At 43.6% G+C, this 241,310-nt stretch overlaps 1 protein-coding gene and 1 long non-coding RNA gene across 10 annotated transcripts; one reads left to right on the top strand and one right to left on the bottom strand.

Moving 5' to 3' along the window:
* Nucleotides 1-18,843: 18,843 nt before the first annotated feature.
* On the bottom strand, nucleotides 18,844-70,479 carry ADRA1B (adrenoceptor alpha 1B). Its single transcript, XM_037025184.2, has 2 exons — nucleotides 69,137-70,479; nucleotides 18,844-19,506 (listed from the first exon to the last, which is right to left on the bottom strand). The coding sequence occupies exons 1-2, from the start codon at nucleotides 70,083-70,085 to the stop codon at nucleotides 18,899-18,901; spliced, it is 1,557 nt and encodes a 518-aa protein (XP_036881079.1). The 5' UTR covers nucleotides 70,086-70,479; the 3' UTR covers nucleotides 18,844-18,898.
* Nucleotides 70,480-70,513: 34 nt separating this feature from the next.
* LOC140848392 (uncharacterized) lies at nucleotides 70,514-152,341 on the top strand. Of its 9 annotated transcripts, XR_012129188.1 has the most exons (15): nucleotides 70,514-70,640; nucleotides 71,026-71,123; nucleotides 83,642-83,765; nucleotides 86,914-87,108; nucleotides 101,249-101,340; nucleotides 101,421-101,499; nucleotides 101,791-101,869; nucleotides 101,968-102,099; nucleotides 102,497-103,523; nucleotides 110,253-110,443; nucleotides 111,102-111,223; nucleotides 126,576-126,692; nucleotides 126,781-126,864; nucleotides 129,050-129,230; nucleotides 152,073-152,341. It is a non-coding gene; the product is annotated as an uncharacterized lncRNA (long non-coding RNA). The 9 variants fall into 9 exon arrangements; XR_012129185.1 differs by having other exon boundaries at nucleotides 101,421-102,099; XR_012129186.1 differs by having other exon boundaries at nucleotides 101,249-101,869.
* The last annotated feature ends 88,969 nt before the right edge of the window (nucleotides 152,342-241,310 follow it).

Genomic DNA, 241,310 nt, shown 5'->3' with positions numbered 1-241,310 from the left:
GATTTTTCCTTTCTCATTTCTGATTCTGTTTATGTGTGTAGATTCTCTTTTTTTCTTAATAAGTTTGCCTAGGGGTTCATCTTTTTTTGTTTATTTTCTCAAAGAACCAACTCTTGGTTTCATTAATTTTTTCTATTGTTTTATTCTTCTCAATTTTATTTATTTCTTCTCTGATCTTTATTTTGCCCCTTCTTCTGCTGACTTTGGGCTTCATTTGTTCTTCTTTTTCCAGTTTCAATAATTGTGAATTTAGACTATTAATTTGGGATTGTTCTTCCTTCTTTAAATAGTCCTGGATTACTATATATTCCCTCTTAGAATTGCCTTCGCTGTGTCCCACAGAAGTTGGGGCATTGTGCTGTTGTTTCCATTTGTCTCCATATATTGCTTGATCTCTGTTTTAATTTGGTCATCGATCCATTGATTATTTAGGGTCATGTTGTTAAGCCTCCATGTGTTTGTGAGCCTTTTTGTTTTCTTTGTACAATTTATTTGTAGTTTTATACCCTTGTGATCTGAGAACTTGGTTGCTTAAATTTCAATCTTCTTTAATTTACTGAGACTCTTTTTGGGGCTTAGTATGTGGTTTATTCTGGAAAATGTTCCATGTGAACTTGAAAAGAGCATGTATCCTGCTGCTTTTGGATGGAGAGTTCTATAGATGTCTGTTAGGTCCACCTGTTCTAATGTGTTGTTCAATGCCTCTGTCTCCTTATTTATTTTCTGTCTGGTTGATCTGTCCTTTGGAGTGAGTGGACTGTTGAAGTGTCCTAGAATGAATGCATTGCATTCTATTTCCCCTTTTAATTCTGTTAGTATTTGTTTCACATATGTAGGTGCTTCTGTGTTGGCTGCATAGATATTTATAGTGGTTATATTCTCTTGTTGGATTTACCCCTTTATTGTTATGTACTGTCCTTCTTTGTCTCTTGTGACTTTCTTTGTTTTGAAGTCTATTTTGTCTGATACAAGTACTGCAACACCTGCTTTTTTCTCCCTATTAGTTGCATGAAATATCTTTTTCCATCCCCTCACTTTTAAGTCTGTGTATGTCTTTGGTTTGACGTGAGTCTCTTGTAGGCAGTATATAGTTGGGTCTTGTTTTTTTATTCATTCAGTGACTCTATGTCTTTTGATTGGTGCATTCAGACCATTGACATTTAGTGTGATTATCAATAGGTATGTACTTATTGCCATTGCAGGCTTTAGATTCATGGTTACCAAAGCTTCAAGGGTAACTTCCTTACTATCTAAGACTCTCACTTACTATGCTATTACAAACAAAATCTAAACGTTCTTTTTTCCCCCCTCCTTTTCTTCCTTCTCCATTCTTTATATATTAGGTATCATTTTCTGTACTCTTTGTTTACCCCTTTATATTACCTCTGGTGGCAGCTTTTAAACCTTAGGGACACTTCCATCTATAGCAATCCCTCCAAAATACACTGTAGAGGTGGTTTGTAGGAGCTAAATTATCTCAGCTTTTGCTTATCTGGAAATTGTTTAATTCCTCCTTCAAATTTAAATGATAATCTTGCTGGATAAAGTATTTTTGGTTTAAAGCCCTTCTGCTTCATTGCATTAGAAGTCTGATGACAGCCTGATGGGTTTTCCTTTGTATGTGATCTTTTTTCTCTGTCTGGCTGCCTTTAATAGTCTTTCTTTATCCTTGATCTTTTTTATTTTTTAATTTTTGCACAGTGGGTATGACTTTATTCAGTTCTCTATAATCCACAGTCATATGCCAGGAGCCATCTGGCTTTTTTTTTGTCATTAATCTACAATTACATGAAGAACATTATGTTTACTAGGGTCCCCCCTTCATGTCCCCCCCACAAACCCCACTACAGTACTGTCCATCAGTGTAGCAAGATGTTGCAGAATCACTACTTGTCTTCTCTGTGTTGCACAGACCTCCACATGCCACCCCCTCCAACATTATACATGCCAACTGTAATATCGCCTTTCTTTTCCCCCACCTGTATCCCTCCCTCCCCTCCCATTCTCCCCAGTCCCTTTCCCTTTGGTAACCATTAGTCCATTCTTAGGTTTTGTGATTCTGCTGCTGTTCTGTTCCTTCAGTTCCTATACTTGTTCCTTCCTTGTTCCTATACTCCACATATGAGTGAAATTATTTGGTGCCCGTTTTTCTCCACCTGGCTTATTTATACCCTCTACCTCCATCCATGTTGTTGCAAATGGTAGGATTTGCTTTCTTCTTATGGCTGAACAATAATCCACTGTGTATATGTACCACACCTTCCCCATCCATTCATCCACTGATGGACACCCAGGTTGCCTCCATTTATTGTCTATTGCAAATAGTGGCTTTTGGATGTAGACTTCTATAGATGTCTATTAGGTCCATCTGTTCTAGTGTGTTGTTCAGTGCCTCTGTGTCCTTACTTATTTTCTTTCTGGTGGATTTATCCTTTGGAGTGAGTGGCATGTTGAAGTCTCCTAAAATGAATGCATTGCATTCCCTTTCCTCCTTTAGTTCTGTTAGTATTTGTTTCACATATGTTGGTGCTCCTGTGTTGGGTGCATATATATTTATAATGGTTATATCCTCTTGTTGGACTGAACCCTTTATCATTATGTAATGTCCTTCTTTATCTTCTGTTACTTTCTTTGTTTTGAGGTCTATTTTGTCTGATACTACTCCAACACCTGCTTTTTTCTCCCTGTTGTTTGCATGAAATATATTTTTCCATCCCTTGGCTTTTAGTCTGTGCATGTCTTTGGGTTTGAGGTGAGTCTCTTGTAAGAAGCATATAGATGGGTCTTGCTTTTTTATCTATTCAGTGACTGTATGTCTTTTGATTTGTGCATTCAGTCCATTTACATTTAGGGTGATTATTGAAAGATATGTACTTATTGCCATTGCAGGCTTTAGATTCATGGTTACCAAAGGTTTTCAAGGTTAGCTTCTTTACTGTCTTACTGTCTAACTTAACTCGCTTATTGAGCTATTTTAAACACTGGTGATTTCCTCCTCCTCCATTCTTTATATGTTGGTTGCTTTATTCTGTGCTCTTTTGTGTTTCCTTTAACTGCTTTTGTGGGTAGTTGATTTTATTTTTTGCCTTTAGTTAGTATTTGGTTGGTCTACTTTCTTTGCTATAATTTTATTTTCCCTGGTGACATCTGTTTAGTCTTAGGAGTGCTCCCACCTAGAGTAGTCCCTCTAAAATACCCTGTAGAGGAGGTTTGTGGGAGGCAAATGCTCTCAACTTTTGCTTTTCTGGGAATTTTTTGATCCCTCCTTCATATTTAAATGATAATCATGCTGGATACAGTATTCTTGGTTCAAGGCCCTTTTGTTTCATTGCATTAAATATATCATGCCATTCTCTTCTGGCCTGTAATGTTTCTGTTGAGAAGTCTGATGATAGCCTGATATGTTTTCCTTTATAGGTGAACTTTTTCTCTCTAGCTGCCTTTAAAACTCTGTCCTTGTCCTTGATCTTTGTCATTTTAATTATTATGTGTCTTGGTGTTGTCCTCCTTCGGTCCCTTCTGTTGGGGGTTCTGTGTACTTCCGTGGTCTGATCGATTATTTCCTCCCCCAGTTTGGGCAAGTTTTAAGCAATTATTTCTTCAAATACACTTTCTATCCCTTTTTCTCTCTCTTCTCCTTCTGGTACCCCTATAATATGGCTATTGTTCCTTTTGGATTGGTCACACAGTTCTCTTAATATTGTTTCATTCCTGGAGATCCTTTTATCTCTCTCTGTGTCAGCTTCTATGCATTCCTGTTCTCTGGTTTCTATTCCATCAATGGCCTCTTGTGTCCTATTCATTCTGCTTATAAATCCTTCCAGAGATTGTTTCATGTCTGTAATCTCCTTCCGGACATCATCCATTAGCTCTTGCGTATTTCTCTGCAGCTCCGTCAGCATGGTTATGAGCTTTATTTTTAATTCTTTTTCAGGGAGATTGGTTAGGTCTATCTCCTTTTCAGGTTTTGCCTCTGTGATCTTGGTCTGTGTCAAATTCTTCTGCCTTTTCATGGTGATAGAGGTACTTATGGGGAGCTGGTGGTGTGTTGACTAAGAGAAAGCCCCTTCTTGCTGGTTTGTGACCTTCCTCTCCTGGGAGAACAGCAACCTCTAGTGGCTTGTGCTGGGTAGCTGCGCACAGATGGGGTTTCTAATTCTTGCCCAGCTGCTGTGGAGCTCTGCAGTTGTTGTGGGTGTGGCCAGCCTCAGGCTGCTTCTCCAATATGGCAGAGTCGTGTTGGAGGGGGAACAGGTGGGAGGCTGTTTATCTCCTTAAGGGGCCTCTGAGCCGTGCTGCCGCCCAGGGGGTTAAGGTGGCTGGAGTTCCCTGGGATTCCCAGCTGCTGGGCTAAGTGTTCTGGGATGCTTCCGTCCAGCTGTGGGGTCCCTGTCCCTTTAAGACTTTCAAAAAGCACTCTTTTCTTTGTCCCAGGTGCACCGGCTGCGGGGACCCACTCACAGGTTTTACTGTCCTGTTTCCCTAGTTTCCAGCACCCCATGCACGGACTGCATGTCTGTGCTCCAGTGCGGATGGCTAGGGCTGGGTGTTTAGCCCTCCTGGGCTCCCTCTCCCTCCCTGCTCCAACTCCTCTCCTCCCTCTGGGAGCTGGGGTGAGGGGTGCTCGGGTCCCACTGGGTCACAGCTTGTATCTTACCTGCTTTGCGATGTGCTGGGTTCTCACAGGTGTAGATGTAGTCTGGCTGTTGTCCTGTGCCTTCTGGTCTCTCTTTTAGGAATATTTGTATTTGTTGTATTTTCAAAAATATATATGGTTTTGGGAGGAGATTTCTGTTGTTCTACTCACGCCGCCATCTTGGTTCTCCCCCCTTATCCTTGATCTTTTCCATTTTAATTATTTTATGTCTTTGTGTTATCTTCCTTGGGTCCCTTGTGTTGGGAGATCTGTGCACCTCCATTTTCTGTCTCTTTTTCTCTCTCTCCTTCTTCTGGTACCCCTATAACATGAATATTGTACTGTTTGGATTGGTCACATTCTTTCATTCTTAGAGTTCTTTTTTTCTCTCTGTTCCTCAGCTTCTTTGTATTCCTCTTCCCTAATTTCTATTTCATTTATCGTCCTCTCCAGCATATCTAATCTGCTTTTAAAACTCTCCATTGTGTTCTTCAATGATTGGATCTCCATCCTAAATTTGTTCCTGAGTTCTTGAATATTTTTCTGTACCTCCATGAGCAGGGTAATGATTTTTATTTTGAAATCCCTTTCAGGCAGATTTATGAGGTTGTTTTCATTTGAATCTTTCTCAGGTGTATTCATAATTTTGCTTTGAAGCAGGTTCCTTTGACATTTCATAATTTGTCTATGGTGCCCTCTAGTGCCCAGAAACTGTACGGTCTGGAGCTGCTCAGCCCCTGGAGCAATGTCGGAGGTCACAGGGGAGCTGTGTTGGTACTTGGGGGGAAGAAAGAGCTGTTTCCTGCTCCCCGGCTACTATGCTTGTCTCCACTGCCAGAACCAGTGGGCTGAACACACTGGTGTAAGCCTCTATGCTTTGTGTTTGTAGCTGCTGTAGGCAGGGCTTCCCTCTGGCTGGCCTGATGCCAGGGCAGGGGTTGTTGGTTTGTGAGCCTGAGCCAGGTACAGGCTAGTTGGGAAGAAGACACAGTAGGCTGTGTATCACGGTGGGAGTCCTTGGAGCTGTGCAGCCAGCCAGTGGGATGGAGCACCTGAAGATCCTGCTGGGTAGAGTGTACCTGGACAATTTTGTCTACCTGTCCTTTCTCCTGAGTAATAAGCTTTATTCAATCCTTGCCCCTTTAGCAGCCCTCTTGCTTTTAGGAAGTCTCTCAGACTTCCCACCCAGATCAGCCAGATATGAATCCCTTTTTTCCATAAGCAGCCAGAATCCCCATGTCTCCATGTATTCCACTTGTCTTAGCTTTCCAACTGCACTAAATCACCAGAGCACCATGCTAGGTTCACTCCCAGAGCAGATCTCCAGGGCTAGGTGTTCAGCAGTCCCAGGCCTCCACTCCTTCCCCACTCTGATTCTCTTCCTCCCACAGGTGAGGTGAGGTGGGGAAAATGCTTGGGCCCTGCCAGGTCACAGCTTTAATTCCCTACCCTGTTCCATAAGGTCTGGTCTTTTCTCCAGGTTTATGCAGTTTGGTGCAGCCTTCTTTCCTGTTGCTCTTTCAGGATTAGTTGTATTAAATTATATTTTTGTATTATATGTGGTTTTAGGAGGAAGTCTCTGTCTCAACTTTCATGCTGCCATCTTTTCAAAGAGTTGTTTTTTAACGGGTATAGAGTTTACCCATTAAATTCTTCAGTTGTGCAAGAAGAAAAAGTTCTGGAGATTGGCTGCACAACAACATGAAATGTGAAAATGTTTAATACTATTGAGTTGTACACTTAATAGTTAAGATAGTAAATTTTATGTTATGTGTATTACACCACACTAAGAAAACCCTTATATCTTCTCAGGCAAGGGAAACAAAAGCAAAAATAAGCAAGTGGGACTACAACAAACTGAAAACCTTCTGCACAATGAAGGAAAACATCAGCAAAACAAAAGGCAACCTATTGTATGGGAGAATATATTTTCAAGCGATATATCTGATAAGGGGTTAATATCCAAAATATATAAAGAACTCAAACAACTCAACAAACAAACACAAAAGACACAAATAATCCAATTAAAAAGGGGCAGAGGACCTGAATAGAAAATTTTCCAAAGAAGACATACAGATGATCAACAGACACATGAAAAGATGCTCAACACCACTAATCATCAGGGCAATGAAAATCAAAACCACAATGAGATACCACCTCACACCTGTCAGTATGGCTAGTATCAAAAAGACAAGAAATAATAAGTGTTGGCAAGGGTGTGGAGAAAAAGGAACCCTGTAGTTAGGAGTGTAAATTGGTGCAGCCGCTATGGAAAAGAGTATGGATGTGTCTCAAAAAAACTAAAAACAGAAATATCATATGACCCAGTAATTCCAATTCTAGATATTTACCTGAAGAAAATAAAATCACTGACTTGAAAGATATATGCACTATGTTTTTATTGTAGCATTATTTATAATAGCCAATCTACAGAAGCAATCTATGTGCTATCAATAGATGAAAGAATAAAGTTTGTGTGTGTATAAAATAGAATATTATTCAGCCATAAAAAGAATAAAAATTTTGTTATTTGCAACAGCATGGGTGGACTTAGAGGGTATTATGCTAAGTGAAATAAGTCATAGAAAGACTAATGCCATATGATTTCACTTGTATGTGGAATCTCAAAAACAAAACAAATGAACAAACAAACCAAACAGAAATTTACTCATAAATACAGAGAACAGACTGGTGTTGCTATAGAGGAGGTAAAAGAGGGGAGGGGCAGAATAGGTAAAGGGGATAAAGAAGTACAAACTTCCAATTATAAAAATAAATGAGTCACAGGGTTGAAAATACAGCATAGGGAATATAGCCAATAATATTATCATAACTTTGGTAACAAATGGTAACCATATTTATTATGGTGAGAGTTTAGTAATGTTGTACATCTGAAACCAATATAATATTGTATTTTAACTATCCTTCAATTAAAAAAACTCTTACTTAAGTACTTCAGGAATATATTATGTGTGTGAAAAAAAAAGCCATGAGATAGGGAATATATGAAATAATAAAAGAAAACCTTCCCTCCTCCTCTCTTCCTTCCCAGTACTCCCATTTCCAGTTCCTGCTGGGAATCATACATACAAACACATAAAATGTATGTAAACAGAATGAAACTATACATATCGTTAGGTTATCTGGTCTTCCATACATCCACTGCATTTTAGGGATTTGTCCATGTCAGTACATATAGAGTGACCTAATTCTTTCTAATCACTGCATAGTATTTTACAGCACAGATGTGCATAATTTATTTAAGCATTTTTCTCTGGATGGATGGTTACATCATTTCCATTTTTCTCTACCACAGACAACGCTGCAGTAAGTACCTTTATACATCTTTGTGTTTTGATATGACTCCATATCCTCTGAAGGGGGGCTGAAGTTCCTTTTCCTGAGAAGTCTTAGATGCTCCTGGTAGTTCATGTAAAAGTCTACCCTTATCTAGCCGCACATCCCACTCTTTCTTCACTGTTACCTGTTTCTTAATCTTGAACTGCTCAGATTTTCCCACCAAAATGTCTGTATGGCAGGGGACTGAATGCAGAACCCTGAGTGCCTGGGAAGCATGACTACAAGTGGCTATAGGGAGAGGAAAACTTTTTTGAAGTCCCTTATTTTATCTCAAAATTCTAGTTTTACACTGGAAATGTTTTAAATCTTGTCTTATTCAGTAAAACTGGTGCTCTGAGAGATGCTCCACTTTTATCCTACAGCTTTGTGGAGTCCTTGGCACGTTTCTCTCTAGCCCAGGTATAGTCCCAAAGCTCTCTAGGAAAGGGACACAGATGGAGACTGGTGTCAGAGGAGACTGGTACAGAGGAGAAATTCAGTAAATCCACTTTCTCTGTGTTGCAGTTTCTGACATTTTGACTTGTCCTGGAGAGGGGAAGGGCCAGTGAGACAGAGATCCTCAGCATTGTAAAGGGCTGTGAGCACAGGGTCTCTTGCCACTTTTAGGGTCTGTTGCTGAACTGTGTATTAGTTTCCTACTGCTGCTGTAATAAACCAGTACAAACTGAGTGGCATAAAACAACAGAAATATATTCTCTTATAGTTCTGGAGTTTGGAAGACTGAAATCCGTTTCACTGGGCTAAAGTAAAGGTGTCAGCAGTTCCTTCTGGAAGTAGTTGGGGAGAATCTGCCTCTCTGTTCTTCCCAGCTTCCAAGGGTTCCCTATATCCTTTGGTTCTTGGGCCCCTGCCCCCATTTTCAAAGTCAGCAGTGTAGCATCTTCAAATGTCTTTCTCTCTGTCTTGCTGTTTCTGTTCTTATGTCACCTTCTGTCTGTCTCCTTGTGTTTCTCTTATTATAATGACACTTGTTGAGTACCTCAGGCCCCCTGGGATAATCCAGGAAACTCTTCCCATCTCAAGATCTTTAACTCGATCACATCTGCAAAGTAATTTTAGCCTTTTCAGCTAACATCCACAGATACCAGGGAATGGATGTAGCCATATTTTGAAGCCATTATTCAGCCGATTACAGACTGTAGTCAGGCTCATGTAGGTCCATGAAGAGAAGTGACATGTCTCTTTGGTCATCGCTTGCCACCAATAGCTTGCACGTTGCCTGGCACGTGGTCTATAGATCAGAAAATATTAGACTCATGAAAGCTATACATTCCCCTTTCAGAAAATTGTACATAAGCATCACACTCTGAATAACATTTTAGGGGACTCCCAGATCACCTGAAGCAAACGCATCGACTCCAAGTTAAGCACCCCTAGATTTCTAGAATGCCTGGCTGCAGCTGAAACACCAATGGTGGGGCGCAGAGGGAGTGGGCCCAGCAGCGCAAGCTGAATTGCAAAGCACTTGGTTCCTTTACACTCTGGTCGCTTAGGCGCATTGGGCAGCAGGGGGCGCCCGGGTCCGCCTCAGCGGCACTGCTCGGAGCACCTGCTCCGGGGAGGGGACGTGCCGCGCTCTTCGTCACTGCGGTGTCTAAGGAGCTGTTTCTCAGTCTCTGCACGTAGGGAGAAAGGACGCCAGGCTCTGGGCGGCGAGGACAGGCCCCGGGAGGCTTTGTTTTTTTTTTTTTTTTTTTGCTGCTCCCGGTTGGAGACGCCGTGGCGCCGGCGCGTAGCGCCCGCAGGAGAGGCCCGCGCACCTGGGCGCGCACTGCGTCCCTGCCCGGAACCAGCGTCCAGAGCTCCAGGCGGTGGAAGAAAATACAGAAGCTGAACGCCAAATGTTTATGAGCCTGCAAAAGGAGAAAATTGAAACCTCTCGGCGTAATTTAAAAGGCATGATAACAACTGCCCTTTGACTTCTTGAAATACGCTCGCAGAGCTTCTTACAACACTGTTCTTTTGCTCTCGAGCCTGGCTCCTTCCTTGCTGGAGGTAAGGGTGGGGGGGGTCAACAATCTGGGACACGAGGGTCAGATGAGAGGTTTATTTGATTTGAAACCATCCTGGCCTTAAAGGCAGACTGCAGGTGTAACTCACTCCTGGAAGCCGCTGGATCAGGGCCTGAGGAGAGAGAAATTGGCTCTTCCAGCTCCGCGTTTAGCAAAGCCTGTCCCAGAAGACAGTAGACTCTGTAGGGGATCTCTAGGGCAATAAGAAATTTGGTAATTTTCCTGAGGAGCTGCATGCTAAATTACAGTGCTGCTTAAAACGTGGTCTGCTGACCACCTGGATCATTTGCTTAATGTGCAGATGGCTGGGCTTTACTACCTACTAAATCAGGCAAAGGAGGCCTGAGGTTATGTGAGTCTGTATTTTTCATAAGCTCCTGAGTGGTTCTTCTACTTTCTGAGTTTGAGAACCACGGCCCCAGCTCTTGGTACCAAAAGCAGGTAGTACAGATACAAGAACCAGCCTCTGAGCCTCCATCTCCTTCCAAATCACTGGCTCTAGTCTTACCAGTCAGGGGGTGCAAATTAGGTCATGTGGATATGCATAATAAATATTTCTGTGTAGTAGTCCCCAACTATCAAACCTCAGGCTCTCTTAAAAAGTCTCACCAGTATTACTGGGAGCTCTTGGAATTCATTTTCTCCTGCTACCTCCCTATCAACTGCTTCCTGCGAGCTGCATGGATGAGTGGCTGCAAGTGTAACCTGTGCAGCTCAGCTTCCTGAGCCAGCTCTCCCCCGTGGGGCTACATCACAGTCCTCAAAGCTGCAGACACTCAAACGCCAGGTGGGCGTTTCTTCCCTTCAGGTCTCATGGTGTCCAAACCATGCCTTCTTCCAAGCAATGCTCCTGTGTCTAATTCAGGATCGAGTTTCTCACCAGGGCACAGAGGCAGCACTCCTTGGGCTCCCAGTGTCCCGAAGTCCTTCACGGAAAAAGTTTCTTCAGAAACTGAAAATGGTGTGCTGGTAAACTGCTTTTCAAAATGGAAAAATACTAGTGCTTGCTGATTTCTGTGGTATAAATATTCCCATCACAGCAGATTTTAAGCTACCAGTGTGATGTCACTGAATGCAGAGTTGGAAAGAGGTGTTCATTATCAGCCTCACAGCTGGTAAAAGGCAGTGTTGGCACACCACTACTTGAGGCCTGGCCAGGGACCAGAAACAAGGCATTATTCATTCATTCAATGAATATTTAATGAGTGCCTGCTATGTGCCAGTGCTCGTCTCTGATCTGGAGATCCAGAAATGAGTACAATGGGTCAAGTTCTTGCCTAGGTGGAGTTCATGTTCTAATGGAGGAGAGAGCCAATAAATAAATATCGGTTTGTAGTAAGTGCTGTAAAGAAGGGAAAGCCAGGTTAAGAGCTACAGAAACAGGTCTCTTTTAGAGTGAGTGATCAGGGAAGGTCTCTCTGAGGTGGTGATGCATGAACAGAGTCTGGAAGGTGGTAACAATGGTAAATATCTGGAGTAGCACAGGCAGAGGGAACAGCAAGAGCATAGACTAAGAAAGGAGTGTCCCTGGTGTGTTGTCAAGGGGGACAGCATGTGGCTAAAGTAGAGGGAGGGAAGGGAGGAATGGGGAAGGGGCAGATCACTGCAAGCAATTTGGATGTTATTGTGATGGGAGCTCATCTGGAGTGTTTAAGCAGTGGAATGGTCTCATTTTACTCCCTCTTCTGCCCAGAACATTGGTTTATTTATTTAAAGTATCATTGATATACAATCTTATGATGTTTCAAATACACAACACTTCAACTTTCACTTATATTATCAAGTCCTCACCTCCTCCACTGTAGTCCCTATCAGCATAGTATGATGATACAGCCATTAATTGTATTCTCTGTGCTGTACCACCATCCCCATGACCCACCTGTATTGTGATTGCAAATTATAGTGCCCCCTCAACCCCTGTCCCTCCTCACCCACCCTCCTCATTCACTTTTTAAAGGGATCATTTTAGCGACAGGGAGGGTTATACAAGTGGAGTTTTCTAAGGTGACATCTGGGAGGTTAGTTTGGAGGCAACTGCAGTAGCTCAGCTGGAGAAGGTGCTGGTGGTGGCAGCACAGCAGGTGCTGAGCAGTGGATGGACCGTGGACACATTTTACAATGCAGACCAGCAGATCTTCTGATGATTGGTGTGGGTTTCGAGAGCCAGAGACAAGTCAAGGATACTCTGAGCTTTTTGGTTTGTGCAATCAGGTGAATAGTGGAGCATTTACTGGGATGGGGGAGGGACCATTGTGAAAGAGGAACAAGAGGTCAGCTTGGGACGTGCTAAGTTTGAGATGCGTATGGAAGGCCTGGGCTGGTGACATAATGTGGGAGTCATCATCGTGCGGATAGAGTTTAACGCCACAGGAGGGGATGAAATCACCAAGGAATGAAGGAAAAGATCCAAGGACTGAGCTGTGGGGAGCTTCAGCGTTGAGAGGAAAGGAGGAGAAGTTTCTGAGAAGGAGTAGTCAGTGAGGTCGGCAGCTGTGTGGAAGAAGTGCTTGCAGATTAAAAAAGGGCATGGTCAGTTGTGCCCAGCTGCTGAAAGTGTGGTTTGGGCAGCACTGGGGCCCTTCATGACCTTGACAAGCACAGTTCCCAGGGAGTGGTGGGGAGGAAAGCCTGTTTGCAACGGATGTGAGAGGCTTGGGTTGGGGATGCAGAGGGGGACAGCACGTGGAGTACATGGAGTATAAATACAAGGAGGGTTTTTGTCAAGGGCAATAAAGAAGTAGGTTGGTAGCTGGAAGGCAGGCAATGTGGGTCAATGGAGGGAGAAAGGTAGACACCAGTGATATCAGGTGTATTGATATGAAAAAAGGGTGTATTGTCCTTCTGACCCCAGATGCCCACCTACCCAACTGCCCTTATTGCAGATTCTTTTAATTCTGTGTATGTCAACTGATGCCAGCAGATACTTGGGAGGGCCACTGGGCCACCAGGGCAGTGGGCACCATCAGATCATGAACCCCAGAACTAACTAGTTCAGTGGGTGCTCCTGCCGTATTCCCATCACACCAGCTGGGTGGTGGCTCTGTCTTGCTCATCCCTATATCCTAAGCATGCTGGGCTTGGAAGAGGCCCTTAGTAATATTGTCGTAAACAGATGTTGAAGGAATACTTGTCCCTCAGGGACCTTAGCAATGAGGCTGAAGGACAAACATGCTACAGTGTCTGGGGCTTGAACATTGCCGTGGGGAAGATCCTTGAAGAAGGCATCTGGTGCTCCCTGACACCTCCCTGCAGCTGCTTCCCAGTCACAGGGGAGAGTGTTGCCTCGGACGGATCACAGCCTGGGGCTTTCTGAGCAGCACAGTGCTCCAGTTGGGGTGGGGAAGCCCTGCTAACTCTGTCCTTAGAGCCCCTTTCTGGAAACCTGCCACACTCATCGTGGCACCAGGCAGGGAGGGGAGGAATGGGGCTGCTTCAACCCTGAGTGCTACAGATGCTTTCCCATCAGCACCTGCTCTGTAGAAGCTTATGAGGGATGGCCTTGAGCTGGACAAGCTGGATGGACCGGACAGACCCCTCCACACCTGGCTGTCAGCAAGCTTCATCCTTCCTGTGTGTGCATGCACACACGTGGAGTGTCTCAATAGCTGGGTTCACCCTGTGGATGGGGACTGACTGGATATTTGGGTAGTGAGTGACTGGATGCTATTTTTTGATGTTCATTCTCTTTTCTGCCCCCACCTATCCCTTTCCCTTCATTCAAGCAGGCAGCAGACTTTGTGCTTCACTCCTTCAGGTGAGGTGTGGACAGGGGGAAGCAGGAGATGCTTGCAAGTTTTCCTTGCTTTGTTTTCTAAAATCCCAAGACCAAAAAGGGGGCAGAGCTAGAGGGAAGGAGGAATTCAACTTCCTCTTCCAGACTGAAAATTTCAAGAGTGCAAAGACTGGGTTTTATTCTCCTTTGTATCCTTGTCTCCCAGCTTTGTGTAGGTGCTCAATGATTGCAGAATAAATGAAAGAACAAATGAGGGAGTGAAGTCCTATACAGGTGTAGGTGTTGTTGGATTCAGGAGGCCTTTGATGGGTAAGTAATCTGCTTCTGATAGTAGTCGCTGACACTACATGACAAGGGCAGTCTTCAGGTTTTAACACTTTCCTCTGCTCATCCCTCTTACAAAGATGCTACTTCTCTGAATGAGGCCACTGGCAAGGGCCAGAGCTGTTTGTCTTATTAATCCCAATGAAGTTGTCTCCCAAAGTAGCTTGTCTGTGAAGTTTGTACATTGAGGACAGTAGAACAAAAGCTTTAGTCACAGATTGACACAGATCAGGGATTGTCTCTGCCAGAGTGCCTGATTGCCAGTCAGTAGATGGAGGCCTAGAAAGCGCTGGGACTCTGGGCCTGGCCTTTGGACTCCCATCTCCACTGGGTGTGTGAGACCACTAACAGTGGAAACACAGGTGCACAGTGAGGGCCCACTGACGTTCTTCAGATGGCACTCCCTACAGGAATCCTTCCCTGACCAGAACTGTTTTTCTCCCCATCATGAAGGTAGAGGTTGGAGTGCCTGCTGAGCTCCCACAGCACCCTGTTCTAAGAATGCTGTGATCACAATCCATGTTCAAAGTAGGGTAATATACACTCATTCAATAAAAAATATTTGCATACCTACCATGTGTCAGGCATTACTTTAGATGCTGAAGATACAACACCGAACAGACAAAAATATCCTCTTGAATTGTGCATTTCTAGTGTGTGTGGGGACACAGAATAAAAAACACATAAACAGGTAAAATATTTAACATGCTGGGTACGGATAAGTGCTATGGTGAAAAATAAGGTAGAAAAGGCTAGAGGGAACCCTGGGTGGTGCTGGCAGAAGGGAGGCCAGCTTTAAATAGGACAGTCAGAGAAATCAGATGGCCCCAGAGAAGGTGACACTTGAGCTAAGACGTGAAGGAGGTGAGGGAGGAAGCCACAAGGAGAGAAGGGGCTCTAGGCAGAAGGACCAGCAAGTAGAGAGGCTGGAGTGGGGAGTCAGGCTCAGTCAGCAGAGGCCAGAAAGGCTGGTGGGGAGGAGGGAGCAGCAATAGGAGAGAAGCCAGAGAGGGCAAGGGAGCGGGTAGCTCCTCTGAGCGCCCTCCCTCCTCCCAGCACCCACTCTGCAGCAAATCAGCTCCCACACTGAAGGTTTGCCTCTAGCCAACCAGCTAGAAGGAAACCACCCATTGCCTAAGGGGAAGGTTTTCTAAGGGAAGCCAAGGCAAAAAGTCTCAAATTTTTGGCTCTTGAGCTTCAGCAGGCAGGTCCAGGTATAAGGTTGGAAGGATACAAGTTCTTCCAGCTCTTCCTTCATACCCTCGGCCTTACCCTCAGCCAGGCTACACCCCATGGCCTAGTGGGGCAGGGCCAAAGGCATCCCGAGGGCACCTGCAGAGCTGAGGCAGAAAGAGGTGAGAATTGCTGGGAGGGAGGCTAAGTAAGGTCGCCCATGGGTAATAAATAGTGCCTACAAAATTCTTTAAATGTCATAAATTTGTGTCTTAATTCTTCAAGGGGGACTCTGAGTCCTAAACCCCTGGAATCTGATGAATAAAACTGAATTTGTTTTCTTTATCCATTCAGATTTCCTAAACTTCTTATATTGAAGTAAAGACTTGAATAATTAATCCCTCTGTCACTAGCTATTGTTTATCGGATGTTTCCCAGGTGACTAAACTTGATGTTGTTTTACCCTCATGATCTCATTTGATCCTCCTAATGTCCCTATGATGGAGGAATTATTATTGTCCCTATTTTACAGTTCAGGGAACTGAAGTTTAGACTTGTGATGTGAGTTGCCCAAGGTCACATAGCTACTAAATGGCAGAGGTGGGCTTTGGGCCCAGATTAGGATGATTAGCTATTGTCCTGCCAACTGATTCTTGCCAAGCCACTTAACTCTACTTTGGTTGGTAGATGTACCCTGTGCATGCCTCAGTGGTGACATTACTCAGGAGTGTTTGGGTGGCTGGAGAGAATAAGGTAGGGCCACTTTCCTATCAGTGGGAGGCCAGAGTAGAGAAGACCTATTTAATGCACTCCCGGCTCTCCCCGGGCCTGACTATGGAGAGGTCAGCATAATGCAGCCTCTGGCTGGGGGATCCCAGCAGTCTATAGGGTGTGAACCACTGCTTGGCCAACTTTGCTTCTAGAAAGGGGCGGGAGGCTGCCACTGACTCCCCGTGCCACCTGGATTGCCTCCACACACCAGTAATGTATGAGGTCATCAGAAATGAGCAACTCAGGAAATACCTTTGGTGTCTATGGTTTCAGATATTTGGGGTCCAAATTATAGCTTGCATCTGCTCAGTGATTCCCAGTTCAGTGTTTATACCACAGTGATCTCACTGAATCCTCTGTGCTTCCTGGTGGGCTGTATAGACCATGTCCACTTGATAGATGGGGAAACAGACCGCAAGAAGCAAGATGAATTGCTCAAGGTCACACAGAGCCAAGAGCTGTACCCAGGTGCTACTGACTCCAAGTCCCATTCACATGCACTAGATAAGTGATTTTTGAATCTTATTCTGTGGAGCCCTAGGGTGCTTGGGGTAGGCCAGAGAAGGGGCTAAGGAGGAGGAGAAGGAGGCCAGGGGAGTGAGGCTCTCTCTTCCTTTCTCTGCTTCATTCTGGGCTGCAGTTATACCAGGATTCGGTATAAGGCTGACTTGGAAGATTTGTGTTGCTAACAAAATGTTTTTAGAGGACTGCCCCAAACTGTTCCTTCTTTCCTAGGAATTGGGTTCAAGTGCTTCTTTCCTTTTCTCTGTAGAGACAAGAAGGGACATACTCTCCAGTGGAGGATATACTTAACCCCAAGATTGCAGCCCAAGCGAACATAAAGGGAGACAGCCCATCTGGGGCCTAGTACTAGTTCAGTGTGAGTTTGTTGAATTATTTACCTTAGTCTCTCCATCTGTAAAGATGAGAGGAATTGGTCTAGATAATTCTGAAAATCAAGTTTAGCTCAAATAACCTGTGAATCTGGGGTATCATGCTTAGTTCATGGAGCCTTAAACAGGGCTGAGTAACTTGAAACTGTATAAAAATGGTTTTGTTTTTTGTGCTTTTGTTTTGTATGTGCAGTTTTTTCTGGAAGGAATAACTATAGCTTTTATCAGAGTATCAAAGGGGTCTGTGATACAGAACTTCTGGCTTCTCAGGACTTTTTTTCTTTCTCTTTTTTTGGCAGAACTGCTGGGAAATTTTATTTTTCCTTTTTGAGGGTTTCAAGTTGTAGGAAAGGTGTGAGAAAGCTGTTTGCAGAAAGCAAACATGGGCAACATATAAAAATAAGCAGAATTAAAAGATGGAAGCTAGATGAATGAGTAAAAGCCTAATGAGCAAGGTGACAATCTTGTTTAAGTCTCCCTGGATCCAGCCATGCCTGATATCCCTACATTTTCAGCTGCACTAAATACTGCTCCTCTCCACTTAAAGCATATTCTCTTTCAATCACCTATAGTATAAATGACTGACGTGCTAATTACTGGAAGAGGATTTTGCTTGAAAAATTAGGAAGCCCAATTTAGAAAAAGCAAAGCGGAAAGAGAATGGGATTGTCATGCTTTTTTATATTTCAGGGAAGAAAAATGATCCTTTTTTTTGTTGCCTATCCTTTATTCTTTTTGCAAACTAGAGGCTTTAGAGTTAAAAAAAAAAAGACCTTGGAATCAATCCCATCATTACACAGATGGGAAACCAAGATCTAGAAAGGGAATGTGACTTTCTTAAGGTCATACAGTAAATCAGTTGCAGGCCCGATGAATTGAGGTTACCTTCTCAGAGGCATGCTCTAACTCTGAGTGATTTTCCTCAGTGCCTCTTTCCTAGGTAGGCTTGTCAGTTAGAGCTTAGGAGGGTCCTTGTGTCTCTGTGTGTTGCTTGGCCACATGGATCTGTATCTTGTCCAGAAAATTCTTCAGTCTGGATTTCTTTTTCAGCTTCTGTGCACACAAGCAAACAATGGAGCGTTTGGCTTTATGGATGTGGGGAGGAGATGAAGGAAAGCAGCCCATCTCTGCTTGGGTCCCATCTCCTCTCAGGTGACAGGCCCAGTTAGGGTCCTGGCCAGGGAGCCCCTGCTGGGATTGGAGTCCAAGGGATCAGGGCCAGGCCAGACATTGCAAGTGTTGCCTGCAGCAGGAGGGTTTAGATACTGCTAAGGGTCAAAAGTAGGCAAGCAGGGTTTATGGGCTAAGTCCAGGGGGTCACTTTCAGCCGCAGGATCAGATTTGTTTAGTCTTGGGCAGTAGTCGCTAAGGGAGAAATAGGGCCAAGGGGGTCCTGCACCACTACTGTCCATGGGACAGGGACAAACCTGAAGAAGAAGGAAAAGGGAACCCCAGATCCTGCCTACCACTGAGATCACAGAAAACTCAAAGGCACACAGGAGAAATGACTTTTAATGTCCGACTTTGTTTCCAGCCCCCCACAAAGTGCCATCATTCAGTGAAGTACAAGGAGGGGCTTAAGAGGTACGAAGTCACGGGACGAAGAGCGCCCTGTCACATCCTGGGCGCACACGCACTCTGCCCCCGCGTGGGCGGCCCCCACAAACGCACACACGCAGACCACACGTACACCGCACAGACACACGCACGTGTACCCACGGTTAAATACATGTACAGAGGGACTCGTTTACATATATATATATACAGAGAGAGAGACGTAAATCCCGGCCGGCGTTGGGTCCCCCAGGCTCAGCATGCTCGGCCCCGCTCTCCGTGCTGTACCTGGCACCCATGCCCCTGCCAGAAAAGCAGCTGCCCCTCTCCCCGCCCCCCTCCCCCCGTCCCCCTCGGGGCCCGCGTCTACCGGGCGCCGACACTCCCCACCCGCCCCCCACGGTGACCTCCTCCCCAGGGAAAGAAAGCTGTGCGCGGGGCCCTAAAACTGCCCGGGTGCCAGGGGCATATTGGTTTTGAAGCCCGGCTGCCCGTTAGCCACGTCGGCCGCGGCCTCGCAGCCACAGTTGCTGGCGCCGCCGTCGGTCCCAGGGCTCTCGGGCTCGGCCAGGAGCTTGAAGGTGAAGAGCGGGCCCGGGTCGTGGCGGCCGCGGCGGCCGGGGGGCTCGGGTGCGGGCAGGCTCAGGAGGGCGCCGGGCGCCTTCCACTCCGGGAGGGCGCACAGCTCGACGGACGGCGGCGCGCCGCGGCCCAGGTAGCCCGGGCTCGGCGAGGCCGAGGGCAGGGTCCGCTGGCTGCCGCTCAGGCAGCTGCCGCTGTCGTCCAGCGAGTCCTTGCGCGACTGCGAGCGCTCCAGCGAGCCGCCGCGCGTCCACGGCCGGTACGTGTAGGCGCGGCCGCCCAGCCGGCGGCGGCGGCGGCGGCGGCGGCGGCCGCGGCACTGGCACCCGAGGATGCGCAGGAAGGCGCGCTTGAACTCCTTGCTGGAGCACGGGTAGATGATGGGGTTGAGGCAGCTGTTGAAGTAGCCCAGCCAGAACACCACCTTGAACACGGCGTCGGGGGGCTTCAGGGTGGAGAACAGGGAGCCTGCGGGGAGAAGGGTGGGGTGGGCACGGACAGAAAGACAGCAGATTGTGAGTAGTCAGGCCCTCTCCTCCCTGTGCTCCGCCTAAGCATTCCTGCCGCCAGGCCTTTGCCCACCCCACCCTTTCTGCCTGAAAGACTCGCTTTTCCATCTCAAAACGAATGAATGAATCCTGCATTAATTTTTAGGACTCACCTCAGTAACTTCCCCTTTGCCCACAAAACTGTTCCTGATCTAGCTAAAGGGCATCTAAGTTCCTGTAACTAGGTTTCCTGGAGCACCACTTGCCACTTTCTACTCAAAGAGTAGTAATCATCGCCCACAATTGTGTGTCTCTTGGGTCGGGCACCGTGCTAGGCCCTTTACCTTTATTATTTTACCCTTCACCACACGTTACGAGGTAGACACTGATTTATTTCCATGGTAAGTGAGATGTATTAAAGACCTAAACGCGAAGGTAAAATTTTAAAGATGAAAGAAGACAATGTAAAGTGCGATCTGTTTGATTTGGAGATGAAGAAAAACGACTTGACGCTTCAAATTAGGTAAAATAGGAGGCCAGGGTGGGAGAAGACACTTACAATATCTGAGGCAGACAAGGGATTGATATTTAGTATAGGGAACAACTGCAAATCAACAAGAAAAAGACTCAGTAGAAATGTAGACAAAGAAAACAAAACAGGCAATTTATAAAGTAGGAAACCAGAGGGCTAATGAACATATGCTAAGGTCTTTAAAATATTAGGCAGTCAAATGAATGAAAATGAAAAGTACAAAGAAATATAATATATCTGTTAGGCAGGCAAAAATTAGGAAGCTGCATAGTGCCACATGTAGGCAGGGGTATGGGAATGTGGGGCTTTCTGCATGGCTGGCTGGGGGCACTGGCTGTGAAGATGTACTGGAGAGACTCTGGCACCACTGTGTCTCATTAAATATACACACACCTCCTGACCCAGCAGTTCTGCTCCAGGTCCTATATCTCAAACAATTTTCACACAGGTCCATAGGTCTACATGTATGAGCATGCGCAGGGCAGTGTTGATAACGGCGGTAGAGAGTTGGAAAACACCTGAGTATTTCTCACTGGGAAATACGGAGAGGTAGAGTGTGATAGATGTGTAGCATGGTGATTACACAGCACTTAAGAGGCCCTGGATGGCATCTCCATACAGCAATATGGGAAGATCTTAAGCACATTGTTCTTTGTGAAAAAAGCAGGAAAAAGAACAGAGATGAATAGCATAATACTAAAGCATTATAAATCTTTTGCAAAAACACTTTCAAATAAAAAAAATACCTATCAAAACACAAATTGGTTGCAGGCGGGTGTGGGAAGGCAGGCAGAGGGAAATAGGAATGGGGAATGGGAGTAAAAGGAAATAAATCAATAAAATAAGAGAGGAGTGGAGTGGCATAGTCTGATGAGGAGGAGGTGTTAGGAATCCAGAAACATGATTAACTCATTCCTGTGTATTTGAGGTCCAAAAACATTTTATGGCAATATTAGATTAAAAACAATTTCCATTTTAAATGAAAGTAAACTGAGACTTAGAGAGGTTAAGTGACTTGCTCCAGGTCACACAGCATGTTTGTAATATAGCTGGATTTAAATTGTTTGAGCACAAAATGTTTTTCTAAAAAAATGCCATTAATAATAACTTCTATGAAAAAATGAGAACAATATAATAAAGCAAAAAGAAAAGGAAAAAATATATTAAAAGCACCAGTAACTCCATAAGGCAGAGAAATCACATTTTGGTGCATATGCTATCAATTTTTTTGGTTGTTGTTGTATATACATATTTAAATGTTTTCCAAAATGCAATTATACTTTACAGAACATTTTGTAGCTTCAAGCCATGTTCCTAAGCCTGTCACTTTGCTGCGGTTGAGCACCTTTTCTACTCTTGTCTTATATCTCCTGTTAGGCTGTGAGCTTCCCCAAGGGCCTGGTCTTCAGAATCACCTTTGAATCCATTTATTGAATGAAGAGCACGCACTCCTAGAATAGCTCAATGGGAGGGATCTTTGCAATCATGAAGTCTGAAGTCTTTGTTTTGCAGATGGAGACACACTAGTCCCAGAGAGTAGCTGAAGATCCCACAGGTGGTGGCATAGATGCCTCCAGAATTCCTGAGTTTGATTTTGTATCGCACTTGAGTTTTCCCCCCTGTAACACTTCGCTTCTTGATTATTCAACGTTTGGCCTCTTGAGCGAGTCTCCTACTTCTCTACTTAGCAATCCAGGGATGGTGCTGGGGAGAGAGGGCTGGGTTCCTGGTGCAGGGGTAAGCCAGGCAAGGACTTAACTTGAAAGAGGGTTTGCCCACCCCACCCTGGCTGCACTGGCTGTTAAGTACACCAACTCTTTTCTCAAATAGGGGACATGTGGGAGGGGGCTCTGCTCTGATTTGCTCTCGGTGAGGCAGATGAAGGCGCCACCTTGTGGTCTGATTTGTGACAAGGCCCACACCATTAGGTTTAGTCCTACCATCCCAGGTACTCCTTTGGCTTAAGGCACTATGTGGAAGCCTCCAGCTGAAATGGGAATAGGGCATGTGAACACCTAATCTCCATGACAGGGTGAGTTGTCTCTCCACAGGGATGGCCTTGTTTCTGTCCCTGAGTCTGAAGGGCATAGGAACTGGTCTTGGCAAAATGCAAAACTGGAGAAAAAATGTGGGGAACAAGTGGAAAGAGGGAGGAAAAGCTTGGAAACCTTGTGCATAACCCTGGAGGGTAGGAGCAGATAAGCACAGTGCCTGAATGAGGACTCTTAGGGACCAGGATGGAGGCTGGGGATGCACAGACTGTCCTGGCAGGGGCGGGGAGTATCCAGAGCAGGAGAGCATGCTTGCTGAAAACAGACTTGTGACTCTGCTCGCCAACCCTGTGGAAGAAGGCAGTGAAACAGGCAATAAATGGCTTAATGGGGATGCATCCCGAAGGACTGGCCCTTTTAAAGGATGTACAAATAACAATAATGCTAGTAGTTAGTGCTCATGAGAACCACTGGTTATGTTGTGTGCGTGCTCTGTATAGGTCTGGCACTAAACCCTTTGCACCATTAGCCCATTTAATTGCCTAATTAATCCCTTGATGAAGGTGCTGCTGTTGCTACCATTTTATATATCATTCTGGATAAGTTGCTTTCCCTTCCTGGGGCTCAGTTTCCTCCTTTTAGTTGAGTGACTTGATCTGGGTCCTTTCTAGCCTTAAAGTTCAGAGTCTTCGTGAAGCCATGCCCGTCCCTAATGGATATACTTGCTTCTCTAGACCCACCACAGAGGGGGAGTATGGGCCAGGGACTGGACCACTGTGCACCTGGGATTCCAAGCTTGTTCCGGCCCCAACTCTCCTCCCCTCCCTACACTGGCACAGTAGCTGCTGGGATTAGGGACCCTCCCTGTCACACGGGCCTGCCCTAGTGGAGCCAAGAAGCTGCAGTTAATTAGGGAAGGTGCTGAGCCTCTTTGGCAAGAAAGAGTGTTAGTGACAGGGATCATTTCCCCTGGGCATCCAAACAGCCTTTGGAGGCCACTGAAGCTGCCAGGAGAGGGAAGCAAATATCAACAGGAAATGCAGGTTCCTGGAAGCCTGCTCTCTCTGCTGGAAGTCAGGGCTCTGCTGGGCTCTTTGACATGGCCACCAACTTGTTCTTGAGCCTGGCTCCACTTCTCTTTGCTCATGAAATAGCCCAATGCTCCTTGCCGTGCATCTTAGAATCATGGCTTGTTAGCAATAGGAAACCTTCCTTACCAAGAGCTCAGTGAGGATGAGTGACTTGGCATCAGGTCACTCAGTTGGTAAATGCCAGAATGACTCCCACATCCTGTTCAAGTGTCATTCATTTGTTTCAATGTATATTGAATCAGTGGTTAAGGACCTGTAGGTAGATCTGAATTCAAATGTTGACACTGGCTTCCCGGTGAGTGAGCTTGGAGGAGCTGTTTGAGCTTAGTGAGGCTCAGTTTTCTGGAAAATGGGATGGCAATAGTTCTATGTGCATGGATGAGAGGAACTCAGGCTTGGTAAGTGCCTGGCATGTTGAAAACACTCAATATGTGTAGCTATTTTGACTGCTTCAAACACAAGTGCTATTACTACTACCAGTGCTGCAGTTACTTCCAGTACTACTCCTACCAAAATGCGTAAGGTGGTGAAGAGGAGGACATCTACTATTTTGACCAGGTGTCAGGACTGTCACCCTGCTGCTCTTTCCATTACAGCTCAGAGATGGGCTTCAGGTGGTGTTTGAACTTGCTAAAATTGTGTGCAACATTCACATCTTTCCTGGGGAGAATCCATAGCTGTCATCATTGGCTTGAAGGGGTCAGCAACCATCAAAGTGTTAAGACTCACCCATCTCAAGTCTAGGACTCCCTAAGCATCAGGTTGCTCTACCACCTGGATCACTGGTTTCTGCTTTGTTTTTTCTTTAGATCAGTTAATTCTTGGTATCTAGACTAAATTTTGGTTAAGGAAGCTTTTTTATCATTGTTTAAAAGCCTGCATCATTTGCTATAAATAGATCGTGATGGTAGAGAAAAATAAGATGAAAATAAAAACACTGTAAGTACATCTGGATTGCTCCAGACAGTGGTGGGCCTGAGGCCTGCTCTCTTTTTCAAAAAAGGAGATTAGCTGGGGCTGAGGGGTGTTGAAGTCTTGCCTTGAAATGAGAGGAATTCCTCTTTGAGGAACCTAAAGGATTGCAAGAGAAGTAAACAGGGAACAGGGGAGCCCAGCCCCTGACATATAGTAGGTACTAAATAAATATTTATTCAGTGACTGACTGCTTGACTGACTATGTGGTTCAGAGTTCTGTGCCATCTCTCGCTGTCACTTCAAGCTATCTTGCACACCCCTCAAGTCTGTAAGTGATTTTGAGCAGCAGTAGAGGTGCAGCCCTAGGAAACTGCTTGCGGGACGCACTGTGGCTCCACTCTGATGATGCCTTTTGGTGGCATCTTGCTGAGGCCTTTTAAGCAGAAGAAAGGAGATAACACTTCTGAAAGGGCTTGGAGGGGTTGAGAGCCTGATGCCTGGGTGGGCCGAGTAGGAGGTGGAGCTTGAGGCGGGAGGGATAAAGCAGCAAGCAGCTGGGAGCCCATCCGTGTCTTTTGGGTCTGAGGGTGAGGGCAATTTACAGGTATTGTGAAGTACAAGGATCAAAAGCTAAGGCTGAGCAGGAGCAGCACAGGGAGAAGCATGTCTTGGCCGGACATGGTCCCATCAGGTTATCTTTAAAGTGTCATTCAACAAATCTGAACTGTGAACACAAGGTTTCAGCCTTCTGTGAACCTCTACTCTTCAAAACCATGGGGGCACATTTGTGCAGTAGTCACTACCATTTAACTGTGGGCTGACCACTGGGCTAAATGCTTAACCATCGTTAAGCCAGTTATTCCTTCAACTGTCACTGTTCCCAAGGCAGCCAGCATGACTGTGCCTTGCACAGCTCCAGGGGGGCACCATTCCACCCCATTGTCTATAGCACTCTTTGGTGACTGTGTGTCCAACGTGCAGCATCGCTGGAGGCCATCACTATCATATGGGGGAGTGGAAGATAAATTGCATGAGGTCCCAGAGCTAGTGGGTGATAAGATTAGAATTTGAACCCAGGCAGCCTCTAACAGAAACTGTTAATCACTACCAATACAGTTCATGCGGGCAACAAAGTATATATGCTGATGTGTATAAAGGACTGGAAGGAAACATCAAGAGTGTTTATCTTTTGAGGGTGGAATTAAGGGTGGAATTTTCCCTTTCTGTGCTTTTTGGTGTTTTCCAAAAATTTCTCCATGAACATAAATTACTTTTATAATTGGGAAAAATTCAACAATATAACTGAAAATCAAAAACAAAAACAAAAAACACAAAAGATACTGTTTATTGGGTCCTTGTTATGTGTCAGTTGACTTTTTTATGCTCTATTTCATTTAATTCCCGCAGCAGCTCTATGAGCAACCTGGGATTATCCCTGCTTTACAGATGAAGAAACAGAAGCACAGATGGCAGGCAGCACATGCCCACCGTCCTGCGCAGGTAAGAGGAAGAGAAAGGGTTGAGATGCGATCTTCTGTTGTTAGCCCAGCAACCTCCTCTGTTAGTTCCTGATGTGTTGTGGGCCCCCTACCCTTATTCCCTCACAGCGGGACAGAAATGGGGGGCCCTTTTTATTCCTTATGTATTACTACATCCCTAGACCTTCACTGACTATTGGTTGAAGGAATGACCAATGGGTGGCCTCGGAGACTGCAGCAAGGCGTGGGGACCTCAGGCATTGCTTACCTGGGCCCCTGGGACTGGGTGGTTTGTAATGTCCCTCTGGGCTCTGACATTCTGGGACTACAGAATGTCACATTTGATTTGATTTATTTCACAGTCAGCATCAGAAAAGCCAGTGACCTCGGGGGGAGCCAGTGAATGGTAAAACCATTTTGATCATCTTGTAAATTGAGTAGAACGTCTTTTCAATGTAGCTCTTATTAGGAGCATTTGGCTACATCTACAGCCAAGCCAAGTCTCTCCACCTGAAACAGTTTGGCTCAATAAAAGCTTGAAAAATCTAAAATAGTTGCTAATTCTTTCAGCACCATCTTTGTAAAGGAGGTTTCCTTGGATTTGAAAATTCCCTTAGAGGTTTTCCAATTTTCATTTGCTAGTTAACCCTGGAATGAGATCATAAAATTGTCCAACAAATACAACATCTTTGGGGCTAACAGACCCATGTTAAGTTTTAAAGCAAATGTTGGAAACAGTAATGATCCCCAGAGCTACCATTTACAGTGGACTAGGAACTAGTTATTAGATATGTTTACCAACATTTGCTCATAGAATCCTTCCAGCAACCATCCTGGTATTGTATCTCATTTTACAGATGAGGAAACTGAGGTTTAAGAGATTAACAAAGTTGCATATTTAGTAAGTGGTAGAGGTAGGATTAAAATGCAGCTCTGAAGTCTGAGCTCTTACTCACTGTTTAATAAGGAGCTTCTATTCATTTCCTTAAGCACCAGGCAATCTCTCCCTCAACTGGGAACAGTCTCTTTCTTAGCTGAATTGTCAAAGCACTTTATCTAAACCTAAATCATGGCATTTATCACTTTCTACCTTGAATTGCAGTTGCTTAGGGCTATGCCTCATCCCCTCTGATTAGACTCTGAATCTTCAGAAAAGAGAGTTCTTGTCTGATTCTTCTCTTTCCCCTGGGCCTAACACAGTGTCTGACACATGACAGGCACTCAGCCAACATGTGTTACAAGAATAACAAGAGTATTAAAAACAATAAGCACAAAATATGTTAGCCCCTGGCTACTCAAAGTGAGGTTCATGGATAAACAGCATTGATAACTCCTGGGTGCTTGTTAGAAATGTGGGATCTTAGCGATCCAGTGAATGAGAATCTGCTTTTTAACAAGATCCTGAGGTGAGAAGAATTGCCTTAGCCCACATTGCACTTTTATTTTTAAAATTGTTTTCCTGGGTATCTTGGTATCCATGGATGAGCAGAGGCTGGGCTGAGAGCCACCTCACCATGGGACTGACTCCCTTGCCTTAAGCCCTCCAGCGGCTCCTAGTTTATAGGACAAAGTTCAAGCTGCTTAGGATGGAACTGAAGACCTCCTCAACGTAGCTGCAATGACTGATTCTTCACAACGTGAGCTGAGTTTTCTGGCTCTGTTCCCTTCATCCATGTTCCCCACTAGGCTGGGATGCCCTTTCCTTACCCTTTCTCCTTCCCATTCTCCCAGGCCTGGTTTAAATTCCTCCTCATAACCACAGCTTCCCCAGAAGTGTGAAAGCACTTTATCTGAACCTAAATATGGCATTTATCGCCTTCTACCTTGGGGCCAACAGACCCATGTTAAGTTTTAATGCAAATGCATGAAACAATAATATCCAGCAGGAAAGAATGATCAAGAGGAAGAAATAAACAGGCTGCAAAGATCTGCTAAGATCCAGTTGACTTGCATACCTACCTAATTTCACCCTCACAGTAGGCAGGATGGGGTGCGGTGGGGTCTCTAATTCTAAATTCTCAATTTGTAGGTGTGGGAATGGAGTCTTTGAGTATACAGAACTCACCCAATGTCACACAGCTATTAAATGGTAGAGTTTGGATTCAAACCCAAATCTGCCTATTCCCAAAGCTGGGCAGTTTCTACAATAGACAATATTACCTCTGAAGTCTTAGAACACCCCTGGGCTGGGGGAAGGCTAGAACTCTTTGTTATTTATAATGGTGTCTTTACATGTATTTTATTGGCCATTAAAACAAATTATCTGGAAGCCAAGAGTTTTGTTTTACTCTTCTCAACCTGATGATGCTATTTGTGCAGATCACTTAGCACCATATACTTTCAGGGGCATACAGACCCACTGACTCCCATCCATGGGCACCCAGAGGGTGCACAGTCACTAGATTCAGAGTCTCTGTTTTTCTCTCCACAAACTTCTATCATAATAGTTGTTGGATTTATTTATTTATGAGTCCATCTCCCTTACAAGCTTACAAGCTCCTCAAGGCAAGGATCAATCTTACTTATCTTGGTATCTCTATCACCTAATGCAGAGATTGCCTTACAGAGAATGTGTAAAAATATTGAGCACATAACCTCCTCTTCATGTACCTAGCCCAGTATCGGATTCATGTCAGGTGCTGAGTAAATGGCTGTGGAGTGATTTCCTTGCTTATGCTTTGCTTCCTCCCTTTTCTTCATTTATTTAAATAGTAAGCACATGCCAGCACCCAGCTCATTTCCCATCTCCTTCCTGAAACCTCTTCTGACTGTTCCAGGCCACTTCTGTATTTCCCTTCAAAACAGAGTCCCTAGCACAAAGGTTAGTACAGAATGCCGTCCTTAAGGGATATCAAAGCTCCTTGAAGATGGTGTCTGTGTCCTATGCTCCTAGCACAGGGCTGGGCATGCAATCAATGTCATTAATTACCCACTGATTAATTGATTGACCCATTCCATCTTCCAGGAGGGAAGCTACCTCCTGGCTTAGGCCCAGAGTTGAGAACAATGGGATGTAGTGGTTTCCACAGCACTTAAGGGTTCATCTTTGATGCCAAACGGAGTGTGTGCCATGCTTCAACCTTGCTGGAAACAGCAATTTCCCTGTAGAACACTTAGAGACTGAGTATTGGTGGGACCTATGTGAAGGAAGCCATAAAACTTTATAAAGAGGCATAAAAAGAAGGCATATATAAATGGAAAGACATAACATGCTTTAGTGCAGGAAGACTCTATCCAAGATAACTTCAGTTCTCCCCAAACTAATCTGTAAATTCAAGACAACCTCAGTACAATACCAACAGGAAATTTTTTTTTTTTTCTGGGGTGGAGGGAAACCTAAATGAGCCAAAATGAAATATATAGAGGAATATAGAATTTGAAAGAATAACCACAAATAGGGGTGGTGGGGGTGGTATAGGGATGATGGGTAAACCCACCTCTACAGATACTAAAACGTATAATAAAAACACGGTAATTAAAAACAAGAATCAAGGCAGGGAGTACAAGAACATGCAGATAACGGAATGAAATCATACTGTTTAGAAAGAGAGCCAAATATCCTTGAGAATTTTATATGGCATTTCAGTGCTGTGGTAAAAAAGAGATTATTCTATAAGTAGTATTGGGACACCATGCTAGCTATTTAGAAACAAAGTCAGGTCCCTATTTTATTTCTTAAGTCATAGTAAGCCCAGATGGATCTAATATTTTAAGTATAAAAAATTATTAAAATATTACATGACGATAGAAGTGAATATTTTTGTAATTTTGAAATAGGAAAGACCTTTTTATGCACGACAAAGGCTCAGGATATGTAAAGAAAAGTATTGATGAGTTTGCCCAGACATTTCTATAAAGTCACAAACTTCGATAACAAAGTTAAAAGAAGAATTGAGAGAAATATTTGTAATTCAAGTGACAGTAAAAGGAATAATATTTCTAATATGTAAAACTCTCTTTCAAATCAGAGAAAAACAACTCAATAGAAAATGAAGCAAATCATATGAATAAGAAAATAACAAGAATTAAGTTCAACGGACAGCCAATGAATTAATGAAAACATAATAAAATTCCTCTACAGAATAAATGCAAATTAAGAAGCAGTACAATATTTCAGGTCTGCTAGTTTGGAAGATATTTTAGAAATTGCTTATGTTCAATTTGACAAAGATGTGGGAAACACATTTCACACATTCTGGGTGGGGGTTGTAAGTTTGGGTGGAAACTTGGCATTATCTAATAAAATTAAAATGAGCATAGCTTTTCATCTAAGTACTCCACATCCAGGAATTCATCCTACAGAAGTACTCTTAAAAGGGAGCAAAGAAGAGGTACAAAGAACTACAGTAATGTCACCCCCAAATGGGAAATCACCTAAATTTCCAACAATTTAGGGAATTTTGAAATAAACCATACATCACCACACAATGAAAGGCCATACAACTGCATGGAATGATCTTCATGACAGAATTAAGTAGAAAAAAGCACATTTCAGGAGAAAATGCCTAGTATGATCTGATTTTTATAAGACTGTGTGTGTGTGTGTGTGTGTGTGTGTGTGTGTGTGTGTGTGTGTGTTAGAAAATTAAAAAAAAAAGAAATTTGAGAGAATACAGACTGAACTGCATTCATGCCATTTTAGAGGTGGAATGGAATTTAGGGAAGAAGGCACAAATATACCTGCAACCAGAGTGTCTTTGAGCATAGAATAAACAGGCCATGCAACACTTGATTTTCCCTGCGTAGGTAGCCTGGGAACCTGCTGGTTGGCTGCAAGGCCTAATCTCTGGACGAAGGCCTCCATGAGAAAACAGGAACAAGTACTGGCTTTGAGGAATCAGATGGTGAATTGCAGAGACTGGGCCGCTTAGGCCATTAGGCTCCATGCAGTGCACTTCACCCTTCTCTCAGCAGCTGTCTGCTGACTTCCCTGCCTTCCTCTTTCTGACTCATCACTTGGTTCTGTCCTTTGGCTGCTGGTAATCAAAACTTTTCCCTATATCTAAACTGGTCTGCCAGGTTCAGGATGTGCCTGGGATACCTGGCCAGAGCTGTGCTCCTTTCCACTTATCTGCTCTGGTCTGGGGGGGCACTTCTCCCTGAGGGGGCCACGCCTGGGGGCCAGGCTTTCCTTGTCTGCAGTCCTCAGGGTTTCTTGACCACAGAGTGAGTGATGGCAGTTCATTCTCTGTGTCTTGCCTTTTGCCAGGGCCCTGTCCTGCCTTTCTGTGTCCCGAGGGCCAGGCACATTGCTGCTATCATGAAGATTGTATAAAGAAATAATTAGTCTGTGGCTGAGTAGGTATTGCCCTCCAGATTTTAGTGAAGTGGGGCTTTGTACTGCTCTTAGTCTAGGTCCACAGATATGCCATGAAATTCCTGCCATTTCTTAGAGCCTGAAGGCTCCTGACTGCTAGGAAACCTTCCAGGCAGAAGTGCTGGTAGGAGAATTCACCGTTGAGCTTGCAGATGGCTTGTAGGACAGAGTGCTGGGCTGGGCTTGCTGTGGCCACATGAGAATATTTTCAGAAATTTCCATGAAGAAAGAAACGGATGTGTATGATATTTACTGCTTATGCTGTTTACATATGTGTAGTTCAGACGTCAGCTGGGGGGTCTCCTGCCCCTTGAAAGCTAGGTGAGATTATCTTGAGCCCTTTTTCCATAACCTTGGGTAGTCTGAAGCCCTCCCTCAAAGTTTATGGATGCCTGGAGTGGGCTAGTGGGCAATAATTGCATTCCTACCTCTCCTGCTTCTTAACCTCCATTTTCCTTGACAGCTTCATCTGCTTTGACCACCTTGAGGCAATGATTCCACAAGAGAGAAGTCACCACCACCACACATCTGGAGTATTTCTTAATGTTGGGCTCCCTGATTCTTTCTTGCCCTCTCCCATCTCAGCTCCTCTCCTCCAGATTGCTCCAAGAGTTCCAAATTCTTGTTGGATTCTTTTAAATGAGCATTTCTGTTCTTTCTTTTGGTAGTTTTGGAATCAGCCTTGTTGAGGGCAGCTGGGAGGAGAGAGATGGGGGTGGTTTGGGGGTAGGTGGGTTTCACTTTCCGCTTTCAGCTCCAATTAAGAAGTTTTCCTTAAGACAGTTCCTTTCCTCAAAGAAAATCTACATTTTTAGAAAGTACAATTTTGTCCACCTCCTTCCATGTAAAAAATGCTCCATTCTCAGTATGATGTAGGTTTTTAGATCATTGCTTACAGCCACCCCTTCTTTACAACACTTTATAGCAAGTGTTTATTGAACATCTCCTATGTGCATGGAACTGGTTGAGAATTTAATCCAAGAGATTAACTGGGGAAGCAAAGCGATTTCAGCAGTTACTTTACTTAGTCCCCATAAGCCTATGAAGTGAATACAATCATTATGCCCATTTTATGGATGAAAAAATTATGGCTTTGAGTGATTAAGGAAATTGCTCCAAATCACATAGTGGTGGAGACAGGATTTAATTTTACTCTTGAGCCCAGAGCAATTGATCTTTCTGCTACCTCAGTGCTGATTCCCATAGACTAGAGAGTTGTCATTTCCCTGGACATTTGGTGTGAAGGTGCCTAGATGGAAACGAGGTGCTGGTTATGTGTAGGGATGGAGAGAGGTATGTGGGCAATAGTTTGGGAAGGAGGTGTTATTTGGCTTTACTACTTTCAGAGGACTTTCCTGAAAAAATGATTTCATCTTCATACATTTTGAGGAATCAGGAGCTGGAAGGGCAGGAAGTTGCCTCACCTGTGGGTGGGTGAGGGTGCAATGGCAGTGGGCAGGTATGCTTCAGAGAGCTGGTATTTGGTTATTTAGTTCTTGAGAGAGGGTGCCTATGTCCTGCGCAGGAAGATTGAACATGGCACTCACTCCCAATAGTTAGAAATGGACTCATCTTTATGAGGTTGGAAAAGAAAATATGGAAGGTGGTGGTGATCTGATTTAATAATAGCAACAATAATAATAATAGCAGTTACCTTCTCTTGAAAGCTTACAGGTGGAAAGCACTCTACCTAACCCCTGACATGTATCACTTCATGCAGCGTGTGAGGTACAATTCCTGTCCCCATTTTACACATGTTGAAATTGAGGATTAGAAGAGAAGTGATTTGCTCATAGAAGTATTTGGTAGTAGAGTTTTATTCTAACCCAAATATTCCTTGCTCTACCATCTTCTGCTGCTTTGACCTGTGAGGGAGACCATCAAGAAACCAAGGACTAAAAGGACATTTAAAAAAGTGGAACAGATTCCACAGGGGAGTGCAGGGCACAGGGGGAAATGGAAGAGCTGTGTTTGGGTTTGAATATATGCAAGTTTTCAGATGACTCATCTTCCCAGCCAAACCCAGGAGGAACTGTAATTATTTAGAATTGAAAAGCCATACTTCTGGTCTTGGGAAAATCTCAGAAGCCCAAGATGGTGGGAGGAGAAGGGATTCTTGCATCACTTGCATGTGGGCGAAGACAAGAACAAAAGTGAGAGGACAGGGCAAAGTTTTCACAGGATGGAGAAAAATGTATTAGAGGTTAAGAGATAGAATTAAGCTGGGCAATAAAAGGCAGAACGGCACCCTCTGCCGTCATGACTCCTCCTCATATTTCTGACCAGGATGTGGTGGTCTTGTGCAAAATGAGACCCCCAAAGTGGCCATGGATGGGTGGCAAGGCCAGGGCAGTCAGGTTCCAGCCCAAGGAGCCACCTGAGCTCTTTGTGTGCGTCTTGTGGCGGTCTGGCAGCCCCAGGCTGTCCATCCACCCAGATGGAGCTGAATTCTCCGCTGGGTCACGCAGAAGGGCAATTCACACAGGAGTGCTAATCAACTCCTTCCTTGCAGCCTGGGACTAGATGTTCCACCTCTGATTCTAAAAAATGTCACAGAGCCTTGATAGATCATTATGAAAAATGGCCCCATTACTTCCAGGAGCACATGATCAGGCCAAGGAAGGCTACCAGAAAAATTTGCCTGGCATAGCAGCCTTCATAGCAGATGGACAGGCCCTTATACTCCCTTCCCCTTTGTCCTAATCCACTGCTTGTGACCGAGAGGGTAGGTAGGGTTGGTGGAGATTTGACTGATCTGGGGTGAGGCTTTCCGAACCACAAAGATGTGAGGGGAGATAATGAAAAACAGAGTGTGAGGAAATGCATTTGGCAGGAGGATCCCAGACTTGTTCTTTTGTGGCTGCCGAAGCGTACGAATGGAGGCAGGCTGGTGCTGCCCATCTGCTCTGAGGGCTTGCTGGTTTGGTGGAGGACAGCACGACCTCAGGAGAGAGTCTTGACCTGCGTGCCTACTTCCATGTGGCAGATGCACTGTTACAGTGCCCAGTCATTTTACTCCAGCCTCTTCCGATCTGGTTCCTTATACTGTGGGATTGTTAAAAAGAACAATCTGGTCATACCTGCTTTTGACTGGGTTTATCCATCTTGCTTCTAGTTTTAATTTCAATGTTGGTGACATATCAATCCTCTAGAGAGCATGGGAGTTCTTAATGGCATCTGCGAACCCCTGAGAAATAAGGGGTTATTTGACGTGCACATATGCTTTGTCTGTGTGGCTGCTTCATAGCTTCCATCAGATTCTCAAAGTGACTAATGTACCAAAAAAGGATAAGAATCATTGATTTAAAGAAAATGAAGGTTTTGACTGGGAACCAATTGCATGCATGCTCTAAACAGCATGAATAAGGTATCAGAAACCTGGGCTTCATTTCTTTAGTGCACAGTATAAATTAATAGGGCCCTAGGTAGGCAATGATGCAGGTGAGGGGGCATTCATACCCTGCTGGTGGGAGTATTAATTGTGACAAGCTTTCTGTATGGTAATTGGGTAATATGACTCAGAAACCTTACAATTTTATGCATTTAGTCACCCTGAATTTACAGTTCTCAGAATTTATCTTATGCTAAAGGGTGCTGGCTCTGGAGTCATTATTTATGGCACTTTGGGCAAGTTACTTAGGCCTCAGTTTTCTCATCTGTAAAATGGCAGTAATATTTATGGATGGGATTCTTGGGAGTGTTAAACTAGATAACACATGTAAACCCTTGGTACAGTGCCTGAGACACAATAAATACTCAAAGAAGTTATTTATTATGTAGATATAAGGATTTTATTGCCACATTATTTATCATAACTTAAAATTGGAACAACCCCAAATATCCAACATAAATGATTGGTTTAATGATCCATACAACTCAACCATTAAAGATTAAATTAGGGAATATGATTGGAAAAAGTGTTCATAATGTGTCAAGAGACAAAGAGCATGTTACAAAATAGTATGTATGGTATCATTTCATAGGAAAATGGCTGAATAAATTTGCATTAAATATTTCAGTGGGTATTTTGAAAGATGGCTTTTCAATATTTTCTTTTTTGTTTTCCTGTATCTTCTAAATTTTGTACAATGAGCATGCAAAACTTTCTGCTTGTACAATGAGCAGATAAAACCATCCCCAAAAATATTAAAAACTTTACAATAAAGTGACTAATCTGATGAGAAACTTTGTGGCCTTAAGCAGTCATTTTTGTGAAGGTTCCTTTCTTCAAGTCAGAAAAAAGTTCCCTTCTTTCCTCTTAAGATGCAGGGAAACTCAAAGGAAATGAACATGCTTTGGGAAGGGTGATACCTGGCACGTGCAGGGAACCAGCGTTGCCAACCTGAGAGCTTTCACAAAGTGATCTGCACTGCAATGCAGGAGGACCCTGGGGACCCAGCTATATGGACTTTGAAAATCTCCTTCAGGCTCTGGACTAAAGTCCAGTTATGATTCACTCTGGGGAGCTTGGTATGGATTGAGGATGAAACGCACAGTGACTTTTAGCTACAAAAATTAGTCTGCAGTCAGGAGATCCCAAATTTAATCTCTGTGAAACTGATGGGCAAGTGTGGCCATGCTTACTAATTAGGCAGCAGCAATGTAATTGATCAAATCAATTCCCTTCATGACACAAAGCCAAAGAACCCAGGGACAGCTTGAATTTGGAAGAGCTTCCAGAAAGCCAGAGAACATGAATTGCTCTCCCAGAGATGTTAAGATGGTTAATCTAGATTGCTTTGTTAATTGCTGGCTCCTTTCTCAATAACGGATAATATGGTGATGCAATGTGGCTCCTGTGTCCCTCACGTGGCCAGACTCTGTGCTGGGTGATTTAAATTGTGCTCATTCATTTCTTTCCTGGATTTATAGCAAGCATTAAACTTCATCAGGCTTAAAGAGCCCTTGCTTTCTGGAAAGAGCCAAGGTTATAGCTAGGGTCTCCATTTCATTTATGAATAGCATTACTGTTAATTTGAAACTCAATTGTATTAAAATGCAATGCAAAAGGGAAACCATTAGAAGAATTGGGGCTTATTGCAGCAATCAAGTATTGAGACTAATATTCTCAGTTTATTTAGCCCAGACCAAAGGAAGAAAGCATGAAAGAGGCTGCTCTGATTGAGTGAAATGAGTAGGGGAAAAGGGGGCAGGCAGAGCTCATTCCAAGCTCAGCTCACTTGTGAGCCTGAGAACTTGGGTTAATTATTTTACCTTTCTGAGCCTTGAGTTTCTTATTTATACAATGGAGAGAATGATAGCATCCTCAAAGTGTTGTGAATATTAAATAAGATAATATACTGAAACACCTAGCTCAGAGCTGGGGACATAGTAAGTGCTCAGTGAATATTAGGTCTTTGCCAGTGTTTTGTCCCCTGAACAAGGCCCTGAAATCATTTCTTCATTCTACATTACAAGCTCATGTGTCCTAGTCCTACTGTTTGTGCTATTGGACTTCCAGACTGTTCTTTTTGACAGGGCAACTTGCAATCTTTCCAGAATGTGCACCATGATTCTTAAGAGAGGGTTTAACAATCTCTGGGATTAGGAATTTACATCAAATTTGAAAAAAACATAGTCAACATTATACTAAGTTTTTTCATGAAAAGCCTATTGTTTTCATAATACACATCACTGAATACAAAATGCAAATCGTCTTGGCTGGTGGTACAAGAATCTCTGATTGCAGAGGGCATGTGACTTTCAGTTTAGAGAAAGGGGTCATGGGTTAAGTAAGACTGACAAAATTGATTTACAGAATATCATTCTGGCAAAAATTCTTGGAATGCCAGAGGTTGACTGGAAGGGGACATTAGGAGAATGTCAGGAGTATGGGTGATCTTTTCTTACTTGTTCAGAGTATGTGTGTTACAGGGATGTGCTCACTTTATGAAAAGAGACAGGGCCCTGCTCTTATGATTGGTGTACTTTTCTATACATGCCACACTTCAACAAAAGTTTAAAGAAAAATAAATGGCACATGCTTGGCACATATTCAATATGAGTTGGGACAATGCCTAAATGTCTCATGTCAACTTATCAAGACAAGTAAGGAATTCTCCATGTACCCTAAATCACACTTGTTTCTGAATGGGCTAGGTTTTTATATGTAAGAACAGAGCACCATCCCAACCCACCACCACCTCTCTCCTGAACCACTGCTACAGTCTTCGGAGTGGCTTCTCTGCTTCTACTTTTGAGCCTCTATATTCTGTTCTTGATTTATCCACAGAGGTCTTTAAACAAACATAAATCTGATTGTATTATTTTCCTTTCCAAAACTCTCTAGAGACTTGGTAAATCTCTAAACTCTTTATCGTGGTATATAAGGCCATACAAAATGACCATGCTCTCTTCCTGTCCACCATCACCTGTCACCTCTCTCCTCCTTTCTCTCTTCACTCCAGCACTCTGGCTGCCATTTTCTCTGCTCAACCATGCCAAGCACATTCTTGCATCAGTGCCTTTGCATTTACTATTCCTGCTGCCTGCAATGCTTCCCCGGCAATCACTACAAGGCTGGCTCCTTCTAGGCACTCAGGTTTCAGTCCATGGCCTTAATGAGCCCTTCCTCCTGAGGTTCTCTTGCTTTCTCCTGATTTCTGTCACCATGTTCTTCTCTAGCATACCACCTCAATTTAGTTCCTCAGCATACTCATAATGACCTGATATCATAATGTCAGTTATGTCAGTACTATTTGTCCAGGTACACCCCCAAGACTGGAAGCTTCATGGAGGGGGAGGCTTTGCTTGTCTCACTCACCTTGTATCTCAGTAGCTAGAAGAGTGCCGGACACATAATAGATACATAATAGGTATCTCACTGTGTGATCTTTATAAGCCTCTCAACCTCTGAGCTTCAGTTTCCACATCTGCAAGATAGGCTAATAGTAAGCCCTTCTTCCCATTCCCGGGTTGTTAAAAAGATTACAGGATTGTTTATAGTTCATAATGCACGATCAAAACCGAAAGTTTCTGTGATGACTGCCCTTGTACTGTTCACTATGTAAGAACTTATTCACTATGTAAGAATTTGTTTACCATGTAAGAACTTGTTCGTTATGCTTCAGAAGATTGGAGACTGACAAGAATTAGGCTTGGGGTGGATTAATGATTGTGCATTGAGCATTGACTCCCCTATACAGAATTTTATTGTTGTTAACAACCATTTGATCAATAAATATGAGAGATGCCCTCTCAAAAAAAACCAAAAAACAAAAAAACTGATACTAAAAAAAAAAAAAAAAAGATTACAGGAGATAATGTGTGTGAGGCACTTAGCTCAGTGGCCAGCACATTGTGCACATGGTGGCTGTGCTTCCTGGGTGCTAATTGCAAGGCTTTGTTAATCTTACACCCACTAGAGGTCTCTAATTCATTTATTATGAGCAGTCATCTTTTACTAAGGACACTTTGACAAAATTGTAACATGGCATGTTGAGATGCCAGGTTTCCCAACATTACTCTGATGTTTCTTTGGCTAAGTATGAGCCATTCTCTGTACGTTGTACAATTATTGACTGATTAACAGAGACCTTGTGCTGCATTGATCATTCTTCAAAAGACAGGGCAGATGAAATTTTTATCTAGAGAAATGAGCAGCCTGCAGGACACTATGCCACAGTCAGACATGTAAGAAACAAAAACACAGGGGCACGACACCCAGGCCAGGAGATGGTGCCTGATGAGAAAGAAGATTGCCAATGCTTTCCACTGTAACAAATGAGGCCATTTGTTCCTGGGGCATCATCCTGAGTAAATTGGTATCTTTAGAAGTGTTTTGTTTAAAAAAAAAAACTTGCTTGAAAGATTCAGAGGGAACAAGACCTGCCTGCTATAAAAAGTTCACAAAGGTAAAAGCCGGCTTCTATAAATTGCTGATGTAAATAAATGGACAAATGTCACTGAATGATAAAGAGCTACTGATTTTAAAGGAAGGGAGAACCCAGAAAAATAAAACTGGAGAGCAAGAGTCAGAGAAAGAAAGGGAGAATGAATGAGAATGAGAGACAATTGAGGTTGTAAGTCTGTCACCCAGGCAATAATATACTGATTGGAAGAAAATCATCACAGAATTTTAGCTACAAAATGAGAAAGTGTTCCATTGTGTTCTTGTTCATTTTATCTTTTTTCCCCCCTTGTGATCCAGGGAAGAAAAGATTGAAAAAAAATCGGGGAAAAATCAAATGAAAAGCAAGTTTCTTCTTCTTCCCAACCCCTGGAAAAAAATCCCCCTAAGTAGGACACATTGCATCCTCAATCATCTCAGCAGAGGTGCAGGCTCCAGGAAACATAAAAGAATTTCAAGGCATTACCTAGGTAGATCTCATTAGTGAGAGGTGATGACAGGTGACAGAGAGAGGAAGTCATCCAACTAACAATGTTTAATCAGGTTGGAACTAGGGACCTACAGGTCCGGGTTCTTCAGCAGGGAAACCAGAGCAAGCAGCCCTATGGGGTATTCTCAGCTCTATAGAGTTCCTGGCTAGGCAAAGTTCAAGAGTAAGTTTGTTTTCCCTGGGAGACTGTAAGAGCTCAATTAACAAAGTATCTGATTATACTTAGGTCGTTTATTTCTTTGAAACTTGCTCTTTATTATATTTTTCTTTATCCCCCACAGAGATGATCCAATTTATGCTTTTATTTTAGTAAAGAGAGCTTTAAAAATTGTTAATTATATGCATACCATTTTTTTTTGTACAATTAAGAACATACCTTTTGACCATTGCCCCTAATTCCAGGCACTTCCTTCAGAGGTAGTTTTTTTCTTCTATGTGTTTTTGTATGCATACTCATAGAAAATAGAATATTTGGGATTTTTGTATTTTTTAATGCAACATTTCATACTGTATGCAACTCTCTGAGATTTGTTCCCTTCCTCCAAATTTGTCTTGAAGATCTCTCTTAATTAGTATACAGATCTAATTCATTCTTTCTAATGGCTGCATCAAAGTCCACTGTATATAAATGTGTTAGGGTTTATTTTCTCACTTGCCTATAGATGGGCATTTAGGTTGTTTCCCGATAAGAAGAGTATTAAAAAAAATAACAGCCTAATTGAGATACATCACATATCATAAAATTCTCCCCCTTTTAAAAAAATTTTGTTATCATTAATATACAGTTACATGAGCAACATTGTGGTTACTAGATTCCCCCCTTATCAAGTCCCCATCACATACCCCATTACAATCACGGTCCATCAGCATAGTAAGATGCTATGGAGTCATTATTTGTCTTCTTTGTGCTATACTGCCTTCCTCATACCCCACCCCCCTCTACATTATGTGTCCTAATTGTAATGCCCCTTATTCCCCTTCTTCCTCCCTTCCCACCCATTCTCCCCAGTCCCTTTCCCTTTGGTAACTGTTAGTCCATTCCTGGGTTCTGGAGTGTTGCTGTTTTGTTCCTTCAGTTTTTTCTTTGTTCTTATACTCCACAGATGAGTGAAATCATTTGGTACTTGTCTTTATTGGCCTGGCTTATTTCACTGAGAATAATACCCTCTAGCTCCATCCATGTTGTTGCAAATAGTAGGATTTGTTTTCTTCTTATGGCTGAATAATATTCCATTGTGTATATGTACCACATCTTCTTTATCCATTCATCTACTGATGGACACTTAGGCTGCTTCCATTTCTTGGCTATTGTAAATAGTGCTGCAATAAACATAGGGGTGCATATGTCTTTTATTAATTAATTAATTAATTAATTATTTTGTTATCAATCTACAATTACATGAAGAATATTATGTTTACTAGGCTCCCCCTTTCACCAAGACCCCCCACCTACCCCTTCACAGTCACTGTCCATCTGCATAGTAAGATGCTGTAAAATCACTACTTGTCTTCTCTGTGTTGCACAGCCCTCCCCGTGCCCCCCATGCACTATATATGCTAATCATAATGGCCTCTTTCTTTTTCCCCGCCCTTATCCCTCACTTCCCACTCATCCTCCCCAGTCCTTTTCCCTTTGGTAACTGTTAGTCCATTCTTGGATTCTGTGATTCTGCTGCTGTTTTGTTCCTTCAGTTTTCCTTTGTTCTTATACTCCACATATGAGTGAAATCATTTGGTACTTGTCTTTCTCCACCTGGCTTATTTCACTGCACATAATACCCTCTAGCTCCATCCATGTTGTTGCAAATGGTAGGATCTGTTTTTTTCTTATGGCTGAGTAATATTCCATTGTGTATACGTACCACATCTTCTTTATCCATTCATCTCCTGATGGACATTTAGGTTGCTTCCATATCTTGGCTATTGTAAATAGTGCAGCGATAAACATAGGGGTGCATCTGTCTTTTTCAAATTGGGCTGCTGCATTCTTAGGGTAAATTCCTAGAAGTGGAATTCCTGGGTCAAATGGTATTTCTATTTTGAGCATTCTGAGGAACCTCCATACTGCTTTCCACAATGGTTGAACTAATTTACATTCCCACCAGCACTATAGGAGGGTTCCCCTTTGTCCACACTCTCGCCAACATTTGTTGTTTGTCTTTTCGATGATGGCAATCCTTACTGGTGTAAGGTGATGTCTCATTGTGGTCTTAATTTGCATTTCTCTGATGATTAGTGATGTGGGGCATCTTTTCATGTGCCTATTGTCCATCTGAATTTCTTCTTTGGAGAAGTGTCTATTCAGATCCTCTGCCCATTTTTTAATCAGATTATTACCTTTTGTCTGTTGAGGTGTGTGAGCTCTTTGTGTATTTTGGATGTCAACCCCTTATCAGATATGTAATTTATGAATATATTCTCCCATACTGTGGGATGCCTTTTTGTTCTACTGATGGTGTCCTTTGCTGTACAGAAGCTTTTTAGTTTGATATAGTCCCACTTGTTCATTTTTGCTTTTGTTTCCCTGGCCTGTGGAGATATGTTTATGAAGAAGTTGCTCATGTTTATATTCAAGAGAATTTTGCCTATGTTTTCTTCTAAGAGTTTTATGGTTTCAAGGCTTACATTCAGGTCTTTGATCCATTTTGAATTTACTTTTGTGTATGGAATTAGAGAGTAATCCAGTTTCATTCTCTTACATTTAGCTCTCCAGTTTTGCCAGCATCAGTTGTTGAAGAGGCTGTCACTTCCCCATTGTATTATCTATGGCTCCTTTATCATATATTAATTGGCCATATATGTGTAGGTTTATATCTGGTCTCTCTATCCTATTCCATTGATCTATGGGTCTGTTCTTGTGCCATACTAAATTGTTTTGATTACTGTGGCTTGGCAGCAGAGCTTGAAATTGGGTAATGTAATTCCCCCTGCTTCATTCTTCCTTCTCAGATTGCTTGGCTATTCAGGGTCTTTTGTTGTTCCATATGAATTTTAGAACTATTTGCTCTAGTTCATTGAAGAATTTTGATAGGGATTGCAGTGAGTCTGTAGATTGCTTAAGAAGGATGGTCATTTTGACAATATTAATTCTTCCTATTCATGAGCATGGGATATATTTCCATTTATTGGTGTCTTCTTTAATTTCTCTCATGAGTGTCTTGTAGTTTTCAGGGTATAGGTCTTTCACCTACTTGTTTAGGTTTAATTCTAGGTATTTTATTCTTCTTGATGCAATTGTGAATGGAATTGTTTTCCTGAATTGTCTTTCTGCTATTTCTTCACTAGTATATAGAAATGCAACAGATTTCTGTGTATTGTTTTTGTATCTTGCAACTTAGCTGAATTCAGTTATTTCTAGTAGCTTTGGTGTCGATTCTTTAGGGTTTTTTTATCTACAATGTCATGTCATCTGCAAATAGTGACAGTTTAACTTGTTCCTTGCTGATCTGGATGCCTTTTATTTCTTTGTGTTGTCCTATTGGCATGACTAGGACCTCCAATGCTATGTAGAATTAAAGTGGGGAGAGTGGGCATCCTTGTCTTGTTCCCTTAGAGGAAAAGCTTTTGCTGTTAAGTATGATGCTGGCTGTGGGCTTGTCATATATGGCCTTTATTATGTTGAGGTACTTGCCATCTATACTCATTTTGTTGAGTATTTTTATCATGAATGCATGTTAAATTTTGTCAAATGCTTTTTCAGCATCTCTTGAGATGATCATGTGATTTTTGTCCTTTTTGTTGATATGGTGTATGATTTTGATGGATTTTCAAATATTGTACCATCCTTGCATCCCTGAAATAAATCCCACTTGATCATGATGGATGATCTTTTTGATGTATTTTTGAATTAAGTTTGCTAATATTTTGTTGAGTATTTTTGCATCTATGTTCATCAGGGATATTAGTTTGTAATTATCTTTTTTGTGGTGTCTTTGTCTGGTTTTGGTATTAGAATGATTAGATTCACCCTTTTAAAGTGTAAAGTTAGTGGTTTGTAATGTATTCACAGAGTTGCACTACTATCATGACTATGTAATTCCAGGGTATAGGTCTTTCACTTCCTTGGTTAGGTTTATTTGTAGGTATTTTATTCTTTTTGATGCAATTGTGAATGGAATTGTTTTCCTGATTTCTCTTTCTGTTAGTTCATTGTCAGTGTATAGGAAAGCTACAGATTTCTGTGTATTAATTTTGTATCCTGCAACTTTGCTGAATTCAGATATTAGTTCTAGTAGTTTTGGAGTGGAGTCTTTAGGGTTTTTTATGTACAATATCATGTCATCTGCATACAGTGACAGTTTGACTTCTTCTTTACCAATCTGGATTCCTTGTATTTCTTTGTTTTGTCTAATTGCCATGGCTAGGACCTCCAGTACTATGCTGAGTAACAGTGGGTAGAGTGGGCATCCCTGTCTTGTTCCCGATCTTAGAGGAAAAGCTTTCAGCTTTTTGCTGTTCAGTATGACGTTGGCTGTGGGTTTATCATATATGGTCTTTATTATGTTGAGGTACTTGCCCTCTATATCCATTTTGTTGAGAGTTTTTATCATGAATGGATGTTGAATTTTGTCAAATGCTTTTTCTGCATCTATGGAGATGATCATGTGATTTTTGTCCTTCTTTTTGTTTATGTGGTGGATGATGTTGATGGATTTTTGAATGTTGTACCATCCTTGCATCCCTGAGATGAATCCTACTTGGTCATGGTGAATGATGCTCTTGAACTATTTTTGAATTCGGTTTGCTAATATTTTGTTGAGTATTTTTGCATCTATATTCATCAGGGATATTTGTCTGTAATTTTCTTTTTGGTGGGGTCTTTGCCTAGTTTTGGTATTCGGGTGATGCTGGCTTCATAGGATGAGTTTGGAAGTATTCCCTTCTATTCTGTTTTTTGGAAAACTTTAAGGAGAATGGGTATTATGTCTTCTCTGTACGTTTGATAAAATTCCATGGTAAATTTATCTAGTTCGGGGGTTTTGCTCTTTGGTGGTTTTTTGATTACCGCTTCAATTTTATTGCTGATAATGGTTCTGTTTAGATTTTCTGTTCCTTCCTTGGTCAGTCTTGGAAGGTTGTATTTTTCTAGGAAGTTGTCCATATCTTCTAGGTTTTCCAGCTTGTTAGCATATAGGTTGACAATAGTAGTTTCTAATATTTCTTTGTATTTCTGTGGGGTCTGTCGTGATTTTTCCTTTCTTATTTCTGATTCTATTGATGTGTGTTGATTCTCTTTTTCTTTTAATAAGTCTGGCTAGAGGCTTGTCTATTTTGTTTATTTTCTCAAAGAACCAGCTCTTGCTTTCATTGTTTTTTTTCTATTGTTTCATTCTTCTCAATTTTATTTATTTCTTCTCTGATCTTTATTATGTCCCTCCTTCTGCTGACCTGAGGCCTCATTTATTCTTTTTCCAATTTTGATAATTGTGACTTTAGACAATTCATTTGGGATTGTTCTTCCTTTTTTAAATATGCCTGGATTGCTATATACTTTCCTCTTAAAACTGCTTTTGCTGTGTCCCACAGAAGTTGGGGCTTTGTGTTGTTGTTGTCATTTGTTTCCGTATATTTCTTGATCTCTATTTAATTTGGTCATTGATCCATTTGATTATTTAGGAGCATGTTGTTAAGCCTCCATGTGTTTGTGAGCCTTTTTGCTTACTTTGTACAATTTATTTCTAGTTTTATACCTTTGTGGTCTGAGAAGTTGGTTGGTAGAATTTCAGTTGTTTTGAATTTACTGACACTCTTTTTGTGGCCTAGTATGTAGTCTATTCTGGAGAATGTTCCATGTGCACTTGAGAAGAATGTGCATCCTGCTGCTTTTGGATGTAGAGTTCTATAGATGTCTATTAGGACCATCTGTTCTAGTGTGTTGTTCAGTGCCTCTGTGTCCTTACTTATTTTCTGTCTCGTGGATTTGTCCTCTGGAGTGAGTGGTGTGTTGAAGTCTGCTAAAATGAATGCATTGCATTCTATTTCCTCCTTTAATTCTGTTAGTATTTGTTTCACATATGTTGGCACTCCTGTATTGGGTGCATATATATTTATAATGGTTGTATCCTCTTGTTGGACTGACCCCTTTATCATTATGTACTGTCCTTCTTTATCTCGTTACTTTCTTTGTTTTGAAGTCTATTTTGTCTGATACTAGTACTGCAACACCTGCTTTATTCTCCTTGTTGTTTGCATGAAATATCTTTTTCCATCCCTTGACTTTTAGTCTGTGCATGTCTTTGGGTTTGAGGTGAGTCTCTTGTAAGCAGCATATAGATGGGTCTTGCTTTTTTATCCATTCTATTACTCTGTGTCTTTTGATTGTTACATTCAGGCCATTTACATTTAGGGTGATTATTGAAAGATATGTACTTATTGCCATTGCAGGCTTTAGATTTGTGGTTACCAAAGGTTCAAGGTTAGCTCTTTTACTATCTTACCATCTAATTTAACTTACTTATCGAGCTATTATAAACCCAGTCTGATGATTCTTTATTTCTCTCCCTTCTTATTCCTCCTCCTCCATTCTTTATATGTGTGGTGTTTTATTTTGTGCTCTTTTGTGTTTCCTTTGACTGCTTTTTTTGGTAGTTGATTTTATTTTTTGCCTTTAGTTAGTATTTGGTTGGTCTGCTTTCTTTGCTGTGATTTTATTTTCTCTGGTGACATCTATTTAGCCTTAGGAGTGCTTCCATCTATAGCAGTCCCTCTAAAATACCCTGTAGACGTGGTTTGTGGGAGGCAAATTCTCTCAACTTTTGCTTGTCCAGGAATTGTTTAATCCCTCCTTCATATTTAAATGATAATCATGCTGGATACAGTATTCTTGGTTCAAGGCCCTTCTGTTTCATTGCATTAAATATATCATGCCATTCTCTTCTGGCCTGTAAGGTTTCTCTTGAAAAGTCTGATGATAGCCTGATGGGTTTTCCTTTGTAGGTGACGTTTTTTCTCTCTCTCTCTGTCTTCCTTTAATACTCTGTCCTTGTTTTTGATCTTTGCCATTTTAATTATTATGTGTCTTGATGTTGTCCTCCTTGGGTCCCTTCTGTTGGGAGTTTTGTGTGTTTCCATGGTCTGAGCGACTATTTCCTCCCCCAGTTTGGGGACGTTTTCAGCAATTATTTCTTCAAATACACTTTGTATCCCTTTTTCTCTCTCTTTTTCTTCTGGTACCCCTGTAATGTGTATATTGTTCCTTTTGGATTGGTCACACAGTTCTCTTAATATTCTTTCATTCCTGGAGATCCTTTTATATCTCTCTGCCTTAGCTTCTCTGCATTCCTGTCCTCTGTTTTCTGGTCCATTAATGGCCTCTTGCACCTTGTCCATTCTGCTTTTAAGTCCTTCCAGAGATTGTTTTATTTCTGTATTCTCCCTCTCAACTTTATCTGTTAGCTCTTGCATATTTCTCTGCAGCTCCATCAGCATGGTTATGACCTTTATTTTGAATTCTTTTTCAGGAAGATTGGTTAAATCTGTCCCCCAGGTTCCTTCTCAGGGGATGTCTGGGTGATTCTGGTCTGGATCAAATTCTTCTGCCTTTTCATGGTGATAGATGTAGTCGTGGGCAGTTGTCGCGTGTGTCAGCTTGGAGAACAAAGTCCCTTCCTGCTTGCTCCTTGCCTTCCCCTCATGTGAGAATGGTGACCCCTAGTGGTTTGTGCTGGGCAACTGTGCCCCAACGGGGTCTCTGAGTCTGTCCCAGGTGGCTGCGGGGGATGCTCTGCATGGCTTCTGTGGGTGAGGCCAGTCTCAGTCTGCTGCTCTGCTATGGCAGGGCCACACCAGAGGGGGAACAGGTGGGAGGCTGTTTATCACTGTGAGGGTCTTCAGAGCTGTGCTACCCCCCAGGGGGTTAGGGTTCCCAGAGTTCCTCGGGATTCCCACCTGCTGGGCTGAGTGCACCGGGATGCTTTGGTCCAGCTGTGAGGCTCCTGTCCCTTTAAGACTTTCAAAGAGCACTTGCTTTTCTTTTGTCCCAGGGGTGCCGGCTGCGGGGACTGGCTTGCAGGTTTTACTGTTCTGTTTCCCTAGTATCCAGCACAGCATGCACTGTGTGTCTGCACTCCTGCTGCGGATGCTTAGGGCTGGGTATTTAGCAATCCTGGGCTCCCTCTCCTTCCCTGCTCTGACTCCTCTTCTCCTACCGGGGAGCTGGGGTGGGGGGTGTGCAAGGGTCCCGCCGGGCCATGGCTTGCATCTTACTCCTTTTGTGAGATGCTGTGTTCTCGCAGGTATAGATGTAGCCTGGCTGCTGTACTGTATCTTCTGGTCTCTCTTTTAGGATTAGTTATATTTGTTGTATTTTCAAAAATATATATGGTTTGGGGAGGTGATTTCTGCTGCCCTACTCATGCTGCCATCTTGGCTCCTCCTGTCTTGTGTACACATTTTTGAATGGGCATGTTTTCAGTTCTCTTGGGTATATACCAGGAATGGGACAGCTGGGTCATAGGCAGCTCTGTGTTTAACTGTTTGAGGAACTGTCAAACTGGTTTCCGAAGTCACTGCATTATTTTACATTGCTATGAATACATTTTGTTTTAAACATGAAAGAACATATTCATGGGGCAAATGGATGTGTTCATTCACCTGAGCCAGCCAGTTTGGAGCAAGCCGAGAAACATGCTAACTCAGCACTGTCCAGCTGAACTTTCTGCAATGATGATAATGTTCAAGTGTGGTTACTGAACACTTGAAATGTGACTGAGTTATTGAAATTTTAACTTATTTAATTTTAATGAATTTAAATTTGATTCGCCTCATGGGGCCATATTCTTTTCTGTCTGTAAAAACTCACAGTTCCCAAAAAGGTCACTTTAAAGATACCAAGGAAGTGACATGCCTTGGAGCTCCAAACTAGTTCCTGCCACAGACATTATGGAGATGAAATTCAGAGACAGCAATGCCTTAAAGCAGAACCGCACCACATTGGAATTCAGGTAACTCCCAATGTTTTCAGAAATGTGTTCGGAAAATTGACACTTCTTGTATCGCCTTTATGCTTTCAGCTCTCTTGGTTTAAAGACTATCTTTACTGTTTCATGTCTTACTACAAGAGCAAGACATATTTGCTGAAGAGAAGCATGGGGAGAGAATAAAAAATGACCACAGCTGATTACTGTTAATATCTGTGTGTGCATATAAATAGTATTTATTTTTATTTCAACTTTGGGGACAGGAAAAGTGACAACTGGAACTAACCTGCTTTTTCCTTACAGTCCCTCCTCATAGTTCCTGTGGTAAGATTTTAATTCACTTACTGAGTTCTCACAGTGTACGAGGTGAGACCCAGTCTGCTGGGGAGGTCCTGATACGGCAGAGCAAGGACAGAGAAAGCACAGGAGAGGAGCAGCCACTGCCTGGGAAGCTGTGGAAGACTGCAAAGGCAAGTGACATTTGAGGTGGAAGAATGCTGATGTGGAGAAGAGGGCAAGGGGCATTGCAGGAAGAGGGAACAGTGTGTGCAATGGCTTAGGACGTAAGTGAGCAGTCACATGCCTGCTCCTGTGTGGCTGAAGGGGTAATAGTATGGATCCCACATGGCTTACATGTTTGATTGCCATTTTAATTCTTCTATTAGCCTGATGGGATAAGCAAAATGACATCCCCATTTAATAGGCAGAATGTGGAAGCTGAGAAAGATCAAGTCATTTGCCCAAGGTTGCATAGCTACTGAAGGACAGAGCTGGGATTCGGTTTGTTGAGCACAAAGCTCAGTCTCAAGAGATGAGGCAGGTGGGAGCCCATTTGTGAAGAGAATTTTCTGCCATGTGCAGGAATGCAGAAGTTACCTTGGCATGGAAGGATCTGTGTTTCAGGAAACACTGTGGTGGCGATGCAGACAGTTTTGGAGAGAGCTCAGCCCACACTATAAGCAGGTCAGCAATTTACCTGGGCTTGAAGCACTCTCAGCACACACACACACACACACACACACACACACACACACACACACACACACAACACACACACACACACACACACACACACACACACAACACATGGCTTCAAAGCCAGGAGCCTCTGAGAATCCAGTGCTTTTTCCTTCCTTCTCTCTTCTCAATTGAAAATCCATACAAGCAGCTGAGTTCTTTGTTTATTGCAGACCACGGTAGAAGAAGACTGGAAGGCAGGGGACCTTGCTCCTTGCTGGAGGAGCAAATTACCTCTCAGTTTCCTCTTCTGCAAATGAAATTATTGGGATTTCCATGTTGAAATGCCCTTTCCATCTTTAAAATTGTCTGGCTCCTAAGAGCAGTAGGACCTATTAATGGATATCACTCTGGCCACACATCATGATTTTTGGGGAGCTAATATAGTTGCAGACTGGCTGCCCCCAAATTTAGAGCCTCTTAGCATTTCCTGCATGAGGCCAGAGATCTGGCTTACTAGGCATCACTGAAGACATAACAGAATTTTCTATTGTTTGCAGGCTAGGCCAATGGCAGCAAATAACCTAATTAGGATCTCGCAAGCAGCTTGCCCAGTGAAAGCTAATTTAATTAGCTGTTATAACTATTTTTTAATGAAGCTTTATTACTTATTAGTTGTTATAACTATTTTTTAATGAAGCTTTATTACATTCAACTAAGCAGATCCCAAGCAATTGTATTAAATGTTAGCAAACAAACCATTAGTCTTTGATTTCACTTCTTTTTTGCATTGTTCCCACCTATCCTGATATTCAGATGCCTGTAGTTTATTTCTTCTCTTCAAAGTGAGGTGCAGCCTTGAAGGTGTATTTCCCTTTGTTATCTCATTTCTCAGGGGTTCCCTGAAAACTGAAGCTGTACTGGAATGATATGAAAGATGGGAAAAGGCTCCCCACTGGCCTTCCGTATTCCCTAACATTTCCACCATTAATCACTCCCAACTCGCACAGTTTTGAGGACTAAGGGCCCCTGGTTGAAATGCAATGGTATTTTGGAGGCAAACACAGAAAACCGTTATTGTGAACACCTTAGTGATTCGCTCATCATGTTAGCTAATTGGACAGTGAATCAGACTTCTAGAAAACCAATCCTGGATTGAGTAGTTTTGACAGTTGTTGGTGTGTAGAGCAGGGTGGGGATAAAACCAAGAGTTATTAGTTTCTACTACGCACCAAGCACTGGACTAGATTATTTTCACATTTATTATTCTATTTAATCCTTTTAACAACTTTGATGTGCATGTATTATTATACCTGACTTACAGATGAGAAACAGGAGCACAGAGAGGGTGAGTCAGTGTCAAAGCCTTGTAGCTCGCAAGAGGGATAGTGAAGATTTGAAGACCCAGGACACTAGGCAAAGGCTAGGAGAGGGTTGCACTGTGGGAAGCCTTGGCCTCCAGGAGCAGTATCAGGACAGTGGAGGTTAAGCACCATGGGGGAATTACCTGTGGGCAGGTGAGCCCTAGGACAGGTGACTGAGGGGCACTAAAGACAAACTTGGCTCACTCCTGGCCTCAGGAGAGCTGATCTGTTTGTGTTCTGTCTCTCTCGGTCATCAGTAGGCAGTGTGATGTCATCAGTAAGAGGACAGGATTGGCATCAGGTTGACCCAGATTCAGATCCTGGTTCCAGCCCTTTTCTGCAGGTACAACCCTGGATGAGCTGTTTAAGCTCTTTCAGCTGCAATTCTTCTCAACGGGAAAAAGGGATAATGGCATCTCTCTCACAGTCTTGTGAAAGTTAAAGAATATGTGTCAAGTATCCAGCCTAAGGAAAGTGCCAGTAGTGGCTCCTCCACTTCTAAACTGGTATTGGTGAGCTGTGTGGTTACAGTGGGAGGGCCAGGAGCAACAGGAAATGTGTCCACAGCTAAAGTAGCATCTGGTCTTTTTAGGTGAGTGGTTCTTAAACCTGAGGGTGCATCAATCTCCTGTAGGGCTTGAGAGAACCCAGGTTTCCTGGGCTGCACCCCCAGTTTCAGGGCTCAAGAACTGTCCTCTCTAATAACTTCCTGAATGATGTTGATGCTGCTGGGCTGGGGACCACACTTAGAGACCCACTGCATGGCTACTCATGGTGGATACTCTCTGACTAACACAGATGGTGCCTTGAATCCCTGGGATGGCCATGGGCAGAATATTCCGAGTCCACCAGAGCCTGGGGTAAGTCAGAGAAGCAAAGCTCTGGCTTCCCTCCTCTTCCCCATTTTCTACCCTGCTTCTGTGCTTTCTTGGGCCTTTGGGAGCCAATCCTTGCAAATGGGCCAAAAAATGTTCTCTTAATTATGATACTTATTTATTTTTTTGCCATGCCAATCCCTGGGCCTGCTTAGGTTAAGGAGATATTTGTGGTTTAAATGAACCAATTTTATGGCTGAAAGTGCTGATACAATTTGCTCTTCACAGAGAAGGGCTTAGGCTCTGAGTAACGACTTCCAATTAATCTGTCAGCCAGAAACTTTACATTTTTAATAAGTTTATTACTTTGATAACAAATGGGATAGATATTTTCCGACATGCAAAAGCAGCAGTGCTGGCTTTCAATCACTCTTTTTACCAAGAAAGGGCAACTCACTGGTAGTATATGTGAAAGTGTCTAGCACAATGTCTTATAAATTTAAAAAATGATAATTTTTTATTGTGTTTATTGAACACATGTTTTTTGAGTCCTTATGAAGCAGTGATAACATGCTTCCTGTTAGGGTATCTCTATTTCAGCACCTTCGACATTTTAGGCCAGGCAGTTCTTTGTGGGGGACTGTCCTGTGCAGTATAGGTTGTTTAGCTGTATCCCTGGCCTCTCCCACTAGATGCCAGTAGCATATCCCAGATGTGACAACCAAAAATGTCTCTTGATATTGCCCCCTGGTGGGGAGGAGGGGAGAGGGAATCATCCTTGGTTGAGAAACATTGCTTTACATGAATAACCTATTTCATCCTCACAACAGCCCTGTGAAATCGGTGTTATTTGTCCCATGTTAGAGGTAGGGAGTGGGGGAGGAGGAACAGAGAGGTCGAGCAATTTGCCAAAGAACACAGAGCTAATAAAGGGGCAAGAGGAGAATTTGAAATCAGGACTGACATAATCGAGAGCCTCAGTCTTGAGCACTCTTCACATTGCTCCTGAGAGTACACATTTAAGGTGCAGATAGGAGATTTGCTTAAATACATGCATTCTGGCCGTCGCTTCTGAGAAGCAGAGAAGTGAATGGGAAGAGGAGTGGGGGCTTTTAGATGTGTTTGTAACATTTTATTTCTTAAAAGAAGACAAAAGATATATAACCAATTCAGCAACATGCTAGCATTTGTTAAATCTGGTTGGAGGCGTGATGGATGTCTCTCTTAAACTATTTTTTGTATTTTCTGGAATGACTGAGATATCTCATAATTAAATACAAAACAATTTAAGAAAGAGAAACATGAGTAGAAATGTTAAAATCTTGTGATATTTTCTGAACATGTGACCATCACAACCGGGACACGCAGCTTTTTATTCTTTTGTCTTTCTTAACAGAGGGATCCACAACCTTTTAATGAAAAGGAATTCATCTTGTTTTTGTTTCCCCAAGGACATAGCCCATTCACAGAATTACTCATAATTATGATATCAACAGGTTCTTATTAAATATCTCCTCCCAAGTGGATAGTATATAGACTTCACATGCATTAATAGCTGATGTTTATGAAATATTTACTAGTGGTTGGCACATGGCTGAGTCCTTTCATTGATTTTCTTACTTATTACTCACTACAATCCTATGAATAGATTATTTCAGTTTTATTTTACAGATGAATTAACTGTAAGAGCTTGGAGAGATGAGCTGCCAAGCCAGGCTTCAGGCCTGGATTTGTCTGATTTCCGTGTCCCTGTTCTTTCTACCCTGTTCTTTCTAGTACTTTAAGCTGTTACTCGAACAGAAGTCATGAAGGGCTAACAAGAATGTCCCAGAGAAAGGAAAGTACCAGCCCTCTTCACTGGATGAGGGGGTGGGACGGCAGTGACAGAGATGGGTGGCAGGAAAGTCTCTCCTGGTCAGGTTCTGAGAGTCACTGACTGATCCCAGGCCACTGGTTTAGCATTTCCTTGATCTCCAGCCCTGTGGCAGTGGGTCAAAGTTCACCCCTCCCCTTCCCTGTCCTAGATGCTGGTTCCAGCACCTCTAGAATTAGTACAGTCTGAAAATAACCCTGCCTCTCCTTCCAGACCAACATTTCAAGGGCAGGATTAAATTATGCCCCTGACTGACCAGGGCCTGTTGACTGCCTCTGGAAAAGCCTCCTTCCCCAGCAGAAGCTGCTCAACAGGACATCTCCTTGCTTCTTGAGCAGCGCTCAAGTTCAGTTGTCCGTTCAGGAGGCTGGCATCTTCCACAGCCAGTTTGAATTTTGCAACTAAAATGTGGTGCATTTGCTCTGCTCTTGTTTAAATAAAGACCATCCACTGCATTTCCTGGATTCACATAGGCACCCACAGTGGGCTGGGGCAAGCTTGGATGCCCAGAGGAATCCTTCCTTATTAATTCATCCTCTGAATGCCTCAAACTTTATTGTTTTCCTGGGGGTGGGGGAAGGGCAGCATTTTATTTTGTTATGGTTTTAAATTGGGATGTCAGCCCTGGAGAGTTGAACCACTCATGTGGACTGTGGTGGGTCTGGCAGCCTTGAGAAAGATCAAATCCGTTTACACACTGTGGGTGACTGCTTTTTGTTCTCAGATCCTGTGTAAAATACACACATTCCAAGGCTGTTGCCTACTTTGGCTCCTCTGATGGACAGGGTGTTGTATTCCAAGAGGGCAGCTTGCTAGCCTTGAACTTGGGAAGCTGACACCAAATTAGTTAGAAGGATTTGAGGCTTTCAAGCCATCTTACCACCTCTGAGGGGAAGCTGACTTGCCATGGAGATGCCTGAAATTTCTTGGGCCACAGGCAATGAGGAGCTATACTATAAAAAGTAGTTTCTTCAGCTATGCTGCAACACACTTAGTGGGAGTGCAAATTGCTACACCCTTCCCAGGGTAATTTGATAATATATGTCTGAGGAATTTTGCACCTAACCATTCAAAGTGGACTTTTCCTAAGGAAATCCTAAGGGCAGGTGCAAAAAGATACTAAAGGAAAAATGTGTTTATAAGAATATTTGTCAGAGCTGAAAACTCAAAACAAGTGTACATCAAGAGAGGATGGATTATCTTAAACATACAAAAAGATGCTTAACTTCATTCACAATTTCACCTGTCAAGTTGGCAAAGATCAAAAAGGTTTGATAACACTGTTGGTGAAGGTGTGGGTACTCTCAGATAGCGGTAACAGAAATGCAAATTGGTGTAATCTCTATGCGGCATGATTTGACAGTATTTATAAAAATTTAAAATATTTCCTCAGAATATAATGTGTGTGTGGGGGGGCATAGGGAAGGCAGTACAGCACAGAGAAGACAAGTAGTGATTCTGTAGCATCTTACTATGGTGATGGAGAGTGACTGTAATGGGGTATGTGGTGGGGACTTGATAATAGGGGGAGTCTAGTAACCATAATGTTGCTCATGTAATTGTACATTAATGATACAAAAAAAAAACTTTCCTCAGAATAATCTACTTCAAGGATTTTAATCTCACAGGTAATGTAGAAAATAATAATATATGTATGAGAATATTTACAAGTATTGTTTGTAATAACAAAAATTTTGAAACAACCTAAATGTTCTTTTATAGAAGTGCATTTCGAAAAAAAGTACAATGGAATACTATGCCACCATAGTGGCTGTTCTAGTTATATTGAGGTGGAAAGATCTCCAAGACACATTATTCAATGAAAAAAGCAAGGTGGAGGATAGCGTTTATTGTATGTTATTTCCATTAAAAAAGAACACATGATCATACTTTTATATGCATAGAATATCTCTGAAAGGATATGCAAGAAATTGGTGATAGCAGTTGCCTCAAGGAGGGGAATTGGACGGCTGGGGGCCAGTGAAGTGAGGGGGACACACTTTTCACTCTACACTTGGATCTTGTGACTCTGATACCTTGTGTGTGTCTAAACTATTTACATAAATGGGTTCATTATGTGGGGTAGCTAAGTATATTACAGTACTTTCCATTATGGAATGCAATACCGTTAAAAAGATATGAAAAATAAATTCAAAAATTGAAAAGATTCAGTTTTATTGAAATGCAAGAAGTTCACACTTGATGCGTAGTGATGAAAGCACTAGGTGATACAATGTGTGTGTACAAACACACACAGAAAATTCTGGAATGTTTTGTAGGAAAATACTAAACATGACTGAATAGAAGGAAAGATCATGGGTGACTTTTCTTTTTTATATCTTGGTGTTGTGTCGGAATTATTTTTGCTACCAAGAGAGAAAATTCTGCTCATTTTGGAAAAAGAAAACCCACAAAAATCAACGAACAACTTAACATGGTTCTGAACTGGGGAAGAGGGCAGGGCTACACCCAACAGAGGAAGGGGACAAAGTCATTTTTAAATGTTATGGAGCATAGCAGGATATATATCAAGTAAAATTATATTAAATGTATATCAAGTGAAATTATATGAAGAATGATGAAGGACAACTATGTTTTTTTTTTTGGTCATTGATATTTTTTCTTTAAAATCATAAAAAAATATAAAAGTCCCCATTACCACTGTACTGAAACTTATGTTCATAATCACAGATAAAAACTTTGGTCATTGTAACATGTGAAATAATACAGAAGTGTATATTAAAAAAAGTTAATGATCTACTCCTCACTACATTCTCCCTCTGCTCTAACCTTGCAGGTGACTGAACTAATGGCTTTTAAAAATTTGATAACATATTACTCTATGACTTATTTTTTACACTTAAATATCATACCAACCCTAAGTGATAGTAGAGATCTAACCTATTTATTTTAACATTTTATAGTTTACTCTGTTTTAAACACCTTATTTATGTAAAATTGGCCATTAGCAAGTTATACCCAAATACCACATATTCCTTACCCCAGTAATTCCATTTCTAGGAATTTATCCTGAAAATGTGGGCACAGACATATATAAAAGAATATCCATTGTGGGACTCTCTTGTCCCCTCCTGGCCTGAGCCAGGAGCTCTGTCCTCTCATTTTATCGCTAAATAAAATCCTCTCACTTCTCTCCTAAAAAAAAAAGAATAACCACTGCAACATTGTAGTAGTAAAAGACCAAAAATAACCTAAATGTCAATTGACTGGGAAATTGGTAAGTAAAATCAGATACTCCAGAAAGTGGATTACTCTATAGCCATGAAAAGGAAAGCAGCAACTCTATACGTTCTGACATAGAACTATGTCCAAAACATACTGTTGAATGTAAAATGTAACCTTCACTACCTGTTTAGTCTTATAGAATTATACCATTTGTAAAATTAAACAGGGTGGAAACACACACATTCTATGGACATACACACTTAAATATACATACATACACATCTTCATATGTATGTTTACAAATCAGTAGAATGTTTCTAGAAGCATATGCAATCTGGGAACAGTGTTTGCTTCTGAGGAAAAAGACTGAGGGTGCAGGCGGGAGGTGGACCTGGGGCCTGTTGAAGGCAGAAGAATTTTTTTCATTGCTTTTTGTTTTTCTTTCTGATTTAAAAGTCTATGAATTGTTTTTTTTTAAAGAATCTAGCTGATTAAAAAATTGCTACAAGTAGTTATGCAGAATAGTTACAAAGCAGGATGGCATAGTCCAAGTTCTCTGTGGTTCTAAAACTATTGCTTGAAAAAAAGAGTATAGAAGACCTCACATCCTGAAGTATATTATTGTAAAGCTATGAGGCAGGTTCCTTGTTCTGGGGTTAGGGGGTCTGTGAACTTGGATGGGAAAAATTTTTATTTTTTTAAAACTGACCTTTGGCTGAAAGTTAGCATTTCCTTTTATTGGAATGTTGGCAACAAGCCACAGTAGAATTAGCAGGATTTGTCACCAATAAAAACCAGATTTATGATATCACATTACATTTGTTGCAGATATCTGGAAATATTTCTGCTTGTCACTACTTCAAAATTATGGTAGCTACTTAACTTCCTGCTAAATCTTGTTTATTTAATATGTTACTAAAGAATAACATATTTTTACTCCATAATTATTTTTTTCAACACTATAGTAACTGTTTTGACATAATTGCCTTTCTTTGAAATTCTATGTCTCTTATTTTATGTGCCTATTGTGAGAAGTGGCTTCACCAGATTGCCAAAGAGCCTGGCTCAGGAAACAAAAACCCAAGAATCCCCGTGTTGAGGTGAATCCTGAAGGGCTCCAGACAAGAAGTCACAAATGGATGCTGTGCGATGTACCTGGAAGCAGGGAGAGGGGCCTTACCACTTTCTTTTGATGCCAGGGGGCAATTTATGGCCTGAATATATAAATTGGAGATGGAATTTTTTTTTCGTTGTTCTAGTTGATGGAACCTCCTCCGCCCCCCACCAGCTGCCTCCCTGGATCTCTGCCCGGCCTTGCTGGTGGTGTGAGCCCTGGGGCCCATGATTGCAAATGACAGCCTGCCTTGCCCTTGGTCCCATTTTAACCTCCTTCTGGGGCACGGCCAGGACGCTGAACTCAGCCTGTGAGCAATGCACATTAACCTGGCAGGAAACTCTGTCTTAAAGAAGAATTTCAAAAAAGGATCGAAGCCAAGCCCCAAATACATCCCAGCTTCGGGGAGCAAGATGTTGTGAGCAGTTACCCCTGGAAAAAGTTAAAAGGGGCTCTGCAAGGAAGGGCCCTTTGTGTGTGCCAGAACATACTGTTTCTGGACATGTCAGCCTGAACTGTTCATTGGTGCAACTTTTAGGGCACAATTTGGGTGCTCACCCCAGAGAGGGGAACTTGAGTGTCCAAAGGAGGCTGCCGGTGGGTGTGGTAATGAGTGTGCTGTTGACAAGTCCTAAGAACACAAGTCTGCCAGTGAGGACGGCACCTTGGGCTGAATCACACAGTTGTGCCAGGTGGCAGTGATGGGTGGGGGGAACATGCCCCTCCTCCTGCAGATATTCAAGCCTTAAAAGTCCTTAAGACTGTTCCTTTTCCTTTTCCTTTCCCAAATCTTACTTCAGCTCACCCTTCTGTTTCCTCTGCATTCTGGAGACACCATTACTTAGATCACACCATTTGTCTTGTGCTGAAGTGGATCCTTCCTTCATGTACTCACTCATTGGCTAAGTATTCAGGGTCAGCCAGCCCTGGATTCAGATCCCAGCTCCATCACTCACTTGTGTAACCAGAGTGAGTTAACTGAATGAAGATTTAAAAATTTCAAACCAACATTTACAGTAATTCCTGTTTCCTACAAAAAAGTACACATGTGAAGTTACATCTTTCCTCGTTAAATTGCTGTTCACTTGATTCTCATGATTTCTCTGGACTAGTGAGGATGTGGGAGCCAGATTCTCTCTCCTCCTTGATCCAGGCTCCTTGGTGAAACTGAGGCACTGCAGGATGTTCCATTTTGAACACTCTTACTCTGGGGTTTAAAATAGGAAGGTACTTTCATTGATCAAATTGAGGCACTTTTGAGAAGGGGTTATAATAAAAATCATCATCATCATCATCATGCTTTGGTAACAGACATAAATGGGGTTCTGGAATGGTCACCCCTTTATGGAGCTGCCTATATTATCCAACAAGCAGACCCAGTGTGTTAGCAGAGCTTGGGAACCTCCAGTTTGTGGGGAAATAATTTGATATTAAAGAAACAAAGTAGACTTCATGCAATAAATCAGAATGTTGCTGGCCTTTTATTATAGGGTCCTGTGTGTGTGTATGTATTTTAATTTAAAATTACATTTGGAAATGGGGACAGCATTCACTTCTCATTACCTTGGGCTCTAAGCATCTTAATCTGGCCCTGCTGTAAAGTCACCAGAATTGTTTCCTCCTCTCCTGCTTCTGTCTGGGGACAACCCTGACCACATCCCCTTCACAGAGATGAGAGGGAGGTGACAAGGGCAGGTAAGGTGACAGAAAATGGAGTTTCACTGGCAACGGACAGGTCTCCCTCAGAGGTGGGCGGAATGGCAACGTTTTAATAAAGAATGAAGATACCATCCAATTATCAAGCTCCTACCCTGTGTTCACTCTGGCCTTCACTCTTCACTTACCCATCTTTCTTCATTAGCCTCATGACCAGGTCCATGCTGACGTCTTGGTTTGAAAGAGCACAACAGTCTCCTCTCAATGTGTTTGTGTTAGTTTCAAAGAATGGGACAAATCACTTAATGCCTCTAAGCCCATTTTCTCATAAAATGGGAAAAACATTAATTCCCATCTGAAGGACTGTCAGGAGGTTCAAATGGTAGATGAAGTCTGGCGTGCACCATATGAATCATAGCTGCAATTGCTTTTTTCACTGAGTCTCTTAAATATATTGTCTCTGGGCATGGAGGACAAGATGAATCCAAGCTGAATCCTGCCCTGCGGAGGTTCGCAGCTTGGTAGTGCTACTAAGCTGTGCCTATCAGCACTGGTCCTCATGCACACAGGTGATAAGCGACATAAACAAGGTCTAAAGGGCGTGCTCACTGCCAGGAAAGTGGTGGGAACCAGGAAAGATTTCACGACAGTGATGCCTACAGAACTGGGGGTTTACAGATGAGAGGGATTTGGATATTCAGAGGGTGCAGGGAATGGCATTCCAGGCTGAGGGAACAGTGTGAGCAAACAGACAGGAGGAAGGAGAATGCAAGGTATATTTGGGAAACAGCAAAGAATTCTCTTTGGGTTAGAGTATGTTCCTAATTCTGCTGAACTCAGAGTGCTGCTCAGTCACTCATTCATTTACCTTTTGTGAATGCCTGTGTTAGGCAGAGAGGAAAGTGGGGGTCAGTGATTACAGAAGTTCACAGTTTGTAGAGGAAAGAGGTAAGTTCTTCAGCCACAAGGTTGCTAGAGAGAGCCGTCCTGCGGTGTTTGGGGGTGGACCAGGTGCACCTACTTAGCCTCAGGGTCCTCAGGGAGGAACCCAGGCAATGTTTCCTCGTGGCTGTGTGATTATTTTATGAAGTTTTCAAAAGTAAGATCCATTAACTACCATTGGTTGGACCACTGTCTAGTTCTACTCAGGCTTCTATTTCCCTTCATTTGGGTGTTAGTATAGGGGTTATGGCCATTTTTGGGAACTAGCTAAGAGCTGAGTCAAAATGTATTTCATCTGGGTTCTTCTGAATATACATGTATGCTTTGCAGTCTTTTCTTTCTGGATAACTAGGTTATCACTGGTCAGAGTTACTGTGCGGTAGAAAAACAGAAATACTCTCTTATCCATGATGCTGATTCACCTGCCCTTGTGATATCAAAAGGTGGAACCAGAGGCTGGTCTGTGACAGGGGAGAGTCCTGTGGTGCTAGGACCACATATGTGTGGGTGGTGAAGGTGAACCGAGGTCTGAAATGCATGCAGTCAGAAGCTAAACTGCAAATACGTCTTCTGAATTTTGTTTTCCTAATTTGATAAATATCTTAAAAACATATATAACATTACCAATGATGAGTTGTGAGACTGAGGAAAGTCTAAAGATTCTACAATAAAAGAGAAATTTTGACTTATCTTGCTGGGGAAAAGACCCAATTATTTTTATATTCTTCATGTGCTCACCAGGATAGGGCTCCTCTTGGTTGCTGAATCATAGGCATCCATCCATTTGCCTTTCTGTGCCTCATCAGAATAGACTCTGTTCCCTGTATGGCCCCGTAAGATAACTGGTTAGTCAGAGACGGGTAAGATTCCTCAAGGGAGGAACAACCTAAGACAGGCACAGTCTCAGGGGGGCCATCAGGTGAGAAATTGGGGATCAACAGTGGTGAGGCTTAGAACCTTACCCCCACTGTTTTGAGAGAAATCTTCTGCATCCGTGGATGTTTTGTTGCCCTTGTCTAGCTCAGATTAATACTTAGTCTACAGGCACACACCTGATCATCTACATTTGCCCTCTTACAGCACTAAACTATGTTTTCTACCTTTATCTTGCATCTACCTACCACTTCAGCATTTTATTAAAAAAAAAATAATGGAGAAATGTGGGATTCACATATAAATCAAGTATAAAAATCAAACAAATATTCATATTTGACCTGATTGTTTATAGTTCATAATGCGTGATCAAAACCGAAAGTTTCTGTGATGACTGCCCTTGTACTGTTCACCATGTAAGAACTTATTCACTATGTAAGAATTTGTTCACTATGTAAGAACTTGTTCGTTATGCTTCAGAAGATTGGAGACTGTTGAGAATTAGGTTTGGGGTTGATTAATGATTGTGCATTGAGTCCCCTATACAGAATTTTATTGTTGTTAACAACCATTTGATCAATAAATATGAGAGATGCCCTCTCAAAAAAAAAACTAAAATAGAAATTTCTATTGTATTTTGCCACTTCATAAAACCTTCATATTATGTGTCTTTTCCTTATATATGTCATTCCACTATTCATTAAATTTCAAAGGAAATAAACATCACTGAAATTAAAAAAAAAAAAAGAATAGACTCTGGTTTCCCCAGGTCCTATTTGTGCTTCCATAAATCAGGGTCAGAACATCCATAAATCACACCTAGGGTGCCCTCACTGATGAACCCTTTAGCACTGTCTGATTGCCTAGCTGTGAATCCAGGTTCTGGCACTAATCAGCTGGGTGGCCTGAGGCAAATCACCTAATCTCTCTGAGCTTCAGTTTCCTCATCTGTAAAATGGTGGCAATTAACAGTGCCTACTTGGTAAGGCTTTGGAAAAGAGTCAGTGAGAGAACCCATAGAAAGCACCCCCAGTCCGGTGTAGCACAGTGAGCTTGGCACATGGCAAGACCTAATGAATGGGAGCTATTAGTATTATTATTATCAGTTGTGGTCAGGGAGGACAGTGACTGCAGAAACATCCTGCAGATATGGGAGAAAGCAATTTCCCGGTGTAACCCAGAGGACATCAGTTATTTTTATGAGCCACACTCAGGTAAAGCCATCTCCTGCATTACAGATCTTAATGGCCCGTCTGTGATGGCACTGCATCAACACATGCACCTACTGGCAGTTCGGTGGCCTGTCTGGCCCCGGCAGGACTGGGTGCTTCCACAAATGGCCTCCATCCTGTCATCCCTGACAAGCATGGCCCTTCACATCATCCTTTCCCCTCCCGGCCCCTCGGCCCTAGTTCTCCAAATCTCACAGCAAAGCTGAGGCTAACCCATTTATCCATTCTTTTGCACCCCTCCCTTCATTCCTGCTTCCTCCCACAAATATTTATTGTGTCTAACTACTATGATGACTCCCACAATTCCAAAGCTTTAGGAGACTCATGGTAAATTTCAAAAAAAATTCTGGTGGGGACAGATGTAGGGTTGCCAACTTCATTTTGCCAAGTAGGATATTAAACACACACACACACACACACACACACACACACACACTGACCATCACCACCACTTATTACCATCGTTTCATCAAAGTAATGCTATTTCAGTGTTGCCGAATAGAAAGGACATAGTTTTTAGAATAAAAGGACATTCATTTATACTGAATACATTTAGAAAAATGTTTTCCTAATTAGGAAATAGGAAATACAATTTTCCTAATTTTTTCCTCATTTTATCATGAGCCAGTAAAAATCTTATCACCCTTGGGCACCAGACTGCAGACAGGTGTTCGGGAAGCCCTGTAGTAACAACTGTAATAACATAACAAATGTTTATTGAGTGCCAAATGTGGAGTCTACCAGACTCTACCATTTACTAGCTGTGTGACCTTGGGCAAGTTACCAAAACTCTCTGAACTGTAGTTCCCTCGCCTATAAACCCAGGGATAACAGTGCTTGCTCTGCAGAGGGGTTTGTGAGAATTAGGAGCAATACAGAGCATTCAGTGTTGAGCAGTGCACTTGGTACACTGAAGAGCTGCTTCTGCAGTGCTCATTCCCCTCCTTCTCCAGGAGGTTTTCTAGTTTAAGGAATTCACCTTCCCTCCTGCCAGCATCTGTCTTCTTCCAGGTGCACAGGCCCGAGGGACTGGGCAGGATTGAGGATGCTTGTGGCTGTACGAGGGGAAGTCAACCAAGTTATCTACTCAGGGTGTTCATTCCAGGAGTTCCTGGGCATGGGGAGGATGGGTGCTATTTGGCTGCATAAGGATCACCTGGGGAACTTGTTACAAATTGAGAGATTCTCTGCCTTATCATGAGAGATCCTGATATAACAGGTCTACAGTGGAGCCCAAGAATCTATGCTTTTGCAAACATTCCCTCTGCTGGATGTTTCTGATGAGCAGCTACGTTAGCTGTTGGCCATGGTCCTGGCTTTCGGGTTGGGACATTTGGTCTACGCAATGGTAGATCATTCCCAGCATGGGCCCTGAAGAATAGGTCTGAGGAAGATCCTGGGAGTGATCCTCTTGGCATCTCAAAAGTGGTACCTGCATCCCCTAGAAAGTTCAGGGTTATTCCAGAGACATTTCTTGCTCTTACTAACCCTCCTACATTACAACCAACCCATCCCCAATTCCTTGAATCTGTCCACTTCTCTCTACCTCCACTGCCACCAGCCTGGTCTAAATTACCAGCAGCTCTCACTGAACTCTTGACTGCCCTGTCTCTGGTCTGTGCTCCGTATGGTAGCCTGAATAGTCTTTTAAAGGCGTAATGCCCATTGTATCTCTTCCCCGCTTCAAACCCTGTAGCAGTGGCCCTTGAAACTGAAGTCCTTAATGTGGCCTCCGAGTCCCTGCATGGCCTTGCTTCCACACAGATGTCTGGCCTTAACTTGCATTTACCTCCTCTCTATCCTACAGGCTTGTTAGTTCCCCACTGGCTCCTTCCTCAGGACTTTCAGGTGTGCCCTTACTTCTGCCTGCCCCTCTTCTTCTACCTGCCCCCTCCACTGAATTAGCTCCTCCAAACTGTTCTAGGTTCTGCCTAAATGTCACTCTGGGTGCTCTGCGGTATACTGATTCTTGTTACAAACTTCTAACAGTGTCTCACCTCTTCTCTTCCAGTTGCTTATCACAATTTGCATTCATGTTTATTTGTGTGCATGTGTTTCTCAAACAACTTGTGCTAGATCTGAATCCTGTAAGAACATGGAACATAGTTGCTTTGCTCACCACTATATCTCCAGGCAATGCCTGGACATAGTAGGCATCCAATAAATACATACTTATTCAGTGAATGAACGAACAAATAAATGAATGAATGAATGAGTGATTAAAGATGTAGAGCTAGATCCCCAGATGAAGGCCAAGCTCCCAACTTCTCCTTCTGGCTGTGGCGATGAAAGGCCCAACCTTGAGGGACCCATATCTTACAAAGAACAGGAGGTGTAGAGAGAATCCATCCCTGAGCTAGAATGTGGATGACCTTCCCTGATATCTTATTTCAGGGGTGAATGAAGATTGGAAGAAAGGCAGGGTTTTTTTACAGAAGTACAATAGCCAGCTTTTGACAAGGTGGCTCTGGAGAATATTTGCTATGAGAGCAGGATGGGAGAGCAGAGAGCAAAAAGGGCTAGGCATTTCCTGAATGTAGTGGAACAGGCATGTGCCTGTTCTGACAGACCTGGATTCAGCTCTTGGTGCTAACATTTACATGCTGTGTGACCTTGGACAAAAAGACTAACCTCTCTGAGCTTCATTATATTCATCTGTAGAGAGGGAGCAATTACTCTCTCCTGTGAGTGTAGCTGTGAGGATTCATGAGATAATGTCTTAGACAGCCTAGCAGAATGTCTGGCTCATAGTATGTGCTCCATAATAAAATGATTTCATGAGTCTCTAAGCCTCCTGCAGGCAGGGTCCATGTTTAGTTTGAGCCCAACTCAATAATTAGTTAAGTACCCAGTACACAGTAGGTGCTTTAGGAAGCCTATTAATGATTCATAAATAGTCAAATGTATTTTCTTTTGGAAGGACTTCCCTTTTCCAGGAAGGGTTCCCTGTGTGTAAAAATCTCCCCCTCACTCAAACCAATTGCTTTTCGGTGAGCAATGCAAATTCTTGTGTTTCGAAATGCAGAGCTGAAGTATTGGTGTGTGTGTTTGTGGAGCTTGTTGTGTCCTGAGTCATTTCTGAGACCCTCACCCCCCCTTGTGTTCTTGTGGGAGATGGGAATTCATCAGCCCCAGTATGAATGAGAGGACTAGAGAGCTCAGAGGAGAGAGGGATTCCTATTTGGTTCCAGTACTAGAGAGAACACAACTGTTTCTTTGAAATTGACCTTCATTTATCTGGAGGGGAAAGCAGTTAGTCCAATAATGGCTTCCTGGTGCCTTTCAGCATTTTAAAAGATGGAAGAAAGATTTGGAACTAGACAAATTTCCAGTGTTTTCTAAACAACACACCAAGCCCAGCTACCAGTTGGCTGCGCAGCACTTCCTGTACCTGCCCCCCTACCCTCTGTGCCTCCAACCAATGCCCATCCCTCAATGGTCTGGCCACTTCTCCAGACCCCGAGCAGGCCTTCTCCAGGTGGGTGGGAGTTGGCTTTCACTGTAATGCCCAGCAGCTCAAGATTCCTTGGACATCTTGTGCCTGGCCCATCAAATAGAAATGCTGCTTATTGTATGTCAAGTACTTCCTATCCCCTGATGGCCTGATTCCAGGGATTGAATAAAGAGGTCCTTGTTTGGTGGAATCCATCCCTGCTCCCGAGTAAGTGAGAGCTGGTCCCTGGCCCATCTTGGTCTGAGGCATCAGGGAAAAGGTGGAGAGGGCATAGGGTGGTGCTACAGGTGGGGTGGTGGTGGGGGCTGCTCCACAGCAGGTGAGAGGCCCAGCTCTGCAGGCAGCCCAACCCTGCTCCCAAAAATAAAAATAAAGGAGGAAGGAAAACAAATGGGGATCCTGACCAAGACCCTGTAGGGGGTATGGTTATTTTCCCTCCTTCCCAGGAGAAATCCCAGCCCTTTTCTCCCATGGAGAAGACAAACACAGCTATGAAAATCTTGTGGCATTCAGGCATCTGGAAGTCTATTGCCAATTGGAAGTTACTCCTACCTGCACCTTTCTGTTTGCCAATCACTATCTTCCCGCAGATCTGCTCTCTCTCCTTAAGAGTGAGAAGGCTTTCATCGAAAATTTAGGATTTGGAACCTTTCTCAGGTTGGAAGATTCATTGTTTTACATCATCTTACTTTTATTCGGGTGTTATTTGAACTCAGAGGAAGTAGAAACCGATCTGTTTGTTTGGATGCTCTTCCTAAATTATTGACAACATGTTTAATGAAGCACCTTCTCTATTTGAAGCTGGAGTACCTTTCAGAGTCCATCCCAAGCCCAAGGCCTAGAGTTCATATTCCTCACCTGTCGAGACTTTTGGGTTTTCAGGGAAGAAGGATGCACGTGGAGTCAGCTTAGGGATGGCACACTGGGGGATACTGGGAGACAATGGCATGGATGGGCAGGACGTTCCTGTGGCAAGGGGAGGAGAACCAAGCTCTGATAGCATCAGGGTGGTGAGAATATCTCACTTTCTGTGGCATGGAAGTTGAGGAACTGGGAGGTTAGGGGGATAAGGGCTCAGAAAGACAAGTTCAGAAAGGGGGGAGAGTGGGGATAGTGTGAGTGAGGAGAAGCTGAGGATGAGCCTGAAGAGCAGGACCTCGAGAGAGGCCACCTCATCCTGTGCCACCATGTGTCTGCGGGAGGGCTAAGCTTTGCAACGTTTGAAACCTTGGTGTCCAGGGGGCTGGAGCCTGAAGGGAGTTGAGAGATCCTATGGCAGTGATTCCCAAAGCCTGGCCTGTGGACCACCTCTTCAGAATCACCTGGTGGGCTGGTTAAACATGAGGATTCCTGGGATCCATCTGATTTACTGAGGGTTAGGCCTAAGAAGCTGAAGCTCTCAAGTTCTGCAGATGATTCTGATCCTTATTAAAGTTTGAGAGCCCTTGACGTGGTCCAAGCCTCTCATTCTATAGAAGTGAGATCTGAAGTCCAGAGAGGTAAAGCAACAAGCCTAGGGTCACAGAGCTAACTGATGGCAAAGCTCACATGGGGACTCTACTGCTGCTGACCCTCAGAGTCTTTCCATTTCAACATGCTGGCAGTCTCTTCACCTATTTGGAGCTGGTTCTTTTGCCCCCTAAAATGAAAGCCTGCAACTTTGATCCATTTCCTGCATCCTTTTGGGCCTTCTCCTTCCTGAGGATGCTCTGGGCACAGCCTCTGCTGGGTTGGGGGCAGGGGCAAAAGGAAGAAAAGAGAAGGACCCAGTTCTCTTCTGAGCCTTTAGTAGTAGGTGTGGGATTAGCAAATCAGTAGAGGAAAAAACCCAGTTATACCTGAGGGGTGATGGGTTTGATTTGTATATTGAGCTAACTTTCATTGAATATTTACTGTTCATTGATGCTGTATTATGTTCTTTTCATGCATCACTTCAAACCCCATAAACCGAATAGTAATTAGCCCTATTGTGCAGATGAAGAAACTTAGGCTCACAGAGGAGGAGTCATTTGCTCAAGGTCACATAGCTAATAAGTGGCCAGATGACTTCCACATGCAACTATGATCTCTGTACGGCCCAGTGCAGTGTGAACTGTCATCCACTTTAACCCAACAAGCTTGCAGAAGGACCCCAAGACCCTGGGCTGCTCTGCAGTGAGATGTGATCACTCCTGGGGTAGGGGGTGGGGGTATTGCTTCAAACCTTTTCCACTTGACACACAGAAAATATTTCTGAAAGGCATTTCATATTCTTGAAAGCTGCCTTAGAAATGATAACTTAGAAAGTAGTTTAAACAGCTTTTTTTCTTTATTTTTTTTACTAGGAAACTCCTGATAGCAATTTGTTTTCTTTCCATTCATCTCTTTCTCTTGAAAGCAGCGTATCTTCAGAATTTTAGTCACTTGAGGGCTTAGGTTATGTTTAATTGTAACTGACCCCTGGCGTGATTGCAGGTGTTTGTGGTCCTGCATGTAACAGCCGTTACCTCTTCTGATGTCATGGCACATGACTACTGTGCCATGATCACCTCCCTCCATTCATTTTCTGGAGTGTCCCCCAAGGATGGAGAAGAAACCAAAGCAGATCAGTACCTCAGAGGAGGGACCAGCATTTCCCAAGACATGTGAACAGCATATCACCGTGCTCTCCTCTGGGTTTACCTCCTAACTGGACCTCAGTTTCTTCCTCAGAAAAAGCAAGCCTTTTGAGCAACCCAGTAGGACCACCAAACAGAAGAAAATAGACATATTTTTAAAGCAGAGGAAGGGGACTCAATTTCATCCGAGCAAGATTTATTGTCTGGCAGCTGGTGGTGAGGGACAACTATAATTCAATTCTGGATAGTCCATGAATCACCAGAGTTAGGAACATTTTTGGGTGAAAACCGAGAACATGTGACCCTCTGGTCATTTTCATTCTCTTTCAAATCTCAAGCTTCGGATGACTTGAAGGCTGGCTGGGGCTGTGTGGCTGTAAAATGCTCTTATTAACTCATAATGAAGGCAGTGCATTGAGGTGACAGCAAGTGGTGAAGGGACGAGGGGGAGAACGCAGCCTCTGCAAAGCTCTTGAGGAGTGTGGGTCTCTGCAAGAGCCCTGGAAATGCTGAATGAAAACTGCCTTTCTGTGTACAAGCTGCTCCCTGCTCCCCAAATGCCGTGTCTGCGGTAACTACAAACTATTTTGTATGCTGCATTAGTGACGCTGCCTTAGCTGGCACATCATTACTACGGAGACAACACTGGTGTGATGCTCAAGCACAGTGTCCTTTTTAATTATTAAACTGAGGCCATTGAATGAGTCATTCCACATACCAGATTTTCCTTCTGTGGTTCTATTTTGAGTGACTAGTACCTTAGTGTATTATTCTACTAACACCTGAGCTGGTTCTTAGCCAGTTACCCAAATCTGCAAAGGCTTTGCAGAACAAACAGCATTCTCCAATCTCCAAACACACACAGACTGCATAAAAAACAAAACCCACAAAAAACTTTACAGCAAACTCATCAGTAAACCCAAGATCCAGGAATGCCCAGTGGCCCTCCACCAGTCCCCCACTTACCAAGTGGCAGAGCAATGAAGAAGGGCAGCCAACACAGGATGAACATCCCAACCACAATGCCCAAGGTCTTGGCTGCTTTCTTTTCCCTGGAGAACTTAAAAAGTTTGACAGCTATGGAACTCCGGGGGTTGTGGCCCTTGGCCTTGGTACTGCTGAGGGTGTCCTCATGAAAGTTCTTGGAGTGGATCCTCAGGGTCAGCTCTTTGGAGTTGGACATCTCCTTCATGACTCCAGCCTCCAGGTTCTTGGTGGTCCTCTTGGCCACGATGTAGACGCGGCAGTACATGACCAGAATGACAGCCAGGGGGATGTAGAAGGAGCCCAGGGAGGAGAAGAGGGCGTAGAAGGGTTCTTCGGTGACCCCACATTCCTTGTCATCGTTGGGCGCTGGCTCCTTCCACCCAAGGAGAGGCCCGATGGAGATGACGGTGGATAAGACCCAGACGCTGAGGAGCGCCAAGATGGCCTTCCTCCGGGTGACCAGCGTGGGGTACTGCAGAGAGTAGCGCACCCCGATGTAGCGATCGATGGAGATGGCGCACAGGCTCAGAATGGAGGCCGTGCAGCACAGGACGTCCACGGCGGCCCAGATGTCACAGAAGATGCGCCCCAGCACCCAGTAGCCGAGCACCTCCAGCGCGGCCGAGAAGGGCAGCACCGTGAAGCTCAGCAGCAGGTCGGCGATGGCCAGGTTGACGATGAAGTAGTTGGTGGGAGTCCGCAGGTGGCGGTTGCAGGCCACAGACAAGATGACCAGGATGTTGCCCACGATGGCGAAGAGGATGAAGGCGCCCAGCACCAGGCCCACGGAGATGGCCCTGGTGATGTCCAGCTGGGGCGGTGTGGAGTTGCTCGAGGTCTGGTCGGGGCCAGTGAAGTTGGCATTTTTCAACTCTCCCCAGTGGGCAGGTGTTGATGTGTTGTGGCCGGGGTCCAGATCGGGATTCATTTTAGAGTCCGCCCTCCATAGCCAGGGGGTTGACAGGGCTCGGAAGGGCTGCGGCGAAGGCTCCTCAGCTGCCCCGAAACTTTGCCTCCCCCGCGGTCTTCTTCCCAGCGGCGCCCTCCTGGCGAGAAGTCATCTCCGCCAGGCAGCCCAGCCCGGCAGCACGTCTCCTGCCTGCACCGAGCCGCCCGCCCGCCCGCCGGTCAGAGGGAGGAGGAGAGAGCGGACGAGGCGGCAGCTCCAAGTTTAATGGTCCACGTCAGGCGCGCCGGGCCGGGCCCGGGGGAGCGGCGGGGAGCGGGGGCGCGGGCCAGGGGGCGCCCGGCTCGGCCCGGCCCGCCGCGGGTCTGCGCACAGCCGCACCTCAGCCCAGCCAGCGCCGGGGAGGGTCTGCTTTCAGTGAGCCGCCGCTGGGCTGACTGCACGGCGGTGACATCAGGCGGGGGAGCCCGGCGCCCTGACTCCGCGCGGCACTAGGGGGCAATGCGGGTCCAGCCAAGCGCCCGCAGCCCCGACGCCGCGGCTCTCCGGTCAGCGCCCGCGCCCCACCCGCCGCTGGTGAGCCTTGTGGGGGAGGGGAGGGGAAAGCCGCCGAGCGAGGGGATCCCCTGTCCTTCACCCCCAGGGGGCCCGCTGGGATTCTTTTCCCTCCCATTGCACTCTTCAGTTTCAAAAGTGGGGGTGTTGGGGGTGGTTAACTCTAATGGCGGGCGTCTGGAGTCAGTCAGCCTCCGGAGTTAGAGACATATGCACCGTGTGCGGCACCAAGGCAGGTGAGAGGGATTGAGTCAGATCTGAGACCAACTCCCACCCTTAACATCCCAGTGAAAACGCTCTGGGTTTCTCTTCATTCATTCATTCACTCACCCGGACACTCACTCCTCCAGTTATTCCACAGAATTTTAAGGGATTACCCCACTGCCTGTGTTGGGTTCTGTTGTAGGTGCTGTGGACACAGCAGTTGAACCAAACCAAGTAGACAAAGACCCGTGCCTTCTAGAGCTTACTACATTTCAGTGGGAGGAGACGGGCCATAAACAAGTAAGCAGATTATGAGGTGTGTTCCATGCCGACAGAAAACGAAGCAAGGAGGGAGAAACAGAATGGTGTGTGTGTGTGTGTGTGTGTGTGTGTGTGTGTGTGTGTGTGTGTGTGTGTGCGTGCGCGCGCGCGCGTGTAGGAGGGGGGTATTTGAAGTTTAAAATGGGTATTTGGGATGTCACTGAAATGATGTTTGAGTCAAGACTCGAAAGAAATGACGAACAAGCTAGTGGGCTTCCTGGGAGGGAAGATGGTGGAGGTGGGATAAGAGACCTCCAGGCAACTGGGGAAGGGACTTGGGGAATCTGGATTATTGGTTGTTTTTTTTCCCCTTTTTGCCTGCCATTCATTTTGGACATTCAGTCACAGGGATACATTCCCAAAGGTTGGTGAATGGTACTTAGGAGAGAACATATGGAGGGACGTGTGGACAAATGTATGTTGAGGGAGAACTTTATGTTAGTTAACATTCATCCAACATTTCTTACATCCCAGATAGTGTGCTAAGTATTTTTGGCATTTTCCCATGACCCTGTGAAAGGACTATATCATTTCTATTTTGTGGATGGGGAAGAGCTGGGAATTGAACCCAACTGTGGGGCTATCTGAAGTTGAACAATTAGCTAGTGTGTCACACTTTTCCCATGGAAGCAAGATAGGGTGTGGGTTTTTCTCCCAGATTTATTGAGATATAATTGACATATAACATAGTGTAAATCTAAGATATACAATGTATTGATTTGATACACTTATATTTTGCAAAATGATCACCATCATAGTATTAGCTAACACCTCCACCATGTCACATAAATAGCATTTATGTGGTGAGAACTTTTAAGATCTCCTCTCTTAGCACCTTGCAACTATATAATACACTATTACTAACTATAGTCACCATGCTGTACATTAGATACCCAGAACTTAGTCATCTTGTAACTGGAAGTTTGTACTCTTTGACCAACATCTTCCTATTCCACCCCCCACCATCCCCTAACTCCTGGTAACTACCACTCAACTCTCTGTTTCTATGAGTTTGGCTTTTTTAGCTTCGCCATATAAGTGCTATCATGTAGTATTTGTCTTTCTCTCTTTAACTTATTTCACTTAGCATAATGCCCTCAAGTTTCATCCATGTTGTTGCAAATGGCAGGATTTCCTTCTTTTTCTTGGCTGAATAGTATTCCATTGTATGCATACCACATCTTCTTTATCCATCCATCACTTGATGGATACTTAGTTTTGATATCTTGGCTATTGTGAATAATTCTACAATGAATATGGGGGTACAGATATCTCTTTGAGATCCTATTTTAATTTGCTTTGGGTATATATCCCCAAAATAGGATTGCTAGATCATACTGTAATTCTATTTTTAATTACAGTAATTCTGTTTTCCACAGTGACTGTGCCAATTTACATTTGAAGTAGGAGGTAGATTTATTAGTATAGATGAAGCTGCCTTCCAAGTAGTAAATGTTGGGACCCAAGCTATTAGTGCCAGGAGGGAACTCACTGATAGCCAAGCATTTCTCAATTTCTTTTTGTTCTTCACAACAAACTTTTGAGAGAGGCATAACCATTCTCCACTGACAGATGAGAAAACCATGGTTCAGAGAGAGTTAGCACATTCCTAAGGTCAAATGGCTGGTAGACATGTGGCAGCGTAATGGGTAGTGACGCTGGAGATTGAAAAGTAAAGCCTGATGCCTTCTGTAACTCCCATCCCGAAGCCTGCATCTGGGGCTTCCTACTTCCTGCTCCTGATAATCACTAAACCTGATATTCAAGGGTGGGCAATGAGGAAGTCACCCAGGGTGATTCATATTTAAGCTCGGCTGCCTAGAGGTAGGTTCTTAACACCTTTTAATTTTTCATGTATCTTTTTTTGGGGGTGGTGTGCAGAGGTGGTGATCATTCACTTATCTAAAGTTTAAATCTAAGATTTTAATCTTCTCTCACCAAAATGCACAGATTCCCAAATGCACAAAATACACAATTTCAAGGGTTCTCTGAGATTAAGAAATCTGTGGTAGAGACAGCCCTGAAAGCAGATGTTTTTCTATTTCAATTAAACTGGCTTAAGTTGTATTTGAAGATTTAAAATAAGAAATTCACAGGTTTATTGTGATTTGGCTCTTCAAGAGCTATCAGAACCCTTGCCTTTCCATTTTGGAGGAGGTTCAGGAGGCTGAGAGAATTGCTAAACTCCCATAACTAGTCTGGTGCAGAGCTGGTTATCAAACTCCATTTCCGCCACCCATAGAGCAGTGCCCCAGAGGAAAGCGACACATGATAGCCACTGATGACTTGATTCAGGTGTCAGGATGTGGAAGAGATTATTGAGCCAAATGGAGAGGTTCAAAATCCCTGTAGCTTTCCAATATGTTGTCATTTACTGGCGTCTTCCATGAACGCAAAAGCAAACATCCCACCATAAGGCAAACAGGTATTAGCTTTAATAGCAGCCATGTAACAGGATCCCACTAAGCAAACTTAACTAACGGTCCTTCCCTGGCACTCTTTCCCTGCCTTCACTGGATATGCCTCTTAACCCCTCTGGCTGATATTTGACCCATGGAATTGACCATTTGTTTAGGTGTCATGAGTATACAAATGATATTTCATTTTCTCGGTACACCTTGGGGCAAAGCCAAGCACAGAACTCTGACTCACTCAAGGCTTGGGGAAGAAGAACCTTTTCATTATCCATCTGATTACATTAGAAGGCTTTGATGTTGCAAATTCCCATTTCTGTGAGCCCTCTAGGAGAAGCTTTCACTGAGCTTGACCTGTGGGGAGACCAAGGCTATGGGAGGTTCAGAGATCTATTTAGAGGATCTAAGGAGATCTCTCAACTGTGATCATGCAGTTTTGATCGTGCATGGTGCTCCCCTCTAGTTCTCTCCAGTTTTTAACTCAACAACCATATACAGGAGCATCTACTCTATGTAAGGCACCATGCGAGGTGCTGTGGGCAAATAAAAAAGTTAATTAAATCAAACAAACAATGACCTAGCACTGAGCTAGGTGCCATGGGAGATGATGATGATGGTAAAGCACCCTTCAGAGCACCCACTATGTGTCAGACACTGTGCTAGGTAATCCATGTGCAGTTACTCAAATCTTTACCAGAGTGCAAGGTAGGATATTATTCCCATATTTCAAATGAGGAAACTGAGGTTCAGAGAGGATCTGAAACATGGCCACACCCATTCAGTGAGTAAGCAGCATTGGTATTCAAAGCATTATTGTCTGGCTCCAAAGCTTGCATCCTTCTTTTTGTACCAAACTGAGATTAAAAATAAAAAGAAAGAAAAAAACTAAGGCAGCAGAAGATTCACTGTTAGCCCTGAAGGAAATTACAGCAGAAAACAGAATGTGATCAGGGTCCTGAGTGAGGCAGAGGTCAGGGAGGGGACACCAAGGCAGAAATGTCTGGGCAAGAAGGTTCTGCAGAGAAGCTCTTTAGGTCAGACTTCCTTACGTCTCCAGCTAGCACTCTGGTGAGGATATGAGAGCTGACTTGGATTCTAATCCTGCTTCTCTCATTTAATAGCTACTAATATAACCTTGTGCAGTACAGTAAAGTGACTAAGAAGCTGAACTCTGGCATCAAATAGACCTGGGTTTGTGCCCCAGTTCCACTCATTTACTAGCTGTGTATTATTGGGCAAGTCACTTAACTACTCTGAGCCTCAGTTTCCCTATCTGTGAAATGAAGAGCACAATAATCCCTTCTTCATAAGGTTGAGTGGAGGATTAAATGTGATAATGTGTGAAAAGGGCCTAGCACAGAATAATAGTAATAATATCAACCAAGAGTTGTTAAGTGCTTTACTAGATGCTTAATCATGCCCCAAATGTTGTTACGTACGTTATCTAACTTAATCCTGGTAAAATTATGAGGTGGATGCCACTGGTACTGATATTTTGTAGATCAGAAGACAGAGTCACGGAGTGGTTGCCCAAGACCACGGAGCTAGTAGGTGGCACAGCTGGAATGCAATGCACCCAATAAATGGAGCTAAAAATGGAGCTAAAAATAATTCTTTATTATCTGCTTCATGAAGTACGCTCGAGGTCTCCCGGGACTTGAAGGAGTTTTGCACCCACTGTAGCCCAGTGGGGAGAGGGGAAAAGTGCCCTTTCTTCTGGGTAGGGGACGCTGGCTACACCAGAGGCATTTCCTTGGCTTGCAAAGGCAGCAGGTCAGAGGCTCCCAGGAGTGAGGGATTTTTAGCTCCCTCTGGGCAAGCCAGCTTTCCTCTCTGGTAATTACAATTTGTCAATCTTTGGTGAGTGTGGATATCCTCAGCCCAGAAATTCCACTTGCCCAGAGTTTCCGGTAAGGGAGAGAGAGCTCAGGTGTAGCTCTTTGTGGCAGGTTGGTGAAGATTAATCGCCAAGTCATCCAGGGGCTAAATTCACATCCCAGGCTCTGGGGAAGCCTAGGAGCCCTGAGCTGGGGGCTGGGGTGTGAGGCCACAGGGTGCCAGACGAGGAATGTGAAGAGCATGCTGCCTTGATCCTGAGACTGCGGAGCAGGTCCGTTCTCCCTCATGCCCCAGCAGCTCCTCTGGCGAGCAAGGGAAACAGGTTGCCGATTCCAGCCTGTGTAGGGTAGAGTCCAGTGCAGGCTGTTTTCCTGAATGACTCTGGTTGTTCCTTTGTGGTTGTGGGCTTTGCCCAGGAATCTGTGGTGGCCCCAAGTTAGCTCTAGAAAGGGTCTTCAGGTCGCCTTCTGGTTGGAAGCTGGGTATGTGCTGTGAACATGAAGGTGCTGTGTTTGCACTGTGCTGTCCTCAAGACCAATGCTATTGTCCATATCAAAGACTGAGGGCCGGCAGCTGATGGAGAATTTCCTGGGCCTAAAGCTCTCCCAAGCTACCTTTGTATTGCCACCTCCAGGATGTACTTTCTAACCACATTTGTGGAAACCATTGAAGGTTCAAACAAAACAAAATTTAAGACAATAGGCTTTTTACAGCTGACTTTTCAAGGTGTTGACCTATCTGGGCTCCACTGCTACAATCAGAATCACAGATCTCTGAAATATTTAGTCCAGGAATCAGCCAACTACAGCCAGTGGAACAAATCCAGCCTTGTGCCTGTTTTTGTAAATACAGTTTTATTGGAACACAGCCATGCCCATTCACTTAGGTAGTATCTGTGGTTGCTTTCATGCTACACTAGCAGAGACAGTCTGTCCTGCAAAGCCTAAAATATTTACTCTCTGACCCTTTAGAGAAAATGTTTGTTGACCACTGATCTAGTCCAATCTTCTTATTTTACATGTGGGGACACAAAGGCCCAGAAAATGGAAGCAATTTGCCCAGGGCAGAGCCAGGGTCAGTAACCCAAAGATTTGGCTCCGTCTCTATGACTCCTTTTCACCACTGCTGTCATTTGGCACAGCCTCTGAGTTTGAACCCCAGCTTTAGTTGACCAAATGTGTGATCTTGGGAAAGCTACATAAACTCTTTCGGCCTCCAGTTTTTCATCTGAGACCTGAAGATAATGTTTTCTATTTCTTGAGCTAAGGCACATATTAGGTGGTTGTGAGAATTAAAGGGCCATAATGCTTACACTACACTGGGACTGGCCCTTTCAAAGCACTCAACCAAGGCATCTGCTTTTATTATATCACTGTCTTCTGTGATTTTATAAGTACTAATCTTATCCCCCCAACTCCAATTTTCGTAAGGGAAAGGTCTACCCCTTAACATTAATTTGTTGACTTTTGGGTCCTAGACCTTATTGAGAACCTACTCAAAGCTGGGTACACCTTGCTTTTACTCCACGCTTTTCCTAAATTCCTTGTAGAGGCTTTCTCAGTGCTAAGTTCCCAGCAGAGCCCCTTGACCAATTGATCTCCACCCTGTTATTTCTTATTTTTGTTTGCTGAGCCTCTCTCCTGCTAATTTTATCTCAGTCTAACCCCCTTTTTCTCTTGGGCAACAGAACTACTCCAGTGTTTTACCATCCATCTTGGAGCAGAACTTGAACTGAATAAGGTCAATGGGCATCGGCCTTTCTTGTCCCCCTGGAGTTCACAGTCTAAGATGAATAATCTTAGAATGCATAGAGAATTGTGTCTGATGTTAAACAGGGATGTGAGGAATAAGGAAACATATAAATACGTGACTTAGGTCTCAAATTTCTCCATCCTTCCTCTTCATTTTTTGTGCTCCCTGAACCAAACCATCCAACCCCTTTTGGGGGATTTTCTCTTGTGGTGACCACCAAAGTTCAGAAAGGTCTGGAGGAAGAAGTGGGAACCATTTTCCTTGGGGGCATCTAAAAATTGTATTTGGACAAAGTGTTAGAGCCCAGCTTTGGAGAGGACAGACCAGGCCCCTGGGGAGCGAGGCAAGGAAGTGATGTTAGAGGGTGAATTCTGCCTTCTCACCTCCATTCTCCAGCAGAGGTGACAGTGTAGGACTCTGGGATGGGGGTGGGCATGCTTGGGAAATGGAGTGTGGCATCACTTTGGGCCCCGTGGGTATGGCAAAGGAGGGAGGAATGTGAGAAGGAGGCAGATTCTTTGTCCGTCTCTGCAGTGCACTGAGGAATACTGGGACAGGAAATGCCCATCATTTCTCAGCTGTTTACTGGACACCAAACTGAGAGATTTGGGAGGTTGTCTCAGGGGTCCTGAAAAGTTGAAGGGAGGTGGAAGAAGAGCCTTGGTTTTTCTGCCTCTTGTGGTATTTCCCTGGTCAGTGGTCAGGGTAGGGTATGGGGAAGATTTCGTGGAAACTTCTAGGTGGGTGCTCCTGGTATAATGGCAGTTAGCTGCATGGTGTGAATTGCAAGTTCCAGAGGGGGCTTCCAAATTTCTCTCCAGCCCTTTGAAGTGCTATCCATTTAGAGGTAAACATTGCCTTCTACCTACGGCCCTATTTTAATGAACTATTGGTGCAGTTATGCACCAAGCATGCGCCAAGCTAGTCCACAGGCATCATCTCATTTAATCCTCTAAGCAAGCATTTTATGGAAGACATTGTTAGCTCCAATTTACATGTGAGGAAGCTGAGGATAAGAGAGGTTAATTAACTTGTGTAAGATTACCCAGAGATGGGATTAGAGTAGAGGCAATTTGACTCAAAGTTGATGCTTTTCACCTCCCACATAACCCCAGTTTGGCTATAGGCTGAACTCACGGTTCAACAAAACTATAGGAATTTCTGGGCAACCCTCAGTAGCCTAGGAACATGGATCCAGAGAGGCAGAAGCTGTTTTGGGCTGTGTGTTACTGCACAATGCAAACAGCAGCCCTTCTTTGTGTTTGGGGCTGAGGGCTGTATCTTTCCTCCTAACCCCTCCCTGGGAACCTCAGTGAGCTCAAGGGCTTGTATCAGGCTTGAGTCTCAATTTTTCCAACAAGAAGGATGGAAGCTGATCCAGTAGTTGTCTTTAAGGACTGCAAAGGTTATTTATCCCATGGCAACCAATTGTCTATTTCTGAGATAGGGGGAGAGAATGAGAGATAGAGATAGATAGAGAGAGATGAGAGAGAGAGAGAGAGAGAGAGAGAGAGAGAGAGAGAGAGAGAGAGAAAGGAAAAGAAGGAGAGAACAAAGATAAAGACTCTAAAGACAGCAGGAAAGATGCCAGTTGCCATTTAGACCTAAGGAAGTAACTTCTTAAACATCAGATGAAATTCTACTTTGTGACCTTGGACAAGGTACTTCATTTATTTAGGCTTCTGTCGGTTTATCTATAAAATGGGATATTAATGTATTTATTCCACTAAATTGTTATATGATTGAATGAGACTGCCTGGTACCTAGAAAGTTGTCAATATATATTAGTTGTTGTTGATATTTTATATAATCTCGAATACATACAACAGATTTCTCAGTATCTAGAGTATTTAGGTACAGATTTTCCTCATTAATCTCTCAAGGATACTTTTAACCCTTTACTTGTCTATTGATACTGGTATCTGGTTTCTTTTTCTTCTCCTTGATATAAATAGCCCTGAAGAGACAGTGGCTGGTAAAACAATGATAGTATAAATAAGAAGAGCTAACGTTTGTGTGCTTGGCTTGTGCTCTGGGCTTCACATGCACTGTTTCATCTTCACACAAGAATCCTCAGTTAGGCGGAACTCTGACCTTTGAGAAGCAACTTCTGAAACTGGCTGTATCACACCAAGAGCCCAGGACTTGCTGGAAGTACTTTGCTGGAAGTATTAAGAGAACTCTTAATGATGTTGGAGACCAAGTCAGGGTGGGTGTTGCTGGGCTTGGGGAATGGGGTGTGGTGGGCTGTTGGTCCCATAAGCTTGTGCAGAGGAAAGGGAAACTGTTCACCCCAGCAGGCAGGGTGGCGGGCTCTTGGCCTGTAATTCTTGGCCACTGGTACAGTTAGTGTCAGCAGGGATTTTCCTTGTTTATCATACCAAAGAGGCCCATGGAGTATAAACCATCACTTCAGAGGTCAAACATTTGTGCCCTAGAAAGGCGGGGAAGGATAGGGTACCCATGTGAACCTGCCTTCAATATTGCAGAGAGGACTAGATCTATGAGACAGGGAAGAGAGGGGGAGAAAAGAGCAGGGAATAAACTCCAGTGAAGATGTATCTTCAATTAAATTCCAGGGGTTGAGTGGGGAAATTAGAAGAAAAAAAAAATTCAGTCTGGAGCTGTTCCCTCTCAAGTCAAGCAGGGAATTTGTCCCTAGAACAGCCAAAACAGCTCCAGTCACAGAAGTTCAGTCTTTTTGTCACCTGAAAACTTTGGAATGTTTCTGCACTCTGTCTGGGGGACTGACCAGTTTACCCTTTCTTGGTATGGCTCTGTTGGAAGCCTAGGAATTTAGGAAGGAAGAAATATGGAGTCACTGTGTGGGCAAGATTTGCTTCATCAGCCAGTGAGCTCAAACTTTATGCAGCATAAGAATCACCTAGAGTTAGCCTTAAAATGAAGATTCCTGGGCTCCAGCTCCATCTATTGTGATCCTGTTGGTCTGAAGTGAGGTCCAGGAGTTTATTTTTCACAAGTAATGCAAGAGATTCTACTGCCAAAGTCTGGCAGACCACATTTTGAGAAACATCATTTTATTCCATCATCCCCATTTTACAGATACCAAATCTCCATTTGGCACAAACAGTGCAAATGACTTGGCTGAATATCTCATGGACATGGTTCTTGTAGGGTCTAGGTCTTAACCCCAGGTTTTCTGATTACCAGTCCTGCCAGTCTTGCCTTAGCTGGACCCGTTTAAAATGATTTTGAATGCTACTTGCTGTGGCTTATTCCTCACCCAGCACCCAGTGGCTCTTCACACCTCAAATCAGGTGTCACTTCCTCAGGGAATACTGTCCCGTCCCTCTGTACGCCAGTCTAGGAGAGGTTTCTTTCTTTGCTTTCAGTAAACCACATCCCCCTCCGTCATAGCATTTACCTGTTTTATGGTTATGGAATCAATAGCTGCCTCCCTCCCTAGCCTTCTGGCTCAATGAGAGCAGGAATAGTGTGTATTTTGCTCCTCCAAGGGCCTAGCACAGTATCTGAGGGACAGTAGATGCTCAATAAATATTTATTAGATAGTATGTGAATGAATAACTGAATGAACAAAAAGGGCAGTTTGATCTCAGCCTTAACCAAAACTCAAAGTAAAGTGAAATTTGAAATTTTTGTCTTCAATGAATTTTCTCTCTCTCTCTCCTTTTTTTTTTTAGCCTAACCTGTTTGATCTCAACTGCCCATCCCATCCCTTACACCAGAGTTGCCTGCAGGCAAAAATTGTGTAGGAGGTGCTTTGTCTGTTGGTCTCTCTATTTCTTTAATCTTTCAGTACCTAGTTGCTTGCCAAACAAATGATGGCAAGCACAAGTGGAATGAGCTTAAATTAGACTGTGTGTAGGGCTTACTATGTATGGGGCCTGTAGTAGGCCCACTCAGTTATGTTCATTCTTCTGGCTACAGGGAGAGAGATTTCAGGGCTGGAGTAGGTTAGCTGGTCTTACGGAGGAGGAGTGCTCTCTTTGCAGCTCTGAGGAGCATATTCAACCTGTGGGGGAACTTTTTCAGCTCCATAAATACTTCTGTTTGCATTCAGAATTGATTTCTATTTAGAAACAATTATTTTCTTTGCACTCAAGCAGGTACCCTAGGACACAGGTGATCCACATGTTTTTACTTGCTGTGTATACATGGAAAGAGAGAGGCGTTCAGAGTCAGAGCTGGAAGGGACTGGACACGTTGTGCAGCCCTTCCCTCATTTCATAATGGAGCAACTGAGGCTAGGCAAGTGATGTGACTATGGTCACTCAGAGCCCGAACCAAGACTGAGGCCTCTAATGTCCAGCCCAAGACTTAAAATAAATATACTTTATATAGCTATCTATTCTCTGCAGTATTAATAGCTTTAAAATATTATCCAAATAAATTGTGCTATGGTAAAGGTATGGAAAGGCATCAAAAAGGAAATCACACTTTATTCCACTATGCAGAGATCATCACTATATGTGTTTTGGCAAATGTTTTCCAGACTTTACACACACACATTCAAACATGTGAACACCTGAGTGCATGCACGCACACACGCACACACAAATACATCTTGTTTGAGTTCCTGACTCCCATTCTGTCCCCTGAGTTCTCACCTCTCAGACCTGGGCTGATCCTCCCTGATGATTCCAAAGGTGGACACCTGACCCAATCAGAGCTGATGAGAGCTCAAGGACTCCTTTGCCATGGATTTGAAGATGAGGGATGGAGGGTTTGGAGCAAGGTCTGGAGATGTTCCCGCTGTCATGCAACCTCAGTGAGGGCTCCTGTCTGGGTGTGCAGCTGAACAAAGCCGAGTGAGACCATCAGCCCTTCACACACACATCCACAGGAGTTACCAGAATCACCCACCCCCAGGCTTAGAGTAGCTAGTTGGCTGTTACCAGTAGATTCAAATTTTAGTAGAAGGACTTAGAGCATGTCAGTTGATCTCAGTTGTTTCCTCATCTGTAAAATGGGATAATACTTGGAAGATTATAGTGAGGATAATATACTACCACTACCACCAATAATAATTAAATTTACAGCGGCCTCTATTAATTGTTTGCTGGAGTCAGGACTCATGCCAAAGAGTTTAATCTATTGTTTTGTTTAATTTTCACATCCACAGAGAGTGGGGTCTGCTTTTAATAGCTTTTGTAGCAGTCAAGGACTGAAATGCAGGGCCAGATTCCAGCCGCCCTGGTGCCTGCCACAGTCACTTTGCTAACTGATCCCTGTTGCCTGTTTTAAATGTTTGGTGGGGAGATCTCGCTGCTTTTTAGAGCCTTGTGGTTGGGGGCCACTCTAGAGGGGGTGGACACTGGTTCCAGAGAGTGAGAAGCACTTGCAGAGCTGTGGCCGAGAGGGCTGGCACACTGGCCAGGACCCTCTTTGTCTGCAGCACCCCCTTCACTGCAGTGCCCCAGTGTTCCCTAGGTAACCACGGGGATGCAGCACAGATTTATGGCTCTGCTGCTCCCTAGTAAGTACCTGGCATGTTCTGTCCAAGAATGATGGTGTCTGGGTCCCAGATGACTCATCAGGGAGGGGAACAGGCACATGTGGGTGGCACAGGAAGAAGGAACCCCCCCACTTTATACTTCCCACAAGCAGAGAGACCAAGAGGATTGCTTCAGTACACACAGTTTAAAAGGCAGATGTTCAAGGCTCCCATTTTATAGATGGGGACACTGAGGCCCTGTGCCATCCATTGCTTCATTTATTACAAGAACACTGGGTGAGCTTTGAGCCAGGCTATGTTAGATTGTGTGAGAAAGACTCAGATTCTGCCATCAACAGTGCTCTTGTCTAAGCAGGGGGATGAGACGCGGAACAGGGAACAATCACCAGGGTGGCAAGCTAAAGTGCGGGAGGGTTGCAAGTGTTAGCATGTCACTAATTTGTATTTAAATAGGTTCAACTTCATTCTTTTAGCATCTGCTAGGTGCTGATGACAGCTGAGATGAACAAGAAACCCCTCACGCAGCTTTTAGAAAAGTTTTGGGATTTTTCTCAAGTTTACAGCTGGTTGATTTTAAGAAAATTAATGATACAGAATTGAAATTACATTTTATAGCAGGGTCATTAGTTCATGCTGGTATTTAGTAAGTCTTTATTTACTTGCTTTTAAAGTATTGTTCCTGTTGGGATTCTGTTTGGCCTATCTGGCTGATGCCGGAGGCAGGAGAGGACACACCTGCTGAGGAGTCCCTTTAGTTCTCCCTTGCAGGAAGGCGAGCACAGTGCTCTAAGGCAGAAGGAAGAAAAGTAACATTTTGCTGGGTTCTTGCAAACAGTGGACTATGGTTGTTTTCCCTTCTTTGGGAGTTTGTTGGAGTAATACACATATTTTACATAGTGAATAATTCTATATTAATGTGCCTACTTAAACATAATACCAGTACATCCCTATGTAGGATTTTCCCTTTGGAGTAGTCATCTCACGAGGTGATAAGCTTGTTTCAACAATCCAATTAAACTATTTTTTCTCCTTTTTCAATATTGTTCTCAAACCAGTGTGCATTCCGGTGACCATTAATGTGGAGTCAAGCATTATCTGAGAGCAGATGTAATTTTTAGAAGCAATCCATATGAAGGCACCTAGCCTTGGTCCTTGGCCTCTCTGTCCCAGCACCCTTCTGTGAGTTCCCTTGTGCTGTTCTGTATGTGGGGCTGGGGAGGTGTCACATTCTTCTGGGATAACTTCCATATAGAATATGTTCTATATGTAGAATAGCATTCTGTATCCCAGCCTTCCAGGCTGCAATTCCCAGACTGGCTTGTGATCTGGCTTCTCATTGGCTTTGGCCAGTGGGGACATGGCAAGAAGAAGAGAAACAAGAGAATTCAGGATATTTCTCTCTTTCTCAAGGGCTATTTCTAGCAAGGGTTCATCATTCCCATGGCTGCTGCTCCACCAGACAGGTTCAGTAGTATAAATATATATATATCTCAAATAGTATATATATATATATATATATATATATCAATGGCTTGCTATATGCCAGCATAAACTTGCTATAAAATATAATAGAAAAGAGATTTCACTCACAATAGCAATCAAATAAATAATACCCTGGAATAACCTTAACAGGAAAGATACAGGACCTATATGGAGAAAATGCCAAAACTTTAGTGAGAAGCATGAAAGAGAACTTGAGTAAATGGAAAGATACATTATACTTCTGGAAGTATTGTAAAGATGTCAATGCCCACAATTTAATATATTAATTTAAGGCAGTTATATCCAAAAAAGCCAATGGGATTTGGAGGGAACTTAAGAAAATGATTCTAAAGTGCTTTTGGAAAAGTAAGTGCTTAAGAATAGCCAAAACATTTTAGAAAAGGAGAGTTATGTGGAGGGAATTGTCCTACCAGATTAAAATGCTTGATAATGTGACTAGCAGAGGATTAGGCTGGCAGATAATTGGAATAGAACAGATCATTTAAAACCAGATACAACCACACATAAGAATTGATATGTGACATAGGTGAAATTTCTAGTCTTCAAAAATGGTGTCAATTTTGGATATTTGGAAAGTTAGAGCCTTTCTTCTCACCTTGTATAAAATACAAATTCCAGATAAATCAGAAATTTAAATGTAAAGATATAAATCATAAAAGTACTAGAAGAAAGTATAGGTGCATATTTTTAGCTTCTTAGGGTTGGGAATTTTTTTAACAATGGAATCAACATCAGAAATCATGAAAGAAATGAGTATGAATATAAATAAAAAGGTACCACTTATGTGCCAAAACCTCCCACATTATCAAGTTAAAACACACAACACATACACACATACACATATATATATATTAATTGAAATATAGTTGATATACTATTTTATATTGGTTCCAAGTATACAGCACAGTGGTTCAACAGTTACTCATGTTATCTGTCAACATAGAAAAATATTAAAGAATCACTAGTTATATTCTCCATGCTGTACTGCTATCCCCATGACCAACTTATATTATGATTGAGAATTTTGTGTCCCTTTATCCCTCTCCCCACCCACCCACCCCAACCACGCCCCCATGGTAACCACTAGTCACCTCTCAGTGTCTATGAGTCTTCATTTTGTTTTGCTTAGAAAATATATCTTAACAACATATTTTCAACTTATATATGAATAATAGAGAAATAATATTCTAGATATTTAAAAATCCTTATAGATTAATCATGAAAAGATGAATAACATCCAAATAAAAATGCAAAAATGGCATGAATAGATAAATATTAAGTAAAATACATGAATGATTAATAATTGTATAAAAATTTGTGTAGTAATAAAATAAATGCAAATTACAGAACAATGATGTCTAGTTTTTACCTACTGGGCACATAGAAAACAATAAAACTAAGTCTGAAGTGTCTGAAAAGGGTGAGGGAAAATTCATTGTCTCATACAGTGTTGGTAGACTTGCAACTTGGCACATTTCTAAAGTTCGTTTGACAGTATGTGTCAAAAGACTTGGAAATATGTAAACCTTTTAACATTAGAATTTGCCTTAAGAAAACAAGCAAACAAACAATGTGGATGGATCTTGAGGGTATTATGCTCAATGAAATATGCCAGGCAGAGAAAGAGAAGTACCAAATAACTTCACTCATTTGTGGAGTATAAAAACAAAGCAAAATTGAAGGAACAAAACAGCAGCAGACTCACTCACAGACTCCAAGAAGGGACTAGCAATTACCAAAGGGGAGGGGTTGGGGAGGGAGGGAGAAGAGGAATAAGGGGCATTATAATTAGCACTCACAATATAGTTAGGTCATGGGAAGGCAGTACAGCACCAATAAGACAAGTAGTGACTCTATAGCATCTTACTATGCTGATAGTGACTGCAGTGTGAACCACAATGTTGTTCATGAGAAAACTTCATAAGATTGTATATTAATGATACTTTAATAATAATTTAAAAGTACATTATTGAAATTAAAAAAACCAAGCAAACAATTGCACAAGGATCTGTTCGTCACAGTTTTGATGTAAAAACAAGTTCTCACACACACACTCAAGCCTAGTTGGAAGCAGCCTAAATGTCTGCCAGTCGGGTACTGGTTAAGGTCTTACAGCACATCCACAAGAGAATGACAAACAACCATTTAAATGACAATGATGTAAAATCGTGATGTAGCATATATTTAATGACATTCTGTCAATAAAATATTGAAAGTGAAAAAAAATCCCAGGAAACCAAATTGTTCAAATGGTTGAAATCTACCTTTATAATATATAAAGTAGTTTAGATGATTTATAAAGAGGTAATAAGCATATATACAAATGCATTAGCTGGGATTATATCTGAGTAGGTGGAGGGATTATATGTGATTTTAAATTTTAAATATTTTCTAAAGGTTTTTTTTTTCTTCTTGAAACACTAGACAGATAATTGCCTCTTTCTAGAAGAATTATTTTGAAGGGGCAAAGTCAATTGGATCCAAATCTGTTAAATAATGTAAGAATCAAGATGGAAGGATATTTTATTTAGAGGTCCACTGAAGTTGTACTTCCCCATTTTTCCACACATTTTTGGGCCTGTTTTTTTCCTTCAGTTGGAAACACTCTTTCCAAACTGCCTTCCTCCTAATAATCCCAATCCTACCCAGCCTTTGAGGATTTGCTAAGTCCCTGTGGTCCTCTCCCCCATCCCGGCAGCCCGACCTCTTGCTCCTCCCTCAGCATGTCCCCAGCAGAGTGGACACTGTGCTAGCACAGTCCTCACCTACAGCTGGGTGTCATGGCTTCTTGGGAACTTCTTGTCCTATTCTCTTCCCTTCACAGGGGAATCAAGGTAGAGTTTTGTGGGCTGGGATGAAGATGGGGAAGCCCCCCACCACCACCACCTGAGAGACGGGAAGGCATCACATTGGAAGGAGGCTCAGTGCTTACAGCTGCAGGACTTGGGGAGGGGACCCGATCTGGCTGGATGGACTTCAATTGGAAACAGAAACATCTGAATATCAGGATCCCATGTTTGTAAGTACTCTTGGTTCTAGCTGATAGAAAATCAGCTGCAACTAGCTTAAGCATGAATAGGAATTTATTATAAATTAGTTGAGTATCATAAGCAATTTAAAACCTGGTAAGCCTCTGGGCTTCAGTAGCAGCTGGAACCAGGGGTTCAAGATCCTTTGGATAATTTCTCATACATCATATCTCATCTTTCTTTCTTTCTTGTTTTCTTCCCACAGGATGAAAACCTCTTTTTCTCTGATTCATATGATGAGAAACACAACCACAAAAAGTCCTAATTTTTACATCTTAGAATGTAGGCAGACACAAAAAGGCTGAGTCCTTTGTATCTTGTCCCAAAACCCCCACCGAAGGGCTCAGATAAGTCTGCTTGGCTCAAGGGCTTAGCTCTGGACCAGCTGGCTTGGTTTGAGTAGGTGACTAGCTCCGGGCTATCAACCTTGGCCAAGGGAAGAGAAGGTCATATTCTTCTGGGATGACTTCCATGGTGACTGTAGAGTTGAGGGGAGAGTCAGTTCTTAGAAAAAAGGTGCCTCATAGGTATTCACTGCAAAGTACACGAGGACCCAAAATGGGAGGGAGGAGAGAAGAGCCTGAGGGTTTTCTTGGAAAACCATGTAACATTTGAAGATTCTTTTTATGAGCCATCAGGAGTGCCGCTCTTGTTTTCATGGACTGGACACCTGCCTTATTTTTTTCCTTCTAAATTGTAAATGCTTTGAGGTCCTGGACTTTTTGTTATTGTTCTTGCTCATCTCTTAGTTCTTGCCATAGCCCCTTACAACTGATAGGTGGTCAATAAAACTTCACTGTAATTTTGATCTAGAGTGTCCTCACTGGGGGCTTTGCTAACTGGATCTGTAAGCTTTCAAGAAAGAGTACTAGAAGTATTTTTGACATAAAGGGATAAATCCATAGCTTCCCTCCCTAGGTGACTTCTTTGATGACAGTGCTCATTTGGAAGTGGAAGTCTTGGTAAGCATAACAATAACTTGTTTCTTTTCCCAGTCCCATTATGCATGTGTGACAGGTGTGGGAGAAGCACTTGCATGGAACCTGGGAGGCCCACTGAGCGTCTCATAGCATCAAGCAGACGTCCCATTTCTGTTGGGCTCTTGTCAGCAATACCAAAACCAGTTTTGGCTAGAGTTAGATGGTGCAAAATTCACTCTTTAGATTCACTGATTCATACATTTTCAGTTAGGATTCTTTTAGTGGAAAGTCCACATCATTACTACTTAAGCAAAGGAATTTATTGTTTTACATCAGAGAATGTCTGGCTTCAGGTGAAACTTAGTACAGGGCTCGAATGATACTACCAGAATATGATTTCTCTATTTTTTGATTTTGCTTCTTTGGTAAGAGCTGTATTTTTAAACAATGTTTCCTTTCATACTCCCCCTAACTACTGCCAACACTTCTTGGGGCTACATCCTTCCAGGTTCACATCAAGCTGGGAAGATTAAGCCCACTTCTATCCTAGTTTAAAAAATTTCCTGGGCTTGAGTCTCAGTGGCCCTGTTTGGGCTATGGGTCCAACTCTGAAGCAGTCACTGTGGCTGGAGGTCAGGGGGTGGATGAGATGCACTGCCTAGTTTAGCTTAGTCATGTGCTTACAGCTGGAGTAAGGCTTAAAAGTTGAGAGAGGGGAGGGTAGCTCCCCCAAACAAAATAGGGCTATGATGTCACAGGAAGGGGAGGAGATATTTGGGTGATGGGATGGGGAATTTAGCAGCAAATTCACCACATGCACATTTGTCAGGGATTTCAAGGACCCTGTGGTCTAAAGAAACTCATTTCATAAGCTGTAAAACTGAAGCCCAGGAAAGGGGAAGAGCTTGCCTCAGGACACACAGCAAATTAAGAGCAGGGCCAAGGGCTCTTTCCTTCCCATTTGGAGCTCTCTGTACTGAAGCACTTACCTTTTAAGGATTGATCTCTACAGTAATCATTTTCTACCTCAGGTTTCATTTCCATGAGGGATCATAGGAGAGGGGCTGCCAGGTACAGTTGTGCAGGTTATGGAGTGCACAATTCCAGAGGGTCCCTTTAATATCAAAATCTATATGAATGGTACCCTCCAGAGTTGTGCAGAGCACAACCTGTATGGGCATACACAGGAGTCCTATACAGGAGGTTGAATCTGGAATCTGTTCTTCAGTGTGTATGGCAAATCTCTGCCACTTGTAGTGACATTTCTCCCTCCACTACCCATGAGAGGCAATGCCACTAAGCATGACATGACACTACCATGTCACTCTTTCCTACTAACTTCAGATTTAATCTCAGAATCTTTCTCAACCGAACCCTCTAGGTTCTTACCAGTTTTCAATTATAGCTGGCACTTGAGCTAAAATCTTTTTGCCTTCCCATACTAAAATGAAAGCTCAAATCTGTTCTCAGAATGATGCTCTTCCCTAGCCTCTACCTTAGATTCTACTTATTGGTACTTGCATCAGACCCATTGATAACTTGCATCAGATAGTGAGAAAATTCCCAAACAAAACATGCAGCCAATGCTGCCATGATAACGTCATAGAATGTTTTAAGGATTAAATGAGATAATCCAACTAAACTCTGTGTACAGTGATTGGCATCTTGCATATGGTCAATAATTAGTAATTCAAAATAATAATAAACTGTTAAAAGATAAACTTGTTAGAATCTACAAACATATATTTGATGTGCTAACAGCCCCTGTTGTCTGTATTCTCAATCTCACTCCTAGGTTATGAATATAAGTCAGAGGTAGAAATTGCTAAGTGTTATTGAGAATTAGATGTTATCAGAGTTTCCGTTCTCTGCAACGCCCCTGTCTTGGAATCAGGTTCTGTGATTCAGTGGCCTTTAAAATCCAGAGGGGATAATTCCCTCTGTCATTATGCCTTATAGTTGTCTCATGAGTCGGTCTTCTCTCTCTCCCCCTGCTCTCTGTGTTCACAAGAAACCAATGCACTTGTGGGGCTGTGGTAATGGCAGGGTCCAGGAGGGGCCATCCTTCAGTGGTTCTCACTGGCGGTCCAGAAGAAGCCAAACGCATTTGGCAGGACCACAGATACCAGCACACCTGGCTTCTTCAAGTGGAATCATAGGCAGACAAGCAGAGATACACCAGACAGCCTGTTCAGGGCTTCTCTGCCTGTGCTTTGCCAGCCTGGCCAGGCAGAGTAAAGAGAGGGAGGCAGTAGGAGGGGTACTGAGTGTTATTAGCCTGATGGCATTAGAATGAGGAGCTATGCCAGCTTTGGAGCTCTCAGGCACACCAGCCTTGGTGAGAGGATTTCTTTGTACGCACCAGCATCCCATGTCCTTATCCTGCTAATGGGCCTTTCATAACTGGATAAGGCTTAAGTGGCCAAACTCCTTAGGTGTCTACTTAGATTGACAGAGATGCTCTGTCTACTCAGATTGACAGAGACTCTCCTAGCAGGAGTGGGCTTTGAAGATAATGTGACCCAGAATATTCATTTTATAGATGAAGGCACTGGGAGTCCAGAAGCAAAATCTTAACTCAAACATTTGCCAACAGGGACACACCTGGGCTCTTTTGAAGACCCAGATTGGACAACTCTGTGGACGGTGGCCTGTTAGCACTTGACTTTGAAGAGAGGTGGGCAAGGATTTTGGGATCCTTGGAAGGCCATTAGAGGAGACATTTTTGAGGGCAGAAAGAATTTTAAAATCATTCAGCTTAAATGACTACCTGCTTGATGGGTGGGTGATGCTGGTCCAAGACACAGCCAAATGATCTGAGGGGAGAGGAGAGGAGTCCAGGAGAAGAGTCCTCAGAGTCCAAAGGCTGCCCAGCTCTGCCACCTCCTTGTGACTTTGGGTCAGTTGCTTGATTCTTTGAGCCTTGATTTCCTCCTCGGCTGCATGGATTTAAAGAAGCCATTGTCAATTGACCTCAAGATGTTGCTGGGGAGAAAAAAAAGAAAGTAAAGAAATTCAGGCAATTTCCAAATTGTCCCATATTAGGTATATGATTATTTGGGACCTGGACAGAGTTTGTTTACATGGAGCTTTTCTATTATTAATGCTCTGGTTCTGATGGGCCAGTAACTGAGTCAGGAGCTTTCACCTGTTCCCTCACTGAAGGCATAAGATGATCCCACATCTTCCTGTCTTGGTGATTTGGATAAATAAGCTGCTTTTTCTGCCCTGGGCTGGGCAGTATTCTCTGTCCTTGAGAATTTTGTCAAGGAGGTTGTTACATTTGAGATTTCAGTGGAGCACAGCTAAATGAGTGTATTACCCTGAGATGATCACCTTATAAAACAAGAATGGATTTGATAGAGGACCTAATGTGCTCTTCAACATGCAATTGGTTTCACATCATGTGGAGTTTCCAAACCCTGTGAAATAAGGGACTTGAGTGCCCCCACCCTTCCACACCCACATTCACTGAACAATAGATATTTCCTCTCTTCCCTGAGCACACGGCTTCCACCCGAATTAGGAGGAATACTTGAGAACTCCAGGAATACATCCAATCACTTAAACTTGGCTGATGCCATTACTCTCTGGGGAATTGATACAAGAGCCGGGAAGGATAGCAGTCATTCTTGTGGAAGTGTGGCTGAAAGGATGGCTCCTTTCAGGCTCAGGTTTGGTTTCAGATTTAAGGCTTTTAATATTTTAAGTTTGTCTGACTTGATCTTGGGTAACTGAAGTGGAAAGTGTTCTCTCTTCTTCCTTTGCCTACTGGTAGCTTATTTGTCTACTCGAAGAATATCCCATTTAACATTCACTTTCTTTTGAATTCTAGAAAATTATAAAATCTTAGCTATATTTAATATTCAAGTAATAGAAGTGTCATTTATTGATTCCACAAATGTTTATGGAGAACGTTTGTGTGCCAAGTACTGTGCTGGGCCCTGGGATCCAGATTCCTGGGCAGATGCCCAGCCGTCCTTTAATCCATTAATAGATTCATTCAATGAGTATTTCCTGAGCACCTCCTGTGGACATCAGGCCTTGCCTTGTGTGAAGAGGGCACAGAGTTGAACAAGCAATGATCCCTGTTTTCATAGATCTTACCCTCTTCTGTAAGCATTAAATATTATCCGTGCCTTCTAGGAGCTCACAGGTGGGTGGGGGAGGAAGACAGACACATCCACAATACCTGCAAACCAATGTGTAAAGACTTCTGTGCAGTTGTGTAGCAGGGCGCTCTGGGCTGCTAGGGAAGGCTGGGAAAGATATTAGGGAAGGCTGGGGCTGTTAATACTGAGTGCAAGCTTTGGAGGCCTGAGACCTGAGACCAGAGCTTGAATCCCAGCTCTGCCTCTGCTGGCCCTGTGACCTTGGCCTCCCCTGAGCTAGTGCCTCTTTCATGAAATGAGGGTATCAGTGGTATCTACCACAGGGTTGTAAAGCTTCATTCAGTGAAGCTCTGTTTGTGAAACACTTAGCATAGTGCCTGGTGGCTATTCTTCAGCCTGCACAGTCCATTCTGGACCCATCCCTAGGAAGGTAAAGATTCCACTGGGTCTGAGATGTGGAGAGCTGGTGACGCAGGTCCAGGTGGTCTTTGCTGCCATCCTGGTCTAGTAGGACAGCACCCTGTAGAGTGAAGAACGTCAGGCTCAGTCCAGGTTCCATTTGTTGGCCTAGGCCAGAATTTCTCAAAAGTGTGGTCTACACAGAGAACACTTAAGTGGTACAGAGGCAAACACTGAACAATGTGAGCTACATATTTTTATGTATATTACAAATATACCATTTTCCCATTTATGGTGGTTCTATAATGCTTCCTCTAAAAAGAAATTTATGTAGTTGAAAAAAAAAACGATTTAAAGGAAAATCTTAGGCAGTAGCAGAGTGGTATGTGGACATGGTAAACCATGAATGGTACTTGTTTGTGGAGGTTTGGGGACTGCTGGCCTAGAATGAGGTTCTCAGAGGTGCCAGTTCTTCAGTCCCTTGTCTGTGAAATGGAAGGGACATTACCTCCCGGGGTGGGTAGAGAGATGACATGAGAAGGTGTGAGTGAAAGGCCCTGCATGGTGCTTGAGATAAGTGCCCATCTTACCTGAAGTTTCTCTGTCCTTACCTGACTCAGGATCATAGTGCCCTTTTTGACTGTCATTATTGTCTGTATCACTGGCTAACATGATCTTATTTACAATCCTCCTCCATAATTCTAAAATTCCAGATGCCCTGAAAACAAGTTTAAAAAAAAAGGCAGTTGGCACTTACCAGTTTGTTTTTGATATAAATTTGCAGATTTTGTAGCAAAACTGGACCTGAAACAATGTGAAACTCTTTCTCTGTGATGTATCCCTCTCAGTGTAAGCATCGATGTGTGTGGCTACAGAACAGTTAATGTATTTGATCATGAAGAGCTGGCTCAGACTCTATGGGGTATAACATTTTGTATGGAATCTGGACTCATGACCTTGCTCGGTGTGAAAATTTTCTATCACCGAAAATATCTGGTGGTGAAGGTTTCAGATAAGAAGTATGGACCACTAGTTGTTTGTCTCCCCAACCTTAATGTAAACCCCAAGAGGGAAGGGCCCTCATTTTTTTTGATTAACACTATATCCAAGGCCTAGTATGGCACATAGTAGGCACTTAGTACATGTGAGTGGAGCCACTGAGTGGATGTTCCCTTGCTGGCCACCATGGCCTGGCTCTGGTGAGGGGGGTTCTGGCAGTTCAGCTGGGATGGTAGGTGGCTCTCTACTGGGCCATGTGAGGGGTCAGCCTGAGACCCCTGAAACCAGCTCTGTTTCAGAGTTTGGCACTACGAATGGTTAGGTTACTTGGGATGGTCCATACTGGACAAGGCCATCCAGAGAGGCCTTTCCAGTCCAGTCCTCTGTGGTCTGTTAAACTCTAAGAACCTGGTGACAGATCAATGGCTGTCAGCTATTTGAACTGCAAGTCCCCACTCTACTTCCTGACCCACTAGTGCAGCCCTCATATCTCTGGACTGATATTCTAAAAGGCTTTTTGATGGCATTTGTGCTCCTGACTGCCTATCTCCCAGCTTTCTCAGACAGCACTGGTCCTCTACTCCCTACAGAGCATCTCACATGTAGCAGGGTCCTAGGAAGTATTTTCTGAATGACTGAAATGATGAATGAATAGAAGAAAGAGTGAATTACATCTTTCTTGACATTCGACCTTCTTTTTTCTTCCTGGCTTGGTACAAAGCCCGTCTTCACCTCTGAGTTGCTGACATGCATGTCTTGTTCCCTACTTTGTTTTGCAATATACTCAACCATCATTCTTGATTTCTCAGGCTCTGGCTGCACTTGGAGATCCTCCTTCTGAGCTGCATCCTCTTCCTTAACTTCATCTTCATTAAGGATTGTATGATCACTTCCTATAGGTTAAGCACTGTGCTTAAGCTCATCATCTCATTGAATTGTTTTTATCCCCTTTATAAGGAGGTGGAGTAACTCATCCAAAGTCACAGAGCTAGTAAGTGGCAGAGCTGAGATTCAAACCCAGGCCTGAACAGTCTTTTGACATCCTGTCTACATAGCCTCTTAGAGCCTTAACGTTTCTCTTCTTTGAGTTGTCTCCACAGATCACCAAGATGTACTAAACTCTTAGCTCAGCCTACTGAGTGAGCCCTGCAGCCTGACATGAACCCTCTAATGCCCAGTACTAACCTGTCAGGTCATGAAAGACATGAATTACTAGCATGGGACTCTACTGCTTTGGGGTTAATGTGTCAGACTCTGGAATCCCACAGCTGCAATAGCACACACTTCAAAAGAATATAATCTCTAGGAGGCTATGGTAGGTACTTGATAACACATGTTTGAATAAGCAGTTTGATTAATTATTCAAATTACATCATATCTATAAAGGTCATAGCTCAGTGACTGGCACAAACCAAGCATCTTCAAAGGAGAGCGACTATTTTTATTCACCACCAGGAGCCCATTGCAAGTTTCAGTATTGATTAAGTCAAGCTTTTTGACAGGTGCAAGGGACTCCCATTTCAAAGTCATGTTAGGAACCTAAAGTGATTCTTTCCCACCAAAATCAGAATCTCTGTGACATTAGTGGTCTAGAGTTTGTACCTAACTCCTGCTTCCCTGACACCAGTTTGCTCTCTTCCCACACAGAGCCAGGCCTGGTCTACAGCTAAAGAACTGAGGAGCAGGGCTTTGGGAGGGTGTTTTGAAAATTCTCAGCAATGAATTACTGACATGGTACCTAAGGGCTAAAAGCACAGTCAACTTATTTGGTGCCTTTCTACCTCTAAATTATCCAACTTGTACAGGATCTTTAGCTTGGGAACATTAACTCAGGTTTGCCAGCGCCTTGTCTTCCTGGTGTGTAAGCCACCTTCTTACCTGGTCTCCTCTCCCACCTCAACAAGCTTGCTGCTATGGAATGAATTTCATGCTGAGATGTCCTCCCTGAGGGTTTAGGTCTTCAGGAATATAATTCAGGGCAGCAAAAGTTGAGCTGGGGAAGTGTAGTGTGAGCAATTTTTGAACCACGTTTGTACTTAACACTGTGTAGTTTTATTTATTTACTTTTTTCATCAGAAAAGTCATTTTTGAGTTTATTGATTAAATCAGCTGTGCAAGCAGAAGCACTGTATAGCTCTGAGGGATTATGAAAATTAGTATCTCAGGCTTCAGGTGTGTAATTGGAGGCCTGTTGAGATGACATTTACATTTATTTGTTTTTCTTCAGCAGAAGGACGTACAGGACTATCTGAAACTCACTGAATGCACTCCACCTTTTAGAAGGTGGGTAGGACTTATTTGGGTGGGTATGCTTAGAAGGGCAGGTGCAGAGTGGGTTGTTGTATGATCCAAGGAGAATGAGTTAACTTGGGAACTAGGGAAGGTGACTGTGGTAAAATATTTTCCCAAGATGGCTGTGTTGATTTGTGTCCCATTCCACAGGTCTGTGACATTGACATTTCTCCACCGAGAGATGGGAGTCTCTGTTCCCTCCCCATGAAATGGGGTGGATCTTTGTAACTGCCTTGACCAGTAGAATATGGTAGCAGTGATACCATGTGACTTCTGAGGTTAAATTATAGAAGGCAATGGAGCCTAGCTCTTGGGACACAGCCACCATGTTGTAAAGAAGCCCAAGCCATGGAGAGGCCATGCGGGTATTTCAGTTGATGGCTTCAGCTAGACCCTAAGCTGACAGCCAGCTTCAATTGCAACACATATGAGTGATTAAGCCCCCAAATGAGTGTAGACCTCAGTCTTTGAGTTTCCTAGCTTAGGCCCCCAAACATTTTGGAGTAGAGACAAGCCACCCCTATTGTGCCCTGACTGAATTTCTAACCCCAGAAACCATGAGAGGTAATAAACAACTATTGTTGTTGAAAGCCACTAAGTTTTGAGGTGATCTATTATGTGGCAATAGATGACTAATCTAATAGATGATAATTTAAAATAGGGGGAGCAGGGAAAGCATCTTATCCTTTGGAGACCCTTGACAGATATTGCAAGAAGGCTGTAGTTTCTGAAATTACAAAGGAGTAGAGGTCATTTCTGACAGTGCTGGCTTGGGAGAGGGCAGGAGATACAACGGAGCCATAGCTTCCAGGATGGGATGTCTTTGTGGAAGAGGCAGGAAGATGACTCCATCTCTTTGAGCCTGACCCTTGAAGCAAATGACTGTTCTGCATGGTTATGGCTGGAGGTAGCATGCTCTCACACTTCTTGATGCTGGAGGCTGGTAGCATAGCCCAGCTCCTCAGGACTTCTAGAGGGTTCTATGCCAGAACCTGCTTATCTGCCATTGTCTATTTCTCTTGGACATTGTAGGAGGTGAAACTCCTTAAAACCCTTGGGCAATCATAAATGTCAGACTCAAGATACAAGATCTCTGATCACAAAACAATGAAGGAGATTATGCTAGTCAAGGTTTTGGTGACAAGAAACAGATAATTACTCTAGATGAATTAAGCAAAAAATGAGATTATTGAAAAGATTTGGGTAGTTCTCAAAATGCCTGGGTAGAGAATAAGGGCTGAACTACATGACAGAACCAGTTCAGTAAGGACACAGCCATTGAACTCAGTTGTCAGTGAACTCCAGATGGAGCCACTGGTACAACTACTATTATGGCCCTTGGAATCATATACAAATCACGTAACTACTTTTCCAACAGGATGTAACCTCCCTGTCTCTACTTCTTCTGGTCACTAGCTGTTGTATTCCAAGTCCAGCAGCAGATGTACCTGATTGGTTGAGCCTGGGTCATGTGCCACTTCCTAGCTGCAAGAGAAGCTAGGAAATCAAGGCTCTAGAGTTTTATCTTTGTACAGTGGAAGAAGATTCCTTCCAGATAGGAAGAGGCTTCAGGTACTGGGCAGACAAAAATCACAAATGTCCACTACTGGGTTATTCTAGACTTTTGCTCTTGAAGGTAGATCAGTGTGTCAATGTGTATTTGTAGGGGAGAGGAAGAGCAGACTTTGACTTTAAGAACAATGAGGAAATTGCTGGAAAGATCATTACACCTAGAAAATATGGTGTGCTTGTTATTTGCCTGTTTATTCTCAGTGCCATTCTTTCCCTTTAGTGTGCTCTACTCTGCATTGCAGGACCTGGATCCCTGCAACTCATGGATCCCAGGCCCCCTTGGTAGTTTCAGTCAGTGGGAAGCACTGGTAGGAAGCTGGAAGGTGGGAAGAGTTAGAAAGATGTGTTTTCTCTCTTCTTGTTTCTTGTGTGATCTTTGGGAATGACTCTCTGACAGTTCTAACTTCAGCCATGATAGCTCAGTACCAGCTGGGGAAAGCCCTCCTTGTTTGTCCTAGTACTGACCTGGGGGCCCCTCCTTGGTAGCTCCATCACCCTTTCTGGCATCTGTGGCAGTGCAGTCATAAGTGCATTCCTGGGTTTGGATAACACATTCTCATGTCTGCCTAAGGCCCTGAAGAAGTAGCTGCTTTCTGTGGTTCCTAGTTTCTGTCTTACCTTCCTTTCCCTTTTTGTTCTTCTAGCATTTCTAACACTTTGTAACTAGTTCCCTGGATTAAATCCCTTATATTTGAAATACGAATATGTTTCCTGATTTCTGACCCAACTCTGATTGATAAACTTTATTTGGCACTATCTCTTTAAGAAGCTTTCCCTGATATTATCCCTGCACTTTGCCCCTCTGAGCCCCACCATGCCAAGTACAGTACCATACACTCACAGGTAGGTGTGTAACAGTAATGTTTGTTGCTGTTTACAGTGATAGTCAGGAAAATTAGAAGTACAGGTTTGCAGCAGAATGATTCAGCTTTTCTTAGGCATGAAAGTCGACCTCTAAGTCTGGAATTACAGTCTAGATTCCATTAATAGCTAACTGTGCAACCTTGGGTGAGTCAGTTGCCATCTCTGAGCTACAGTTTCCTCTCCCTAAGAATGAGTGAGTTCAATCAGAAGAGTGATTTCCAAACGTTTTTTGGTTGGTAGGTTGTGCATAATACTATTTGGAAGGCAAATATGGAAACGAGAAATAGATTCTCTGGTTGAAGTGAGGGTTAGGTATTTCAGAGTTCTATGAACTTCAGTTTTCCACTATCCCCAAACCTTTGATGCAACTCCACCACACCTCTACAGCTTCATGGAACAAAATTATAACTCTGCCCTAGATCACCTATTCTATATATTTCAGCTTTACATACACAGGCACAACAAGTAGGTAAGCTGGAGACAACTAAATATGATGCCCACACACTGCTCCAGTGTTTTTCTGTACATCCTGGCCTCACTTCCATCAGTAGATTTAGGAACTTGGGTACAACTCTTCCCTGAAACCACATCACGTAAGACATGCATATTTTGGCCAACTGGATAACCACACTACATTCAATGTTAATAGATGTAAATAGAATCCCGAGCAGATACTTGAATAAGGATAGTCCAAGTCTTTTCACCATGAACTTGATAAGGTCATTTTAATAGTTTTAAATACTGAAAACTTAGTTACCTTGTAATCAACACCCCCCCTTGAAATTAACCATATCTGTATTGGTTAACTTTTCCCAACTGTGTGTGTGGCCTGGCTAATTGGCTCTACTGAGATGAGGTGTGCTCACCATGAATACAGCTTGATATGCTAGGAAATCATCTTTGTAGCTAGCCACAGAAGAGCCAGTTGATTAGCTGGGTAAAGTTCAAGTGCACCAAATTGTGCTTTCCTTAAGGAGGGAAGAAACAGAGGAGCATGGGGCAAAATCGAAGCAGAGTCTCTTGAATGAGGCTGGGATCTTTCTGGAGTTATTCTTAAGGAGAAATATTGACCATGAGAATAAACACATGTTCTCTATCCACTCAGGTTTTCATTGTTATCATCATTATCTTTGCAGCCAATGTCATTATCTTCAAAGACACTGAGCATTTACTATATGCCAGGCATAATGCTTATCACATCTAATTTCTACAACCACTGTATCCTTAATGTTTATAGAAGAGGAAACTGAGATTCAGGGAAGTTACATTACTCACTTTTTTGCATTTATCAACTAGCAAGTAACTGAACTGGGAGTCAAACCTACCCTTGCTTAATTATAAGACTAGGCTCATAAGATCCTACTACCTTCCCACTTGCAGAAACGCCCAATGGAAGGGTGGGATCCCCATTCCATTTTGTCTTTTTAGCACGGTGCCGTTGCCATCATCAGTCTGCCCTCTCACTCACAGACAACCCAAGGCCTGTGAGGTCCGTGTGGTGGAGCTCCCAGTGACTCATCCTCAGCTTGAAGCAGCTTCAAGTGTTTGCCTTCTTTCCATGTCTGGGACTGCTGGGCAGCGTTGAGCTGTCACCTGGCTGGGGAGACTGCTGAATCAAGACTGAAACCAATTAGCGTGGGAAACCTGCCAACCTCTGCACCCCCAGCAGTCAGCCTTATTTCCTTGCTGGTGAGAACTCCTTATCGGCAATTATCTCAACTCTGCCATGGGTGGTTTTCCAGGAGAATCACATCTCTTCACTGGTGGCAAAAAAGGCAGAAATTAAGAAGAAGGTGGAGGAGACATGAGAATAGAGAGCCAGAGACTGACCAATGACAGGGAGAAGGGACAATCATTTAAGCTGAATTATGAGTCCCATGAGAAGGAATGCCTTGGTTAAAGGGTAGAGGGAAAGACCACACTGGCTCCTGATCTCTGACATCATTGTCCACATGAGCCTTGTAAAAGCACTGGACCTGTTTCAATCCCTGGATGGTACTGACATATGGTGCTTTTTGGATAAAATATTTCCCTTTTCTGGGTTGTACAGCATGGAGGTAAAAAATGCAGGTTCTGGGGCTAAATCATGAATCTAGTCTTCACCACTAATCAACTGATATTCAGCACATTATTTAATCTCTCTAAAACTTAGTTTTCTCAACTGTAGAATGTTCATCAATATTCATCTCATAGGGCTGCCACAAGGATTAAGGGAAATAATGTTTGTAAGGTGCCATGCACAGTGGCTGGCACATGGTAAATATTCTCTAACTTGGAATGTTTTTGGATGCAAGTAATTGAATCTCTACCTGAGAGTAGCTTAAAAAAGGAAGTGTAACCAGATGTTCAGGGAGAGGATATCTTGAGGGTTGCTTAAATTGCCTCAGTGCTGTCCTCAAGAACCTGGTTCTTTCCATATTTCTGTTTTGTGGTCCTGAGTGTTGGCTCCACTCTTAGGCTGGTAATAGGATGGCTGCCATCTAATGTGCCAGTGGGAGGAAGAAGGCTGTTTCTCTTGTGTCTCTATGTGAAACATGAAACTTTGTTTTTTGAGCCTGACCAGCAAACTTCTGCTTATGTCTCATTGCCAGAATTGAGTGACATGCCTGTTCTGACCAATCACTGGTAAGAAGCATATAACCAAAGCATCACCCTGAGGTTGAGGGATACAGTCAGCTTCATCTGAGGCTGCATGGAGGGAGGTTTGATGTCTGAACAAAATTGAGGTCTGTTAGGACAGAAGGGATATGGACTGTGATTAGGCATCTTACTGAAATCTTTAATCAATAAATTTCAGTGTATTATTAGTGTTTTTATCATCAGTTTCTGCTTGTTCTTCCGGTCTCTTCTCTGTTCTGAGAATCATGGCTCTGATATTCTTCAGCATTCTGTGTGTGTTCTGGGCTAAGTTTGGTCCCTGGAGTGCGATTGAGATGTAACCATTTCTGCTTCAACTTTGACTCCCCTTTCAGAAGCACCTCAGGCCAACACTTCAGATGTACAGCTACGAAGAAAGAGTCAAAGGAAATTGATCTCAAGATCCCAGCAACTGTCCCTCACTACAGTAAGTTGTGTAACAGAGCTGATGGTACAGTGATTTTGATTTTGATTATGTGCCAAAACATCTCCCTTTTCCTACTTCAGGAACATGCCTGGGAATCCTTCCTCCACTCAAGATGGCAAGCCTGCATCAAATAGAGTTCTGGATTGAAGGGTCGTAGATGTGAGCATTTCTAGGCCTTTGAGATAACTCTTCTGTATTTTATGGTCATAGATTATGTGGCTATAACTTTTCTTTTTAAAGGATCAATGTGGATGGTTTGGTGGAAAAAAGGTCCCATTTTAGAGAAATAATGCAAAACTTAATGACATGCCACTTGGGGATTGGGAAAATATTCCTCAGTTATATGAAACAATTTATTTTAGCTCCGCCACCCCAAAGTATAGTTTAGTTTCATATGTATAATGGAATTGATTTTCTTATTTTTAATTTATTCTTGGTGTTTGTCCACAGTGGAGGCTGCTTGTTGAGCACTTCTCTGTCTGTTGCAAGTAGCCAGTTCGATCAGCCATCAGCAACCTCCTAGCTGCTGGTCAGTTGGCCTGAATCAACCAGAAAGTGATGTTTGGTTCTGAGGGTAGACATGGCTTTATTGCCTCATAGTTTTGATAACATTTTTTTTCCTCCAAGGGTCAAGTCAGACCCTGCCCTCTGATGTCATAAACTCTGAGGCAAACAGCAGAATTTCAGTACCATGGGAGTGCTCTCAATGGTCGGCCAAGAAGTCTCCAGAATCTGGCATAGTGAATTATGCTTCATTGAGTAAGTCATTCATAACCCTCTTCTTGGAATAAATTCCCTTTGCTTCATCAGAGAATCGTGAACCCATAGAGCTAGAGGTGACTTTTGAGGTTATGTGTTTCAGTGTTTTTGCAGCAAAATCGATGGGGTAGGCTTAGTTTGTGTCTGCTGCAGGGAATCTGATGCAGAGATTCTGTTGTATGAAGTCCCCATAGGCTTTCTAGGAGAGCCAGTGAGGGAATATGTTGGAGCTAACTGTTTGCTCTAGGCTTAAATTCTTGAACCAAGATGGGGAAGAAGGAATTCCTTACCTCAGGAATTGAATTGGCTAAGTTTGAGTTCTTGGATGGCCTGTCTAAGAAGGGGGGTTAGTTTTGGATACTAACTTTTTGCATCTTTCCCTGTATCTTGGTCCCAGAGAAATTTCTCCCAAGTTCTTAGAGGAGAAGGCATGGTAAGAAATTGTACACGTGAATCAAATAAAAGGATCGTAACACCAGGCTGCCAGATAGTGAGAAAACAAGGAAACTGCTTGGGAGTCTGGTAAGAGTTTGGTCTTATGATTCTTGGAGTGGTGGAGACATGGCAAGAACCAGGTGACTGGGAGAGGAGAGAAGGAGTGAGGACCACTTATTAGATAGAGAGCCTATGACTGCTTGAACAATGATACCCAAGACTTGGCTCATGGGGACCAGTAAATATGGTGGCTCAGAGAGCCTGGAACCAGCAGCTGCATGAGAGAACTTCAGTGGTTACTAAGGAAGCAATGTGAACTGGGCTCCTCCGTCTGTCTCTCTCTCCCAGGACCTTGCATCTTGGGAAGAATAGTTGACCTTCATTCATTCCAGCCATGGTGGCTTTATGTTGTTTGGAGAACTCTTCAACATTCTTACTCAGTCTCTCTTTCAAGTTAGTTAGAGTTAGGTTCTGTTGATTGCAATTAAATTACCCTAACTGTTAAACAGTCCCTTTATAAATTATGTAATTGCAAAACAGACACCCAGGGAGTGGGTTTGGCCTTTTAGGGGGCTTGAGACCTGAAGCTACTGGTACATCATTGTCCTTCCACTTGAACACTGCCAAGCATAGCTGTATGCTCAGTCTGTTGGACAATGGGAATGTGTCAGTAGAGAATCCTTAACACTTCACTGCAGGTGGAAGACACAGATGTTTAGCTGTCATGGTACTTATCCCTGTCAAAAATCATTGCTCTCTTTCTTGTCTCAATATGACATATGACAGAAGAAAGAAGGTTTGGGAGTCAGCGTAGCTGTGAACCCACACAACTCTAGCTGTGTGACCATGAGCAAGTCATACCACCTCTCCACAGTCTGTTTCCTCATGTACAAAAGAATGAAATTACACACAGCAATCCAACATATAATATTATGAACAGAAGAACTGCTCTGGTTGACAGAAGGATGCTGGTGGGCCAGGTTGTTTTGGTGAGTGGAAATCTGCCTGGTCAATCTTTCTGTTACCTCCTCTTTTATCTCTTAAGGTACTTGTGGGGAACCCTAGAGGTCTGAGGAACAGTTTGATGACTATGTGGCTTGATGATCTCTAAGGCTCTTTCCAGTCTATTATTATTTATTTTTTTCCTGCAATTTTGTGATTTTATTTTTATCTTATTTTATTACTTTTATTTTATCATTAATATACACTTACATGAGCAACATTGTGGTTACTAGATTCCCCCATTATCAAGTCCCCATCACATACTCCATTACAGTCACTGTCCATCAGCATAGTAAGATGCTATAGAATCACTACTTGTCTTATCTGTGCTATACTGCCTTCCCCATGCCCCCCCCTACATTATGTGTGTTAATTGTAATACCCCTTTTTCCCCTTCTCCCTCCCTTCTCACCCACCCTCCCCAGTCCCTTTCCCTTTGGTAACTGTTAGACCATTCTTGGGTTCTGTGAGTCTGCTGCTGTTTTGTTCCTTCAGTTTTCCTTTGTTCTTATACTCCACAGATGAGTGAAATCATTTGATACTTGTCTTTCTCCACCTGGCTTATTTCACTGAGCATAATACTCTCTAGCTCCATCCATGTTGTTGCAAATGGTAGAATTTGTTTTCTTCTTATGGCTGAATAGTATTCCATTGTGTATATGTACCACATCTTCTTTATCCATTCATCTACTGACGGACACTTAGGTTGCTTCCATTTCTTGGCTATTGTAAATAGTGTTGTGATGAACATAGGGGTGCATATGTCTCTTTGAAACTGAGAAATTATATTCTTAGGGTAAATTCCTAGAAGTGGAATTCCTAGGTCAAATGGTATTTCTATTTTTAGTTTTTTGAGGAACCTCCATACTGTTTTCCACAATGGTTGAACTACTTTACATTCACACCAGCAGTGTAGGAAAGTTCTCCTTTCTCCACATCCTCACCAATATTTGTTGTTTGTCTTTTGGATGTTGGCCATCCTAACTGGTTTGAGGTGATATCTCACTGTGGTTTTAATTTGTATTTCTCTGATGATTAGTGATATGAAGCATCTTTTCATGTGTGGCCATCTGAATTTCTTCTTTGGAGAAGTGTCTGTTCATATCCTCTGCCCATTTTTTAATTGGATTATTTGCTTTTGTTTTGTTGAGGTGTGTGAGCTCTTTGTATATTTTGATGTCAACCCCTTATCAGATATGTCATTTATGAATATATTCTCCCATACTGTGGGATGCCTTTTTGTTCTACTGATGGTGTCTTTTGCTGTACAAAAGCTTTTCAGCTTGATATAGTCCCACTTGTTCATTTTTGCTTTTGTTTCCCTTGCCTGTGGAGATATGTTTATGAAGAAGTTGCTCATGCTTATATTCAAGAGAGTTTTGCCTATGTTTTCTTCTAAGAGTTTTATGGTTTCATGACTTACATTCAGGTCATTGATCCATTTCAAGTTTACTTTTGTGTATGGAGTTAGGCAGTAATCCATTTCATTCTCCTACATGTAGCTGTCTCATTTAGCCAACACCAGCTGTTGAAGAGGCTGTCGTTTCCCCACTGTATATTCATGGCTCCTTTATCATATGTTAATTGACCATATATGTTTGGGTTAATATCTGGACTCTCTATTCTGTTCCACTGGTCTATGGGTCTGTTCTTGTGCCAGTACCAAATTGTCTTGATTACTGTGATTTTGTAGTAGAGCCTGAAGTTGGGAAGCAAGATCCCTCCTGCTTTATTCTTCCTTCTTAGGATTGCTTTGGCTATTGGGGGTCTTTTGTGTTTCCATATGAAGTTTTGAACTATTTGTTTCAGTTTGTTGAAGAATGCTGTCTGCATTTTGATAAGGATTGCATTGAATTTGTAGATTGCTTTAGGCAGGTTGGCCATTTTGACAATATTAATTCTTACTACCCAAGAGCATGGGATGAATTTCCATTTATTAGTGTCCTCTTTAATTTCTCTCAAGAGTGTCTTATAGTTTTCAGGGTATAGGTCTTTCACTTCCTTGGTTAGGTATATTCCTAGGTACTTAATTCTTTTTGATGCAATTGTGAATGGAATTGTTTTCCTGATTTCTCTTTCTGCTAGTTCATCATTAGTGTATAGGAATGCAACAGATTTCTGTGTATTAATTTTGTATCTTGCAACTTTGCTGAATTCAGATATTAGTTCTAGTAGTTTTGGAGTGGATTCTTTAGGGTTTTTTATGTACAATATCATGTCATCTTCTAACAGGGACAGTTTGACTTCTTCCTTACCTATCTGGATGCCTTTTATTTCTTTGTGTTGTCTGATTGCTGTGGCTAGGACCTCCAGTACTATGTTGAATAGAAGTGGGGAGAGTGGGCATCCCTGTCTTGTTGCTGATCTTAAGGGAAAAGCTTTCAGCTTCTCGCTGTTAAGTATGATGTTGGTTGTGCATTTGTCATATATGGCCTTTATTATGTTGAGGTACTTGCCCTCTAAACCCATTTTGTTGAGAGTTTTTATCATGAATGCAGTTGAATTTTGTCAAATGCTTTTTCAGCATCTATGGAAATGATCATGTGTTTTTTGTCCTTCTTTTTGTTGATGTGGTGGATGATGTTGTTGGATTTTTGAATGTTGTACCATCCTTGCATCCCTGGGATGAATCTCACTTGATCATGGTGTATGATCCTCTTGATGTATTTTTGATTTCGATTTGCTGATATTTTGTCAAGTATTTTTGCATATATGCTCATCAGGGATATTGGTCTGTAGTTTTCTTTTTTTGTGGTGTCTTTGCCTGGTTTTGGTATTAGTGTGATGCTGGCTTCATAGAATGAGTTTGGAAGTATTCCCTCCTATTTTTCCAGTCTATTATTTAACCAATTTTAATTCATTTTTCCAAACAGTCACATTCCCATTTTCTCCTGTCCTTCCCTAACCATAGTCTTCATCACCCTACACACACATACCTTCTCTATGTACAAGAAAGAAGAAAATGGGCTGCTTCTCTGTTTAGCACTGATGATTGGAGCTTCTCTACTTTAGAGGTGGCCAGGACCATTGACAAGGTGCTTAGGAGACACTAACAACACTAGTAGAACACCTTCCTGCAGGAAGGAAGCTTGAGCCCTCTCCGGGCCACCTGTGACCACTGGTCAGGCTTTTCAGGGCTCCATGGTCCTAAAGTGGAATTACAGAAGCACAAGAAGTTCTGAAAGCCCCTAGTCTCTAGAGACCATATTTGGGCATCCTAAGGATAAAATCCTCCCCTGAGAGCATCCTGAGACTTTCAGATCAATTTATAGTACTGGTACTGAAAGGTACACCAGAGATACTGGCATTTTCTATGCACCCATACTACTTTCCCAAAGAATCTCCCCTCCCTTCTAATAAACCCTTCAAATCCTTGCTAAAGAGGTGCTCAAGGATCCATGTTTGTACTAGGTGATCCCTACTCCTAGACATCTCTGATTGGTCTAGGAGTGGCTGCTTGGACCCAAGTGTGACCAATCAGTTCCTCTCTTCTGGGACACAGAACCTCTATAATTTAGATGCTGATGGATATGGAACCATATGGGAACATGGCTCTGGGACAGCCACCATGTTCGGCCATGAGCAATAGGGGAAACCAAGAGGAGAACATAGCATGAAGAGAAGGTAGAGAGCACAGGGAGGAGACACACACACACACACACACATACACACACACACACACACAGCGAGAAAGAGAGAGAATTTTCTAATATTGTTCTCATTCTGCAAGGCCCTTTAGTCTTCTTACATTTAGCTTTCAGCTCTCTTTAGAGTACCTTGGATCCTTCTATCAAACCTGAATTTGTACTTGAATTAGCCAGAGTAGGCCCTGTTCCAGGCAACCAGGCAATCTTTAATTAAGACGAAAGACTTAATGAAACAAGTCATGTCACCGTCTACCCTGAAAGGGCTCATTCATCTCTTTATTCACTCAGCTGATATTTGCTTAACCTAAATATTCCACCACTGTGGATACCAGCATGAAGGATACAGTGATTCAAAATTATTTCAAGTGTGGAATGGTAGAAGGATCTGGCTTAGTGAGAAAATAGTATGATGGCTCTCACCCTTTATTTGAAGGGAAGTGTGGGGAAGAGGAATTAGACTTGCTTTGTTAGCCTCAGAGGGCATAAAAGAGTTGGTAGGCAGAAATGGGAAGGGAGTGGATTGGGACTCAACATAGGAGAGAACTCTCTAGCGGTTTGGCACTGTCTAAAGATGCAACAGTTTGTTTTGAGAGTTGAGTTTCTCCTACCAAGGGGCCAAATGACCAGTTTTCAAGGATTTTATCTGGTAGATGCAAACATTAAATGAAAGTTTAGATTAGATGAACACAAGATTCTGGCCCAAAGCTCTAGGTTCTAATTTTACCTTAGATCTTTATGATCTCTGTGATTTTAGGCAAGTTTTTTTTAACTTCTCTAGGGCTGTTTTCTCATCTGTGAAAACTAGGATGAGAAACTCTCTTTGTTGTGATGAGGAATAAATTATGTGGCACTTAGTAAGTGCCTGCCACAGAGAGGGAACACAGTAAATGAGTGTATTCTTGATCCTTCTCTGCTACAGGTGAAGCTTTTCTTTTCAGGGAATGCTGCTTTCTCAATTGCTGCTGCCACTTTAGGGATTTTATTTCCTTTAAGCAGCTGTAGTCCATGAAGATGATGTAGCTTGTGTCTTACTCTTCTTGCTTAGCACAGGGCTCTGTGTAAAGAAGGACCCTATTAAATACTAGCAGATGTGATTTAATATGGATTCTTAGCTAACAGTCCCCATGCCAAACCTTATATGATAATCCATCTCTTCTCTATCCTTTAAAATTAAATACTTAGTCACAAGTAGACACACGTGTACACACAGAATCCCACGCATAGACACACATGGATTTCCACACCCAGACTGCACCTAAGTAAATGCACTTGACATGCAGATAAGCATGGCCATGCACACCCACACCTACACACAGGCACAGATGTCCTCTTTCCCCTGCCCGTAATCAAGAAGATGGAAGAAGAGTCTGCTTGTGGCATGAGTCACAGGAGCAGTCGGGATGAAGGGCAGAATTCAGCATCCCTGGGGGATCTTTATTTATAGCCCCAGCTGCTGGAGAGGGGGCTGAAACCATTCTTAAGGGACTTCAGTGACAGAGTGATAAGATAACCAAAAGATGTCATTCCCACCACCGTTTCCTCTTAGATGCAGGCGCCTGTTGCTGCCAGAGCCCCGAGAAGCGCTGTGTCACTCCAGGGCTGCAGTTCACGGGGAGGAGTTGAGCTGATTGCACTCTAGCCGGTCCATCCGCAGCCACTGGGCCCCTTTCCTCAGTGCACAGGCAATCTCTATGCTAATCCAAGCAAATCCTCCTAGCTCCAAACAAGCAGAAACCTCTCTGGACCTGCAGAGGCCACTGATCACAGAGGATGCAGTTTAGATTCAAAATGATACAGTCTAATCCGCTGGCCCAGAGGTTCTGCCTCTGTCAACAGTGTAGATTCTGTAATGAGTCAAGCACATGGCATGGGGAAAATGCAATACTGGAACCAACATGCCTCCCAGAGGGCCAGGGTGGAAAGAGGCAGCTGGCTTTCCGTTGGGCTTTGAGGGACACCAGCAAAGCCTGGAGGGTGGCGAGAGGGCAGTGAGTTCTTCGGGTGCAGACTGTCTCATGTACTGTTCACCCCAAACACCAGCACACTGCCAGACATAGAGGCAGTGCCCACGAGATCTTAGCTGATGCCTGAACTCTATTGATTCAAGGGGGTCACTCTGGATCTGCTGGTCTTGACCTCTCTGACATGACAGGTTGCCCGAGACTGGCCTGCATTTGGCCCTGATTCTTAGGGCTAGGTCAGCCCTGGAGTCCTGATGGGACCAAGCCAAAGAGCCCTGAACCTGCCCTTCTAGGATACAGAGCACCAAATCCAGCACTTGAGCTTTGAAATTATTCCTGGGGAAGGTCAGAGGGCAAGGGAGAGCAGGGAGTTAGTCTGGGGAGAGAAGGAAGAGTCAAGGAGTGGAGGCCAGTCACTTTAGTGGAACAATGTCCATCCTTATATCCTCGTGAGTAGACACTCCTGCTACCATTTAAACACCACTTCCTAGGCTGAGAGAATAGTGTAGTGGTTATTAAAGGCCCAAGCTTTTGAACCACACAGACCTGAGCTTGAAACCTGGTTCTGTAGCTTGCTAGTGAGGGCATGTTGCACCATCTTCCTGAGCTTTGGTTTCCACCCTTAGAAAATAGGGTCAGTAAGCCTGGTACACATTTAGGCAGTCAATGAAATGGTGGCTATTATGATGGAGATTTGTTCTTGTGACCCCACCCTGTGGCTGATCAGGGTGGTCAGAAGGAGCCAATACGGAAGGGGTTTGAATGTGTTTAGAAGAAGGCTGGGAAGCATGACTTCAATACAGAGTATTAAAATAACCATTTATTTATTTATTTCTCTGTTTTTGAAATTTGCCATCTGATGTGCTATTGGACATGGGCTGGGGGCCTGGCAGACAGAGGGCGTGGAGGACTCCCCTGGATCCAACTCCTGTGACATCTTGATTTGGTACAGGGAGGTGGAAGTGGCTCTGACGGGGTCCTCCTATTGTCCTAGGGCTTTCTCAGGCCCTCGGTGTTGCTCAGTCCTACCCGCTGAGCAGAGAGGTTTGTAAGATGGGAGAGCACATAGGACCAGGAGCTAAAGCTCTATTTGCTGACCCTTTCCCAGGCCTGGGGCTCTGAGGCTGCGTGGGACTGAGTGAGTCAAGAAGGAGGTGACAAGAGACCCAGCAACAAGCACTGATTTATGACCTGAGGCTCCCATTCCAGAAGCTACATCATGAGACCCTCTGGGAAAGAGGATTAGCCAGATGAACTGCCCTTCTAACTGCAGGATTGAGTCCCAGGCCTGCTCCAAGGGTAACCCCCTTTTGTCACATCCCTTAGGAGGAAGAAAACCCAGAAAGCAAACTCCGGGACTGCGTCAGATTGGGAACCTGCCCTCCTACTGTCCAGGCAAATACCTGCAGCACAAGCCTCAGGCCCCTAATGGTGGGGGAAGGGATGGTAGAGTTCATAACAAAATGATTTTGCTTGCCAGCTGGGCACACATAGAGTGTAGAAGAAGGGACAAGTAGTCCTTTACTTTTTATTGCAGTGTTATCTTACAACCCCTACAGATACCACAGTGGCTAATTCCTTCACTCACATTTTAGTTCTTCCCCAGCATTCCAGCTGATGTGGGGCCATTACAGTAGAATCTTGGGATGCCCTGAATGGTCACACCTTTCAAAAGTGGTAGGTGTTACAATTACCTACCATTCTCCCTATCTTCCTTTTTAGCAGAGCTGTGCCAAAGTGATCCCTCTGTTAGATCCAGAGATAAACCATTTTTCAAATATGGTAACTCCACTCCCACTTGCCATTGATTGGTTTAGGAGTGGTCATGTGCTCCAGCTCTAATAAGTGGGACCTGAGGCAAAGTCTTCCAGAATCTTCTGGAAAAGAGTTTGCTCTTTGATAAGAGAGATGTGGCACGAGTAACTCTGGTTTCTTTTCTTTCTTTGTATGTCATTAGGTGAGGAGGTGGTGCTTGGAGCTGTGGAAGCCATCTTGCTACCCTGAGGAGAAAGCCAAGAACATTGAGGAGAAGCTGACCCAGAGCTTTGACACTGTTGAGCCACTGATCTAACCCTGCAAGTAACTGCCAACTTTTAGGCTTTCTGTTAAAGTATTAAAGGTCCTCATTGTTCAAGCAACTTTCAGTCATATATTTTATTCCATGTATTCCAAAGCATTTAAGCAAATACATCAGGAAAACCTCTCCTCATCTGACCTTTTTCCTTGCCCTTCCCTGCCTTAACCCAAGGGACTCAAACTTGGATGCCTTCAGGGTAGAAAGGCAAAACTGGCTTGATTTGACAAAAACAACTTTGGGAGTGAATGTTCTTGGTAAAGGGTCTGGTGTTGGCTACTCAGCTTCAGTTGGTGGTAGCCATGTGGGAATACTTGTATGGTGTGGCCAAATGTTTTTGTTTTTCAAGAGAAATCAGAAAACTATTTTTTTATGGAATCTCTCAATTTTATAAGTACACTTAAATTTTAAAGAAAGAAAGGTACTGTATGGACCAAACTAGTATATCTGAGCACTATGTATGATCCGGAAGTCACACATTTGTGCCTTGGTTTTAACTTCAGAGTTCCATCTCTTCCTGAGCTTGATCTCAAGTGTGAGCTATCAGTGACTTCTTTCAGATTTTGCTATTGGGTGGGGTTGTGGTCCTGGGCTTGGGTTTTAGAGGGATGAGAGATAGGGGATAGGGGAAGGGAAGACAGAGGCCGTAACTGTGGCCTGCCATTAAGGCGGAACATCTGTAAGACAACAAATCTTTACCCTGTGGGATAAAGCTTCTCTTCTCATAGGTAAGTGTGTATGATTTACAGAAAAGATCACTGTCACTCTCTCCATTAAGTCCCATTGTTAGGTGCCCTCTTCTCTTATCCAAGCATTTCTATGGTTTAGACTCTAAGAATGGGTTAAGGAGAATCTATTCCACAACACAGCCACAAGGCTAAGAAGTTGGGTGCAACCTCCTATGGCTTCATAGTGCTGTAGAGACCCAAATTTTGTCTGGGAGCAAGCCTCCTCAGTCCCAGTTAGCCCAACAAGTGCTCAATTTGCAACAAAATAAAAATATCCTATGGAAAATCCAAGGACACTGTCTGTGAAAAGAGGCTTGCCCTGAAATATCCTTCCTCGTCCTTGCTAAGAACATTTTGGTGGGTGGATTAGTTCAAACATGTCCCCTAGGAAAGGCCTGGATAGCCATGGACGTTTTAGATCTTTGCTAAACTAACTTTCCATGGACCTGGGGACTCTGATCCCCAAAGGCAAGTCAAATTCTGGTCCCTGCTTGACTCAGGTAGGTTATTTAACTCCATAGGCTATAATATTGGAAATGTTCATGTTTGCCTCTAGGTCATCAAATTAAAAGTTTTCAGAGTGCTTTTGTTGAAAGGCATGAGAGAAGAGCTAATTTGAACTTCATGTAGTGCTCTGGTTACAGCTCAGTAATGCCCACTGATAACGAGCAATGATGAGCCACCACCAGCTTCTGGGATTGAGAAGAAATGTTAATGAAATCATGAATAACAGGTGCTGTGCCAACACCTAAGAAGGTTAAGAGCAGGAATTAGGGAAGAAAACAGCGTGTGGGGGATGCCAGCTATAGTCCTACAGAGCTTCTATAGTTCATTGCTATCTAATTGGATAGCCAAGAAAATAGGGAATTCCTTTCATTTTATAGGAAAAAAATGTGAATGCACTGGAGAGAGGGGTCCTTCTTCAAGGTGGAGAGGTAGGCTAGATGACTTCTGGACCCTCCTTCAAGCTAGGGGCTGGCAGTCAGAAATCAGTGAATTTGAGACCCCCTCTCTGTATTCTGGGCTCTTCAGAGGGCACATTCTGCAGAAAGGCAGAGGCCAGCCTTGGTTACTTGTAGTTAGACCCCCAAATCCCAGCAGTGCTAAGGAATGTTAGGATGTGTTTCAGTTCCTACCATCAAGATTGTAAGTGGTTCAGAAGACATTTCCTGCCCTCTGCATAAAAAATAGGAGGTGAAGTTAAAAAGTTGATGGTTGTGTTTCCACAGACGTTCTGACCACAGACTTTCTTGGTGATTCGTTCTGGGGGGACCAGCAAAAGATGATTGTCAAGAAAATGACCAAATACTTCACCATCTGGTAGTATTTTCCCTTGCTGATTGGTCTAAATTAACTAGAAAAATCTCAATGAAGGCAGGTTTAGAAACCTATATATATAGACTGTCTAAGAGAAAAGGAGGTGATACCACCCTGATTGCTTCCACTATGATGGATTTTGCCACATCTTTGACTAGGATGTGTGTGTAGACTGAGGAGTTATGGGCCACATTGAGAACACTAATAACAAAGCAGGTATGGACACAGGGTCTGGTGTTAGGGATCAACATCTGTGGAAAGGAGAGGACACAGGATTAGGCAGCAGGAGAAATTAAACCATGATGTTCATTCTCATTGTCCCGCAGGGGGACCAAAAGGCTGAGCTGTTATCAGTCACTGGATGTGGGCTGCCGGGAAGGGCGCTGTCTGGGACAAGGTGGCTCTCTGCAGCTGAGGCAGCCCTGCTTGAGCTGATAGTACTTGCAGCAGTGGGCATAGTGGGTTCTTCCTTGAAGAGAGGTCTGAGTGGTACATCTCTGTCTCCTTCACAAAATCTAAATCATGAACTCAGAGAAGGTACTCTTGCTGATGTGAAAGTCATGGAACAGCCTCTGAAAGCCCCATGTTATCCCCTAATCAAGGCAGTTGGACAAAGCAACTGTAATGCCCATGATGGTAGCAGAAGCCAAGCATAGCAAAAGCTCAGGGCTTGGATTCAGGTAGGCCTGGATTCAAAGTCTGATACTCATACTAGCTGTGTGACTTTGGGGAATTGATATCATTTGCTGAGCTCCATGTTCTTATTCTGTAAAGTAGGTGTAATAATATGTGCTGGCGCTGGGCTCACTTGTCCTCAGGTCCGTGTACTCCCCTGCCTCTGTTCTGAGCTGGGATCTGATCGCTGCAAGCGTTTGTTCCCAGGCTCTTGTGACAGCTACCTCCTAGCTGCGTTGGGCCAGTGGTGGGACATCTAGAGGCAAGAAGAAGGGGCTAGCCAGGGATTACTCCCACTGCCATTAGCTTCAGGCGGTGCCTTTAGCAGCAGTTGTGTCTCCTTAGATTGGAGCTGGTATCAACATGATTACATTTTAAGGGCCATGTGTACAAGTTTTAACAATGTTGATGAACTTGTGCCTTATCAAAGATTATTTTACATGATTAACGCTTGTGTAGAGGATGGGATATGGGATAAGAATTTTGATTAAGACATGGAAAAGCAGACAGAGAAGTATATCAAGGCTTATTGTATTGCAGGGGTCCTGTTGAGTACTAAGACTGGGGGAAGAGGGCTTCTTCAGGGTGTCAGATAGTGACAGTGAGGCAGAGGAGGGGATCCTACAGTACAAGACATGAAAGTCAAGGTTGCTGGCTTCACAACTCTGCAAAGAACAGGACCCTTAAAGACACTGGAAACTGGCATTCAAAGCCCATCACAATAGAGCTTCAGCCCACTTTCATCACTCTTTATTGAACCTTGTAGTGGATTGAATATTGTCCCCCAAAAGTATGTCCAAGATCTAAACCCACTGTGGATAAAGTGGAAGTTCCTATGGTCCGGATTCTCACCAGGCCCTGATCGGCTTGCTCACTACACACGTGTGGGCAATATGTTGCTGTTGACTCTATATAAAGAGCTCTGCCCAGTCTTCTGGGTGACATGGTGGCATGGCCGCATGGCTGCAGGAGAGCAGAGACTGGAGTGGTGGCAGCACCGAGGACAGAGACTGAGAGAGCTGTGTGGACTGAGAGGCCCAGAGGCAGAGACCAGCTTGCTGCATGCAGACTTGCTCTGAGTGAATGGGATTCTAGTGATTGACTTGCCACTGTGGGAATAAAGTTGGGCATAAACCCTTTCACCCCAAGAACGTTCTAATTTCATTTCTTTGGTCACATTGAATCCATAGTGAACTTCTCTGGAGCTGAAACCCATTGGCAAGACAAGGTCTTTGAAGATGTTAAGTTAAGGATCTAAAGATGAGATCATCCCAGATCTAGAGTAAGCCTTAAACCCAATGACTTGTGTCCTTTTAAGAGGAAAGAGATGGAGGCTTGAGGTAGAGACCCAGGGAAGATGGCCACTCAAAGACAGAGGTAGAGATTGGAGCTATGTTGCCACAAGCCAAGGAACATGGAAGCCACCAGCAACAGGAAGAGGCAAAGCATGAAATCTCCTCTAGAGCTCCCAGAGGGAGTGTGATCCTATGGACATCTTGGTTTTGCACTACTTGTCTCCAAAACTGAGAGAATAAATTTCTATTATTTTTAAACCACTCGGTTTGTGGTAGGAAAGGAACACAGTCCCCACTTTCAGCTATACTGTGTTACTGAGCTATTTTCTGAAAACCTAGCTGTTTGCTGAATTCATGTTTGATCATGTTACATAAGACATGGATCATATTTCTATTTAATGCATACAAATTTACTTTAGCAACAATAAAAAGAAATGGGCTAATTGATAGAGACAGAGAGCAGGAGTGAGCTACTACTCAAACTACTGGGAACAGCTTTGTCCCCTTGCCTACATGGTAAGGGGAGTGCCTGCCCTGAGGACTGTAGGAGGCACAGCAATGACTGTTCTCTCCTTTCCCATGTATGTGTTCAGCATTTAAGAATTCATGTTTTTCATACAACATGGCACCTCAAAACAATCTCACAAATTCATTGGATGCTCAATTGAAGTAACAGCAGTTGATTGCTGGACTGCAGGAAACAATGGCTGTATTGGATTTTTTGAGAAACAGTATGTCTTGCCAATGGGTTTCAGCCCCAGACAAGTTCACTATGGATTCAGTATGACCAAAGAAATGACAGTTGAATGAAAGGGTTTATTACCCGGCTTGTTCTCCTGGCCGTAGGTCGAGCACTAGCATCTCTGCCTCCGCCCAGAGCACTGGGCCGAGCTCTGTATATAGCGCAATAATAGCTTATTGCCTGAAGGTGTGGAAGCAGCAGCCCAGCAACAGGCCAGTTACATCATCAGGTGGTTTAAGTTCAGTGAGGATCCCGGCCATAGGAACCCCAACTTCCCCACACTCCACCCTTCCAGGATTCTCACCTTACAATCTACATGCTCTCAATCTTCCGCAATGGTCCCTGTGCAAGAAAGCTGGAGCACTGTAACCAGATTCCACAACAGCAACAGTGGATAACAACAATTTAGAGATAATAATAAAAATTAAGATACAACAAGATTTTGATACAGGTAACAAAAATTATAACAATCCTGAAGCCATAGAAGGTTCCCAATCCACAAAGACCTTAGGGGCAATAAGACACATGTTTTAATGACACCAACATAGGCAAATCTTGTCCATCAGGTAGGATGCATGCAAGAGAGTGGTTCTGTGATAGGACTGCAGCAGGAAGGGGGTCCCTTCCAGGTCTAGTATACCATACTTAAACTCCTCTCCCCGGGGGTTTACTGAAGGGTCAATATATAGTGCTACTGGAGGTGCATGCACTGGTCATAATGATAAAACAAAACTCCCTGGTAAGATGCTCCTACTCTCTGGCTATTCAGGATATACTACTGTGATCTTCAGGGGCCACTCTGCTGTTTTTCCAGGATTACACAGGAGGTCAGCTTCCAGGCCTTGTTCCCAAGGTGTCAGGAGAGCCAGCCATTGTTGGTCCATGTGTCCAAAGGTCTAAGGCCATGTCCACTCAAGGGAGTCTCGAGGGTTTAGTGTAGTTGGTGCTGGCAGCAAGATATTATTCTGGTGGCTGAGCCTTGGCTTCAATGATTCTTCCTTGGTAGTTTTATAGTTTGTATTGTACTTGGTAGTTTGTATTTGTAGTTGTATAAGGGAGGCAGCAATATGTGTTAACATGTCTATGGCACTCAGGGTTCCCTTTTGGGGTTTCTTGTTCAAACACCATAGCACAGTCCATAAGTGGACTGACCATCCCTGCAGACTATTGGTATCTGAATTTCGTTTGGATTTTAACAAACTGTTGTGCCTCTCTGTCATGCCTGCTGCAGTAGGATTGAAGGGCATATGAAACTTCCATTTGATTCCCAACTGTTGCACCCATTCTTGCAGTGCATGTCCAGTAAAATGGGTGCCCGGATCACTCTCAATTACCTGTGGTCCGCCATTGGGAGCAAGGAGACACTCCAGGCCTCTTTTGGTCATCTGCTGGTCTGCACAACAGGTAGGAAAACCAACCAGATGTCCAGTAGCTGTGTCCACACAAGTCATCGCATACCAATATCCTTCTGACACATGTAGAGGCCCAATATAGTCTATCTGCACCTGACGAGAGGTATCGGCCCCTTAGCTATTTTCTTATGTTGCTGTGGAACACAGTGTAAGTCCCTTTTAGAGCGTATGACACACTTCTGCTGGGCTCTACTAACTTCTTCAAAGGTCAAAGGCAAGCCCCACTGATGGGCTACAGCCCACATTGTCTTTTGCCCTGCATGCAACAAATGTTGATGTAACCATTGGGCTATATCAGAGGAAGCCTTTCCTTCTAACCAATGTATCTGGGCCAATTTATCTGCTTCATTATTTCCTGGGGATGCCAGTGACAAATGACTTGTCATATGGTATACTTTAATTGTTTTAGTCTGACCACAGGCCCATAAGTCTTGCCACAATTCTTGCCCCCAAAGGGGTTGGTGACCAACCAGCCAGTTGGCATGGTACCACAGGGTCAAGCCCTGGTAAACAGCCTGCTGTCAGTGCGGACAACTATAGGATAGGGCTCCTGACTGATCACAAGCCCCATGGCCCGCAACTCTGCCCATTGGCTGCTCTTCCTCTCACCATCTTCCATCCATATTGTCTTAGTCTTAGGATGGAAAGCTATGGTCCTCCATTTTGGGGGCTGCCCACAGCTGGAGCCATCTGTGTTCCATGCATCTTCGGGTACAGGGGCTCTTCCCTCCCGATAGGGACTCTTTGCTACTAATGGTTCAAAAGCAATTTCTTCCTGCTTTTCGGTAGTATATGTCACCAGCTCCAATAAGCGTTGGAGTTCTTCACTCAAGGGCCTACTAGAGAAGGCACTACACTGCTGTAGGTAAGCACCCCACTTGGCTAGTGTGGGCGTTTGTGCCATACCACTCCTTGGCTTTTGGGTCCAGTCTAGTAACTACCCCAAGATGAGATAGGTGGTTATTACCTTTATCGGGGTCATTCCAGTGATGGGTTCTGTAGCCAGCAAGGTGTGATACATGGCAGCCAGTTGCTTTTCTATCAAAGTGTATCGTACCTTTGCCCCTTTCCAGAGTTGTGACCAGAATTCAATAGGTTGGTGAGATCATTCAAGCTGCTGCCAGAGACCCCATCCATAACTATTCAGTCACATGAACGTTCAGCTTACAGGGCCTTGATGGGTCTGTCATACTCAAGACCTGCCTAGCCTTGACTGCCCGTTTTGCTGTAGTAAAGGCAGATGCACATGTCTCATTCCAGTCCTACCTGATGCCCTTTTGTACCAACTGGTATAAGGGCTTCAGAATTTGTGCCAAGTGTGGGGTAAACACTCTCTAGTAGCCTTGAAGACCCAAAAACTCCTGTAATAATGCTACAGTGGTAGGGGTAAGAAAGACCTGGACTTTATCTATGACTGCTTCTGGTGTAACTTTGGTCTTACCTGACCAGACGACCCCCAAGAATTTGACTGACAAACCAGGTTCCTGAACATTGGTACTGTTTACAGCCCATCCTTTCTCCTGTAGATGTTGCAGCAGTCTAGGTGCTGCTCCTTCTAGATCTGAAAGAGAGTTAGACATGAGCATGACATCATCAATATAATGGTACAGCCACACTGTTGTTGGTTTCTCCCATGTAGCCAAGTCCTGGGCTACAAGTCCATGGCAGATGGTGGGGCTGTGCAGGTATCCCTGACCTCTCTGAAAGTCCATTGCCGTCCTTCCCTGTGAAGGCAAACTGTTCCTGACTTTCCTGCTCATTATCAATGGAAAAGAAGGCATTAGCAAGGTCTACCCCATAATGGTATGTTCCTAGTTCATGGCTGAGGGTATCCATCAGGTCTGTAATACAGGGGACAGCAGCATGCGTAAGGGGTATGACTTTATTCAGTTCTCTATAATCCACAGTCATACGCCAGGAGCCATCCAGCTTTTTTACTGGTTACACTGGGGAATCGAAAGGGCTATGGATGGGCTTTATAATACCCACTTTTCCAGTTCCTGGAGGGTTTCTTCAATTTCTTTATGCCTTCCAGGAAGTTTGTATTGTTTGGTATTAGTCACCTGCCGAGGCACAGGCAAAGCTATGGGCGGGTGCCTAGCATGTCCCCTCAGAACTGCCTTCACCGCACGTACTCTGTCAGAACTCACCTGCAGTGGTCTGCAACCATAGACCCTGCAGGATATCAATCCCCAAAATATACTCAGGGATGGGAGATATATACACAGTATATACTCTTTTGGGTGTAGACACCCTATTCCCAAAGGAATTTGGGCTTGTTTCACTCTGATAGCCTTACCCTGGTATCCATCTCTGATAATGGGGGTCCCAGGGAACTTCTCAGAGTTACCATGAATCAGTGAACATTCAGCCCCTGTGTCACCAGAGCCAGGACACATTGTATGTTCACTGGGAACCAATGGATAGCTATTTCAATATGTGGCCTCCAGTCCCCCCATGGTCCCTCAGGGCAGGTACCTTGACCTTCTCCTCAGTCAAACTGTGTTCCCCAATCATCTTTCTGTGTGGGCTCAAGTGAGGCTGGCTTGCTCTCCAGCAGGAAGTCTTGCAAACACACAGGTCGGACTTGTGGCTCTGCCTCTGACCTCTGCCTCTTTGGTCTTAATGGCTGGAACTGCTTCTGGGGTTTCAGTTGTTGCCATAGCTCCAGTAACATCCTATTTGACTTCCCAACTAATTTCCTTCTATCTGCTCCTGCCTGTATTAAATCAATTCACATCTGGGTCCTCATAACCTTCACAGGGTCCTTTAAATTCTTCTTGGAAGTAGCAGACATTATTTATTTCTGTGTTCTCACTGCTTCAGTCTCCCCTAAGTCTGCTACTGTATGTGTAACCTTGCTTATGGGCTGCCCTAAGTGAGGGGCAAGAATGGCCACCAGAGACCCAAAGACGGACTTGGGAGCTGTTTGAAGCACAATATTTCTCATCCCTGTAGTGAAATGTTCCTCATCTGGGCCATGATTCTCTGGGCTATTGATGGCATTTCTTATGTCTAGCTCCCATAACACCTGTTGGAACTCAGCATATGTCTGCCATCTAGCAGGGGAGGATAGTAGATCACCCTGATTGGGCCACACAGCACATAGTGCAGCCATAAGCCAATGGAGGAAGGAGTGATTTCCTGAAGGCTGATGTGCATTTTGTAATTGCTGCCCCAAGGCTGGCTAAACTGTCAGGGAAGCCACCTTTCCCATCTCTGATCCCGACAGAACAATTCCATCCACCCCTAAGTCCCACAGACGCAGGAGCCAAGCTGATATTGACTCAAAGGGCTTCTGCTTAAACCGGGAGCCCAAATCCAGCAGCTTAGCCTGAGTGTAGGGGTGGAGCATAGAGTGCTCCATGACCTGGGGAGGGGGCTGCACCTCTTCTTGGGGAACCCTCGGAAGCTGTGTCTTTATTTTCTTTACAACCACTGGGTGTGCTTTCAATAGAGGAGGGGTCAGTGATCCCGCACCACTCCTTCATCCTTCCCCAACTTCTCCATTTCTGGGACTGATGGCATCTTTCTCTCCACTCCCCTGAGTGCCTCCTTTGCTACATTCTTTACACTCTCTACAGTGCCTCATAGCAGTGCTAGCTAAGTCTTCAGAAACTCTTACCTTCACCTCAATGCTTTGCAGCTGGCATTCTCATGACACCTCTGCCTGTGCTTCCCACAGGAGTTTGTTTTTTTCCTTTATGGCCTTTTCCTCCTTCAGAGCAACTGAAAGCACTGCTGTCTCATACTGTAAGGAATCTTTTACCTCTTCAATGGTGCCTTGCTGCCAGCATTCTCATGCTGCCTCCTCTTGTCTTAATGCCATTTCCTTCTTCAGTGAATCCACAGCAGTTCACAGCTCGTGATCTTGTGCTGCCATTTCTTGGGTCTTTTTCAGGAGCATGTCCTTCTCTTCTGTAGACTTTTTTAATACTATGAAAAGCAGCCAACCCACAGTCCCTGCTGCCTTACAAGCACTCTTGTCTTTCAAAAGACCTACTTACTATACCAAGGGCCACCCCTACTGCCTCAGGTATCACCTCCACTTGCCTCCAGTCATGGGGTGGGGCCCAGCCCTCTAGGAGGCAAGCCACCTCAGACCACATACCCACTGGGGGACAGTCCATTGTCTTCCCATTCATAGGGGCAGCCCACTGAAGCACCCCTCCCATAAGGGCAGCTTGTCTTTTTCCTTGGTCAACAATTAATACTGCCAACTATGCCAATTGCCTTGCCAATGGTGTCAGCCCTGGGCAAGTTCACTGTGGATTCAGTGTGACCAAAGAAATGACAGTAGAACGTTCTTGGGGTGAAAGGGTTTATTACCCGGCTTGTTCTCCTGGTGGTAGGTTGAGCATTAACTTCTCTGCCTCTTCCCAGGGCACTGGGCTGAGCTTTCTATATAGTGCAATAATAACTTATTGCCTATGGGTATGGAAGCAGTAGCCTAGCAACAGGCCAGTTATATCATCAAGTGGTTTAAGTTCAATGAGGATACTGGCCATAGGAACCCCAACTTCCCCACACAGTATGTCATTCTCTAACATAGCCCTGGCAGAAGGGATACTTTTGACTATTACTTAATCATGATTTTTTGAGATTTTATGCATTGATTTCAGAACCCAAATTCTGAGTAAGATTTGATTCCTTCAAATTCACTTTGCCTAGAATTCCCTGGCATGCTTCAACATGTCACTTAAAAAAAAAATTTCTCCCCTCATCTGTGTTGAATTTCTATCTTCTTCAAATTTTCATAGTTCCCTTCATTTCCTTAATATATCTTCATTTACAGGAACTTATACACATATTAGCCTTCCTTAAAGTAGTTCCTTGAGATTGGGGACTACATATTGTTGAACTATGTATAGACTGGGATGGATGAATAGATGGATAGATGTATAGATGAATGGATGAATGGATAAAGTGATAAGTGTATAGATTTCACAGAAAAATCAATGGAAACCAATAGCTAAAGCAGAGAACCTGTCTATATTTACATTGCCTAATGTAAGGCTTGATGTACGAATTGGACTCTGATTGGCAGGTGACTCCATACTTTTGTAGATAGCTGGCTTCCTTTTTCTGTTGACTTGAAGAAGGCCAGGCATTGGGGCACCCCTTTAAGCCTATGGTGTTGGGATATATCTGAATTGCAAAACAGCTTAAATGTCAGTTCCTCAAAGAACTCTTCCCTGCACCTCCCAATCTAAATGGGTCTCCCTCTCCTCTGTCATATGCTATCATGGCATCCTCTTTTTCCCCTTCATAGCAATTATCATAGTTTGACATATATATTTTTGTGACTTTTAGCTTAGTATCTTTTATACTCTCCCACTTCCTGGCCGACTTTAAATTCGGGAAAGGTAGGATTCATGTCTGCTTTCTTAATATTGGTGATCTAGTGTCTAGCTCAGTGCCTGACATCTATCACTACTGCTACCAATGTTTAATATTAATTGACTGTATTATGGGCCAGACACCATTCAAAAGTGCCTTATATAAATCAAATCCTTTCATTTGCACAGAAACACTATGAACAGGAACTATTATTATTCTATCTTATAGATGAAGAAACTAAATACAGAGAAGCTGACTTGCCCAAAGTCTCACAGTTAGAAAGTAGAAGAATTGAGATTTAAACCCAGCCATGCTTGTCCCAAAGTCAGGACTATCTCTACACATTTGTTGGATAAATGAATGAATCTTGATAAATATTACTGTGTATTGAGGGACTTTGGGACTTAGAACTGGGAGGCCATGTTTATTTCTTCTGGACTAACTTCCTAATGCATGCAGAAATGTTTCCTACAGCTACTCTGAGAATCAGTTCTCCAAATCCTACTGAAACACTTCTGGCAAAGGAGACTCACAAACTTTTCTAATTTGGCAACTGAAACCATTGGAATGTCCTTCCTTACCTGAAGCTGAAATCCAATTTCATGGTATTTCCACCTGTGGATACTTATTCTGCTTGTAGTAGTTCAAAAGAATTTTAGCTTCTCACACATAGCTCTGATAAGAGTTTCCAATTAGACGACAGCTCTGTCCCAGCAATAGTTCCAGCTTCTGACCCAAACATAGTGTATTGGTATCCCTATTAAACTGTGGTGTACACATCTGGGTACAAATCATTCCTGAACAGAGCAACATTGCTTTCACCTAAACTGGTAGGAGCCAAGATGAACACCTTTCAAGACTGAAACACTACCAGAAATATGCAACCTTTCATCACTGATTATCAACTTCTTGTGGGAACTTCCCAAGACCATTTCTCCAAAACTTCCTCATTTGTCACACCCAGCTCAACTTCTACCTGCTCTGAGTAGTGTTTCTCAATGCTTTCAACTAGAAGGAAACTTTCGCTCCCACATTCCACTCTAGTACTTATTCTCCCTTATGAAACTTATCAAAGTCTGCCTTATATATGTATGCTTCCCTGTTTCATTCAGCAATCAGTATTGATTTATATACAGTTGGTCCTTGAATAATGTGGGGGTTAGATGTGCTGACAGTTCGTATAGTCAAATATCCATGTATAATTTTGACTCCCCTAAAACTTAACCACTGATAGCTTACTGTTGATTTTATAGTAAGAAATGATAAAATAGACTAATATCTACAAATATTTTATGCATTCATGATATACTTAATTTTTTCAATATTTCTAGGTTACATGGTTTGTGAGTTTTTCAAATCGTTGCAAATTTCAAATAAATTTTTTTCAATGCATTTATTGAAAAAAAACTGCATTTAAGTGGACCTGTATAGTTCAAACCTTGTAGTTCACGGGTCAGCTGTATTTGCCCTACATCTGTTAGTATTGTTAGCCATGTGCCAAACCAAGGTCTTTACATATTTTGCTCTCTTTTTTTTTTTGCATTACCTTATTTACTCTTTGCAACGACCCTATGAAGTAGGTATTTTTAATACCACCATTTTACAGATGAGGAAACTGAACCTTGGGAGTTGCTATTTTCCTAAGATTACACAGTAGGTTTGTGCCAGAACTTAGCTTATCAGTTCTTGGAGGACAGAGGCTAGATTCTTTATTTTCCCCAGTCCCTAGTACAAATTTTTTGTTGTTGTTCCTGTTGTTTATTGCCATGAACCTGTAAAACAACACATCCCAGTCAGGGTACAGAAAGCCTGTGGTGCCAGAGAACCAAATCTAGGGGGATATGCTGGACAGTCCTTAGGTTGGGCAGGAAGAGCATTGAGAAACTGTATTATGATGAGGACTCTCTGCCACCTTTCATTGTGTGGCCACAGGGACATCAGGGTCTTGGGACATAGGGGTAGAATGGCTACAGTAAACCAAATGATAATATTCTCAATACCAGGAAAGAGCAAAGATCTTGAGGATGGGTTAAGGCTTTCCCACACTGTGGAACTGAGTATTCAAGGCAGTAGCACTGAGATCTCAAGAGTTTTTTGGGGGCAACTGTCTGTCATTTGGTAACACAGGGGTTATCTGACTAATTGGAGTTGAGCTGAACAGATTGTAAATAGAGATTTTTTGAGGACTAACCCAATGCCAGACTCTTTGCTAGGTTGGACATCATCTCAATGCTGACTAGGAGAAATTATGAACTTGACCTATGGGAACGCTTTCCTCCTTTGTTCTGTTGAGAATTCTTTCTCAGTTCTGCTAGTTGCTCACTGGTTCCTAGGGTAATTAACCCAGATCATTCTTCTAAGGGGCAGGACCTCAGTCTGGGAGCTTTCTTTTCCTCACTTTCTCCCATCAAAACTTGTCCATCTACAAAAACTATAGGATCTCTTTGGGAGTGTTCTGAGCTTAGACTTAGGGGACCTAGGAGGAAAGTCCCTGTTCCAGAACTTTCCAGCTGTGTGACTTAGGGCAGAGTATTTTCAGTTTTTGGAGTTGTATTCATTTTGGCTTGTGTCTCGATGATGATCCTTCCATGTCTGTCACTCGAAGTGCTGAGTGGCTCAAGGACAACAGGTGTTCTCATGTCAATATCTTTAGCACCCTAGCATAGTGCTTGACAGTCAGTAAAGTTTGTTGTAGGAATGAATTAATGAATGAACACAGATCTTGTCCTTGCTATATTTGTGAAGCTTGAATGAGTTAATGAATATTAAAGAGCTTTAAAAAAGCCCCCATAATTTGCTTGTTTAGTAGAAGCCTCATCATAGCTAGCTCCCACATTAGAAATTATAAAGCTAAATCGATTTATTTAAGACATTAATATTTGAGAGTTAGCTTTATGGGTTAACTCTGCTGGGGGCTTCTTGTGTTTTTGTATGTGGGTTTTGGAGAAGAGTACTAATATTTTACAAAGGGATTTTAATTAACCCATGGGAATTATCGAGAGCAGTGACAGGCATATTGAAAAAGGGATTTTTGGACAACAGGCTTTCTTGGTTTCTTCAAGCAGGAAATAAAAATCTGCCAGATTCGACTGTCCCCACAAATGCCATGACTACAGGATCTTTCCTAAGATTCCTGGGCAAATGCAGTATAGTTGTGATGGGCTATGTCTTTAACTCAGTCTTCATTTAAAATGAAGCACAAGAAGCCAGAAACAAATGACCAAACCACAGAATGACGGAACGAATTAGTGACCAGCGTGGGCTATGAACTACAGAATTACATTTTTCTTCAGGTTTCATGCAAAAACTTCCCCATTTCATTTTACATTGCATCTGCTTTGCACAAATGATTTTTTTCCCTCAGAGCACCATGAATGATTTATGACTTTTTGACGCCACATCCCACAAGATTACATAAGGAGCAGAGAAAAACAAGCAATTGAGCCAAATTTAAGAAAAAAAAACTTTTTCAAAAAGTAGATTTCATCTTGGGTTCAGTCAGAGGAACATTTTCTGCTTACAGAAAATCTCCCTCATTCCTATGTGCACCCCGTATATGCAAGTATCCCCCTGATTTCCTTTGACTGTTGCCAGCACACTATCATCGACTTAGTGTTTGGCCCCCAGTGAAGTCCTGGAATGTCTAACTGCCTTGATTTTTTTCCCTTCTCCCCCTAAGTGAACTTTGCAGTTGGATTGCATAAACAGCCTCATTAGTTTGGTTAATGATTGGACAAATCAACAATGGGAATAATATCTACTAGGCTTGTCATTTCTTTAGTCATAGGATAATCGGATTTCTGAGTTTGCAGGGACCTGGGACCATCTATTTCTACTTTGTTCAATAGATAAAGAAACAAGAAACTGATGACGAGAGAGTGGAGGTGACTTCCCCAAAGTGATGTGTATGTGTGATGGACGACTTAACTCAAGCAGAGTGATGGACGACTTAACTCACCCTCAGGGTAGAATAGACTATACATGTTTGCTAAGAAACTTTCATCTCCTTATTATGCGGAGATTATAACATTGTATATTATTTTTCAACTACAGGAACTTTGGAGGTCATCTGGTGGAATTTCTGTTGCTGACTTATTTGTTAAGCCAGAGCAATCCAAGGAAGGTGGTGTTTGCCTGGTAAGGGCTTGTGTTGACAGTCTGAATACTGGATGGCAGGCTGGGTGGAGCACAGTGGTCTGCCAGAGTGGTAGAAGTAGCTAAATCACAGGATGAGGGTTTGTGTGAGGCCCAAGGTCTGGGGCAGTGGGCCTATATGTAGTACCTGGTTTGAGGGGTAGGTGTAAGCTGACAACCTGAAGGAGACCAACATGAGGAGCCGAGGGGTGACAGAGGGCAAGATGGTTGAGATGAGTGGTCAGGGTGTGGGCTGTGACTGGGTAATAGGACCACCATGTGGGGCAGAGGCCAACTGCTGGCTTGAGGGAGCAGGATTGGGTCATGTCATTTCACTTTTAAAGGCAAGGATTGAAAACCCACTACCCTTACCTAACAGAGAAACAAACAAGGTATAGAACAGTGTGTAGAGTATGACTCCCTATGTGCATAAATCTGCTTCAACCAATGGAATGGATGTCACCATGTAGTTTCCTGGTTAAGAACATGGGTTTAGGAGTCAGAAATCCCAATTTTGCTTTCTGGCTCTGCCTTTATCAGCTGTGTGATTCTGGGCAAGTCACTTAACTCCTCTATGAATTAGACTTCCCTGAAATAGAATAAAACCTACTTTATCAATATGCTTTAAACATCTGAGATAAGGTAGAGAAGGCACTTAGCACAGTATCTGGCACATAGTAAAGGTATAAAAAAAATGATTGTTATATATTTTCTCGGACTTGATCTTTGGAGTAAGATAAACCTGGATTTGACACCCAGTACTGTTACTTAGTAGCTGTATCCTCAGTTTCCAATCTGTAAAGTGGAGATAATAATTGCCACATTGTGGGATGTTGTGAGAATTAAATGAGGTAATGGAAATACTCAAAGAAAAGCAGTTCTAAAGGACTAGAGGCCCTAGGGTGGAGTTAAAATGTTGGGAGACAAGGTCAGAGAGGTGAAAGGAAGGACACTCATAGAAATGTTGACAGTGATTTTTATATTCTTCATTGTTAGTGTCTGTATTGCTTGAAAAAAATGTGTTTACAGTGAGCTGGTTTTATTTGAAAAGAGAAGACTGGCTAGTACATAGCAAAATGTAGATAAAACAAAGGTAAAACTTACTACTTGTTTTGCAATGCACAAGTGCTAATGGTAAGTAGGTAAAGCCAAGAAAGACAAGCTCAGGCTGCAACAGACCCACAGATGTCTGGAGACTTCACCCTCAGGTGGAAATCACTGTAGCTGTTTTAGATCAAAATAATCTTTTTCCAAATCACCCTACCAGGCTAAGGGTTTTGAGAGTATAGACGTGATCACAGCCAGTAGCAGAGATACTCTAATTTTCAGTTGATTGAATTACAGAATTTTAGAACTGAAGATAATTTCAGCCTTGTCACAAGGCAAGCTCCTGACAGGCCTCTCCCTGCCTTGGTCCATGGGAGGGATCTGAGAACCCTCCCGGGGTGGGGCGGCGGGGGGGGGGGGGGTGTCCTGCAGCAGTGAAATTCTCAGTTGCTGCCAGTTCTACAACACTCCTATTTTTGAACCCTGGCCTGCATTGCCCTCCATCTAGCAACCTCAACTGCTATCAAGAACGCAATTTGTGTGCCTCCTTTCTGAGGTTGCCCAAACTTCCCTTTCTTCAAGTATGTACTTTGCCTTAAACAAAGACTTCTTACTGCTAAAAAAAAAAAGGAATGCGATTTGCAGCATGCTTATGTTTGTACTATTTAGAAGATCTCTGAAGGCAAAAAAAAAAAAAAGAGGTCCTTAAAAAAAAAGGTCCTGGTCTTTACCTCAGAGGGAGAGTTCATATGTTCATACAATCCTTCATTCAACAAACATTGATGAGAGTTCATGTGCCAGGTATAGAGCTAAAAAGAAAGAAGCAAGTAAAAAGAAAAAGAAAAAAAGGTAGATTTTACTTAATATTAATATAGAAAAAAAAGCTACTGGATCTGGAATTAGGAAAAACTGGTGTTTTAGTTACAGAGGTTCTATTAAATAACTCTGAAATCTTAGGCAAGTCTCCCCTTCTTTGGGCCTTAACTTCTCACCTGTGAAAATTAGGAATTTGGGCAAGTTGTCCTGGTTGGAATGATCCACTGAGTTTTCCTCTTTGGAGAATAGACTGAGACAGGGAGTTGATTTCCCCTTGGGTTCACATCAAACCATTCCTTACTACTTCTTTTCTCTGCCTCTTCAGCAGAGGAAAGGCCCGGGTGCTCCAGTGATACTAAGGAAGAGGGATTTCCAAGTCATGTTCATAAAACCTGTAGGTGACCTTGGTTGCTTCACCTGGGTTTCGAACTGATATCAAGACCAGAAGGAAGGCAGCTGAGCTGGGAGTTCTCAGCGTTGGCAGCCAGAGACCTAGACGCAGAGAGGTGGGTGCCAGGCATTGAGCCGAATGCTGTCCCAGGAAATCCAAAAGCTCCTGAGAGTCAAGGCTGAAATCTTCCCCTCCACGTTTCTATCTCTTCCTGCCTGTCCAAACTGTGAAGTTCATTCTAGTTTAGTGGCCTCAAACTTGGCTTTCTAGCACAAACTTGTATTTTTAAGTTCTACAGGATTTTTGCTCCTGGCCACTCCCTCAAGATGTGTTTGCTTGGTATGGCTTCTCAGGGGAGAGGGGTCCCAGTTCCACATGGGGGTGTAGAGGCTGCCCCTTCAAGAGACAGTCCTGGTGGCTGTGGGAAACAGATTTAGCAATGGTGACAGTGGAAGGTGCTGGCACCCCCCTCATCTGCTAACTTTTGGTTCTGGAGCAATGGGACATGAATGGCAACAGATTTAATTATGTGTGTTCTTGGAGATGGCCAAGGTGTCATGGCTTTGTAACAGATAATTTAACATTCCCCAACCCACCTCTGCCCCATTTTGGGCAAAATAGCTGCTCTACCCTCAGCAAGGGCTCTGCAGGTGCTTCCAGGGGAGGTTCCTGCTGAGGACCAATGCTTAGTGTGGTGCCCATCCCCACTGACCAACTCTCCTGAGCCGCCTTTGACTTCCAGCAATAACTTCTGGAGTCACCAGAGACATGGCGCCTCAATTGTCCTGCCAGTAAAATGAGGGGATGAAGTAAATCAGGGATTTCCACCCTGCACTCTGAGGCATGCTGGTTGGTCCTCACAGTTGTCTTTGTGTGGTGGGGGAAAGCAATGAGGCTTTGGTCCCTAAATCAGGCAACTCCTCTTTAATCTCTTCTACATTCTGTATTTTACTTATAAGACTTCCTTTGAAGAAAGTGTTCTCCTTTTAAAAAATGTGAAAAAGAGTTTTATAAAACCAGTAGAATAAATGCATTTATTTGTGCAACTCTGTTTTTGAGCAACAGCTGTATGCCAAGCACTGCTTTAGGCCCTGGGGAGCTGCTGTCAGTACCCTGCTCTAGCTCCCCAGGACTCATCCTTCTCCTGCTCACCAGCTTCCTACTGCACACCCACAGGACTCTGCCCCAGGGTGTTCCTGGGCTGCAGCCACATGGTCAGCCCAGTGTGAGGACTGGTACCTGCAGGAGCAGTCCTCAGTTCACAGATGGGGGTGGGTAGAAAATAGCCCTTGGTGGGGCACCTCTCAGGCATGCTCTCCATTTTCTCTCAGAGGTCCCCATTGCGAATATGACTCAGCTGCTCGCTAACACATCTCATCAGGGCTGCCTTCCCCTTCCATCTTGCTTTCCCACTCAGCTATGGAAGCCCCCTGGGATCACCTCCAAAATGAACCACTTGCCTTTAGTCCTTGACTCAGATGCTGCCCTGGGAAAGGAGGTGGTGATTCCAACCTGACTGTGTGCAGCTTACAGTTGTGTGTGTGAGTTTGATTATTAGATGCTGATGAAGGTTCCTGTAACTCCAGTCTAGTCAAGGAAGCAGAGCCAAGGACCTTTGATCAAGGCAGACCCGTCAATTTTTGAAATCAATCTCCTGATTAAATTACCAAATACTTACTGGGTGCCAACTCTGAGCCAGTCCTGTGCTGGGCTTTGGGACAGGGAGCCAGGCATTGGATGGAAAACTGGACTTCTAAGATCCTTCCTTTAAGATCCACTGGAATTCTCTTGATTTAGGTAAAATAAGAGAGATGCCTGTTTTGGAAAGAGAAGAAAAGACTTACCCATGAATTAGTTGGAAAATAAAAGCAAGGCAATAGAATGAAGATGCTTGTGTTGTATTACAGTTTATAGGTACAAGCTAGATATGACAATAATATTAACTGATTGTATATGTATATCTGTATACACACACACTCTCCTCCCTAAAACTAGAGGGTAAGTGTATCGGTGCAAATGGGTACCTGTCTTCGCCTTTGAAGGCAGAGAGGGCTTGGTTCCTGAAGCAGGCTGGTCTGCAGAGCCGTCTGGTCAGGAGCAGAGGGACCCTCTCCCGGGTGGCAGACCTCACAAGGCAGGGACTACTGCATTACAAATTGCAGTGTAAGCAGCAGAATGGCTAGTCTAGAACTGTCAGCTTCGAGGTCCTTTAAGTATTAACAAGTGAGACTCCATTGGGAAGGATCTAAACACTTAACAGGGTCCAGCTCCAAAGAGCATTGTTTTCCCCTGGGTTGCTCCGGGCCTTGGACCTTCATCACACAGAGACTGTTGTGTTTGACTCTCTCCTCCAGCAGTCACCTTGGCGCACGGCCCTAGGTGATTAGGTTGTCTGTTTCATCAGCCTGGGCAGGCGTGCAAAGCTGTTATGTGAGAAACTTTGCTAAATTGCAGGAGAACGTGAAGGCTATGTGGCTTGGCATTCAAACAATTGGTCAATTTGTTTGCATAAAACGGGTCAGTCCATTGAAAGAAAAGGAAGCCAGTGTTGATGGTTGTTTGGCATAATGAAGCCAAAGCCACTGGCGGAAAGAGGACGTCCTCATCTTTCACCAGGCAGCCCAGCCACGGAAAGTCTCAGACTCTCTATAATCACCCTTGGTCAATTTTTTTCCTCCCCTTCCCCCCTGTTTTTTTTTTTTTTTTTAATGAAATAAACTTCTGGATTCCACAGCTCAGATCCCAGTTGTCTGGAAAGGATCTCTTCCCTTCTCGTGGCTCTCCCACCTCTTTTCTGTCGTCGAGGTTATGAATTATCAAGTGGCCAGTTGTTCGGGTTGCAGGGGCGCGGTGCTGGTTGGAATGGAGAGAGGCTCTGCAGTCTGTCTTTGTTTCCTCAGGTCCAAGCCTGAGCCCCAGCCCAGCTGCACCTGTGCCTCCAGGCCAAGAAGCTGTCCCCTTTCACTTGCTCACAGACCTAAGAAGAGGCCTGGCCCAGCCGCTAAATAACATGAGTTTCCGGGGTGGTGGGTGTCCGGAATCTCTGGACAGGGTCTGGACAGTGCCCCTGTAGAGCTCAGCTTGATTTACCCAGCTCCTGCAGGCTTCAGAGACCAGTGCCACATACCACGTCTGGGCTTTTTCGTTTACTCCTTGGTGAGCAGCCTAGTCCAACCTCTTATCTGGCAGATAGAGAAGCAGCATCCTCCAGGGTGGTGGCATAGTGAGGACCAGAAGCTGGCTCTTCTGCCTTGCATCAGGCTTTCTGTCATTCCAGGGACAGGCGGCATCACTTCTAAGGCAATTGGGTTCCACAGTGAGCACATGGGGAGAAAAGTTGAGTGTGGTCGAAATTTCTCTTGAACGTCCCTCAGACGGTTTGCGCCTGGTGGAGGCTGAAGGAGTCAGAACACAGCCATTTTTCTCCCAGCACTGGACCAGGCTGCTGCTGCTTCTTGGGGCCTCAGTTGACATAGCTGGCTTACATTTAGGTGAAATGGAAAAGTGTGTCCAGAGATGCTCTCTGTGTGCAGTGGTAAGGATGCTAAGGTGGCTGTGAACTGACCATCAGAGCACATCTTCTGTCTGATGTGGTCAGTTGTTAAAAAGATAGGTGGGACCACCTACACTGTTGGGTTATTTCTTCCTCCAGTGACTTTGCTTCCTTGCTTGTTTGAACATACCGAGCTGACTTTGCCTAAGTTACATGTGGCTGTAAGATGAGTCCACTATATACCGGGGTTAGGAGTGAGAGTTTCGTAATCACTCTAATTCTAAGGGAGGAGGTCCTGAACTTGGCCAGTGACTGGAGAAGCTAAGACAGCAGCCAAAAGAGAAATCAACCTACCCTGTCCAGCCCAAGGACAACTGGGTCATCTATGAAACTCCTCCTACGGTCTCTGTCCAAAGGTGCAACATGAACAATTCTTCCAGAGTCTCAGTGTTTTATAATTTTGGCTTTGTCCTGTGTTGTGATCTTGTGCTATTTACTTAATCATCTCTGTACTACTTTCCTCATCTATAAAATGGGAATAATAATACTTACCTTCTAGGGTTCTGGAGAGGTTCAAATGAGAAAATGTACGAAGTCTTTGGCACAGGGCCTGGCTCAGATAAACAGTTGATAACTAACTGCCAGATTTCTGGATGCATATGAGGTTGGGACAATGTTAATTTATGCTGTTGTTGGGGGTTAGATACTATACATGTTCCAGAACTCTTCTGATTTGGGATTTCATGCATTCCCTTTTCTCCCTCTCTCCTTATTTCCTTACTATCTCTTTTAATTTGGTTTGGTTTGCTCTTCCACCACTTTGAAAATAAATGCTAAAGCAAAGCACCAGAAGGCGAAGGTTCTTGGGTTGTATGCAGATCGCAGCATAGGGTATATATGCCTAATGGAGATTCCCCATTTTTCTGGACATGAGATAATGTCTCTTTAGCCTATATCTTAAAGGGAAAGGAGGATATTGGACTGAGTGTAACTTTGATCTGATTAAGGATAGAATAGTTGCATTGGATATATTAATTATCTAATAGCACATAATTTAAACTAATTATTATTTATGCTTAACAAATGTCTGGAGACATAAAAGCCAGTCCTGTGTTTGTTACATATTCATAAGGTGTCTTTGGTTAAGTCACAAGTCACTTTTTTCTGGGTCTCAGCTTCTTTCTTTGTACAATGAAAAGGCTGAATTACTTCTATTAGTGAAAACTTTTCATCAGGCAAAATCCTGCATGGTGGAGCTCCAATATAAAAAATCAGTTCAAAGTGAAGCCATTCTGGCTGAAGAGCTCATGGGTGGATTAGAGATTTGCTAATTGGGGATTCTTTTTGTTTCCCAGAAAAGCTTCTTATGGACCTTTAAGATACTCTCTGGCTCCAAGAAAAAAACTCCTTTTCCTCAATCTTAAGTGGTGCTTCTACCTTTAGCAATCTAGAATCTTCCAGATCCAAGTGCGAAAGGGGTTGGATCTAAGCTGAAATTCTAAAGTGGTTATCTACCATTTTTGGTCTGCTTTCTCTGAGAGAAGCACTGTGCTTAACATTTGTCAAAGGTCATCTTCTTTAATCCTATTATTATTCCCATGTTGCAGTTGGGGAAATTGAAACTTGGAGAGGTTAAGTGGCCCAAGGTGATAGAGCTAGGATTTGAGTCAGGTCTGTCTGTCTCCAATGTTCTTAACCATTTATCTAGCTTCCAGCCACTGAGGTCAAGGAGAGATTTGCAGCAAGCTTTATGATGGCTGCTCTATTTTATTGTCTCAGTCACTACTTAAAACCACAGTTACTGTAATTGTTTAGAGGTAGTTGCCAGATGTAATTTTTGTTAATGGATCTGTGTAAACTTGTGTGTTATGAACACAAATAATTCACATCCCGAATGAGCTTGTTCATTGGAGTGCTTTCCTCAGCAACACTGAGACTCTGGAAGAATTATTCATGTGCACCCTTGGAGATAGACCTTAGGATGAGTTTCATAGATGACCCAGTTGTCCTTGGGCTGGACAGGGTAGGTTGATTTCTCTTTTGGCTGCTGTCTTAGCTTCTCCAGTCACTGGCCAAGTTCAGGAGCTCCTCCCCACTCTGTTGTCCAATCAGCTTGGAGTCAAACTCCTGGCCAGCCAGGCATCTGTTAATCAGGATGAGTCAAGCCAAGGGCTAAGCCAACATCCGTCTTGACACGTTAAATGATGCACACAGCCCAAGAAACATGTTGGCTCTGCACTGTCCTTCTGACTCATCACCCTCTACGTGACTTGACTCTCCTTTCTCCCTATCCCACTTTTTGGGTGTTTTTCAGTTTTCAAAGTATTTAAAAACCCAGTATCTCATCTGATCCCTAAGTCACCTCTAGGAGCTAGATAGTCCTGGTCCCAGTTTCCAAATACAGTGGGGTTCTGTGTCTTGCCCCTAGTCATGTGGCTACTAATTAGCAGAGCAATGACTCCAATCTAGACTTTCTGTCTTCAAGCAGTGTATCCCAACTTTGACTCAAGCTAAGGGATTTAAAATTCTCTTCCTTTCTTTTCTTCGCTGGTTTGACTTCTGACTTCATAAGCTGCAGCCTCTCCACCCCTGATTCCATTACAGTGGCTGGAATTTCTGTTTCAGACCCTGGCCATTATTCCTATGGACAACACAGTGACTCTGTTTGTCTTCTGGTTCTTTTCTCTATCTTGTCATCCACTCACAAACACTTATTAAGCACCTACTGCTTGCGGCACTGTGTTCAGCACTGGGGCTAAGAACAAGAGACCATCCCGACTTCTGCCATGCTGGATGCCATTGACTAAATTATTCCCCTCTCTTTCCTTCTCCTTCTTCATCCATACCTTAAATGTTGGTCCAAGGCAAACAAACAAAAACACAGGAGGAGGGCCTGAGCTGTGAAATGCAGATCTAGAACTCTGGTGGGGGCCAGGTTGACGTGTGGTCTAGGGAATCATTGCTCACGCTTTGTGCTTGCAGCTCAGAAAGGAATGAGTCTGACTCGGACGAGGGCACGGGGCAGAGGCACCTGCTGGTGGACCTGCTGCTCAGATGCTTGTGTTGAGCCTATATTGAATTTTGAAGAAAAGTGAATTAGTCACTGACATTTAGAAATCAGAAAAAATTTTACATAAATATATAGGCTCTGAAAGATTGGGCAATACTGGGCCCACATCACAAGGCAACAGGTGACTGTGGCTGAGTTGCTGATGTCCCTTTAGAGAGGCATATATCTTCCAGGATGTCCCCAGATCCACTGCCCCAGAGGGCCTGTTTCTCTCACTTGCATTGCCTGCCTGGACTCTGAAGACTTGAATTTACAATCCTCATAAAGTAATGGGTGGGAAGTATGCCTGGGGATCACTTGCATTCATTGGACACTGGAGATTCCATTTTCTGGCTCTTCCTCAAACTCCTCTTTGCTCCAGATTCTAGTCATAAGATGTGACTTGATCTTCCTAAAGAGAAGGAAGGACCTCTTCAGAGGCGAAGTTCCATATGTTGCTCTCTGCAAGGGGTGAGGGGGGAAGTGATTATTCACTCCTACTGATAGAATGAAGCCCATTTCCTGGTCTCTAGAGCATCTGCAAGGAATCAATGCCAAAGGAAGTTGGAAATTACAAGATACCCCCCGCCCCGGTCCTGCCTACTAAAGAGAAAGGGTAAAGAGGGTTGGGAGTTCAATGTTTAGTTTTAGAGCCAGGAACCACTCAGGCCAGGGCCAGGGCACAGTTCGTTTTTTGCTCTTCAATTGCCGCTGGACTGACTTTTGCCTGGCGATGTAATCTTGTTATACTGCGGTTACACCAGACCATGTAAATTCATCCTTTGTTCTCCAACAAGACAAACACCCTCTTGCCTGCTCTTCTTGCTTTTATAAAAAATCATTACAGTATTTTCTACTTTTGCCCGAATATGCTATTATAAGAAAAAACTTAGGGAGCCAAAGGCGTATCTTTCACACGATCCAACAAAAACAGTATCCTGGGTTCTGAGATGTTTTCGCGTCCGCCTGAATTCTTTGAGAAACTTGACAATCGTATTATCTCTCTTTATTTATGTATTGTGAGCAAAGTCGCTCATTGGTAGTGGAGGCCTTCCATAACAATAGCTCTGGTTCTTGGCTTCAAAGGGAGTGGCCACCCACTCCAAAGGTGTCTTTTCATCTTTCCTTTCTTAAGGACTTCACTTAAGACACTATCAGCTTAGTGACCTAAAGGTATATTGAGGAGAACTGTTGGCTGGAGGATTCTAGACCTACTCTGTTGCTGGCTTGCTGTTTGATCTCAGGGAAGTTACTTTCCTTCTCTGGGCTTCAGGTCTTGTAAAAAGAATGGGTTGGATTGGATCAGGCTTCTCAAAATTCAGTCGTTCATGCACCCCTTTGGGTGATTTTCTCACAATCTCCTGTTACCTGTTTTATTGTTAATATACTATTTTTGACTAACTTTTAAGTATATGTATATATATATATATTTTTTTTTACAAATTCATCTTATATTGCTATGAAGTATGGAAAGCCAGTAGTGTGAGCCCCCAGGTAGAAGAGGACCTTAGAAATGAGCACAGTGACAACAAAGGTACTGTGTCTTAGGCAGGCGCTGTCAGCTGCCCAATGGCGGCAGCTTGCATTGGTGGTACGCTTGGTGCCAAGCCTGCTTCCTAGGACGTTACTTATTCAGTCTTCAAGGTAACTCTACAAAAGAGGGACTATTATTTCCCTCATTTTACAGATGAAGAGATTGAGCCTCAGAGAGGCCAATTAACTCGCTGAAGGTCCCAGAGTCAGCGTGCCTCGGCTGGGATTTTAACAGAAGCAGGCTGCGTGTGTTGGCTGTTGGTGTGGGCCAGCTCTCTCGTTTGTTATAAAAGGAGATTAGCTCATGTCAGAGAGTGTTAAAAACACATCAGCTCCAAGGGAACGTTTCTCACTGATGTAATCGGAAGATGCGAAAGAGAATCAAAAGGGGACAGTTTGCTCACCAAGTGATTCAGTATCATCTCCTCCTTAACTCGTTATGAGTGTTTGTCATCTCTAATGTCCACCTGACTGAAAAAGTTCTATTTTGTGATTCGCCTGCTCTGTACCTACACCCTTATCTTACTCATTTTCAAAGGCTGAATATCACATTTTGCTCCTAGTTATTTTTCTTAAACTAAATTTTAGAAGAATGGCACAAAATGGGATTTTTCGCATGGGGCTGCTCCCCTCCATTAGGAACACAGAAGGAGCCTGAGATTAGCTGCAATCAGCAAAGTCCCTGTAATGTCACAGTAATGACTTGGAGTATCTTTTAATAGCAGCTAACAAATCCTGGAGGGCCACTGTGGCTCCTTGGCAATTGTCCTTCACATCACTCAACACCTTTCTCTTTCATCCTAGGCTCCCAGCTGGTGACAGCAGGTTGGTGTGCATGGGGGTGGGTGGTGAGCAGGGATGGAGACTGTCGCCTTGGAGCCATCCCTGGAGTGAGTGTGGCACTGAGTTGAGACTGCAAGGCTGACTCACAGCAGGCCTGGGGCCAGAGTCGTGAAAAGTTGATACAAACATTTGGGCAAAGTGCTGCCCTAATGTGCGGTAAAGAGCCCCCTGAATGTGACACATCCCCATTTTCTGAGAGCGGTGGATGTTGAATGCAGATGGCAGGTGTAATGGCCTGCAACCTCCTGCCAGAAGTACGAGCCAGTCCCCACTGCCCTAGCGCTCACACCTCGGGTCACTCCTCACAGCATGTAAGCAAGGGTCAGGGGGCCGTTGTGTGGCGGGATGATTTCACAGTACAGGGATGTGGGCCGGTTCTCATTTTTGTCTCACTAATCATATCAAGAACAGTTGTGGAGCCCATGCTGTGGATCCGGCATTGGGCTAAGTGCTCGATATGCATGATCACCTTCAATCCTCCCAACGGCTCTGTGGAGTCAGAACTGTTCTTATCCCTGCACTACGGATGAGAAAACCGAGCCTTGGAGCAGGGAAGTAATTAGAAAGTGGTGAAGCCAGGATTTGAAGCCAGGCAGTCTGTCTTCAGAATCAAATTTTTAAGCCCTGTGATATGCAAAAGGGTTTATTAGACAGATCCTGGGTGGCTCACAGAATGGAAGGGACAGGAACAGTGGGCAGGACAGGAACCAGGGCAGATTGAGGACAGTTTCTTTAGGTCACTGCCATGGAATGACTCAGCTCTGCCCAGCCTTCAGGAGAGGCTGATACATCAGCAGCCGCTTTCCTGCTTTGTAATTTGGAGGGGCAGCTCATCACAGAATGTACTATGTTTCATTGCCCTCTGCTCTGGGCTCAAGTCAGAGGTATGGCTGTGTGACCTTGGGCAAATCATTTAACCTCTGTGGGCCTCATTTCCTGTATCTGTAAAATAGGGACAAAATAATACCTATAACATAGGGATATTATGGGAATTAAATAAATAAAATAGTTGCCGAGTATTTAAAATAGTGCTTGACACTGTGTGAGCATCATAGAGTGGCTGTCAATGAAGGAAGGGCAGCTGATGGTCACTGACAGCTGTGGATCCTGACCAGTCTCACAGGGTCCCCTCTCCCGCCTTAGATGATGCTGTCAGCTCACTTTGAGGAAAGTGACTGTTCAGCCTGCATGGTTCCCTAGAGAACTTCATGACTCTGCGTGTGGTCCCATGGCCCGGCAGCGCTATCACCCATGAGCTTGTGTGAAATGCAGAACCCAGGCCCCACCCTAGACCCACAGAATCAGACTCTACTTATGGAGATTTCCCAGATGATTTGTAGACACCATCAAGTTTGAGAAGCACAACTTTACAACTTTTAAAGGCAAATAAAAGAAGAAAAAGTCATCTATAATCTCTTTCTCTTTATTGTAGATTCAGTCCAAAGCAGGCCCGTACTTTTGGGTTTCCAAGCTAGAACCAGAACCTTCAGGATAATAATAATTCACATATTGGTAGCGCTTTACAATCTGACTAAATGGCCTTCCCAGCCACTTTTTGCTTGATTTGCAGTACCACCCTGTGAGGCACACAGAGCTGCCGATATTATGCCCATTTTACAGTTGTGGAACTGAGGGTCAGAGCCTTAAGTGACTTTCTGGAGTTACCTTGTTACCAAATGTCAGAGCCAGGAGTCAAGCCAACTGAAAATGTCCTAGTGTGGGTTTCCACACTGTTCATCAGTGGTGAGAGGAGTGTTGCCCATTCTTTCTCCTTCTCTGCCTTTTAGACACAGCCTGACACGTAGTCCCATGACTCTGTTCCATCAGAATGACTTGGATTCAGCCTATTGTTCTGATTTCCCTGGTTCCAGTCTCAGCTAGGTCCCTGTGATGATGACAGCAACAACATTAGTTATTGCATATTGAGACTTACTCTGCTAAGCTTGATCCTTGTATTACTTAACTCATCTAATCCTGCCAGCCACCCTATGAGATGGTACTGTTATCATCACCATTTCATCACAGATGATGAAAGTTAGGCTCTAAATGAGAAAGTTGCCCAATATGGAACAATGGCAAGTAAAGGAACTGGGATCTGAACACGAGCAGTTGGTCATGCCTCAGCTTCTGCACTCACATCTGAGTGGTCTGTCCACCCCTGGCCTGCTCTCCATGCCTTTGTAGCACAGGCCCACATATTCCCTCTGCCCCCTTCTGCCTTCCCCAGGAAGCCTTTTCTTGACTAGCCATGCTACAATGAAGCTCACCTCTTTTTGTACTTCCCAGCACTCAGAAATATCCATTTCACTTTATTGTAAATAATTTGTTATTAGTCATTCCCACGAGAGTGTAAGTTCTGTGGAGGCAGAGGCCATGTCTCCTTGGTCAGAGCTGTTGTCCCCAAACAGTGACTAGCACAGAGTAGGTGCTCAGTAAATGTTTATGTTGAATAAACCCTTCTCATTGCATGAGTTTGGTTTCTTTACCAAGGCAGTAATCACATAAGGAGAGTATCCAAAACTACTTGTGTATGCCCCCAGCACATAGAATAGTTCTGGAACTGTGCAGACATCAATATTTATTGAAATGAAGCCGTGTGTTCCCCTCAGTTATTCATTCACTCAGCGAGCATTCACTGAGGGCTGACACAAGCATTGGTATTTAGTTCTCTGGAGTTCTTATCTCTGTCAGGACAAAGTGAGGTGAGGCCCTTACAGCCTTGCTTATCACCACCAGGATCCTGGTGATTTCCGGAGAAGGGGCCTGTGGTAAGGAGATACTCTACCTCCGATGATGCGTTGGACTGAGCTTGAGGTCTCATGTAATCGTGGCTCCACTGGCCGCAGCCGGAGTCCAGGCTTATATGCCTGGCAGAGGCCTGTGAGAGGCCAGAGTCTGTCCCTTCCAAGGCCCCTTGGCAGAAACCGTGCTGATAAACTACAGGAGGAATTTCTGCCTTTGAGGCACTGGCCAACTGAATGGCTGCTATAGATCGGCTAAGCAAGTAGTCATCCCAGCCTCCTGTGGTTCATCCAAGAGCTGGCTCCAGAGAGGGACCTGGGCCAGTCCTCCTTGGAGGGCTGGGAGCTACCAGGTGAAAGCATTCTGGGTGGAGACACCAAGGCCTGAGGACGTGTGATGTCTGACTGACTCGGTCATATTCAGGGCACAGCCTCACAGTCCACTCCGTGGCTTATCTCCCAACTGCTGAGAGGCCTTTGCTTAGTGGAAAGAATCTCCCCAGTGGCTGCATTCATGTACTTCAGGTGGCTCTCTGTTCTATTCTGTGGGGTGAGAAGATCATCTGGTTGATTAGCTGCAAAGGAGCTGGCCTGTGGGCTGTTCAGCCTTGCAGTCCAATACCAGGAGGGTCGTTTGCACCCACACCCACCATTTACCCTTTGCAAGAGTCCTGTTCTTGTCTTCCTTTAATCTAAACTAAATGCAGTTGAAGTCCCATGGAGGTATAAGTAGTTCTACCATGAAGTTCTAAAAGAGTGCCTCAAGGTGGTTTGAGGAGAAAGGGCGGGTTTGTGGCTGTGAGCAGAGGGAACCGTCTCCTGGGGTGGGCTCCTGGGAGATGTCCCTCCAGATGTCTGGCCTCCTCCCTCTCAACCCCTTTAGTCCCCCCAGGCCTCTTCAAATCCATCTCCTTCCTCAGATCCTCACCCCTTCCCCTGGGGGATAGCCCTCCCCACAGAAGGTCTGAGCCCCAGTGATTAGAACCTTTTGCAAATAAGTTTGCTCAGGCTTAGGCAGCAAGTGTCAGGCATCCAAGTGACTTATGAGGCAAGATGATTTATTAGAATAGTAATTTGCTTTTGGGCTTCCTCAGTTCTCTTCTTCCTCCTCATTTTAGGCAGGTAGTGTGGCCTTTTGGGGCTTCTTGCTCCAGGGCTTCCTGTCAGCAGAAACAGCCCTCAGCCCACAGCTCATCTGCATCCTGTGGAGGGGGAGTGGCTGTTAGGTGTCCTTGAGGGAGGAGAAGGTGGGAGGGAGCCAGTCTCCTCTGCAATGGAAAGGAAGAAGAGGTCTGGGGTAGTGAGCAGAGCACGACCTAGTGGGGACAGCAGCTTGGTGCTCCCAGGAAGGCAGGACCTGGGCCTGGGGGCCTGAGTCACAGTGGCATTCTGTGCCCCAAGAAAGGCATGGAGAGTGAGTAGGGCTGCCAGGCTTCAAGGAGTCACTGTAGGGCTGGACCTTGAACACATCTGTGGTTTCCATGATAGGCTGGAAGTTATGGGCACTGTGTGTTCCTGGAGTACCAACCACATCATTGTCCTGTGTTCTTATTCATGCCTGGTAGTGGAGGGGACAATGGTGCTCCAATACAGACTCTACCCCTCCATCTCCAGGCTGGCACACTGGGGGCTCAGAGCAGGAGATAAACAGACGTTAGAAAAAATAAAGAAAGTGATATTCCTTTCAAACTTGCGTTTGAGGCCTGCCAGTTGCAGTTGCCTTCTGGGTTCTAGGGTGCAGACTCATCTTTTCCTTTGCCAATATTTCCTTTACAACTTGCACACATCCTCTTATTTCTTTGGCATTTCCATTCATTCATTCATTTCACATATATTGAGTGTGTACTATTTGTTAGGTACTTGGTTAAGTGTAGAGGATACAATAATGTACAGAGCCAGCTCCTGCCCCCCCACAGACTTTACAGTCTCAGTGGGAGACATATTTTCATCAAGAACTTCTACAAATTTTATATATACATATATACACTTGGATAAAGTCTTAAGGGAAAATAGATGCTGCTGTGAGGGTGAGTAGTAACAGATACGATAGAGTCTGGAGTGGAATTAGAAGTGGAGGGGAAATAGGAAAAACAGGACATGATACTTGAGCTGAGCCTTCAAGACTAGATGAGGAGGATGTGTGTGTGTGTGAATGCATGTGCAAATGTTAGCATCATAAATGTATGTGTGTGTGCATGTGTTTGCATGTATGAGATTATTTCACTGAAAACAGAGAGCATTCCAGAAGGCCCTGAGATGGGGGAAGGAGCCTGGTGCCTTTAGGTGATGGAAAGAGGCCATGTGGCTGCCGGAGGTGGGGCCTGGAAGGGAAGGAGGAGCCAGGTCACCTAAGGCTTCAGGGATCAGATAGGGCAGCTTGGCCTTTGACTTAAGGGTAATGGGACGCCACTGAGGGTTTTCAAGCCCAGTGGTAATAGGGTCTGATTTACATTTTGAAAAGATTGTTCTGACTGCCGTGTTCAGCAAGGCCAATGAGAAGGCAATAGCGGAAGCGCGGAGAGACTAGAATTTTATAAGGAGGTGGATCTGGCTGTAATCATGGGGGAAGGAAGATGTTTAAAACATTAGTAAGTGAAAAACAAAACAAAAATAACTTGTAGGAACTTAAGTATGATTCTATTTGTAATTTTTAAAAGAATATGTATATATATATATATATATATACACATATTCTGCTTATGAATATATATTCACACCATAGATGTTTGTGTAGGCATAGCTTGTTGCCAGCTCTTTACTATTTGTTACTATTTGTTCCATTCTATAACCAAGAATTGGGGCCCACAAACTTGGGCCACTGCTCCTAAATGCCTGTCCTTGGGCACATTATGTAGCTTCTCCATGCCTCAGTTTTCTCATCTGTGAAATGAAGGTATCCAGCCAGATGAGCTCAATGAATTCCTTCTCCTGGATTCTTATAGCTTGGGGTAGAAAGTGCAAAGAAGGGAGGCAGCATACATTATGCAGGCAAGTCGTGCAACCTCAGTCTATTTCGGCATCGCAGATTTAACAGTGACAAGAGCAAAAAAACAGCAGGACTACGGAGAGTGAGAACATCTCCCAGGGCAGCCTGACAGGAGGAGGAGTGGGCAGCTGTCTCCACATGGCCTGGATCAAAATAGCCCCATCTCCTGGCCTGCTCCAGGAAGCTGCTGCTTGGTGAACATGAACCTCACTTCCTCAGGTCTGGTGCTAGAGCTACATCAAGCGTTTCCCCTCCAGGATCCCATGACTCCAGATGAATTAATTATACTGGCAGGAATGAGAGAAGGGACCAGAGAGGGATGGTAATTAAAGCCATAGGACTGGGTCAGAGCATCAAGGGAGTGAGGACAGACTTTGGAGAGAAGATGACCCAGGGCAGGGCTCCAGGGGTCTTCCAGCATGGAAAGGTCAGGCGGATGTGACAGTAAAAGAAATAAAGAAGGAGGTCCAGAGTTGATAGAAAAGCCAGGAGAGGGTGAAGTCCCGGGTGTCTAATGAAAATAAAAGCAGGGGTGATCATCTGTGCCTAATGCTTCTGGGGGTCCAGGCAAGAATTTCTAGTGGGAGTAAGGATTGGTGAACCATTCATTGGATTGGTGACAGTGTTGAGGGACCACAGGGAGAGAGTCGGGGAGTTGGAAGCCTGGCTGAAGAGAGTGACAAAAATAATACATGGGGAGGGATTGCAAGTTGCAGATAGAGACAAACTTTCCAAGGAGACTTGCTCAGGGGAGGCAGGGGATGGTCACCGGAGAGGGTATAAATGTCAAGGTGATGAGACATTACAGCAGGTTTGTAGGCCTCGGGAGTGGTCCAGGGAGGAAGGGGAGGCTGGCCACATAGAAGCACTTGCGGAGAGATGTCAGTAAAGTCTCTGAAGAGGAGAGAAGCAGTGGGGTCCGCAGCATGGATGGAGGCATTGGCCTTAGTCTGATGATCAGTGGGGATATGAGTTTTGTGCCCTGAAAGTTAAAGTAAGACTAGTCAGCCTTGTCTGTGTCCTCTTTTCTAGTCACAGTGGGCTGCTTGGGGTGGGAGGAAGTTAGATTTATTGAGGGCTCGAGTTTTGCCAAGAAGACTGTGACAGAGTGGGAGTGTGGAGAGGAGCTGGGGGTGTCTGCATGGAGTGACAGCAGTGATCACAGGGAAGGCGAGGGGCCTGAGGCTCTGAGCCAGGTGTGACCCCAGCTCTATATAAACAGCTCAGAGTTGTGCAGGCCTCCCGAGAAGTCCTGTCCCCCTGACTCTCTTTTGGCCTCATCTCTTCTTACCCTAAAGGCCCACTCCCCCAGCCCAAATGGGAAATGGGGCAGTGTTCCTCAGAACAGCAGCACCTGGTGCCTATTGAAAAGGCAGCTCTTCGGGCCCATCGTGGCTTACTGAATCCAAATCTTTGGGGATGGGCCCTGTGTCTACACATGAAACAAAGGCCTCAGTGATCCCAGAATCACTGGGATTGAGAACCAATGCCTTCCAAGCTTCAGCTTGCTTTTAAAAGGGATCTTTGCTTAGTTCATTTTAAGTAACTTAGGGTTATTTTAGCTACTTGGTTTGGAGAAATTGCCAGGAAATTTTGATTCTTTCACCATTCTTCCTTCTAATCATCATTGAAAATTTCCTTTATTTAAAAATAATTTTTAATTTCCCTTCTCTCCTGAAAAGCTCCCACTGAGCTCTGTTCTTTCAGTGGAAATTCCTGAAAGATGCTAAATTTCAGTATCTGGAGGCTCCCCGGGTGTGGTGTGTTTGGCAAAGAAAGCAGAGCTTTGTGGACTCATGAGTAAACTCAAAGGACATATTCTTCTCTCCTTAGAAGTTTACTTTCCAGCAGGAAATCCATCTGTTTTTCCACCGCCACCCTCAGCTCCACAATATATGGAGGCTTGTTTGCCCCTTCCTTTTGGCCATGAACACATGCCATTTAGCTTCACAGAAGTATCTGTTATATTCAGAAATTTATTTCACATAAGATGCACAGTTTTAAAAGAAGGGCTAGCAGGGTACATGTAGTGGCTTCTTTTCTCTTGTAAATGGGTCAGTGTCTGCCGTCCACAGAACTTCCTCATCATCTCTATCTTCCAGTAGATTGTAAGCAATAAGAGGGCTTTGTCCCTCCTTTTGTCCCCAGTACCTGGCACGTTAAGCGTCCTTAATTTTTTGATTGACTAATTTGAGTATGCCCAACATAGGGAGTGGTGTGATTAAAATATATTTTACTTCATGTTCCTTCTGTCCCAGTTAGGATTAGGCTTAGCAGTAGGTGACAGAAAACTAAAAATAGCAGAGGCTTGAACAAGATAGAACTTCCTTTCTCTGTATGGTGGTTCCATGGCAATTTGGGACTCAGATCCCTTCCAGAGTTTAGCTGTTAGACTATGGGTATGGCCATTATACTCAAGGTCCAGCATGACGCCAGAGCTCCAGCCATCACATGCATATTCTAGGCATTGATTTAGAGGAAGAGGTGAAACATGTGATGGAAAAAAGAGCCTGTGCTAGCTGTCTTTTTAAAGAAAGTCTCCCAGAAGCTGCCACTACATTTCCTGGCCAATACTTAGTTACATGGCCATATGGATCTGGAAAGGAGCCAGGGAAATATAATCTTTTGGGGAGACATATTTTTGCTCTAAATAAAATTTCAGGTTTTGTTAATAAGGATGATAAGGAATATAGATACTTGTGTAGGCAACTCTCAGTCTGTGCATATGTTTCTTGCTCAAACACCTTCTATGGCTCCCCAGTACTTACATCAGGAGTTTTTAACCAGGGTTGTATATCAGAAACATTTTGGAAATATTTTTAAAGACATATCCTTGTGCTCCAACCTTTGAAATTTAGCAGCATATCTGGGAAGGGGTTTGTTTGGGCTTCAAAGCATCAACCATATCCTTCCCCAACCCCACTGCAAGCCTGAAATCTGTATTACTTGAGGAAATACAAAAATCTGGCAAGTGAGGAATAAAAAATTGCCTTTCTTCTTGATTTGGCTGTTAAGAGAATGCAGCTTTTGCTGTACTGACCAATAAGCTTTCTAGTACTTCCATCCCTGGATTCGCCAGACTTACCTGGTTGTCGGCAGAGTAGCACAGCCATGGGGAGGACCTTTGCTCCGATTTCCTGGTGGAAGCAGGCCAGACCGCAGGGCCTCTGCAGGCTGTTGGGTCCGCGAGGACTGAGCCACCTCCACCCATTTCCTCCACCAAGTGCATAGATCAGATCAATTGTGCCTATTTCCCACCCCCCTCCAGTGGAGGCACAAACAAGGGGTGAGGCAAGAAGCCAGGAAGGCTGCTCTGGGAAAGCTGAAGAGCAGGAAACAACGTGAAGACTCTTACGCTGCCTCATAAAGCCAAGTTCCTTGGCAAAGCATCCGAGCAGCTCTGTGATGGGCCTGGGACCTGTGGTTCCAGCTCTCGCTTCCTTCTTCAGGTTTTTCTGCTTCAACATTTTGATGCCCCAATACTTTGCTCATGCTATTTTCCTGTCTGGAGGGCCATTCCTTTTTATCTCTGCATGTTGGACTCCAACCCCTTCAGAGTCCAGAGCCAATGCCATATTCCCCAGGAGGTCTCCACCAACCCCATCATACTGAATCTATCTCTCTGCTCTGTGTTTCCACAGCGACTGTTTCTGCCACTGACACCATTCTCTCATTGTTTGCACATGCATCTCTGGCAGACACTGCTAGTCGCCTAGCAGGAAATGACAGGAGGGAGGCTCACATGAGAGATGGTAGGACAGGTGGAGGCCCGGGAGAGCAGGGAGGCGATAATCCACAGGGCTGCATTTGTGTGGAGGAGGCTAGTGGCTGCCCGCTTCAGACCAGCTGTGCACTATCTGGTTACCATCAACCTCACCATGCCCTGCATTGCTTACACTGGGTCTGCCTCATGTAATTACATTACTTGCCTGGCCCTTGTAGGTGTTTGGCCTTGTGACCTGTGTTCTATAGCCTCCCAGAGGGTGGCTGAGCCCACTTTCCCTGAAGTAACCTCTTGAGAGAGAAATGCTCTCATATGGGTCAGCTCTTGGCCTTGCACACACCGCCGTTAGTCTTCCTGTAACTCGCACTCGGTGGCCCCACTCTTATTTGTTGGGGTCACACAGATCACACCGACTGTCTCTTGCACATGACAGCTCGTCCAGCTTTCACACACAGATGTGTCACCACTGTTTGAATCTCCTCTCAGTGGTAAGCCCTCAATAACTCTCAGCTGTTTTTCTGAATGGTATGGTATGTTTTTCCGGTAATATGGTATGTTAATAATGTTATGACTGGTTGTTAAATGCCAGCTATGAGCCTTTAACAAATGAAGTAGGCCTGGGTTAGCAAAGGGATATCAGAGTGTCAGAATTTTATGGGCATTTTAGAAATCATTAGAACAGAGATAATAGACAGCCTCATGCACTCATTGGTTAGTGGAAAGTGGCTGCTTGAAACATGGTGGTGATGTTCAGGCTGCATCTGGGCTCCCTGGGAAAGGATTCTGGGATGCATTAGTGATGGCTGCCAGGCAGAGGGATGTCAGTCATTTACCATCCCTGATTTACTCAAGTTCAAAGGTCCAGAGAGTGGACATAGTCCTGAGTGGAGTACAGTACAGTATGGGGTCTAGAATTTCCAAGTCCTATTCTTGAGTTTTCTTCCTACTGACCAGGCCCCCTCACTGCTGTTGGTGTCTTCCAGGCAAAACTGAGAGGCCAGTAAAACACTTATCAAGACTTTAGCGAGTTTTTGTTGTGCCCTCATATCCTTCCCTTCTAGCCATCTCAGCTGTCCCCTCCAAAGGCTGCTTTTACATTAATCTGCTGTGCATCTCTTCCTTGAGTTAAATAAAAAAGAATCATCCTGCTTCTTCTGCTGCCACTCTTTTTTGGAAAAGCACAATAATCAGTCTTTAATGAGCTTGTGACTCTGGACTGAGGTATAATAATTTTGGTGGCTCTGCAGCTTCCGTTGATGGAAATATATTTATTTTAGAAGCTGATGACCTGTGGGAAAAGACTATTATTCTAAATATCATGATGAGATCATGGGAGCTGCTGGAGCGCTTGGGGAAAGGGGGAGAGAAGAGTAGGAGAACCAGTGAAAATTAGAATTGCATATGAATGAAAATACACTGCTTTCTATTCTGAGCTAGACATCTTGGCTTTGTGATTCTTTGGGTGGGGGGACGGTGGTTTGAAGCAAAATGTACACAGATGGGAGAAGTTTCTTGAGGCTGGATCAGCCCTTTGCCTAGGGTTCCAATAGGTGATATGAGGAATGGTAGCTGAGGTCAGCCTCCAGTCTTTGGATGGAAGACTAGTAGATGCTGTCAGTGAAGAATGGATGGTCAGTGATCATGCTTCACATCTTAGACTTTTTACTGTACTGAAATTTTACATAGAGAACTATACTTTCTGTTATATAAAAGCTAGATAACAAAAAACAAATTAATAAGTAAGCAAAAGTTTATAGTCACCCATAATCCCATTCTCCAGTCATTACCATTAACCAGATATATATATATAATATATATACACAAAGGTATCCATATATATGTATGTATACAGACATATTATACACATGTATATAACTGTTATATACATGCATATTATTATACTATATACATGCATATATACATATACACATATGTATTTTGTAAGATGGGGATCTTAATAGCATATTCTTTAATTTTTTGCTTTATAATATGTTGTGATCATCTTCCTTGGTCAATAAATATAGATTTGTGATGTTGTATTGGACATTTATTGATTGCCTTCCAAACAGCCATTATTACCTTCTCACTTCCTTATAGAATGCAGAATTTACAGGCCAAGAGGTTTGAGTGAGTAACCCTACCCCCACCTTTAAAATGGACTTTGATTAGATTGTGCCAATCAGCTTACCTTACTACCCAGACCTTGGCAATTGGTTCAGGGATGGGCACTTGCGCCATTTTGGACCTAAGAGGAGACATTTTCTAAGGACTCTTGAGAGAGTAAGTTTCTCTTTCCTTCATGGAAGCTTTTGGAATTTATGCTCTCTCTTACTTCAGGTGGTATAGCATAAAAAGGTGGGACTGGAAGTCTAGCAGTCCTTGTTGGTAACAGGAGAGAGTCTGACTGAGACTGAGCTATGCAGAATAGAGTTGTGAATACAGCAGAAAACAGGAATCAGAACCCAAACCCCACCAGGAGCCTCTGGATCAAACCATTCCTGAGGCTCATGCCATGTCCAGACTTTTAAGTTAAAGGAATCAATAATTTAAGCCTGTTTGAGTCATACTATCTGTTACTGGCAACCCAAAACATCCTAAATAATACATTCATTTAAAATAGTTGTATGGTATCCTAGTACATGGATGTTACAAGTGTTAAAAGCATTCTCATGCCTAATGTCAAATTTGATCTGTAAGCAATCTTATGAAGGCAACAAATGTGTATTTAACAAATGTAGACCTAAGGTCCAAAGGTGACAAATGACCTATCCAAGGTAACACAGTATCAGAATCAGGTTTCCTGACTTGAGTAAAGCTTTGAATAATCAGTTTAACCTCAGGCAGAGAGATTATGGACCAGTGAATAAAATAACTCTGAAGGATGGCACCGCATTGTTAGACTGACAGCTAGGATGTGTAAACAACCTGTTACGTGAACCAGATTCATCCTGAATTTGAAACCTAGAATATAGGCATGAAAAGATTTAGAGGTCAGAAGAGCGGTTCTCAAACTGTACTCTCGGGACCCCTGAGGGTTCTTTAAAAGGTCAAAACTATTTTCATTATACTGGTAAAATATTTGCTCCTCCCTTCTCATTCTCTCATAAATATAGAGGCTTCATGACATGTGAAACACAATGGACTGAATGTAGAAGGAAATATAAGAGTCCAGCTGTATTGTATTAGGCCAGACATTGCAGAAATGTCAAACAATGTCACTCTTCTTACTTTTTTGTCATTGCTTTGAAAATAGTTGTTTCAAAAATTATTGTTAACATGTAATGTTTTTATTGTTTTTGAAGATGAATTTATAAATGATTAAAATTTTTTTTGTTTTAATTTTGAATACAATACATATGGATAGGTAAAACCTACACAGACAAAAGCTGTTTGAGTCCTAAATATTTTTAAGAGTGCAAAAGTGTTCTGAAGACAAAATGTTTGGGAATAGTTGGATTAAAGGATAAATATGATTTCAATTAAACTTCTCTCAGAAGACTCCTTCAGGCAACACTGGTTTCCTATTGGCTTCTGACACCTAGACTCCAGGCACACAAAAAAAATGTGAACTGGCGATGTAGCCATTGATTGGGAATATGATCAGTATGTTTTAAATCAATTTGTACAAGTTTGTCCAAAAGTTCCCTTTGGGACCAAAATGAATTTGTTGTCTACTTTGATCAAATTGCTCAGAAACTGCCCTGCTCTGTTCTACTTTGTGGACACAGAAAGTCACTAAAGTTCTGTGTGCTGAGAGGTGTCTTTCTCACTGACAGCACATATCAGTCAGGGTTTTCTGGTGGCAAACAACACAAGCTGGCTGGCTCACTGGGCAGAGAAGTTGTTTATCAAAAGGATACTGGGAGCTCTCAAATTGTTTGGCAAAATGGAGGGCTTTGCTTGAAGCTGAGCTTCCAAGAGCAATGAAAATATTGCTCCATAGAATGGTAATAAATGGGACGACTCACTGCCCCCATTGTGGACCCACCAAGTCCTCAAGGAAACTACCGCTGCTGCTGGGCCAAGATCTTAACATTGCCAACACTGTCACTTCTAACATTGTCAACAAAGTCAGACCTCTTGCCACCATTCTTGGCAGCAAAATGAATCTCCTGGAAAGTCTCTTCTCTAAAGTTGTTCTTTTTGGAGTCAAACTTTATAGGAGTGTGTCTGATGAATAGAACCTGAGACACCTGCCTTTGTCCAAGTTGCAAGAAAGACTGGAACTTGATTGGTGTTTTTTAGGTGTTACCTTGGATAGGGGGACGCACAGGACTGAAATTATCCCACATACAGTAAGGGCATTGAACAGGTGCAGAGAAACCAGGAAACATGACTGATGCCTACCTCACTTGAGGTAAGAAGTCACAGAGTTGTGACTATGCAGAAAGCTCCAAGGTTAGGTAGATCTGGATTTGAATTCTGACTGCTGTTGCTACCAGCTTTATGACCTTTAACAAGTCGCTTAAACTTTCAAAGCCTCAATGATCTCACTTCAAAGTGCACCTAGTAGGCACCCAATAAATGGTAGCCATTAATAATATCAGTCTTCAGGGTTTGTCACTAACCATTTTTTTTTGCTTAGCAGGGTAAAGGAAGCTGAGGCACAAGGAGCCAAGGAACTTGCACAAAATTTGAGCAAGAGCGAACATCAGGATGTGCTTCTGGACTCACTGATTCTGGGCCCACCTTCTGTCTCAATGCCTTAGCCCCGTCACCTGCTTGTACCATTCAAAAGTGGCAGAAGTAATAACTATCTCACAGTAGGTAGTTGTTTTTAGGTGGGAAGTAACCAGTTATTTTAAGGTGAGTTTTACTTCCTTTTTCTGTTCTACGTTGTTTGAAAACTTACTAATGAGCTCATAGTATTAAAAATAATAAAAAAAAATGAAATCGCATTCATGCTGTTTTCATTGTGGGGAACAAAGATCTGTTTTGGTTTGGGTTACCGAAAGCTGAGCCCGAGAAGAAGATTTCAGAGTAGGACTGGTTTTCTAATCACCTAGGGATGTTAGTTTAGATTAGTGTTTCCCAAGTGGATCAGTGATCAAGATAGTGTTGCTGGGGATTATCCAAATAACAGGATCCCATGGTGAAATGAGTTTGGGAGACACTGGGCTGAAAAGGCTTTTTGACTGCAGGACTTCTCAGGGCCTTTACCCTTCTAATGTACACTGAGAATCTCTAATGGGGACTCATAGCACCAGTCCCATTGTTATCCCAAGAGGATTTTGTAGGATTAGCATGATCACAAACACTTTGGAAGATGTTAGATGATCTCAGAGATCACTTCAAGCTATGAAGTGAGTGATTTCTGTGACCTTATTTAATCTTTCCCCAAGTCAGCAAGATTGGGAACAGTGTTCAAAATCACTCGTCAAAACCAAAAAGCCAATTATGGGCAGAACTTGGATTGAAAACCAGAGCTTCGAGCCAATTTTTTTTCTACTGGATACACAGCATGAAGACAAGAGGCATTATGTGTTGAATTGTGCCCTCCCCTCACCCCCCCTGCACAAAAGCTATGTCACATCTAACCCTCAGTATCTCAGAACATGGCCTTATTTAGATAGGGCCTTTAGAGAGGTAACTAAGTAAAAACAAGGTCATGAGGGGACCCTAATCCAATATGACTGCGTCCTTGTAAGAAGGGGGAATTTGGACACAGATGTTCATAGATGGGGATGTCATGAAGACAGAGAGCATGCCAGGGAAGGAGCCGAGGAGGCAGACACTGGCAGGATGGTGGGGCAAGCCGAGGAATGTGTGGGGCTATCAGAAGCTGAAGGATGCCAGGAGGATGTTTCTTCTGCAGGTTTTACAGGGATATGGACTTGCTGCTACTTTGATTTTGGACTTCTAGTCTCCAGATCTGTGAAACAATACATTTCTGTTGCTCTGTGGTACTTTATTACAACGGCTCCAGGAGATGAATGTAGCAGATGTGACAAGAGCTCCGGAATGTTGCTTCCAGGCTCCCTTCCAGTCCTACTCAAGTCTGAAATCTGAACACGGCAGCGCACAGCCGGCCTGCAGGGAAAGCTATTGGCCTCAGCCGGGCGGAGACAGTGCTTCTGTTTAACAGCTGGGAGCAAGAAGATTTTCCATGCTTCCCCTGGACCCTGACTCCCTCCTCCCCTGCCTTCTCACCTCAGCAGCAGACAAGGCAATGGGGAGGCTCATGAACATTTTATAAACGAACAGAGCCCCTTGAATGCTCACCTTTCTGCTGTGTATGGGCAGGGCTGTGTCCTTGTGCTGGGCTCCCGGGCCATGGAAAGTGACCTCTCTCTGTGGGAAGAGAGTGAGCTTTGCCAGGGGATTTGGCAGGTACCGAGCTGCCCCGGTGCTTGAGTCTATTTGTGGAGACCTCCCGGGTACTCAGCACCCCAGGCAGGTCTCCAGACTTGGGCTATGTGAGTCACTTCTGCATTGTCATGGAAAGACCTTTCACTGATGTGCCCATCACAGGTACCTGAGGCGTTAGAGGCACACATGCTGAATTAAGGCCCGCACTAACTCTATAAAGTAGGCAGGGCATCCCATTTTACTGATGAGCAAACAGAGGCCCAGGAAGATGAAGGGTCTCCTCCCAGGGTCACAGCATGAACTCCCGGTAAAGCCAAAACTCTCCTAAGAAAAGGAGCTGCAAGTGGGAAGAACTGGATACTTGCCAGAGAAAATATGAGTGCAAAGCAATGGGCGGGCAGAGGAAGGGGCAGCTGCTCAAGGGAAGCACTGAGAAATGGGAGGCTGGGGGGTCGAGCAGCCCTGGCTCTGGAGTCAGAACCAGGTTCTACCAAGTACTAGCTGGGTGACTGGGCGAATTGCTCTTTGAGCCTCCATTTGTCCAATAACCAAAGCAAATAATTGTACCTGCTTCTTTAGGTTGTTCTGACCATTAGATGACAGGAAACAAGTATTTAACTTGGCGTCCGCTATGTGAGAATCCTTCAGTAAGTCACAGGTATTGTGGTGGTGGTGGTCATTAGCTGCCTGTGGTCACTCTGCGCCTTTGCCTGGAGCTGACCTGGTGACCTCTGGTCCCTCTGTGGTAGGTAGTTTCAGTTTTGGAAAGAAGATGGCCACACTGATGCGGGGCTGGGGTGGCTCCAGGCCAGGAAAGGCCCTTGGCAGCTTGTGGGAGCTGGGGAGTGATGGAGGATCCACACTCGCTGAGGCTGTTTCCATAGCTTAACCTAAGGGCTGTGAACAGAACACAACAAACCGAGTACACAGTTTCCAAACCACTCTCAAGCTCTGCCCAGCCTGCATGTGTTTTCGGAGCCACACCAAGCTTCTTCTCCCACTCCCTTCAGAGGTTAGGCACTGGGACCTCCAGGGCAAGAATCCACCTTGGGCAATGGAGCAATTGCTGGACCGGGCTGTGTCCCCCAGGAGGCACCCGGCTCCCACACCTGCACCTCTCACACGGAGATGCACCAAACGCTGAAGAAACAAAGTGGGATAAAATGCAGGGTCAGGAGGTTAGTTCTGCAGAGGGTGAATATTAACTCCGAAGCTCCTCAATGCTGAATACAAGAGCCAAATCCTCAGACTATCCACTAGTCTCATGTAGAAACATCTATTTCCTGGATGATCCTCCTCCCCCCATATAGATCTCAATGAGTCTTCCGTGGCTCCTACTGTTCATACCCTATAGGAAGAAGTTAAAATTGCTTAGCCTGGCATTCAAGGATCTGGCCCTGGTCTTCCTCTGCAGCCTGTCCCTTGGTGGGTCTCACATGAAACCACATCCGAGCCATCCCCAGGACTTGCAGTTCCTCACATGCACCTGGGGATTCTACTCCACTGTGCCTCTGCTCGTGTCTATAGGAAGGACTGGTGTGACAGACACACAGTAGGTGCTCGACATGTATCTGTTCAATTAAATTGTACTTTACTTTTCCCTCTTGTCATCTTTAAGAAACACAATAAAAATAAAGACATAGACAAAAATGGCTATGAAAAGTCTACCTTAAATAAGAGATGATTGAAATAAATATTCACTGCTGCTGTGTCCAACTCAAGCCAGGGTTAGAGGAGGCTTGTCCTAGTATTCAAAAGAGCAAATCAAACCTACTGTCTTGCCCTCTGTGGGGGGCTAAATAGCCCATCACTCTTTGCTCCCCACTCTGCATTACTCACTCAAGCCACGAATGGGGGGCTATGGAAGAAGCCTGGTATGCCGAAGAATATGAATTTTACAAGAGAGCATTTGCTTTTTCTCTGTAGGGGACCAGTTCTTGCTGCCCCTGATTTGGTGGCTGAATCATTTAGGATGTAGGATTCTTGGGCTGAGAAAGACCTGTTAGCCCCAGTAATCTTATGGTGTTGGCTATGGTAGGTTCTATGTGAGTCCTCATGCGGGGGCACTTTTGCCCCCAGGGACACGTGGTAATGTGAGGTGTCTGCAGAGGACTTGGAGTGCTCTTCTCCAGGTCATCTCATGACACAGCTTGCACCGAACCTCCTCAGGGAGGTCTTTCCTGTCCATCTTATAGTCCCTAGCTATGGCAGTCCCTTCATGTAATATTCTTCACAGCACTTCATGATACCTGAAATCATCTTATGTATTTGGGACTTTCATCTTCCTCTGTCATGCGTTTGGATTCTGTAGGCATTGTGTTAACCCCCTGTGTTGCTGTGATGTCCTTGAGGACAGGGACTGGGCTTTACCTCTGCTTGTATTGCCTAGTCTCCTCCCACAGTCACCTCTATACCAAGTGCTGCCTAGATATTTGGTGATGCTGTTGCATTGAACCTACTTTGACTGCCGCTGCCAGCATGCTCAGGGAGCTTTCTTCTCATTGGCCATCTTCAAGATAGAGACACTGTCTTTAGCAAACTAGACTTCATCTTACCTAGTGAATTCTCAAGCAGACAAACAATTGTTAAGGCAAGAGACTGTTGAGTCAAGCTATTGTTTGAGCTTTAAGTATATATTCTCTGCAGAATCAGAGAAATTATGAAAGGATAAGTAGATACTCTGAAGTTGCAAAATTTCATGCTGTCAGTGAAATGTGGTTTCTAATCTTTGCTTGATTGCTCTTCTAAACTGGCTGGAGAAATGTTCTGAGAGCTTCTTTTACTAAAAGAATTCAACCAAAGAATAGTAAGCCTTAAATTCAAGAGAGTTAGAGCTGGAAGGGACCTGAGACCCCATCAACCTGACTCTCCTTATTTAGAGTTGAGGAATATGGGAACTCGGGAGGAGTTGTATTCAACATCACCAGAAGTCAGGAGCCAATGTGGGGTACCTGGGCAGATCACCTGCACCTTGGACGGTATTGCTTCCACCTCAAGATCAGTCCCTTTGTCCTGGCAGCTCTTTTGATACTGTCACACAGTGTTTCTTTTCCCAACTGCACATCTCAATCCTTTATGCACCCTGGCTGGTGGAATGGCGACGTACTTCCATGACTTGATTTCAAGGACATTGGGAAATTTCCCCTTCCCCCAACCCCTGCCCCAGTGTTCCAATCCCGCCAGTCAGTAGTGCCAGCCATTGCACCATCAGAGACAAACTACTTTGTGTCTGGACATAATTTGTCTTTAGAACAAAGGTTGGAGCTTCAAATGCCTATGCAGGCTGAGCAGGTAATATAAATGCTGAGTTGGCACAGGTGGGGCTGTGGGGGGTCTGGAGAGCATAGGCCATGTCCAAAGGGCCTAATGGAGAAGCTGGGGCTCTGCTCCAGCCAGAGGGGCCATATCTTCTGTGGTTTCAGGAAAAGCCAGAACTGTGGACTATTTTTTCACTGAACTCTTCTGAATTTAAACATTGGCATCAACGACAGAATGGAAGGACTGTGTGGCCAATTAAAAAAAACAAAAAACCCTCTCCCTCTCCAAGCTAGATTTGATCTTGTACATAGGAGTGTGCAGCCATCTATAGATTCTTTTCCAGTGGATGGGGCAAGAGACAGATTTAAGAAATGAAATGTTTCCTCGAGGAACTGCATCAAAACCAAGTTTGGGAGGCAAGTGCAGGGCCCAGAGTAGAGTGAGGCAGGTAAGGGGTCAGGTGTGCTCAACTGCAGGAGGCACTCACCAGCAGGGCTGGCTCTGACCTTGCCTGGCCTGGACAGCGAGTCCTCTGAGCATGGCAGCTGTGTAGGAGAGAGAGGAGGGCCAGACACGTGTCAGGGGAATCCTATCAATAGGTCAGGCAGAGTGGATCCCAGAAGTGGACCCAGTGGCATGAAGGCTGCAGAAGGCCAGTTCTGCGGGCCGTGTGATTCTGCTCTGACTTCCCTGCTGTGGAAGGGCTATACTGAGAGTGTCCTGTGCTTATAGCACCACTGTTTGCTTCCTCAATACTGCCACACCCTCTGAAAGCCTTGACTCAGTCCTGCCCCAAGTGACCTCAGTGGAAAGTGTGAGAAAACAAGGAGCATCAGTTGTTTTTATCTCCAAACCAAGCAAGGAAAACAGTTGTCAACCCTGTTCCTGCATCTAGGGTCTCAGTCTCCTGACTGTTCAGGAGTCCCTGGAGCTGCTGAAGACCATTTATAGTGGTGGGGCAGGAGGTGCCCCCTAACTCAGAGGCCCCAGGAGCTTGGCATCAGCCTCTGCCTCCTGTGAACTCCCTGGGGAGCAGGGTAGATTTGTTGCCCTTGAGGTGCTGTTCTAGTTAATTCTGACAGGAGAGGCGGGCCTTTGCGGAACACAGCCTCCCTGCCTCCTGAGTGGAGCTTAGCAGGAATCTGGAAGAGCAAGACTCTGAACTACTCCTCCTGCTGCCTCTTTGGCTCTCCAGCCAAACGCCTGCAGTTTCGGCCCAGCGTTGGGGACAGCTGGGTTTGTTTTGGTGTTCAAACCAGGGGGGAGGGACATGGTTTTAACATAGAAAAAAATAAATTGTTTTCAAGAGAGAGAAGGCTTCCAGCAGGAGCCCTTGAAGGCTCTAACCCTGCCTGCTCCCTCGCAATGTCAGAGAATCAATGCCTGACGGGAGCCAGCAGTTAGCAGGCAGCCCTAGGAAAATGAACAAGCAATGTCATGAGAATGAGACCAGTTATCCCCATATCTTGGGAGGGTCCACATAGTCTCTGGGACCCCCTCATTACTTGGATCCTTGGTGCCAGCTGCTTGCTGTTTTTAATACCTGTATCATGTGTCTGGGGCCTCCAAATCTTGTGGGTGCTGCTTGTGGGAGCTGGGGGAGAGGAGGGACTCTGGGGGAGACAAGAGATGTGGCAGCTGTTTGCAAATGCTGGGTGTTAAAGAAGCTGTCAGTTGGAGATGGGAAAAAATAGACTCCTCCAGGACCCCAAACTGTATAATTAGGATCAGAGGTGGAGCTAAAGGAGATGCATTTTCTTATAAGCATAACAACAAGAGCAAATACAGTTTTGTTTCTTTTTTTTTTTTTTACAATAAGGGATATCTGCCAATTGTGTGTCTGATCTTGGCCACCTCCTCAGAGAAGGCTGCCATGAACTCCCTCACCCACATCAAAAGCAGATTCTCCCTTCAGTTATCCTGTTCCATCAATCTGTTTATTTCTTGCAAGTAACATATCAAATCAATAAATATCATGCTCACTGCCTGCTTACTTGTTTAACTTCTGTCTACCAGTCTGGGCGATAAGCTCCATGAGGGAGAAGATCTTTGTGTCTTGTTCATCCTTGCTTCCCAAGGCTAAGCACGGGGCCCAGCACATTGTAGGACCCCACAGACCGTTGCTGACTGAATGAATGAGGAGTGAATGAATACTTCAGGAAGAAATTAATTCCTTGCCACTGATGGATTTAAGTAGAGGTTAGGCGACCAATAGTCAGGGATGTTAGAAAATCTTCCCTCCACCTCTCTGCATTTATCAAGTTGTGCTAGCTATTGTGGCCAACAGACCAAAACCATATAATGGTTCCATCATGAAAGAGAGTTATTTTTGCTTATGTAAAATCTCAGCTGGATTTTTCTTATGCGTAGGCAGCTCTTCTCTTGCGGTTAGTTCAGGGACTCAGGCCCCTTTTATCTTGTGGCTCCATCATCTTCAATATGTGGCTTTTTATGTCACCAAGCTTAATGGCATTGAGCATTTAGAAACGTAAGAGATGACTGTAGGCCATGCCTGTAAGAGGGACACATCCCTTCTGCGCACACTCCACTGGCTGTAACTCCAACATATCTAACTGCAAAGTTTGGGTCATGGCCCAGGAGAGAGAGGAATGAACTTGGTTCATAATCCATCAGGATGAGCCATGACTGTGTTGGGCAGGAGGTGAGAGCAGATGGCTTCTGGGAGCCTCTCCAGTTCCCAGTGTTTGTTTCTGAAGGTTTGTGTTTCCTTTTTGTAACAACTTAGCTAAGGAGAAGTCAGGTACTTGTCAGCTCTCTTTCTTTTCAAGCTTTCTAATCCATTTTTCCTTTGCTCAAGAATTTCCTTCAGCATTTCTGGTGTGTCATTATGGACAGTGAGAACATTTGCTTAGGCAACCACAAAAATGCTCAAGTCGGACCGGTCTGTCCAGGCATCCTGGCTTTATTATTCCCCAGGTGCGTGGCATTGGGCAAGTGATCTAACCTCTCTGTCCCTGTACTCTCTGCTCTGGAAAATAATAATAATAACAATAATAATACCTACTCTGTAACATTATGAGGCTTAACAGAGCTGAGGTTTATGCCATTTATGGTGCATTTACTTTAGGCTGTCGTTCTCAGTGCCTTATTTTTATCATCTTTTTAAAGTTTTCACAACAACTCTATGAAGTAGATACTATTATTAACCCTGGTTTATGGAGGAGAACACAGAATCGCTGAGAGGTAAAGCAGCTTGCCTCAAGTCATGCAGCTATCAGAGGGGCCGGTACTTGAACAGCATCACCCAATTCCAGAGTCCACAAGGTATGTAGAAGACGATAGCCATCAGGAGTATCAGGAGGAGGATTTTTCGTTGTTTTTATCTGCTCTGGAGGCTGAGCCAGCGCTAGGCTTACTGTAATATTGGTCATGATTCGCAAAACATTTCACAGTCTATACAGTATCTTCATGGCTCCTAGCTTGATAGCTCTTCACAGTGGCTCTGAGGAACTTTCCCTATGCTACTCCTTTCACAGGGGATAAAAATGAGCCTCAGAAGGCATGAGTCATGGGCCCAAGGCCACACAGCCAGCAACTAGTGGGCTTGGCTCTCCAACTCTGACTTTTGGCAGGACATTGTGCAGATTAAATTCAAGTTAACACGTCTTAAATACTTTGAATGATACCTGGCACATAGGAAGTGTGTTTTAAGTGTTTATTTAAAAAATGAATTAAATAAATATCGCACCTCTTCAACAACTATTTCTCTAGCACCTGCTACCTACCACCTGGGAAGTTAAGGGGGGTTGAAGCTGTGAGCCTGGGTCTCTTGTCTCCATCCCCCAACCTTGTGCCAGTGTCCTTGGCTGTTTCTTTTGGGCAGCTCCCATGTTCTGGCTCCTCCCTGCAATTAAAAAGGAATTTGGCTTCTCATTGTTCCTATTTTTCAGGCCCCTGCCTGCTACAGTCTGTGGAATCATCTTCTGGAAAGGTGTTGTTAACAAGCAGTGGTCTGATGGGTCACAGAGTCTTCCCAAAAAGTTTATTTACCCTCTAATGGGGCTTCACTATCCCTAAGGAATGATTAACAGTAGAACCTTTTCATAGAACAATGTGGGAGACATTTTTGGATGAAAAGGCCTGAAATCACAGCACAGGGACTTGTGCAGGACGATCCGCACGAAGTCTGTTCTGACTGAGAGACGGACGAGGCTTCTCTTTCTCTCCTCTCGTTTTGTAAGATCTCTTTAAGTTCCTTTAGAAGATCCCTAACATTCCTTGTCAAATTGGGCCTCAAATGATTTCTAACCTGTATTTTTAATGGGACAGACCCAGAAATTCCCAAACAGAAAGGAAATAAAACTGAGACTTGTGTATACACTTATTCAACATGTTTTATTGATTCTCTGCTGTATGTCAGGTACGGCGTCAGGTGCCGAGAGGGCACAGATGAGCAAGCAAACTGTGGCCTCCCAAAGGTTCTGACAGGGCCTCTAAAATGCAGTTCTGCCTTTCAAACCTCAAGTGGGAGCCATGCCAAGTGATCTAGAGTCTCTTGGGCTCTAAGATCTATGATCACATGACATGACAACTTATCTGGTAGTTCAATCAACTCTTTCCTTCTACAAGTAAAGACATCATGAAAATGGGGTGTGTCTGAGACATCTGGTCATATAGTTATATCCTTCTCTCTTCTGCAGTAGTAGAACCCTGATTTATAGCTAGGTGTTTGGCTACTGAGAATAAAGACTGTATTTTCTATCTTCCTTTGCAACTGAGAGTGGCCATGTGACTAAATTCTAACCAATGAGATGTGAGCAGAAACGTGTGCAACATCTGGTCATGCTCTTAAAGGAAAGAGCATGACCTCCCCATTTCCTCTTCTTACAGGATAGAATGAGGATGTGGTGATGAGCTATCATGGGCCATGGGGATGAAGACACCCCCCTCCCCTGGGGATAGTGGAGCAACAAGAGAGAAGAAGAGATATAAATAGTTTTTATTGTTTAAGCTACAGATATTTGGGGTCCTCCATTATAGCACCCAATTAGTTCTATCAGTTAGTGAGAAAGCAGAGTTTAAATTTCCTACAGTGATGATTGATTTTTCTGTTTATTTCTTTGATTCTGTCAATTTTTGTTTCATGTCTTTTGAACCTTTTCTCAGGCACTTGTATATTTATAATTACCATGTCTCCTTGATGAGTTGACCCTTTGTTATTTTGAAATGCACTGACTTACTTCTGGTATTACTTTTTTATCTCAAAATATTTTTAATTTGAATTAATATAGCCACTCCAGCTTTCTGAGGGTTCACTGTATTGATGGTATAGCCATTTACTGCATACATGGGCATATGGCATCCATTTATATGTGTTTTTATGTTGAGTTGTAGATAGCTTATACTTTAGTCTGATAGTTTTACCTTTTAGTTGGAGTGTTTAGTCATTACATTAAAAAAAAATAAAATGTGAATTTTAAAACAGTTTAGAGTTACAGAAGAATTGCAAGGTAATCCAGAGTTCCCATATACCCCACATTTCCTTTCCTCTATTTATAACGTCTCACATTAATAGCCCATTATTTTTTAATAATTACTGACATGGTTGGATTTAAATCTACTGTTTCAATATTTGATTTCTGTTTTTCTCTGTTATTTATTCTTCTTATCTTCTTTTGGATTATATTAATACCTTTTAGAATTCCCACTTAGTTTCTCTATTGGTTTCTTAGCTATGCCTCTTTAAATTACATTTTTAGTGGTTACTCTAAGGGACTGCAATATAAAATTTTCACTTTTCAGAGCTGAGCAGAATTAATATTGTGCCACTTCACATAACATGTAGAACATGCAATGATATACTTCCATTTACCCCCACTCTGCCATCCTTTATGCTAGTTGTCATATGTAGTCTGTCTACTTTCATTATAAACTGTGCAAGACAATGTTACGACTTTCCTTTAATAGTCATATGATTTTAGAGAAATTAAGAGAAAAATAGCTTTTATATTTATCCTGATATTTACCATTTCTGATACTTTCAGCTTCTTTCTGAAAATTGGAGTTTTCCTTTAGTATCATATCCTATAAGCAGGATGAATTTCCCTTATCATTTCTTGTATTATAAGTGTACAGGCAACAAATTGTCTTAGTTTTCTTCTAACTGAAAATGTCATTTCAGTCTTCTTTTTGAAGAGCTTTGATATAGAATTATGTCCCTAGATATAACACTATAGATACAGTTTTTTTCTTACAGCATTTCTTACAGCATTTTAAAGATGATCACCACAATTTCTGATAAGAGATTCATGGCCATTTGAGTCATTGGTCCCTTGTATGTAATATGTTGTTCTTTGACTTCTCTCAACATTTAAAAAATATTTGTTTTCCAGAAATTTAACCATCATGTATTAAGCACTTTTTCTCTTCTGTTTGGATTTTGCTGAGTATTTTGAATCTATAAATTTATGTCTTTAAACCAAATTTATAAAGTTTTCAGTCATTATTTCTTCACACATTTTGCTTTACTCCATTCCTTCCATCTTTGTCTTTGGAAAATCAATTACACATATGTTAGATTTTTGATATTATCCCATAGTTCTCTGAGGCCATGTTCATTTTTTTCAATCTTCTCTTTTTTCTTTCTTTAGATTGAATAATTTCTACTGCTGTCTTCAAGTTTACCATTGCTCTTCTGTCAAGTCTATTGTACTATTAAACCATCCAGTGATTTAAAAAAATCAGATATTATATTTTCTAGTTCTAAAGTTTCCATTGGGTTTAACATATTTTCCATTTATCTCCCTAGATTTCATTTTTTAAAAATTCATTACAAGTATAATTTCTTTTATCTCCTTTACCATGGTTATATTAGCTGCTTTACTGTCCTGTTTGATAATTCCAACATCTAGATCACTTTGGAGATTGGCCATCCCTAGAGAATAATTCGTTTTTTTTCTGGCTTCTTTATTTGAGTAATTTTTGAATTATATCCTAAATATTACAAATGCTACATTGTGAAGACTCTGAATTCTGTTATATTCCCTGAAAGAGTGTCAATGTTTTTGTTTCAGCTGTCAATTAACTTGGTTTGATTCAAACTGCAAATTCTTACCTGTGAGGGATGGAAGCACAGATCTTGGTTCACTTTTACACATCATCTGCTTTGTACATGCACCTTATAGAGTTTAGTTAGATACCTGGGCAGAGTTTTTACATAGAATTTGGGGCACTCCTTTTTTGGTCTTTTCTTTTCTGGGATTTTTTTTCTTACTGTCTAGCAGCTGTTCTTGCTTAGTCTCTCTCCTTTGTTTCTTCAGTTTAAAAAGATGGCAGTCTTTCTTTGGAGTTTTAGCTGCTTCATGTTGCATTATTATCATGGTCTCTCTTAAGGCAAAAGCTATAAGAACTGGAAACTTTCTGTACTGGTCCCTTTTTCCAAATTTGATTTTCCTTCAAAATATGCCTGCTCTTTTTCACTTTATGGAGCCTTCTGACAGTTGTTTTTACACATATTCTTCAGACTTTATAGTGTTTTTTTTACAAGATAGTCAGTCTATAAGGAGTTTAATTGCCATAACAGAAATGGAACTCTGAATGTATTGATTTTTTTATACATATATCTCACTATTTGAAAGAATCTAAAAAACATGGACTTAAGTGTGGGACATCAACTTAATGGCATACTTTGGAGATATTAAAAACAATTAAGACCAAGAAGCATATAGGTGAAAATTTTGTTTTTCAACTATTCTCACTCTTCATTCTTTTTTTTTATGTGGAATATAGTTTTTATTTTTATTTTTATTTTTATTTATTAAGGTATCATTGATATACAATCTTATGCTCAGATTTCACATGAGCAACATTTTAGTTACTACATTCCCCCTATTATCAAGTCCCCACCATATACCCCATTACAGTCACTGTCCATCAAGATAGTAAGATGCTATAGAGTCACTACTTATCTTCTCTGTGCTATACTTCCTTCCCTATGACATCCCCATATTATGTGTGCTAATCATAATACCCCTTAATCCTCTTATCCCTCCCTTCCCACCCACCCTCCCCAGTCCCTTTCCCTTTGGTAGCTGTTAGTCCATTCTTGGGTTCTGTGAGTCTGCTGCTGTTTTGTTCCTTCAGTTTTGGTTTGTTGTTATACTCCACAGATGAGTGAAATTGTTTGGTATTTGTCTTTCTCTGCCTGGCTTATTTCACTGAGCATAATACCCTCCAGCTCCATCCATGTTGTTGCAAATGGTAGGATTTGTTTTCTCCTTATGGCAGAATAATATTCCATTGTGTATATGTACCACATCTTTATCCATTCATCTACTGATGGGCACTTGGGTTGTTTCCATATCTTGGCCACTGTAAATAGTGCTGCGATAAACATAGGGGTCCATATGTCTTTTTGAACCTGAGAAGTTGTTTTCTTTGTGTAAATTTCTAGAAGTGGAATTCCTGGGTCAAATGGTATTTCTATTTTTAGTTTTTTGAGGAACCTCTATATTGTTTTCCACAGTAGTTGTATTAATTTACATTCCCACCAACAGTGTGGTGTTCTACATGAAATGTAGAGTAGGAGAGTTTCCTTTTCTCTGCATCCTCATCAGCATTTGTTGTTGTTTGTCTTTTGGATGTTGGCCATTCTAACTGGTATGAGGTGATATCTCATTGTGGTTTTAATGTGCATTTCTCTGATGATTAACGACGTGGGGCATCTTTTCACATGTCTGTTGGCCATCTAAATTTCTTTGAAGAAGTGTCTGTTCAGATCCTCTGCCCATTTTTTAATTGGGTTATTTGCTTTTTGGTTGTTGAGGCACGTGAGCTCTTTATATATTTTGGATGTCAACCTCTTATTGGATATGTCATTTACAAATATATTCTTCCATACTGCAGGGTGCCTTTTTGTACTACTGATGGTGTTCTTTGCTGCACAGAAGCTTTTTAGTTTGATATCATCCTACTTGTTCATTTTTGCTTTTGTTTCCCTTGCCTGTGGAGATATGTTCATGAAAAAGTTGCTCATGTTTATATTCAGGAGAGTTTTGACTATGTTTTCTTCTAAGAGTTTTATGGTTTCATGACTTACATTCCGGTCTTTGATCCATTTTGAGTTTACTTTTGTGTATGGAATTAGACAGTAATCGAGTTTCATTTTCTTGCATGTAGCTGTCCAGTTTTGCCAGCACCAGCTGTTGAAGAGGCTGTCATTTCCCCACTGTATGTCCATCACTCCTTTATCATATATTAATTGATGATAGATGATTGGGTTAATATCTGGACTCTCTATTCTGTTTCACTGGTCTATGGGTCTGTTCTTGTGCCAGTACCAAATTGTCTTGATTACTGTGGCTTTGTTATAGAGCTTGAAGTTGGAAATTGAGATCCCCCCTGCTTTATTCTTCCTTCTCAGGATTGCTTTGGCTATTTGGGGTCTTTGGTGTTTCCATATGAATTTTATAACTATTTGTTCCAGTTTGTTGAAGAATCCTGTTGGTATTTTGATAGGGATTGTATTAAATCTGTAGATTGCTTTAGGCAGTATGGTCATTTTGACAATATTAATACTTTCTACCCAAGAGCATGGGATGAATTTCCATTTATTAGTGTCCTTTTTAATTTCTCTCAAGAGTGTCTTGTAGTTTTCAGGGTATAGGACTTTCATTTCTTTGGTTAGGTTTATTCCTAGGTATTTTATTCTTTTTGATGCAATTGTGAATGGAATTGTTTTCCTGATTTCTCTTTCTGCTAGTTTGTCATTAGTGCATAAGAAAGCTACAGATTTATGTGTATTAATTTTGTATCCTGCAACTTTGCTGAATTCAGATGTTAGTTCTAGCAGTTTTGGAGTGGATTCTTTAGGGTTTTTTATGTACAATATCATGTCATTTGCAAACAGTGACAGTTTGACCTCTTCCTTACCAATCTGGATGCCTTTTATTTCTTTGTGTTGTCTGATTTCCGTGGCTAGGACCTCCAGTACTATGTAGCATATAGGTGAAATTTGCATAATCTAAAATCATATCTCCACTTTTATTACAGATGATTAAAATTTTGTTAATATATGTAAAAAAGAATTGGAATGAAGCTTGGGAAAAAATTAAAATTTACTTTTTTTTAGTTAGTCTTTATTTTTCATATTTTAAAAAAGCATTTCTGTTGTTCATGCAATAAATTTCAGTGCTGCTAAAAATAATTCAGGGACAGAAAATTAGATTGAAACATTATACTGAATTGTGAACAGAGTATTAGATGAAATGGGAGATGAAACAGAGTGTGCTTCTCGGCAATGAGCAAAGTGTCACTGACTTGAAGCTGCCAGGAGAAGCGTGGGGAAGAAGACACCAGCCTGTGTGGAAAAACCTTGTGGTTTAGAATTCATCCCCTTTCCTTTGAAGGCCAAGTTTTTACCCTGTTGGGACTTGTATATTCCTGCTTTAAGACAAGTGGCTCCAAAAGTTACAGACTTCAAATGAGCCCTATAAAACATGGAGATAAATTTGGGGAAGTGGATCAGAAACATACAGATTAAATTTTGTCAGAAATTACATGCAGATTTTAATTGACAGAGAACATTCTTAAGGGAACACGCATGTTTTGGCATTCCTTACCCAAACCCCAAACATTTAAGAGATGCTTTTGGATAGTTTCTTTAAAAAACAACCTTTACCCTCAGCCCTTCTGAGTCTCAGAACTTGAAAAGCAAGCTGCATTATTATGTCTTTCTGTAGTTTCTCTTCAACCTCTCTTTCTATACAATAAAGGATTTTCCTGATATAATACTGGTGCAATGTAGGGCAAAGGAAAAAACATAGCGTATATCCAAGATCTGTCCTCTACTGTGTACCACTTCTGGGAACTGGGGCAGGTTATTTTAGTGGAATGAACTTCAGTAGATTCCTTGCCTATAAAATAGGGCTCTTATGTCTTCTTTGGAGAGTTGTACATGTGAGACAATACTTCCAATGTCTCTGTATAAAATTTCTGGCTTATATTTAGCCCTTGATAAGGCCCTGTCAATTTCTATTGTTACATTGCTAAATAAATCTGTCCATGTAACATAGGGTTTTTCTTATTTCCTTAACATATAGTAATAATTTTTTTCTAGCTAAATTACTATTTAATTTATTGTTTGCATTAGAAGAAGGAAGAGGCTGAGGATTGAGCTAGACCATTGGTTAAACATGATATTTTTAAGTCATCAGAACTGAGTTCAAATTCTTCCTCTACAAGTTATTGACTATTGACATTGTCAAGGGTTTTAAATTCTTTCATCTGTAAAATGAGAATAGTAGCACTTGCCTCTTAGTACTGTGAAGATGAAATGAAACAATAAATGTAAACTGATTGGCATAGTATCTGAATGTAGTAATTACTCAAAAAAAAGCTATCATTGTCATCATCAGGGTTCTATTAGGTGGCAAATATTCTTTCCCTTCCTTACTCTTCTCTACCTTAAATATCCCAATCTGCTCAGTTACACAAAATCATAATCTAAAATAAAACACTACTGCAAATAATAGAGTAGATAGCTGGCTTCTTCCTTCCTCCTCTTCTTTGGTCAATTCTACCTAATATTACTCTTCAAATTTACTCCTAGGAAGTATTTACAGCTACAGTTTGTTGGAAAGATGGTGTCCAATCATAGATTCCTTATAATTAAACTGATTATTGCCATGGAATTGACATGTTTTGATATCATAGTGAGTGATCATTGAATGAGCCAATTTCATGCTTCTTAACTTGAAGCCTGGGATTCTTGAGCCCCGATTCTACATAAAAGCAGGTGACTAAGTATGAATTTACCTTCTGTATCTCCTTGAGAAGTCTGTTGGAGGTAGTCATAGAATGTAAGTGCTGGAAAGCATGTTGGAGGCAATCTTTTGATAGACATTTAATGATCACCTGCTCTGTGCTCAATACTGTGTTAAATGTGAGGACTAAAAAAGGCAAATATGTAAGATATAGTCCCTGACCTCAGGGAGCTCACAATCCAAGCAGCATATTAAAGGCTACTAAAAAACAAAATCTCCCCAGAGAGTAATATCTTTGTCAGGGGACATTAATTGACTTGGCCTAGGGAATAAAGGAGGGGAAGACCTAGTGGTACTTTCAATGAATAATCTTATTTAATTTTTGTAACATCCTCTGACACATGCACTTCATCATCTCCATGTAACAGATGAAGAAATCATGACCCAGAGAGATTACGTAATCTCCTCTTAACAAAAACAGTGAACTGACTCCGTGATTGTGAGGAAAGTCAGATCTAGACAGAAATGGTCCTTTCAGTTTAGAGAAAAGAAAGCTTGACCACTGTGTCCACCTCTAAAATGGGCTAGTAAGCAAGGAACAAAGGAGACAAAGTGAGATCCTATGAGAAGTTTTTTTAATGGTTAGAATATTATAAAAAATGCTATAGTTCATACTCAATTCTGATCTCTAAGCTCTTTCCTCTTTCTATGACAATGTCCCTAAAGAATGTTAGCTTCTAAAAGAGAGCTCTGAGTGTCCCACTTCATATAATAAAACACCACCCAGTCTATGTGCAGATCATTTTTCCAATAATGTTACAGTGACAAAAATCAACAAGTTTCTTGTCAGAACATCTTGGTCATTAAAAATACATTAATAGCTCATTACTCAAAATACTGTTGTAATTCTGCTTATTTCCTATTGAAACTTATTACATTCTAAGAGCCTAATTAACCAGAAGTAGTGCTCAGTGGCTACAAAAAGTATGCTCCATTAAAGAAAACAGGAATTATGATCAAAATGGTAATTATAATATACTGTATTTATCTGACGCTGAGCTGATCCTCTAATGGCTGAATAGCTTTACAATTCATATAAATAAGGTTTGGGGATGCAATGAGTTTAGAAGTAAAATTAAAGGGGTATATGTTTGTATGGAAACAAACAATAAGGTCTTAAATATTTTGTATAATTCTTCAGAAAACAGGAGCTGCTGAATGTCCTTCTGCAATGGATTTCCCATTTCCTGTTCCTTTTCTCCATTATTTTCATATGGAAATACATGCCTAATGATCAGAACTAACTCTGAGCCACCTTGCAACCAGAATTCTCCACTCTACTATATATTAGTAGTATGACTTTGGACATTCTTAAGACTTTATTTGGCCTCCAAGCTTGACTGTCAGATTTTATACGTCTTTCTCTAGGTCTCAGTAAAACTTGCTGAAGTAATATGTCATACTCTGCAGGGCTTGTGCTAAGATTTAAGATTAATGTGTGTGGAATATAGGCATATTGTAGACCCTCAACACATGGTGGTATTACTGTTCTTACTCCTAGTAGGGTGAGACTTTTTAAGGGCAGGAATTATATATTTTACTCAACTTTGTATCCACAGCACCAGCATCATGCTTGGCATTATGGTAGATATTCGATATTCAGAATATGTTTGTTGCACTAAATCAGCCTCCCAAATCTGAAGCAATATCTGATCTTTAAGACCCTCTAAGGATCATAGCATCTTGCTCCCTGTGAGTGTTCAATAAATGTTTGCTTTTGACTGATCAATAAGAATGTGTTGATTATTGGTTAGATAGTGAGCTCTGTTTTCACCCTCAGGTTTAAAATTGATTTAGAAAAGCAAGGTTTGTACATATGAGATAATGGATGCACACTGCCTGTGATAGATCTCCATTTCTTTTTTCTGTGCAACTTCCATGTCCTCTTTTTCTGGCAACACATCCTGGTTTTCCTTGCTAAATTTGCTGTTCCACACTCAATGTTCCTAAGAGCTGTTCAGCATTCTCCAGAAACAGTATGTCATTAAAGAGTCTGACACCAGAGTCATTTCTGCCCTCTGACCATGTGGAGCTTCTCAGGTAGTCATGAGACCCATGCCTGACCAATTGGAGCAACACATGCCTGTGGTGTTAGTGACTGGTTCACAGATGAACAGAACGTCATCAGAAGCTTGTCAAAAATGCACCCTCTGAACTGAGCTCTTACAGAAGTTACAGGTTACATTCTTATAAGCTCAAAAGATATATTATCAGCAGAATATACCCAGATGCAAAAGGCTATGGGATGTTCAGAGACTTCAGATATTTGAGGTGCCCCAGTTCCACCATGGAAGATATACTTGGGTTGGTGGTGATAGAACCGGGCTCATCAGGTCCAAGGTCCTGACAGGTCTCATACTCTATCAGACTCTAACACTGTAGCATTATGTTTGCCAAAACCGAGGTTAGCAAGTCTTGGCAGTGTCCTAGTTCACCGTAAACGCTATCATGCTGCTTTATCCAAAAGTCATGTAACAACAATCAAGTGTCCTCATGCTGGTGCCGCCAGTATCTAATGACGACGGTTATCTCTGGGGTCCAGGAGAGCGTGAGCACAGCAGACCCGTGCCCAATCACATCTACATTCCTACGTGGGAATTCTGTGGAACTGCTGGGAGAGGGAGAATCTGCTTCCTGCTGGAGCTGTTTAGAAAACAAGATTCAATGTGGAGCTGCTGGCAGCCATCATGCCATCCTGAGGTGGAGATCTTGGGAAAGGAGCCCACGCAGAGGAAAAGAGGGCTGGAGAAAATCATGCTGAGTCCTGATGCTATCATCTGAGTCTCAGGATCCAGTCATGCCTGACATGAGATTTATCCATGGAGTTCTCAGCTTTGCAGCTACAAATTATCCCTTTTTGTTTTTGCTCAAAATGATATAAATTGCAAACTGTCACTTGCAAGCTACACCACAAACAAATGGGTTACTCAGAACACAAATGCAGTGATTTCAGAGAAAAAGCAGAAGTTGTTCCTAGAAAAACTGGGTTACCTTCTTGAAGTACATGGAATAGATGATAATTCTTTGAGAATTAGAAGATGTTTGGGTTAGTACAAAGGGGAGGATTTTACATGCTGGAACAAATTTATAAAAACAATATGGAAGAAAAGGGAATATATTAAAAAATAAAAAATAAAATAAAAACAACATGGAACAAGATAAATGAAGAAAAGGACTATGGAAACAGTCTGGTGTGACAGAAAGGGCATTGGACAGAGGGTCAGGGTTCTAGAACTTACTCTGCCACCAACAAACCATGTGGCCTGAGAAAGACCACTTTTCTTCTTTGGGACTCAGTTTCCCCTGTGACAAGATGCAGAATGGGAGTTGTAGATCTGTAATATCCCCTCCAACTCTACCTTCTATGGGTCTATGAAATCTTAAAAGGCTGCTTACCATTCTGTGAGTACCTCTGTAGAATTACTTACATGCTCTTAGAATACAGATTCTCTTAGGTCTTTTCATCTTCCCCCTCCTCCTCACCCCCACTTCTTATCCACTTGGCAAAGAGCAATCTCCTTCCCTCATGTTCTGAATGAAATGGAAATGGACAAGCTACATTCACTGAAAAACCACGACTTTTAAGCATTAAAAGCACTTGATTGCACCCAGAGGAAGCTGATCTCTGAGTGGGGGTGATGAGAGCTAATTGTGCTGAGTAAAGCGAGAATTGAGGAACTTGGAGAACTTTGCTCTTTCTGGGTCATCTTCCTCTGCCCTCACCCCTCTCTGTGGAAAATGCCTTCGCATCCAGGTCTAAATTAAGATCCAAGCTGTATTGTATGCAAATCAGATACTGAACTGGCAGTATAACTGTGCAGCCTGTGGCATTTGCTAAGGCAATGTCATATATCCCCAAAGAAACATTTTCATGTGCTTATCTGGATGTCAGTTCTCACCTGGGCTCCCATTCTTGGTTGGAATGTGTTCTAGGTTAAAACTGTTGCAGAAAGACTTTAAAAAATAACTAGGAATCTTTATGCTGGATTTGAATAGGGGACTTACTCAGGTGTACATCCATATTTCTAAGTCCCAGATTCACTAACAGTATTATGCAAATTTAATTGTTCATTTACTGTCTTATCTGTGGGTAAAATTGCAGTATTTTCAGACTCTCTCACATGGCCTTAGTACATCTCCATGTCAATAGGTGTTTCCAAGAGTTGGAGAGAAGTAGTCACCTCCATATCAATAGGTGATTGCAAAGGGGGTGGGGAGTGAGCAGGCAGCAGGATGGAGAAGTTTGGCAACTGGGTAGTGAAAGACACAGGCTAGCAGGAGTGGATGACTGCTTGTAAGCAATAAACAGGTTTCTCCTACTTTCTTTCTCCCTCTGACTGATTTTGGCTTCAAAGATTTATTTGCCCCAAGCTGGGAACATATCCCTCCCCCGCCCCCCACCCTCAGTTACATTATCACCGCTTTCAGCAGGGATTTCATCTTGTTTACCACTAAATGCCGAGCCTGGCAGAGAGTAATTGATCAATGAATGCTTATTGAATGAGTGAATGAACAAATGCTAAGTAATAAAGGATTTATGTGAGCTCTTTTAACTAATAAGTTGTCTGTCAGAGGTTTTGATTAGATGAGAAAACCACAGATACCACACAAAGCTGATATAATCCCAACCTTGAACAAAGACATCTGACATTGTACCTTCCTCAAAGATAAATGTGCAGTATTTATCTGGCTTTTGGAAATATTAGGAATAGTTCATGGTCCTAGGGGTTCAGAGAACCCAGTTTAGGCATCTTTGATCTCTCTTAATCCCTTCATTTTGCATTAATGTGTAGGAAAAGATTTGGGTCCTCAGTTTATGCCTAGACTCCTGTTTAGAGAAAACTCAGGTGTATCGAGATGGTGCTTGGTTGGCTACACCTGCTTGCCCAGGTGAGTCCCTGCAATCCATGAATGCTGGCCAACCTCAAGACATTTGAGAAAGGGTCAGAACTGCTGTGCTCAAGACTTTTTTGGGGGGCAGGGGGTTGGTTCCTGGGAGAAGGAGAGAGAAGAGTTGAAAGCTGGCCAGACTGGGGCAGTGAGTGTGATGAGGAAAAGGCTACTTGGTGTGCCGTGACCCTCCTGTGACCTCTAAAATTGTTCCAAGGTCACTACACCCATGGACTTGTACTTGCACTTTCCTTTTGCTCCTTTCTGGACACACAAGATTTGAGTTTCTCACCTGGGAATGTTGGTGTGTGATGGCAGGGACAGTCCTTGCAGACCCAAACTCAAAGACAGGCATGATCAGGCGCACCCCTGAGGGCCTGGAGAAGTCACGGCCTGCTGTGGGCAGAGGAAAGGGAGATGCTTGAGTCGGGGTCATTTAGATGTCTGAGGGATGGGTGGCCTCAGCTGACACTGGGGTCCCATGCAGATGAGGAATATAAGGCAGCAAGACATTGGGAAAAACAAACAAAACAACACAGTGACAAAGATTCTGCTTCTAGAACCAGTGCCCTGGGATTGGGTTTGAATCCCAGCTGGCCCTAGGTCAGAAGCCCTTTGAGCCTCCTTTCCTCAGTCTCTACTTCAGAAAGACGGGGAGCCTCGCCAGCTTTTAGTGCAGAGCTCATCGAGGAGTTCACGTTATTTCAAGGCTAAGAGATTTGCCCAGAGCATCTGGACCAGGAAGTGCCAAAGCAAGGACTGGAACCTGGCCCTCCTGCCACCTCGTTGGCTGCCCATTCTAGACTCTGAGGCACCATCCCTGTCTTTAAGGTAATAACATGTATGGAAGCACCCGCTTTGTGTTTTCCAAACACCCAGCTGCTACTTGATAGAAAACATCCTGCCCAATATGGGCTTTAATAAAATCAGGACATCATGACTATTTGAAATAATAGCAGTGAATTATGACTTCCTTTGTATTTATTGGGACAACACTATACATGGGAAATTGTTGTGGTTTCTTTGGGGAGATGAAGAATTTGATTCCAGGGGAATCCCATTGTATTCCCCCATTAGGGTTCTCTTGGCCGAGGAGAAATAGCATTTATCACCTGAGGTCTCATGTGACAGTTACAGTCTTACTGAGTGTCGGCAGTGTTGGTAGGCTGGATAGGGTCCTCTGAGCTCAGAACGGCAGTGAGGCAGTGAAACTGGGAGGGAGTCCGGCTGGATGGGGAGCCCAGCCATCTGTCTGTGTTCAAGAACAAACTCAGTGTTTTGTGTGGAGGATTATTTCCATCTTGGGGCCTCAGGACCTTTTTTCATTAAAGCAAAAGGTCTGAAGGTTTGGCTTAGACAAAGTTTAAGCACCCTTGCAGCTGTAGTATAATATTATTCTAATAACTTGCAGCCAGTCTCATCACTGCTTGAAGCAAAGTCATTCATTTGTTGATACTTCTTTGTGTGCTCTTTGCATAGGGCCTGCGTACTGTACTGTGTGCTGACAGCACAGTAGGCAGCTTTCTGTTTTCAAAGTGAAATTCCAGGCAGCTGAGCTCTTGGTTAGCAACTTCAAATTGTTTGTCAGTTTTGTCTAGTCCCCAGGGATCTGCCCCTAAGAACTGCCTGTGCCAGTCCAAGGGATTCATGTTTATGTGGAATTCACGTTGCCTTCTTTGAGGACAACAGACTTCTTAGGGCCGCAAGGAGGAAAGTGTTGGACTTTGTGCTCATGTCTCTGTGAGTCCTTTTCCTCTGGAATCTTGTGCCTCAAGTCCTGGCTGCCTTGGTTGTTCTCTGATGCCATCAGACAGATCCTTTTTTGGTCTTCCAATTTAGTCCAACTTTTTTAGTTACCTTTGATTAAAAATAATGGGAAAGTTGGTCTAAATCAAGCTGTTCCATCATAATTAGAAGCAGCAGTTATGTAATGGGTTAATTTAAGCTGTAACCATTAAGAGGCCTGCACATATGATTAAAGAGCCTCAGAATTATATAGAACTTGAAACTTGGCTTAAATGGCAATGCTAACTTCCACTAATTCATTCAAGAAGTATATTTTGAGTGCCAGCAGTATTCCAGGTACTTCATAGTAGGCACTGGGGATACAATGATGAACAAAACATGGCGTCTCTGTTCTTACAAAGTCCCTGGAAAGCATATACATTTAATAATAAACAGAGACAGCTTATAGTAAGATCTCTGAAGAAAGGGAACATGGTGCCCAGCCAGAGAACAATGAGGTGGAAATACTTTTTAGGAGATGGTGGTCAGGGAAGACCTCTTTGCAGACTCATTTGGGTTGAGAACAGAAGGCTGTGTTGGAGTTGGCAGGCTGGAAACTGGGGCGGGGAGCATGTGGGTGGGGTAGCATTCCAAGCAAAGGGACTGGTGTGTGCAAAGATGATGAGATAGTCACGATCTTGATGAGACTGAATAACTAAAAATAAGAGAATCTGGATGAAACAGAGACCCAAGATGAGACGAGGACTGGGACAGAGACTGGGAATTCTGGTCTAGGAAAAAGTTTTGGTGTTGCCCCAGGAGGACTGGGGAGCCGTTGCAGAGTTTTGAAGCAGGGGAGCGATGATACTCAATTCATTTGATGAAGGTTACCTTGGCTGTTGTGAGGAAATGGATTTGGGTTGGGAGAGGGCAGGCCTTAGGGAGCCCTGATGTGAAGTGACACTGGGCCAACTGAGAGATGACGGTGGCTTGAAGGGGTAGTGATGGCAGTGGAGAGGGAAGAAGCGATGACTTAGGATTATGAAGGAGGAAAAGCATCAGTGCGATTTGCTGATGGACTGGATTGGAGAGTGAAGGATGAGTGAGGAATCAGTGATGCCTCCCCGTTTCTGGCTGGAACAACGGAGCGGCTGTGTGAGGGTCCACAGCCACCACATCAATTTGCTAGGGCTACTGTAACAGAATCACAAACCAGTGGCTTAAAAAATGGAGCTCTATTATGTCACCGTTCTAGAGGCTGGAAGTTTGAGGTCAGGGTGTCGCAGAGGTGGTTGCTCCTGGGGGCTGTGGAGGGGGATCTTAAGAGCTCCCTCCGGCTTCCGGGGGTTTGCTGGCAGCCTGGAGTTCCTTGGCTTCCAGATGCTTCCTCCCATGCTCTGCCTTCATCTTTACCGGGCATTCTCCCTCTGGGCATGGCTCTCTGTCCCAACTTCCCCTTTTTATAAGGATACCAGTCATATTGGATTAGAGCCCTTTAATGACCTTATCTTACTCACCTAATTACATTCCCAATGAGTATTTCCAAATAAGGTCACATTCTGGGGCACTGGAGGTTAGGACTTCAACACATGGTGGGTTTTTTTGTGGGGGGAGGTGGGTTGGATCACTTTGAACTCAAACAGTCACTAGCCTCAGTTTTTTCACCTGCAGATTGGGGATGAAAATACTTACCTGATAGAGATGTAATGAGGAATAACAGAGACATGTTCAACATGCCAACAGTAGTATTTGGCATATAATGGAATTCAGGAATTGTTAGTCTCTTTCTTCCCTCTTGCCTATCCCAGAGAAAATGCAGAACTTCAGATCAGGAGAGGAGAGGAGAGGAGAATTCATTTAGGCATTTGGAGTTTCATGGTGTCCTTGAGATGGTGTTCTTTGGGTGGCTGCCTCCAGAATGGGGCAGGCTTGACTCTCCATGAGCCAGCCAGCTCAGCAGCTGCAGGAGTGATTGACACGTAGTGCCCTGGTCAGGGCAGCAGTGCTGACCTGGGGGTTGGGCCCCTGGGTTCTAATGCCCTGGTGAGCAACCCACCTCCTCTGGGGCTGAGATTTCCATCAAAATATCACATCACTATTGGTTGGCTGCACACATGTTGAATGAATAAATTACAGAGGACTTAATATGTGCCAGGCCCTGTGGTATATAGTTTATATCCAGACTCCAATTTAATTTTCTCAATAACACCATGAGATTTTATGGGTGGGGAGCCTAGGACCTTAGACAGGTTTAATCACCACCTAAGGCTACATAGTAAGTAGTGGGATTGACACCAGGTCTGTCTTCCCTCACCATCTGGTTCTAAACCACTATCTAGTCTGATTTTCTTCTTCTCCAGCTTTAATATCCCAGCACTGCAAACAGCCCCGCTACATGCTCGCACTTCTTCCTTAGGCTCTGGTGCTCCGCGGGGGAGATGCGAGTGTGGAACTGCACTGTCACGTGATGTGAGGGGGACCCGAACCTGGCTGCTGCCCCACGGCCTCCTTGGTTTCCCAGTCTTGCCCAGGATGCCCATTAAACATCAAAGGAGTGATTACAAGCTGCAGTCAGAGGCACACGAATCAGAGGTTCCTTCCCTTTCAGTATTTTGACTTGCATGTCACTTATTTGAGCCCTAATCTATATTTATGTCTCTGTCTTTCTGAAACGGATTTCAAAAAGGATGGGAGCCGTGGTGGGCATGGAGATGGAAGCTTCTCTTTCTGGACAATTAGCTAGGATTGTTTACTGCAGGCTGATTTTATCCTTAGATAATTTCGAGGCCCCTTCCTCCAGTAGCCTTTAGGAACATTTATTGTGATTCTGACTGCCGATATTTGGGCTGCCCCCATGACGAAGAGGAAGTGTGCGGTGACTCTGGGGCAGCCACCATGGCAATGTCATCAGAGCCCTGGAACCTGAGAGTTGCTTGGACGGGGCCCCTGGCAGAGGACGTAGCTTTACTGGGTGTGTGATCTTCCTTTCATAGTGGAAGGGCAAAGGCACCAGGGACACCGGGGAAGGGCTAACCCATGGATCTGCCCTAGAGGATAAGCTCGGATCTGTAAAGGGAAGGTAAACTAGGCTGTCACATGCCTTCTTTTTTTTTTTTTTTTAATAAATTTTAATGAGAACACTTTTTCACCACCTCGAAATAAAAATGATTTGCATTTTTAGTCTGAAGCGGCTCTGGCATTAAGATTTCTTTGTATCCTAGTCCACAGGGCTTAGATTCCACCACACAACTGCTGCCCCCGAGCTGAGGCACACGTCACTCCTGGCCTCCTCCGCTGGCGTCTTGTGGCAACTTCAGGGCTTGATTCTTACCAAATGTCGAACCACTTTCAGTTCTGCATTCACAGAAGGATACTCTCTGAACTTAAGGCTTTTGTGCTTTTTCTAATCCAAGTATCTTTATTGTATGTTTTTTCCAGTATGGATATCTTTTTGTGCTTTTTGTCCTGGTAATAACATGCCATATTTTGAATGGTCTGAAGGTGAGGACTGAAGCACTTTATCTGGGATTCTGACCTGGAAAATTAGTGGCAAAACCAATCTGTACACATGAGAGCCTCCACACCATTTGCCAGGGCTCATGGTTGGCCTATAGACTTTCCACTACAGAGTGCAAAACCCCTGCTATGAGTGTGGTGATTATTCTCTTTAGAGGCCACTGAGGGGAAGCTGAGCAGTGGATATATATTAACAATAATAACCATCTTCTGAGAGTTTGCTATGTGGTAGGGACTGTCATCATTCCCATTTTATGGATGAGAAAATGGGGTTCAGTGAGGTGACATAATGTGGCCTGCTTCCTCCTTCGGCACATGGCAGACCTGGGATTCAACCCAAGCCATCTACAACTAGAGCTCATGTACACTTAACCACCATGTCTACAAACTCAGATTCCAAGGTAAAGTCATCTAAGGTACAAAACAGCTGATGGGCATCTTAGAATATAGACCTGATCCTGCCTTAATAATAAGAATCACAATCTGACCGTAGCCATACCTCTGGGTCTTGTGATAAACCATCACCATCCTTAATCAGTACTGAAGATCCTTATTTCATTTAATTCTCACAATGCTTCTGATGAGGTGGGGACTGTAGCTGCTCCTGGTTTATAGGTGAAGAAACTGCGGTTCCAAAATGAAAAGCCATGCATTTGTGCTGTGCAGTTGGTAAGTGGTACAGCTAGGGTTCAAAGCTGTATTTTGTTTCATTTACATTATTCCATTCTCAGCATCAATGACTTGGAGATTTCTTTATCAGCTGGAGATATAAGTTGGGGGCATATTCATAACTCTAAAAGCAACATTCTTATTTGTAAGCATTTGCAGTCTCCTTTGTAGGAGTATATTCTGAGGAGTGAGTTTCTCTCTAGTATCTTAAATCCATATGACCCTGATCATACATTTTGTGGCAGGTGCAGAGATTTCTGCCAAGTCTAATCCTCTTCCCTTCAGTGCTCAGGTCACAGCCTTCTGTCCTCAGGTCCTGTGAGGACTGACAGGGCCCAGTGGAGCCCTTGGCTTTGTCCTCCTGTGCTCATCTGAGCCCAGGTCCTTCTCTCTTTTGAACAATCCTCCCTCCACACTCACCTCTCATCTGACTACTCCCATCTCCCTTCTCTGACTCTGAATTATGTGCTCCACCCCAAAGGCCCCAGTCTCAATATCCCCCCTGTAAGGAGTCTTTACTGGTGCCCTGGAAGGAAGCTCACAGTTCCTTAAAGCCACAGATGATTTCATCCTTGCCCCAGAGATTCTCCTGTTCCCCTCCAAGGGAGATGAATAACACAGAAAAAAAAGATAGCTAAACACTGAGTGGTTATGGATGAAAGGAAAAAATCAGGACATCTACTCATATACCTGGTAAAACCTGGACTAAATGAAAGCAGCTGAGTGTGGGATTCTGGGTGAAGGAATTTTCTGGAGACTTCAGGATTAATCTTTGTATGGTGTCCAAGTCTTCTTTCCTGCTTTTGTAAGAGTAGCCCACTAGACACAATGAAGCCTGCTGACCGGGGATTCCACATAGTCTGACAGCATGGCTCTGAGTCGCCATGGGCTTCCACAGCCCTTCACGCGGACCGCAGGCCAAGACGGCCCTCCCCTTGTGGGAAGAGAGACATCTGAAGAGTTTTTTGTCTTCTTTCTATATTCCTAGCATCTAGAGATTTTTCTTTATTTTCAACCAATATATTTTGTTAAAAATTAGAAATAATATTCAGTCTGACATTTCTAAAGGCAAGGGGACAAGGATTCTTGCCTCAGTTCACTTTGCCAACCTGACTGGAAGTGGATCCCGTGTCTCCGAGTATCTAGAACTCAGCCATCATGGTTTGATAATCGTGGAGAGCTCTCTCATTTTACAGGATTTGCCCAATAGCCATTTCACTGAGGTGGGCAGGAAGGAGAAGTAAGGCATTTAATAAGTTCAGCATCTATTACTTATTTCTTTTCATTCTTAAAACAAATCTGAAATGTAGGCATTTGTTAACCACACCTCAGAGCCTGGGGAAACTGAGGTTCAAAGAAGTTAAGCAAGTTGCCCAAGGTCAGCAAGGAAGTGGTTAAGAGAGGATTGAATTTAGAATTTCTTGCCTTCGGTGTGGTTGCTCTTTACACTAACCCCAACTGACTGCAATGCGGTCCAAAGCTGGAAAGCTTATTCCTCCCAGCGTGTAACAGTCCTTCTCTTAGGCAGTGACCTTGAGCAAGGATGGGCCACCGGATGCCCAGCAAAAGCACATTCTGGAGGCCTCATCCTCCCAAGGAAGTCTAACAGCACCCACACTGTCATTGATCAACCAAATCTTGTGCATCCCTGCCTTTCCTGAGCTCTTCTACCTGCCCACCTCTCTTCCCTGCAAATGAGCGTTCCATCAATAAGGTCTGCCAGGGAGCAATTTTCTTATCCTCTCTGATGTGAGCTTATTTCTCAAACCAGTGATGCCTGGCTATGCAGCTTGGCCAAATCTGGCAACACTTCTGAATTTAATTTACCTATCTGAATATAGAGACTTCTAATTCCTCATATTAATATATAGTGTTCCAAGCACATTCCCATTCCCATGGTTTTATTTTACCTTTGGGAAGTTAAATTGATAATAATTTTAAAAAGCTCACCGTTATTGAGCACTTAGGTACCAGTAACTAAATCTGTTTATGGTCATGTCCTAGTTTATCCTTATGACACTATGGAGTAGGTACTTTATTATTTCCTTTTTAAGGACTAGGAAACTGAGATTAAGTAACTCATCCAAAATCATTTATCTAAGAAGTGAAAGAGAAGTTCTGAATTAAGAGCTCATATACAAAACTTCTACTTTCTAACCTTTGATTAGATTAGATTATAAAGCATTCCTCCCATTTTTCAGGTGTCAAGAGATATGCTTAAATTCACATATCGGCAGAATAAGGATTAGAATCAGCCTGGAGCTTAACTTCATGGTTGGGGCTTTTGTGACACAATCACGCAGTCTCTGGGTGTCGTCACTACTCTGTGGTGACTGTGAAACAAGCCACATTCGGCTGAAGCCTCTAGGCGAAGCCCCCTCCCCGCCAAGGTCTAGAGGCTGCCTGAGGTCTTTCTTCAAGCCATCCTCCCTCCCTGTTGTCACTGCTCTCCAAGTGAGCTTGTTGGCTCTGTGCCCATGCCGAGGCCTGAGACAACAGCTCAGGCTGCCTTCGCACCCCAGGGGAACCCTCCCACCACCTCCTGGGTCTGGACTGTGGCCTGAGGCCCCACGACCCTGCTCTCCCAGAAGGCACTGCTCCCCTCTGGCAACGTGCCAACCACGGGTGGGGTGACCTGAGGCTGGGGCAGGACAGGAACCAGTGGAGACAGCCTGATTCTGTGCCCTGACCTTGGCACAGAAAGATGTTCGGGGGAGTTTGAGTCCCAGTGACCAGCCCCAGAAGCTTTCAGGGATTTTAGATTCCTGAGTTGGCCCGGAATAACCCTCAGCTGAATCTGCTGATGTCTTCATTGCCAAAGGCCCAAGGATGATATGAGTACTCTCCCATGGAAACCTCCGGTCCCTGAGCCCCTCAGATGTACGTGCTGGGGTCCACACAGAGACGTGTCCTCCGGCAACGTGCATCACTCAAGGAGGTCAGCGGAGGCTGGAAGGGTGGCTCAGGATAAAGAGCACCACGCTCCCAAGAGTTGATGGTTCTGTTTTATGCTTTGACTTTCCCCCTTTCTCCTTCCTTCAATTTTTTATCTCCTCTCTCCCATCACAGAGCCAGTATCTGGGTTCATTCTGGGTTCAAATACCAGTTCCACTTGTAATCAGCCATATGGCTGTTAGAAAACTACTTAACTTCACCGATGCTCAGCTTTTTTAACCTGTATAATAGGGATGATAAAATCTTTACAGTCTCTAAGAATTGGAAATACAATGCTAAATGTCAAATATTTGATAAATAGTAATAATGGTAATAATTTAGTATCACTGTTATGTGGCATGGTAAGGAAACCAGCTAAAGGATTTTACTTTCTCTCCAAATATACCTCCCAGGTTTGTCATTACAAAGCAAGACTTTTAGAAATGAGCCCTTAATTAAGGTTCAAAGGCTTTTGAGAATAAAAATGTAGGCATATCAGCTATGGGAAAATATTGCAAAGACTGCGTGAGGATCAATCACATGTGTCACCCTCTGAGCGTGCAAACTGCTCATTTCTCTGGTTCTCTCTAGGTCCCTGGATACATGTTCACTCATCTGCCACTGAATAAGATTCACACACTCACAGACCAGTCCCCCCTTGTGTCCTTGAATCCTGAAGAAAGCAGGATTATAAATTCATTGCCCAAGCTCCAGAGAGAGCAACAAGTCCACCATGAAGATGGACAGGCTCAGCACCCCTGTCGTTGGCTGATGAAGTCGACTTGGGGACATGTTGGAGGTGCACTAGCTCTATGGTACAATCCTTGAGGAAGGCTGGTATCAACAGTCCCTTGCAGGTCCCTTACTGTCCCAGATTAGAGTCTATCCTATGTCAGTTGGCTCTCTATGTGTCACATTTTAGGTACAGACAACCAGATCCTAAAACTGGGAGATCAGAAAGCTAGTTCCCCAAAGTGGGAGACTTCCCAAGGTCAGGGTGGGAGGCGCCAAAGCATCAAATGCACAGGCAACAGACTATCCTAAATGTGCAAGGCTCATTATTGGAGATTGAGAATGGGGAAATAAGGGCTTTAAAAAGTAAAGAGCAACAGAGAATGAAAGAAAGCCTCTTATCTGAAACTGAAACCCTTCCCCTGAGGAAGCACACATCTGGAGCTTGTTCCCCACGGCAGCAAGCCACAGGCTAGCTCTCTAAGCAGGGCCCTGAGCAGGCACTGCGCAATGGGGACTGAACGCAGGCCATGCTTTGCAAGGGGCTGATAGAATTTTTCTCCAATATTCCTGCCAAAGTTAGTTTTCAAGCAGTGGTTCATAAATATACAGTATTTCAGCGAAAAAGTACAGAATGTCCTCCTGGGGTTGACAAGCAAATAGTTTCATAAGTAACCCTCTTGACACGTGCAAGATGTTAACATTTTTGAGGTTTTGGGCAGGGGCAGATGAGGGTTTAATTGCTAACTTCAGTCTGGAGCCACACTGGACTTGGATGTTACCTCTTGGGGGCCAGTGGAAATGTTTTTCTTGGCTTGAGAGAGCTCGTGTTTCTTGTCAGCCCTGAGGACAAAGGCCTCTCCTCAGAAGATTCTGGGCCAGGGCAGAGCACTGCACAGGTGAGTCTGACCAGTTCAGCAAGCGAGATGACCTGCACCGGGGCATCGAATAAAAATGTAATCCCTTACACACGAGGAGGTCTGCACTGAGCTGCAATACTGACTGCTTTAGAGGCACCCAGTGCCCTGCCTGGGCAATGTTTATATGAAAGAGGGAGGAAGTTCCAAAGCAGCCCCCTATTTTGATCATTTTTTTTTTTTAGTAGCCACTTTTGGGCAGATCCTGGATGGGACTAGATCAAGCACTGAGTCTAGGGGGCACTGTAGTATCAGACTGTGGGACCAAGTGAGGTTTGTGGCAAATATGTTTCATATGGACCCTATCACATTGCTAGAATTCCCATCTCTGAAGTCCACTGAGGTCCAGCCTATTTGCATGCAGAGTGTTATCTGGGTTTAATGAATGAGCACATTACACTCCTGAGCATCACAATAGTCATTTACATGGTGCTTTAAAGTTTTCCAAGCCCTCCCACACCCTCAACTGCAATTAAACCTCTGAGAGGCCCTGTGAGGTAAATAGGGCAGGCGCCACCATCCCATTGTACAGCTGGGAATGCAGAAGCCAGGTGAGATGAAGATAATTGCCCAGGCATCCCAGAAATAGCAGAACAAGGCTTTGCATATGGGCGCTTGGCCTCTTGGCACTATGACAACAGATGGCTTGGTTTATCAGAAATGCTAGGAAAGCAGAGAGCAGGACTAGGAGGAAGTGAGCTCTAGAACAGGAAGACTGATGGGGAACAATGAGAGGGAGGCTGTGAGCATGCTGGAGACCTGGTTCTGACAAGAGGCCAATGGCAGCCAGCTTGAACTATACCTCATACAGGCATTGGGAAGGTAACTAGCTATGCCAGTAACCTCACACACCCTGCGGCTGCAGCTGGTGACAGACACATCACCATGAGGCTCTGAGGTGTGAGAATGGCTCTTGCAGCTCTCAGTTACAATAAATCCACAGACTGCATGGCAGCTTGACTTTGAAGGTGGTTCTGAATTTGCCGGTGAAAACGGGAGCTTTTAGAAATATTTTAAACAGGGTAAGAAATCTCTCCCTCCTCTCATTTACTAGGTATGTTGTGTTTCTGAACACTGACCAGGAGGTCTTAATCACATTGCAATGGATGTCAAGATAAATAGAAACAATCACTGTCATCTGACCAAGTTCAGCCCTTGATATTTGCGCCCATTTATTGAGTGGGCTGAACTCAAGGGGGGCACAAACAGGAAGTGGATTTCTTCTGCCCCCAAATGCTGCCCTCTTGAATGCTCTACAGACTCCCTCCCAACCTTTGATGACACCTTGGATAGCTCCACCCATGCTTTCTCAACAGTTTAGGTTATGAAAACAAGAACTGCTTTGGTTGCTCACACTCAATTCAGGCATTAAATGGTCCCCTGAGGCTGTGCAGAGGCTTCGGTCTTCCTCTCATTCAAAGTCCTCCTATGGGGGGGAGCCAGGGTCTCTTTTTTCACTTGTATTTAACTTTCTTTCCTGTCCCTGCACCTGGCTGGCTTCTTCAGAGCCAGATAGGGGGTGGCATTAAGGGGAAAGAGACCCCCTTACAGGACTGCTGGAGTTGGCCTTAGCGCCCTCCTTGGCAGGTGCCCGCTTGGTGGCTCTCATGGGCTCACCTGCAGAGCCTCAATGGCCCAGACTGAGCATGCAGGCTGACCTCTTGTGGTGGTCTTAGTTCCTGGCCAGGTTGGCTGCTGCACAGCATCGTTCTGCTGGGAACCCATCCCGAGGGCTTAGGCCCTGCCGGCTTCTGTAGCATCCTCTTGGCTCACAGGAAACTCAGGTGCTCTTGCCTTGCCAGTTGGAAGGGCAGGCTGTTCCCTGCCGAATCTCATCTCCTGGCCCTAAAGTGGCATGCGGCTCCACCAGCCCCTCCTGCCTTTCACAACGACCAGCTTCTGTGGTCATGAATGCCACCAAAGCTATGTCATGCTGTCCTGTTCTTAGTCCCAGTCCCATGACAGTACTAGGTCCTGCAATTCTGCACTGTTGGGAAGACCTGGCCAGGTGTGAGGTGCCTGGCTAAGTATCTTCCAGGCATCCCCACTCTTTGTGAATCCCCAATCTTTGTGTTTCCCTTGGCTGCACACCCCCCACACCAGAGCATTTGGCTTATGAAGAGGCCTCTTTCCTTATGCCTGAGTGGGAGTGGGGACATGCAACAAAATCCCTTTCCAGACTATTCCAACACCGTTTGAACCTCCAGTCCTCTCTTCCACTGCAGGTTAATGGCGTTATTGTTACGGGATGAGTTCGGCTACCCTAATTTATTGTCTGCCCAGGGAACTAGAATCTCTGTTTAGCACATAGGGGTACTTTTTATGGTGTTCAGTGTGGGGGCTTTAATTGAATTTTAGAGACAATAGGAATTCAAATTTAACATCCTATTTATTTCCTCAACCTACAACACCCCAGTCCAGCTAGCTCTAATGATCCCCATTTTAAAGATGAGGACATGGAGGCTCAGAGAGTCCAGCGACTTTCCCAATGGCACACAGTGAGGTAGCAAAAGTCTGATTGGGTCTCACTCTGATCTGCCTGATCCCAAAGCCAATGCTCTTAACATGGGACATGAAGACAGTAAAAAGCTGTTCGCCAGAAAGTCTGCAACATAACCAAAAACAGAAGAAGTGGGAAGGACAAATTGACAGATCTGTGCCCTATTTATATTTGTTTTCTTTTGAATAAATGTCATTTGTTAACCTAAAAAACAATACCCAAAACTTTGATTCCAATTCCAATGTGTATAAATGATGGTGGGGCTTGAGCTGCTCAGTTAATTTGCATCTTGTGAAAACTCAATCACGCTGGCCTTAATTGACAAGCACAAATCGGCTCTGGCGAAGGTGAGGGAGCCAAGTGCAAATAACAATGCCATTAGAGTTGACAACAGGAGGGTGATTAAAGAGCGTGCTAACCAGAGTTCCCTGTGTGATGTCAGTCCTCTCACCCATCTCTCACTTGCAGTCAAATTGATAATTATACTCTCTGCCTGTGAACACAGATTTTCCCTTTCAAATGCATCACATCTGTGACGGCTTTTTGTGTCCCAGGCAATCAGGCAGTCGGAGCAGGGACTGCATTATCGGTCCATTTTCAGTAAGAAAACGGAGACTGTGAAGATGAAGGAATCCGGGAGTTCCCTGGCAGAGTGAGGACTAGAGAGCCCACCTCCTCCCTCGGAGTCCTTTGCTCCAGGGAGACCCTTCAACGGTGCATTCAAAGAGGCCTCAAGGAAAGCAACCGTCCTTGGCTGCCTGTGAGGCTGAGCTCCTGCCAAGCTGCTTCTGTAACACAGGGAGAGGCTTTCCACCTGCCTGAGTCTTGCTTTTGTTCAATCTCCCTGTCTGCATGCTCACTGTGTATGTTCATTTCCATGTACTGTTTTTTCTTTTTAAGGAGAAAGCAGAAGACAAACCAAGGGGCTGAAAACAGGAGGTGGGGGGTGGGGGTGGGGCGTGGGCAAACTTGATTCTGTCCCATCTCTGGGGACCCACAAGCATTGCCTCCCACATTTCCCTTCCCCTCTGTCCAGGGGAATCCCTGGAAGGAGTAATAATCTCAGTAAACTCCTCTTTTGTCGAGCACTTTGTCTTGCCAATGGGTTTCAGCCCCGGGCAAGTTTGCTGTGGATTCAATGTGACCAAAGAAAATGACAGCAAAACGTTCTTGGGGTGAAAGGGTTATACCCAGCTTTATTTCCATGTGGCAGGTCAGTCACTAGTATCCCATTCACTCAGAGCAAGTCTGCATGCAGCAAGCCAGTCTCTGCCTCTGAGCCTCTCTATCCACACAGCTGTCCTCTGGGCTTCTCTTCACAGTCGTCCCGCACAGCCGTCCTCTGGGCCTCTGTCCTCGGTGCTGCCACCACTCCAGTCTCTGCTCTCCTGCAGCCTTGTAGCCCTGCCACCATGTCGTGCCCAGAGCACTGGGTGGAGCTCTTTTTATAGAGTCAACAGCCATGTATTGCCCACAGGTGTGCAGTGAGCTAGTCAACCAGGGCCAGGTGAGAATCCTGGCCACAGAAACTCTCATTTTATCCACACACTTACTATCTATTAGGTGTTAGGTGTTTTACATGCATTTTTTCCCTTACTCCCTTCAACTACCAGAGAAAGAGGTACTTCAGGTCCACAGTTTCTTTTCTAAAACCAGGTGTGTTTCAGAATTCAGAATTTGTTAGTTGTCAGAAGGGTGACATGGCACAGCCCCTATAGTTAATCCCCAGCCCCAGCAGGGTTTGTAGCGGCATCTCATTATCAAACACCTCCATATTCGGTGATAAAATGGAGGAAGAGTCACAAAAGAGGGATCAAATGAAAGCCATAAATAGCCTCATGTCAAAATAAGTCAGCTTTTGCTGCCAGGTCACCGCATGTCAAACTTAGTGAAGAAACTGGTGGTTTTCGGAGCTCTGTGGATTGTGGAATCTCAGGTGGGGACTGTGGATCTGTGGTATTCAGCTCATTTCACAGATGGAGATCAAGAAGTTGAGGGTTTCCCTGACTCACCCAAACCATAGGGCTGCTGAGTGGCAGAGCTCAGATGCAAGCCCAGGCCTCCTGATTCTAGCACCTGCTCCATCAGTCACAAGGCCTCCAAGGTTCATTTGTCTCTGGAAGCAGCAGATATGGACATTTGCATCAAGCAGCCATAACATCCATTCCTTAAGGGTGGGGGTAGCAGAACCTTTGGAATCTCTTAATCCAGTTTTAAGAGCACACATAATCAAATGCGTCTGCGTACTGTCTGCTCTAAATCCTTTCTACCGGAGGATTTCATGGCCCATGAAACAGCAGCATGGGCATCACTGGGGAGCTTATTAGAAATACAGAATCTCAGGCGTCATCTGAGACATCTGAATCAGAAATGCATGTTAACAAGCTCCCCAAGTGGTTCGCTGGCACACTCCAGTTTGAGCAGCTCTGACCTAAAGCTCTTTTCTTGCATGATCTCCTTTAATCCTCACACCTCTGTGAGATAGGCCCTATTAATTTAGTGCCTTAGACAGCTAAGGACAGTGAGGTCCAGAGAGACGAAATAACCTGGACAACGTCCCACAACTGGTAGTTCTAGCTATGAACACGGTTTGGCTTGACTCCAGGGCCCAGGCTGCCCCCCACTGCACTGGCCTTCTCCTTGCAGGCAGGAAGGAAAGCCTGGTCTGCTCTCAGGGGCCCTGGAGAGGCTTGCTCCTCTCCGTGAGAAAGGGGAGAAATGAAACCAAATTGCAAATTGGTGGTTCCAAAGGAGTCTTCCCCTCCATTGTCTCCCACCTGCCCTTCCTCAGCTCCTCTATGTGACCATAGCAGCCAGCATAATTGTTGACACCTATTCTCATTCTCCTCCTGGACACATGCTATGATTTCACTTCCTTATCCTGCTTGAACACGAGCAGGACCACGCGCCTTGCACTGGCCAGTGAAACATGAGCAAAAGTGCTGTGCATCATTTCTGGGCCAGGCATTTAACTGTCCGTGCCAGACAGGGCAGCACCGCCAGCCCTGGTGCTGGAAGCACAGAGATGAAGCCTCCTTCAGCCTGGGTCCCTAGTGACTACAAGGAACAGAGCCCCCACTAAACACACACTGCACAGACAGCACAAATGAGAAACAAACCTTTGTGTTTCTAAGCTGCTGAGATTTGGGGGTTTGCTGTGACCTTGGAGTAACCTAGCCTATCCTGGCCGATTCTCTGATTCATCTTCTTTTGCTCTGGAGAGACTGATGTACCCTGTGGGAATGCCAGCCGGCAGCTCTGTGGGTGGGGAAAATGTATCTGCTTTTATGTACCCGAGCTAAGAGCCTCTTTCTCTCTACTGCCTGTAAGAGTTTGTCTCTTTCTCCTTCTTTCTTTCTTGATGCCAAATTTATTTCTGATTTGTTTTCCTCGTTGAACCTCTCTAACTCCTTATTTTCCAAGGCTATTTTTAGTGGCTCCCTTCTACCCTGAAGGAAATAGTTCACATCTTGGTGCCCAGGGCTTTTTTAGCTCCTTTTAATGGGAGAGGATAGCACATATCAACAATTTTTTTAGCCACCATGTCATTTCCCCCAGAGGCTCAGAGAAGAACAAAATGTCTTCATCAAATGAGTTTTGGATGTTGGCCTCCAACCTCCTCATTGTGCATGAGCCTCTCCGGTGTGAGCCAGGAGATTTATTAACTTTCCGCTGCTTCCTTCCTTTCAGAGGTTAAGCCTGTGTTCCTTAAACCTGATGATTTCCCAGGCCTACTGAATCAGTCTTTAGGAGTAGGGCTCAAAAATCTATGTATTTTATCAGCTCCTTGAGTGACCTATCTACAGACTGTTTGGGGACAGGTGTTTGGGAAGACTTGGGTTAGCTCTGTATCCTATGTACTAAGCCACATATATTTATCAGAACTCATCCTTGCTCATCAAGAAGTCGTCATTGATGAGAAATACAATTAAAAATAACATTCCCATGGATATTTATAGCAACTGTCTTCGTAACTGCCAAAACTTGGAAACAACCAAAATGTCCTTCAGTACGTGAATGATCTATAGACTGTGGTACATCCAGACAATGGAACATTAGTCAGCGCTAGAAAGAAATGAGCTATCAAGCCTTGGAAAGACAGAGAGAACCATAAGCGTATATTACTAAATGAAAGAATCCATTCTGAAAGATGACATACAGTATGATTCCAACTATACGACATTTTGAAAAAGGCAAAACTATGGAGACAGTGGAAGGATTTGGTTGTTTCCCAGGGATTAGTTGGGAGGGAGGGATAAATAGACAGAACACAGAGGACTTTTAGGGATTTGAAACAATTCCATATGATACTATAATGGTGGATACATGTCAGTATACATTTGTCGAAAACCATTGAATGTACAAGACCGAGAATGAACACCAATGTGAACTATGAACTTAGTGATAATAAGGTGTCCCTGAAAGTTCATGTATTGTAACAAATGTCCCACTCTAGTGGGGGAGGCTGTATATGTGTGGGGGCAGGAAGTTTATGGCAAATCTCTGTACTTTCTGCTTAGTTTTGCTGAGAACCTAAAACAGCTCTACAAAATAAAGTCTATTAAAACAACAACACTCTCTTCCCTGCTTCTGGAGGAAATTATGTCTCCTTGTGAGCAAGGCTGAGGGAAGGAGTTAAACACCCCAGATCGTCTGTGGATTTGCCATTTACTATTCAATCTCTTCCATCTCACCAGGAGACAGGTCAGGACAAAAACAAGGGTGAGGGTGCAGCTGCCATCAGGTGAGGAAGTGCTTAGGCTGTGGACTGGAATAACCAGGATGAGCAAGGCCGTTTTTGGCAGATTATAACCCATTTCTTATCCAGAAATTTGCTAGCCAGACCACTATGTTATTTTTAGGGGATGTTAGGGAAGTTATGGCTTTGTACCCTGTGTATTTTGTTCTGTGGGGGCTCAGAACAGCTTGTGGAGATCAGGAAGGAAGTGAGGGGAAATCAGCAGAAGGGCAGCATGTGTTGTAGGAGCATCTGGAGGAGAGAGGTCCAAACAGACCATAGGCGAGGAGTCAAGAAATGTACAGAATTGAAAGCCAGGTGAATAGATTGGGTAATGCAAAGGAGGCAGGAGCACCTGACCCGTGAGAACTTCCTTGTGCAGGGGGAGCCAGTGTGAAATGAGAAGAGATGGCCACCCTAGGGTCTGGCGGTGACTGCAATGTTCAAAACAAGTTGGGGACCCACCCTGTGGTGGGAGGGAGTTTCTCAGAGTTAAAGATGCTACTGCAAGGGCTTAGCCAGCATTTGCAATGTCCTGCAGAAGTCAGACACTGAACTGAGGATCCCCCGTCCCTGGGAAGGAGAAGAAAAGATTGTCAAGGAAGTGTCCGCATGAGACCACAACCTCCTGGTGCTAGTTACCTGAAAGAAATCCTTTCCTCTTAGCCCCATTTCTGTTTAAGTTTACTAGCCATCAAAACCTTTCTCTTTGATACAGCTTGTGAATATTTTTTTTATATGCTGAATTTTTTATTTAAGAAGCATAGAGGAAAACAGATTCAGAGATTATAAAGACTGATTGCCACAAGCCATTTTTTTTGTATCATTAATCTACAATTACATGAAGAACATTATGTTTACTAGGCTCCCCCCTTCACCAAGTCCCCCCCACAAACCCCATTACAGTCACTGTCCATCAGCATAGTAAGATGCTGCAGAATCCCTACTTGTCTTCTCTGTGTTGTACAGCCCTCCCCATGCCCGCCCCCCCACTATACATGCTAATCATAATGTCCCCTTTCTTTTTCCCCACCCTTATCCCTCCCTTCCCACCCATCTTCCTCAGTCCCTTTCCCTTTGGTAACTGTTAGTCCATTCTTGGGTTCTGTGATTCTGCTGCTGTTTTGTTCCTTCAGTTTTTCTTTTTTCTTATACTCCACATATGAGTGAAATCATTTGGTACCTGTCTTTCTCCGCCTGGCTTATTTCACTGAGCATGATACCTTCTAGCTCCATCCATGTTGCTGCAAATGGTAGGATTTGTTTTCTTCTTATGGCTGAGTAATATTCCATTGTGTATATGTACCACATCTTCTTTATCCATTCATCTACTGATGGACACTTAGGTTGCTTCCATTTCTTGGCTATTGTAAATAGTGCAGTGATAAACATAGGGGTGCATCTGTCTTTTTCAAACTGGGCTGCTGCATTCTTAGGACAAATTCCTAGAAGTGGAATTCCTGGGTCAAATGGTATTTCTATTTTGAGCATTTTGAGGAACTTCCATACTGCTTTCCACAATGGTTGAACTAATTTACATTACCACCAGCAGTGTAGGAGGGTTCCCCTTTCTCCACAACCTCACCAACATTTGTTGTTGTTTGTCTTTTGGATGGTAGTGATCCTTACTGGTGTGAGGTGATATCTCTTTGTGGTTTTAATTTGCATATCTCTGATGATTAGCGATGTGGAGCATCTTTTCATGTGCCTGTTGGCCATCTGAATTTCTTCTTTAGAGAACTGTCTGTTCAGTGCCTCTGCCCATTTTTTAATTGGCTTATTTGCTTTTTGTTTGTTGAGGTGCGTGAGCTCTTTATATATTTTGGATGTCAGCCCTTTATCGGATCTGTCATTTTCAAATATATTCTCCCATACTGTAGGATACCTTTTTGTTCTATTGATGGTGTCCTTTGCTGTACAGAAACTTTTCAGCTTGATATAGTCCTCTTGTTCATTTTTGCTTTTGTTTCCCTTGCCCGGGGAGACATGTTCTTGAAGAAGTCACTCATGTTTATGTCTAAGAGATTTTTGCCTATGTTTTTTTCTAAGAGGTTTATGGTTTCATGACTTACATTCAAGTCTTTGATCCATTTCGAATTTACTTTTGTGTGTGGGGTAGACAGTGATCCAGTTTCATTCTCTTACATGTAGCTGTCCAGTTTTGCCAGCACCATCTGTTGAAGAGACTATCATTTCCCCATTGTATGTCCATGGCTCCTTTATCAAATATTAATTGACCATATACGTTTTGGTTAATGTCTGGAGTCTCTATTCTGTTTCACTGGTCTGTGGCTCTGTTCTTGTGCCAGTACCAAATTGTCTTGATTACTGTGGCTTTGTAGTAGAGCTTGAAGTTGGGGAGTGAGATCCCCCCCACTTTATTCTTCCTTCTCAGGATTGCTTTGGCTATTCGGGGTCTTTGGTGGTTCCATATGAATTTTAGAACTATTTGTTCCAGTTCACTGAAGAATGCTGTTGGTAGTTTGATAGGGATTGCATCGAATCTGTATATTGCTTTGGGCAGGATGGCCATTTTGACGATATTAATTCTTTCTAGCCAAGAGCATGGGATGAGTTTCCATTTGTTAGTGACCTCTTTAATTTCTCTTAAGAGTATCTTATAGTTTTCAGGGTATAGGTCTTTCACTTCCTTGGTTAGGTTTATTCCTAGGTATGTTATTCTTTTTAATGCAATTGTGAATGGAATTGTTTTCCTGATTTCTCTTTCTATTAGTTCATTGTTAGTGTATAGGAAAGCCACAGATTTCTATGTGTTAATTTTGTATCCTGAAACTTTGCTGAATTCCAATATTACTTCCAGTAGTTTTGGATTGGAGTCTTTAGGGTTTTTTATGTACAGTATCATGTCATCTGCAAATGGTGACAGTTTAACTTCTTCCTTACCAATCTGGATTCCTTGTATTTCTTTGTGTTGTCTGATTGCCATGGCTAGGACCTCCAGTACTATTTTGAATAACAGTGGGGAGAGTGGGCATCCCTGTCTTGTACCTGATCTCAAAAGCTTTCAGCTTCTCGCTGTTCAGTATGTTGGCTGTGGATTTATCATATATGGCCTTTATTATGTTGAGGTACTTGCCCTCTATGTCCATTTTGTTGAAAGTTTTTATCATGAATGGATGTTGAATTTTATTGAATGCTTTTTCAGCATCTATGGAGATGATCATGTGATTTTTGTGGTTCTTTTTATTTATGTGGTGGATGATGTTGATGGATTTTCGAATGTTGTATCATCCTTGCATCCCTGGGATGAGTCCCACTTGGTCATGGTGTATGATCCTTTTGATGTATTTTTGAATTCGGTTTGCTAATATTTTGTTGATTATTTTTGCATCTATGTTCATCGGGGATATTGGTCTGTACAGCTTGTGAATATTTTAAGAGAACATCTGTTGTCACTTACAATGAATAAAAACAAAAGGATCAGCCTAGTTTGTGGATAGCTATGAAGAAAGCTGATATTTCATGAAAGTAGCAGAAATTTCCTGGACATTAAAAACACAATGATGGGTGATAGTAACAGTGGTTGTGGTAATAGTCATAATAGTAACAATAATACAAAGATGGGAGTAACTGCCTCTCTGCTGTGGTCAAATATTTGTTGCTGCGCAGGTCTGGCCTGGGGCAAAGTTTCTGGACTTTTGTGGTTTTCCAGCTTTCCTATGTATTATGAACCCACTTTCAGCATAGGATCTGGTATAATTTACACTATAGTGTGAAAAAATGTGAATGTCAGTGTGATGCTTGTTTTGCAGAAGACGCCCTCTAAATCTTATTTTAATGGTGGAACTAAAGTTTGAATCTACTGATGCTGGACTTTAAGGTTGGGAGGGGTTTTTGGGGTTAGGGGTGGCATTCGGGTGGGTACAGCCTGGGTGATATTGGGGCTTGTTTGGCACTCTCCCATAGTCCTTGAAATCATACTTTACTTTAATAAGTGAAACCTTTGTGAGTTGTGAAGGACCATTAGATGCCAAAACAAATTATTTTTCTTGTTACGGGTGACCAAGAGCAGATGCTGACACCAGGGAAAGACTGGAGTAGTGAAGGCCAGAAGGTGAATTATTAACAGTTTCCAAGTATATGAAGCATTAGGGTGCAGAAGTTGAGACACAGCTGTTCTCTACAGTCACCAAAGCCAGAAAAATAAGCACTAGCAGCAGCAGGAGGAAGAAGTTAAAAAAGATACAGAACAATATTAACTACAGGATGGGGTAGGAGACAGTACTCAGTCATGCGGTCATTTGGTGGGCACCTACTATGCAGGCAGTCACTGTGCTAGGTGTTGGGATTATGAGGATAAAAGCCAAGTCTCTGCCCCCACTTGGTTCCCAGAATCACAAGCCTGCCAGATGTTAAGCACCTCAGGGCAGAAGCTCCTGGCCAGGACACTACCTCCTAGATATGGGCCTTCTAGTAAATGCCTTCTAGGTATTCATTGCATGAACGGTTGAACCAAGATTGAACCAAGAGGAAAGACAAAGAAGTCATCGGGTATCACAGATCCTTTCTGTAGCCTAGGGATGATATATTTATGCCTGGAGGCAGGAGGGTGGCTGAGGCAGTCTATGTTCAATTGAAAATGCCACTTATCTTTAGGCCTGATTCCCTGGAGTGCCGTTTTTGGAGAAAGCTGCCCAGTCTTTGGAGAAGGCCAAGTTTAACAAGTCAGACCTGAAACTTCATCAACCTTCCAAGTCCATGGGCCTGAGTGTTTATATTTAATTGTATGTTGTCACCAGTCATCTGCAGCTCCAAGAACACAGAACACGACTTCCAAAGCAAATACCTTTTTTGGAGCTGCACTTCCCAAATCTTGACGACTGGAGTCAAAACAGCGCCTGGCAGTGAGACTGACAACTGCCCATCAGCAATCGGCTCTGAGACACTCAACCCAGAAAGAACTGGAAGGCTTCCACATCCCTGCCTGCCTTTGCTTCAAGTGCTTCACACACCATTTGCATCTGGCTGGCCGTCCAGCTTGCCTGTGTAAATGGTGTTCCCCTTCCTGAGCCTCCCCAGCTGTCCCCCGAGGAAGGCCTGGAAGCCGGCTGGATGACGCCTACACAAAGGCCTTCCTGCCGGCAGGAGCTCCTGCCTGTTGCGTTGCCTTGCTTTTTCCTTCACATCTCAATAAACCCTTCTCATCTCATATTTATCAAATGCAATCACAAAGGGACCACTTAATTAACAGGCTGCCATTGTGTGGGAGATGATTTGGAAGCTTAAAGCCATTTAAGAAACCTCACACAGTTCCAGACAACAAAAACAGTGGGATGCACCATCTGGGAGGGAGCTTCCACTGAAACAGACGCCCGTGTTTCCATGATTAAGAACCTCATATTATAACTTCATATCTGCTGTGCCATTTGGCTAGGAGACACAGCCTTTCAAGTGAGTGTTTTCAGGTCTAGCCTGCTTAGATTCAGCCAATCACTCAGCACCGAAACATTTGCTCTGGCAAAGGGCTCTGGGTATATATTCTCCTATTGAGCCAATGCGGGGCTGGACACATTGAAAGAGCTCAGTTAAAATTTGCCATGGAATTTGTTGGCTGTGACTATAACATAACATGAAGGCGACTGTAGGTGAATCACAGTTCCTAAGGCTTGTTCTAAGACAAATTGATAATGACACGTAGACCTGAACTTTGTTTCAGAACAAAATGCCAGATTTGCCCTTCTACCATCCTGCCTTACCTTAACCCTTGTCTCTAATTACCTAATCTTTTAACTTATTTTTACTGAATACCTACTATGTGCCAGATATTGTACTGGGGCTCCATAGGAGGATGGAAAAATAAATATGACATAGATACTGCTTGCAAGAACTCAAAAAATGTACATGATTCTCCTGAAATATTCCTGTACTTTTTCTTCTCTTTACAAAGAAACGTCTCTTCAATATGGAAAATTTAGAAAACACAGGCAAGCAATAATTAAAAAATTAAAACTACTCATAACCCTCAGAGATAATAAGCCTCTGAGAGCAACCTTTTTGTCTGTTTCCTTCCAGTCTTTTTATCTGCATTAGGTTCTTTGCAGGCAGTTCCTGCATCGCTTCTTTCTTAGGTCATTCTTGGTCTCATCTCTGCATTGCTAATGACTTCTTGCCCTTCTGGTAAAAGCCTACTCACCTCCCTTCTGGCTACTCAAATCCTACTTTGCAATCACTTCTAGTCCTATCTTCTTCTGGGAGGCTAATCTCATCCCCATTAGAAAAATAGTGGGATTATAGACTGTCATTTGGCTCCGGGTTTCTCCTACTTTAACAAGCTGTGGACATGGGCCAATCACTAACCTTCTCTGAGCCTCAGCTTTCTCCTCATGACAATGGGAAATGGAACCTTGCAGAGTTACTGTTAAAGTTGAATGAGGTAAGTGATGGAGATAAAGGAATAAAGAGCAAGGTCAATAAATGGTGAGTCTCTGTTCCCTCTCTGCACACCGAGGACCCTCAGAGGGTGCTGCTCACATTTTTGCCCAGGTTATACACACTTCAATAACTTCCCTTGACCTGAGAATACAATCATGGTGGTTCATAAGACCCTGCTGAGCAGCCTTATTCTTCACCAAGCTCCCCTTCATTTTCCATCCTGGTCACCAGTCTTTCTTTCCCAGAGGCGTTTGCACATAGTGGTACCTCTGCCTGAGACAGTCTTTCCTCCTTGCTACCTGCTCCTCATCTTTCAGCTCCTGGCTCAACTGTCACATCACTAAGATTCCTACCCAAGCTCTCCACATTAGAGCAATCCTCTCCTGCCTTCTCATAGCCCCTTTGTGCCTCGGTCTTTCTTCTTTTTTCCTTAATATTTTCCCCTCCCAGAACTAGTCTCCCTAAGGATGGGCACCATGTCTGTTTTTGCTCTCCAGTAGATTTCTAGTGCCAATCACAGCACCTGCCACATAGCAGGCACTCCATACATATTGTTGAAGAATTAAGCAATTCTGTTTTTCAGTTGCTGGCGCCAATGAATGATAGTTTCTTAAGGACCAGGGCTGTGTCTTGCCTTCCCAGAGGCTCACTGTGGGCCACTTCATTCATACTGCAGGCCCTAGATGAATGGTGCTGTTTTAGTCCTGTTCATGTGAACATCTCTCTGGCCTTTCAAGTGGGGCTATAAAAGAGCCTCAATGAGATTCTATACCATCCATTCCACTTTCCAGACTCTTCTTTCTCTCTCCCCTTTCCCCTTCAACAGAAAATCTATCAACCAGGTGCAGCCTAAATGCCTCCTCTGCCATGAAGCCTTCCCTGGTGTCCCTTTCCCATCAGCATGGCATTCATTCTGCCTTCTGTACACACAAGACTGATTTCACTCTGCTCCTTGTGACTGCAGCTGGCTTTGGGCTGTGCTGTTAGCTTGTTTGCCCTCTGGCTAAGTCCCAAGCCCTTAAACGGGTTTCCCTTCCCAACCTGACTCCCACTTCCCATTTCTCACCACTCTCCCTCCTTTGCCCTCATTGTTGCAGGTGTACTGAATGGTTTTCAATTCTTCAAACCCACCATGATCTCACACTTCTTGGCTGAGGCATATGCTGTTCTCTGAAGTGCTCACCCCACCTCCTCTCCATAAGCCTAAATAGCCTTCAGGCCTTGGCAGCAAGGCCGCTTCCATCGGGAACCTTCCTTGAGGCCTCAGTCAGGTGGGGTGCTCGCTCCCTGTGTTGCGACCCCCAGCACCCCAGGGGACACTCTTCAGAGTTTCTCCGTCTTCCCTGCAGCCTGTGTGCTCCAGGAGGGCAGCAGACAGTCAGGGTTATCTTGCTCACCTGGCATTACTGGGTGCTTAATAACCCTTGGTGGATAAACAGATGGATATATTACGTCTGCCATAGCACCTTTGTAACTCTCATTCTGTCGCTTGTCATTGCGCTCTGCACAGAGCAGGCCTCAGAAATGTCTATGGGGTGTAAAGGGATGGAACTGAGTTTCCCCAGGTGAATACTTCTGGAAGTGGCATGGAAGAGCTGTATGTCAGCGGGGACCACTCTCATCCATTTCTGTGTCAGCAGCACAGGCCTGGTACTTCAGCAGGGCCTCCACAGTGCCGGTCAAATTACAATTGTATTGACTATCTCAAGAAACTTGGCTGTACCAGCTGCGTCACCTCTGGCCAGCCTTTTCCCTGTCTGGCCTTAGTATCCTGATTGGCAAAGCAAGGATTTGGGGGTAAAGTGGATTAAGATCCATAGAGCATTTAGGATGTATAGGCAAGCACCCGTGTGAACCACCTGCCGCTTTGCCAGCGGCCACACGGAGTTCTTCAGTTGGGCAGGCACTGGCCCTGAGCTCCAACAGGGCCCAGGGGACTCGGCTCCCTTCCGACCCCGCGCCAAGGTTCTCGCCTTTTGCTTTCCAAACACCTGACTGCAGCGCCGCGCCCGTGCGCCACCGCTGGCCGTCACCCCCGGCCCAGCGCCGCCCGCGCTCGTGGAAGTTTCCGAGGCCCGCGGTGAGTCACGGCCCCTTTTTTAGCAGCAGTGGCGGTTGTGCATCATAACACCGCGGCTCCCGAGAGCCCAGCCGCTGCCGCCGCCGACGTCAGCGAGGACCCGCCGAGCGCCGGCTGGGAGCTCGGCCTGGTGCGGGGGAGGCGCCCCCCGCCCTCAGCGCTCCGCGGCTGCCCGGCTGATCACAGCGCCACCGTCCGACCGCCGGTCCTGGGAGCGGCCCGGCTACCAGCGAGCTCGCTAAGGACGCTCATCCCTGCGGATTGGGGAAGGCTGAGCTACGGTGATGGAGGAGAAACCGGCAGGCAGTCATCTGTATGTCTGTCCATCTATTATTGGTTCATCCAGTCACCTGCCCTCCCAGCCATCCAGGCATTGGTTTGCACACTAAGTCCCTTGAGATCCTCTCTTTCTCTCATCCATCCATCCATCCATCCATGCATCCATGCATCCATCCACCCACCCATTCCATCATTCATCCACACAGCCGCTCCTCCATCCAACCATTGGCCTTCCCATCCATTCAGCAGTTCATTCACACCCTAAGTCACTGAAGACTCTGTCTTCTTCCCTCCCACCCATCCATCACCCATCCACCCTTCTGCTCCTCCACCCAACTACCTGCCTTTCCATCCAGGCACTTGACATTGTGTGTCACATAAGGTCCTCCCTCTCCAGTATCCACGCATCATTAACACACATTTATTGACCTCCTACCTGTCTATCTGTCTCCCTCCACCCTTCCCTCCACCTATCCATCTGCCTACACAAACATCGATTAACACCCACTTACTGGACGCTGAGAATACAAAGCTGATTATGGCAGCGTCTGCACTCTTAGAGATCTCAGAATCAGTTTGATTTAATGTGCCTCAGGAAAAATGTCTATTACTCTCAGAGTTTAAGAAATATATGTAATAGAATGCTTATTACAGTGGGATAATGGTAGTAATAATAGCAGTAGCTAATGTGTATTAAGCATGATCTACCAAGCAGAGTTCTAAGCTTTTCACATGCAGTATCTCATTGGATCCTCATACCAATCCCGGGAGGTAGGTGCTATTATTATACCCAATTTTCAGATGAAAGAAACCCAGGCTCACCAAAGTTAAGAAATTCCTGTGTATACACAGCTATTAAATGACCAAGACAGGGTTAGAAGCCAGAATCTTTAAAACCAATGCTTCTAGTTACTTTACTGGCATTTGTTACATGGGAGAGGTAACACATTGAAATGAGTTAAGCTGCATCAGATATGCTGTCTCTCTGAGCCTCAGTTTTCTTTTCTGTAAAAGTAGGGACACTTTTAGTTATTTAATATAAGCATTCAGCCCAGCATCCATCTGCAAGGACTAACGTGTCTGGTAAACTCACTACTGATCAAGATTAGAGAATAAGTATGGGGTCCAATGGAAACAAGACATATCTATTATCATCCATGTTCATTATAAAGCAAAAACAAAGTAGTCAAAATAATCTCTTATGATTGTGTTATCTAGAAATAACAGCTATTAACATTTGGTTTATGTTCTTTAAAATGTTCACTATCCATATGTAGGATGCATGTGTATATACTTTTTCTTTGCAAAAATTGGATTTTACACATATTTTTAAAAATGTAGTTATGCCATGGACATCTTTGCATGGGTTTACCATACTTTTAAGAAATCTGTAGAGAGAAAATAAGCTGCCTTGATTGCTGTTCCTCTTTTACTTATTTTCTTCCTTCCCTCCTTTCCTGTTTCTTCCCTTTCTTCTTCATATTGGTCAGAGGTCCTAGTTGCAGACAACAGAATCCATTCTAGTTAAAGTAGAAAGGGGTTTATTAATAAATAGATCAACAATGTTTATTACTATTTTTGTTGTTATTATTAGAGGATTATTCCTAAGTACTTTATATAAGTTTTGGATGGGCTGAATAGACAGACTCTAAGGCAAGTGCCCAGGAAGACAACTCTGCAAATGGCGAACTCTGTTCACCAACAGAGCTGTGAAATGAAGAAAGGCCACCATGGTCACTGACTAGAACCATGCTACTTCTACCACCATCCCCTGGCAAAATGCATGCCCCGCACAATGCCTTCTCTCCAGTTCAGTTTCAGATTAAAGTCTTGTACACATTCATCTAACTGGTAGAAATTAAATTATACCTGGACCCTATCTGTAAAGGTATCTTTAAAATACAGATTTTAGCTTTCCAACTTTTGCACACTAGAGTGGAGTTGAAGGGGGCATCAAGCATGCCAGTCCTGAGGACCAGCTCCTGGTTATTTTGCTAGAAAAGTTCTTGGGATTCATCTTGTTGAGCACCCTTATTATCAACAGAGAAACTGAGGCCTATAGGTGGGGCTTCCCAAGGCTACCTCATATGTTTATGTTGAGAGATAACTAGAACTCAAGGTTGAAGCAGGACATGATGGGACCTCTAGGACACTGGGGATCCATCATCTCCCTGTGCTCAGATTTAGGGCATCACTTGATTGGATCTAGTCTAATAGGCATGAATAGGGGGAGAAAGGGAATGAAGGGTAGATGTACCCAGTGTACAGATGTCCAAAAGCCTGGTCTAGCTTACAAACTAATGAATGAAGGAGATATCACTGCCTAGATTTCCTAATTCTGAGCCTGAACCCTTAGGGCTGACAGGAAATTCCATCTCAGGCATATTGGGGTCCCCTCTCTGGTTGTCTGAATCAGAGAAGCTCACATGGAAGATGGTTGTCATAATCTACCATAAGGTCCATCTGTGCAACAACCTCACAAGGTGGTGCTCCTCTTCCCTTTTTAAGGGTGAGGAAACTGATGCTTGAAAAGCTGACTTAATTTTTTCAGGATAAAACCACTAGTAACTAGCTGGATTGAGAGTAAATCCCAGCTGTGGCAGCAGTTTATTTTCATGAAGCTCTACTCCAGTTAAACACATTCATTTGGCAGACTCATTTCCAACTCCACGGCTTTATGCATGCCATTCCCTGTCACTGTGCAAACTGCACCTTACATCTAGATTGAACACTTGTTCTCTTTCTCTTTGGGGTTGAGAGGGTGGAAGGAAAGCTGAGTTATTTTGATTAGTAAACAAATGCACTTACAAGTTGTAACTGCCAGCCCAACCATAGTGAGATGAAAAAATAATATCATAGTTGCTTTGCTAGAATTTATTTCTTCATCAGATATTTATTGAGGTTCTTCTCTGTGGCAGCTGCTATGCTGGGCACTGAGAGTACATGGCTGAGGATGAATCAGGCACAGACCCTGACCTCATGGGCCATATGTGCTTGTAGGAAAGATAACACAGTAACCAGGTAGCTGCAATACAGGGAGATGTCTGCTGAGCTATGACAGGGATACACCAGGCTTGACGTGGGAACACAGAGGTGGGGAACTTAAAGCGATCTGAAGGTCATGTGTATCAGTTATCTATTGCCATAGTAAGTCTGTATAACAAATCTCCCCAAAACTCAGTGGCTTAAACAAGCATTCACTTAGCTCATGAACTTTGGATTAGCTGGTTGGTTCTTTTGGTCTTGGTTAGGCTCACTCAAATATCTGTGGTCAGCTGTAAGTCAGTAAGTTGTCCTGCTGGTATTGGCTGGGCTCTCTCACTTATTTGGTCACACACCAGCTATTGGTTGGTCCATGATGGCTTTGACTGGGGCCTGCTCTGCTCTATCTCTGCTCTGATCCCCGTACCTCATCCTCCAGCAGGCTAGTCTGGGCAGGTTCTCATGGTGAAGGCAGAGGAGGAAAAAGTGCCCAGTGCTTTTTTAAGCCTCTCTTTGTGTGACAGCTGTTAAGACTCCATTGACCAAAACAAACCATATGGTCAAACTCAGAATCAAGATGTAGGAGAACAGATTCTACTTCTGAACTGGAGAAGCTGTGAAGCCATCTGGCAAAAGGTGAGGGTACAGAGGAGGGTGAAGAATTCAAGATAGTTTGGTCATCTGTCACATGAGGGAAGACGTTTTTGAAGAGGTGGTAATTGTGCTCGTTTTTAAGGATGAAATGTCAGGTGAGGGGGTGACAGGGGTGGGGGAGAAAGGGAACGAAGGGTAGATGTACCCAGCATGTACAGATGTCCAAAAGCCTTGTCTGGAAATTGCTGGCTGTTCCACGTGGTGAAAGGCTAAGAGGGCAAGAGGAAGGGAGCAGGAGAGGAGGCTGGAAAGGTAGGCAGAGAAGGGCCGCGTAGTTACATTAAGGAACCTGGATCTTATCCTGGTAATGATGGCAGTGGCGCAGAAACTATGAGTTTGAAGAAGATGAATATTTGTGTCTTGAAAAGGATACTCTATGGCCAGCAATCAGCAGCAAGAATAGCAGTGAAGAGCTTGTGGTGGTGATCCAGATTAGAAGTAATCCAAATTCGAAGCAGTGGCGGCTCACGTGAAGGCCCCAGAAGTAGGGGCGGAGAGAAGTGAATTTAGCTGGGACATAGGATTGGCTTATTGACTGGATGTAGGGATGAGAGAAAAGGCATCTAGGATGTGCCATGTTTCTAGCTGCCCGAGGGGGTGGTGGTTTATCACTAAGACAAGGCATCTGGGTGTGAAAGAGGTTTGGACATGCTGAGTTTGAGGGGTGCAGTAGGCAGAATAATGGCTGCCCAAAGATGTCCTCATCCTGATTCCAAGAACCTGTGACTGTATTACCTTATGGGCAAATGAGACATTGAAAATGTGAGTCATTTAAGGATTTTTGAGATGGAGCGATTATCCCGCATTATCTGGTAGACCCAATGCAATCACAAGCGTCCTTTTAAGAGAGAGGCAGGAGGGTCAGAATCAGAGGAGAGGTGACGACAGAAGTAAAAGTTGGAGGGACACAGGGCCATGAGCCAAGGAACACAGGCAGCTCTAGAAGCTAAACAGGACAAGAAAAAGTATCCCTCCTCCCCTCTGAAGCCCCCAGAAGGGACACAGGCCTGCTGACACCTTGATTAGCCCACTGGGACTGATTTCTGACAATAAACTCGTATTGTTTTAAGGTATCGTGTTTGTAGAAAGTTGTTACAGCAGCAATAGGACACTAATGCAGGAAGCTGTGAGATACCCAGGTGGGACGTACAGTCACTGAGGAGGAATCCCCCAGGATGCAGAGAGGGGCAGGCGGGAGGGTCACTGGCACATGGACTGGGTGATCTCCTGGGAGGATAGTGTGGGGTGAGAGGGAAGGACAGCCTGGCAAGGGCTCACTTCAAGGGAAGTCTTTGAAGGAAAGAGGAGGACCTGGAGAAATACAAGGAAATCTAGTGATGGGGAATCCAAGGGTAGGGTTTTAAGAAGGAAGCCGTCAGCCACTTTGGTGTGATCCCGTAGGTGACTCCAAGCGCCTGTTGGCTTTGATCATCCAGTCCTGGTGGGAGCTGCTTCGGTGGCTGAGCAGGAGTTGAACCCGCCTGACTGCTGGGAGAAATAAGTCCGAGGTGAGGAAATGGACACCCATGGGGAGACAGCTTTCTTAGATGACTAGCTGTGATGGGGAAAGAGACATGACAAGAGATGGAAAAGTTTGGGGATTAAGGGAGCTTTTTGTTTTTGTCTTTTATAAGGAGAGAGAGAGAGAGAGAGAGAGAGAGAGAGAGAGAGAGAGAGAGAGAGAGAGAGAGAGAGAGACATTAGCAAGTGTAGTTCTTCCAGGAGCCAGCTGGGGGCTGGAGGATGGCTGGAGGATGGCGGGAGAATCTGTGGATGAGGTCAGGGGTCTGGGGAACATATCTGTGGGACCCAGAGTGCCAGTGGGGATGAGCCTTGGCTTGGACGGCGATGAGCCTTCCATCCGGCAGGAGAAGGAGGCAACATGTGTAAGTAGGTGTGTCAATAGGGATGGGTATGGGGGCGACTGTCCAGATGCTGGTTAAAGTGTGTAGACATTTTAGGTCAATTCCTTTCTGAATTGCTATTGTAAAATGCTGCCAAAAATTCACTACACGTATTAAGAAAATAGATCTGGAGGGAACAAAGAGACTGAGCTAGTGGTCTGTGGCTCAGCATAGAAACCAGAGTCATAGCTGAAAATTTATTTTGTCTTAAGAATTGTAAGACCATAAAATACAGGAACTGCCATACTGGGACAGATCCATGGTCCCCTCAGGCTGATACTCTGCTGCCAACAGAGGTCCCATGGGATGGGCACCCAGAGGCAAAGTCACAGTGTACTCTCCTTTGATCTTGGTTAAGAGACAGACAAACCATTTTCCCTCTGACGTCACCCATAAAGGTCAGGTATATCCCAGAACCTATTTATGGCTCTGTCAGGCATGACTATACCCAGACCCTCTCCAATGGCCTGCACCATCCCCCTTGGGATTATGTGTTTCATTTGTTTATTTCCCACTGTGTGACACAGAATTTTGAAAACTCTATTTCTAGCTTTCTTTCTTTGAGGGGCCATTCATCCCCATAGGCATCAAATGCAATAATGCAAATGAAGTACATTTAGCACATCCTAAAACCTGATACATCATAAATGAAAAAATGGTTCATAAAGGCTAGTGATGATGATGGTGGTGATAGAGATAATGATGATATTTAAGTCCTCAGTAACCTTTCCTGCTATGTATTATCTTTCCCATTTTACGAATGGCAAGTTTAGGAAGGCTTGGTGAGTTTAGATGACTTGGTAAAGGAGATCAGAGTAGAAAAAAAATTGGAGGTGAGAGAGCAACTTGTTGAGAAGTTGAAACTTGGGGCCTGGGCTTGGAAGCTAAAGCAGCAGCGGCTTGGAAACATCTGCCCACCCAAGCCCCAGGGCTGCGTCTGCCGGTCAGCTTCTTTCAGCACGAGAGATGAGTCTGAACCCAGCTCAGCCAAGCCCTGGGGCCAGTTAGCCTGACATGGATCCTCTAGGTTCAGAGCACCAAAGGATCCATTTTATTTATTCTATCCTTGTGATGGAAATGGCCCAAAAAACGTCCTTGTGCTTACTAAGCTATTTCTTAGCCAAAGCCAGCCAAAGAATGTTAATTATCTTGTCCTTTTTTTCCTTCCACGATGTATGATTGACTTCCAGCACATGCTATCTTTAATTGCGAGGTATTCCAGAATGAGCAGGTTATCAAAAATGTGCAGAGGGGGAAAGCTTTGGTTCAGCCCCATGAGGCTGAGGTGGGAAAATTTAGCCTTATTTATTTACATGGTAATAGGATGAAATTTTGCCAGCTTGCTAATGGGTTCTTAAAGAGAAAAAGGCTTCCTGTGGCCTAGTTAGAAGGATTGGTTGCCCTGCTGTCACATAAAACACCAAATCAAGAAGGCAGTGGTACCCTTTTTCTAGATTATTCTTCTGTTTGGGGGGACCATCTGAATGATTTTCATGGGGGAGGGATTTGTGATTTACAGTGGGAGGCAGGGTGCTGGGTGTACACAGCAGCTGTCTGGTTTAAGGAGAGCAGCCCCCAACTCTGTCACCAATCAGCTATTTGGGCTCAGACAGTGCATTTAATTACCCCTAAGTATCAGTTTTTCAATCAGTAACATGGGGAGGGTTATACTTTGCACTCAACCAACTTTGCAAGTTCATTGTAAAGACAAGATAAGTTGGTTTTAAGATTCGTTAATGGTCATGAGTATTTTGTATCTCTGAGGAGTACATGTGACTTTCCGGAAAGCAAGAGACAGGTCCTAATCACATTTAAAAATAAACCTTAGCATTTTCTAAGTGCTTGGCCAATTACTCCAAATAGCATTCATTCCAGAGGCTGCTAGTGGGGTGAGTCACGTGACAAATGTATTAGATTGTGGAGCAGCCAGAGATGGGCTGTAGTGTCTCATTCCAAGTTTGAGGAGGAAACAGCCAGGTCCAGAAATAACCCTAAGTCTCCTCCCTGTAGCCTTTGGTTTCTGTTCTTTAAAGATGCCTGGAAACCTCTCTGGGTTCATCCTAATTTGTTTTCTTTATCCTTTGGTCTTATCATTTATCCAAGAAGTGTTTGTTGAATGCTTCCTATGTGTCAGGCACTGGGCTAGGTATTGGGTAGAGGCACAGTCTGGGAGGAGGGATGAGGTAACACAAAATTAGAGGGAGGTAGGACTGGAGATTTTGAGAGAGAAGGCTGGGTGGGGGAGTGGGCAGGTGTGGAGCCAGTGCACACCAGAGGGTCAGGAAAGGCCTCTCTGAGGTTGTCATGTTTGAATCGAGGCCCTGAAGATGCACCAGTGAGATGGAGGGTAGGTGGAAGGTCATTCCAGTCAGAGGGAACAGCATGTGTGAAGACACTGTGTGAGGAAAAGTTCAGTGTGTTGGATCACTGAAAGCAGTGGGAGGGGATGGGAGGTATATGTGAGTGTGAACATGCACATGCATGAATGAGTTGTGCAGAAGAAGGAGAGGCTGAGGTCAGGTGAAGCAGAAGGGGCCAAGTAGACCCCTTCTGGGTTTGAACCCTGGTTCTGCTGCCTGTTATCTATGTAATCCTGGGTGAGTCACATCACCTCTCTGAACTTCAGGCCTCTCCTTTGTAAAGGAGAACAGATGACAGATAACTCATGGATTAACCTGAAGTTCACAGGTTACCACAAAAGCCTACAAATCCCTCTTAATCTGGCCTATGTTACCTCATGGACCTGTTTGGTTAGCCTCTCCCTCCCTCCTTTAGCTCCAGCCAACTGTCCTCTTTGCTGTTCCTCATACACACTAGGCATATTCTATCTCAGGGCGTTTGCACTTGCTATTCTCTCTACTGGCAATGCTCTTCACCTGCAAGTCATACTCCCTCACTTCCTTCAGGTCTTCACTTAAATGTCATGGTCTCTGAGGCTTTCCTGACCACTCTAATGAAGACTATCACTTCCATTCTATTCCAAACATCCATCCCTTCTTTTTACTTAATTTTTCTTCACAGCACTTAGTATTATCAAACCCACTAAATATTAATTTTGTTCACTGTCCACTCTCCCGAGTAGAATAGGGGTTCCACGACGGCATAGAGTTCATCCATTTTGTTCACTACAGTGGCCCTACCATCTAAAAAGAGTCACTGGCATATATTAGGATGCCCAATGGGTACTGTTGAACATTTGCAAAGGTATTTGATAAGATAAGCAGAGCAGTGCTTCACACATGTAGAGCAGTTGTGTCACTTTTAGCTGCTTTTTCTTCGTAGCCAGAAAGCATTGCTCCATTTGGGCCTGAAGCTGAGCTCTTCTGTTGCATTTAAATAAATCCCAGCTTTCCCAACTCTGTGTCCTCACCAAACTCCCCTTTTCTCTAGGTCTCATGCAAGGCCCATCTCTTCCACAAACCCTGCCCTATCTCACTTCCCCAGGCCACAGGGATCTCTCCCTCCTCGGATCACTTCTATCACTTTCCATCCTTCTCTCTTCTAGGGGCCTTATCACTGGATGCTTTGTGACTGTTCCTGCTCTGTCATTTAACCCTGGGATATTTATGTCCTGTGACCAAGGCTTTGAGCCATGGATTCATAGAGTTTTAGGTGGGGAGGGATCTTAGCAATCCTTCTCTTCAGTTTCCCCTAGCAGGGCACTTTCTACAAGTTTCTTGAGGCACAGGTCTTTATATTACATTTCTCTTAACTATCTTATTAATTTATTCAGCAAATGTTTATTAAATGTTGCTGTGTGCCAAGTCATGGATTAGGTACTGTGCTATCATGGTGAACCTGACATAGTTTGAACTCTTAATTTCTGACATGTTGATGCTTCGCACATAGTAGATGATGAATAAATTTGTGCTAAAGGAATAAATGAATGAGTGTTCATAGTCAATTTGAAGGTGATTGTGGAAAATTGACTTAAAAAATAGTGAGGTTGCCTTTATACATTACAGGATATCAGTCTTTTTTGCAATAGTAAATACTATTCCCTGAAGATATGGGATAGATAGAGGTGTGGAGGGTACTTGAGTGATATGGAGAGGTCCGGAATTAAGATTCCCAAGAGGCTCAGAAGAGGAGTTCAATTAACCTCCTTGTGGGAGACCCATCAAAGCTTGGAGGAAGGGTGAGGGTGGAGTGGGTGGTGGTTACTATTGGCTTAGAAGTGAATCAGCTCTGTTGTTGTAAGGTGAAGGCAAAGGACTCTACACTCTGGCATCGAAGACCTTCTTGGGAAGAGCCTGAGATCCACCAAGAGGCTTTAACCTTCTCATTGGGGACCCCTTCTTTAGAGGACAGAATTTTCTTACTGTCCTGCCAGTGATTGCTTATGGGAAACAGTTTCATGCTTGGCAAGAGCTCACACTGTCAAATTCATTTATTTTGCTTCCAGTTTGCTCCCCGAGGGGGACGTCATACTGCCAAGTGGCTCTGCCTATGTGCCAGGCTCCAGTGGCTTCCAGCACCTGGGGGTCTGATTTCCAGTGATGCTACACTCCATCACTCAGTCTGAGAACATCTTAATTTAGCACAAAGTGTGACTGCCAAGGCTGAAAGCTGCTAACGGCAAAGAGCTGTCTCTGGTGGTCAAACATGGTCAGTTTCTAGATCCTGGCTCCTTAGAGCCTGCTACCCATTTTCAGCTGTTCCTCATTCTGATGCCATTCTCATCACTATCACTACCACCATCATTATCACCATCATCCATCACCATTACAGATTAAGCCCCATAAAATGGTTTGTAACTGTCCCTTAACAGGGGCAATTTTCTGGGTGGAGAAGCCCTAAATTAAAATCTCGTTATCTCATAGAGATGTGTATTTCACATCATACATTTTCTAGAAGGGACCCAACATCACTACTCATTTCCTTAAATGACAGGAGTGGTCAAGTGTGTACCAAATGTCTTCATGTTCTCTTCATCATCCTGACTCAAAGTGCTCACTCGGCAAGTAACCATCCAGTGGTTGTGGTATAGCTTGCATTTTTATTTGTACAATTATTTTAACTCACACAATTAAAACTTTTTTTAAGAGGTGGAGCCAAGATGGAGGCATGAGTAGGACAGTGGGAATCTCCTCCCAAAAACATATATATTTTTGAAAATACAACAAATACAACTAATCCTAAAAGAGAGACCAGAAGACACAGGACAACAGCCAGACTACATCCACACCTGAGAGAACCCAGCGCCTGGTGAAAGGGGTAAGATACAACTCCTGCCCGGCGGGACCCGAGCGCCCCTCACCCCAGCTCCTGGTGGGAGGAGAGGAGTCGGAGTGGGGAGGGAGAGGGAGCCCAGGACTGCTAATCACCCAGCCCTAGCCATCCGCACCAGAGCGCAGACACACAGGGTATGGGGTGCTGGAAACTAGGGAAACAGGGCAGCAAGATCTTTGAGTGGGTCCTGAAGCTGGCACTCCTGTGACAAAGAAAGCGAGTGCTTTTTGAAAGTCTTAAAGGGACAGAGATACAACAGCTGGACAGAAACATTCTGGATCACAGTCCAGCAGCTGGAAATTCTAGGGAACTTTGGGCACACTAACCCCCTGGGCAACAGCTCTGAGACCCCTCACGGAGATAAACAGCCAAACAGCCCCCCGTCCATTATCCCTCCGGGGGCCCGCCATAGCAGAGTAGCAGCCTGAGGCCAGCCACGCCCACACAAGGGAGCTTCCTCTATACCAGCTGGGCAAGATACAGAGACCCAGTCTACACACAATTGCCCAACACGAGCCACTAGGGGTCGCAGTTTTCCTAGTAAAGAGGCCAGTAGCAAGTGGAAAGCCTTAGCTTTCTCAGCTGACAGAAGCTCACCACTGCACCTATCAACATGAAAAGGCAAAAAAAATTTGATCCAGACAATACTAACCCAGACAGCTTCGACATCTGCTACATCTTCCCCTGAAGAGGAACCCGGGGAGATAGATTTAACCAGTCTTCCTGAAAAAGAATTCAAAACAAAAGTCATAACCATGCTGATGGACTTGCAGAGAAATATGCAAGAACTAAGGAGGGAGAATACAGAAATAAAACAAGCTCTGGAAGGACTTCAAAACAGAATGGACGAGATGCAAAAGACCATTAATGGACTGGAAAACAGAGAACAGGAATGCAGAGAAGCTGATGCAGAGAGAGATAAAAGGATCTCCAGGAATGAAAGAATTTTAAGAGAACTGAGTGACCAATCAAAACAGAACAATATCCACATTATAGGGGTACCAGAAGAAGAAGAAGAGAGAAAAATGGATAGAAAAAGAAATAATTGCTGAAAACTTTCCCAAACTGGGGGAGGAAATGGCCTCTCAGACCACAGAGGTACACAGAACTCCCACGACAAGGCATCCAAGGAGAGCAACACCAAGACACATAATAATTAAAATGGCAAAGATCAAAGACAAGGACAAAGTATTAAAGGCAGCCAGAGAGAAAAAAAAGGTCACCTACAGAGGAAAACCCATCAGGCTAGCATCAGACTTCTCAACAGAAACCTTACAGGCCAGAAGAGAATGGCATGATATACTTAATGCAATAAAACAGAAGGGCCTCGAACCAAGATTACTGTATCCAGCACGATTATTATTTAAAAATGAAGGAGGTATTAAACAAGTCCCAGACAAGCAAAAGTTGCAGTAATTTGTCTCTCACAAACCACCTCTACAGGGCATCTTACAGGGACTGCTCTAGATGGGAGCACTCCTAAAAAGAGCACAGAACAAAACACCCAACATATGAAGAAGGGAGGAGGAGGAATAAGAAGGGAGAGAAATAAAGAATCATCAGACTGTGTTATAATAGTTCAGTAAGTGAGTTAAGTTAGACAGTAAAATAGTAAAGAAGCTAACCTTGAACCTTTGGTAACCACAAACTTAAAGCCTGCAATGGCAATAAGTACATACCTTTCAATAATCACCCTAAATGTAAATGGACTGAATGCATCAATCAAAAGACACAGAGTAATAGAATGGATAAAAAAGCAAGACCCATCCATATGCTGCTTACAAGAGACTCACCTCAAACCCAAAGACATGCACAGACTTAAAGTCAAAGGATGGAAAAAGATATTTCATGCAAACAACAGACAGAAAACAGCAGGTGTTGAAATACTAGTATCAGACAAAATATACTTCAAAATAAAGAAAGTAACAAAAGATAAAGAAGGACATTACATAATGATAAAGGGCTCAGACCAACAAGAGGATATAACCATTAAAAATATATATGCACCCAATACAAGAGCACCAACATATGTGAAACAAATACTAACAGAATTAAAGGAGGAAACAGAATGCAATACATTCATTCTGGGAGACTTCAACACACCACTCACTCCGAAGGACAAATCCACCAGACAGAAAATAAGTAAGGACACAGAGGCACTGAACAACACACTAGAACAGATGGACCTAATAGACATCTACAGAACTCTACATCCAAAAGCAACAGGATACACATTCTTCTCAAGTGCACATGGAACATTCTCCAGAGTAGACCACATACTAGGCCACAAACAGAGCCTCAGTAAATTCCAAAAGATTGAAATCCTACCAACCAACTTTTCAGACCACAAAGGCATAAAACTAGAAATAAACTGTACAAAGAAAGCAAAAAGGCTCACAAACACATGGAGGCTTAACAACACACTCCTAAATAATCAATGGATCAATGACCAAATCAAAATGGAGATCCAGCAATATATGGAAACAAACGACAGCAACAACACTAAGCCCCAACTTCTGTAGGACACAGCAAAAGCAGTCTTAAGAGGAAAGTATATAGCAATCCAAGCATATTTAAAAAAGGAAGAACAATCCCAAATGAATGGTCTAATGTCACAATTATCGAAATTGGAAAAAGAAGAACAAATGAGGCCTAAGGCCAGCAGAAGGAGGGACATAATAAAGATCAGAGAAGAAATAAATAAAATTGAGAAGAATAAAACAAGAGCTGGTTCTTTGAGAAAATAAACAAAATAGATAAGCCTCTAGCCAGACTTATTAAGAGGAAAAGAGAGTCAACACAAATCAACAGAATCAGAAACGAGAAAGGAAAAATCACTACGGACCCCACAGAAATACAAAGAATTATTAGAGAGTACTATGAAAACCTATATGTTAACAAGCTGGGAAACCTAGGAGAAATGGACAACTTTCTAGAAAAATACAACCTTCCAAGACTGACCCAGAAAGAAACAGAAAATCTAAACAGACCAATTACCAGCAACGAAATTGAAGCAGTAATCAAAAAACTACCAAAGAACAAAACCCCTGGGCCAGATGGATTTACCTCGGAATTTTATCAGACACAGAGAAGACATAATACCCATTCTCCTTAACGTTTTCCAAAAAATAGAAGAGGGGGGAATACTCCCAAACTCATTCTTTGAAGCTAACATCACCCTAACCCCAAAACCAGGCAAAGACTCCACCAAAAAAGCAAACTACAGACCAATATCCCTGATGAATGTAGATGCAATGCAAAAATATTCAACAAAATATTAGCAAACCAAATTCAAAAATACATCAAAAGGGTCGTACACCATGACCAAGTGGGATTCATCCCAGGGATGCAAGGATGGTACAACATTCGAAAATCCATCAACATCATCCATCACATCAACAAAAAGAAAGACAAAAACCACATGATCATCTCCATAGATGCTGAAAAAGCATTCGATAAAATTCAACATCCATTCATGATAAAAACTCTCAACAAAATGGGTATAGAGGGCAAGTACCTCAACATAATAAAGGCCATATATGATAAACCCACAGCCAACATCATACTGAACAGCGAGAAGCTGAAAGCTTTTCCTCTGAGATTGGGAACAAGACAGGGATGCCCACTATCCCCACTGTTATTCAACATAGTACTAGAGGTCTTAGCCACGGCAATTAGACAAAAGAAAGAAATACAAGGAATCCAGATTGGTAAAGAAGTTAAACTGTCACTATTTGCAGATGACATGATATTGTGCATAAAAAACCCTAAAGACTCCACTCCGAAACTACTAGACCTAATATCAGAATTCAGCAAAGTTGCAGGATACAAAACTAACACACAGAAATCTGTGGCTTTCCTATATACTAACAAGAAACTAATAGAAAGAGAAATCAGAAAGACAATTCCATTCACAATAGCATCAAAAAGAATAAAATACCTAGGAATAAACCTAACCAAGGAAGTGAAAGACCTATACCCTGAAAACTATAAGACACTCTTAAGAGAAATTAAAGAGGTCACTAACAAATGGAAACTTATCCCATGCTCTTGGCTAGGAAGAATTAATATCATCAAAATGGCCATCCTGCCCAAAGCAATATACAGATTCGATGCAATCCCTACCAAACTACCAACAGCATTCTTCAGTGAACTGGAACAAATAGTTCTAAAATTCATATGGAACCACCAAAGACCCCGAATAGCCAAAGCAATCCTGAGAAGGAAGAATAAAGTGGGGGGGATCTCACTCCCCAACTTCAAGCTCTACTACAAAGCCACAGTAATCAAGACAATTTGCTACTGGCACAAGAACAGAGCCACAGACCAGTGAAACAGAATAGAGACTCCAGACATTAACCAAAACGTATATGGTCAATTAATATTCGATAAAGGAGCCATGGACATACAATGGGGAAATGACAGTCTCTTCAACAGATGGTGCTGGCAAAACTGGACAGCTACATGTAAGAGAATGAAACTGGATCACTGTCTACCCCACACACAAAAGTAAATTCAAAATGGATCAAAGACCTGAATGTAAGTCATGAAACCATAAAACTCTTAGAGAAAAACATAGGCAAAAATCTCTTAGACATAAACATGAGTGACTTCTTCAAGAACATGTCTCCCCGGGCAAGGAAAACAAAAGCAAAAATGAACAAGTGGGACTATATCAAGCTGAAAAGTTTCTGTACAGCAAAGGACAGCATCAATAGAACAAAAAGGTATCCTACAGTATGGGAGAATATATTTGAAAATGACAGATCCAATAAAGGGTTGACATCCAAAATATATAAAGAGCTCACACACCTCAACAAACATAAAGCAAATAAATCAATTAAAAAATGGGCAGAGGCGCTGAATAGACAGTTCTCTAAAGAAGAAATTCAGATGGCCAACAGGCACATGAAAAGATGCTCCACATCGCTTGTCATCAGAGAAATGCAAATTAAAACCACAATGTGATATCATCTCACACCAGTAAGGATCACTACCATCCAAAAGACAAACAACAACAAATGTTGGCGAGGTTGTGGAGAAAGGGGAACCCTCCTACACTGCTGGTGGGAATGTAAATTAGTTCAACCATTATGGAAAGCAGTATGGAGGTTCCTCAGAATGCTCAAAATAGAAATATCATTTGACCCAGGAATTCCACTTCCAGGAATTTACCCTAAGAATGCAGCAGCCCAGTTTGAAAAAGACAGATGCACCCCTATGTGTATCACTGCACTATTTACAATAGCCAAGAAATGGAAGCAACCTAAGTGTCCATCAGTAGATGAATGGATAAAGAAGATGTGGTACATATACACAATGGAATATTACTCAGCCACAAGAAAAAAAACAAATCCTACCATTTGCAACAACATGGATGGAGCTAGAGGGTATTATGCTCAGTGAAATAAGCCAGGCAGAGAAAGACAAGTACCAAATGATTTCACTCATATGTGGAGTATAAGTACAAAAGAAAACTGAAGGACCAAAACAGCGGCAGAAGTACAGAACCCAAGAATGAACTAATAGTTACCAAAGGGAAAGGGACTGGGGAGGACAGGTGGGAAGGGAGGGATAAGGGCAGGAAGAAAAGAAAGGGGGCATTACGATTAGCATGTATAGTTTTGGGGGAGCATGGGGAGGGCTGTGCAACACAGAGAAGACAAGTAGTGGTTTTACAGCATCTTACTATGTTGATGGACAGTGACTGTGAACGGGGATGTGGGGGGGACTTGGTGAAGGGGGGAGCCTAGTAAACATAATGTCCTTCATGTAATTGTAGATTAATGATACCAAAATAAAAATATAAAAATATAAAAAAAAACTTTTAAAAAATGAATTCATGACTTGTCTTCCCATCTGAATAGTGATTTCCTTGAAGACATAGACTGTATTTCATGCTTCTTGCCTAATACTGTTTGCTCAAAAAGTATTTATTGGTTCTCTTTAAATTAAATATCCTAACTAAACATGCTTCATCAGAGCTGTAAATGCTAATAAACAAAAATAACATGTAAAGAGAATTGTAAACACCACTAGGACTTTAGGTAAACAAACTCATTTTCACATGAAAAGTACAACCATGGAACTTGTTTGACGACTACAGAATGTGATTGCAGCTATTCAAATACCTATGATAAGGGGGCAAAATTATGACATCAGTGCTACTCATTTTTCCAGGTCCATGCATCCAAAACTAATTAATCATACCATGCTTCTGTAAATCTGGTTGGGACTTTTAAATTGTCTCGATATAGCCCTTTAGGAGGGCATTATTAATTGATTAAGGTGTTGGCCCAAGAATGAAACCTGTTTGTCATTCTGCAAGTCCTGTTTTGTGCCGTGGGTGGTTTCCCTGTTTGACCAAGTTTTAGAGGCTGCACATAGGGAACCAGACGTGGTGAAAGGAACATTTGCTCAGTTAGCCAGAGCAGTCACTTCAACTCAGCAACTTGGGGTGACAAGAGGACAGAGCCACACCACCCTCATAGTTGACATTAAACTATATATTCTTTATTACCATCTAATCCTGTGTTCTAAAATCAAGTTTCTAATAATATCTAGTAGGATCAAATTCTCTTTGATGTTTAAGAGTCAGATACAATGCCTTCATTCATGTGAGCTTGTCTTAGAAAACTCACTCGTTCATTGACAAATCTGAAGTAGAAACACCATGTGTTACATTATCCAGGGAAACTCCTCTTGGAAGGGATCAAGGGAGTTTTTACAGAAGAGATGACATTTCAATTGTTCTTTGCAGGGTGTGTAAAGCTCTTCCAGGGCAACAAAGTATGCATACGGCAGGAGGGGTAAGACTGTTGCCATAGAGGGGATGGTAACATTTTTTGCAATATTGCAAAGGAAATACATGAGTCCCACACATGAAGTATAGTTGTGATTAAGGAATAATGAGTCATCCATTGTGGTTATAATGTGGATATCATGAGCAGATGTGTCAGTAGTTAAAGTTGAAAGAATAGGGTGAGATCATACTTTGAAGAACCTTTAATATCATATTAAGGAGGTTGAATTTATCCTATGAACAATAGGAGCCAATTAAGTAGGAAAGAGGGTAGATTCAAAATTAGTAGATTGCATGGCTAGTGCAGCGTATGGCCAGGAGGGATGCAAGACCAGCAGGCAGGGAGATGGGTGGGGAGAAGCCACTGCATCTGCTCGGGTAAGCAGTCCTGAGGATCTGAACTAGGACAGTGATCGTGGTGTAGGGAGGAGGGAACAGAGTAAGAAAGACATCAAGGTCAAGAGATGCCTAAAGGACAGGGTGGGAATCAAAGAAGTCTTTGTAATTTCTGGGCTTGATGATACTTTTAATTCAGATAGAGAACACAGCCTCTACATAGAGAAGACTATGTTTTCAGGCTAGAGCTCCCGTGGTTCAAGGCATCTTGAGATTAAGATTTTAATGGGACACCCAAGTGCAGGTGTCTGGTTGACTGTCAGGTGCATCAATTTAGTGCTAAAAAGGCAAGATGGAATTGACAGTTAATATTTGGGAGTCAGCAAACCAAGAGAGTAGATAAGATCACATAGAAGGAGAAGAGTGTTGAAAACATAACCCAACAAATGTGTTGGAACACCCGCATCTGTGGCTCTGATTAAAACAGAAGAACCCTCTAGGAGACAGAAAAAGAGTAGTCACAGTGGTAGGAAGAGAAATATAATTTTGTCCTGAGACCACAGAAGATTTCAAGAAGAAAGGAACTGCCACTGAGATCAAAATGGAAGAGGTGCAAGTTGCTAGAGTTGTCAGCTTCAGTAAGCAAAAACACAGGACACCCAGTTAAATTTGTATTTCAGATAAATAGCATATATATATATATATCAAGTATTGCATACAACTGGGAATTTTGTACTTTATCTGTGAACCCTACAAGCTGACCAAAGACTGACCCGAAAATATTGGCCTTGACAATCAGGTAACCATTGGCATAGGCAATTTCACCACAGCAGTGTGGGAAGAACCTGGACGTTGGTGGGTGGATAAGTGAGTTGGTGTCAAGGAAACACAGATGGTAAGGAAGTGAGGGTGGTGAGGAAGTGGGCTTAGCTAGGGAGTTAATTCTGTGGAGGATTTTGGTGTCAAAGGAGGGTAAGAAATAGAAAAGTAGCCGGAGAAGAAGAGATCAGGGAAGATGCTTCTTGTTTTGTTTTAGAAAAAGAGTGAGACTTGTATGTTTGTCCGCCAACAGAAAGGAAGAACGTAGAGAGGGACATGAATGAAAGAATAAGAGGACATAATTGCCAGAGTGGGATTCTGCAGGAGAATGAAGAGAACAGTTGAGAGGTCCCTCTTGGACAGGAGATGGAGCAGTTTTTGCATGGAGCTCAGAGGCAAGGAGGAGGGATGAGCTGTGATATAAATAAATCCCCAACGGCAGGAGGGGAGTTGAAGGAGTTCATGCCTGACAGCCCCTCTTTCCCTTTGTGCTCTAGGAAGGTTCCTTGCCTGATGAGAGCTGGTGGAAGGGCTCCTGCTAGAACAGGATTTGAAACCAAGGAAAATGGTAAAAGAAAATGTCTTGAGGGTTAGAAAGAGGTGAGTTTTAAAGACATGGGTCTGAAAAATCTGCATATGCTGGCTGAAGCCAAAGTAGACTGGAGTGGATAGACAGGATTGTGTGCTGCAAAAAAAAAAGCATCAAACTTGGATGGAGATAGGCCTGGGTCTGGGTCCTGGTTCTGTCTACCTGTATTTAGTAGCTTTTACCAGGTCATATTGTATAACATACAGCCCCAAGTCTTAATGGCTTACCGAAACATGTGTTTCTTTCTCACGATATCTCGTAGTGGCTGCAGGTCAGTTGCTACAGCTCTTTCCCAGGCAAAGGGTTCAAGAGTACTTATTAGTAGAAAATTAGTAATAAAAGTGGCTATTAGGGCATGGCTCTTCATGGCAGAGGGTACAGGAGCAAGGAACCAAACTGAACCAAGCAATCACATTTAAATCTTTTTTCTCACATGACTTATGCCATGTTTGCTCAAGTTCCATTGGATAAAACAAGTCAAATGGCCAAGCCCAATATCTATGGGGTAGAGAAATATGTTCCCATAAGGGAAGAGGGAAGTGAATATTTACAAATAATAATACAATCTACTACATCATCTAAAGATTTTGTAGCTCTGGGCAAGTTACTGCAGCTTTCAGGAATTCAGTCTCCCCTGTGTGATATGGTGATATTAGCATCTGTTCCTTAAGATTATTGGAGGGACGCAACAGGATTAATGTGTTTATAACACTTACTACAGTGCCTAGTACCTAGCAGATACTTTATACATGTAAGATTGCCTTGCTTTGGTGCTGAAATTACACAGCTCTGTGATAACTGAAAGTGAATTTAAAATTCTGCTTTACATTTTCCTTCTTTAAAAGACCTGATGACCTATAGGACCCTTTCTGGCTCTAAAATCCTGTTTCTAAAAATCTTATGCTAAATAATCAATCAGTCCCTAAATGAATGAAAAGAACCCTCTGCTTAAGAGGAAACTTAAAGTTTATTAGTGGTTTTATTTGGTTAACACTCCTTGGCACAGCCAACTACCAAGGGCAGAGAGAAGGCTTGTTCAAATAAACTTAAGAAATCTACAAGAACCAAAGTGCATGGTTGATCATCTACTTTTCCACTAGAAACACTGCTTAAGCCTTGAGAAAGGGTGGTGCTTCACAGAGAAAGGTCAAGATATACTCATTTTACCTGCAGGGGTTTAGCCACATTGGATAATAAAATCTGTTGATGAGGTATGAAATTTGGCAGCAAGTGAGGGACATAGTGGGAGAGGAGCCATTGGAAATGCCTGGAGTCTCCTTAGATGTCACCTGCTGCCTTGTAAATGTGTGACAGCCTTGAAACGGTGTCTGGCAGAGCCCCAGACACTACCCACCCACCATATGTCACTGATTGCTTCACTGAGTGGAAACAGGGAGAGGAATGTCTGAACAATATGCAAGTGACCGTTATATCAGTTAGGATTGTGAGATGCTGCAAGGTACAAAGATGAGACCACAGTGGTTTATTTAAGAGAGAGGTTTACTTTTCCAAGTGGCCATACTTTTGGAAGTAAGTAGGTTGACTGTGTCACAGTGGTATCAATGTCATGGGAATTTCTTGTGTGCATCAGCCTAGAAAAAGATTGACATGGAAACTTTTACTAGGTGGCAGACTGAAATTTAAGTGTAAACCCAAGGACTTCACAGGTACAGTCCAAATTTAATGTATAGCCTAAAGGGATTGATCAGATGCCCGATTTCAATACTTAGCTTTAAAACCAAGAAAAGTTCATTGGTCCAATACCTAAGTACCTGACATATGTTCTATTCTGGTTTGGATATGTAAATAATAGAACAAAACACAAGATGCAGTCCAAGTTTTAAAGTAAATAGACTTACTATACAGACGAAAGAGATTATTATATGCAGGGAAGAGCTAGTAGAAAATCGTAACAACCTGTCTTTCATCTTTGTCCAAATCTCTATTATTTCGAGTGGAATTGCCATCACTCTCTCCCATCTCTCCAGTTAATCTAGTTTTGACATGGCAATCAAAGGGATCTTTAATAAACATGAATCCGATTTCACTTCGATGCTTAAGATCCTCCAATACTTCAATTGCACTTAGAGCAAAATCCAAACTTCCTACTCTGGCACAGTTGTAGCCTGGCTCTTCCTCTCCAACCTGTGCTGTGCCACTGTCCTCACAGCCTCTCTGTTCTAGCCACACTGCTGGAAAAGCTAGTTACTGCCTAAGGGCCTTTGTATTTGTGACATCCTTTGCCCAGGCCACTCCTCCCTCAGAGGAGAGGCTTGGATCTTTCAAAGCAAATACCACCCTCTTAGAGATCTTTTACCCCCATCACCCTAACTGAAGTAACCCTCCCTACCCTCCTGTTCATTCTATCCCATTGTCCTATTTTAAGAATTATCATTAATACCTCACTGTGGCTTACTTGTTTACTTGTGGCTTCCCTTTCTTCAGTAGACTCTAAGCTCTGAGGGAGAAAACTGACGCATGTATACACTAAGTGCTAGATAAATTCAAAATCAAGGGTTTCAGATTCTCTAATCATGCAGAAAAGAGAGATACTATCATGGATTCTGAGTCTGAGAACTCTTCTTGGAGAGGAGGGGACTGGACTGGACTTGGAAAAAAGAGAAGGATTTGGATTGGGGGCACCCAGGGGCAGCCGTGAGTGTGGTTTGGGGCTGTGGAGGTCTGGCCTGAGCCTGTGGCAATCCCACTTGTAAACTGACAGCAAACAGCACCCACATCTTTGCCCCTGGCAGATCACAGTGAGACCAACCTTCTTTGAGGAGATATGTTCAAGGGCATGGAAGCAAAATACTCTGATGACTTCATCAAAAGAAAACATGTGACTCTTGCATAGACCAAAATAAATTCCCAGACCAAGGGGGTGTGGCCGTGGGACAGTTCTAGGGCTGAAGAGCAAGTGCAGGACCTTCCAAGGCGCTCTGCGAAAAATGCTCTTTGGATAAAACTGCAACTTAAAAATAACCACTGTTGGGTGTGGAGAGAACAACTCAAGTATTGGGGCCAGAAACCCAGCGTGAGGGCCAAATTTGGGCTAAGAAAATGCTAGATTCTTAAGATTTTTGCAAAGCACCCACCCTCCCATTTATTTACAGTGAACAAAGTTTCTTGGAAAGAAATATGAGGAAATTGACAATCTGTGGTTTTTAAGGTGTCAAACTTGTATGCTAATGAATTGCATTATTAGAGTGATGAGGGAAGAAAAAAGTCTAAGAAATACAGGTCTATGATCCAAGATAAACAAATATAGCACCATTGGAGAACAAGATGGTATCTAGAGACAGGTCAGGTGGTGTGGTTCTGACCTTGGGAGCAGTGGGTGCCAGGCAGCCAAATGCAGTGAGAATTGAGCACTGTCAGGAGGAGCAGTCTCACTTGGGGAGAAGCCAGCTCTGTCACTCTTGCTGTGTGACCTTAGGCAACTTACTTCATTTCTCTGGCTCTCAGTTTCTTTATCTGCAAAATGGGAAAATGTCTATGTACCTCCCAAGGATATTGTGGATATTAAATGAAGTACCACATAAAAACTGCCTCACAGAATTTGGGGATCAACAGAGGTGAGGCTCAGAACCTCACCCCCCCTGCTTTGAGAGAAATCTTTTGCATCCGTGGATGTCTTGCTGCCCTTGTCTAGCCTAGATTAAAACTTAGTCCATAGGCACACACCTGATCATCTGATCATCTACATTTGCCCTCTTACAGCACCAAACTATGTTTTCTACCTTTATCTTGCATCTACCTACCACTTCAGCATTTTATTAAAAATAAAAATAATAATAATAATAGGAGAAATGTGGGATCAACATATAAATCAAGTACAAAAATCAAACGAATATTCATATTTGACCTGATTGTTTATAGGTCATATTGCATGATCAAAACCGAAAGTTTCTGTGATGACTGCCCTTGTACTGTTCACCATGTAAGAATTTATTCACTATGTAAGAATTCGTTCACCATGTAAGAACTTGTTCGTTATGCTTCAGAAGATTGGAGACTGACGAGAATTAGGCTTGAGATGGATTAATGATTGTACATTGAGCGTTGACCCCCCTATACTGAATTTTATTGTTGTTAACAACCATTTGATCAATAAATATGAGAGATGCCCTCTCAAAAAAAAAAAAAACTGCCTCACAGAGTACCTGAGTGTTACAAGGCTCTAAACAATCTTGGAGTTTTATTTCTCTACCTTCCCTGTAGAGGGTTGGGGGAATTGGAGAGCTTCAGAATTCTGATGGATAAGATATGACAAGATTTATGCTTCCTCATTTAGGGAATATAACACTTTTCTGTTGCCACAATAATGAGGTGGAGGAAACCATTAGAAGACTCAGTGGCTTAGAAGAACAGCAAGCGTGTATTTAGCTCACAAACCTGCAAGCTGGTGGTTTAGTCTGGAATCGGCTGGGCAATTCTGGTTTAGGCTTGTATGTCTGGGGTTGGCTGACTATTGGCTGGTCTAGGGTGGCCTCACCTGGGGGGACTGGCCACCTCTGCTCTCCTTCAGCTGGCTAGCCTGAGTGTGTACTCACGGTAAAGGTAGAGCAAGACTGAGCAAGCCCAATCGTGCAAGTGGTTTCCAAGACTCTGTTGGGTCACCTCTGCTGATGTACTGCAGGCCCGAGCAAGTTACATGGCCAAATCCCGGCCAGGACGGAGGGCCCTACAAAGCTGCCTGGAAAGGGGTGTGGATACAGGGAGGGATAAAGCAATGAAGCCATTAAAGCAGTTAACCTACTGCAGGGAGACTAGACAGGTATATATATAAGTAATAAAATTTTATGTAAACACATAATAAGTATGCAGGTATAATTAACATAAGATGAAAGATCATTTCTAATCACATAGCATTTCACTGACTTTAAAGCATTTTCCTTCAAAATCTTCTGGCTTATTCACTGCCTGTGAGTAGGGGGAGCAGGCATCATTGTGCCCACCTTACAGATAAAGAAAGTCACACAGAGAGGAAGGAGTGGAGCTTCACTTGAACCAGATGACAAACCTCCTCCTTGTCCAATGGCTTCCTAGACCAAGAGCCAAAGGAGCGGGACACACAGGAAGGGGTGGGGTCACCATAGCCCAGGCAGCCAAGGAGCCTCTGTGGAGACCAAACACACCTGGAGTGTGCGTGCATGCATAAGGATGAATATTCAGCCTTTTTAATGCACCAAACCAACCATCTGGGGACAGATTTTATGTAGAAATAGTCAACTATGTAAAATGATAAAAGAGCTGTTTTATTAGGAGACATTTGTTTGTAGATTCAGATGTAACACATTTATTTATTTTCAAATCAATATATTAGAACAATGATGTCATTTTGGGGAGCTGAGGGTGTTGAAAATAGGGGACTGATATCAAAGTGGGAACGATGCAGTCTGGGGGTCCCGCATACTCCCCGGGGTTTGTTTTAGTCTGCCCAGTAAGGTGAACTTCTATTGTTTTGCTACCCACTCCCCTCCAGACATGTGCCTCTGTAGGAGCTGATCCCACTCCCAGCTACACAGGTGTCCGGGAGGCAGGGCCAGGGTGCACCGGAAAGCGGAAACCCTTGCTGCTGCCTTGAAGCAGGAGAGTGCCGGCCCGGAGGTGCGGTGGGCTGTCGCACCCCCACACAGGCATTTCTGTCAAGAAGCCAAGCCAGGGGAAATCTCTGCTGAGAGGAGGGCCTTGGGATGTGATGCCATCATCAGAGTGTCTGGATCCAGCTGGAATTTAATCCAGCTTAACCCCTGGCTTCTTCTGTTAGGCAAGCCAGTAATACCCTTTTGCCTTTCAGGTCACTTTGGCTTGGATTTCTGTCTCTTGCAACCAAAACGTTTTGACTAATATAGCCAGTATTAAGGAATCTGATTCAAACACATAAATAGTTGCAAGTAATAAGTTTTGAAAACTATCTGTCCTTAGGAAATACTTTCTAAAAAAATAGGAGCTTTACCCCAAATCTATACAGATTCACACACAAAAGTTTAACTTGACAGCACAACTTACTAGACATGAAAGACTCAAATTCACGATGTAGAACAGAGGTGATGTTTGTTTAGTACAGATTTAGAGTTGTTTATATTATTTAAAAATTAAATTTGAAGAATATTTTTTAGCATGCCAAAGATATCCTTTGGGTCCCTTTAGTTCCTAGGAAGTGGTGGAAAGCTATTGATGGAGCAGAAATGAAGGGATCTATGAAAAGTTCTAGGCTTTTGACATGTGCCTTTTAGCACCAGAACAAAAGTAACAACGTCACTAAGAAACATTAAATCACTGAAAAGCCCACTTGCTGGTGCTGATTGGAGCCAGAGCAGCCCCACAGTCAGCCAGGGCACTGGGGGGTGGCATAACCATCGACCTGCCTCCACCTTCTCCTTTCATCAACTCTCACGTCTGCCCTAGGATGATACACTCCTTTCTCAGCAAGGAGGGACTTTCCAGCAGCAAGAACAAGTGACCAGCAACTTGGCTTTGCCCTGAAACCCTATGAATCACAGTATTCCTCACACTCCAGTCAACTATGGGGTGAAAAGGGCTGAATCTCTAGGGACAGGAACAATCTCATCACCCTTGAGACTGGTCAGATATGCCAATAGTAATTGGGTTCAGGAAACCAGAAGAGAGAGCCTGGAGCTGCTCTACACTTTTCTTGTATGATTAAATTTTCTTCTCCCTGGACCCAGCAAAGGTAGGCAGGGTGTCCTCCTGGCCCTCCCAAGCCAAGGCTGGAACCTGCCCTTCTCTTTCTTTCCCCAACCTGACTTCTCTGTGCCTCTCCAGTGGGTGCCCTCTGGCTCCTCTGCTCTCCCTGCTCAGTGGCTCCTTTCCTCATATAGCTTTTCTGCTGCCCAGTGTTCTTATCCTGCCCAGATCTACCTGCCCTTCTGACCCTGAGAGCCTTTCTTACCGTTTTTTCTTTACTAAAACTTACCTCCCCTGTGCCCCATAGCCTCCAGGTCTTACTAGGCAAGGGAAGCTAATTCAAAGTGCTTTTCTATACTTCATGCCCTTTGATGCATACCAACCCTAAGGATGAGCAAGACAGCTCTGGTGTTTTTTTCTTCCCATTTTATAGATGAGGAGATTGAGATTTAGACTTAAAAGCCACAGAACAGGGAAGTGACAGAGCTGACTCAAATTCCAGGTATTAGGATCTTCCCCTCCCTTAATATAGATTATAAGACACTAATTTCAAATAAACAGTTTATATTCTATGCTTTCAAGATACTTTTTATAGTGAAAATGTGGTGCTTTGCATACAGTTGGTAGTCAATAAACATGTTTTGACTGATTCTAAAGGTTGGCCACACCCTTAATTCAATAATTCAGTTACCTGGCAAATGCCTGTGCAGCAATTATAATAGCCTAGGCATTGTGAGAAGCCCTGGGGAGACCCCGCCATGGCCTGCCCTCACCAGTCTGCAGGACTACCTCTGCTCCATCCCCCACCTCCAGGCATGGAATGGAGAGACGGACCAGGGGAAGACTTTACGGAAAAGGTAGAACTTGTGAGTTATGCTTGGAAAGATTTCCTGGAGGCAGAAAGGATTCCTGGCAGAGGGCACACATTGAGTAACGGTCTGGAGGTATGAAAACTTTAGAGGCCAGCAGCTCAGAATGACTATAGCATGGTGTATATGCAGGTGGAGGGTATAATGGGTGGGAGGAAATTGGGGCTGAGAAAGTAGTTTGGGGCCCAAATAAGAGGATAACTGAATGCTATGCTAATAATATGAGAACTGACCCCTTAGGCAATGACACCATTAAAGGTCTGCTTATGGGTTGCTTTTTGGAAGTAGAAAGTGAATGTGCACCTATTTGTGCCTCAAAAAACAAAATAACCCAAAACTGTTCAGGCAGCAATTTGATGGTTAGATGAAATACATAGTGAGTAGGGAGGAGGCATGTACAGGGAGAGAGACTCAACACACCCCAAGTCATGTATGCAGTTATTTTCTTTGCCTGCTGACCAGACAGCAAAGGAACTGAGTGGTTGGAAGAAACTGTGTGATTAGATGTGCCATTAGCATTGTAAGATAAATTCTAGCCGAAATAAGCAGGCAACAAGAGGCAACAAAGGGCCAGGCAGTTTATTTGAGTGCAATTCCCGGGTGATGTTCCCGGGTCTGGCTATCACAGGTCAGGGAAGTCACACCCAGAAGGGGAGGCGGGGAGTTTTTAAGAGAACAGGGAAGGGAGGGGGAAGTGGGCCATGCTAGGGGTAGGTGGGGAATTTTTTATTGGCTCAGGGTCGGGTGATGGATAGCCAGAGGTCTCCTCCTTCCAGATGGAGGGGGTCTGCATCTGGGGTTTGTCAGCACATCATGGGACTGGAATCCAGGAAGAGCTGTTTGTTCCTTCCCCATACAGCACAGAGCTACTTGGTGCTGTCTCTGCTCCGCCTGCATTGTCCTCACCCTTCCTTCCAGTGCCTCCAGCCTTACAAGCATGGGACTAAGGGCTCAGAAATGCCACCCCTCCTACACACAATTGTCTAGATGAAATGAAAACGCATGTACTGTGTCATTAATAAGTCGTCTTGTGCCTGATACCCCTGCGTGGACTCTAACAAATTGGGCTGGAACATTGAGCTGAGGCTGGAGACCAAAGCTTTCCCAATACACAGTGACATTGCTGCCTGCTGTTGGGATCCACTTAGTGTCCTCAGAGGGGATTCATCAGATAATTCTTCTCCCCTGGAGGAAGGTGGATGGGGAAGGGCTGGGAGGCAAAGGCTAAGACCTTCTCCTTCTCTTCTAACTCTGGGGGCAAAATCCCAGGGCACAATACCTTTGAAACCAAAAATCAGTCAAAGAGAGAAATAAAATGGGAGAAACCCATTTATTTCTTACAAGCAGGCATCCTATGTCTCTCTCAACCTGGCTGCAGAAGGAGAAACCTCCACCCAACCTCTCCAGTCCAGATATGCCCTCACTGGTCCTTGTAGTCACCTATTAATATGGAGATGAGCTACTTTTCTCCACCCCTTGGGAACAGCTGTTAATATGGAGATACACTATAGCCAGGTGAGAGATTCTGAAAATATTGCAATTTTACCCACCTCTCTCTTCCCCCAACACCAGTAGCAAAAAATTAGACTTTTTTTTTGCAAAGTACAGTTAGAAGAAGTGTTTGTAAGAACAGTTGCAAAACCTCTTGTCGTACAGGCCTTTTGAAAAAATTAAGATACAAAAGTTTCTCCCAATTAATGCAGACATTCAAAAAGTGAGAAATTTCTTCATTGAGCTGAATATTATTTGGGATGTTCCATAAGCATATGAGAAGAAATAAATATGAAATCAGGACAATCCATGCTGATGACTCAGACCATGGGTGCATGGAAAGCAGGCAATGCTTGCCACTTTGGATGGTATCTAATGCAGTCAAGAGAAATGGGACTTCTTTTATGAAAGCATTTGCATGCCTATAATGATGAAAATGGGAGGAGGGAATTTGGATCTTGTTCTGGCAACCTCTGGAAATCTCAAATTCAAAGGCATGGAGGTCTAACCCCCAGAGACGATTACTGCTATCTCAAGATAAGATTAATTAAAGGAAGCTGGCAATGTCAGATCTCAAGACACTATGGAAGGGATTTTAAATCTGCAGTCCAACTTCCTCCCACTCCAGACTTCTTTGATCTCTTCTCAGCCCCATTCATTGCTAAATGTTTTAAGATGATGTCTTATGTTGTGGAAAACTCTTTTGTGAAGGAATATAGGTCTGTCTTACCTTCACATCAATTATTTCCACTGCCAGTGATAGAAGATCATGAAGTAAGCCCTTGTGGAATACATCCGGGGGTCTTGCATGCATAAGGGAAAAGCCAGGTCTGCACAGGATCCTGTGATCAAAAAAGGATTCAAGAGTTCTAGGGTATTTTGGAAGAGGAGAGTGGTGATTGAATTACTTTTGAACTTACCCCAGTCTCTACATAAAAACAAAGAGCTAATACATAATAAAATCAAAGACAAATTAGACGGTATTCCCACAAATCCTCAAACATAAGCTATGGAGACAAAGCAGCAACTACCCCACATGGTATCACATGGTATCATTGCCTGTATGTGAGGAAGGAAGGAAACAGTGGGGTATCTGATAGAACTGAGAACAGGAGAAACCCAACAGGCGACAGGTACTACTGGAAAACATCTGAACCAATCTGAGAGCAGCTGGTGAACCTGAGAAGCATCTTGCCCAAGTCAGTGGTTGGGGAGCATAAGGGGTCTGCAGAGAGGGTGGAGGAGCAGAGTGTTCTAGTCCCTTTGGACCCCTGAAACTGAGCAGCTGGGCTTTCCTTCCTGAACCAGGAGAAACTGCTGGGAGTAGAATAGAAGTTGAGCAGGATACAGACAATAGCGATGAAGAAAAAAAACCCAGTTAAAAGCTGGGGGGCGAGGGAAGAGTCAGGAAATCTCAGAAAACAAGCCAGAAAAATCACAAAAAAGAACAGGGTGAGGTGGAGAGAGAAGCCTATAGATTAAAAGAGACCTGAAGACGTGCTAAAGATCGGGCAAAGCTAACTACAGCATTTTGGGATGTGTGTTGGGTGAGGAAGCTAAAAGTAAGTCCAACAAACTTATTGCAATGGGGTAAATATTTGTATCCCCTACAGTTCATGGGTTGAACTCCTAATCCCCACTGTGATGATGTAGAAGGTGGGGCCTTTGGGGGTGGAGCCAAGATGGCAGCATGAGTAGAACAGCGGAAATCTCCCAAAACCACATATATTTTTGAAAATACAACAAATACAACTCTCCCTAAAAGAGACCAGAAGACACAGGACAACAGCCAGACTACATCCACACCTGTGAGAACCCAGCGCCTTGCGAAGGGGCTTTTCTTCTTCCTTCCTAATTACAACCCTTTAGTAGAATTCGTGCCTCATATTGAAAATTACCGAGTATCATAATTCTTCCAAGTGGTAAAGATACCTCAAGACAAATGCTGGGCATAGAAGCCACAGGGCATAAATCTGCAAAGAAGTAAAATGCTAACCTTTTCAAAGAATATTGTTCTCTCTCACTTACCAACTTTACATTTCCCTGCATGGCCCCGGAAGATGACTGGTTAGCCAGAGACGGGTAAGATTCCTCAAGGGAGGAACAACCTAAGACAGGCACAGTTGCAGGGGGGCCATCAGGTGAGAAATTGGGGATCAACAGAGGTGAGGCTTAGAACCTCACCCCCCCTGTTTTGAGAGAAATCTTCTCCATCCATGGATGTTTTGTTGCCCTTGTCTAGCCTGGATTAATACTTAGTCTATAGGCTCAGACCTGATCATCTACATTTGCCCTCTTACAGCACTAAATTATGTTTTCTACCTTTATCTTGCATCTACCTACCACTTCAGCATTTTAGTAAAAAAAAAAAAAAAAATACGGGAGAAATGTGGGATTCACATATAAATCAAGTATAAAAATCAAATGGATAATCATATCTGACTTGATTGTTCATAGTTCATGATGCGTGATCAAAACTGAAAGTTTCTGTGATGACTGCCCTTGCACCGTTCACCATGTAAGAACTTATTCACTATGTAAGAACTTGTTCACCATGTAAGAACTTGTTCGTTATGCTTCAGAAGATTGGAGACTGTTGAGAATTAGGCTTGGGGTTGATTAATGATTGTGCATTGAGTCCCCTATACAGAACTTTATTTTTGTTAACAACCATTTGATCAATAAATATGAGAGATGCCCTCTCAAGAAAAGAAGGTGGGGCCTTTGAAAGGTGGTTGGGTTCCCTCATGAATGGGATCAGCACCCTTATGAAAGGGACCCCAGAGAGTGCCCTTGCTTTCTTTCCACCATGTGAGGATACGAGGAGAGGTGGGCAGTTTGCAACCTTGAGGAGAGCCCTCTCCAGAATGCAGCCATGCTGGCACCCTGATCTCAAACTTCCAGCCTCCAGAACCACAAGAAACACATTTCTGTTGTTTGCAAGCCATCAGGTATATGGCAGTTTGTTACAGCAGCTTGAACTGACTAAGACAGTTAATCCCACAAAAGTCAAGATCGTGGTTACATTTGGGGGGTGGCTATAACTGGATGGGGCCTGTTGGTGGGCTTCTGGATTTGTGCAGTTCCATGTATCTGTGTTTGATTTTTACCATTAACATATGTTAAAAGGAGAGAGGAATCAAGGGGACTTAAGGTCCCAACTAATAACTGAATATTAATACTAAAGCCAGTATAAGTCTAGCTCATGTCCATGGGACATATGCCTTATGCAAGGTGCTAAGCTAAGTACTTTACCACAGTGGTTACATGCTTGGAGTTTAGAGTCAAGGGGCTTGGTTAGTGTCCTTTACTAACTGTGTGACTTTGGCTAAGTAACTAATTCTCTTTGAGCCTCTGTATCCTCATCTGTAAAATGGGGTAATCATAGTATCTAAATCTTTCATAAAGCTTTGGAATAAGTGAGGGCTGCATGTACGGTCCTTAACCCAGTGCCTAAGCACAGCACAAGCCCCATCTACCGTGATCACGGTCACCTCGCTGTGAGGTGGCTGCTATTGCTCTCATATTATGGATGACAAGTATTCAGGCTCAGAGAAATTAAGTCAGTGGAGTTATTCAGGGTTGAATCTAGGCCATCAACCTTTCCCTCCTGCTTTCCAAACTCATTAACTTCCTTCCAAAGAAAGAAGGTGAAATGGCAAATGACGGTGCCCGGTCCCACAGCTCTGTTTTGAAGGATATCTGGGATCTTGCTGTCCACACGATGTTGCAATTTCACTACAGGTGAGTCCAGCCACACTGTCCAAGGCACACTGCCTGAAGCACTCTCAGAAGAGGGCGAAGGGCAGGAAGGATGTAGGGCTGTGTGGCCCCTCCACTCCCAGAGAGGCATAAACAAGCCCCGCTCCCTGAGGGCGCCAGGGAGCCCCGCGAGGCAGAGGCTGGATTCATCATACACATCGTGCTGAGAGAAAATAAGTGGCATTCCTCTGTGCTCAAGTTTAAGCATAAACAAGTAGCAAGTAGCTTTCATGATAATTACCAAATATTACAAATGTATTGTTCCTTCCTCACTCCCACGATACTTCTAGGAGCTCCAGCTGTGCTAATAATATTATGTACACCACTTACAGGGCCAGAAGCATTGTTGCAAGACAAAGGTTCTTCATCTGTTCGTTCTTATTTTCCATCAACACTTGAAACCTAGTTTACCTAGGTTTTCTTGGGGCTCCGTGTTTTGTTTAGAAGATGACAGGAATACATAAAAACAAAGAAACCAGCATTTGGAGTTAAGATCTTGGACCAGGTCCTAATTTCTGTAGTGCCCATCTATTAACAGGGGAAGTTTTTTCCCTCATGATGGGACTGATGTGAACATGACAAAGGGAACAGATGCAAAGAGCCAGCCCATAGCTTGGCACATAGTGGGTGCCATACATGACGGTGTCCTCCCGCTCTGATGCGAGCATGCCTTGACCATGAGGCCAAGATGGCAGAGATGGAGCACACAAGCTTCATTCCCCTGTGGTGCTCATGGAGCACGTTAGTCACCAATTCTTTCCTGTTTGGATTAGTTTACTGCAGTAGCAAGTTACCACAGATTTAATGGATTAGAACATGCAACTTCATTATCTTTCAGTACTGTAGGTTTGAAGTGCAATATAGGTCTCACTGGGCCAAAATCAAGATTTTTGGGAGGGTTGCTTTTTGAAAACTCAACAGCAGAGTCCATCTCCTTGCCTTTCCCTGCTTCGAGATGCCTCGCCCCAGTCCATGAACATAGATCTCAGAGCCAAGCAGGCCCTCGTATCCCACGCTGCTTTTAGTCTCCCCACAGCCAGGAAGTGTTTGCCACTTTCAATGACACAAGTGATTAGATTGGGTCTCCCGGATCATCTCCCCATTTTAAGATCCATAACCTTAATCAATCTGCAAGTCCCTTTTTGCCACATTAGGTAACATGTTCACATGTTCTGGTGATTAGGATGTGGACACCTTTGGGGGCCCCCAGTGCATGGGAGTTTGACCTGTGAGATCAAAGCTGTCCCTGCTTTGGAGATTCATCAGGAAAAAAAAGCAAAGCCAGTCAGGGGATAATTGGAATCAATAGGAACACTTCCCTGCGCTGAACACTTTGTTTTTGTCTTACTTTTAACCCTGCTGCCAGGCTCCCCTTACTGCCCCAGCCAGGAGCAGAAGTCGGTCCTCCAGCTCCTGTAGAAGGGAGCATGCTTTTCAGGCTGCCTTTCTATCAGTGGGGTTCCAGAGCCCACCTCTGGGCCTCTCAGCTTTGGGGGGTCCCCCTCACATGAGTCACGTGCCCTCCGGCACGAGTTAAAGCACATCTTAAAAAACAGCTTTATTGAGGTATAACTGACATATAATAACCTGCAGATGTTCAGAGTGTGCAGTGGGATGAGGTCTGACTTATGTATATGCCTGTGAAACTATCACCACTGTGAGGGACTCGAACAGATCCATCCCCAGCAAAAGTCGGCTTACACCGTTTTTCTATCCTTTGACCCTTCCCATAGAACCGCTGATCTGTAATTGTCATTATAGACTAGTTCGTTCTCATTTTCTAGAAGCTGATATACATGAAATCATAAAATAAATACCATTTTTTGTCTGGTTTCTTCCAGGCTATGTAATGATTTTGAGACTCATCCACGTTGTTTGTATCAGTAGTTCATTGCTTGTATTGCCAAGTAGCAGGCATTTCAACGTAAACCATGGTTTTGTTTATCTTTTCATGTGTTGATGGAAATTTCCAGCTTGTGGCTATTACAAATGAAATTCCTATAAATATTCATGCACAAGTCTTTGAATAGGCATATGCTTTCATTTGTCTCACATAAATACCTAGGAATTCAAGGGCTGAGTGTCAAGGGGTAGGTGTAAGTCTAACTTTTTAAGAAACTACCAACCTTTTTTCCAAAGTGGTTGTACCATTTTACATCCTATCAGCAGTGTAGGAGAGCTTCAGTACCTCCATGTCTTTGGCAATACTTAGTATGGTTAATCTTTTTAATTTGACCATTCTAATGGAGTGGTATCTCATTGTTTTATTTGCATTTACTTAATGATAATGATTTTAAGCATTCTTATAATCTGCTTATTTGCTATCTATATATCTTCTTTGATAAAATGTAAGATCAAATCTTTTATCCATTTTTTTCAACAGGGTTGTTTGTTTTCTCATTATTGGGTTTCAGAGTTCTTTATATATTCTGAAGATAATTCTCTTGTCAGATGTATGATTTGCAAACACTTTCATTCTGTGATTTGTCTTTTCATTCTCTTAACAGTGTAATTCAAAGAGCAGAAGTTCTTAATTGTGATGTAGTACAATATATCAACTCTCTTTCATGGATTGTGCTTTTGGGGTTATGCCTAAGAAATCTCTGCCCAACCTAGGGTCATAAAGATTTCCTCCTATGTTTTCTTCTATGAATTTTATAGTATTAGGCTTTACATTTAGGTCTATGATCCATTTTGAGTTAATTTTTGTACACACTACAAGGTATGGATTAATATTCTGCCACCCCCCTATACAGATACCTGACTATTCTAGCACTATTTTTTGAAAAGACTACCTTTCTTCACTGAATTGCCTTTGTACCTTTACCAAAAGTCTGTTGTCTATATATCTGTGGGTCTATTTCTGGAATCTCTATTTCGATCCATTTACCTATTTACCTTCCCTGACATTTACATGGCACTGACAATCGCTATGTCTTTATAAGTTTTGAAATCAAGTAATGTTAAAGTTCCAACTTTTAATTCTTTTTGAACTTGTTTTGCCTCTCCTAGGTCATTTACATTTCCATGTGAATTTTAGAATTAGCATGTCAATTTCTATAATCAGCAAAACTAGCATATGCTCCTAAGTCTCACACCAAAGCCAAGCTATTAACCACTCTTCCATGATTTCTCCATACCCATACCTCCTCCCAATAAGCAGAGAAAGACGACTTGTGCTGAAGAGGCTGAGTTCAGAGGTTAACTCCCTCTCCTGAAAGTGCTGGGAACTCTCTCCTAAATTGCTCCTTCGTAGCATGAACACAATTGCCTCAGTCATTGATACAGACATAAAGGTGAGTTTTGTGTAATGGTAAGAGATGGCTCAAACCCAAACTACTAATCTGAGTCACAGCCTTGCTTCTGACTGATGCTCAATTACTAGGTCATTCTGATAACACCCGAGAACAAAGCTGACGTCAGGTGCCTTTGTATCTTCCTAGCAGGTAGCTGTAGATGGCTGATTGCTGCTCAGAGCTCAGTGATACGCAGGGAGCCCCTGAGCTGGCAGACTCCTTTATATGTTCCTTGAATTTGCATAAAATAGCCTACAAGTCAAACCGGTTGAAATGACTATTTCCTTACTCCTTTCTTGAATTTAACTGTTGAGTATTAAAAGCATGACCTTATAGCTAGTAAATGTAGTTATAGTCTGTGTTCACTGGGACTGATGCCAATCTGGGAGTCTATTTGTCCAATTCAACAAAAGAGTTTTTGATCATCTGCAGCTCCAGTTATCCAAGTGATCCAGCCCCTTTTGTACTCATTACCACAGGAACTGGACTAGCCTGCTAATGATCCTTCTGGCTGCATCCATGGCCCTGCACAATGGGTTCATTTGAATAGATGTCTTTAAGGGACATGTTCCTCATACATACAAAGTTGGTTTAACTTCTACAGTCATTTGCAGAAGACCAAATTATCCATAATGACTGCTTGCTAATGCCATTTAGCCTAAAATTTGAAAGGAAAGGAGTGTGCTGCCTGAGCTACTCATTCTGAGTGCCATTTCTCTACTACTTGAAGTGCTAAATGGCCAGCACCAAGGGAAGGAAAAGGACTCCTGGGGATTTACTTTGAGCACCTAATCTCTAACCTTTCACCAAAGTGGACTGGCTTCTACGTGCTAATTATTAACGTGCAGATTGCTAAGGAGTTAAAACTCTTTGGTAAGAGTATGCAGTGTACAGAAGTTCATCCGTGGTGTGTAGCGTCTTATGTTTAAACTTCTGAGGAATGACACACAGGATGGGGCCTGGAGAGGTTCCGCAGCAACTTCCAAGTCTGAAGAAGCCTTTCTTCCAGTTGATACGTAACTGCTTAAGTCTCTGACTTCTCCTGAATGGAAACTACATGGTTGAAAGACGTATGTCCTTAAGATTCTGCAAACTTTGGATAAGCCATTATTTTTATATGGCAAATCAGTTTTGGCCTATGTGTTAATTGATTGGCTGGCATTAGATTCTTGGGATCCTGTGGTGAGAACGATTCTGAGGCCATACTCTTGGTCAGTGGGAAAGAGTGAGTTGATTGATTAGTGATATCTGCCATTAGCACAGTAGTAAGGAACTGTGGCACATGGAATACTAGGCACTATGCCAGGCATTGGGAATACAGCAGCGAACAGGATAGATTTAACTGATGAGCTTACAAAGCTTATAGGGTGGGAATGATAAGGTCAAGTCTTATTTGGTTATTCTAAAATTTTATGGTCTTTGTTCTGACCACCACTCTCACTACTTAATGGATTATTATAAAATAGCCCCAGTGTCAAATAAGACCACTCAGTACAGTTCTCTAGCAGGAAATCCCAACAAGAGGAAACACACAGCAAGTAAGACTTATCTTTCACTTGCATTTTCTTTCTTTTCAAGAGCACACTAACCCAAATGACCTTAATCTTGATGAAGATGCTTCTTGTCACACATTTCTCCGTGGTGGCAGGCAGCTGCTGTCCTGGCCAGGGTCAACTCTTGTTTATGGAGAATGGGAAACAGTGGGCAAGAGAAGATTAAGCATGGGGTACAATGGTGGACTACTGTCTTCCCTGGGGCCACATGAGAAGATGATCCCTGCGACAGAGCAATCAGACTGGGACAAAGGGCATTCACTTCCTTGCTACTGACCAGTGGCTGTTTCCAGATGTTCCCTCATGCTGATGTATGTTTGTCACTTCATTCACATGCAGAGCCCCTAATCCATGTAGCCCCCCAGATGCCACCAACAGCTCTTCAGTCTGGCGGGGACAGGCTCTGTCTGTGAGGACCTCTGCAGGGCTGACACAAAGTCAGAGTCTAGAGTTCACTGCAAAAGGCTCCCTTCTGTGCACAGACGAGGCAGTGGATCTGTGTCTTTCTCACCATGGTGACAGCAGTTGACATGGAAACAGTTGTTGCTGCTTCTACACATAATCATTGTCCCTCACTCAGCCTTGCCAAATGTCAAAAATATTTGCCTGCCCAGCATCCATTTCTTTTCCATGAATTGCATCAAAATTATCTTTTGGGACATTGTCTTTCCTGAATACCCAAACCAGTTGTTTTGGATAGTATTTGTCCATGCTCAGCCTGTGAGCAATACCTGGTCAAACTGATTTACAGGAATTGGTTTAGGTATTTTGAGTCCAGAGTGTCAGGTCTGGATTCTGCTAACGATTGGAAAAGTGACAGCGTTTTGCCTGCTGTTGTCAAGTTGAAGGAATATAACCCTGCTGCTGTTGCTGGCTGTCTTTGCATCAATTGTATAGAACGTACTTGACGGGGAACCTGCAGGGGAGAAGGGAGGACCTGCTGGGGAGAAGGCAAGTTAGAGGAAAAACAGTTGAGGAACTGAGACAGACCCATCCTGCTGATACAATTTGAGCATTTCCATCTAGCCTTACCTGTACTTAATGGCACCTTTGGTCTTTTCAGTTATATGACCCATTTTTGCTGTTGTTCACTTAAAGAAGTTTTGAGTTAGGCTTCTGTCACTTGTACCACCAAGAGCCTTGATGAATAGGTTCTCTTTTCATGGAGATTTGCATAGGAACTGGGCAGAACTAAAGATGCATCACCGAACGTTATAGCATTTGACCAAACTATGCCTTTCTCTAGGCTCTGCTTGTAGAAAGATACCAGTTCATCCGCATGTTACTCGTTAACAATGCTACATGCCCAGCACTGTGCTGGATACCACGGTGAGGAGGGAAAAAGCTGCCCACCCTCCCTGTCCTCACGGAGTTTATAGTCTAGCCAGGAAGGCAGAACTCATACCAGTTAAAACTTAGAGCAGAAGTGCTCACCCTCAGGACTATCCTGCACTGGTGAGTCACCACATATTATGAAGTATACCACAAGGAATTTGTGACTCATGAAGCTAAAGTACCAATGTTGGCAGATGATTTAAAAAATAGAATGAATTAGAGTAGATTCAAGGTTATCACAGTAATAATGTCATATTCATTCACTTAGTTCCCTTGAATGTTTTCCTGAGTGGGAGAGGAAGGGTTGGCATAATAGCTAACGCCTACGTACCTATGGCTCCAGCAGTATGTTGTTCCCAAGGATGCCATCCGCCATGTCCCCAGACAATAGTAACAGTATTGGTGAGCAGGAGGAGGAGGAGCCGCAGCAGGAGAACGGCCCACTTTGTTGCGCACTGATTAGGCACCAGATACTGTGCTGAGCGCATCACAAGGGATGCTTTATTTTTTCTACATGAGAAATCTCTGAGTAGCTAGCCTCCCTGTCTGGAAGATTAAAGAACAACTCAGTACTGAATAGTGGGAGTCTGTCTCAGCACAGCTGGTGCTCAGAACAGGGAGAGGGCAGCATGGACTACAGTTGTTAGGAAGGTTTCAAGGAGGCTGTGAGCCTTAAGAGGTGGCATGGAGGACAGGCAGAATTTGCACAGGCAGAGGAGAAGGGGGGCCTGCAGGGGAGAAGGGGGACTGTTGGGGAGAAGGGGGGCCTGTAGGGGAGAAGGGGGCCTTCAGGGGAGAAGGGGAGCCTTCAGGGGAGAAGGGGGGGACTATTGGGGAGAAGGGGAGCCTGCAGGGGAGAAAGGGGGGACTATTTGGGGAGAAGGGGGACCTATAGGGGAGAAGGGGAGCCTGCAGGGGAGAAAGGGGGGACTATTTGGGGAGAAGGGGGACCTATAGGGGAGAAGGGGAGCCTGCAGGGGAGAAGGGGGGCTGCAGGGGAGAAGGGGAGCCTGCAGGGGAGAAGGGAAGACCTGCAGGGGAGAAGGAGGGCCTTCTGGGGAGAAGGGGGGCTTGCAGGGGAGAAGGGGGGCCTGTAGGGGAGACGGGGAGCCTGCAGGGGAGAAGGGAGGACCTGCTGGGGAGAAGGTGGGCTTCCAAGGGAGAAGGGGGGCCTGCAGGGGAGAAGGAGGTCTGCAGGGGTGAAGGGAGGGCATGTTGAGGAGAAGGGGGGCCTGTAGGGGAGAAGGGGAGCCTGCAGGGGAGAATGGGGGTGCCTGCAGGGGAGAAGGGAAGGCCCACAGGCTCTGGCATAAATGAGACAAATGCCACACATTGTTGCTAGTCTCACCTTGCTGTCACCTGTAAAGCTGGCACTAGGACATTGCAAGACAAGTGCCACCACCCAGCCCTTGCTTGGCTAGTCATGCATGCCATCCCACCTCCAGGCCTTTGTCCATGCTGCTCACTCTAGCCTTGCCCCTTTTCATTAAGCAACTCCCAAGAGATATGCTGGACACACTGAGATCCTTTCTACCCTCTTTTGAGCTGTTTCCCGTGGGATAACCAAAACAAACTGTTCTTCCCTTGGCTGCGGGCAAACTCCAGCCTTCCTTCAGGTGGCCAGTTCCCAGGACTCCCACTGCTGTGCTCCCCCTGGGCCCAACCTGAGCTGCCGATGCTTTATTGCCCCTCAGCCAGCCCCTTCTCTCTGCCAGCTTGTACTACTCCTGCCTGCCCCTCCCTCACTTCCCTGCACTCAGCACTGCCGCCTGTCTGGTCAGCCACGAGCCGAGCGCAGCCCTGGGAAAACCAGCCAGTCAGCCAACCACTCTCAGCCTAATCACCTTCCTCACCAACACCTTTACAGTTCCTAGCAAGCATTTGTCAACCTCCTGATGTGTGCTAGGCACTGTCCCAGGCAGCTGCATGCCTTGCTTTATCAAATCTTCATAAGGAAGCTGTGAATAGGACTTGGGCCAACTGCATGTCATAAACCAGAAGGCTGCAGCTCTTGGAAGTTAAACAACTATGGAATGACTGGGACACTAGGCATGCTACTGTCACACATAAGCTGTGACCTCAGGATCAAACCCCACAGCCTCAGCTTTGCTGTGCAGGCCCTCCACCATTAAGACCTGGTTTAGTTCTCTAGTCTTAACTTCCACAGGGGCTCACGGCACATTCCACCCACTGGACCTGAAAACATGCCATTGCCAGGTATACTCTGCCTTCGCCACCACCATGCTTTTGCTTATGCTGAGTCCTCCACGAGGAATGCCATCCCTGTCCACCTCTACTTGTTGATTCTTCATTGAAATTTGCCTATTCCTCAAGGTTTCAATATATCCTCTCACTCATTGCCAGCAATATTCATCTTTGCCTCTCTCACAGATGTCCTGCATCTCTCTTGCTTTCCTATTATTGCATGTGGTTACTTTATCACGAATCCCTGGCACCAGGAACTGACTTTTGCTCCTAGTGAGCTCCACATGGGCATTTAGATCAGTGCCCTGCATGTGGGAGCTGCTCAAGAAATGTTAGTGGAGTTAAACTGCTGCAGAGACTACCTTTCTCCAAATACTTTCCCATAGCAGCCACCAAAGCACTTGACATTTCCACCATTAGAGTCATGCCCTTGATTTAATACCTTGCCTCCAGAAGGTCTCTGCTGAAATGCAGATATAATAGCCAGAAATAGACAAAATAGATTGGCTCATTAATACCTTGGGTTATTAGTTACTCAACCACTGGAGTTAAATTGCCAAGTGGTCTGGAAAGAGTGGACTCATTCTCCAACGTGAGCAATGCCTTGGACACACATGAGGAAA

This window comes from Manis javanica, chromosome 1 (genome assembly GCF_040802235.1).
Source record: "Manis javanica isolate MJ-LG chromosome 1, MJ_LKY, whole genome shotgun sequence".
NCBI lineage: Eukaryota > Metazoa > Chordata > Mammalia > Pholidota > Manidae > Manis > Manis javanica.
The sequence above is the reverse complement of the archived record's forward strand: the minus strand, read 5'-3'. Positions and strand labels throughout refer to the sequence as shown.

What these genes read in the sequence shown, in the direction of transcription:
- ADRA1B (XM_037025184.2), bottom strand. Translation starts at nt 70,085, where the DNA reads ATGAATCCCGATCTGGACCCCGGCCACAACACATCAACACCTGCCCAC. An exon ending in CTTCATTGCTCTGCCACTTG is followed by an intron (nt 19,507 to 69,136) that starts GTAAGTGGGGGA and finishes TTCTCCCCGCAG; the next exon opens with GCTCCCTGTTCTCCACCCTG.